Genomic DNA, 288358 nt, shown 5'->3' on the forward strand with positions numbered 1-288358 from the left:
AAAAGATACTTATTAATAATATTACCATGCAGTGAATTATTAACCTAGAAGATAACATTATCAGCAGCACTGCTGCATCGACATTAAGCAGAAAACCATTCGCTAAACTGCATATTTCCAGCTTCACGCGTCCTTTTCCACGTGTAAAATTCAAATAGAAACTGCTTCACAGTGACCTGATGATCAGCCCGCTGAAGGGCCACCAGGGGCCACTGACGAAGAATAAAGCTGTCGGGTTAAAGCTGATCATCAGACTCCATCTAGTGGTCTGAACTGCACACAGCACAACTTCCTCAAAACTGTGGAACAAGTCAAAGAATTTTACTTCCCCCATGAATCTGTTGAAATTGGCTCCTTTTGCAACTCGGTGTCAGTCGCAGATTCTTCTCTGCTGATCAGTGGTAGGAAGTAACATTTACTCAAGTACTGTACTACAATTTTGAGGTACTTGTACTTGAGTATTTCCATTATATGCTACTTTATTCAACTTACTACATGATTATGTACATTATCAAATTGTTGTACTTTATTTGCTGTAGTTACTTTAGATACAAAACATGTGATCAGCTGATAATGTGATTGGTTGTTATAGATGAAACCAAACAGTATTAAGAAGCAGATAAAATGAGCCTTGACTAACTACATTAAAGTATCACTTACATGTTAAAACATAAATGATAATGATTCAATAATATAATATTACGCAGACGGGGTCCATTCTGCGTAATGAGTACTTTTACTTTTATACTTCAGTGCTTATACATATTGACTATTAAGTAAAATATCGAATGCAGGTATTTTACTTGTAATGGCGTATTTTTTATAGTGTGTTTTTGCTGCTTAAGTGAATGATTCGATTACTTCTTCCACCACTGCCGTGGATCATCCTGCATGTTTTTTTTGTTTTCATTTGCTTTTGGATACAAATGCAAACGCTCTATCTCCTCTCCAGCTCAGGTTGTTTCTCAGTTTTGTTTTTTTTTTATCTGTAGAGAAGACATCATGCATTTTTACTTGATTGTATTTTCTATGTTGTTGTTTTTTAAAGTTGATAATAAAATAGACCTGTAATAATCTGCAACGTTCCAGTAATCATATGGCACAATTTTCCAGACACCCAATTAGGAGTGAAGATGTGAATGTCCTCCCTGATCTGTCTCTGGCCGTCCACTAACTCCTGGTTGATGACCTCTGACCCTTTCAGACAGCTGATGCTGCCTCGTTGATGTTTATTAGGTCAAAAGCACCAAAAAAAAGCTAGTGAGTGGACCTTGAGTTCACATTATTTTGTGTCATTTATATTATTCTAATTTCTCTATGATTCTGACTGTTTGTATCGCAAAGCTGCATATTAATAAATGGCCTATATCACCACATCAGTTAAAACTGTTGCAGCTGTTTGAATCATTTCACACGAGTGGTTTTACATTATCTGGCAGTGACTGGCTGCTACAAACAGCACCCAGGTTCAAGTGTCTGAACAGCAGAGTGGACAGATATTTACAATAAAAGTTTGATTCTGTCAAAAACAGAAGCAAACTTAAAAAAAAATAAAAATGTCCTCCTGCGGTGAGTGGATATGATTTACTAGGAAAAAGGTGACCTGGAAAAAACTGGTAAATGGCCCTTGAGTTAAGACAATTTTGTCAAACTATTTCCAAGGTCTGAGCTCTTACGCTTCCTGTTAAGACATTTTAAAAGTGTGATTTGTTGTAGACGTCAGCAGATGTCTCTCTCTGTCTTTCTCCCTGAACTGAATCCCTCTTCAAGTTAAACTTAAGGTTAAAAAGACAGACAGAAGTCAGTTTGCGGAGATATTTATTTACACATTTAACTAGTGGCCATTATATGAAAAGAAAGAACATTTTTACAGTTTATTTACATCACCTGTAAGGCCTTATGAAAAAAAACTGTACACTGAAATGTGACAAAAAACAATCAAACATAAAAAAAAAGCTAAATGAATTCACATGAAAGTATAAAACACAAGTGAAAGCAATGATGAAACTTAAATACAATGAATACAGGTAACATATGGGGGGGAAATATCATATTAATCATCTTCCCTCTGCAGCTGTCTGAATATTTCATCAATAATCCGGAGTGAGGTGAGAAGAGGGAACGCACACACGGAGACCATATTGCACTTGTATCCTCCAAACTGAAGAATCTAAAAGAGTGAACATGAGTACAAACACACAGATGATAACCTCTTTCATCTTCAACACATCTGTGTGTCGAGTTCAGATTACACGTCGTTTTACTTCAACACTAAACACACGTAGACAACAGCTGATTTACTCCATTTTGTCCAGGGAGGATTATTACTGACCACGGATTCTGATGCATGTTTACTTTATAATTTATAGTTGTGTAACACTATAATAATGTTTAATTTCTAGTTGTGGTGTTTAAGAAACATTTGTAATTAACTGACATGACGACAAACATTCAGATAGTGTATCATGTGCATTAATACTGGAACAAAAACTTAGAAATCCACTGGATCAATCTAAAAATATCTGGATTATCCTCAAAAACAAAAAACCTTGATAGCAACATGCTGAATTTATTTTAACACGCGAGGAAATTTCTGTGTAATTTTTAAATTTTGGTAAAACAGACGCTTGATTTTAAACTTGCTTTTGGATAAAAGTAATTTTAAATCAAACATTGTTTGTAGTGTTTTGAAAGTAACTCCCAATTTTAATAGCAAAGTGTTTTCCACATGCTGACTGAGGATTTTTGGGTGGCGAATGGATACCATTGTTGTCTAAGAACCATGTAACTCCAATTTTGGCCATTTTCAAGTTCAACTTAAAGGTCGAGAATAGTAATTGGCTCATGGATCCTGAGAAGGATTATTAATCCATAACTGAAAATTGTGATGACAGTTTGGAGATAAAAGGTTTTCAACCCTCCGCAACGATAAGACACTCTTCACTCTGTTGAGAAGTAACACGTTGAAACTTGTCGCTCACAGATGTGTTGAAAATAATAAGAAATCAACCACAGAGTCACACTGGTCACATCAGTCCGTCCGGTTTGTGCTATGCTACCAGAGTGAGAGATTAATAGAAGTCTGGAGTCTTCTTGCAGAGTAAACGGTTACTGCTAATACATAATAATAATAATAATTACCAGTCACCTTCGAAAGCTGTGAGCTGAAATAAATCAGGAAGTGCTGCTCGTAACTGAGGAACCAATGTGGGTTAAAAAAAAAAAAAAAAAAACTCGCAGATTTTCACCTTTAACTGCTCTTTCATAGCCTTGAAGGACCTGCGCTGAATGATGCATGTGTTGAATATGTGACTTCACGGTTAATGGGACAGCAACTGTATGAAATCATGCTGCTTCCAACAGCTCTCCTGCTGACTCAGTCTGGGGGAAACCGTTTGGAATCGAACCTAATTCCCAGTCTTTGTCTTTTGTTGTCAAGTGCTTAATTAACACTTTGGGAAGTCAACTGAGGAAGTGTTGTGTGTTTTTCAAAATAAAACTTACAAAAACAGCTGAGAAGACTGTGAGGCTGTCCGTTACTGGAAGGTATGAGATCATTTGTAGGAGTTTCTGCAGTTTCCACACTGCCTGAAGGAACGTGAAGCGAACACATAAATATATCTCCTCCACTGAATCCAAACCACTTCTTTGAGCGATTCAGTGAACACAGCGTTTGGCAGTTCATACAAACATCAACACATACAATGCAGCTGGGTGGTGAGTTTTCCCCCCAAAACACTGACGCCAGCCGGGTTGTCGACCTGGACACAGACTGGCTTCTGGTTGGTTGATGTACAACAACAAACCCTTATTTCTGGTGCGACACTGGTACGATGCAGAAAAACTCAGAAGCAGCAACCTGGAGGAAAAGCTCGGCTGAGAGACGCGGTTTAACTTTCCCTCTACACCCCTCGCCGTCTTCTCAAAGTATTAATACGTGTTACTCTGCTGGCAATTAATTTCCATTTTATCGCTGTACACAACAGCAGTGACAAAATCTGTGTTAAGTAATCGCTCAAGGTCTTGTTGCTCTTTCCTTCAGCGGTGTTTTTCTTTTTGGTTTGTTTGAAAATAAAATGATGAAGAGGAACTGGGTAGTTATCATTACTTAATAACTAGTTAAACTAAAAAAAAGGAACTTAAAAATATAATGTAGGAATAAACTCCCTAACTGCCTCATCTCTTGTCTCGTTTCCTTCTACCACCTCCTCTTCCTCTCCCTTCCTCCAGGGTTGCTCGTTGTCACCAGTGAGTTTCCTGCTTTAACAACTGAAGCAAGCTGCAGTCCACACGGTGGTTGACACTGTAAGAACACTACAAAGAGGCTGCTTGGTCCACATTTTTAAGGCCTGCTCATTTGCTGGTGAGTAAGTGGAAAGTATTCATCAGTAGTGTGTGTGTGTGGGTGTATAGTTATCGAGAGGTAGGGATGAAATGGAGCTGAATGTTACATTTATAGTGTGTGGTAAATCAAAGGAGTGTTAAACACAAAGTGTACAAAGTGACAGAGCGGAGACGGAGGTGATGTAAAGCACTTCAGCAGGCCGCGAGACCTGACAGGGCAACATACGGTCGCAACTAAATAATTTCATTATCCATTAATCTGCCGATAATTTTCTCAATTAATGGATTCATTTTCTGTTAATCGACTAATTGTTTCAGCTCTATAAACGACAGACAATCACAAAACAGCCTCTCAAATGTGAACACTTGCTGGGGTTTTTAGACTTCTATGACAGTAAACTGAATATCGTTGGTTTTTGGACTGTTGGTCGAACGAAACAACCAATTTCCAGACATCACTGTGTGCTCTTGTAATGGACATTCTTCACTGTTTTCTAACATATTTTAGAGCAAACAATTAATCAGCAGATTAATCGAAAATGGCAATAATCGTTAGTTTTAGCCCTAATTGTTTTATCTATAAAATAATCAGAAAATATTAAATGTCCAATTTCACAGAGCCCAGGATGACTGGAAATTTCTTGTTTTGTCTGACCAACAGTCCAAAACTCAATTTCCAATAATATAAAGAAAAATGTCACATTTAAGAAGCTGGATTCAGAGGATGTTTGAGTCCCGATTAATCAATGTTCAAATAACTGATGAATCGTTTCAGCTCGAGTTATGTGTCTGCAATTTGCAGTTAAGCCAATAAACAGTGGGGGGCAGTATATTGGATGTGAAGTAAGTTCAGCAGCAGACTGAACAAAACAACAGAAAGTTTGGAAGAGTTGTGTTTAGCCAAACCTGAAGTTCTAGAGGAAGATATTCTGGTCTCGACACATACGTGCTGTTAAAATAAAGTATATAAGCACTCTCCCGTGGTAAGTAAAAAATACTAATAAAAAAAAACGCCTGCACATGTTCTAGCATCTTTATACGAGGAAGTGAAAATGCTTAAGAGTTGTTCGTCAACATGAACCTCCAGTCTGCTGCTGAAATTTATTCTTGCCATTTCACAGGCGATGAAACAAGCGAGAAAAGTTCTGCTGCAAAGAATAACAAGCTTCATTCTCAAGCCAACACTAGTATACGCTAAAAGCCAAGCCAGTACTGTTGCTCCAGTATTTGCATGATGTTTCTATCTAATCTACTCTAATTGGCAATCTTGGTCGTCTAGTTTAATTCCCTCTCACCACTGACCGAGGAAACAATGAGGCACTTAATGCCCCGTTAATTTAGTTGACTTTGAACTCGCTCTGTGTAGTTTCACACCTCTAAAAGCCAGTGTTGATGTAGCTTCAGTGCTGCATTTATAAAGTGCTCTCAGGGTAAATCTGGTCCTTGAAACACTGAAGAAAACTGTGATGGCCCCACACTCCTACATTTACTGTTGGCTCACTGTGGTTCCGCAGGATTATGGATCATTTTGACCCAAACAACATTATCAAAAGCTGACATTTCTGTCTTTTCAGCTCCGTTGGACATGAATCCACATTTCGTGAATTCATGTTGATGACTTACAAGCAGAGCTAACTGTGATAAATAGGATACAGACCAGAATCTCTACCAGATGTTTTCTTTTTTACTCTAAAACATCAAACGATCTGTCTGGTTAAACACCAACAGTGACTGAATTTCTACATCCACAATCACTCATTTTCTGCATTTATACCCCCTAAACAGTTAAATTTTTATATCCAGAATGACGTTTTAAAGTATTTAACACATGTAGAAAAGACTTTTTGACTTGAGCCCCACGGAATAATTAATTTCCTGTAAAAACATCAAAATATTTAGTCATATCCTGCTTGTACTTAATTAGGATCTCTGAGATGTATATTATTTGATTCATAAGTAATGATCAGAAACACTACATTGTACAAAATGATTTCCCAATTTCCCCAAGCTTTTTTCTGTGTTTAGTTTCCAAACTTCCCATGTTCAGGTTTTTTTTTTGCCTACATATGAACATTTTAAAAAGCTAAGAGGTTAAAGTGGGAGGCTACAACCAGTATATTAGCATCAGCCATGCTACTGCAGATTCCCATCATTTTTAGCTCCAGAGGCCTGGTTCAAGCTAAAAATGCAGCAAATGAATAATAGTGTGAAGTTAAAACCCTAAGGACCTACATTAATAATTAAACCACAGAGGTCATTTTGAAGCCTTTAGAAAATCATTAGCACCGAAAATTAGAATTTGAGTCTTTGAGAATTACACAGGGCGTAATGCTCGGTGTTAGTGGTGTTTGTGTCCCACCATGGAGGCAGAATTACCACAGGCCATTTAGTGAGTTTTCCCTCCCAGCCGGCAGGGGAAATAACATATAATATTATGTGAAAGTCAGTTTTAATGTTCCAGCTTCAGTAGGCTGGTAAAATAATGACACTGCTGCTGAAACAACCAGTTGCTTCTCCAACGTATAATCTGTCTGGTGAAATACTGACAATGGCTGCTGAAGTTTAGAATTAACCAACCGCTTTGGGTTCCAACACTGATTTCAGGAAACGCTGGAGCCGCTTCTCTCTTCTCCTGACCTGATGCAACGGCTCGTTCGGCCTCTGACATCAGCTTCCATCTTCATGGCTGGCTAGTGTTCACTTCAAGCTTCGTAGCTACGCCACTGGAGTGAGAGTTTAGCGCCAGGCTACGTAGCTTCAAGCTTCACAGCTAGCCTCTGATGTTAGCTTCAGTGCTGACATGGCGAGCTAGCACGAGCTTCAACCTTCACAGCTCGCGTATGACATTAGTTTGAAGAAAGGTGGCATTAGCGTCAAGGTTAGCTAGTGTTAGCTTCTCAAAGCCGGGCTGGTGTTTTTGTCGATCTCTTTATTTCCATCCTTCATCAAAGCAGAAAACACCTGAGAGAGAAAACAGAGAAAATGAATTGTTAAAACATTATTATTTAAAACAGTGTTTTCAGAATATCAGACAAGCCAGAGACACATTCACTAACTTTGCCCTGAACGCTGAGTGTGATACTGACCTGAGCCCAGCGGCGGTTTCTGCTGACCATGTGTGTGTTGGCCATGGCGGTGAAGAGTGTGTGTGACTGCAGGTCCTCCGGCAGGCGGGTTAGGAACTGAGCGATGTGGATGAAGTCCATCTGGAGCAGGACATCCTCGAACAGACGCAGGATACCCAGCCCCGTCCGAAACAAACTCTCCTCTCCGTCCCGACAAAAGACGTCCCACACCCGGCACGCCACGTCCAGAGGGAGGGACTTACTGTAGAGGGTGAAGATCCTGGACAGAGACAGACAAAAACATACTTTGTAAAATATGGAAATGTATGAAAACAAAACTCTCATTCAAGGTAGGTACGTTTATTTTGAGTGTATAATCGTAAAGTGTCACTTTAAATTTAAAAAAACAAGATTTCCCAAGCTTTTGGTCGCTCAGGTCTTTACTATCGGCTCTCTGGGGTTTTGCTTTAATGCTTCATGTGAGGTGAAATCTTTTCAACTCGAGGTGTTTTTACACTGCCACGACTGAATCTGTTTGCCTCAAATCAAGTATTTTCCTTTCACTTTGTATGCATTCATGCCACGTTTGAATTACAGTTCCTCATGTGCCTTCATTTTTAATACTCTATCTGTGATGTTACCGTGTTCTCAGGTCTCTGCTATCAACACAGTTTACTGCTTCTAAGCCATGAGCAAATCCTTAAAGAGCAAAGATGTTCTGCCTCATATACTGTATGGACATTGTCGTTCACAAACAATCTTTTAATACTCGGAAACGTTGAATTTTGTTTGTCTGAAAACTGCCAGTTTCAAACTTCATAGTGCCAATATTTAACTGGAGGGTTGTCGATTGCCCTTTTAAACATCAACTGTGTATTGCAAAGACAATTTAAAAGAGAGTATTTAATAACTCACCAGTCGATCAGATAGAGGTCAGGGGTCAGGTTGTTGGTTTGGAAGTGGCTGAAGAGACGAGGCAGATTCTCCTCAAAGAAAACCTCAAAGGCTGCAAAATACTTCAACATCTGACAGGCAGAGAGCGTGAAGAGAAGATGAAGGAGGGGGTCAAAAGTAAACAAATGAAGTAACGTGAATAACAGTTATTGTGTGTGTGTGTGTGTGTGTGTGTACCAGTTCGTGGTCGACTCTGAAGAAGGCCATCTGACAGGGTTTATTGAGCAGGTTGGCGAAGGTGATGAAGGCTTCGGCCTCCTCCAGGTTGAGGATCAGAACAGCAGCGATGAAGGACATGCCCTGGACCTGAAACACCACAAACACAGACGCCAGATCAGCGTGAGAGAAGGACTGTGTGTGTGGATTAATGTGTGTTTTTGTAGTAAACCCACTTGGTACTTATTTTATTTCCTGACCTGTATTATAGTGTATTATATTTTTTGCTTAGTGCTTCTCTCCCTGTGTGTACTGACGTGACAGTGAGCTGCTGTAGCAAAAGAGTTTCCCCTCGGGGATCAATAAAGTCTTTCTGATTCTGAAGGACGACCTCTTTAATTTAAGATGATGTTCAGTTTTTAAATACTGACTCGATTCCCATTGGAAAACTGTGTATATTCAAGATGGCATACAACTGTCACCTGCTGCTTCTGAGTTAGTCCTCTTTCTTTTATACTTTTTAAAAAAATTTTTTGAGGATTCAACAAAACACACGGTATTTCTTTTCAAGTAAGCAATTTCAAAGTCCATCTTGCATTTTTTTATGAGAGAAGAACAGAAATTACAGTTGAAGTGGGTCCTAACTGAGATTCAAAGACACGTATTGTGACCATTTCAACAACATGCTGAATTAAATATGATTTGGGCTACATATCAAACCTTGATACTCCTTTGAAAGTCAGCATCAGATGTCTTATCAAATAATAAGTAAACAAGATTATGAATCAGACCAATTTTGCTGATTTTTTTTTTTGGACTATTTTTCTTCTCTTCTTGTACGGCTGCTTGTGTTTAGACAAGATTTAAAGGTGCTACTGATAACATCCAGCCACTGGATGACGCACTCCCCCTCCCCCCTCCCATTCCACTGCAGTGGTTGCCAGTTTGTTGCACAACCTGCTTATTTCATGGTCGAGTGAGTGAGACTCAGACTCACTCATATCAAGTGATGAATCTTTCGTGATAGAGTAATGAATTCATTTTGCAACATACATTAGCTATAGATTAGGTTACTTTGTGCGGTGGTGTTTCATGTAATGTTGTCTATGGTAATCTTAGCATATGGCTAGCTTTAGCTAACCCTTTCTCTTTTTTCTTTCTTACACAATAAGACATTAGGTAAATATTTACATTTTAATCCGATCAAAGAGTACAGTACATTGTAGGGACGCTATTAAAACCCACAGCGCTCGACATTACCGCGACGGTAAAAGTTGACGTTAGCCCTGCATAAACTTCGGTTATGTCGGACCCTGGCCCACTTCTAAATCCCCTCTGATACACATCTTCATTATAACGTTACCTTGTTTGAGGGAACTATAAGTAGTTATTAGTTAAGGTTTAAAGGACTTTGACTGTCGGTAGTTGTTGTTTATTTTGTTTAAATATGCAGAACTGTAATTTTATGGGTTGTTATTGTTCAGACGATTAAGCTAAGATAGCTAATACATGCTAACGTCAGTGTCTGTTTTTTCCAACACTAACTGGCAACTTCACCACGTGTGACACATTTTGGACCCGTCAGAATTTTTAAAATGATTAATTCACAATCATAATTTATTTTTTTAGGAAAAGTGATACTCCTATTCCGCACCTTTCTAAAAGCTCTGTGGATGTTTTGTTTTTTTAAATATTCGTCTACATAAAAATGTTAATATAACCTTTTAACATCTGAGAATTTTGGCTTATTTTGTTAAATGAAGAAAACTTTACTTAATGCTTTTTGTTTCCACGTTGAACAGAAACCAGTGTGGATATGTGACAGCTGAAATAAACTGAAACCATTTTATTATTGAAACAATACCCGTCCCTAAATATTAGACACCAAATGTCACAATGTGAGGAGACAACCATGAAGAAACCACTTCAAACCCCGCAGGATATAATCTAATACAGCGCTGAAACTAGTCCGTAAATTCAATTCTGTCTGTAAACAACTAAATATTAACTTAGCGCTTTGAGGGTGGAATAAAAAGCATACTCACGTAGCCAATGTCGGGTCTGTAACAGGTGTAAGCCCCCAGTACACTGTGGAGGAGGTCGTGGTAGGGACCGCCCTGCAGAAAGAGCGTTAAGATTAATAGACAGACAGGTGGAGGAGGAGAGGGATGAATGGAGGGCAGATTCATACGAAGTAAGAAAGAAAAACAGAGTGAAGGTGGAGGTAGATGAGACAAAACTGCACAGAAAAAGAGAAGAAAGGGATCGGGAAAGATTACGTATCGGTGATAATTATTTGTTTTCCCTGTTTGAGTTTTCAAACATCATAGATTAATAATGCAATGCTACGTGGTAGCTGAATGAAGCTCTGTCGCCACACCTTCACTTCAGCACGTCAGTGCACCACCAGGAAGGATTCAAAGCTCACTCTGCAATTTTACTCTAAAATTAAGTGTGTCTAACAAAAAACTGTGCAGATGTGTGTTTCATTGTGACTCATTAGCTATGCTGACAAAGTTTCAAGTCTCTGCGAGCTGATTCTGAAACCAATGGGATGCTGAAAGGTAGGAAAAACCCATTTAAAAATGACAGCGCCACTTTCAAGAATTGGGAAATGGTTGTCAGTAATGTAAGTTGTAAGCACAAAGGATTTACTGGGCTAATTTTGCCAATCCACTGGTATGTTATGGTGACGACCAACACAAAATGTCATAGAAATACAAGAGCACACACACACACACACACACACACACACACACACACACACTCCTTCCTGCAGACAGCTGAAACACAACACCTGTTACAGATCTGTTACCTTCTGGAAGATGAAGAGAGAGGGGAATGTTCTGGAAATGTCCAGTTTGATGAGGTCCAGACTGGACTCTCTGTCAGCCAGAGACGCCCCTTCTAACAGAAAAACACACAAGAGGAAAGTGTCGACATGTTATTTCAGTTTAGACGGTCGTTTATGTTTTTAACTTTTATTTCATGGTACATTTTCAGTTGACTGTTAGACAGCAGAGGCTCGTTTCAGACCATGAATATTCAAACATTTTAATGTACAGTGACTTGTTTGAGTATTTAGGGCTCAGGCTGGTGTTGTGTCGTACCACTCTCACTGTCATTGACTGAACTGGTTTCACTGTAACTCCTCCACTTCTCTTTGGCTCTGGACAGGAAGATCTCATACAGCTCTGCACAAAGAGAAAATAAACACATCAAGATTGTAAGTGTTAAGTGGAAAAATATATATATCAGGTTTTAACTTTGACATGTGACACAGAAAAGATCAGAAAAATGTGCCTGGCTGTCATACAGCTCCAAGACAGACAGAGAGGGATTCACAGCAATGGCAACAATATATAACATTTCAATTAATTTATTTTTATGGATAAGTCTGGTTCTTTTGTCAACAAATCGCATGAAAAGACCAACAGTGTGTTAGTCCGCCTCGCAATACTTTCTGACTTCCTGTCTGTGGCTCTCAGCTACGAGCCCATTGGCTCCTACTGAAGTCATGAATCTTTAAAAACAGCTCACAGATATACAGTTAAATGTTTTTTAAAAAGGCTCAGTAATTTCCTAAAGCAGCTGCTCGCTGTAGTTTTTATCAGACTAACAGGAGGAAACAGTGCGTTTGTTGGGGACTATTTTCAGCGGCGGATGAATCCACATGTGGTGCTGTAGTGAGTGTTTGGGGCAGCAGGACGGTGTGTGTGGGGCTGAGGCAGAATAAACTACAGTGTGTGTGTTCATGGTGATGAAGGAGCACGTCACCCAGTGCAGCAGAGCGGCTCACTGATGTGTTTTTAATAGTTTTTGGACAACGATGGAGGCTGTGGCTCAGAGGTGCAGCGGTGGCCTAAAGGTTAGAGAAGCGAGCTTGTGACCGGAAGGTTGTCGGATTTATCAGGCTTTGATACACACACAGTACTTGTTAGTTGATACATTCAGTGTCTGCACATAAGATCTGGTGACAGTAAGAAAATGCAGAACCACTACAAATGTATTTAATGTGTGTGTTTGTACCTGGCGTGATGTTGAGCTCGTTGCCGATGGCGAGGCTCCATACTCTTCCTCTGACACTGGGAGGAAGCCCCTGCCACCAGAGCTCCCTGACCCGCCTCGTTCCCTTCCTACACACACACACACACACACACACACACACACACACACACACAATGAGCTAAATAAAGAAGCTGCACAGACAGTGCGTATACGACACACACAGAGCTTTGGAGACGTACATGGTGTCCCAGTGGGGCAGGATCTCGTTGTTCCAGATGACCATGGCGTTGGAGATGCTGTCCTCCTGTCTGTGTCTCTCCTTCATCTGACGCTTCTTCCTCTGGGCTTCCTTCATCTCTGACGGAGAGACAGATAGAGATTCAGAGTTTTGCTTACACTAAGTCTTTGGTCTTCCTGTTGACTAACTTTGTCCCTGCTGGCCACTGTGTATCTGTCTGAGCCAATCAAATCAAAGCAGAACAATGACTCTGCATCAAACAACTTGTGAAAAATGTTTCCACCAATAAAAATTGTTCTTGCCAACAAACTCTTTGCTGTGTTTTTGGGCAAGTGAGGTAAAGAGGTCATTTTAGACATTGGTTACAATTAGCTTTTGAGATTGTGTGTGTGTGTGTGTGTGTGTGTGTGTGTGTCTACCTCTCCTCTTGGCTCCTGCCACCATCTCCTCGTACTCCATTTTGTGTCTCTGAGTTTCCTCCATAGATTTGGCAGGTAGGTTCCTGACGGACAGAGAGTCAGACAGACAGACAGTTTGCACTTCCTGTCAGGTGTTCAGCCACACACAGTGACTCTGGCTGCGTTCGGCATTGCATACTAACGTACTAGTCATACTAAGTATGATGTCAAATTGAGTATGTAGTGCATTCCAACTGCATAGTATGTGGATTTTGTGTACGTGAGAAATGACCAGATGTATACTAGATTAGCAAGAATTTCTGAGTATGCGCCCTGAGCTTACTGGACATACTCAACCGCTGTCTTCAGACTGCGCACTGGCGATCATGTGACGCAGTCTGCTTGAGTATACTTCAGCGTGAACAGTCTGCTGGTAATGGCATACTTAATCATTTAGTAGGCAGCATGTAGTACACACTGACTGAGTATGTAGTTCGTTAGTATGCGATTGAACACAGCCTGTGTGTCACAGTGATTTCTCTTCATCCTGCAGGCGGCAGAGGCTCTCTTTGGATTTAGGTAACAACATGGCCTCTGGCGTCACCCTCAGGAAAAACTTTTTACCCCACTAGAGGGAAGAATATAAGAACAGCAAAGATTTTAAATATTTTCAGCAGTACAGCTTCAGGGGGGCTGCTTGTGAACCTGTTTTGTTGTAGTCAGGGTGTAAAAGTATATGACACGTCTTATAGACATCATGGAACACTGAAAACCGTCAATGAAACCCAGCATAATGCTGACAATGACATTAATTATAATAATAATAGCGAGGTACATATTTGTTTATATTTGTTTGTATCCCAGTTAAAAATATTAATTAGTATCAAAGTATCAATAAAATGTAAAATCAATATGAAACCACTACCAGTCCCATTTTCTCGGACTGGACCAGTGAAAGATGATACTTGAGCTAAATGCGTGTCTGTCTGGTACTCACGCTGGCCGGTCCTCCAGGATGAGAGCTGTGGTGGAAAGAGGCTCAAACTCCAGGTTCTTCCTCCTCCCTGCAGCCAGGGGAAGCTGAGGACACGAGGACACATCGGAGTCCTGCTGCTGCTCCTCCTGTGGACACTAAACAAAGAAAGAGGCTGTTACAGAGAGATGAAATCCTGCCTCTCTCGTAGTCAGATTATGTTCCACTGGCTTCTGTAACTTTCTCTTAGAGGGTTTCTTTCACCTGTCGTTCTGAAAAGCTCAAACATTCCTGAAGTTTTCTGTCTATATTCGAAGATAATTTGGTATCTACTGCTGTACTGGACAGTAAAATGTGTAACACCTCATTTTAATAAAGATTTTTCTTTAAATATCATTCAACAGCTAACAGTCCCATGACTCAGCCTCTGGACTGGCTGTTTACAAAGCAATTATTTTATCTTCATTATAATTACAAGCAAAATGCCAAGTGTCTCATCCATCCCAGAAAAGCAATCTTAAATATCTAAATGAGCCGAAAACAATAAAATACTGGAGCCTGACAAATATTAGTGGCCAACATCTGGTTATCATAGATAAATCCATATCAGCATGCAAAAAGCAGCAGACTGCAGTAATAAATGTTTTTATTCAGAATTTACATGTATATTTGACTTTCATTTTTCACAATTCAAGTTTTATATATTTGATAAAAGCAGCTTACCAAAAGGTCCATCGTTTGTGTCACATGGTCTTCCTCAGCAGATGGAGCTTATCCAGTTGCCATGGCATTGTAGATGTTCAAATCGCCATATGTTCTAAGCACTGAACTTTCAATCTTGACATGGACAAGAACTCTTTCAAGTGCTCAGAAAAATGTTGTTTTTTTAAACATTTACAGTTCCATGACAACTGGGCAAACTGCATCTGCTGAGGAAGATCGTGTGATGCGAAGCTACTGATGTGATAAGAGAAGTTCTGTTTAAAAGGTCAAGAAAGAACTTTTATATAATGTTGTATATTTACTTTATAGTTTGTCATCTTTGTTAATAAAGTTTTACTATAAAATATGTTTACTCAGACATATCTTTGCCATAAAATGATGTAAATGCTAACAATAGAGATACACACACGCTCACAAACAGAGCGATTGTTCATCAGCTTCAGCACAGAGAGAAGACGTTGGTTTGTTGGAGGAAAGGCTCAGCAGAAAGAATCACTGAGTCTGAATAAATCTGTGCGTGTGTGTGTGTGCACTCACACTTGCTACCAATCATGTATGTGGTTGTTTCCTATCTAGGCTGCTTAATAAATGTCTGCTTAACACATGTTTGTGTGCATGTTGTGTGAACGTGTGTACTTGCATATTTGAGGTCTAACAGTCAAACCAATGAAGTGTGTGTGTGTGTGTGTGTGTGTGTGTGTGTGTGTGTGTGTGTGTGTGTGTGTGTGTGTGTGTGTGTGTGTGTGTGTGTGGAGCCTTCACAATAAACAGTTCATTCACAGGAGCAGGGCAGCTGCGGGTCAACAAGACAACAAGCCTTTTATAAACTGATTTCTGAGCATCACCAGCAGAGGGAGACAGAGTCCCCCTTCTGACTCTGAAGCTGGAAAATTCAACTGGTGCTGCTCTGTCATCAGTTTCACTAGGAAGTGAAAGTCTATGTATAAAAATCATGTGACTGATTCAGTGATGTCCCACTAAACAAAGCTGCTCTGTATCATTTGCAGAGCGCCAGTAAAAATACTGTAAACGTCCTGTAAAGATTTCAGCGCTCACGATGACGGCAGATGGTGGAAGGCAAAAGGAAAAATCACTTCTAATATTTCTGTCCCATTTATGTGGCCATTAAGTGATTAAGTAACATCATTAAAAATAACACCACAACAAAATTGAGCGGATGGTGATATCCTGAAAACAATCTACATAAGATTCAATGGTTTTTACAATTAAATCTGCAACATTCAAAACTATTACTTCTTCTGGTTTCAGACTTTCCAGCAGATTTTAAAACGTGGCTGCAGGGATTAGAGCATTAGTGAGGTCCAACACTGATGTTGGGTGATCAGGTCACCCCTACCCCAGAGCAAAAGTACAATCTATAGAGTTTATTACATTTAGGGCAGGATCAGTAGTAGATGTTAGCAGAGGACTCACATTAAGATGCAAAAAGTGTGCAAACTGCAGGAATGATACTCCTCAAATCATAGATGGTGATAATGAGGATTACAACACAGGATTGTCATTTTGGCAGTAATCCCTGGTTGTCCACAAACTGAATTCAAAGGAAACAGTTCGAATTAAGTCAGTCCTCCTCCTCCTCCTCCTCCTCCTCCTCAGTTTTGTGTCTGACGTGTCAACCAACTGAAGCCAGACCACATCTGGCTGGCTCCTTTCTTGATGAATCATCCGACTCTGGCTGCCATCATGTGAGCTGAGCGAGCGCAAAGGCCAACGGCTGTCGGGCAGCTCGCTGTTAGCAGTGTTAGCTCTCAGTCTGTCTCTTCTGCCTTCACACTGCACAGTAAGGTCAGAGGTCCACCCTGGAGCTGGAATAACGATAGCAGGGATTTGGCGTCTTGCTCAGTGGTACTTCAGCAAGATGGGATTGTGCCAAGGCCTCCAGCTGAGGGATGACTGAACTAACGATTGTTCGGTGTGTGACACAGCTGCTTCCTGACACTTTTCAGTGTTTGTCTGGTGTGAAAATTAAACATCTTCTAATTAAATTCAATCAGAGGGAATGAAGCCGCTGCTGCAGTGTGTGTGTGTGTGTGTGTGTCCAGGATACCACCTGCTCTAGTTGACAGGAGAGGAACAGCTGTTAGTGTTTGAGTGTGTGTGTGTGTGTGTGTGTCATTGCTGGCAGGGCCTTATACAACTCATCAAGAGGGGGATTGTGTGTGTGTGTAGGGGTGAGGCGGGGGGGTGAGGGGGTAATAACCTGCTTCCTCAGCTGCTGGCTGTGTGTGGAAGTTGCCTAGCGACCACATACACTCACACACACACACACACACACACACACACACACAGTATATCCATTTCACAGTCTGATTCCAGCCACCATGTTGTATGTAAACAGACGCAGGCTAACAGCATTAGCCTCTGGAGCCTCAGGCTAGCAAACAGACATCATCAGGCCAACCAATCAAATTCAGCCCTTATTTCTTCACTATGTTTACATGTACACAGGAAACCAGGTTGAAAGAAATCAAGCTAATACAGGGAATAGGAGAACACTTTTATGTGCACCGCAATAACATGATTACTGTAAAACCTGATGCTTGGTTCTACATCTGCTGCATAATATTCTGTTTAATCACATGCATGCTTGACCATGTTAGCATTGTCATGTTGCTATTATCTGTGTGGTGGTAATGATGAGTACTTTTGTCATCCTCTTCTATTATGTGGCCACAGGGTCTGACAGGAGAGGAGCCATTGGCTCTGAAAGTATTGTTCCCTGTAGTTTATTTCCATTTAAAAGTTTTCTTTTAATGATCTCCTCAGTGTTCCTCAACATATTATCTCTCCTGGATAACCTAATGATACTACAGGTCTGAAATATGACCATCAGATTGTATGTGTCCAACTTTGTTTCTGAGACGATCGTATTTTTCCGTCGGTTCGATATGGCTGCTGTATGGTTAAATACTACGATACCCATGATCCTCAGCCACCATTGCGAAGGAGAACAAGTCAATCAGATGTGTGAATCAGAGCTGTAGCAAACCCAGAATGCTTTGTCATTGCATTTGGGAGCAAAACAAGGTGTCATAGTTTCCGAATTCAACCAAAACTAACCCCGGAATATGAATATGATTTGACATAAACTGTTAGCCTAAATGATGGCTTCTTACTGAAACGCACCTTGGGAGTTGTAATTAACTTTTGTCCTGTTTTTTTTTTCTGTATCACCTGATTTATAAGAATTTATAAGATTTAAGAACCAGATATTTTCTTACACAGTTGTTCATGTTTTGTACTGCTGATTCAACCAGGAGCTTCAAGTCCATACAAGACTTGAAGAGCTCCATCTGTGAGTAACCACACATTGTCTATGCAGAAAATGAACCAGAACTAACTCCTCCAAATTCACTACTCCGGACTTTCGCCAACTATAACTGAAAGACTGGACATGATTGTGATGATGTCAGTGTGTGTGTTTAAAGAACCGACCTGCTCTGTGGACAACGTGGAGGCAGGGTCTTTAGTTGGATCGCCCTCTCTGGCTGCTGTCTTGCCAAACAGTCGCCACCCTGTTGCATTATGGGACAGCGCCTTGGATTCTTTGGATTTCCTAGAAAACAGGCTCCTGAAAGAGAGACAACAAGAATGGGTTTTATCAATATTACTGCTTATCTGCTCATACTGAAGCTAAACAATGCTAAATTCTTCGATTTAAAGAGAACTGGAAGCAATGACGTGGGTCTATAAATCTCCACAGCATCTCAGCTTATCCTGACTCATAACTATAACATATCTTTCCTTTTTATGTTCCTGGAAAACATTTATTCATTTTTTTATACTTCATTTAAACCTTCACTGGACCACATGTTTATGTAAAAAAAAAAAAACAGACCGTCCAGCCTTAAATCACGAAGCATGTGTGCAGCAGGGCCCCATCCAAACTGAGATGCTGCACATTCTCCCTGTTTATCCAAATTTAATTCTGGTGTCAATGATATGATCACTGCAGGAAACAGTCTCTACGCAGGAAGCCACAAATTGAAACATAAAAGCAGGAATCCAAACGTGTCTCTTTAACAGCAACAAGAGGAAAACTTTCATCCAGAAAACTTTCCACGCACTGCAGGCCGGACTGCAACTCAAAACCTGACGTCTGTCCAGCCTCACCTGGCTGCACTTTTCCACCATTGGTCAACATAGCAATGACAATAAGTTGCACAGCATTGTTCGTAGGCTTTTATCATTGATAGAGAGACTGACTGACTATATTAGTTATGTGTAGCATTATCTGTTTTTCTATACTGAAGTTAAAACTTTAAGTTAGTCAGTACATAATGTATACACCAAATCACCAAAAATGAACCAAATCACTGTAAAAATTCACCAGTGTTCCTATTTTTCTTCTAAATTAACGTAATGTTTACGTTGCTGCAGTGAAAGCCTGATGGTAACACATTATTTTATGGGTTTTACAGTCTGCTATTAATGTCCTAGAAAGGAACTGATGCTCTTTTCCTTAAGCACTATGTATTTGGTACTAGTTACAGGGTAAATGGACATTGTGTTCAATTGGCATACTTGAAGTTTAAGTCATCATTCAGGGACAAGGTTTCCAATAAATAAATCAACATTTCTATATTATTTCTATATCATCCTTTCGAGGACGTTCCACTGCAATCAACAACAACTTATAAAGTCTACCCAACACTATATCATTTGCACATTATTTTTCAAAAACTCAGTAAAGGAGTGGGTACTTACTATGTGCACAATCTCAGAACATTGTCTATATTTCCCTATAATTAATTCCAAATTATATAGTTCTTTCCAGGAAACTTCCCAGAAACTAGACCTTCAGAATAAGACTTTCACTCTTGTAATTAACTTCTGTACATTTTCTTTATTGCTCAGTCAGACTTTCTTACAATTTCCCTTATTATTATTATTAGAGTTATTCCTTATTATTCCACTGGTCTCTGAAATGAAAAGTCATTGACGTCAGACTCAGAAGAATTATTCAGTTCCTCAAACAAATGAAGGAAGAAATGCAGTTATAAACAGTGAAGACGTCATGCGATGAATTAATCCAAATCATCATTCTGACCACGGTCGTGCAGTTGCAGCAGTTTTTGAACTGATGCAGGAGAAAAAAGCTGCCAAATCAACACTTTTACATTTGTTTCAGTGGAAGAGTTTGCTGAACAGCTGGCAGGAAGATAAAGAGGGAAGAAGGGAGAGGAACTGGAGGAATTATGAAAAGGAAGTGGAGTTGCAAAAGAGAACACACACAAACACAAACACACACATAACGCTGTTGCTTTAGTACACAGTAAAAGTTTTCTTCACTCTTTCAAAGACCAACACTTGGACGTCCTGATATCACAATAAGTATTTAGGAAAGTCTTTTCTTATATGAATGTGCTATATCATTTAATTTGAACATTTATTTTTGCACAGAGCCTCCTCACTTTACAACCTAGTATTTGTTGTTTTAAATAAAATGCATCATAACAAATTGCAGCTATTTATTTTTTGTCCATGTTTTTTTCTGCCGTCGGTCTCCATGATTTTGTTCACATTAAGAGAAATTGTGTGTACCATTTTTACTGTACTATATGAACACTAATAATTGTGTAAAAGAAGGACGAGAGCCTTTTCAGAAAAATGTGTTCTCCCTTACAGCTCATAATGATATTCCAGTGTATGGACTAAGTTTTGGATATACTCCTTTTCAACCGCGTTAATGACCACCATGATCCCATTGTTAATACACCTTATCCATCTTTATTTTGTGATTCTGTTGTTCCCTTCACTCATTATTGGCCGTGATGGTAAACCTGCCATCAGTTTTCTCCGTCCATTTGTTTCCTAGATGTCCCTCCTTCTCCCTCAGCACTAATCTGAACTGCCCGACTATCTCTCTCGATGGAAGTTGTTGTTTATTTGTGTGGTTACCACGGTTTCACTGCATCATTAGATAATCACTGACAGCTGAATATTGCTACATTAAGACAATGCACTTTACATTAGAGCTTTAATAGCTTATTGTGTATTGCATGTCTGTGCTGAGGCTCCCTGAGTGTGTCGGGTTTTTTTGAAAAAATAAGTTCAATGATGGTAGGGATGGTGTGGAGTAAGGCTGCCATTAACGATTATTTTCATCGCTGATTCACTCTATCAATTGTTTGGTTGTTTAATCTATAAAATGTCAGAACATTTTGAAAAATGTCCATCACAGTTTCCAAGAGCCCGTGGTAACATCAAATTGCTTGTTTTGTCTGACCAACAGTTCAAAATACAAAGATATTGAGCTTATTGATACAAATTCATCATATTTCAGAAGCTGGAACCAAACACTGCTTTGTATTTCTGCTCGAAAAATTAATTTAAAACGATTTAATCGCTTATCAAAATTCAAGGTTCACTAGTAACTTCATCTGAACACTCTGAGATGCAAATGAAAGCTCTACAAAAGGTAAGGGGACCTTGGGTTAAGAATGGTTTTTGTCAAACTATTATTTCCAAGATCAAGAATGAACTTTAAGGCTCATCAAAATTGGTGTTGATACATTTTCTGTGGACTGACTAATCGATGAATTGAATTGTTTCAAAAGTAGTGTGGACTAGAACTGAAACGATTAGTCGATTAATCAATTAGTCAACCCACAGTGAATTAATCATCATCGTTTTGATAATCGATTAATCATTTTAAGTCATTTTTACGCCAAAATGGCATAAATGACTTGGCTTGAACATTTGCTGGTCTTCTTCTATGATAGCAAACTAGCTTTGGGTTTCGTACTCATTGTTAGTCAAAACAAGCAATTTGATGATGTCACCTTGAGTTTTGAGAAACTGTGATTGCAGCTTCACTATTTTCTGACATTTAATAGCCAAAAAGATTCATTGATTCATTGAGAAAATAATCAGCAGATTAATCAATAAAGAAAATAATAGTTGCACCCCTCGAGTGGATAAAATTACACTGGTACCAAGCACCAAAGGTCACAGGCGATACCACCCACCATGACAAACTTCATCAATTATGCCTGTCTTTAAACTAAATGTCGCACTAGAGCACCAGCATCTCAGACCAGAACAAAGGGGGGCTCTGGCCCACCAGACTCCCTTGAGAAAAACAGTAATTTTACCTCGCAGATCAGCGTAAAAACACACTTCATTCAAACTGGACAGAAACAAAATAAAAACTCACCAAAACAGTCTGTGTTAGTCTTTCCACTGTTCCAACAATCACCAACTCGAAAACCTTTGGTCGAAATAAATCCTTAATTTGCCGCGTTAGATGAGAAAAGAAACAGCCGTTATATCGCTCTCCAAAACCAACAGTTTTACAATGAGAGACTCACGTGCACTAACGCACGTGCAGCCGGACGTCTACCCAAAACAAAGAACAGAGAAGCTCAGATGACAACACAGGCTGAGGGAGTGTGACTTCATCACTCCACCATATCTTTACATAGCAAATCGTTGTTTGCTGCTATATTAATGTTCAGAATCTCATATACAGAACCTTTAAGTAACAATCTAATATAATATTATCTGCTATAACAAAATGAGTTACATTGGAGAGAAGTTGTACTGGTTTAAATTATAAAACTGAACATAAACTGAAAAGTTGTGACAGACATTGGTTGAAAAATGTCAACATATTTATCTTCTTTTTCACTTCTTGTGAAACAACACACCAGAAATAGAAAAGAAGAAGTTACTTTTTAAACTTTCATTTTGTCTGGTTTTACCAACCGGAGGGAGCTGCTCTTAATCAAATTAGTCATACTCTAATTTGCATGAGACTTTTTGGTGTAAATGTTGGTAGCCTGAAGACCACAGACAAAAAACCTGAAAAACACAGAGGATCAAACACTGAACCTACTACAGTACCAGCTCCTGGGCTTCAGCTTCTAAAAACCCTGATCGCTCGAGCCAAATGTGGATCATATATACAGCTGAAATGCTCAAATACAGTAAATAGATGTATCTACCTTTTGGAAAGAAGAAAAAGAGCTGCTGATACAACAGGTTAGGTTGTCACTATTCATACTCCAGCATGAGAAAAATAAAGCACAGCGTTTTCCTTTGTGTCGGTTACATCAAGCTGTTCCTCAGATCCGTAGCAGCCTTAATCTCCCGGTGGTGTCAGACACCTGAACAGCACACCTGTAGCTGCAGCTTTAAAAGCCATTACACTGTGGCTCTTGTTTTGTTTAGCAGAGCAAGAAAGAAGCCAGAAATGCAATGCAACAGATACAGTATGAGCATGTGTGGGTGTGTGTGTTTGCAGTTGTGGGTATGTGTTATAGGATCATACCTTTTTCCCCAAAGTGCAGTGGAAAGAATGTGTGTGTAAATAATTAACCACGGAGGTGATCAGAGCTGTTGTGTCATGCAAAAAAGTATTCCAATAACATAATAATTAGTTCTGAGAGCAACACCTGTTACCAGTATGCATTTTGGAAGAATCAAAAGTACAGATGAAGCTGAAACTGTTGAGGCTTTTAAAAACTCCTTAAGTGATTCTTAAACACAAGACCATTTCAGTGATATTCTTTTGCTAATTAACAGTTGCACTTAACTTGGGCTGATTAGAATTAGGATGAGAGATGGTTGATAGTATGGGGAGCGCTACAATTTCCATAATTAATTTACCGATGGATAAACTGAAGCGTGTAACCTTGAGGCAGTCATACACTGAGAAAAGTCGTCACAAAATGTTAAAACAATAAGAGAAGCTGGTAGTGAAAAGCTGAAAGTTTTGTTTTGTAAAACTGCTTTAAGCTGATAGTTGTAGCTTAAATAAAGTAGCATTCCTGATTGTATTTGTTATGAGTGGATTTGATCCTCTCTGCTACTGACCCTCCCTGACCTGCACTCAGCGCCGCGAACCAAACAGCCAGCGTGGAGGTTTTCCAGCAGGGCTGTTTTCTCCTCGCCGCTCCTCTCCGTCTGTCTGGATTTCCTCTGAGACGCCGTGACATTCAAGCCAGCTGCTGTTGCCTGCGTCCAAAACCAAAACCAGGCCTGACACAGACGGAGATTTAACAAACAGAAGTTTTCCTACACCTGCCAGTTATACAAAATGTTACTGCTTCAGTAATCAAATACAGAAAAAATTACCCCTCTGGCTCTGAACTGCTCTGGCGTCTCTTGGAAGTCTTCAACATTTCAGGACAGAAGTGTTCCACCTCCACTTAGCCTGTTTCACTTCCTTGTATGCCATTTACAGGAATGTTGTCAGGGTGCAGTTCCACTACTATTTAGTACTTGTAATGTTGGTGATCAAATATTTACACTGTTTTCCAACATTTGAACTCAGTCTAAGTCACACTGGAAGAACACATCAACTGAAGTAAAGGGCATGTAGTGCAGTTAGTTATTTAATAAGAAACTGAAGCCTCCCCTAGTTCAGAATACACAATTTTCTTTCTTTCAACTGTCAAACATGCAGTATCTGAATTGTTTTTTTATTTAATGTAGGCCTAATTTATGTTTTAAGCTGTACTGTTGTAGCCTGACACTGTTTGGAAGGGGGTGTGGAATATTTTGTTAATCAGTGGTGACTGACATCTCCGTCTCGCCTATGCCATTTTCAATCAACACAAAAGGAGTGGTAGCAGTTGCTAGAAGCAGTTAACGTTTGTTGTGTCGCTAGAAGAGATATGTTCATTTAAGAACAACCTGTACAGCTGCGTCCGCCTCATCCACACTCAATGACATTTTCTGGCTCTGGCAAAGGAAGATGACGTCCCCATTCTTAATCCCAAAAGTCAACAATAGAAATTGGAGATGCGGGCAGCAATTCAGAGGTCTGGAAACAATAAATCATTGTGGTAAACATAAATATATCATTACAATAAGTACTGGAATCAGACTCTGTATCAAAGGACTCCAGTTAGAATCAGGTGAATCCAAATTAGCCTGAGCTGGACATCCCAACCAGCAGCACTGGAAAACTGTGTTGTGGTTACAGCAGACAAACACAAAAGCTGTAGGTCAAGAGTGAACTGACCACAACATCTTAGCAAGGTACAGTTGTACATATAACCTCTTTTAAACTTCTATTAACTTTTTAAAAATGTCCGTCTTTGAGCCAAAGACTCGCATGTAAAGTGTAAATGTTCTTCTTGTCATCACGTTAGACAGTGTTGTGCTTTTGGGCTGGATGTAGCAGAGGTGAGAGGTGCTGCTGTGGCTGTAAAAGCAGCCTGAACTCTCCCTCCTGCTGATTTAAACAACCGGCGCTTCAGTTATCAGCCGACCTGTCTGCCTCCAGGCTGCCGCTTTGATCTCCTCAACCGACCTGCTCGGCTCTCCTCTGACTTCTGAAAAGGCTTCGCGTGCTTCATGGTGTCAGACTGAGCACCAGAGACATGATTCTGCCACACCTAAACCTTGTTTCTGGTCCGCTGTAAGCCAGAAGTCTGACGACACTATCTGTGGATTTCTATAACAGTGTATTATTAGTATTTGGGCTGGGATATCGTGTATTGATAAGGCAGTTTCTATGTGTTCCACTCGCTTAAATACAGCTGGGTTTTTTGTCTTTTTTGTAGTTTGTTTGTTCAGATTTTGGACTTTGTACATTATGAGTGGGTGACTAAAGCTGAGTAAAACAATCTTTCCTTTAGTACATTTGTTTTAGGATAATCCATTGTTTGTGGAAAAGGAAATATAAGAATAATGTGTTAAAAAAATAAATACTTCTTTACTGTATATGCACAGTGTAGCATCAAATACTGTAAATGAAGAAAAATCCCTAAGATCCAACCTAAGAGGTCAAACGTTTTCTCAGATGTAATTCTAAGGTTTTTGTCCAACCACCTGCGAGTGTGGTTGTTTAAACCCGATCTGGAACAGATCATGTGACTGTGACATGCCTGAAATATCCACTTTTCAGGAACTGAGAAAATGTTATCTTTTTCACGCAGTCACAACATCTCTGCTGCATCGTGGCAGTGGCGCGGAGGTTAAATGGTGTGATGGATCGGCCTGATGGTTGAATCGGCTTCAGAAATAGAAAGCAGAAGAGCCGAGGGAGCAGTGAATGTGGGCTAAGCCCTGAGGAAAGCAGCTGCACCGAGTCGATGCTCACTGAGCCCTGCTGTATCACTTGCTGCACATATACGGAACTGGGGCATGATTAACATGCAAGCTATTACGCAGCTATAGGCCCCAGACTGGAGCTCTGATTCTATGAAAAGACACAGATATATGTCAAATGGTCAACTCGCCCAGCTAAGATCCTCTTTAATCCCTGATATTAAATATGGAATCAACCCACAGTATCTCTGTCCCTCTCTGGTTGGAGAAAAATACTCATATGGACAAAAGGACACACGCTTGTGACAAAGGAAAGTGCTACAGTCAGTGCATGTAGTAATCTGATTATTCCCAATTTCCAGTGTGAGGGATTAGGAATAACAAAATTAACGCAGGTAGATTTCTATGAGAGGAATCAGATTAGTCGCTAAATGACAAACAACATATAATCAGTCGGATGTAATAATGCTTGCAAAAAGTAAAAAAATATTGATTGAAGCTTCTGCACAAATAAACAAATGTGCAAAAAAGGATGAAAGTAAGTAGTGGTTGTAATGTAACATGCAAATACATTTCAAGCAAGCCTTTCCAACCTCAGTGTTCGGGCAGCATTGAAGCTCTGTGTGCACTGCAGTTGATTTGTGTGCTTAAAGAAACGTCAATAAATATTTGTGCGTTTTTGTTTTGTTTGTTTATTAAAAAGGAAGGTGCTTCTAACTTTTTGTTTTTGCTGTTTGTTTCTGTTTAAGTCTCTTTGCTGCATATGATGTGGGTACCTGTAATGTGTTTTAGTATGCAGATCACGTCACCGTGGACCCTAAATTGTACCACACCCACTGTGTCAAAATATTCATGAACAACCTCAACCCCAAAATTGCTCCAGATGGTGCTGCTCTTGTTCATAATTGACTTATGACCCCTCTAAACAAACATCTGTGATTAGTACACTGGGATATGTGGAATAAGTTCACATATCATCATTTATTCCTTTTCCGAACACCAAGATCTTTTTCTCATCGGACAGAACTCAACAAACAAGGAGCTCATTCGAGAGCAAAGAGTTAAACCACAAATATCTCCAAATTAAATCAATTTGTCACGTTAGCAAAAGCTGTCCAGTTGCTGAAAGAATGCCAGATCCTCATTACAACTTGAGATCTGTTCATTTAATGACATCCGGGCCAGATGGAGGAGGTGACGAGCTGAGGTGGGAGGACACACGGCCGAAGGGATTTAAACTCAGCCAATCCCCCGACACCGTTGACCCACTGATGATGAGGGGATATTGTAGAGCAAAGAACAAGACTGGGCACAAAATTCTACCAGTTTGGTGTTTCCGCAAACCCGCTCCATCTCTCATTCACTTCTATTGAAGCCCAGTCCACAGACAAATTCAAAAATCTGTGTCTGGTCATAATTCACCTGTGTTGAACTTTGACCTGTGAAATACTGACACTCCAATGTCCAGCCAGATTTACAGAGGGTGGGACGAACCTCACCTTCAGAAAGTGTTGATTGTTTATATCCCAATTTATGGAGAAACACTACAAGTGGTATGAGGAATGCTGCACGGCAGCAGGGAGTGTGAGGACAGAAAGTCACGACAGTAAAATATGTGATATAAAAAGGTGTTGAGTTTTTCTACTAGTGGAATACTCCCGTTAGCCTGCTAGCCAAGTTAGCTTCAGAAGCTTAGGCCTGCAACCTCGTTCGTGTTATTTCCACTCCTGTCTGCTTCTCGTCACAGCATCCGAGTGCATTTCTCCATCAGTTCTGGCCTGACCGCAGCTTTCAGCAGGCCGGCCTACACACTCTGCAACGACTCAAACTTCATTTCAACTGCAAGCAACTTTACCTGCCAAAAAAACATGTCAAAATACATTGTGTCTGGAGTGTTGTGTGGCCAGTGTGTGTTAAGTCTTTGCATTTGGGGCAATGCTGAAAGATTTATTTGCTTTCTCTCATTATAACATTAATGGTTTGTGTATTTTTGGCTGCTAACCAGACTGTTTTGATAAAGCTAAGTGTGATTTAAGTAGATGAAATTAAATAAGTGAGCTATTTGGGTTCACCACTCAGGGATTGGTCTTTAAATTGGTCATTTTACTGTTTAAATAATTATGAAAATAATGGTGACTTGCAGCTCTAGTATGTGGTATTATATTTATTCAAGAAAAGGTGACCAAGTACTACATTCCCTAAAAATGTACAGTTAAAAGGGGGGATGGTTGCACAAAAGGAGTGGAAACCACTGACTCTACCTTTCACCTGTGTTTCTGAAAATAGTGAAAGTGTCTGGAGACTTATTTTCTTTTTTCAATATTTTGCTTTACAAACACTCAGTTGAGGAGTGAGGATTGTGGGGTTTTTTTATAAAGTCAATTCATAAGATGCATGAGCAGTCAGGACCTTGTAGGGTAAACAAAGTCAGGTGTGACTGTCACAGCTTTGGGTTTTTGTATATTTACCACATCACTGGACTGTGTGCACACGTTCACCACCTGTGTGTGTGTGTGTGTGTGTGTGTGTGTGAGACTTCATTTTACCTGGTGAAGAAATCAGCGATGCCGAACCTCTTTGGCATCAGCTTGGAGTCCGAGCTGTCCGTCTGTTCTGTCAGGTCCGGCATCTTGTCTGGAGCGCTCTGCCTGCGACCCGCTTCCAAAACGTTTCGAAAGTCCTCCTCATACCCCTCGTCTCCAAAATAAAAGCCCCCGTCCTCGTCGGGGGACAACGGGGTGGCATCACAGCTGAGGGACACCGCGTGGTTAGGGTTAGTCCTCAGACTCTGCGGTCTGACGGGTAAACTGAGGTCACTGAAATCCTCCTCATCCTCCCTGATGTTCGGTTCAGAGACCGGGCTGTCACCGTACACGTTGCAGAGGGTCGGCGGGCCGGGCGAGGGGAGTTTGGCACTTGATCCCAGGGTGGGGGCGCCCTTGGATGGGGCCGGGGAGGAGGGATCGAAGTGAGGAAGCTCTGCCGCAGCTGGCGCATCCTCCCCCGGGCACTGAGAGACAAATGTTCCGCTGCAGTCGCTTTGGCTCCTCGGGCAAAATCCCGACCCAGCCCCGTTTTCCTGCCTTGCTCCCAGGTCGAAATGGGTGTCGGTGTTGTTTTCGGGGGGACAGTCAGAGTCGGGCCAGTCACATGTTGCTCTGGGATCGTTCACGATGTGCAAACCACCGTTGGCTACTTTCACTTCCACGTCGCATAAACCGAGTCTCTGGCCCGGCAACGGGCTGGCAAACATCCCGGTCTGTTTACAGTAAGAAGCGATATCCGCTCCGGGACCGCCGTACCCCGGGCTGTCAACACCCCCGTTGGGCATGTTTACATCAGGACACGGGAGGGCCGCCGCGGTGCAAGTGCAGTTCCGCTGGTGCTTCCCCGTGCATGGCAGCCGATCGCTGGGGAGAGAAGTCCCGATACAGCCGGTGACTGCGCCACCGTCAGCCGCCTCTGCTCCCGGGGTAACGCCGCCAGAATCCCCTTCCCTCTCCCCTGCAGGGTGCTGCCGCATCTGTCGGTCCGTCTCTGCCGAAACCCGACCCACAAGCACAGCTGGACAGGAAGCGGCTGTGGTCCCCGCGAGGCCGAGGCCGAGCCCTCCTCCTTCCCCTCCACCTCCTCCTCCTTCCAGCCCGACCATTGTCGGCTCCTCCTGGCCGAATGACTCAGTAAATCCGTTCAGGCCGCCGTGGTCGCCGCAAACCTCCGAAATCCCACAGCTGTCAGTGAACTGGCCGGGGAGGTACTTCTCCGCCGCGGCCAAATCCAACATCTCCCTCTTGTGCGGGGGCGGCTGTACCGAGGCGTCTCTGTTTACATTCCTCCCGTTACCGGTCACATAAATATGCCCCTTCCCAGCTTCCTGACCCCCGCCGACACCGGCTAGCAGCGCTGTGCTGTGGTCTTTGAGCGAGATGTAAGATTTATGACCCGCTTTCCCCCCTCTTTCTTCGTTCTCGTTCAAGTCGACGGCAAACGACCCTCCGTTCTCCTTCGTCGTTTCCATGACCGCTCAGTCCGCCAGGCGAGCCTCGGCCGCGGGCGTAAAATCCTGCGACGAGTCCTCCTGCCCCGTTGGCCGAGCTCCGCGGCAGCAGCAGCAGCAACAGCAGCAGCAGCAGCAGCAGGTTTTGTTGTTCTTGGAGGAAGGGGCTACCATTTTAGCCAGGGATACTTCAACGTTACCTGACACTCGCCGGATGTAACATGTTCATTTCTGGGGGTCTGAAATAACAATATTTTTCTCCGTCTTGCGAAGTTAACGTCGCCGCTAGGCAGTAGATTAATCAAATCCCTCAGCGTTTGGCTGCAGCAGCGGCATTCCGTCCCCGGTCCAGCGCCATCTTGAAAATATCCCAACAATGACGTCACGCCCCCCTTCCCCCCCAACCCGCTCGCTGTGTTTTGATTCGCTGAGAGGTTTACAGTGACGCTCACTGGCCACTCGGTGTAATTGCATCATGGGATTGCTGACCCCGTAAATAAACAAAGCAGTGATACCGGAAAATTTCATTCACAACAATGTAAAAAATAAATAAATAATTAAAAATAATAATAATTACTCCATTACAAGTAAAAATCATGCATTAAATATGTTTACTTAAGTAAACACAGAAGTATTGTGAGCAAAATGTACTCAAATTGTCAAAAGTAAGTTAGGACTCGTGCAGAAAAAATGGCCCCTGTAATTGCTATAATAGCCTATATTATATTATTGGATTGTTAATACTGATGCATTATGTGTAAGTAGCATTTTACTGTTGTAGATGGTGGGGGCGGAGCAAATTTTTTATACTTTATACACTGTTGGTTATCAATAAATAAATACATAAATTAAACTTTATTTGTATAGCACCTTTCATACAGGTTAGTGCGAGTGCTTTAGATTAGATTCAACTTTATTGTCTTTACACATGCACAAGTACGAGGCAACGAAATGCAGTTTAGGTTCAATAAGCAAGTACAGGATATAAAGTGTGTGCAGGATAGAGCAGTATTATGAAAATATTTTACAAGTGGTGCTATGGACATTATATACATATGGCATTACTATAACCAGAATTATACTGATGGATATGTACAATAATGAATTGGACTGGGCAGAACAGCACTACAATGAATATTAAGTAGTACAATTTACAGACAATCTCATAATAAGACCTTACAAATATAAAGTTAGTTTACAATGCATCATATTTATAAGGCTTATGCTTTCAATGTAAAAAAAACAATCTGTAAAGTATATTTGCTTTTAAAGGTCCAGTGTGGAGGATTTAGTTGGCATCTAGCGGTGAACTTGCACTCTGCAACCATTTGAATACCGCTCGCAGACCTTGTGCATTCCCTGCATCTTCCTTTTATAAAGCATTTCAGTGGTCTGCTTTAGAAAACTGCTGCTCTGACAAAGTTGAATTATTACTACTAGTCAGTAGTAAAAGTAAAATATAACATTATCCAGTAAGAATGTACAGGCAGGGTTACATACAATACAAAATGATGGCATATTAAATACCATTTCATTTGTTTTTAATATCTGTAATAACATCTCCAGAATAACATTATTGGCTTTAACACTTCTCAGCTAAATTATATTAACTTCATCGGTGTAAATTAGGAACAAAAGTCAAAACAAGCTGGAACAACATGATGAATGGATAAATGCCAAGAACAACAGCACAGCCGAAGCTCCACAAGCACACGGATCCGGACTGACCTTCACCTGATGGATGCAGTCAGCACTGAGCTGATGCAACGCTGTTATAAAGCAATGCATCTCGCTTTCATATTTAACTGCCAAGCACACCGCAGCCCCTTCCCATGGCTGCACTGCTCACATGCTTTAATCTTCATCAGGGGATGAAGATGATTGTCCACTATAAACTGCATTATCATCACCCCTTCCGCTATAACATGGGCAGATCAGTTTCCTGACAGTCTCTCGTTTTCTACGCACGAAGTACACAACAGTCCCCAAGGCTGCCAAGACTGCCACGGACCTCATCACGGCCCCTAAAACTTCAGTCCAGTCTGGACGTTTTTTAATTTGGAAGAACGGATTGCTGTAGGGTTCACTTTCTTCCTGGCTGACCGGGTTCTTCATCCGGCAGGTGAAGGTTTTAACATGTGCTGTCTCCTCCTTGAGGAGCTGCATGGTCTTGGTCCCCGACTCCCTCCACTCTCCGTCTCCCTCCTTCCAGCTGTAGGTGACGGGTTCGGCCCCTGCAGTGTCTCCACCGCAGGTCAGCGTGCAACTGTCCGAATCACAGGTGCATGTCAGCGGCCCTAACGATAAGACGGGCCGGGGCACTTCCTTGATCACTTTAACATCATAATCCGGAGGGTGGACGGCGTTGTTGATCTCCAGTGTATATCTCCCCTGGTCAGCAATGCTTATGTTGTTGATTTCCAGATGTCCTGTGGTTTTCTCCAGGGTTGTGCGGTCCTTAAAGCTGCGATAGTAAGTCACCGTAGGATCACCCTGCACCCATTCAGCCAACAGATCGCCTTTGTGTTTTCACAAGATGCTGGTGAGACTTACGGAGACAGAAGGCCTCAAGTCTAGTTTACCGCCAACCACAAAGTATTTATCTTCGGCGTGAGCAGAGTTCAGCAGCGCCAACAGCAGGACTACCAGGGGCCCAAACCCCGTCCACGGATCAATACAGGACTGGAAGAAAAACACTAACTAAGCAAACCCTGCAATCACCAAAAATGAGAAGCATTGGTTCTTAGTCACCACAGGTTCACCTCTTCCTTAAATGCTCTTTCCTGTGGCTGTGAGAACCAGATCTCTGAACTGAAATATGGCAGGAAGTGGGGCCATCTGACAATATCTCCAGCCAGTCACAGAAGTTGTTTTTGAGTCATAAGAGCTTGTGTTGAAAACTGTTAATGCACTCCATAAACATACAGTGATCACAAACACACACACACACAAAATACTGCCATAACAAATTTCCCTCACTTTGTGCAGATGAAAGCATGGGCTGCTGACAAAGTGATTATAAGTATCAGTATTATAATAAATAATAATAAGAATAAACTTTTTTTATAGAGCACAAAACAAAGTACAAAGTGCTTCACACAGAGAAATAAAATACCACAGTGAATGACAAAATAAACACAAAAGCAATAAAATAAGCAGCCAGTTCAGGTAAAATCAGGATCTGCTTTCAGATAAAACTGTGTTTTGAGACGAGACTTAAATGAAGACACTGACTCACAAAACTTCCAGATCCTCGGGGCCCTGATGGCCAAAGCTCTGTCCCCCTTAGTTTCCATCCTGGACTCAGGAACAGACAGGAGACCCCTGCCCGAAGATCTCAGACTACGTGAAGGTTCATAAGGGATTACAAGGTCTAAAATATAGTCTGAAGCCATGAAGAGCCTTAAAAGTAATCAACAAGATCTTAAAATCAGTCCTGAAACCAACAGGGAGCCGATGTAAAGAGGCTGAACCAGGTGTGACGTGGTCGCACCTCTGGGTCCTGGTTTACAGCCGAGCAGCTGAGTTCTGTACAGTCTGCAGTCGTTTCACAGTTTTTAGATTAAGACAATAGTATTATATAAGTACTTATATAACAATTATATAAGTGACTGTATATATTTTTATTCTATTCTAATTTTAAATATTTGTATTTATGTTCTGACGGGGGACTGCAGCTTAGTTTCATTGTGCAGCCCTGTGTTGTAGAATGACAAATACATTTACTGAAAATTTATTTCATTACTTTCCACCAACAGAGGGAGTCTGGTTCATCACACCAGCAGCCAAATGAGTGACATTCACTTCATGTTAACTAGAGACAAGCTGTGCTTCTTAGATAATGGGCCAACAAAAGGGATCTGGAGAGTGAATAAAAGTCAATATCTGCTTTGGTCACAGTTCTAACACAAATGGTGGATGTAAAAATGCCAGTTAAAGTGGAATTGCTATGGAACTGTGCCGGTGGATAACTGCTGGTGACAAAATAAGCTAAAACATGGTAGCATGGATTAAAATAACGGTAAAAATACAGAACATGAAAAACATGACAGTCTAGGATTGTTAAGCAGATTGAAACTTTTTTTATTTGTTGGTTTGAGGGCAGAATTTTATCTGCGAGATGGTTAAAATGCCGTGATACAGTCATCACTAAAACCTTTTCATTTTCTTAAATTGTCACAAAAATGTGTGATCTGATGAGTTACAACCAATAAACTTTTGGCTGGTGCAGAATAACAACACAAAACAAATATCCGAGATTGCTCTCATGTTCATCTACCCATCCACTTATATGAGTTCCTCAGATATATTTTTGGGCTCAGTTCATAATCAGACTATTAAAAGATATAATGCATGGTATAACTGATAAGTAATAATCAGTACTGGCTAATCAATGACCTTTAAAATCACTGGAGCAACTACAGCTGCTGAGATGAGAACAGGCTAAAATGCATGACAAATAACACAAACTGCGTTATCTTGTGTTGAACTCTGAAAACTACATTTTTAGAGAAGCTGAACAACCTTTGGTGGGAAAACTGTTAATGTACTCCATAAACATACAGTGATCATACACACACACATTTAAAAAAACAAAACAACAGGACACGCAGGACATGGGGGGCTCCAGGAGAGGTCAGGGAAAGCGGTTTTAAACCACGATGTTGGTGTGGTTCTAGAAACAGCAATGCTAGTTGGTCTGTCAGTCAGTCAGTCTTCCACTTAGCGTCACCTGTGTGTACCTGAGTTTTGCCTCTTGTGAGTCTGTCCCCTTTCCAGGTCTCCACGGTGCAGAGGAGGTTGCGTGGCTCAGGTCTGTTTGGTGACACCTGAACTTGCTCGACATCCTCCCAGATCCATATTTACCAGCCGCGACAGCGTGGCTACAAAACTTTACAGGTGCGTAGCTGAGATCAAAATTACGGCAGAGTTCAAAGATGGGTGTGGTCCGAGCGAGGGCGCAGGAAGTAGGCGGGGTTGGAAGTAGGAAGGGGCCATTGCCCCCCACACTTTACGGCCCTGGCCCACATTGGTTTTAAGTTGTGAAATTAGCTTTGCCAAGATGGCAAGATCCAGGCAGACAAAAAAAAAATATGGCTTTAGCATCCAGTGATCCAGCGCAATCTAGATAACATTCAACCTTTATTATAACAACTAACATGATACATCTTACCTAGTCTGCACATGCTAACAAAGGATTTTGCGCAAACATTAGTTAGGAATGACCATTAGATCCTTAATAAAAACGCATTATTTAAGGAGAAGGCGCATTAAACCTTTGCTTGGATGTCCCTAACTAAATAGACTACAGCCTAATCTACACAGAATTATTACCGGCTGCAATGGCACGATGAGAAATTTTAACATAGGAAATTAAATGTTAGGAGACACAAAATTAAACTGTAATTAGTAAAGACAACAGTGTGCGCTGCGAGTGTCGTCGTGATGAACAAAATGAGACGTCTCATAACTGGATTTAGGAAGTTTTCAACAGTTTACTGCCTTTAACATAAATAGATCATTCAACATTTCAAGGACCCATAAATATTGTACATACAGTATATCTACAATATACACATTATAATAGTGTGATTGTATACACAATACAAAATGATGGAATATAAAACACCTCAGGAAACATTTGTTTTCTATTATTACATCATCATCAATATTATTTTTAGCACTTTGCATTTGAAATCTTAACTTTAGAGTTAAAGGCACAGAAGGCAGAATGTTGGTCGAGTGTTTCCATCTGCTGTCGCACGGAAAACCTTCAGACTTCACTTCAAATCATTTTGGGGTGGGGGATGTTACGGCCATGCTAGTTCAAGACCTGTCCCACAAAAAGGTAGTAATGGTTTGATAAAATAAACACGCACACACACACAGAGGGAGTGGTGGTTTGATTGATTACTATGTCTAAAGTCAAGCACACATTGGTCCCATTATAAATTAGTGTCAACTTAGCTTATTTTATGCATTGGCTTGTATCTTTTCATGAGCCTGATCATGCTCATGCAAATATCCTTGGTCACTACCACAAACGGTCTTTTTATTGATTACAGATTTGTTGGGAGGTACAAAGTTTTCATCCAACTGCATTGACTGTCTTAAGCGGGCACACAAAACAGACACAAAGACCTAGATGAGAGAGAAAATAAATAAACATAAATCATCCCACAGCTGGGGGTGAAACGCCAGAACTGCATTGGTCCCAAACAGGATTAGCTCCTGACTGACCCTCAGGCTGCAGCGCTGCATGATTATGACTCAAATGATGATGAAATGATTAAAGGTTTGATTTATTTATTAAACAGCCGATTGCCTTATTATGGGCATTATATTTGAGTTTCCTAGCTTGTTATTCATTCAAGTATTTCATGATGTTTATTGAATCGTAAATTCAATTCTTATTTTAATTAGTTTCTAGTACTATAGTTTTGGATGGTTCAGTTTAAGAGTGGTAAATGGTTGTGTCCAGCCTAACAGAGGCGTTTTAACTTCTATTAGTAACCTCTGATTTAAACGAGACGAGGTGTATTTGGTCTTTATAAATACATTTCGGTCAAACCCAACTTATATGTAGAGTATGATTTATGGTCACGGTAGCTCATGAAATATGCAGGACTGATCTGGAGAATCATTTATGTAGTTATTCATTATGAACACTAAACTCATGTGATTCAATGTGCTCATCTGTCTCAATGGATGTGCTCTTGAGTTGCTTCAAAAGCAGCTGGGATAACGAGATCTTTCATAATGTCTAGAAACCTGTTCGACTGGCTGTCTGTTTAATAAACACGTTCCCTTTGGACATCTCCAGTTAGTTTTCAGTTCAGGTGGAAAGCAGCTGATGATAATGATGGACAACTTACAGGTGAGCACTGGTTCTGCCCTTAGTTATCTGCAACAGAAATGTATTGGTTTGAAGTTACATGTGCCCTTTTCTAACCAATTTATGTGAGTGACTTTGTCCAGACCTTCATGAGCTAACCCCTAGCCCTAACTTCATCATCACTGGTTAATGCCTCATACTATATCCTGCATGAGGGTGTCCTAATGGATCAGCAGGTTAAGGTACATGGCATCTAGTTTCAGTGTCCTTTTACAGAGTCAGACACAAAACAAATCCCAGCTAGAAGCTTGTAATTCTGACCGCAACATGTTCTAGTTTTCTGTTCAGAAAAACGCTGCAAGATCATCACCTTATGTTGTACCCAATCATATACTCTTAGCAACTGCAAGCATGTATTGAATAGTCAACAGTCTACAATGCTGGTTTGCCTCGGGGCACTTAGAGCACTGTATGCTAACACTTTAGCATGCGTACAGGACAGAGCTATCTGCCGGAGACACGACAGAAAGATTTCATGGTTGAGCATCGAGCACGTTTCCTCCTGAAAATCAGTGTGGTCTTAAAAATCTAACTTAACTGTATTTTGAGGAACATTAATATGTTTAAACTAAGCATGTGTGGTGTGTGTATCCTGCTGCAATGTCATGTCTTATAACTCCATTTTGGCAACTCTTAGAGTTGAAACACTGTCCTTTTGTGCTACTGGGAAAGCCAACCACTCCATCACACTTTTGCTAGCAGCAAGTTTGATTTTCCAACTTCCCAGATTCTCTGGAATGTAATGTAAATCACATATCTGTCCTTGTCTCTCTTGACTGTCTACCTCCTAATAAGGCACAAACACCAAGACGATATTCAGGAAATTAATTAAAGGCAGGGGATCGACTGTCTGGCTTTTCTGTAAAATTAGATACAAGAGGAACCGTTGAGTCGGTCGATAATGCCCTCTTCCTGAAGGCAGAGCGTCGGTCGGCATCTACGTCCCTGCCCCATTTGAAATTTCACAGTTCACAGACATGAAAGTGAACATTGTGATCAGTCCTTCAAGATAATTAAAAGGAACAGTTCACCGTATTGAGGCAGCAGTTCCATAAGAAATGAGGTGTGGACAGTCTGTCTCCAGTGGTGAAGACGAGGCCGCTGGCTTCATTTGTGGTTCGACTTCCATTTGTCATCTTCATACAAAAGAGCCTGGGAATGCAGGGAAAAGGAAGACATTATTAATGAATAAAAACGACAAAGAGATGCAGAATGCTTTTCATTAAAACTGGCGAGGACCTGTTTTTGTCTGAGGTGCTTTGATCAAACAGCAACAGTAAAATTAAAGTCACTGAATAAAACCTTCAATCCATGACATGTTGTGAGACAGCTTTGATGTGAAGTATTGATAATCCTGAGTTTAGCCTCCTGGTCTGCCCTGCTTCCAGATGGTTGTTGTGAAGCATAGTATACTTCTACAGTATACTACTATTTTGACAAATTACACACAGAAGGTTGTTATTATTCTATTAAATCAGACCTGAATCCTATTGAGATGCTGTGGCATGACCTTAAAAAGGCAGTTCATGCTTGAAAACCCTCCAATGTGGCTGAATTACAACAATTCTGCAAAGATGAGTGGGCCAAAACTCCTCCACAGCGCTGTAAAAGACTCATTGCAAGTTATCGCAAACGCTTGATTGCAGTTGTTGCTGCTAAGGGTGGCCCAACCAGTTATTAGGTTTAGGGGGCAATCACTATTTCACACAGGGCCATGCAGGTTTGGATTTTATTTTCCCTTAATAATAACAACCTTCATTTAAAAACTGCATTTTGTGTTTACTTGTGTTATCTTGATCTGAATCATTTAAGTGTGACAAACATGGGAAAAAATAAGAAATCAGAAAGGGGGCAAACAGTAACACCACAATTCCCACAAGTTTCACTAGTGTTATGTCCGTGGTCGTATTTTGTAGTGCTGTGGGCAGGACCGTCTACCTGACGGTACAGCTTGTGTTATAGATGTGTTCCTCTCTATCAGCAGAGAGTCGTGTCACCTTGCTCTCCAGCACTCGGCTGTGGGTCGGGCAGCTGAGGTCCTCCAGAGTTTCTGCTGGAGGTCCGTTGAGGGTTTCAGGCAGCAGGAGGCCCAGGCAGCCTGCAGACAGACCGCTCAGACAGAACACAGTGAAAGGCATGGAGGTGTGGAGAGCCCGCTGCAACACACACACACAATGACGTAAGAAAAACTGTCTATCTGCAGTGTTTCCCGAAGAAAGAGTAAACACAAATGTTCTAAACAGTGATAATCTGAATTTTAATAACCTATTTTGTAGGATTGTTTTGCAAATCCACTAAAAATGTCATTAAAATTAATTTACAATAAAAGTAAATAAACAAGGGATTACTGTTTATGAGTTTCAATTTTATGGAAATACTCTACATGGAAATGACCTACAGTAGATCTTGATTAATCTAATTAAGCATGTGTAGTAAACAACTCACACTACCAAAGCCCTGTTCACACGTGAGTAACATATAAAGGTGAACTGGTTTAACTTTCCAGTGCACCTTTATTTAATAAAAAATATAATAGATACTATTAATTAAGAGAATCTGAGAGATTCCCAATTAAAATCTCTATAAGTTGATATACTGATTAGTTTAAATCTATGCTGCATAATTCACAGATCTGTTCGCTGTGTTATCAGATGGTCCAAACTGTGGTTTAGTTGCTACGTCTTGTTGAAGTCACCTAAGCCACCACTAGGTGTCACTATATCTTAAGGTTCAAGTTACACCTGCTGCTCACATGGGTTAACTGAGGTCAGAGTTTTCTACCGTTAAGATATTAATATCATTCACTGGGTGTGCTGTTACAATGTCAACTCTCATGTAAAAGTGAAACAAATTTAATATTATGTACTTTATTTACAAAGTGTCATCTGGCAAAGTAATTTTTAAAAAAGGCACACGAAGGGTTACTGGACAATTCAGAGCAACTATATATTACATAATTAGACCTTTGGTTTAATAACACGCTTAATATTCACATGTGGTGAAAAGGCCTCCACTGATGTAACAACTGCATGAATTATTAAACTTGAAGGTTCATTCTTGACTTTGGAAACATCACTTTGGTAAAAAAACAAAAACTTCCCTGTTGTTTCCAAAACCATCTCCATGACAACCGAGCAACTCCGCCCGTTGAGTAAGGCCACGAGGTGTGGCTGAAAGCTAGGGAAACACCAAGTAGGTGGACCCTGTCCCGAGAATGGTTGGCCACATTGATTAGTAATGTTGAACATGTTTCAACATGACTCATCATAGTATTATTTCCTCTTTCTAATTCACTGAATTGAGCCTGTTATTTTTGAGTGTCCTGAAATCATTCATGTGTAAACACTGGTCAAAGTCTGAGGGACTTCTGAGTTTTGTCGCTGACTTAAATCTCACTGTTTTGTACAGTATTAACCAACACTAACTATTTTTTAAGTTGTTGATTAATTTTATTGGTTTTCATCCTTGCCATAGGAATGCAGTTGACTAATTAGTTAAGAAATGACCTTAAAAGCTCACATTTACTATCCTTTCCTTCTGGCTCCTATTAAAGGTCTATGAAGGTCATGGATTACTGAATGCCCCTTTAAATTCACTCCTACAGAAACTGAGATGTAAGTACTTGGTGGTGTTGGCTCACGCTTTGTGTAGGTTTCTAGATTAACAACAGTGCACATTTTCTCTTGACACCCTTACCATGGAAGGAACAAATGGTGCAAGGATTCCTCCAACTCTGCACGACATGGAACAAACTCCCAAACCAGCGTTCCTGAAACACACACACACACAAAAAAAATCATAACAAAACAGAAAATGTTTGACGTGAACATTGAAAATCACATATAAGTTCAACATGCAGACTGTGGTTAGTTCACCTGACAGCTGTTGGGTAGAGTTCAGAGGTGTAGACGTAGGCGATGTTGAACGCTGCACTGACCATCAGTTTTCCCAGAAGCGCCAATGATGTAACGCTCACCAAGGTTCCTGCAAACACGAACGAAACGAACAGTCTCACATTTTACTTCCACAAAAAAATACTGTTAAGGAGAACTTATAAGTGACTTTGTGACCATCAGGCACACAACATGGACCCAATGTTCGAGTGGATTCAGGATGCTAACTCATTGCTTAATCTATATTTGTACATTTTGGACCATTTTTTGAACAATTAGTTTGAGAAACTGATTTTCTTACAGCTCTGACGGCACATCAGAGGAGCATCTATACCATCTTTACAAAGTTCTGCCGTTCTGATGCTGCAGCCCTTTGCATTTGTGTTTATTGTGGAAATTCATATCCCAATAATACATCACGTTGGGCAGAAAAAGCCAGCTAAACCCCCAATATAATCATTCCTAGGGCTCATAGGAATATCAGAAAACTACAGCCTGGAACCCCTGAACAGTAGGTTCGATGTAATGCTGATAATCTAGAAATTAATCCAATCCAATCTTCCAAGACTTGGATGGTTCAAGTGGATCATCACTGTCCTGTCAAAGCCTTGTTGCTTTAAAATGTCATTTTTGTGAATTGACATATTCTCACAGTAATTCTGTCACATCGTGTGCAGACTATAGGTTTGAAGACAGCTTGCTGACTCCGTGGTTGTGCAATGTGGTGAAACCAGCCTCACAGAAGAGCTCTGCCACCAGGCTTTCATTCTACTACCTTCCTTTACATCATTTCTGATTTGAAATCCCTTTGAACTCTTCAGGTCCTGTTGGGTTTGTGATGTTTCCTCCGTCATTAAAGCCCACACCCAGGCGTATATTTCTCTGTATAAACGGGCGTCACTGTCTCACCTGTGTTTTCGGGGATGAATATGGTGCAGAGGCAGGCAGAGCCGGCCAGACACAGGAAACTAGCCATGCTTTTCCTCCTCCCAGCCCTGTACGACAACACACACACACACACACACACCAACAACTGATCGGTGGAGGCTTTTTTTTTTCTTAAGCCAAACGAACAAAAAAGTTGACAAAAATAAGTCTATGTCTAACTGAACACAGCTAATTCAAATATCTATATGTACAAAACAGCAGATTGAGAAAAACTATTTATAATTAAGGGACATAAAGTGCTGGATTTGGGCAAAGAAACCGGTGTCAGCACAGTCACAAAATAATTTCATATACCAACAACTTCGCCAGACAGGAAGATCAAACATTGAGGTGTGAGCAGGTATTAGGTCTCACACAGGGTCACTGTACTAAATAGTGTGTATTATTGTGTGTGTCTCACCAGTGTTTGTTGATGAAATAAATGCAGAGCGGGTACGCGGGCAGCTCCACCAGGCCGTACATGGCTACGTTCACATAGCGGCTACCAGACATCTCACTGGCCCCCAGAGTCAGACCGTAGTACACCAGACTGCACGCATACCTGCAAACACACACACACACACACACACACACACACACACACACACACACACACACGTAAGTATATGATAATGTACACAGATCAATTATCAAAGTTGCGCCTGCAGGGTTTTTGGTGGTATCTTATTTGTTGGTAATAACTTAGATCTGCAGCCTACGCAGCTGCTCTTTGGCATTTCTCTTGATTTCTGTGTCCAGAAGCACAACCTGCGCCATGTTACTTGTTTACTGTAAACTCTCCTAAACACGGTCCTCTGGCAGCAGAAAACACTACAACTCTCTGAAGTGTGGGAACATCTAGAGTACAATCAGAATAAACTATCTATTCCTCTTAAAAACAAAAATACAAAGAAAAAAGTATATTTTTTTGGTGAAAATCAGTTCAGTCTAAAAGCTCACTGAGGCTGTAATGCTAACAGAACAGAAGTCTATTTTTGATCTTTAACAGCCGTGATAAAGTAATTGTAAAACCTGAGGGTGGTGTCAGAGAACAGGTTTTTAGTAGTGAACATGTAAGTGTTAGAGATGTGTGTGGCAGCATTGCAACGTTTTTTGTGTCCGAGGATGGTGCAAGAGTAAAGGTCGATGAAAAAAGGTTAGCCAACACCTATCTTTATGATATCGTGTCCTACGATCCCAAACCACATGAACTTAAAAAGATTCACCTATCATCTGTCCACTTCAACTTTTTTTTTTTTAGCATTTATTAAAATACATAGAAGCAAACATTCTGCTAATTCCTACAGTCACTTTCAACAGTTGGTACAAAACCAACCCTGTCGCAGCATTTGTATGAATATATTCTCCTCTTCAGCCCGCTCCATCCAGCAATATGTTAAGACATATAGACATGTGAGATATTACGATATGATCACTAAAATACTGTGGGGAACATGAATGTCTGTACCAAAATGCCATGGCAATCCATCCAGTAGCTGTCGAGACATTACACTGGACTACAGAAAACTAAAAATGTGATGAAAAATGATTTTCGTGCTTGTATCGACAGCAGGAACCTCAGCATTTAAAGTAGCGAAAGATCTTAAATAACAGATGCAAAGGTAGTTTTGGTAGGGGCAGCAATTTTATTTGCAGTTCTGGCAGTGCTGGTAGTGCTGGTAGTAATGCTAGAAGTAGCTGTATTGATAGTAATAAGACTGTAGTAGTAATGGCTCTGATTTGAGTCTGTGGTAGCAGCAGGATTTGAACCAGCAACCCTGCGTTCATAAGTCTGTTTTAGCAGCTGTGGCCTTCAGCAGCTGCACCAACATAGCTTGCATTCTTTATTCTTCGTCTGTGGTGTTATACTCACCAGACATACATGAGCACCATGGTTCTCAGACGGAGGACTGGATGGATCACCAGCTGCAGGACCCCTGCCCCCCTGCTGTCATGGTTACCGGCTTTAGCAGCACCGACTCGCCGCAACATCAGGTTGTTGGCAGCGTTGCCGTTCCTCAGCGCCATGTAGCGCAGAACCTATGAAGACGAGACGTTTCCTAACTCAGTTAACTCACTGTTAAGTGAATTGGTATCCATGAAACGGGCTGGTTAAATTCTGTGAATGTAAATGAAGATGGCAGCGTGGTGTAAATGCTGTCACCATGTCGTACTCAAATTTCCTATAATTTATCGTTTCCTGAGCTTATTGTGTTGAGGTGAAGGACAAGAAGTCAGGAAAGAAAAAGGGAAATTTACACATTAATTCTGGTGTAAGAGGAGGTGGAGATAAAAAAGCACAACCTCTAATATACGTTGTTTTCCCGAATCTCTACAACAGAGGTGGGGAGTGCAACGATAGCAGCACCCATAGAGTCATATTTATACACCAGGTTGAAATATACTGGCTCCCACAGCTCTCTCCTACTGACACAAGATACAACTACAGCTAAACCCACCCAGACATAACATTTGTATTAATATATTCACCTCTTCCGCTCGCTGCGTCTGACCCTGAGAATACAGCCATCGAGGAGACTCTGGAAGAGTGCTGGAGCAAAGGAGACGAGAGGAGAGATTACCATATTGGCCCAAATATGTTTGAATAAGAGGGGGTTGTATTGTATTCAAGGACCAGACATGTACATATTCACAACAGCAGATGTTTTCTTTGAATGTAGCGATTGCTGGTTACATTAAGAGTGTTGCATTATGGGTTGCTTGTAACCTTACTGTTGCTAGATTAGCTAGTTGCAGGGAAACAATAGTATTTTTCCAAAAAACACGTGTTAGAAACTTGGATGTTGTCTTATAGTTGGCCAAATACTTACAATATATACTTAGAACTTATAATAATAAAACTCATAACATTACCACGATAGTAACAACTAGATTACTCTCAAGATACTGAATGGAAAAATGCAGTGGACCAAAGTCCTGAAAGGACCATATCAGTGTGTTTACAAATTTTAGCTCCTTAACTACAAAACTTTATATTTTTGGTGACCATTTTTGAATACTTGTTTTACAGTTTTAGATTTTCTTAAATGTACTTTTCCTTTATTTCAAGGTAACAATTGGTTTCCATTCATTTCTGTGTGGTATGAAAATTAATTAGCAGCCTTTTGTTGCGTACGCCATCACAGTTAACATCCAGTCTACATTATTTTTTATCAGTGTCCATCATCATTTTTCAGTAATGCACTGTATTTGCTTCAACATCCAAATTTTTAAAACACTAAATTTGTGACATAGCACTGGGTGATTTGTAGAAAATAGGCTAAAAAGGTGCAAAAACCTCAGGTGTGGTCCTTTCAGTTTGTTACATTTATTGTTTTTTGATTTAGTTATATTCTATTTAGATTCTTTAAATTCCTGCATTGCCTTGAAACCGGTGCCGATCAAATATTATACAATATTTAATCCATTCAATTTGTTCTGTGAGTTTCAGGAGTCACCGCGGGGAAGAAATGCTTCTAAAAACCACCAGTGTATTTTATTAGCTTTGGTTTTAGCTCTCTCTCTCTGAGCTTCGTACTCACACAGACAGCAGGAAGAACAGGACGCCGGACGAGTTGGCCACTGTGGCCAGGTTCCTCCACGGCTGGACAAAGTAGCCCAGAGCTCCAAACAGGGCGATGCCGACCGCGAAGGCCATACTGGTCAATGTCCCTGAAGAAAAGAGAAATAAAAACTCGATTCAACAGTGAAGGAACAGCAGAGGTTAGAGTGAGTTTGATCCCTGAAACAGCCATATGACCTGTTCAAGCCCAAAACTACAAAATCAAAATCCCTGATATCTTTTCTCAATATGGCACTATATGATATTATATCTAAGCTCTATATTCAATTTAAAATGACATCGAAGAGGAAAAGCAGCAAATCCTCCCATTTCAGAAGCTACAACCAGAGAAGATCCAGCAGTAAACTGGCAGCAGGTAAAAACCAAGTCATCATTGGGTTGTTTTGGCGTTTTCGTACCGGTCATGGCCCAGTAGGACTTGCCCACGTACTCCTGAGTGAGGACGAAGCAGACGAGGCCGATGCCGCCGTTCATCAGCCCCACCAGGAGACGAGACGCAGCGAAGACCTCGTAGCTGGGTGCGAAGGCGGTCACATAACCAAAGATCACCTCAAAAAACAGACCTGGATGAAAGAAAAAGAGAGACGGGGGGAGAGACTGAATGAATGTAAGATCGGTCGCATTATGGCCCATACCTGATCTGCTTAATAAGGTCAGTATGGGGATACTTTGCTTTAAACTGTGGTTATTTCCTGTAAAGTAGACCCCACATATACACTCACTCCCTGAATTGGTGGTTTGTTGTTTCACAGCTGTGAAATTGAAATTTCCCATGCCATCACTGTAGGCAAATATCTAAAAAGAGCCCTTATTGCTAAGACTTTCTTTTTAAAGCCTTAAATTAAAATCTGTTCAATCTACAAATAGAAGTAAATAACTCTTCTTCTTAAATGTTCTAAATCAGGCTCATTGATTATGAGACAAACAACCCGTCTAATCACGGTGTGTGGTTTCCCTCACCTGTCAAGTAGACGGGTCTCCTGCCGATCCTGTCAGAGAGCGGCCCAAAGACGATGTTCCCGACCAGAAGCCCGGCGAAGAACAGCGACCCAGCTAAACTGACCTTATAGGCCTGCTGCTTGATGAGAAACCACTGGGGAACACAGAGACAGGAGGAAACCACTTACAGTCTTTCTAAGCTTTATTTGTGGACTAAAGCTTCACTGATGCCTTCGCTGGGTAAAAGTGAAAATGCAAATGAACTCTGGCTCCCTCACCTCGGTCACTATGGAGTCGACGTCCTCTGTAAAGACGACGTGTCGGAGGAGCTCCTGCTGGCTGGATGGGACACCGTCCTGCTGCTCGATCCGGTACTGTGGCGTAAATCCAATCAGAACGATCAGCATGGACTGACAGGCCATGTACACCTGAAACACACAGATCACTACCATCACTACTACTGCAACATCAGGATGTGACCATGCACTGCTTCTCAAACCTGGAAACAATATTTTTCAGCTGTTGTGTATTAGGGCTGAACGATCTAGAAAAAACATCTAATTGCAGTTATACTGACTGATATTGCAATTGCGATGTAATATGCGATATTAAAGGGAATGATCATATTTACATCATTATTCTCATTTTCATTGGAAAAAACATATTAAAATGATTATGGTGTGATTTTTGCACCAAACAAAGATGTTTTCTTAAGTCTGTAGAATATGATATGTAGGGCAGGACATCTCTGCAGCATGACAATAACTAATTTAAATAATATAAATAATAAATAATATTTCATTTAAAATGGTATTTTTACACACATTTCGCCTTTAACAAATATTGCGATTTCGATTAAAAAAAATTAAATTAGTTGTTTAAGCCCTATTGTGTATCCTCATATTGAAACATTTTCTAACCCCAAACTAAACAACAACAACTTCTTACAGTGAAAAGGCCTGTAATCAGCATACAGACCACCTTAAGACAACAATAACCACCATTGAAGCAGTTTCAGAGATAGCAGCTCCTTCATGCAGGCTGAGTTTGCTTAACAAGTAAAGATTAACTCTAATAACTTACTATAGTCTGTAAAACAAGCTAAACAAACTATGAACCAAAACAAATATGGAGGGTATATATATATATATATATATATATATATATATATATATATATATGACTTAAAAGAGATGTTGTGGTGTTTTACACTGGTCTAGACAAAACCTCATCGTGTAAATAATAGCATAATGTAAACTTTTGTTATTTTAGCTTGGTTAGGTTTAACGACTGCTAGCTAGATAGAAGGAAGGTTAGCTTAGCCATAAGGGGCGCTTTGACAAACTTCCTTTAAAGATGCGGACGTTTGCGAATAAATTAGATATTGGTGACAGTACATAGGAAGTGGGAAATTACTTAAAGTAATTTAGTAATACGTAGGCTGTTGTGATAAATTCGGCATATGTTTGACGTGCCTATGAGCCATTTCCTTTCAATAAATGTTAAGCTTTTCGACATGTATCGCAGTGCGTGTAAATGCAACGATAGATATCGGGGCTGTGCTGGAATAAGAGGTTCGATACAAGTAATTTATGTTTAAACGAACGCTTTGAATGCCCGAATCAAAGAGTAGCTCGTATAGATCGGCTGCCTTATATGCAAGTTTGCCGATAAACAAGGCGACACTATTCTCTCTGATTTTTGAAGAGAGTCTGGTGCAGAGTTCTCTACTCTGAAAAGTGCACTTGCTGCGCTCGTACCTAGCGAAATTGTAAACAAGTGGTGACAGCTAAAACGTTTTAGCACTAAATGTTATTTTGTTCGTCTACCGTTTTTAAAAAAAAAAAAAAAAAAAAAAAAAAAAAAAAAAAAAGCCCTCCGGCAGATACTGAAAGCCACGTAGCGGTACCGCTGTTCGGTAACTCAGCTACGGCTGCAACGTTATAGCAGGGACGCTTTCCGGGGTTCTTGGTTCTCATGTATAAGATAAATACACTAACCTGTGTCAGAACGAGGACAGCCACTGCCCGCTTCTGGTACGGCCCAAACTCACCGACAACTTGAAAAGCTTCTTCTAAATCCATCCCAGGCAGGGCGACCAGGCGGCTCTCTGGTTTAGCGTCACCACCCCAAAGAGCAAAGAGCTGCGAGCGTGACCCGCGCTCACTTCCGGCTTCGCTTCGCTTTGCTTCCTGCGTCCATTACAAAGAAGAGAAATCATCAGAATCAGAAAATACTTTATTGATCCCCGAGGGGAAACTCTTTTTGTCACAGCTACTCACTGTCACGTCAGTGCACACAGGATGAGAAGTACTAAGCAAATCAGAATATAATACACTATAATACAGGCAAGATAAATTAAGTACAAAGTGGGTGTAAGTATAAAATTAAAATAAGTGTGAAGTACAAAGTGGATTTACCGGTTCATGATAAGTATGTACGGTATAATAATACAATGTAATAATATAAGTAATAGTGCATGAACTGTCAAGTTAAGTGTAGCTTATTAAGGTGATTATGAGACGGTGGATATTGCACAGCAGTAATAGAGGTATGAATAAATATCAATAAATAATGACAAGTCTACAGTCTGTGTAGCGGTGAGACAGATTTATTTAAAAAAAGGCACTTTACAATCACTCGCCAATCAAAACGTTAAAATGCTAAACTACAATAAATACAAAACATGTGCTTTTATTTTTTTTTACCTTATCTATATCAGTCCAAAACAAGAAGGCGCTTGACTTAATTCAAAAGAGGACAAAAATAAGAAAAGCCAAATACATGATCACAGAAGTGCATTCAAAAAAACAATGACAGTCCTATAACATTAAGCAGATTGAGCCAGATTAGTTTCTGTTTCTCTTTTATATATGAATAGATCTTATTGCACTTTTCCTATAGAGCAGGTCAAGATCGTAGTCTTTATAATATTAATTACAGAGACCCAACAAATGCAATTTACAGATGGTCCAAATGCTGTTGGCACTGAACATGCACTCATCATGCCATCAGCACAGAAGCATGTGTGATATGACGTGTTTATACAACATGCATTCAATCAATCTGCCTCTTCTTCAACTACCAAGTGATGCAGGACAAAATCACCGACTCCAAAAGGTGAGCTACAATGATGTGTTTGGATTTCTTCAAGTTTAAATAAAAAACACAGCTCCTCGTGTTTATTACTGGGAATCTCAGTTCATCAACTCACACAGCATTGTTGTTGTTGTTTTGTTTTGTTTTAAGAGCTTGGAGATTTAATATTTCACCTTTTAGAAGCCTATTTTGTTTGGATCACATGGGATTGTCGTAATACTGAGCTGCAGCGAAGTGGACCCTAAAAGGCAGTTACAGTCCATCTTCCCTCTCTCAGTTTTATTTCCGTGCCCAAATCGCCCAGCCGTATTAGTAACAATCTATATACATGTTGCTGTTTCAAAGCAATACAATATAATCACATTTTCATCATGTTTGTCCCCATCAACTGTATTGTTTCGCGAATGAAGTCTGAAAATGATTCCGCTTTGCGAGTAACAGTCGACACACAGGTCAACGCCAACACCTGTTCCCTTAATGTATATGGAGCTGACCCCGAGACCCCGAGACCCCGAGACAGGAGCTCCACAGCCTCATGCTTCAGCTCCTCCATCCGACTCTTTTGGGGCGAGTCGTTCAGTCTGAGAGTCGGCTGGAGGTTCAGGAGAAGGCTGTCCATTTCCAGGTGTGGAACCAGAGTCTTTTAGAGGGAGTCGTTCAATCTCATTTTCATTGGCTGGAACTTCAACAGAAACCGCCGGCTGTCCATTTCCAGATGTGGAACCCGAGGCGTTTAGAGGGACTTGTTCATTCTTATTTCTAAAGAAATACTCCAAGATACGTTTCCGTTTCCAAATTACCAACCCAGCCGCAATTAAGAGGAGCAACAACATGAAGACGCTGACACCGACGGCCACCCCAACTGACCCTTCCTCTTGGAAGAACGGATTGCTGCAGGGTTCACTTTCTTTCTGGCTGACCGGGTTCTTGATCCGGCAGGTGAAGGTTTTAACATGTGCTGTCTCCTCCTTGAGGAGCTGCATGGTCTTATTCCCCGACTTGCTCCACTCTCCGTCTCCCTCCTTCCAGCTGTAGGTGACGGGTTCGGCCCCTGCAGTGTCTCCACCGCAGGTCAGCGTGCAACTGTCCGAATCACGGGTGCATGTCAGCGGCCCTAACAATAAGGCAGGCTGGGGCACTTTCTTGATCACTTTAACATCATAATCCGGAGGGTGGACGGCGTTGTTGATCTCCAGTGAATATCTCCCCTGGTCAGCCATGCTCATGTTGTTGATTTCCAGATGTCCTGTGGTTTTCTCCAGGGTTGTGCGGCCCTTAAAGCTGCGATAGTAAGTCACCGTAGGATCACCCTGCACCCATTCAGCCAAAAGATCGCCTTTGTGTTTCCACAGGATGCTGGTGAGACTTACGGAGACAGAAGGCCTCAAGACTAGTTTACCGCCAACCACAAAGTATTTATCTTCGGCGTGAGCAGAGTTCAGCAGCGCCAACAGCAGGACTACCAGGGGCCCAAACCCCGTCCGCGTCTCCATGTTCACGGATCAATACAGGACTGGAAGAAAATCGACCTTCTTATCAACAAAATCGACGATTTTTAGTCCGTCAGACGCCGAGAATGCGTCCACACCCTTCCTTCTTCAACGTCGCTGCTGAAGCAACGGGACAGCGCGTCCATCGACGAGGACCCCGGATTGTTCTTAGGTGTCCTTCTCAATGCGCGATTAAATTTCGATTAATTTTAATCTCTAACTCAGAGCATATTCAAGAATTACCGCCTGCTACATATCACACAGCTACGATTTATTAGCGTGTGCGTTATAGCGATTCTAACTTAGTCAACTAATTACACGTTTAGTTTGAATCTGTACAGGCATTAAAACTAGCCAACTATCAACGTTGGTTAGCTATCCAGAATAGCTTCCCTCAGCGAGCTAGTAGTTTAAACACATTTAGGGGAAAAAACATTAATACAAATAGTGTCCTTTCTGTTTTTTAAGTAAAGTAAAGAAAAGTATCCCGGTTAAGGTTATACTGTTTGGTATTCATGTTGAAAGGTAAATTATGGCTTTTAGCAGGCATTTTCTCGGTGTCCTGTCAGCACAGCAGATCACGAGTAGAACGCATTTGATTGGGAAGACATTATCTAGCGCTACACCAGTGGAAAACGAAAGTGAAAGCTGGCGCTTTCCCCTTGTGAACTAACTTAATACAGGGTGTGGATGGTAACACCCATATAACATCATGCTTTGGTACAGTTATTTAACAGTGTAAAAATCAACATATTTATACGTGTGTGTGTGTATATCTATCTATATAGATAGATATATATCTATATATAGATATATACATCTATAGACAGTTATTTAACAATGTAAAATATATATATATATAGATATATATGTATAGATATTTATAGATAGATATATATGTATAGATAGATAGATATGGGTGCTTGTGGATGTTGGAACACTGAGCTACTAGTTGCTTCGCTGTAAGCCTTGATTGTGGGTTTCGAAGTAACCATTCATCCCACATCCTTTGCATGTAACCCCTCTGACTAGGGTTACTGATACTGAGATATAGATAGACAGATATATATAGATCGATATAGAGCGATATATATAGATCTGCTCAAATCAAAATACTTTTGTTCATACAGCCCTAAATTTCAGGAATCAAAACTCCACATTTTTTTATTTTCACATGAATTGCTACCACACCTGTTTTGGTTGGAACACCTTGATTTTGTAAGGATAACCAACAACCTTCCAAAGTAGGGTTATTGACCATAATTTAAAATACTTTTTTCATTTTGTTGCGTCTACCTAAAGTTTTTCCCTAATCACAAACATCAAAACAAACCATTCCTAAATTATCAGAGGTAACGTTTTAAGCAAATCCTTCTGCACGTAAATAGATTTATTGTGTGAAACTAAAAAAGCCCTTTAAATTGCCTTTTTGAGGAACTACCCACATCTGAAAAAATGGCGCACAGAATTCAGTTAACGCTTGGCTCACACCACCTACCACAAAGCCGCATTCAGAGCTATGTGCTCACATGTCGGCCATAAATTACTGAAAGTCTAACAAAGTCTTTCTCATTAGTAGTCTGAGGATAATAGAAAACAGCTACATCTTTGACAGCTTGTAAAGTGTCCCAATGAGATCTGAAACTCCTGCGCACAGTCCAAGCGTACTTTAGCAGTTAGAAATGACCAGAAATATGCTACTTGACCACTTGTTAATACTGTAAGTGCGGGTATTGGGACAGATCCTGTTGCTTTTGTTAAAAGAAAAAGAATTTGTTCCTCATTTTGGATAAACATGATAAACCCCGTTCAGCTCTTCTCAGAATAAAAGTGCATATCACCGTGTGCTAGTCAAACTTTATCTACTGGAATTAATAATTACCAAACGTATAAAAACAAGTATAAATCTCTTTAATTTTACAAGCAACTTGAAAATGTCAAGACAATTATGGTACTAAAACAGGAGACAGTTCATGAGACAGCATCCTAACATTTAGAAGACAAAATGATTAAAAATATGAGAAAGAGTCAGACAGTAATAACAGTTTACAAGAATACATTAAAACTGTTTTAGTTCTGAGGGCGAAGTGGCAGTCTGGATTTCTGAGGCGTTGACGTGGCTTCGTTTTCTGATGCTTTTGACCTGGTGGGGATCTTTGTCTCCTTCTTACCGCCCCTCTTTTGCTGGAAAAGAGAAATTACAAGAACATAGAATCATTGTTGTCAGTGCACAGTAAAATGTGCCAGAAGTTGGATGAGCATTCCCATGGAAGCCCAGCATTCATGTTAAATGTTGTTATTAGGCCCTGCAGTGGGCATCAGGCTCGGCAGTCATTAATCTACTGAGCCCCCTGACCGGCGACACTATTTTTACCAATTAAAAAGGAACGTGGTATCAAAATTTTGGGTCATCAGGTGGGCACACTCTCAATACCTGGTGTTTCATTGTGTTCGACCCACAACCCCGGCTCGACAGAACCGGCCCCCTCTTTACCCGCACGCTAAACACAACCCTCCTCAGTAGCAGGTTAAATTCACTTTTGTCTACAATACCACCAGCTAACAGCATGCTAACCAACTACAATCAGCTTACACCACAACAAGCTAGCCAGCATGTCGCTATCACTGGCAGCATGCTGCTCAATCCACCAAGCAACAGCCGAATAATCACCCTCAGCTACCTCTCCTGAGCAAGCAACAACATTTTTGCTGCTCACCTTGAAGAAGGGAACCCGTTTGCTCTCATTGAAGACGAGGTTTTCGTCGATGAAGGACGGCTCTGTGGCCAAGCTTTCGTTACAAGTACTCAGCTCATCCTCCAGAGAGTCCTAGACACAAAAAAGAGGAACAAGGTGAAAATGGAGCAGAAACTAGAGAGTTGTTTTTTTTATTTGGCCTAAAGATAAAAATGTATTTATAAATTTATGCTGCACATAGCATTTTTTGAGTTTGGGTCAATAAATGTAGATGAAACGGATTACACCAACAACATTAAAGCGTATGAGAAGCATGAATGCATGTGCCAAATAATTACATTTAATCAGTGTAAACAATATATCTGAATACATATGTATAGTGTAGAATGTATAGTGGATTCAATAAAAACATATCAACCTATCAAGTATTAAATTAGGTTACGTGAACCTGATTACTGGAGGAAGCATGCTACGTCCAACAAGGTGGAGGCTGTCAACAAATTACAGACAGGTAACTGACTGATGCAGAGAAAGTGTCTGTCGCTGCCAGTGAACGTACGTGGTCAACCTGGCTGTGTTTGTCCTCCTCCTCCTCCAGCTCCTCCTCCTCCATGGCGGCCTGCAGCTCCACCTGCTGCCTCCTCAGGCTCTCCAGCAGCTCGCTGCGGCTCCGCGACTTCGCCAGCTGTCTGGGATACACAAACTCCCGACGCTCAGGGGTCGCACCTGAAGGCAACAGCAGAACTGGGTTGTGACCTGGACAGGTAAAGGACTCGAAAACACACGACTTGATATGTTTTCTCCAAAAGGGCACATTTCAGATGTGATTTCTGTAACACAAACACACAAAAACACTAAAGTGGAGTATCAAAATTATAACCCGACAATATAAAAAACAGTGAGAAACAGAAAAAGACACTGAGGTTAAATCAAGTACCGGTGGGAATGTCCTGCTGCAGCTCTTCCTGCAGGAAGCCGTGGACCCGCTGTTGGGTCGTCTCCATGTGGTTCTGGAGCTCAGCCTGCTGTTGGTCCAGGACAGTCCGGTCCAGGGAGGTCTGCTTCTGCACGGCCATCAGAGCCCGCTTTACCTCCTCCTGCCGACCGGACAGCTCCTCCTCGGCGGTTCGGAGCTGTTCGGTGCAGTGCGTGTCGACGCTCTGGGGGAAAAAGGATGAATGATTAGAGTACGGGCAAGTTACGACCAGTTTTACCTCCAAGGCGAAGCTGCAGCTTGTTATCATAAAGCGAAACCTCAAACTTCAGTATAATTAAGCCCGAAGACACGCAGGTACAGTCTTACTCACAGAAATTAAGTTCAGTAGGTTTTCAACAACAGGATGTTTTGTAGAACAGCTGACGAGGTAGAGGCCATTTTTACCTGATGCAGGGTCTGCGCTTCAGTGGAAATCTGCCCCAGCAGAGATAGGTGTTCCTGGGCTTGAGTTTCCGTATGCTCCCTGGCTCTGGAGCCCCACTGGAGGTCACGTTGGACCAGACCTGCAGTCATGAATCGACAGCGTCAACAACAATGTACGCAGAATGTACTGTAGAAATGGGTTTGAGGATTAAATGAGTTTGGTACCGGACACAGAGCCGTGGAGGTGGGAGCAGCAGCCCGTCATCTCCTCCAGCGTCTGCTGGCTCTCGTCGGCGTTCAGACGCAGAGAGGAGGCCAGAGAGGAGGAGGTGGAGGAGAGGAGGTCTGCCTGGGCCGAGGCCTGATGCTCTACTGTACTGCAACCGCTGCACACAGGGAGACACAAGATGGTGACAATGTCGAGGCTGATAATTCTTTAACATGATGATTTGTTGGATTCAAAACTTAATACAGAAGTTTGAAATTCCTTTTCTAGGTTTTTGGAACAGGGAATGACGACGTTTGACCCTAAATTTGACTTTGGCAAGGATTGTGTCTGCAGCTCTTGAGGTAAAAGCAAAGCCTTCCAACTCTTTTCCACCTGCAGGTGACCATTTGTTCGTCTGTGACTCACCTGCTGATGTTCTCCTGGAGGATCTGTAGAGGTTTCTGCAGAGCTTTGGAGGCAGAGCGCAGATCAGTGTAGTCCTTCTGGGCCTCCATGGTCAGCAGGTTGAGCTGGTCCTGCAGGCACTGGATGGTCTGCTTCATCCCCTGACAGAAGGAAGCACAGTACTGATGTTAGTTTCACTAACATTTACAAAAACGACTGACCGATACAACTGGCCTTTTATAAGTAGGGCTGTGACAGTATGAATCAGAGCTGAAAAATGGATCCAAGATCAGCAAAATCCAATCAGTTACGACTCCCAGAGGGTATTAATCTTGGTTTGCATATATTAATAAGAGATCGTGGGTTCGTGGGTTCATTCCCGGACCAGACCAACATCACGCCAGACAGATCTCTCCGGTTCTCCGGCTTCCTCCCACCGTCCAAATATCTCTAAATTTGAATGAATGTGAGAGTGAATGGTTGTCTGTCTGTGTCTGTGTTAGCCCTGCGACGAGTTGGCCACTGTCCAGGGTGTACTGCCTGAAAAGTCACTGGGATATCTGGATGGATGATCTGGTTGTAAAAAGCTACTAACTTTTTAATTTATGTGGTTATATAATTTCCATTTTGCCCTAAAGCTGTGGTTGAGAGCTTTTTGGCGTTTTGGTGTGCCACGGAGGCTGAAGATGTAAAGATGCGTTTATTGATGTAACCGGCTCAGTGTAGACAAGTCAAAATGACTGATCTATCTTTGTCAAGAAGATTTCATGTCCTTTCATCTATTTCTACCTCAGTTTTATATTGCTCTAACATCTATTCCTTCTATTCTTAGCCTGTCGACCCTTCGTAGCAGACATAGTTGTACCCCTTTTTCAGCTGCTCCGGAGAGCTTCTGGACGACAAGCGAGCTGTTCCTGTAGCCGAGTTAAACTTAGTTAGCACTGCATAGTTTGGACAGTAAAAGCCTGTGCGAGTCCATTGAGAAGTGAGCCAGGTGTTCTGTGCATTCATCTGAAATCCATAAGATACTGGATGTTGTTCTTATTAGTTATAATGTCGTTTACCATGTTATTTGCCAGCACTGTGTAAGAGTATTAAGGAAAACAGTATATTCTGTGTATATTAGTAATATTAGTTATCTCTAAATAATGCTATTCTGTGGAGTAAGGCAGCAGTGTTGTATGTAATACTTCACATATATTCGATATTCATTTGTGTCCTTTATTTCTATGGTTAGAAAACCATACTGCCTGTCTGACGTGTTAATGTTGCACAGTGCGTAAAGTTTGCAATAAAGTTCTCTGAAGACAAATCCATCCAAGAGCATTCTTACTGATGTCCCACGGTGATTACACTAACTGAGTGTCAAGCGCACCTCACGTGTCTGATTTAACGCTTCGTACATTCAAACCCAAGCGGGACAGAAGCCGCTGGAGGAGTCGGTCTGCACCGTGTCTCACAGCTCAGCTCTTACCGTCCGGTGTCTCTCCTGCGCCTGTCTGATTTCGTCCTCCAGCTTGTCATGTTCAGCCTGCTGTGTGCTCAGGCCCTGCATGGCGGCCTCCCGCAGCCCGGCCAGCTCCCGGACCAAGCCGCTGAAGAACACACCCATCTCTTTCATCGCCTCCACCTGAGAGGAGGAGACAATGAAAAATGATAAGCATGACATCAAGGTTTAGCACGTGTGCACACTTGGGACAAAAAGGTGTAAGTAACATGCTTTCAAAAATAAATAAATCTTGAATCACTGTGGTCTAATAGCCACACTTCAAAACCTTTTCCAAATACTGCATGAATATAATTTCAAGTGATTTCTGTCCTTGATTTTATAATTATAAAAGAAGACAGACACCGATACGGACTAACCTTGTCAGCCAGAGCTCGCTGCGTCTCCACTGTGGCTCTCAGAGTGTCGCTGAGCTCCTTGACAGCCGACAGACCCATCAGAGTCCGGGCCACCAGGACCTCCTCCATGTCCTGTCGATGCTCTTCCTACACACACAGACAAAAGCACAAAAAACCTCAAATTAAAGAAATCAGTTCAATGTTTTTGTGACCTGTTGGCGCTGTTTAACAGCATTACCCACACTGATTTCTTTGGGATTATAATGGCCAAATTAATAAATACTCCATCAGACATTAGCCTCCTCGTCAGCTGTGGAGGTTGTCCTGTCCTCACCAGCAGCTGCAGCAAGCTCTCCTTGTCCTGCAGACACAGCGCCTCCTGTTGCTGCACTCTGTCCTGACAGCGAGCCACACCCTCAGCCACCAGCTGCCCGACTCCACCCACGAAGGACTCCACGGTGGTTAGAGCTCCTTTCAGCGCCGCCTCGTTCACCACAAGCAAACCATCTGTACAGGAAAAAGATGGGCAGAAAAGCAATTAGAAAAAGTTAAACGCTTTTATTTATGCATAAATAAAATTAAGACCTAACTCTACATAATATTTGGAACAAAAATAAATAAATAAACCCTTAAATGTTCACGTAATGGTGCATTTGACTGTTCTGCCGACAGCCATCCCCAAGCTGTCCTACATCGGATCCTGAATCTTTATTTTGTGAGGATGGCAACAACAAATTGTCCATCATCATCTCCGTCTTTCTGGACCAGATTACCATTCAATTTTCCATCGATATTCACGGACCAAGGAATTGAATCCTAATGATTTTGGTGACCCCCGACCTTTCTTATAGAGTCAACATCAGGCCAGAATTAGCACTTTCATGTAGGAAATATCAAAATATATTACACTTTTCCAACTGCGCACCCTGAATCTCCAGGTTAACAGAAAGAGTCAAGTCCCTGCCAAAGAATCACATTATTTTTGTCCCATTTAAGGATGACAATATCAGTCCCTGTGTCCAACACTTAAAAATATTTTAAAAACATCCCCTTCAGACATGTTTTAAGACAAATACTCTGCTGTGAATATTAAAATTACACCTAATCAATGAATATGCAAATATTTTTCATATTAAAAAAGTTTTAACTGCAGGACACAAGATGTCTCCTACTTCACTGAAAGTCCATTCTCAGTGTGTGTGAGCTGGAGGTTTTCATGTCACACTTTGTTATTTTCATGCTGGACCATGATTGGCTCCAAACCAGTTGTGATGTCATAAATCCTGCATGTACGTCCAGGTGTGAAACTGATTTAAGATGAACGTGAAGTCAGCCCTGACTGTCACTACTGATCAGATTGCTATGAAATTTCTTGAGCACATTCCTGCTGCTCAGAGGATGATCTCTGTAGATTTTAACAGCCTTGTAACAGTTCCTCTAGCGCCCCCCTCAGGACAACTATACGCGTTTAGCTCGACTACAGGTGAGTCTCTTGAAAAGCTCAAACGAACACCGCGGCTCTCTGGTCCTACCGATGGCCTGCGAGTAGCTGCTCAGCATGCTGTGGTGTTTGGTTCCTTGCTGCTGAACGCTGCGCTGCATGCTGCTGAACGCTCCCTCCATCCGCTGAGAAAAGCTCTGCTGGATCTGCATGTTGTGCTGCTCCACCTGCAATTTCAAATCAAGTGTGTGTTCGTTAGTCCTGATAAAACTGCTGTGAGGTCAAAAGGCCACAGATGGAGTTGCTGATCTGTCCAGACACTTCAGATCATATTTGTGTATTTTTGTTCCCAAAAGATTTAACAAAATGATGTCACAAGGAAAACTTTAACATGTCATGTCACCATCACGGACTGATATCTGACAAAACAACAAGAGGAATACTAATGCGTCACTCGTCAAACTTTCAGTTAAACAAACTAAATGTTAGATATGATTCAATTTGAGCTGACACGATTAGTCGATTGATTAAACTACAGAAAAGAATCTGCAGCAACTTTGACAATCGATTAAACGTTTAAAGTGAGACTGTATCTTTGAACTGCAGCCATAAATGCCATGAATTATGGGATAATGCAAAATGGGTACTCAGCGATATCTATGTAAAGTTTGCTAACATTAGTGATCATAAAATCAGACCAACTAAGACTGTAGAAGCATTGATTTAAGCAAGGGAGTGTTTCATTGCTTCTACTTTTCACTTGTAAAAGAAAATTGCTAAACCTTCGTTATTTCCTGCTTCTAAAACTGTAAAGACTTCACTGAGTTTCTCAGTTTTGTATCATTTTAGGTTGAATATCTTTGGGTTTTGGACTGTTTGAACTTGTGATGGGCATTTTCAAATCACTTTTTTTTTTATACCAAAAGATTAAATCAATGAATCCTTTGTTTTACCCCTATTCACAAAACACACAGCTGCAGTGCATTAATTTCAACACGTTACATACACAGGTACAGAGGTCTCCAAACACATCACAGAGCCTCAATGCACCGTTGTGTAATCTGTTCAGTCCAACATGTTGGACTCAGCAGCAGCTGACATTCATCTAATGAAACATGGAAGGAGTCTGATGTGATGCTACCAGCCAACAACCTTTCAGTGCATCTTCACGTATCACCAAAACTTTTCACGAGCTAAAAAAAAAAAAGCCGTTTTCAGCTTTGCGGTTGTATTTATCTTAGGAAGCCCGAACGTTTGCTCAACCAGATACTTTTCTGTTGATCTGAAAAATACAAACTCAACAAATTTGGAGGAGAAGCATGGTGACCTTTTTCTTCCTGTCCAGCTTGTCATGGAGACCTGACACGTCACTGGTGCTGGCAACCACTGTACTCAGCAGCTGAAGGAGAAAACACAAACCACAAGGACAGAAGCGTGAAATTAAAAAGGAATATGTCGTATGCAGATCGGTGGTCTGATACTGATCACACTGACTTGTAAATGTTTTGTCTTATTTTTAAACAACGGCATGCAAACAAGATTTAAAAAAAAAAAAAAAAAAAAAAAAACTTTTTTTCTGAGAAAGGATGTTTGGTCAAAATCAGCAAAAAAAGAAAAGAGGAAGTTACAAACAGGATGGCACATTATACAAATAAGGGACGTTAATAGTATGGAAATTACAGAAGAGAAAAAAGGAACAAATGACGGAAAACGGATGTGGGAGGGGAAGCAAATGAAAACTAGCCAACATCTAAATATAGTTAATAAAACATCAGAACATAAAAACACTTACAAATACAGTGCTTAGAAACCCAACTTCCAGTCATGTCTATTAAAGCGTCATGTGTCAGCGTCAGTAAAGCTCGTCTGTACCTGTCCCGCTGTGCTGTAGAGAGTTTCCTGGACTGTGGCGAGCTCCGAGCAGACAAACACCTCCTGACTCAGCTTCTCTTTGGTCTGCTGCAGATCTTGACTCGTCTCCTCCAGCCTGAAATCACAACAGAAGACCCAATCTTTCAATTCTGAATTTTACTGTGGTTTAAACTCGGACTGTGATCTGGCACCACCTGCAGTCTCATCTCAAATGTTGGAGGGTGTGTTAACAAATCGCTCACCTCTGCTGCTTCTCGTCCAGGTCTACAGCACACTGCTCCAGTTTGGTTTTACTGTCCACAAACAGCTCAGTCACCTGCAGAGAGGAAGTGTGAGGACAGCTGGTGCAGGTAGAAACGACGACAGCAGCAGCTATGATAACTACATGATATACGATACAAATTATCATAAAAACAGTTCAAATGTACTTTCTCGGGTGTTTTCTTGGCTCAAGTATTTCTCTTTAAAATCATTTTCGTACTCTAAAACTAATCCAGCAGCTGAACGTAAATTTGATCATACGCTTGAGTGTAAAGCCGACACCAACGGCTACATTGTTAGTTTCACAACAAAACGCTGTACTTCTGCTCTATAACTGCGACGATGTCTCGATAACTGTTGACGTAGTTCAGAGAGTGACATTTCATCCGGCGCATCATTCAGGTAATATGGGAGAGGAAGACACTACCGACTAGTGACAGAAAGTAATGTGTGTGAATTGGCTAATATATTGTCATTTATTTGCTGTATCACACATAAATATGGTAATAAATAATAACAAAAGTCTTGGCGAAGTCAACACCCAAACAGTTCCAAGTTTCTGTTACAAGAAACCGAGCGGTGCCGCTAGCAGCTCCCACTTTAAGTGATCACAGCATAAGATCGCACTCGTCTGTTCTTCACAGTAACTGTACAACTCAGCACCGAGCCTGCACGCCAGCGTCGTCATGAAAGTAAAGGGATGTTGTCCGTCACACGGAAACATGCTCGCATCATTAGTCTCTCTCATCTTCCACCATAACAACAGTTAATAAGGAACGACTTACTTTACACCTATTCTTATTATTCTATTAAAAATGTTCTTTATCAATTAATCTGCCAATTATTTTCTCGATTAATCAATTAGCCTATGAAATGTTTAGAAAAAATAACCAATAAATTCTATTCACGGGCCACGGTGATGTCTTCAATTTGCTTATTTTGTCTGACTGTGTAAAGCACTTCGGGTTGCCTTTGGGTATGAAATGTGCTATATAAATAAATTTGCCTTGCCTCGACTGACCGTGTAAAACTTAATATTCACTTTACTGTCATATGTGACAAAGAAAAACAGTAAATCGTCACATTTGCGAAGCTGGAAATAGAGAACGTTTGACATTTTTGCTTGAAAAAATGACTGAAACGATTCTTAAAATAGCTGCAGTTTAATTTTCTGTCGATCGATTAATCAACTAATCGTTGCAGCTCTACTGTAAATTTCATGTTCGATCTTACTTCTACATTCTCTGGTCTGAGGGGGAACGCCAGGCTCACGTACCTTCTTGAGCTCCTCCTCCATGGCAGCGATCCTGTCGGTGTACTCTGCTGAATGCTCCTCATGAGAGGTGATCTGACCCATCATACTCCTGAAACACACACACACACACACACACACGACTGTCAGTTCATATCTGTCACACACACACAAACATACAGCAAGCATCTCTACAGGTGAATGTACATCCAAATAATCAGATTTTCATATATTCCACTTCCTTGTTGAATTCATAAAGTCCAAGAGACAAAAGCCAAACTATATTATTACCAACAGAAAAACAAAATGTATGGAAAATTATTTAAAATGCACGTCGACCAACTAACTGACAGTATTTTTTATAAAAATAAAAACTTTTTTGGAGCAATCAACCAACAAATTTGCACTCTGCTAAAATTATTTTTGTACAGTTCTGATTATTTCTGGAAAGACGGAACGGTTTGTCAGACTGAGGCACTCGTGATCGATCATATAGGCTGGAACTACGTCCTTAACAGAAGCTGGCTCACGAGTGTAACACCGCTTTTAAAAAGATTAGTCAATGAATCCTCAGAAAATAAATCGACAAGTATTTTGATAATTGATTACATTTTTGAAAGTAATTTATGAAGCAAAAATGAAACGTTCTCTGGTTGCAACTCCAAAGATTTTCTTATTTTAAAATTGAATACGTTTTAGTTTTTGATGGTTGGTTGTACAAAACAAGACGGGCGAAGGAGTCTCCTTCGATTCGTGGAAACTGTGGTGGGCATTTTTCACCACTTTGACATTCAAAAATTATTATTAATAAAATAAAAAACATTTTTAATAAAGAAAGAAAATGAATTGATAAATAAAATCGGTAGTTGCAGCTTTATTCTCAAGCTATGAATTTCAGATGTCCGACTAGTTGAAACGCCACATCCTCTATTATTATCATCATCATTATTATTATTATTAGGAACTTTTTCTTTCCAAATCAGGTGTAAGATACCTATTAGCCTCAGTCAATTTGTACAGGTTTTACAGTGTTTTGGAATGATGTACCACAGGTTATAGTTAAAAGTTTGATGTCCAGTAAAACAAGTGTTTTTCCTGCGACCTACTCGTAGTTCTCTGCAGACAGGTAAACTCCGTTCTTGTCTCGAGTGGCAGCCAGGTCACGCTTCAGACGCTCGATCTCCTCTGTGTATTCCTGCGTGGACAGAAACAACATTTCCCTTAAAAAGATATTGAAATGTGTTGTTTGGCCGCTCACTTTGAGCCTGATACCATACGTAATGACTTGCAGCGACAGGAAACCTATTCATCGAGAATGTGAGAGTAAAGCTCGTGTACCTTGATGAGCGTCCTCTTGGTGAGTTTCTGGTTGACCTCGGGCTTGTTCATGATGTTCTTGGCTCTGCTGGCGTACTCCAGCGTGCTCAGAGTCTCCTGCACAGGCAGAAAGAACATCACAACCACGAGCACGTACTGAACCGGAGGAGCAAAGAGCACCGGAGCTATAGGAGCGCTAGCGTTTCAAAACTTGATAAACTATTTTAAAATTTAGCAACATAAGCACGTATTCACAGAGACAATGGAACGTACTTCCAGGTTGCTGGAGGAAGGCGACACGGTGGCGATGATGGAGGTTTTTGTTCGCCCTCCCAGTGAGTCCTGCAGGATTCTGGTCAGCTTAGACTCTCTGTGGGAAGAGTTCTCATAATTTAATCGAACTAGTAATTAGAGCTGGACCCATAAATCATCCAGGGCAATAAATCGGCTGATATTAGCTCATTGCAGAAACAAAAACTGAACATTATAACCTTTATGAAGGGAGGCGTTACTGCAGAAAATCGAAGGGATCTGTATTAATATTGTTGTGTATGTTATGTGTTTTAAAATATTACTATCGGCCGATATATCATTATTGGATTTTTTTTTTAATAAAAAAAACACTCCCAAATATCAATATCAGCCTAAAATAAATAAATAAATAAAATATCCAGCATCGGTCCGGCTATTCTAGTAATGCAAAATCGCAACTTAAACTCAAAACACAAAGTGTCCAACACAGTGTTGAGCGGTAAACAATGTGTTGACGGTACAGTGCCAAAGTTTGATTTCAGTACAGATTTACGACTCTTGTCTTTAAAGTACTTTAAAGAGAAGAACTACAGGGAATAAAAAGGAAGCCAGAGAAACAAAAACCGAAGTGTAAAAACGACAAGTTGTGGTTTTACGGAGGTTAAGTGTGGGACTATTTCTCGGCCGGGAGACAGAAACCACCACAGATTTTTAAAAAAATGAGATATACAACATTAATCAGTGAGCTTTAGAGGTGCTGGAGGAACTCTGACATTTTGGGAAATTCTGTTGCTGGCAAACTATTCCTTTAAAAGCATCACAGGGTTGTAGATAGATAACCAGGTTTTATTCTCTTTTTTTCCTTAATACATAAAAGTCAAACATTAGACTGAGTTCACATTGCAGGCCTCAGCACAAACACCATGCAATGTAATTTTTCTATTTGATTTCACAAAGGAATCGCGACTCTACCTGTATGGGACGTGAGGCCTCTTCTCCACCAGAGCGGTGATCACTCTGCCCAGTGTCAGCAGAGACTGGTTGATGTTTCCCGCCTCGCGAGCTCGCTTGTCCACCGCACCTGAACGCCCGATGTTCTCACTGCCGGCGAGATCCACCTGAAGTGGGGTTGGGTCCAAAACCAACTGTTTTAAAACTTGTGTTCTGCAATCAATCGAATTTTGAGCCTTTTCTCAGGAACTGACACAGGTACTGTATGTTAATTGAGCCGTTTTTAAATATACCAATTAAAAACATCACTCACAACTTATAATTACCGTATTTCAGCATAATAATTAAGTTATTAATGATATATTGGCCTATAGAAAATATCACAAGTACATTAATTACTCCTGGTTTACAGTCTTCCAGTAGAAAACCTCTCATATTTAACATTAACAGGATTATTACCAGATTGAGTTTGCCGATCTTCACCAGCTCCTCTCCGTCCAGAGTGATCTCCTTCATGTGAATGGTGACGGAGAACACCGAGTGGGAGCGACTACAGAGATACAAGAAGGAAATAAAGAGTTGTGACTGAATCAGCCAAAGTGGTAAATATCGGTCGCAGCCGTTCGTTCCGTTCCCGTGACTCCAGCAGCCACTTTGAGCGGAAACAGAAATCTTCCTGAAGCGTGCGATGAGCAGCGTTTCCGCTCGGCGAGTACCTGGAGTAGGCGTTCATGAGCGTGGAGGCCGTCCTCCTCTTGGCTGATCCTCTCTCCAAGATCTGATAAACTTCATCTTTGTTGTGAACCGTCACCTCCTCCAGACCCTTCACCACCACGCCGCGCTGCCACACAGAAGATCAACAAAATGTATCAACAGCAGCAGCGTCCCCATTTATCGTTATTACAACTGAATAGGGAACATTTTAATTGATCCGTATTCAGCCTGAACAACTTCTGATCCTTACCAGCAGTCACAAACACCCCACTGTGCTCCATCAAAGGAATAGTTTAACATTCTGGGAAATACATTTTTAATCGCTTTCGTTGTGACGAAACGCATAATAAGCTCGTTCAGAATAAGCGTATAAGAAAAGCAAATGTTCCCAAAATGCTTTAAAAAGGCAGAAGTAATACAGCAAGCTCACACAGATCAATGAGGCAAACACTACACCAAGGCAGCAGGAGCTGCAGGATCCTTTCGAAAGTCAAATCCTGGAATCATAACGGCAGATATTTATTTCGTCGAGAGTCACCTTGTTCCGCGGGTCGTCGAAGAGCTGCAGCCGCTCGTTGACGTCCTCGCTGGGGCTGAGCAGGTCGAACAGCTCCTCGTTGTAGATCTCCAGCAGGGAGACTTTGACTGAGAACTCTGTGCCGTTCTCAGAAAGCTTCTCAAAGATCTGGTGCAGCGTTCTGGGGATGATGCCGGCCAGAGGGTCCTAAAAACCGCAAACACAGGAAGCGTTTGCAGTAATCAGTTCATTTCCTGCTCAGTTTCTGTCTGATGCTGAGCAGGAAATAGAGAAATACGAGTGATTTCCAAAAAAAACATCAACGTTCCCTTTAAACAGACCAAACTTACCTCCTCCCAGGTGAACTGCTCGTTTGGACTCCGCTCTCCCTCCATGGTGAACGTCTTTCCTGTTCCAGTCTGACCGTAGCTGAAGGAGACAGCAGAGAAAAGAGTTTTTATTTCATGTTAATAAAAAAAAAATAAATACTGCAATCAAACACATTATCATAGTACAGTTCAGAGCAGGAATGAAGACTGTTGCTGACGTTAATTTATCTGCAGCAGAGCACTTACGCAAAAACAGTGCAGTTGTATCCCATGATGACTTCATCCAGAATGGGGCAAACGACGCTCCGGTACACATCGATCTGCTTGGCAGCTGGACCAAACACCTGTGGGGAAAAACTATTAGGTTTAGAAAATAAAATAACTTCTTCTTTTCCATTAATCATCTGGAGTGACAGACGGGCCGTGCCGTCAACTGGTTTCTGTCGGTGACTAGTAGGGCTATCCCGATCGTGGTTTTTATGGCCACTATCGGCCGAGGTCTTATATATAGCCCAATATTGCCCAATCCCATACTAATATTTACCTAAATGTTAATAAAATATGTATCTGACACTGAAATTACAGCTGCAGCTCCTAAATCTGACACCTAATTTTTCACAAACTACTTGATCCAAATACTGAAAAACATTAAGTTAATCACCTTAATTAACAATATGAATGAAAGATTAACAGGGAGAAAGGCCTCCTGAAGATGGCGTGACGCGATCAGCTGGCGAGAAGATGTCTCACTCTGTTGGAGTTGCGGGAACTACAGAAAGGCTTGCGGTTGTTACAGAGCAGAGCTTCTTCCCCCCCACAAAGAACGATTGTTGGCAAAGGCAATCAGCTTTTTGTACACTTCTCTTAAATAGCATCATACCTTTACACACTCTAATATTCACTCGCATGTAGAGCGAGCCGGTAAAGAACAGCAGTGCTGCAACACATGCAGGCTGAGGTGGACAAAACACAGTGCAGAGCACAGGAAAGAAACACCGTAGAGTTCAGTAAAGAAAGGATCAGATTTTGATTCCGATCTTTAGAATCGGCCCGGGGCATCTCGAGTACCTACACAAGGATTCTCCACAGGAGGAAAGAACCACACTGAAGTATGTAAAGACCATGTCTCACCATGTCAAACGTGTAGGTCTTTCGCGACGCCTTGTCGTTCAGCCCTCCCGTCCTCACAAGCACCTCCTTCCTGTTGGGCTCGCAGTCGATGACCCCATAGGACGACTTGCGCTCCACTGTGTTAAAAGGCCTGAAAACACAACGCAGTGCAGACCGACGTGACTTCTCGGAATAAAATCAACTGCAGTTCAGTGAAGTCAAGATAAAGTTTGGCTTTATTTTCACCAACTGATCATGGTCACAACTATGAATGGGGTTTAGTGATGTTGTAGACAGATTCACTTACCAACAGCAGCCAAAAATCACTTTCTATAAAGGCTGAGACAAATAAGCAACACAGAAATATATCAAAACAGCCTCTCTTGCTAAATATCTAAAACATGCTGGAAAAAGCTTTGAGATACCGTAAGGGGAGGGACTATTGTTCGTTTAGTTCGCACTATCGTCTGCCTGTTCAACCTTTGACCAGTTTATAGCTGTTGATCTGAATGACAGCAGCACGTCGCCATCTCAGTGTGTTTGAAACCCACCGACGCCACACGAGAGCACGGCCCTAGTTTCTGTCAGACGTCAGTTTCTCAGCCTTTAATTTAAACCCACCAGCAGACGAACAGCTGGGATTAAAGCTTTAATCCTAAAAGCTTTGCTTAAAAGAAAGACAAAACCCATAAGGTTCGTTCGTAGCACCGTTCTGACTGCATTCACACACTCTGATGATCTGGATGAAAACATCTTGCGATAACAAAGATTTTAAGCCTGACTTTTATTTCCTAATCCAAACAAAGATGCTAACCAGAAGTAACATTTGTTGTTGCTCGATTTGTACAATGTGAGTTAAAATGTAAAAAGGTTTTACTATCAGTTATATTTCGCTATAGTCATTAGCAACACATTAACGTTTTACTTGTGTTACTTAGTGGGTTTTTATCTCCGCTCTTATGTTATGCATTCCTCTTTTTTTAATTTTACAATAAGTATGGCACTCTATCATTTTATATATTCTATTCACATCTTATTTATTCCTTTTTTTACATTAATTATGTTTTTATGTTCAGTCTGTTGTGTTTTTATGTGAAGTATAGGGTGCATGTATTTTCTTTGTTGTAAAGCACTTTGAGCTGCATTTTTCTTATATGAAGGGTGAAAAACAGATAAAGTTTATTATTATTATTATTATCTATATTATTACTACTTGCAGGGAAACTAATGCAATCTTTTTTTAATGGTGCAGCGGTCAATAAACGTTTGATCCAGATGGTTAGAAGAGTCTTTGAGGATTCCTGAAACACCTTCAAAAACAGCAGTAAGTGTTGTTAAAACAACTTCCTGGGTATTTGAAAGATCATCAGGGACTTATTTTATTAATTTAGAAAAACAGATGTGACTCGAACCAACAGACACAATATGTGGTTAGGAATAATTCTGCCTCGGTGTCATATTCAACTGCAGCACCATCATTTTACTTCCCAAAATCGGGGGTTAGATGCACTTTCTACTGCTGTTTCAGGCAAACTGTATACAAAACATGTTAGTTATGCAGCTTTAAGAAATAATCATACCATGCAACTCTGGGAGGAGCCCTTTATCTACCTTTAAGGCAGGTCACAGGACGAATTAAGCTCATGAGCATGTAAATAAAAACGTGGGCTTTAGAAATACATATTGTCACCCCATCTGTCAGGCTGTGAGCCAAGTTAAACTTACTTCAGACAAAAGGTTTAACCTTACCACCAAAGAGCAGCAAAGACAAACACAGGTGAAGTTTCTCTGCATACCTGCATCTGACAACGACCTGGATGTTTCTCCCCTTTTCGTCCCGTTTGATTCCGCTCAGGTTTTGTGAAGCCATGGTCGCCAGAGATGCTCTCCTCTGCAAAAAAAAACAGTTACATTTGTAAAAAATACCGTTACGCGCTTGAAATGAGCACAAAAAACAGCAATCCGGAGACGATATTAACTAACTAAAAAGGAGAAATCTGCCGGTTCACAGCTACTTTACTGACAAATAACCCCGCCGGTGGTTATTTAACATTTAAAGAAATGACAGAAATGCGTCTCGCTGGCGTGAAATAACGAAAAGTAGAAATTAGCATGTTTGTTAGTTAGCGCTAGCCAAAAGGAATTGCCGTTAATCCAAGCAATTTACCGAATGACGAAGTACACTTTTCTTCCTCTCCCTTTACGAATTATCCGCTTATTGTTTCCACCACTAATATATACTTATAAGTCATATATTTTCGCGTCTTCTGCCTCCTCCGACACAGCAGTCTCTCTCCGCAGGCAGCTTCTCTGGCGCTCTAAAACCTCCGATAGGAAACATTTCAAACAGTACTTTTAAATTTTGCCGAACCAATAACAGGAGAGTAACGGCCAAACAAACGACACCATTGGCCAGAAGGACACGTGACGGGTTCGGCGCGGAGCATCACGGGAAGGAAGCGTGATATAAATACCACAATACGTCCACTAGGTGGCGACATTGTTCTGAAAACTGTTGCACATCATAATGGACGCCGTGTGCAGGTAACAACGAGGTTGCTGCTCATTTTGAGACACCTACAAGCATTAAACACACCCATTAGTGTGTTTTCTTCAAATAAGTAGTACAATATACTTATTTTGGATGAGGATAAATTAAAAAATGCTTAATCAGTTATGGATTTTCGAGTGCAATTATCTTAACTATTCATATCAAAGCTAATGATTTTGTTTTTGCAAGATGAGACTGTGAATCTAAGGGGGAAAAACAACTTATTTAATGTAAACACATTAGCCTTTCCTTTATACTGAATCTCTTTTCTATTTATTCTATAGATGTTGAAAATTAGCCGGCTGGCTAACACTGACACATTTATAGAAATGTTGATTAATGTGCACTGCCCTTATAGATAAATACGTGAAATGAAACGAAAGTGAAAATATTCCTACAAAATAACAGTATTTTAAGACACTACTTGGACTGAAATATCAATATATAAATCTTGTGTCAATAGTACAGTAAATAGCCATTTATTTATAGAAAAGCTGTTTTTGGCTTTCAGAAAGACTATGAGAAAATCCACATACACTTGATGTGAAACAGAGGCGACTATGTGTGTAGTTTTTATTGTTTTGTTGTTCTTTGTTATTTCCTGTTTTTAATTTTGAAGACGCTCTCTGTGACATTCATGGTTTGTTCTGACGTGTTGAAGCAGACGTTTGGCCTGTTGTCAGTTACACCACACACATGCACACACAAAAAGACAAAAGAGAACTAATCAATACAAGTATTAAGACTAATTCACACTGGTAATCTGGTATACACGACACACAGTCATGGGATCATAAACAAACACACACACACACAGTCATGTTTATGGAAAATAACAGAAAGTTATGGAAAGTTACAGAAACGCATACACTCATAATATGATAATAAATACAAACATGTTTAACTTTTAATTTAATGTAAAAAAAATAGATAATATTTTGGTTGCGTCCCTGCTCTCCACATTCATGTGCACGTATAAACAAAACAATGGCATGAATTTTCATTTAAATAAGAACTGATTTTCCATTTTGATATTCGGAAACATACAGACACAGGGACGCACAAAGGACCCAAAGTTGTACAGATGAACACATAAAGAGAGAAATTTCAGTCGTTCCAACTCTCTCTCCAAATAAAAAAACACTTTTCAAATGCTGCATTTCAATCCAGAAAACAATACATTTAAAGAAATAAACCGAAATATTCAATTATTTCATACATTCATGCACTTTGTCTGTTTCAGGTTTAAGAAGTGACCAGTGGCGAGCAGCAATCCATCTGCTGAGGACCGTCCGCCCACTCAGCCCCCCTGAGGGGGACGAGGGGGGTTGCCCTTTTTGCTCTGGCAACCCTTTTAACACACACACACACACACACACACACACACACACACACACATTAATGCATGTATGGATTCAAAGACACACATGACAACAACAAAAAATCTGCTCTTTTTGTTGTTTTCTCACATCTTACAGTAACGGTGTGTTAATGCCTGATCTGGCAGCCATGTTAGAGGTCCTCGTTTTCCAGCCAGAACCAAAACCAGAACCGGAACCAGAAGTGTCTGTCCCAGTAGATTTAAACTGGAAGGTGATCATTTTATCACTGATTACCTGCCGTAGTATTCGCTCAGCTGACCAACAGTGTCTTGTTAAGACATCTGACAGCTAGTTAAAGCTACAGTAGCATCAGTATTCTAAGTTTGAGTTTGGTTTAATGAATTAGCTCGTTAACTAATTCACCGAGTTCACCGAGGCTCTTGTCAAGCTCAAGTCAAATGTTTGGGAGTAGATGAGTCCTAAAGAAAAGATGTGACAATTTACTGTCAGACGAACCTGATTCAAAAAAACTCACAAAAAAGTTCCTACGCTTGGCTGAGCTGAAAACAAAACGCGACAAAGTGAGACTCAGTGAATAAATGCTGACGTACACGAAGCACGCGACTCAAAGTGAAGAGCTGAAAACATCAGCTGTGTGTGGCGCGACGAGGAGGCTGTAACCTTCCTCACATGAACGCATGAAACGAACAGAAACGTCACGTTTCCATCATGTTTCCCATCGTCTGAGCTTCCACTGGAGCTCTTTTAATGTCCTCTTCTTCTGCGACGCTTTAACTGCAGCGGCTGGAGGATCAGCTCCACCAGCTGTTCACCTCCATCAGCCATCGTGTTCACGCAGCAGCAGCAGCAGCGGGTGGAAACGAGCATCCGTTCATGTTTTCTTTTGATGATTTTCTGGAAATCTGGTTAAAATGTGCGCCAGGAAGTCGTAAACAAAGCAGTAAACAATGCTGTGCAAGAATTTTGAGAGGTTTGGCTGAGGAGCTTGTGCAGACTGTTATGAAAGTCTAATGAGGTGCATGTTTCTGGCCATAAAACACACAATTATGCTTTTCAAAACACGTCGAATTTCCTTTGAAATAGACTTTTAGCCTTAGAAACTGAGGGTCTGTAACATTTTGGTGTTGAACCATCAGCTACTCTGGCAATGTGTGTTAAAAAACAGTCCTTATTTAAATCAAAGTGCCTCTTGCTGCTGTTTTAAACCGTTTGTACTCCAGAGTCAGTCTGTCACTGTCCGGGTGGGGAAGCGTTCATACCCAACACCAGAACTGAAGCACACATGAACCTTGAAGCACCTCGGTTTAACTGGGATAACAGAAGATGCTGTACATGTTAACATCTCTGCAGATCTACACTGAGAATTAACACTCCACAGATTTTACACATGAAGATCATTTGAGGTTTAACAGCTGGAAAGGTTTTTACAGCTTTTTCTCTGAGAGCGACGCTGTGAGAGCGAAGCAGGACAGTGAAGCTGCAGCCGGACGGATGAACGGCGAGCTGAAAGTCTCTGTGAAGCTCCGTGAAGCCGAGCGGAGCTGCAGGTTCGGCTGATGATTCTCCGTAGCTTCATCACTACCAGAGACACCAACACATTATCGTTTGATATAAATGTTGATTACAGCCGCTTTAACATTAGTGTACATGTTTTGCAGGAATGCTGTACGTTATTATATTACAACACACTTCTACATATGATCATTTCTCATAAGGGTTTAAACAACTTAATGTAAAAACCCCGCAGCTCTCTCGCCTTCAGTTGTGCTGAGCCTCTTCATCTCACCACTGTGCCATTGGTAAGTCAGTCATTGCAAACTCGTGCTGCGCAGCCAAACATTGTTCAAGCCCCAAGAGTTTTATTTTAAATTCGAGTGAAGACCCAAAAGTTTCCAAAGATACAAAATAGATCAGGCTTAAATTTAGAGAAATGTGTATTAAATGATGCACAAAACATGTCGAATACTGGAGCAAGACGATATACGATGCATTTGATACCATCTGTCAGTGTGGATTAAGATGATTTCACCTTAAAGCAGCTTAAGAGGAAAACTGGATGTTGGGGCATTAAACTTTCTCCACTTCAGCAAAACTTCTATCTGAATATTTAAAGTGTTTGTACATGTCATCATCATCATCATCATCATCATCTTCATGTCCAGAGCAGCAGCTGCCCTGCTCGAACACCTCTGGCCTCCACTTCCAGTCAAAGAAACATCTCTCTGTTCCAATCTGCTGTCCAGCAAAAAATCCACTTCATTACCATAACAATTTTAACTGCGAGGGTGGAAGCAAAGTGAGGTGGGAACAATCGTATTGTTTCCCCCCCTACACTCTCTCTCTCTCTCTCTCTCTCTATCTTTTTGTCATTGACAGCCCACTCAGACCCCGGGTGATGATGACCCTTTCCGGGGGCGAGCCAGAAATCCAGAGCGGGTAACTTTGCGGTCGGGCCGACAGACGTTGGGATTCATTCACCTCGAGAAGCATCTCCGATCCCTCTCCATCGCGTCCCTCTCTTTCTCTTTCTGCAGCCTTCTCTCTGGAGAGCGAGGAGGAGGCCCGGCGGACTCCGTCCTGGTGGGACGCTGACGGACGGAGGACAAGGAGGATTTCTCTTCTTCACCGCAGGTTTCAAGTCAGTTTGATACTTGCTCTTTTGTCACATGAGGCTGTAAATCCAAAGCAGTGGAGGGATACTTCCCAATTAGCTTTACTTGGAGATTTCTGCCGATAAATATCTTTATGAAATTAATTTATAGCACAAATCATATCAAGTGGCATCAAAAAGATGGAAAATACAGACATACAAGTGAAAGACCAAATATTACTTGTTTTTTTAGAGCTTGATTTCTGTTCATATTGGTCGTTCCGTGTCTCCTGATGCTCAACTTCAGGATCTGTTTATTGCTTTTTAGGTTTACATCAGTTAGTTTGAGAGGATTCGTGCGATTAAGTGTGGAGAAGAAAAGATTCAAAAGATCTAAACACGTTCAAATAAATGCTGCTATACCTGGAAATTGTGTGAATCCGAGTTTGTGAAACAGAAAATAAGAAAAGAACGTTTCGGGCCTTTAGTTTTCTATAAGATACATATTTAACTAGTATTTTAAAAGGGAAATAATGCAAAAATGTAGATGATCAGTGTTATTTGTAAAGGTTTTCTTCTCTGGTAGTTATGTCTTTATAAAATATGGCGCTTACACAGTTCTTTGTAGCTAAAGTGGGTTTTCTAGGTGAAATAGATGAGTTTGTATTGTTTCCACATGTTTTCTGTTATCATCAAGATTTCAGAGGTATGAAGATGCCAGGAGTCAGCAGAAGGCCTGAAGTTAGTTGTTAGCTGTGTGCATTTTGAAAGAGTAGATGGCACTTTTTATGGCAAATTGTAGATATTTGGTTTCCTGTAGAGCTGAAATGATCGGTCAGTTAATCGATTAGTCGATCCACAGATATTTTTTGAGAATAGATTCATCATTTTTCAAGCAAAACTGCTGAATGTTCTCTAGTTTCAGCTTCTTAAAGGCTCACCTTTCAGGTTTGCTCCTCTTTTGTCTTATATGGTAGAAAACTAAATATCTGATGGACTGTTTGTCGGACAAAACAAGCTCAGGCCATGGGAAATCGCTTTTTTGTACTTTCTGGCACTATATAGATAAAAGATTAATGGATTAATCAAGAAAATAACCAGCAGAGTAATATGTAATGAAAAGAACTGTTAGCTGCATCCCTAACTCAATTGTGTGATGATTGACTTAATTAGGAGAGTTGTGAGAATTAGTATAAATAATTCATATTTAATGCATTTGTATTGAAATCTTCTGGTTGAAGCTTATTTCTGAGATTGTTCGGATACCAGCAATGTTGAAAATCTGGCAGGTAAAAGCAAAAACATGGAAATAAATAGTAGAAAGGATTTAAAAACAAAATTACAGCAATACCAAACAGCAGTTCTGCGACATTTTCTGCTTTCACATTGTTTATATTTTGCTTTTTTGATGACTTAGCACACAATTCTATAATATAAAACGCTATAAGTGTTAGTTTTTCAGTTAGTACAAAAGAAAACTGTAGTGCAGCTACACTCTTCAAGAGATTATTTTCTATTTTTGTTTCATTTTGTGCTTTCTGCAACTGGACAATGTATATTGATAAAAGGATCTAACTCGGCACAACAGGACTCTTTCCGTCTGTGCTTCTTCGGCCTCATAGACGGTCAAAGTGATCGGGATCCTTCGGAAAGCCAATTATCCTCATTTGATATCAGCGGACAAGCTCTGAGAGTAACAGACGACACATTCTGGGTCCCAGAGATCCTGAAGCCTTTCACCGCAGCCTCACGGCCATTGATGTGCCTGTCTATTATCCGACGCTCAGCAGTCAATACATTCCCCATGAATATGCAATCACTTCTATTGACGGCTTGGTTAGAGGGTTCATTGCCTAAACCTCCAAATCCCTGACTCATCTGCAGGTTGATCAAGAATCTCATCCCAAAATGAGAAATCTGAGAGACACCTTCCAATTTCATATGAAGCATGGGAGCACATCAGAATTATTCACGGTGCTTTATTCGTTATCCAAGCGCTCCGTCAACTGTTTGGCTAAACCAGGCCGAGAGTTTCCCTTCACCAAATTACACAGGTTTAAGTCTTACGGTACTTTCCTAAAAGAGTATTAGGTACTTTAAGGCCTTGGTGGGGCATTTATCAAACATTTACTTGTTGGTAATAATCTAACTCTGCCGCAGGATAAACCAGGAGAAGCGTTTCCTTCCTGAATGAGTCATTCACCATTTAAAAAACACCGAAAATTCAGATGATTTATGGTGTTTATTTAAAGTCACAGCGTCCTTTGTTTAAAAAAAAATGATTCAACCTGACTGGGTCACACCTTTCAGAGGACGGGGATTTCTTTTTCAGAAACGGATTTGATGTATTTTCAGAGTACAAACTTACAAATCATCTACTCTTTGCTTTTGTCAAACAAGAAAGGCAAAATATGGCTGAAACTATATTGATCCACGTGGATAAACTGGGTTAAGTGATCAAATTCATATGGATAAAATCAGGTTTGAAACATCTGGAACTCACATTTTTGGCCCTTAAAATAATAAACGTACCAATGGAAAGTTTAAAAAAAGCAAATAAAGACAGGTCTATGTAGATTTGATATTACAAAAATGTAAATCTGTAAATGAAGTGCATGAAAAAAATGGATTAATGCGCGAAGCAGCTAGCAGCAGTTAGCATTAGACAAATGAGAAAAAGGTGCAGTGCTGTGTGAAAGAAGTCAGGAATTTGAGGAATAAATCTTCAGATGTCTTCATTAGGGAGGAAGAAAAGAGCGACCTATTGTTTTGTTACTGCTCCCGTATTTTCGATGTTACCAGAGTGAGGTGTCAGCATGAGGGCTTGAAGGTCAAATTTTGCTCGAGCAGCAGATGACCGCAGGAAGCCTTCGACGTGGAGAAAGAACGCCGCCGAAAGCAGCAGTTTTTGTTGTTTTTGTTGTTTTTCGTTGACGTTTGGTTGTAAAAATGGCAACGAGGGCGGCAGGCGGTTAGCAGGCCGGGCCGGCCGGCCTGACCCGAGCGTTCGCTTGAGGACGAAGACAAAGATCCATATTAACAAAAACCACAGATGACAGATGATTAATCGGCGTGGTGGGGTCTGCCGAGCCACCGGACCCCCGGCTGACACCCCGAGCCACCAAACACAAAACTAAAACCCCCCCAGAGCCTCGGCGGCCCGGAGGAGCGTGGGCGAAGGGTGGAAGCAGGGCACCGTCCCCACGGAGCAGTGTGTTTATTAGTGTGTGTGCGTGTGTGTGTGTGTGTGTGTGTGGAGGGGGAGGAAAAAGAAAGATTTCATGTGTGTGGGTGGATTTGTGTGTGTTTGTTCGACACATTCTGACAGAAAAAGTGTGTGTGTTGGTGTGCATATTTGTTACGAAGAAAAACCAAGTGAAAGTGTATTTTTGTGTGTGTACGTGTGTGTGTTTGAGTTACACTGAGAGCAAGTGAAAGTGTATTTTTGTGTGTACGTGTGTGTGTGTGTGTGTTTGAGTTACACTGAGAACAAGTGAAAGTGTATTTTTGTGTGTGTGCTTGCATGTGTGTGTGGGAGTGTTTGTGTTGTTTCCTAAATGTGTGCGTTTGATTTCTGAGTGTCTTCATTGCAATGTGTGTGTGTGTGCGTGCGCGTGCGTGCGTGCGTGGACCGACCAAACCCCCATCTGCCACAGGGTGGGCGGCTCGCCACACAACGACAATACACACCAACATTTTTGTAACTGTGGGCGTTCAAAAGGCTCGGGAGCTGCAGGCCTGCTCGCTCTGATCGTCTGCACAGCTCAGCGCTCCAGCAGAAGGCTTCAGCTCCATCGACTTCCTAATCAGCTAATCAAACAGATGCAGCGTCACTGTGTAAATATGTTCCGTTAATATCTAAAAGGATTCGGTCTTTTCCGTCCAGATTGTTTTTCCTGTTAAATACCAAAGGAACACTCGTGTCCAAAATCAAAAGGGTTCGTCCTCTGAGCATTTGTCTTGTATAGAAATAGAAATTCTGACCTAAACGTATCGCAGGAGGAAAAGTCAACACCTGGTCCCCAGATTCATCCTCTGGGGACCATGAACATCTGCACAGCATGAACAACTGCACAGGATTTCATGGAAATATGCCCAGTAACCATCGGCGTGTGTTTCCAGGTGTTGGGGAGTTCTACTGCAGGTGTTTTAAAAGTCGTATAAAGCCTTCAGCGTCTCCAGAGGGAGCTGCGTGGAGTCTGATAAACGTCCTCAAGTGATGTCACTTGAGTCGGCGTCGGTCGGTGCTGAAGACTACGAGTTTGAAAATGAAACAAATCTGTTGGTGTGGAGTTAGAAAGCAGTGAGCTCAGCAGACGTCTGTAGCTGCTGCTCGTCTCTGCTGCAGGCTCCACGATACATTAGCCGCTACTAGCTTAGCATAACCCAATCTCCCACCCAGCTGCCAGCAGGTCGAGTTTTTTTACCGCCCATCGTGAGTGAAATGGTGGAGCACTCTTTTAAAGGGGCCCTGTGGAGTTTTCTTTTAAACTAAAACACATCGTGTGTATCCTTGAGATCTAACAAACATGATAAATGCATTCCCTTCCTCGTAAAACATTTGTAAAGCCCATGATTTTTTGAATATTTTAAATACTGCACTGTTTACATCCATGTTTTCTAGCTAGCAGTCTTCTTCTTCCCTGTGTTTGTTGGCACACGACCGCCACTAACTGTCGACCAATGCAACAGTATGAAACCGGCAGCAGGAGTAAATATCATGTCGGCCATGTGCATTTGTGTCCTCATGCACGATACAAACAAAACAGGGAGCCATTTGTAAAAGCATCGCTCTGTAGCGCTGCTAGTGGTCAAAAGCTCCACAGGGGACCTTTAAGGGCAACACACACCAACTGTGTGAAAAGAAAAACAATCATTTTTTTTTGTAAAAGTTGTACAAGTTTGTTTCGGCAAATTAGGGAGAAAATCTTGCTGCAGTTCATTCAGTTTTAGTCCAGTTTGGTTTCTGGGTTTGGCTTTACTCTGGACCGAAGAGTTGGATGGGCTAAACACTCTTCTTGATCCATATTTATTTCTTATTGCAGTGGTTTCCAGTAGTGGTGACGTGATTAGTCAGCAATATTTCATTTGCGCTCCCTTCAGTCCTGCTCACGGGGCCCCGCCCTCACTGAGTTGTTGTAACAGAACTGCAAGTTTAGAAAATCTCTCCGAAAATCCTGCCACAGTTTATGAAGCTCAGCCCAGTTTCTTTTTGGGTTACGCTGGAGTCACTTATTGGCTCGGGTCACATAACCCCGTCTTGGTTGAGTTCAAATGCTTCACTTCTTTTTGTACATGTTACACGAAATACATGACATTTATACTTGTCCAAATTTTAATTTCCACCAAGATCAGGCTGCAGCATCTCAGCGTTTCACGCCACTCACTCCAGTTTCTAAGTAACTCAGTAAGAAAAGGAGCCTGTTTTGTTGTCTGATGGCAGACCGGTGGAAAGTCAAATTATCAGTCAATTCTTTCCTGATAAATTTAATCTTTATAACACTCGATGTGTGTGTGTTAGCTGTGTGATGACATCCACACCACACGTCCCGTGACCACGAAAATAAATAGGCAGGTGTGATGAAATTGCATTGGTGGGAAACAGTTAGGGTTTTGGGTTTATTTCCTGTCATTTCCTGATTCAAGAGAGGACCGAACTGAAGCGATGGCACTGTAGCCGTGACCTGATCAGCTGTAGTGCGGCCTGTCGGGCTCTTTATTCATCACAAAAGATCACAGAGCTCAAAAGAAGATGGATATGAAAAATGTATCTATCTATTTAAATCCCAAAAAAAACGTTAGATAACACCACGCAGACTTTGTTAAAATGTGGAAAACTTTTTCAATTCTTAATTTAACCTCAAATGTAGATTGTTGATGTTAGAGATCTCAGTTCAACAGTGATCTCTAGCTTTCGGGATGGGACCACTCTATTAAAATCAGGGGAATTTGTGTTTTTGGGCAGAAACAGAAACATATTTCCAAAAAAAATAGGACCATGCCTTTTAAAATTATTTTATTTTAAACTTTGCGTTTTTGTAGGATATAGTATGAAATGGACTTGTTGTCAGAATACAGTAGGTCGTCCCCCTTTGACTCCTGAAGTATTTGCAGCTGCAGATTCTCACTCTAATAGCAGTACTACACTATGCCTTCATTAAAACTAGACTAAATTATAAATGCATTTTTTAACAACAAGGGACATGATGATTATTCTCCCACTAATCACGCCATCCATCTCAAAGGGCCAACAATAGCAGGACTCAGTCAGAGCAGTAATCTGTTCACGACAAGACAAGAGACGCAGTCAGTGTGTGGGCTCAGCTGGCACAAAGACAACACAATGTAACGCAGTTTACCCGGATACCAGCCATATAAGCAGGCCGGGATCCTCTCACCTCACCGGAGAGTCCATGTATGGAGAAAGTGTGACCGGAATTCCGAATGATGGAGCTTTTTTTTTTGTTCCTCTTTTACACGAGACCGAGGGCACGTGCTGATGTGTGTGATAAATGTTCAAATGAAATCCCCAAATTCAGATTCAGCCGCGAGTTTTACGTGGATTTAGTTAAACCCGAACACGTAATTTTTAATTGTTTCCACGTTTCGTCACTGCGAGCTCCACCAATCCTATTTCTGGAGTTCCCTGTTTTAAAACAAACAAACAAAAAAAAAAAACAACAACACAAGTCCATATTTGGCAAATGACGTAACGGGACACCCAGAGATCCCCTTTATAACCTTACTGCACCATCCAGGAGCTATTTACAAGAGATGAGAGGCGGAACAGACGCAGTGAGGGGAAATGCTCCTAATGTTCGAGTCCGCTGGGCAGAAAACTGGAGAAAGTGACTTGAACATCTAATTAGTTGAAATCGCCTAATCTCCACCTCAGAGAAAGAATGACTGAAGTAGCTGATGAAGTTTCCGTGTCTCTCAGCAGTATTGTAGATAGCATTCCTAAAGATGTGTACACAGCGGAGGGGGGGTTGTCTTCACAGACGTCGATTGTTTTTAAAGAGGAGGCTGAAGAACATGAAGGGAAACCTGATGAGAATGAAAGCGGTAAGATTTTGTGTCATTTGTAGACATGGAGGTTTGGCTGAAAGTACGCAATTCTGACTCTGATTGCACCAAAAATGTTCTAATGTTTATAGATGATAAAGTCAACCAGTCATCTGCGCGTACCATGACAACCATGTCACAAGATGAACATGTTAATACGATCCTTTGTTTTCATTCTAACCGAGTGTACTTCTCCACATGTTTCAGGTGATCTTCTGTTCGAGGAGAAAAGCGCACCTGGTCTGCTTCTCCACGGCGACTTGGCGCAGTACGTGGCAGCATTACGCACGAACCCCGTGGCGTTTACCGGCAAGTTCTCGGTGGACTCCAGAGGCGCAGGAGGACCGTGGACACCGGAGGACGTCATCAACGTGGTCAGCGCTGACATCGCCACCCCGGGACCTGTCACGGTGTCTGCATCGCCTTCAACATCACCCGATATTTACGCAGGAGGAGGAGACGCAGCGGACGCGGGGGACGGTACCATGGCGCACGGTCAGCCGGACATCGGTCACATGTACGCGCCCCCTCACCCTCACCCTCACCCTTCCTACTCCTGCAGCGGGGATATGTACCAAGACCAGTCGGCAGGGGGGTACCTGGCGACGTCCACCTGTGCCGTGTCCTACCACCCGCCCCCGTCCTACAACTCTGTGCCCAAACCGACTGTAGACAGCGCCGCGCTGCTGTCCATCATGCCTGAGTACGGAGGCTTCTACCAGCAGAGCTGCCAGAGAGATATCCAGACGGCTTTCCCGGAGAGGAAATCCCTCCCGTATCCGCTAGACTCCCTCAGGGTGCCTCCGCCTCTCACGCCTCTCAACACCATCAGGAACTTTACGCTCGGTGCTCCCTCGCCGGTCGCGGAGGGTCCGATGGCCGCCGCTTTCCCCAGCCACCAGAACCTCCCTCTCAGACCGATCTTGAGACCCAGGAAGTACCCGAACCGTCCGAGCAAGACGCCCGTCCACCAGAGACCGTACCCGTGCCCGGCGGAGAGCTGCGACCGCAGGTTCTCCCGGTCGGACGAGCTGAGCCGGCACCTGCGCATCCACACCGGCCACAAACCCTTCCAGTGCCGCATCTGCATGCGGAACTTCAGCCGCAGCGACCACCTCACCACCCACATCCGCACGCACACCGGGGAGAAACCCTTCTCCTGCGACCAGTGCGGGAGAAAGTTCGCCCGGAGTGACGAGAGGAGGAGGCACATGAAGATTCACCTCCGGCAGAAGGAGAAAAAGTCCTCCGCGTCCTAATCCTCACCGCGCACGGCCCGATGCTGCTGAATGTAAACTTTCTTTATTTGAACATGAACTGGACCAGCTCCTGCCACAGCCCGCCTGCAGAGCCCAAACCTGATCTTAGTTAGTTTATATCGCTCTCACAACACATGAAAGAATCTGTTTGGAAGCCATATCTTTAAAAATCAGAACCAGAGTTCCCAATGATGTGTTTGGTCATACCTTCATTATTGATCACATTAACTACAACATCATTCCTCTGTCATCAGTCAGTGGTCCAGATTACTAACGCAGATGTATATGTATATATGTACACAAACAAAGCTGGACATTTTGGCATTAAATTATATGAAATGTAAAGGTAGTTTGGCACTGAATATACTGTAAAGCCAATAACAGTTGGTGTCAGTGTGCCAATGCTCTTTAAAACACAAGAGTGTGTGCCACAATGTGCCCAGCTGCTACAGCTTGCTTTAGTGCTCTGTGGCAAGGCATTGTGTCTGCTGTCTATGCTCCATCTTCTCAGGGATTCGATCACAATTCAGGCTGCAAAGACCAAAATCCTGCAAGTCAGCGGAGTCTGAGCGATGCAGGAGGGTTTACTGCTGCTGCACTGCCTCTAGCTGTGGGTGGTTTGGTTTCAATTGCAGTTAAATGCACAAAACCTGTTACTTTCAGAAACCTACAATAAGCCACAGTGCTATCAGACGGGACTTTTGGATCCTCACTTAACTTTTGTGCACCAGTTTTCCCCCCCAAACACACAGAGAGATACAATTTCATTTGAGCAACCTATTCCCAAAATCTAAATCAGTATAGTTTCACTTGAAAACTAAAATAATGGCACAAGATGGTTGGCTGGTTGGTTTTGTAGTGAGAAAAATATAATTTGATTCATCCCATCTCTGATCATCAGTCTAAAGTCTAATTTAAATACATCATCGATGTTCGACACCATTACCTAGCTGAAAATCTGTTAAAGTTAAAAGACGTCTTGCAGGGTTTACACGAGACAGAGACACACAGTCAGTATTTTGTATTGTTGTGATGAAACAGGCTAAATGTCACTAATGATGCTTTTCTGTGCAAATGGCTGTTTTTACACTGTAGGCACTAAAACACGTCACCCTGCAACATTTTGAAAGGTTGAAATAAACATAAAAACAGGCGCCAAACAGTAATTACATTCACCACAATGTAAAAAACGCATGTCGGAGTAATTAAAGAAGGGAGCGGTATCAATTTGATACCCGTGTGATGTCAGAGCACACCCAAGAGATACTGTGACATCACAAATCGGGGCGGGGCTAAGGTGGGGAACTGAACATTTTATTGGCTAGATGCAGCAAAATGAAGCTTTTTTTAACCTGGTTTTTGTATCGTATTAGAAATGTTGAAATGATTAATATGTTTCATTTATGCACCTGATGAAGAGCTGATGTTGGTTTACTCATTATCACCTGCAGCACCTGTGACTTGGCTGGGATGTTATGAGATTGCTTTCAGGTGTGTGCACCTACCTGATACTTGTAAAGATCCAACCAGCATTTCTACCTGATGAATGTGAGCTAAAGAGAGAACGAGTCACTGGACAAATAAAAGTTCTGTTTTTGTGTTTTATAATTTTTATGCAAACGAGTCGAGCACTAAAGCTTTTATTCTGCTGGACTGATGCTTCCTGTCGATGCAAATAAATGTTGACTTGTCGAGCTGTTGTGGCTGCCTGCCGTTGCAGCACTTTGTTTCGGCATATATTAAATTGTTTACAAGACAATCTCACCTCAGTATTTAGTGGTTCTTCTGGAGCTTTTGATCATATCACATGATGTTCCTCGGCAAATGGTGTTTAAAGACTTCTCCATGTTTGAAAGTCCATCTGCTGAGGAAGATCATTTCCATATTATCAAAACCTCCAGAACAGCTGCTAAATGGACCACGAGGTTGAGATTGTTTTTGTCAGTAATGAACTTTGACAAAAGTGTTTCTTCCGACTTGGTGGCAGCAGTTTGTGTTGGTTCCTTTCCTGTTTCAACATGACGACGCCCAGTGCCGCTGCCAGCCATTTTGGTGCCCTAAGCATAATTCCTTTATGATGCCCCCCACCCCGACCCCGAGAAAAAAAAACAACGTATTTTTAAAATAGGTAATGTTTAACAGTAAAATCTCAATTTAGCTTGCACCGAAGTTGTAAGTTATAATAACATAGTTTGCTAATGCTAACATTAACGTCAGCAAGTTCGAGGCGCATTACGATTAGCAGCAGCACGCACATGCAGCACATTTCCCGTATTTATGAATGATTAAACATGGAAAGTGATGCACGGGCATCATCTCGCAGTTTCTTCTTCTTTCGCTTTCTCAGCACCCGACTCCTGCTGTCTTTTGAGCCATGCTCAAATCTGTCAAACTGCGTCAGGCAGGCGCCCCATGCGAACAACCGAACGGACCATCCAGCACAGGGGGGGGGGGGACACTAGACTAGAGCAATTATTATTCTTGTTCCCCCTTTTTTGTTACATATACGTGGCTAAAATGTGCCTAATATTTCTATAGGCTAATGAAATAATACCGCCATTTTAAAAAAAAATTTCATTAGGCTATTTTTGGTGCCCCCTCAGCACTTGGTGCCCTACGCACAGTGCGTGATGCGCGTGCTGGGAGCGGCGGCGCTGACGACGCCTCCGAACACAAAGCAGCTCCGTAAAGAAATGGTTTCCCCAGTTCGGTGTGGACGAACTTGACTGGCCTGCACAGAGTCCTGACCTCAACCCCAACCAACACCTTTGGGGATGAACTGGGACTCCGACTGTGAGCCAGACCTGGTCACCCGACATCAGTGCTGGACCTCAGTAATGCTCCAGTGTCTGAATGGGAGCAAATCCCTGCAACAAAGCTTGAAACCAGAAGAGTGGCGGCTGTTATAGCAGCACATTAATGCCCATGATTTTGGGATCACGTGGTCGACTATCAAACATGGGTGCAATGTTTGGGTGTCCACATACTTTTGGCCATATAGTGTTCCTGTGGAATTTTAGACCTCTAGGAGCGCTGTGGAGCCTTTCCTGCCAATGGTGTCACTGATCTGCAGGTGGCAGTAATGTGCCAGCAACGGCGGGGAAGAAGCAAACTGCTTAAGGAAATATAAATACATAACAAAAATTGGCTTTTCAACTGTTGTGTTATGTGGAAGGGCATGCATTCATCACTTTTGTTAGACCTCGAGGAATTTTGGTGAGCAACACTGGCTATAAACATAACCTTTGTTTGTTTACAAGAAAGCTCCACTGAGCCACTTTAATGTTCTGAGTCACTCGTTAATTAACTCTCATTTTGATGTTAAGCTAAAGCCAATAAAATGCAACACTTCCTGCAGATGTTTCACAGTAAAAGCCTTCCAAGAGAGGGGAAGGGACAATGCCCTCTGTGCCCTCTTTTAATATGAAACAGATGTAGGCATGGACAGGAAGGAGATCATAAAATAGGGAGCCTTCTGTTGAAAATATGATATGATGCAAATATGAAGCAATTATACAAGATAAAGGCCAAATTCTAATAATATCCTGTCAGCTGAGATAAATAGAGGCCCTGAGAATTTACAGTAGATAGTATGAAATTGGTTGTGGTTTTCCTTCAGCACATATGTGTACAGGTGCAAATAAACTGAGGTATAAAGGACTCAGTCTGTTTCAAACAAACCACATTAGATTCACATCAAAATCCCGATTCTACTATTTAGAATCAATTCACATATTCCAAAAAAATCGATCTTTGTAAGTTCATAACATTATGTTGCTGGAACAGAAAGGTGGGGCTCAACCACGAGGGCACACCTGGAGTTATTTCATAGTTCATCTTCAGAGAAGGCAAATGATGGGTGCACCTTGCAAGACAAAGGTGAAGTGTTGTGTGAATAAACCGTCGCCCAGAGTCTAACATTGTCTAACAAACAGGACCGGCCGACCATCTCACACTGCAGCGCTTCACAAACTCCCATACCGAGCTGTGGACAACAGTGAGATCAGTGCTACTGATGCTGCAGCAGAGAGGGTGCTCACTGCTGGAGACGCTGATAACGAAAAAGCACAGGGGAGCAACTTCTGTTTTTCAAAACACACTTAACCGGCGATGTTGGTCAGTAAATTCCACTTTCGTTTCATTATTCTCAGACAGGCAGGAGACCGTAACACGCTTCCAAATGACTGCAGTCACATTTTTTTTAATAAAAAACACTTTCACACTTTTCTCTGTTTGTCAGTCGGTGAACTTCATCAAGACTAGTTATGTGTCATGCTGCAATTTAGTGGACTGGACATATGAGTGAATGCTTTGGCACACTGGAGTAAGAGCCTGAAACTGGCGACCCCCCCCTTTTCTATTTATTGAATTAAGACTACATTTTTAATCGAATCGACTCGACTCGCGAGCCACCCAAAGACTCCCACTCATCCAACAATGTCTAAAGTTAAAAAAAGTGTTCATAGCCACACCAAAAGGAAAAGGAGAGGTGAAAACTGGGATTACAGAGGACAGTTTCAGTCTCTCCTGGAGGACACTCGTGGCTCGCTCACACCTTGAGAGAAGTTCAAACCGAGCTTACTTTCTCAGGTTGTCTTGTTTCAGAAAGATGTGCATAGATACGCAGAGACGTTTAACATGTATCTTTGCAGAAGTATACTTTATGCATTATAAATTTGACTTCAATGCCTGAATTCCTCAAAAGAAGCTGCAGTATTCCTTTACACCTTTACAATTTTTCCATTTAATACACTTTAAAGTTTAACTTTAGGCTCCCAATAAAAACACAGATGCTGGCATTTCAGTCAAACAGAGCGTCCTTCATCAACCTGCTGCAGGAGCGCGCAGTGCTTAGAAATATAAAGTTTTATTGAAAGCGCAAAAAAGCTTAGGTTTATTGTGCCAACGCGTTTCAGAGAACGAGATACTTCTCCAAAACACGTTCAAATGCTTCGAAGGAATCACTTCCTGAACTTGTTTGTTCTTTCAATAACAGCTCATCACATTCTGAAGCAAACAAAGCAGACTTGTTTAGGCAAAATAAACTGCACATTTTATACGAACTGACAGAAAACCTTCATTACAGGCAAAACACATCGACACAGCTACTGTTCGTTCAACGCAGGCTGGATTTGGAGAATCAGATTCTGGACCGAGGCCGGATTTAAAGAGCCTTCTGTTGACGAAACGTCAGCTGATTAGAAGACTTGCCAGACTTCTCTCGAATGAAAATGTTGTAGCAACTCTGGACAAGTTTCTTTTCCAAATTATGGTAGTTTGAAATTTAAAAAAGTTATCCGAAATGATCATTTCACATTTCAAACGGTCCAATTCTCCAAAACTTTGCGAGCAGAGATTTTAGTGCTTTACTTTCATGCCACCATGAATGAATCAGAATAAGCGACTCTGTAGTGCACACACACATTTTTGAATTAGACCTCCAACATGAACATTACTTTACTGTAAGTGCTGATTTTAAATAGCAGATCATTCGTTTGTTTAGCGTCAGTCTTTGCTGCTGAGCTGGAAATCATCACAATTTTACCTTTATTACAACCCCGACCCTTAACTTCACCTTGCATGTCTGATTAATTCCATTTTTTGTAATCACACTGCCATTTTCGACATACCTCTTTTCTTATGAATGAAATACATGTATGCTGAGAAGCCTAATTTAGTGCACCTCTTTCAAACAAACAATCTCCAGAAAAATCAGTCAGCGACACAAATCACAAAACAGCCCTGAGGATCAGTCACAATGCGAGAAAAAAACCCCCTGCAGTTTTAGAAATGTACAGTCTCCAAAAGAGACCCGAAGTTCTTTATCCAGCTGAAACAAACGTCACAAAGCAGGAGGGCGACTCAAACACATGGACACGGCCCCTCCGTGGTCCCGGGACCACTTCCACAGAGACAGCTCAGCTCAGGTCAGCTCAGGTCAGGACACATTTGGTTTTAATGCTGCATTCAGGACGCAGTCCGAAGTCTGGAATTCCCAACGAGTGGATTAAAACTCCAACTATTGTGTTTCGGTGCTGCAGCTTGGGAAAAAAAAACGAATGCATTGCATCCCTCACGCGACAGACAGCTGTTAGTATAAGTGCACATTTTAAATAAATATCAGCAGCTGACATTTTAATATATTTAAAAAAGGTTGCTGAAAAATGCTTAGTGTGAAGTGTGAACGTCGAGGTTCAGATATCTTCCCCAAATTTCCATTTTGGAATCGAAACTTTTAGCACAGACTTCGACCAAGATGCAGCAAAACTTCCTGGCTTTTTCCTGAACGCAGCATTAGCCCCCTGCACATCATCAATTTGTCATTTCTTGGCATCTCCCACCCAAAATACCTCACAGGGTCTCATTTTAGCCCATTGCTCACGTGTTCCTGACTCCCAATTCTGGTGCTTTTCAGTTTGTAACCCTTTCAGCTGATGGATGACATGCTGCCCGTACTGGTTCACAAAGATATGTACGCCTTTAATTAAACCAAATCCGTCAGATGAACCCAGGAGTGCACGTGGGTCAACATTTTGGAAGGTGCCCAAGAGGTCCTGTCTTTCCCTGGCTGCAGCTGCCCATCATCAACACCAGTGTCCTGAGACTTTCAGACTGCTGCCCTCACCCACAACACAGGAGAAAGAGTCCAATGCCAGAATGGACGGGAAAATTTGATTTTGTTCCCTTTCTGGGGGGTAAATAATATCTGAAATATGTCCCCACAGCACAGAAACCCAGCGTTAGATGACTGAAAATGTCCTTAATACCGATCCAGAAGGTGATCGTAGTACAGACAGGGTGCTTTGGTTTTGCCTGGGGCTCCAATTTTTGTTCGAGTGAAATGGAAACGTGAGTTATTATATTTGCAGCTGTTCACCTCTGCAGGGCAGCTCTGTTAACAATGAGGTCACCTGATTTTGTGCTGTGTCATTCCCCTGAAGGAGCAGCAGAGTTACTTTCTTGGTCTGACCCCCCCCCTCCTTAATTTGCGTCTGTCCTGTAATGGATGGATTCGTGGTTTAGAGTGACGCTTCATTTGGCCCAGTTTGTCCAACCAAGTCCCCCCCCCCACACACACACAAAAAAGCCCCGGCCTCGTGCCTCTGCAGGGTGCATAAACCAGACCAGCCCGAGAAAAGAAGACATTTAGCGGCTGCAGGGATCAGAGGCAGACCTCCGGGCCCGGGTACGGCTCCCCTCCGCACCAGAAATCCGGAGGCTGTGAGATCTCCATGAGCCAGACCTCCTTCTCCTTCTGGTCTGTGTTTTTAAGCTCCGCTTCTGTCAGAACCTTGTAATAGTGACAGTCTCTGCCGTCGTCCGGGTCGTACGGCGGGGCCAGGATGTCCATGAACGCCGTCGGGCCGTCCACGGCGTCGATCTGGTGGAGGTTGTCCCGGTCAGGGGTGAGGACGCACGGGCCGCTCTCCTCCGTGTACTCCCCGGTGGAGCGAAGCACGGAGCGCCGCAGAGCGTCCACCTGGGCCGGGGGCAGCGCAGGGGCCACCTGCGGGCCGCCGGCCGCCCGCTCCAGCCGGTCGAAGCAGCTGATCCTGACCTTGCCGTACATGACTTTGAGCATGCCGTGCATCCCCGGGTGGTCGTGCAGAGGGATGGACGCGCCGCTTTTCAGCAGAAACACCCCCATGCTGAAGTGGTCCGTCTCGCAGATGTGCATGTAGGTGACCGGGGGCGCGCCGTGGTGGATCGGGAGCGGAGCGGGCACGCCGGGCGAGCTGTCGTCGGCTCTCCGCGGGACGAGCTTCAGGTCCGCCGCTCGCACTTCCGTCATCAGGCTCTTTAGTTTGATCTGGTTCTCCAGGAAAGATTTACCGGCCTCTTCGCCGACCCGGGGCGGGCTCCTGAAGGTGACGAGGGCTTGCCGAGCTATTCTCTGAACGATGGTCATGTTTCTGTCACCTGGCATCATACCGAAGCGAGGAACGGCGGTGCCCGGTGTCCGGTCTCCGGTCTGGACTGTCGCTGATTAGCGGTAGCACCTTTAGCCAGCAGCAAAGATCGTCTGTTAGCGAGATGACTCACTCCGCAGATATTCCGCTCCGCATTTTTGGTCCTTCTTATGGTTGAAGGAGGAATCCTTTATTTTTTTGGGGGGGGGGCAGGTAAATAAACTGTGTGTTGGGTTCAGGTCTACAGGAACCGTCCCAGCAGGCAGCAGGTCAGTATGAAGGCAGTATTAGGTTTTGTTTTATATCACAAGTTTTGATGCATTTTGAATAAATGGATGAATGAAACTTTTTTGTTTGTTGTTGTTGTAATCAAGACCCCATCAATTCAAATGACTATTTACATTTTTATCTGAAAGCAGATCCTGATTTCACCTGAACTGGCTGTTTATTTTATTGTATTCATTTTTTCATTATTCATTTTTGTGTATTTTATTTCTTTATATCTCGTCATTCACTGTGGTGTTTTATTTCTCTTGTTGTGAAGCACTTTGTACTTTGTTTTGATAAGCGCTCTATAAATAAAGTTTTATTATTTATTATTATTATTATTATTATTAATGACCTTTAAGGCTTAATATTTATAAAAAATGTAAGACATTTTAAAGAACACACAAAGCTTCAGCCACACGTTTCACAAAGTTTTATAAACAGACATTCTCGTCTGCAGCAGAAACGTTAAGTCTTTTTTAAAATTGTTTTAGATCTTGCTGAGGAGTTTATTTTCATGTTAGCTACCACGCTAGCCAGCTAACGCTCGCTTCCTAATGTTAGTCTGGCAGCTAATGCTAACATTAAGAGGCCAGCACTAAAGATAGGTTCAGTTTTTTTAAAGTTACGTTACTTTTTTTGGCTAATGCACGTTTGTTTCTTCTATATTTACATTACATTGTATGTTTTTTTACTGTGCATATAAACCTTTCTCAAAGCGATAGTTAACATTTCTTGGTGCAAGCAACATTTTTAACAAATGATGCTTTTTAAAAGCGACGGGGGACAAAAGTGGTCTTTTTTTCTTTAAAGTGGAAATGACACCTATGCAGAAAATAAATAAATAAAATTCACTATACGTACGACAAATCAATCGGGCTGTTTTTTCACATTGAGGAAAACCTGGCAACGGTTTTAAACTAACAATAAAATAAGTTCAACTTAAAAATTAAAGTAACAAATAAAAAAACAACCGACCCAAATCTGAGCCCAGGTGTAAATCATTGCTCATCCAAGACCACAGAGGCAGCAGGTCGTCGACTGTGGCCCCGTTCACACTGCAGGCAAAAGTGGCCCAAATCCGATTTTTTTGGGGTCAAGTGACCAGGTCAGACTTCTTCAGAGGTAGTGTGAACACTCAAATCAGACCCAGATCTGATTTTTTTTCAATGCGGCCGCAGTGCGAACAACCAAGGCGGATTTGATGCGACTTTTACGTCAATCTGCGTCGACATTTGTCAGAATTATGCGCCGGCGAGTTAGCCCCAGACACGACAGACGCAGACAGTAACATTAAAAACTTGACTAGATATGGAGAACAGCGATGGAGCGAGTCAATGGAGGGAGAGGGAGGTGTTAGACCTAATTAGTACATGGGGAGAAACTTCAATTCAAGCTAAACTAGAAGGATCCTACCGTAACCGCTCCGTTTTTAAACGAACTTTAGTGCAACAGCGCGCTGCGTCTGATGTCATCGTTATTGTTCTTTTGCGCATGCGGGTTGGTTTGAAACCTCAAACAGTTCACACTGGAATCAGATACAGGCCACATTTTAAAAGGTAACGTGAACAGACAAACACAAAAATCAGATCTGAGCAAAAAAATCAGAATTGAGCATTAAGACTTGCGGTGTGAACGGGGCCTGCGTGTCGTCCTCGGCACAACGGGTTGGGACACAAATCTTCCCTTTTATTGGCCAAATAAACTAAACCCAGCAGCACAATAATATATGTCAACAGGCTTAATATGAGTTTTTGTACTTGATCAAAAAAAAAAAAGAAAGAAAGAAAGAAAGAAACCACATTTTGTAGTACGTGTGACAGCAACAATCTCCAGTCGCGCTTTTTGATGACGTAGTGGCAGCCCGAAATGATGGCGGAGTGAGCTTCTGCTCTTTTCGCCCCATCTCTTTGGTCAGCACGACGCCGCGTTCATCCGCTCCTTCACGTGTTCATACATTCGTGTCTTTTCCTTATGAACACGTGAGGATTCGCGCGGAGAGAAACAGCGCAGCTCGTGCACGAAGACGTGACTTTGTGCGGGACATTTTTCAGACAGCATCTGACTCGGAGGCGGCCAGTCTCGCCGACTTCAGCACCCCATTTTTGAATAACTGTCAAACACGTCCGCACGTTGCAGTTGACACCTCGTGCATTGTGGGACATGTAGTCAATCGGCCGTCAGCACTGCGCTCGCTGACACGAAATAAAGTTTCAGTAAAATATTCAGACAGAGTTGTTGTTGTTGTCACACTCCTCCATATAACCGAGGACGGCCTCCCTGTGAATGAATGGATTACTTTTAAATCCAACCAACTGCCAAGACTATGCACTACAATACCCAGCATGCCACGGACTATTTAACTTTTACTGATCTTTGCCCCAGCCGTTGCTCATGCAGTCAACATGTGTAATGTCTCAGCTGCACTGACAATGAGGGGGAAACCCAGCAGCAGAGATGAAACCTTTGAGCCCCCCAGACAGGGACAGTATGTGCTGCTACAGTTCAATGCTTTATTTGAAATTCATCTGTCATATAAGTCTTAAAAAATATGATTACTTAATAATCGGAATCTGTAAAGTGACTGGTAACCAAATCTATCAAATAAAAAAAAGTGCAATATCTGCCTCTGAAACCCAGTAAAATCTGAATTATATACTTAATAGGAGCATACTCATTGTGTGTGTGCGTGTGTGTGTGTGCGTGTGTGTGTGTGACCCTGGGTGTCTGCTAACATCAAAACTGAGGTGAATATTAAAAAGAAACAAATGCTACTGTGTTATGGAAAGCCATTTTAGTCAATATTAAATAAATAAATACATAAATATGCCTATGAAATAAATAAATGAGTCAACGTGGCTCAATAAATAAATAAATAAATAGGTGTTTACTTCATGATGCCACTTTTCCATCTGTTAAATGAAGGGGGGCGTGGTCAGACCGGACACGGCCTCGGAGAAGACGGAGGACTTTCACCCGGGAGACCGGGGTTCGTGTCCCCTGTGAAACCAAAAATCCTTAAGTTACTTACGTAAATTACGTTACGTATGTAAAGTACGTAACCTACGTAAGTTAAGTCACGGATTTCCTTCACGTGACTTGTGTGTTTACGTCACGTGACTTACTTATTTTAACCGTAACCGTGAGATTTTTCCTAAACCTGACCAAACTACGACCGTTTCACAACGTCAACCAAGCGTTTACTGTTACCATGACGACGAAGGTCCGGTACGCCTGGTTGCTGGTTGCTGGACATTCGTAGGCTTATGCACGGAAAACGGTGCATTACTTTTCGTAAGATGTCTACGAACCGTTGTACGAGGTTACGTTGACCCCGCTCTCTCTACGGGCCCCCCACCTCACTGGCCCCAGTGCTCTGCTGATATTTACGCCCCTGGATGTGAGCTTAATCACAACATCGGAGTCGAATTAGTTGTATATTGGTGTTGTTAGACGTCGTGGATGTGTCAGTTTAATCTCTCTTACATCATTTGCAGATTTGCAAACAATGAAATGCGCAGGAGTTTCAACAGCTGGCTTGATCCGACATTCAAGCCTCAGAGTCAGAGAGCAGAGGGGCATCCAGCAAGCCCGAACATAGAGCAATGCTCCGTACCTCAAATCCCTCAAATAGAGGGACAGAATTATTGCTGATGTGGCTGCAGTAATGGCCTCACATCACATTTTTAAAATGTTTTAAAATTTTTATTAGTGAAAGAGAGTGTGACCAAAAAAGTGACAAACATACAGACGATAACAAAGCAGTAAATAGAGATTAGGTTAGATTAATTAGGTTAGATTGTAATTATAATAATGGTTATTATTATAGTATACAGTTCTGTATATGGTGACTATTATAATATTATTATTATAATGATATTGTCATTACATCATAATTTATTATACCTATAACATTAACACTATGTACCTCTTCTTTTCCCCGCCACACATGCCTGACTCTACACACTAACCCGTCCAGGATCATTAAACACAGATACACTGCCTCGCATCCAAACATGCACACACGCACACACACACACACACACACACACACACATGCACACACGCCTGCAGACTGTACAGGACTCAGCTGCTCGGCTGTAAACCAGGACCCAGAGGTGCGACCACATCACACCTGGTTCAGCCTCTTTACATCGGCTCCCTGTTGGTTTCAGGATCGATTTTAAGATCTTGTTGATTACTTTTAAGGCTCTTCATGGCTCCAGACTCTATCTTAGACCTTGTAATCCCTTATGAACCTTCACGTAGTCTGAGATCTTCGGGCAGGGGTCTCCTGTCTTACCTGAACTGTTTTATTTTTATGTGTTTTATCATTCACTGTGGTATTTTATTTCTCTCTGTGAAGCACTTTGTACTTTGTTTTGATAAGTGCTCTATAAATAAAGTTTATTATTATATTACCAGCACATACCCAATTTAATCTAGCCTCACATCACATCTAAAGAATTTAGAGTTTGTTTTATTAAATAATAGCTGGCAGATAAACAATATTGGAGAATGACAATAAGATAAAAAAAGACACCACCAGAGTCCTTATATTTATAAGAAATAAGAAAACAGTCATCACGCTGAAAACGTTTGTGTTTTATACACAGCTAACAGGTGTAACAGCAGAAAGAATAATTAAAAACAGCCTGAAATGATATAGAAGATGTTCTCTTATATATGTTAAATATAGAGATGTCAAATCAAACAAGTGAACATGTGTCTTTCCTGCTGATGCAGTCTGCTGTTGTGATGTCCTTCACGCCTTCATTTCTTCAGAAGCAGCTTAATATGCAAAGCGCAAAGCATCAAACTTTGCATGTAAAATTCCTGCAGGTCAATGTGGTCTTGCAGCTTTTAAAGGTACATTTTCTTAATTTGCTGATTGTGCAGCAGCTCGGGAGGTGTGCAGTACACTGCGGTTAAAAGTGACATTTGACTTAATTTGCTTCTCTCTCTCTCTTCCCTTCAATGCGACTTTTAAATGTAAGAAATATAAATATTTGACTGTGTAACAAAGAGATAGCAGAGAATAAAAACAAACATAGAAGATAGAACATTTGGAATAAAGAATATGAGGCAAAGAAAGAAAGAAGAAGCTGGTGGTACTGTTTAGATATTTCAGGAATGGAGTCTGTTTATCTAGAAAATGCTCATAAAGTTCTTACTTCATACCTTTTTACTTTATTTTGTTTCGTATTTCTGTTATTTATTTGCTGTTTGTGCTGACCCAACGTTAATGCTAGCATTAGCTGATGTTCGTAGTTTTCCAGCTCAGATATGAAAAGCGATTCGTGTGTTGTGACAATATGATTATTGGTAAAGGTCTCCAAAGACGGACAGATATGTGCAACCAAAGACGAGTCATAGACAGTTAATGATTCCCTCCTGTAAAGGTTGTGTAGGTGCACGGAGCATTTATCTGGAGCATGAATCAGTGTTTCTCAGTCACTGCTAAACATAACATACAGACATGTAGTTTATTTGAATTGTGCCATGAATCACACCTCTGTCGCTCCAATCCTCCCAATTCCAATCCACTTCCACATCAAATCTTCCACCTTCAGCTGCCAATTCCTGTTCTTCTGTGTGGAATATTTTTCATTATGGCTGTAGAGTATTTTTGTACCTCATGGCTGTAGGGGGTAACACTGATAACACAATGTTAACTACACACATAGAAACGTGTGTAGTTTCTATGTGTTTCTACATTTCCGTGTCTAACAGGTCTCCCTCTGAAGATTTCTACAATAACGGCACCTTCACGTAACAACTGCAGCAGTTTAAGCAACAACTTTCACGATCATGTCAGCATCACCCCAGGCCACCACGACTTTACACTGATAACCTAACGAGTCTGAAATCTATCTCCTTTATGTGACAGTCAGAAGGTTGATGGTCATCAGCATTTGCCTTCCTTTGGCCATCTATGCTCTTTATTCCCTGGTGGGTAAATTCTGAAGTATGCATTTATTTGTCTGTTAAGGATCTGAGTGTTTAAAAGACAGGTGACAAGTTACAGGAACATTTTGTCTATTGTTATTTTCTAATTAAAAGACTCCTGGCTCTATCTCACTAACTAGCTCAGTTTTGGGGCGCCCTTACTTGCATCACGTGATCACAACCGAACCATCTCCGTGACAGCTGAGCACTTTTGCTTTTTGTACTTACTCTGAGGCAATCTGGTGCATAATCTCAATCAGCAGCTCATTTGTGTTTTCTCCCTTTTGGACTTTACCAGAAGCATTTCTGAAATCTTTTCTTCTTCTTCTTTTCCTTTCGGCTGTTCCCTTTCAGGGGTCGCCACAGCGAATCATGTGCCTCCATCTAACCCTGTCCTCTGCGTCCTCTTCACTCACACCAGTTAACTTCATGTCCTCTCTCACTACATCCATAAATCTCCTCTCTGGTCTTCCTCTAGACCTCCTGCCTGGCAGCTCCAGCCTCAGCATCCTTCTACCAATATATTCACAGTCTCTCCTCTGAACACGTCCAAACCACCTCGATCTGGCCTCTCTGACTTTATCTCCGAAACATCTAACACGAGCTGTCCCTCTGATGTCCTCGTTCCTGATCCTGTCCATCCTCGTCTCTCCCAAAGAGAACCTCAGCATCTTCAGCTCTGCTGCCTCCAGCTCTGCCTCTTGTCTTTTCTTCAGTGCCGCTGTCTCTAAGCTGTACAACATCGCTGGTCTCACCACCGTCTCGAACACCTTTCCTTTCATTCCTGCTGATACTCTTTTATCACACAACACACCTGACACTTTTCTCCACCCGTTCCAACCTGCTTGCACTCGCCTCTTCACCTCTTCTCCACAGTCTCCATCGCTCTGAACCGTTGACCCTAAATACTTAAAGTCCTGCACCTTCTTCACCTCTGCTCCCTGTAACCTCACCGTCCCACCTGGGTCCCTCTCATTGACGCACATGTATTCTGTCTTACTGCGGCTAAGCTTCATTCCTCTGTTTTCCAGAGCAGACCTCCATCTCTCTAGATTTTCCTCCACCTGCTCCCTGCTCTCACTACAAATCACAATGTCATCCGCAAACATCATAGTCCATGGAGATTCCTGTCTAACCTCATCTGTCAGCCCGTCCATCACCAGAGCAAACAAGAAGGGGCTCAGAGCCGATCCTTGATGCAGACCCACCTCCACCTTGAACTCCTCTGTCGCACCTACAGCACACCTCACCACGGTCTTACAGCTCTCATACATGTCCTGCACCACTCCAACATACTTCTCTGCCACTCCAGACTTCCTCATACAATACGACAGCTCCTCTCTCGGCACCCTGTCGTACGCTTTCTCTAAATCTACGAAGACACAATGCAACTCCCTATGACCTTCTCTGTACCTCTCCATCAGCATCCTCAAAGCAACTTTTCTGAGACATAAAATTGAGGTTAAAATCTGTTTGGCTGAGGTAAAGCAGAGCAGCGCTGCAACAGCAGCAGGCTGATTTGGACCTAACACAGTAAAGGTCAGATCGGATTTTGATCAGCTAAATATTAGCCTATATTGATCCATTAATCCATTATTGGCCCTGATACTGATCTGCCCAGGGCATCTCTAGTTTTATATGTTGTATTTTTCGAATGAAATTATTCGCAACTTTAATACTGTTACTTGCAAAGATATTACTCTTTATTTTTGGTGTTTTAGTGGTAGGCATGCCAGTCTTTAGGATGTGATTCCAAGCAGGTATTTTGCAACAGCTGTCGTGTGCTTGGCAATATGGATAAAATCTTATATATCAGTATGTCATTTTTATTTTATCCAAATTGAATTTACAGAGCATTCAGTTGTGCGGCTACAACCCAAACATTTCAAGAATCACGCAAGTGCATCAGCTTCATCAAATAAGCTGAACTGCTTCAAGTGCTACATTTAGAAACATGAAGAGAGAGAGAGAGAGAGAGAGAGAGAGAGAGAGAGAGAGAGAGAGAGAGAGAGAGAGAGAGAGAGAGAGAGAGGCATCATAGACATCATGAAACATGGAAGCACAACTACACACTGCTTTATTGGAAGGGGTCACAAGACAAATGTTAGGAACCACTTGTTTAATCTTAAACAATATTATATTTTTAAAAACTGCTCTTTTTTGTGTGTAAAAATCTTAATCTGAAAAGTAACTTAAGCAGCAACATTTTAACGCCAGTTAACCATTTCCGTGTTCTGTTTGTGTGATGCATAATTTACATATAGGTGACACAGAGCAGGTATAGATTGTCATCAACCTGCTGCATGTTATCACTTCTCATATTCAAGGTAGGCTGTTTGGATGCAGAGGACAAACCCTCAGACGCTGGTGTAGGGAACTCATTCAGGTGGGATCTTGCAGCTTTCAAAGGTAAGTTTTTTCTTACATGCAGAGATTATTAAAGAGGATAAAATACTGCAAACAGTCATGAAAATGAATATGCAAACTGTCACAAGCAGACAGATGTTTTAGTTCAATTGGGGGGTTTTTCACTCTCTTCTCTCGAACTGTAAGAATTACAAGTATGTGATTGTGTAACAAAGACAGAAAATAGCTAAAAAGATAAAAGCATGCAAAAAAGTATAGTATTTTAAATTAAAATGAGGTAGCAAAAGAAGAAAATGTGATAGAGCATGCACAATCAAGTATGAACTCAATAAATAATAGAGTAGCACTCCTGTTTAGACATTTCAGTCCATTTATCTAGAACATGCTGACAAAGACTTTAATATTATTTTACAAATTATTCTTCCTCTTTTCACTAATATTGTTATTATTATTGTTGTTGTTCTGACTCAACATTAATCCACTGAGAGGTGTTTGTAGTGATGTTTGCATTTTTCCAGGAAATGATGACAGCTGATATATGAAAGAGAGTTTTGTGTGTTTATTGCTGATGAAACGTCTCCCAGCAGGGCAGAGTTATGTAACCCAAGACAGGTGACAGCCAGTTAAAGATTCAGTTTATGATGTTTCAGTAAAATGAGAACATGAATCATTGTTTTTCAGTCAGTTTTAAACGTAACATAATAACTTCTATGTTGAAGTTGTATGTAGTTAAGCCCGCATTAGTGTTTTGGGGGCCGTTTTAGTCTTTATTGACAGGAGACAGTAGAGACAGACAGGACATGAGGACAGACAGAGATGGGGATAACATGTAACTAAGGTCCCTGGAACATTTTCACGCTAAAATGTTGATTTATTCCAAAATAATGCCAGCAATAAAAAATGGACAATCTGTCCACAAAAGCTAAAGTATGCAGATGGTTCATCACGTGGTCATGTGAACCTCCTCATCCAAAATCAGAGGGCAGAGGGGCGTTCAGCAAGAAGTGGGGCATCGAGCACAGAAGACATCCTAAACTGAAACAACTGGTCCATGTTCTGTGGCTGCACATCAGCACGATATATATTTGCATACGTCAGCAGAACTTGTTTTACTATCTGAAACATCAAAAATCATTTGATTACATATTATTAGCAGGTAATGTAACAAATGTTGAGGAACGACAATAGAAGCTGAACAGAACATTTTCTGATCTGATCTGATCAGTTTTACTGCATTTGTGTGAACTTGCACCTCACAGCTTTAGTGATACCACTGAACAATGTTAGGTAGATTTTAAAAAACCTGCTCCCTTTTAATAACCTGATCTCTCCAACAACAGGTTTCACTCTGAAGAATGGAAGATTTCTACATTAACATCACCTCACAGTACAAAAGCTATAATCACAGCAACATCACCTCCCACTATGATCATGATGAGTATTACAGAAAAGTTGACTTCATCCTGTATGTGGTGACATGCATAATCATTAGCATCAGTCTTCCTTTGACCCTCGTGGCCATCTTCGCTCTTTGTTCTCTGGTATGTACATTATGACTGAGATTTATATATTTACTGTCTGTGTCATGTGTCTGTCGTCTGAAGGATCTTGATCTGGATTGGGGGCGAGGTGTGAGGGGGCTGGGACGAAGGGGTTGTAATGACCAATACATTTACAGGAATAATTTATCGATAATTAAAAATTACATGAAGCTGATTGGACCCAATAAACACACAGTTTACGTGTTTCCATTCCAGCCTTCTCCTAAACTCTTGAGGTTAATGGCACCATTTAGTTACAACTCTTCGAAAAATAAAATAGTCGTCAAATTTGTCGGAGGAATTGGTACATTATTCAGGATCATTATTTGGGGTATTTATTAAAAAACGATCAAGGAATGTGTGAAATTTGGTGGACATTCATACAGGATGAAGCCTACTGACCTTCTTCATCCCCGACTAACAACTATTTGATGGATTGCCATAAAAAATAATACAGACATTCATGGTGCCCAGAGGTTGAATCGTAGTAACTCTTGTGATCCCCTGACAATTGCTGGGCAGAGCCAGATGACAGGTTTGGGTTTGGGAGGAGGTGGAGTTCAGACCGTTTACAACTGCTGGTTTACTTTGACCAATGTTTTCCTGCAGGTGCGAAACGATCATGTTGTTCCGATCTACGTCATCAACCTTCTCGTTTCTGACATCATTCAGTTCTGCTGCATGATCGGTGAGGTGGCAGAACCTGAGGATTGGAAGACATCTGATATCTTCACTTTTATTTACTTCTATTGTCTGATTACCAGTGTTTACTTCATGATGTGTGTCGCCTTGGAAAGGTAACTATCTGTCCATCCAGTCTGTGTGTCTGCCCATTGTATTACTATATAACTCTGAAGCTTCTCAAAGACTATGTGTCTGTCTTGTGTTACAGGTATTTGGTCATCGCCTGCCCACTGTGGTACCGCTTCAGACGAAGCGTCAAGACCTCTGTGGTGGTCTGTGTGGTGGTCTGGGTCCTTCCTCTTGTCTTTCTCCTCTTTATCTCAGGAATCTCCATCATTGTCGTCCTCCTCCTTCCCTTCCCACTGTTCATATTCTTCCTGGGTGGGACCCTCAAAGCCCTGTCTGCTTCCATCTCGGTCCCCTCTGACGAAAAACGACGAATTGTGAGAATTTTGGTCCTGGTGCTGCTTACTTACACGCTGCTGTTCCTGCCCACCATCATTTGGTTCCTGTCAGAGGAAGCAAGTGATAACGATAACTTCAGAAACCTGTCTGTCATGTTAGTTAGGTTGAGTCCTCTTGCAGACTTAGTTCTGTATGTTTTCATGAGGAAAGGGACCATAGACCAGCTTTTGGCCTCTGTTTGCTGTTGCAGAATGGACAGTAATGATGTCAGCATATCAACAGCATGAATGATGACAACATTTACAGTCAGCTTCATGCAGGCAGAGAAAGAGGGAGAGAGAGGAAGGGGAGAAAACAGGAGGAGAAATGTGGGAAAATAGAAAGGATGGAGACAGACGGATTCTGCCATCTACTGATATGATTTCCAGTAAGACACCTAGCTGTAGATAAAAGGAAGCTTTGGTTTGACTCTGCTGTGGGAGAACTGGTTGCTGGGAAATGTTTTGGTAAACTTGTTCTGGTTCACTGTGACGGCTTCAACAAATGTAAACAAAATATGATTTTATTAGTGTGTTAGCTGTAAGTTGGTGTCTATCATTATTATCCTTTAATCACAGAAGCAAACTATGGAGTTACTTTTGTGTAAAAAAAACATAGACGTGCATCAAAATCCAAATGACAGCTCACTTGACTGCAGTCAAAAATCTACAATCTTCTGCATCTACATGCACCAGACGGCATTGATTTGTCTTCTCCACGACTGCAAAACTCCCTCTGGCGTTTACTAACAGCGGACGCTGCCGAGCGGTCACTTCGATCGACGCTGGCCAATAGAAGAGGTCCCGCCCACCAGATTTCAGCTCAATATTTTGGACTGACAAAACTTTGGGATGACATTTTTAATCACAAATTTGTGAGTGTGGATGTTTTGCTCTCAAACGTATTTTTGATTGCATAATAAAGACACAAAATTAACTCCATAGAAAACCAGATATTATTTTTGATATACTGAGCTGATTATAGCCGCCACGCCGTCTTATTCCTAAATCTTTATTTTGACTGTTGTTTGTATGTTTAACACAGGAGAGCATTTTCTTTGTTGGTTTCTCATACACATTTTAATTTAGTTGTTTACTTTTCCTAATTATAACTAATGTATGTCTATCACTGTATTTGTTTTGCTTTTTTGTTAATTTTTGTACAAATAATAAACTAAACCACATATTTGTTTATCTTTATTTAATATACGTTTTGTTTTTGGTGTTTTAGTGATAGGTACGCTAGTTTTCAGGATGTGATTCAGAGCAGGTATTTTGCAGCTGTTGTGTGCTTGGTAATATGGAGAAACTCTCTCACCACAGTTTATGTCATTTTATATGGAATTGTACGCTTTCTGGAAATTCAATAAAAAGTCTGTTTCCAGACAAAAATGTGAATGTTTGCCTTTGACTAACTCACTGAATTAAAACGTGACAAATGAAGCTCTGGCGAAAGTTCAGTCAGGAAGACGCTGCATGCTTTGACCCGTAGTTTAGTTCTCATACCAGCCTGCCGTTCACTCCTCTCACACATGCCCACTCATAATTTCATTATCATTACCCGGGGCTGTCAGTCGTGATATGTAGGCCTACGCTGCCACGAACTGTGATGTCAGCTGTTCCCTCAGCTGGCCACATCTATCCAGCAGCACAGCGACACACCTACATTGTCAGCCTACAAAAATCTCCCCGAAGAGTCTAAGCTCGCAAGACTTTCTGTCAAGACTTAATTACACATAACGTCTGTCATAATAAACAACTCTCTTTTCTTCATTCGCTTGTCTCTCCTGATTGAAATGAAGGTACAGCAAAATCAGATTTTTCCAAAATACCAAATGATGTTTTCACATAACTTTCATACTTTTTTTAGATAATAATTTGGGGCCCGAATTATAAAGTGTGACAGGGACACAACAGATAAGACAAATATTTTTCAATGTAAGTTAGTAAAGTCTACTGTATGTTTCCCCTTTTTAAACTTTAGCTGATCATTAACTGCGATCCAATAAGTAATAAGCATATTTCTAAAAATGTTACACAATTTAAATACCTTGGCTTTCTGCAGGGCGACACTTTGTAAACTAGAAAAGCGCATTATTAACGTGTGATTGCTAAAAGATTAAAGTTAAGACTTGATAAGCTGTACGGTGCACAAAATCATGATGATAAATTATATTAATATTAAAATGATATTATATTAATTAATTATAACATACATGATAAAAATAGACTACAAAATACTTCATTCAGTATTGAGTAATTTCCATTCAAACTCCATTCAGAGCCCGTTCGGTTGGTCCACTGATCCTTTCCAAACTAACATCTTATATTTTCTGGTGGATCTCTGACTATTTAAGCATTACTGTAACAGGATTTCATCATCTCTGCACACTTTACTGAAAAGGTTTTGGCTAATCTGATGGATAAAACCCCATTTACACCAACATACAGTCCTAATTGAAGGTCTGTTTATACGAAGAAAGAACTGAAAAGCCACAAGCTATATGTATTTGTATATGTATAACTGATTTGTTGATGTGTGGGTTAAGAGGCTAAGGAATGTCTTGTCTTATAAACCAGCTTCAGTAATTTCGCACTGTATAAAATATTGTCCAGCAGGCCTGAGGCGAGTAGATGAGACTTGTAGGCCTACTATTAATTAGCTAGTAATTCACATTTATTCATTTGGGAGACGCTTTTCTCTAAAGTGACATATGAGTGAGGTACATTGGGGAGTTTAACCCTACTTTCATTTGTCTGTCAATACTTTCAGAGGCAGTAAAACAGGAAGCTGCTGCAGAAGATCACTGACGCCATCTCTTAATTGACAGTTTAGCAAACTCTGCAACACTTTGAGGCTGTCATGCAACAGATTTCAAACTTCCAACTGTATGTTTTCCTTTTTAGTATACTTAATGCATTTATGTCTTTAACCACGTGTTAAGGTAAGGTTATTGATCCCTTGCTGGAAAAGTGATTGCGTTCCTGCATGTAGACTGTTTGGCTGCAGAGGACACAATAGAAGACTTTGGGGTAGAGAAAACATTCAGATTGTGTCACATCTGCCCCTGGGACATCATCTGCCATGCCCTCTACCTCTAATTCAGTGCCTCTACAGATACTCAGACCTGCCACTTCCACTCTGCCAGATCTAGACTCTGCTACCATCCTGCTCCTGTTTCCTGCCCCTTGTCTGGTCAAGCCCTACTGTTCTGCCCTGGATCCCTGCAGTCTCGGATCTCACTCTGGACCTGCTTCCTCGGCCCCTAACCGCCCCTGTCCTGTCCAGTTCCTGGCCCTCAGCTACCAGCTCAAGCTTCCCCTAACCTGCTGCTCATCTCCCCGTGCTTTGCAATACATATCTTTTACCTTATTCCTGTCTCCTCCTTTAAAGTATGTAAAAATACTCTGCTATTAATATTTTGTTTAACATGGTTATCCCACATGAAAAGTTAAAAAAAAAAAAAAACTCTGAAAGGGGGCTGGAAGCACATCTGCTCTTTCTCCCTTATTGAGAAATTCTGGATCTATGAATGCCCCGCCCACCACCGCTGCGTGTTCGCTTGACCGGTGTTAGGTTGACCAGTGCCGTTGATAGCATGGATGTGGGTGAGAGACATACATCCATGGTGAGAGAGCCGTGTGCGTCAAGATGGCTAGAGTTAGAGGAAACATCGGAGAGATTCAGCCAAAATAGGGTAGTTAGCTAAAAGTAATAGATAAACAGTTGAAATAGTTACCAATAGTAAAGGATTTAGTTGAAATACTTAGTAGGCTATTGGATTGGCAGTCAAAATAGTTAGCTAAAAGTAATAGATAAACAGTTGAAATAGTTATATAAAAGTATTGGATAAACAGCAAACAACAGCAGCAATGACACAGCAACTAATGTAACTAATGTTAGCTAGGTTGTGGGTTAGCAAACTCACACCAGCTCCAGACAGCGATGCTCACAACTCTCCTGCTGCTATAGCTAACATCACAACAACAACACATCTTGGCAAACTAGAGAGTCAGCTGAATGTTTGTGGGCAAGTCGTTTAACGTTACCTGACACACTAATTGTTTATTTCCCATTTACAGAGCCGGGGCTGTGTACAAACACCGGAGGGGTTTTTCAGCACACACACTGAACGGACAGCTAGCGGACCGTGAGGAGATATTTGCTGAATTTGACAAAAAGACGTGTATTGGATTAGAATCTCATACCCCACCTTTAATATGTGGAAAGCTCCTAAATACTACAGAACCAATGAGCCTCAGTGGCCGACTTTATGGAGAGACGGTGTAGTCCCTCATTCGTCCAGGAGTGTTCTATCGTAGAAAAGGTTTCAGTCGTAGTCATCTGGACACTGTTTTCAGAATCAAGACATTTCGGCTCCCATCCGGAAGTCATTCTCAATTGTGAAAATGGTCTGAGAACTCAGAAATTTAAGCTACTCTGTGTTGCTTAAACTCCGCCCTCAGGGAGGAGTCTACCTGAGTGTCTGCTGTTTACTCTGCCTAGTTTCACCTGAAACTGACCTTCTTTTGTTTCCATGATGGCCCAGTAATCAGTAATCAGGCCTATTGTTTTCTGGCTGCACCTCCCTCATCACTGTTAAGTACCTGATTAGCATATGATTGGCTTGACCACGGTGTTAATACACTGTGGTAAACGGTTGGCAAGTTGAATCTCAGACCACCATTTCTGTTTAAAGAGGGGTTTTCTTTTTTCACAAAATGGCTTCTTTGACTCCTCTTTCAAACCAACTCTTCTATCTTCTCTCTGAGAACAATTGAAAATGACTTCCGGATGGGAGCCAAAACGTCTTGATTCTGAAAACAGCGTCCAGATGACTACGACTGAAACCTTTATGGAGAGACACGTGCCAGAACCATGAAATTATCAGAGTTCAGAACATGTCATCATTTTAAACAGGAACATCAGAAATTGATCCAAAATCCAAAAGGGAATTGATTCTACGAAGTACAACTTCTAACTTCACCCTGCTATTAGTTTAATAGAATCTGAAGCTCTCTGATTAGATGTTTATTACAGCAATGCAATCAGGAGAATCAACCAGGAGAGTTTGAAATGATGTCCATCCAAGTTGAAATGATCCAAGAGACAGTCACCTGACACTGTCTCTGATGCATGACCAGGACTGTCACTGCAGGCACACTGGGCACCTAAAATAATAATCCCACCCAGAAGTGGATGTTATCGTTATTCACTTTGGAATGAAACTCCTCAGCTGTTTGGATCAAAAGGTCCAGTGGCTGTTTTTCCATCACAGTGACCCAGCTGCAAGGTCAGTAAAATAAAACAGTAATAAAAAATAAAAAACACTGTGTGATTTTTGTTTCCTCGTGGGTAAGAAACACACTTTAGGTACCCACAAGATCAACAATGACTCATGTTTGGGAGCGTGACTCACTTGTTGTGGCAACCGTGTTTGGCATTTCATTCAAAACACGTAGGTAGTTCATTTGGGAAACACCCGCCCACACACGCACTCATAAAACGAGACAGATGACAGCCTGCTTTATGGAAATTCAACCTGATAAAGAGATCTGTTTGGTGGAATCTGTCAGCTTATTAAAAGATTTATTTGTGTTTATTCCTGCGATCAAAGCAGAGAGAAACAGGAAGCAGCGGGAAGAGGAGGACCGATGTGACTGCGACCCTGTTCAGACCTGGTGTTTTGTTTTCTCCTCTCGATGGATTTTATCTGCTGTAGCCATTTTGTGCATCACCTCGGGTACAAATGTCAAATCCACGTTGTCCGCCATGTTGTTTAACAAAGGAAGATATTCTGTGTTTGGGAGGTTTGTTGATCTTTAAGCCTGGCAGACGCCAGGGATGTTTTTACATGACAAAGAGCAACGACTAGATACTTTTTTGTAAGGGGTCACCAACAGAAGAGGCTGAGAGTTAATCTTGTTAATGTGTTGACTTTTATAAGCTTATCAAATGTTTTTTGTTTTGTTTTTTTTACTGACAATTAACTCCAGCTGTTAAACAAGCGTGGTGGAGCAGAAAGTACAATATTTACCTCTGAAATGTGGTGGAGTGGAAGTATTAAGTAGCAGAAAGTAAATGTGCCTACTCAGTAAATCAGTGCAGTGGCCCTTTAAGTAATCTAAGAGTATGAATCTGTAATTTGAGGGCAGAAATAATGAAACCCCCCCTCGACACCTACCAGATGGGTGTGTTGACTGTCTGATCACAAGTGGACGGCTCAAAATACAGATAATCTATGACATGTTGTAGTGTGAACAAAGCCGGATTTGAATCCTGAATGTGGTACTTCCTCCTGCCCACTGAGCCACCAGGACGCCCTCATGTTGACTTGTTAATACCCACAATAAAAAGATCATTTCCACCGAGGCTGTGTGAGTGAACCTAGTGATCATGAGGACGCAAACAGCTCCGTCCACGGAGATGTCACCCGCTCCCACGCAGCTCCACTCTCGTAAAATCAGTTTGACACCCACCTACTCACAATGTGACAGGGAGGCCTCGTTCGTGCGCAGAAAACACTCCCTATTGTGTGTGCGGTCAGTGCGTGACGTCGCAGTCCTGAAGCGACGTGGTGTTTTTATTAGTAGGAAGTGAAGGCAGGCTGAAAATAGACGGCGTGATTCAGAGCTGGGACCGTTTTAGCCCTGATGTCGAGCCAAACTGTAGAAGCCCTGCGTAGGTCGTCCTCCAAATTAAATAAACAGGATGAATTATTATGCTGCAACAGGCTGTCGCTGCTGGGCCAAACACAAACACACACACACACACACACACAAACAGCCTTGTATATTTATAACACAACAGTAAACAGCAGAAGCTCTGTGTAGACTACAGACTCTTTTGGAGTTTGCTGTCATCTAAGTCTTAATGTCACAGAGGCTTTTATTACGATGTACTCCACTTAAAGGGCAGGTTCACAGTTTTTCTGTAATCACTCCCCCTGCTCATACTTAAGAACTTGGATGTTTATGTGCAGAATGGTGACAGTGCAGAGTTTGTTTTCACATTCATCTGAGGGGAAACGTTTGTCTGAGCTCACTTTAAATCTCAGTTTCACACCTGGACGCACCTGCAGGATTTTGTGACATCACAACTAGTTTGGAGCCAATCACGGTCCAGTATGTAACTTACAAACGTGCGATGACGCCAGGTCACAACCACTGAGAATGGACTTTTTTATTAAAGTATCCAGCAGTTAAACTTCTAAAATGAACAATATTTACATATTTATAGATTCTGGATTTTACGCTGAGGGAGAAGAAGTACATGCATTTTGTACTCATACATGTATGAGTATTTCTATGTCTTAAAACATGTCAGGAGGGGACATTTATTTTTTTATTAAACTCATTCATCCCTCAGGATGAATTGTAATAACTTTGGTGATCCTCTTTTCATCTAGCGCCATCATCAGGTCAACGTTTTAATTTGTCCAACACTTTGATTCATGACCAAACACCTGCAAAACTAAGGACATCAGCCTCAGCTGTACTTTGTGTTTTGTGCTAATTGGCCAATGTTAGCATGCTAACATGCAACCAAAAATGGCGAACACGGTAAACATAATACCTGCTTAGCATCAGCAAGTTAACATAATCATTGTGAACATGTCAGCGTGCTGTCATTAGCATTTAGCTCGAACGACAGACTCACAGAGCTGCTAGCATGGCTGTAGACTCATAGTCTTATTTACATAGTTTCAGTTCTGTTACCTTCTCATCCTGAACGAAAAACACAGCGACGGTATCTGCACTTACACTTTTTGTGTAAGCAGAGGAAGTGATGCGTCTCAGCACTGAGGGCTGTTCTGTCTTCGCATTGGCCCGCAAACCAGACGCGTGAACGATGCTTACGACCAAAAACCACACATACGCCGTTTCCCACACATAACCTGGGTGGAGGTCGATTAGTCTTATTTGCTTAGGAAGGTTCCTACCTGAGTGAAATGACCTCGAAGTATTTAAGCGGCAGCCATGATAAGAGCTGTTCGAATTCTCTAAATGCTAAGGAAAGGCGCTTCACTGCTTCCTTTCATATCTCCTTTAGCGTAGATGACCTCTCACGGCAGAGAGAGAGGGAGCGTGTGAATATGGACAGAAGTGTGGATCGTGAAGCCTGATGTTACTCTTCTGTGGTTTATCAGTGAAGTGTACGAACTCCACTGCAGACTGGAGTCTGTTAACAGGAAACAGACAGACAGATCCGTGTTATATAGCCTACGCCCGTCTCCTCTCCTAGAAACTGTGATGAACTGGCCGTGGCTCACATATCTCGCCCCGGCCAGGCGCTGTCTCTCTTCATCTCCTTGCAGTTCTCGTGCATTAGTTCCTGTTGTTGACTGTGTGGCTGCTTTGTCAGACAGCATGTTGGTGTTCAAGTTTGCGGTCTGCTGTAGTGTAAAACGTTCTCAAATTGTTGTTAATAACTATTAGATATAAGTTATCCTGGCCATTCAAATTAATACAAAAAACATGAATATCGCGCTCAGCACCCCCAACTGTGTCTGACTTCCAGCGTCCCTGCCTGTACTCCGTTTCTATTTCCATTCCAACCTTGTTAATGAAGTAATATTTTCCCCCGAGTTGTCCATGTTTATATCGCCTGCATGAAACCACACGGTAAGAACGCACAGGGCGAAACTAGACGCGCTTTTTGTAGTCCATCTTTGGAACATTGTAGTTTCACCACGGCAGACCCACGTCAATAGCATCGCCGTCGCACAGTTACGTCGTCTAGTGTAGTGCCGTTGGATTCTCTTACCACCGCAGTGTCTTGTCCTGAGTCCTTATGAATTCTCCTTCACATCTTTCCTTGACCTCATGACAGTTTCCACTCAAGTCAAGGAAAAGACAGAGGAGGGACTTTTCGACCGCAGCCCTGGTGTTTATAAAACAAGAATGTGCAGTGAGAATGCGTCACCCTCAGACTTCAGACCAGCGTACAGTTTTCTAGAGATATCTGCTGATGAGGTGGAGATTAAATATAAAGTGAGAGGCGTAACCTTTATTGTAAACCAGTGCTTGTTTAGGTTGTTTGCCAATTTCACGGATGTGATCAGATGTACATGTGATGAACTGGTGGTACGGGTGCGTAACGACAGCTGTTCTGGTGCTCTTGGAGTCCAGTTTCACAATGTTTGAGATCGATAAAACATAACCACACGTATGTGCAACTGCATATTTCTGTCTTTGTGCGTGAACACAGTTTTAGTCATGAATCCACTCAGAGTTTTATGCATCTGGTCTCTGGAGTCTTCAGGCGTGAGGTCTGCAGTCGGACTCCTCTCTCTGGCAGCTTCTCCCATAACGTGATGGTAGCTCATTTGTCTGTGAAAGGGATCATGGGAAATTAAGATTGACTGATCACATCAAAGCACATTTCTCCAGCTCTTCGTCAGCCAGTCTCACAAGAGTTCACGGAGAACACACATTCCCACATCTAACTAATCAACAAGTAGTCACAAACCCGACTAAAGCAATACAGTAAACATAATATTGTTTAGCTGATTTGTAATAAATGATTTTGCACAAAAAATGAAGTTTCATTTCCCTCCAAGTGTGGATTTCAGCTGCTTTTTGTCTGCAGATTACAGTAAATTCATTAATGTAGTCATTTAAAAAAAAAAAGATCATGTGTGTTATGTAACCATGATTTATTTGTACCAGTACAAACATTTTAGATCATCAATCACGTCAGCCCTCTAAATATCTCCTTTTCTGGCCTGTTTTCTACTTCATGCAGCAGTTTAGTTTCTCCGCTGTGTGTTTCTGTGGTTTGTGTTTCTGAGGTTTGCGTGCCATTGTCCCTCAGACACTTCAACTTGAGTGCATCCAAATGTGTTTTGTGACAGAGGCTTTGGTCCACAGAGTATAGACAGGAAACTGGATCTGGGGGCCAAAGAGTCCCACAGGGAACCTTCACATGCAGCTACTGACATCAAGCATAACCCTGGGTTTTACTTTGGAAGTAGACGATGAACTGGAGTTTACCCCAGAAACAAATTCACAGTTGTTGGGCCATTAATTGCACCAGCATTAGTGGCTTTACTGTACGTGCAGAAATGAGTAGAAACCCTGCAACAAGTACTGCGAATGGCACAATGATTTCTGCTTTATCTGTCAGACACGCAAATTAGAAGTACAAAAACAGTTTTACAAACTGCTTCCTCCAGTGTTTTTCTTGGTAAAATCAGCCTTCTGCATTCTCAGCTCGCTCTCTCTGTACAACAAGAAGTCGACTTTGTGTCTCATTTTAATGTTGGCTGTGTCTCTGCTTGCAGAAATCTGTTATCTGAGGCCCACATGGCCTCAGATGGTAGCCGGCCTGCAGGGGGACAATCTGTAGATGCTCACACTGATACGGCTGTGTGACGGTTTCAGAAAGTCTCTGCAGAGATTGTCCGACGTCAAAGCGATGATTTCAGGGCCGAGTGTGTGGACAGAGAGCGTTGTGTGCGCCTCCGCGGTGACGTCAAAGTGTCGTGTTTTCGTGTTTACTCTCTCCATGAAAGATCAACACCAGCCTGCAGTATTTATTGATACACTGTAATGCAGTCAGGAACCATAACATAACAAGCCATTTAACATTCTGCCATGCCCCCAAGTTCGCCTCCCAGCTATTTTTCCCACTACAGAGATGGTTTGCAAAAGAAACAAGAAATAAATAAAAACACTATGCAACATATGAAGCTTTTCATTTGAAAATTTGAACCATTTGGCGGACAAGTTGACATCTGGTGTGTGAAAACCTACTTGGTATTAAACCTGATTCTGATGCATCATATTTTATAAACTGATCGTGTAAAATCTTAATCTGCAAGGTAAACAGCAACTATAGCTGTCAAATAAATGTCGTGGAGTAGAAGTATGATACAGCATAAAATGGAAACAACCTCAAAATTGTACTTTAGTTCAGTACTTAAATAAATGTACTTACTTTCACTGCCAAAAGTCTGTCTACATGGCAAATAGCAGCAGCCACGTAACTGTAGGAGAGCAGTGGTGGTTCTGCAAGAGCTCAGAGAATAAATTAAGAGGAATTAAAGAGGAAATTATGAGAGAGTGTAAAGCTTGGAGGACGGCATTTTGGAGGCTCAAGTGATGGATCATGACAGGTGATCTAGATGCTGGGTCAAGTCAAGTCATTTTATTTATACAGCCCAATATCACAAATCACAAATTTGCCTCAGGGGAGCTTTACAATCTGTACAGCATACGACACCCTCAGGCCTTAGAGCCTTCAAGAACATAAGAAAAAATCTGTCAAAAAATAAACAGTGGTCCTTGGTCTTCAATGTGAACCGGTCATAGCACATCAAAGGTCATCGAGCAGAAGTCTAGTTAAAGGAAATGTCCACCGTCACTTGATTTCAGATTTTTAAGAACACAAGAAAAACTGGACACTGGAAGGAGTGGAGTATAAATGCTGCTCTTTTATTTAAGCCTAGCGCTAATTCCTGGGCGATAACAACGGTGCGATCAGAGCCTGTTTCAAGACGCAGGCTCACTGAGTTCTCTGCAAAGTAAAACCGAGAAAAGCTCTTTTTACATCAATCTGTTCCAGTTTCGATGAGGTTCCAGGTTTTACTCTGCAAAGTTATAACTTAGTTAGACAAAGAGCAGCTATACTGAAACACAAAATAATCAGAGAGAGTGACAGAAGACAGAGGTGCAGAAGTACTCAACCATGTCTGTTAGAGGTGACCATCAGACATCAGTGTTTTCAAAAAGCTGTTTCGCTTTCCGCACGTCAACGCGAAACCAGTTTTTTTTAAAGGTGGTAGAAAACATTGGACGGACTTTGGACGGACGCTCCAACACAGAGAAAAACAAGCATCTACACATAGCTGCGTTAGTTTAGTTCAGACTGAGGATCTTGAGTTGTACCACTTCAGCATATTTGTGTTTTCCCTCAGGCTCAAACAGCCACCAACGCCTGGGAATAAAAACTGTGTTGTCATGGTAATCACTTCCTTATGTTCTCTCACACACAAGCATGGTCAGATTAACCCCCCCACCCCTCTTAGGCAAAGCTGAGCTGTGACTGATCCTCCGTTCATCCACAGCAGCTCCAGAAACCAACCAGCCCTCTTACACTGAAATAATACCTGCCCCCGGGTTCACACATTTATTTTGGAATATGCACCAAACAAGCAATGAAAATAATAATAAAATGTGTTATTATATATTACTAATTAAAGTCTGACTGATATATCGGGCAGGGCGATAGTATTGCAGATATATTGTATCAGTTGGCCAATAAGTAACAATAAACTGCAATAAGAAGTCAAAAGTACTGCTGCGTGGAGGATTCATTAATCATAAAGGCTGTTTTAAGGAAAAACTCAAATTCAGTTAATGTTCGGGCATTACATTATTTAATATTTAAAGTAATAAAAAAAAAATAGGCTAATTTTTCTTACCTCAACCGTTATACGTTTTTCTTGCATTTGAGTTGTTTATAGTGGTACACATTTAATTTCCAATTAAGTTCACTGTTTAAAATTGATAAACAGTGAAGTTTGCTGTTAGTATTTAGTTTATTAGTTGATTTTTTTAACTGTAAAATGTCTCACTTGGTACATATCTTGGTCATAACTCTTCAATGACATGACATTTTATGGATCCTTATTGAGGTTTGTTATGTTTTTATGTTAAATATCAACCATTCACTTTTTTAAACTCAAATATCTATATCAGTATTGGTCTCAAACATACACTATTTGTTGGGCTCTAATATTAACACGAAGTGAAATAATTATGGTTTTTAAACCACATTTTTACAAGATCTGATAATAATGCTGATGTTTCTTAAAGCTGTTTACATTTCAGTCGATATATTGTTGTAATTGTGTATATTTCCAAATAAAATTAATATTAATTTATTTATTAATAAATCAAATTAAACCAATTGACACAAAGTGTATTTGGGGCTTTTGGAGCCAGTTGTCTGGTTTGTCCAGTCAGTAACTGAGTCTTGTGCACGAGAATGCTACAAATATTTCAGTTTGTTGTTATTTATTTCTAAGCAAACACATGTGATGCAGACTGTGGGCAGCAAACTTATATATGGTATATATATGTGTGTGTGTGTGTGTGTCATGTTCATAATTAGCTGATCGCACATATAACAGGTGTGGAGACATTGTCGTCATCATCATGTGGGTTTCTGTGTGTGTGGGTGTTTGAGTCTGCTGTTTTCATCATCATCATCATCATCATCATCCCAAATTAAATATTTGGATGCTCTCACGCTGTTACACACCACATGACAATCCTTGACTCACTACCAGTGCTGGAATGCAACTATGTACATTTACTCAAGTGCGGTACTAAAGTACAAATTCGAGGTACTGTGGGAAACATGAATGTCTTTACAAAACTGCATCCAGTCCATCCAGTAGTTGTTGCAATATTTCAGTCTGGACCAAAGAGGTGGACCGACAGACCAACATCGCCCTCCTTAGAGCCACATCGCTAGCAAGAAAAACTAATGATATGCTTTGGAAAGCGGTCAACATAATGTCAAGTATTCACAACAAATGGGCAAAAATACAGAAAACCACCAGTTATTTAAAGCCCACTCTGCCCAAACACAAAACACAGCTGAACACAGGAGGCATTCTGGGAAATCAATTGAAGAAGAAGAGAAAAAAAAAAAGCCTGTGAATCCTGTTGCAACCCACTCAGTGAACAGGGCAACGAGTTCCTGCCGTCCTGCAGCAGGAGAGGGACACCACGTGGCCATTTGTGAGTACTGCAGCAGAGCGACTCAAACACAGGTCTGCTTTACAGGAAACAGTCTGCCGGGGAACGCAGGGGAAAAACAGCATAGATGTGAGACGTGAACGGGGGAATACAAATCGAACTGCCTCGCTAAATACTAATTCATTTTAGTGAGATTCAACAATATACAGATTACTGTGTAACACAACAACAAAACACACACACAAATATCAAATTAAACATTAAACTAAACAAAAAAGTCTTTTTGAGTTTTTGTCTTAAGAGAAGATAGCGTAGTGTAGGTGCAAACTTCAAATCACCAGGCAAGCTGTTCCATATTTTAGTCGTGTAAGCACCTATTGTGGAAGAAGTATTCAGAAGTTTTTCTTAAGTAAAAGTTGTAATACCACAGTGTAGAAAGACTTACAAGTAAAAGTGCTGCATTCAAAAATGTTACCTATGTAAAAGTACACAAGTATGAGCATCAAAATATATTTAAATTACCAAAAGAAAAAGTACTCATCATGCAGAATGGCCCATTTCAGAATAATATTATTGGATTGCAATTATTAATGCATTAATGCATAAGCATCACTTTAATGTTATAGCTGGTAAAGGTGGAACAGATTTTAACTACTAATATATATATATAGTAGTTAAAATGTAGCGGAGTAGAAGTACATTGCATGTGCATCATGTAACATTGAAAACTTTGACCTGCTGGTGGCGCTAGATGAAAAGTAAACAAATCTCCAAAGCCATTAGGATTCATTCTACTCGACATCGCCGCGCCGCTAGCACGGCTTAATAAAACCAAAGCGAAGACGTGTGAAGATAGCTTACAGTTTTATCTTGAGACCAGTGGTAACGTCGCAATAAGATCCACAGCACTTGAATAAAAACAAATGATTGGTGATAATCTTGGTGTCATGTTTGCATCTTTAATCTTCAATGGTTATCACACAGACCAACAAGTTTCAACATTAAAAGTATTCCAGTTCTTCACAGTATTGCATTTTGCACAGTGTTATACAGACTACAGAGTTTTTGAGTGAAGGCACAATACTAGAGATTACTTCTGCAAACGAAATCCCTACAAACATGATGAACTCCAGGATATCAAACTTGGTGCGGAAACAGTTTCACACAACATAAAACTAACTTCGTCTCTACCGACTCACGGCAAGAAAGGTAGTATTGTCATAATCAAACTAACATTAACTCCAGTTAGAATACTTCGGTTATGTTTTCACCCACTTCTCAAGCTTTTCTCTCTCTCCGTTTCAGAGCTCTTGCACATTTTCCCAAAATATTTCAAAACACAGAAGTAACAAAATTTATTTTCCAGACTTTTCCAAACCTGTGCATGAACCCTGCTGATTGTCCGGTTTACAACACTCCCTTCATATGAAATCCAACAGCTCCAAGCTAAGTGCTCTGGGTTGGTTTAGTGCAACTTTCCTTCAAATACTGTACCATTAAAATAGACCTCGCTCTGCTACAAAAGTACACATAGTAGTACAAGATAACAGTATTTCATAAGTATTTTGCTTTTTTTTTTTGCTACATATGAAGCATGCTTTCACAGTAACACAACAGCTACATATGTAGTAGTAGTAGTAGGGCTGCCTCATGCATCTTTCACCATCTTTCCAATGACTGAGCACCTTAAACACACAACAGAAGCACTGCACACACTCCTCCACACACACATCTTTCACAAGTTCTGCTGCTGCGCACATTAAAAACCCCACAACTCGAGTTTCAGTGATTTGTTGGTTTTATCAGAGCAAAATTCAGACCTAAGATCGGGTCATTTTAATAGAAACGCTGCGATCAGTGGTGAAGTGACCGACTGACGATGGACCTCACAGAATGGCTAAAAGCACTTGAGTAACCAGGTAACAGCGTTCTCCAGTAAGATGATTTCTTAAATGTCATGTCAATGAGAAACCTGGTTTCCATAATCGTGGGGTTGGGGATTAGATTTCTCTGCCGTGTATGCAGGTATCTGGGTTTCGAACTGTACGCATGGTGCACGACAAAAGACTGCAGAGAGGAAAAGTAACAGCAGAGCAGCTGGATGAGAGGAGAGATCATTACACATTTCATCCAAAGTAGAAAAAAAAAACCCTGAAACTAACACAAAAGTTGCCTCTAGAAATCTAAATAAGTTTGTTGTTCATCACTCATGAACATTTGAGTGAAAGTAGGTGTCACAGTTTTCAGTTTGGACCGAAGCTCTTCGGTTAACATTTTGGTTGACCAAGTGACTCTAGGGCCCACGTAGCTCATTCAAACTGAAAAACAAACTGAATAAATGCTGTTGATGCATGTGCGTAAGTTGGTTCTTGGTTCTTTCAGTTACTGAAAAGCGAAGAGAAATGGGGTTTTTAATTGACAGCAGCAGTAACATTGCTCATCAGTGCCTAAATTAAGTGCTGAAGGACTCACACATGGATCTCTGGAATACTCAGTGGGCAGTTTGTCCAAATTTATCTGGATTAGATTTTTATGTGGTTAGAAGCAGTGGAGAGTAAACAACTGACAAAATTCAAGTTCACCCTCAGCGTTTCAGGTCCCGTGAAGCCATTAAACAAAAAACAACTGATGGCTGATACTAAAGATATATTCCATTTAACATGCAGTATCAGGTATTACTGAAACTGTAATATATCAGTTTGACTTGGTTTGTTAAACTGATGAAAGAAAATACAGCACACCATGTGGCTTAAAAAATTGGCAACTTCCAATAAATTTGGAAGTGAAATCATGATTGACACAACTGCTGGTCAGGTCTTTGAAAAGGGTGCCTGCAAGCTCTATTCGCTAGGATTTAGGACTTTTTATGACCTTTTTAATGCCAATTAGAAATTTAAAGAAGATCAACTAACTTTAAAAAGTTAGTTAGTTATTTAACACCTATAAAAGAAAAGAATCAGATGAGAGTCTGCAGGACATATTATATAATATTACATTTAATATAACACCATGATGTACAGTAAGTTTAGAAAACTAAAGTTTAGTAATCGAAAGAAACACATTTGTTGAATACAACATACAAGTTTTCTTTTGATAGATTCCAAGACAAATCCTTGAAGGCCTTGAATTTACATGACATAATTTCAGGAAGACCTTTCCAGGACCTGCAGACACCCTGTTGAACATTTTTTCTTTTAAAAAAAGACGCGATTTGTGACCCAGATAAATGTTCTGCCAAGTTAAAGTACTGTAGGACTACTACTTCCACTTGACGACACATACTAGCTTTGTATACAAAATATCTATCAACACTGTCAACAAAACCTAAACCACCGACAGCAAAGATACATTTTACACTGAATACCGTCTTTTACAAGTACATTCTTATCATTGGATGAGTGCAAAAATGACGTGTAAACAGATCGTACAGAATGATGCAAGACAAAGGAATGATTCTATTAAACAAGCCGTCATGAGCTGTTTAGTAAGTCACTTTGGATGAAAGCGTTGATACGACGTCATTCATTTGTGATCGGAGAATCTCCACCCGTTTCTGTGTGAATGAGTGCCAGTTTAAGCCTGAACGACGAGACAAAAGTCAGGTCTTAAAGCATGGCATCTCTTCAGTATGAGCTATACGTTAACTCAAGAGTACATTCGTTATATGCGTGGTGTCCTCCAGACCTGGGCCAAACTGTACCTGCACATGTACATGGCTTGTTTTATCCGGCCATGTAGTGGAAGGTAAAACATATCCCGATGCCTTCAGCTCAAAGACTGGAAGCAGGGGAACTGCCTGGCTCCACCAAGTGAAAAAACACATGTTTAATTGACATGCTGTACCTTGTTTGATTAAATAATAAGTCTGATGTTATTCTATATTTTTGTTATTGTCAGCAAATCCAAAAAAGACCAAAACAAACACTGCGTTAGTCCGTCTCTCAATACTTTCTGACTTCCTGTCTGTGGCTCTCAGCTCTAAGCCCATTGGTTCCTACTGAAGACGTAAACAGCCAATAAAATATCTAGTTTCATGTTTAAAAAGACTCAGTAATTTCCTAAAAAAAAAAAAAAAGCTGATCACTGTAGTTTTTATTAAACAAACGAGAGGAAATAGTGCATTTATTGGGGACTATTTCCAGCAGCAGATTAATCCACATGTGGTGCTGTAGTGAGTGTTTGGGGCAGCAGGATGGTGTGTGTGGGGCTGAGTCAGAATAAACTACAGTGTGTGTGTTCACGGTGATGAAGGAACATGTCACCCAGAGCAACAGAGCGGCTCACTGATGTGTTTTCAACAACAATGGAGCTCTGTGGCTCAGAAGCAGAAGATACATCAGGCTGTGACACATTCACTGTTGGTTTGGTCTTTTTCTTGACAGTAAGAAAAATATAGATTATCAACAGACTTGTCCTTTAATGTGTGGAAATCGTGCATGTCTTAACAATAAAACCGATCAACCAGCTGTCCCCTTAATTAATCGGTGGCTAGGTCAGATAGCTTTGCAGTAGTTTGAGGGTGTGTGTTTTCACCTTCGATGGAGCTAGGCTAGCAGTTTCTCCCTGCTTCCTATCTTCGTGCTAAACTAGGCTAGCACGTAAGATGAAGCTGATCTCCATCTTCTCATCTTACTCTGGCTAGGATGGAAACCAAGCGTACTTGCGAAAAATGTTGTACTGTTCCTTTAAGGGAAGGTGGACTATTCTACAAAACAAAGAGTTGGTAAACTTGAGTATATCTGGGTTCACACTCCACTACATCTCTGGTTTAATCCTGCTTTGGGAGCAGATTGGTGGGTGATTGGCTACATTGGACCACGACTGCCAGCAAAAATAAAAATCACATTAAAGTATTTCCAAGTCAATATATCTAACGTTTCTCTCTATGTACAATTACCAGACAGTGTCTGAATTGGTCCTAATGTAATGAACCCCACCCATCTGGCATCTGAAGCCTCTTCAAACAAAAGCCAAGAATTATATGCAACATTTATTTGACCCAGGTCTGGTGTCATCAAACTCCTGTCTGTGCTTTACAAACCAAATCAGAGCTGCGAGGGCGGTACGTAACATCTCAATTACAAAAATGTTCCTCTATAGATTGGATTATTAATTACCATTATATATACAGCTTACAGTTAGGTTTTAAATCCAAAGATGAACAGATTGAGCTTTGTTGTGCGCAAATCAAACAATATTTCAATCAAGAAAGACTATTTTACAGAGAAAAGGTGTAGATTATATTTTTGCACACTGACTCCATCTATGAGGATGAACCCTGTAATCAGGCACCAACATAGCCCCTCCAGCTTGATGCTGGTGGTGGTGCAGATGGTGCAGCTTCATGCTATCGAGCTTTCCGTTCTCACAGACGACATATGGAGCTTACAATGAAAACAAGGACCGATTTACCATTCCAAAGTCTTATTAATTTTCGAAACAATTGGTCCTTGATTTCAGACAGAGGTAGACAAAAGCAGGCTCTTCATTTGTAACTGACGACCGGTGATGTTGTCGGCTAAAATGACACTGACGCTGATCAGCTGTAGCTAGCAAGCTAATTAAGCTAACGTTAGTTCGTTGAGTTGGTTGAAAACACTGCCTCCGGCTGACTTTTTAATCTTTCGAACTGACTCATTTTAAAATGATATGCACTTGATGGCTACATACATGATATCATGCTAAAAGACTGAAGCTAAAGCTAACAGGTCCAAGACAAAAAGTCAGCATCCTCACCAGTTAAAGATCCATGTAGAAGACATGGAAATAAAGAAACGGCATTGTTCTTGTATTGCATTTTAGAGCTAGTTATTCGTAGTATTGTAGGTATGATAGTTCACAAAGTTCATACTTTTCTTTCATTCTCACATAACTCTGTTTGGCTGCTTAACTTACTTGTTTTTATTTTCAAAATGTATCTTTTCACTTTTAACATTACAAGAGAAAAGGCTTTTAAGATGAGGACAAACCAATTTGTTTGGGGAACGTAACACTATCTCGGATAACAAGGTTGGCTGGAGTTGCTGGAGTGTAAACTATCCCAAATCCAATAAAGAGCAGGACAAGGACACTAACGTTAGCCTAAACTCTGATAGCATCCAGGGCCGGCTCCCACACGGTGGAGAAATACTACACAGTTGATGTGCTAGTCATGAATGGGGCTTTCTTTTTTTTTATGTAACCTGTAACCCCACAAACTATGTACACTGCATCAAAATGTGGAGAAATTCAAACTTAGTCATGGTTGCTAAGCTATGACTGGACAATCACTGTTCGGTGGAGGGGTTTAACGATTTGACAATCTCCGTCACTTATCAAAATGATCACAGGCAGTGATCGCTACCATTTGGCCTTAAAAGCACAGACAGAGATGAGATAACTGGACTGATGGGGAGTTTTTGGGGAACCAGGCCGGCATGTAAAGGTTCAGCCAGAGGAGAGGACGTGTCATCAACATCAGTGGGAACTATTGATCCTCATTCCACCTGATTCAGGAAGAAGACTTTCTTCAAAATTCAACAACTTGTTTCCGTTACCAGACCTCAACTGTAATTAAATCTTAAATCAGAAGATGAATACAAAAGCACATTTTTACCTGAAGTTTCTCTAAACTACAGAGGAGAGAATTCAGAACGGAAATATCACGAAAGACTGAGATTACCTATTATACTGTACTAAATATTATGGTTTGTGCTGACAAATGAGACAAAGGACTAGAAGCTGTCATTCATTTATATGTTTGAATCTTGAAAGTTTACCCACACTTACATCCAGCTGAAAAAGCGCCCAGTGTAACACTTTACAATGGTCTATGTCAGTATAATAATCTATGGAAAAGTACAAAATATGCAATGACACAGTGTCGGCAATAAAAAATCTTATACTATTATGTACTTGAATACAATGTGATTTCAATGTAGGCATGCAGTAATATCTGTTATTGCTGTATGTTCTTAAACCCTGTTACGCAGTAATAGTTACTGTCATGTGTAATGTGTTCTCTTCAGTTTGAAGCAAAATGGAAAAGTTAGTTTTGCTCTATTATTCGTATTTATTCTCTCATTAGGGATCAGACTGCCCAAAGCCAAGCAGCTGACATTTATAAAAGAGTTGTTGATTTATACTTTAGTGTAATCTCTTTCTTTCTTTCTTTCTAAGGTTTTCTTAGTTTGATTTATAAATATAATTGAATAAAAATTGCTGCGGAAGCGTCATTCAGGAGGAGCAATTGTATTCAAATAAATGTTTTCTGGGAATGAACCCTCTTTTTAACTTAAAATGTGGTGGATTTTTTAAATTCTTATACCAATAACTGATAACATTTCCCAATTAAGTTTATTAGTTGCTCCCCTTGTGAACTTCCTGTACAGTGTATGCAGGAAAGTCACTAACAAACATTTCCATGTCGAAATGAGATTATATAAACTACTACTTGATTTCCTGTTTCTGCTTAATTCATTACCTAAAAAAGAAATTTAAAAATGTCACCACCAAAACAAAAAACTGTTTAATTAAACATAAAGGGGTGAGCATCAGTCCAGACTTAAAGGCGGGGTATGAGATTCTAATCCAATACACGTCTTTTTGTCAAATCAAGCGAATATCTCCTCGCGGTCCGCTAGCTGTCCGTTCAGTGTGTACGCTGTTTGTACACAGCCCCGGCTCTGTAAATTGGAAATAAACAATTTGTGTGTCAGGTGACGTTAAGCAACTTCCCCACGGACATTCAGCTGACTTTCTAGTTTGCCAAGATCTGCTGTTGCTGCTACAGCAGCAGGAGAGTTGTGAGCGTCGCTGTCTGGAGCTGCTGTGCCGGCTCTGGGAAACCGTCTCGTCCTCTCTGGCTGTTAGCTTCGCAGCAGCAACTGTAGCGACAGTTTGCTAACCCACAACCTAGCTAACGTTAGTTACATTACTTGCTGTGTTGTTGTTCGCTCTATATCATGGATTTCGCCAGAATCGCAAACCCCACCTTCAATTCCCGGAGTGTACTGCTTTAAATGAACAATTATATTGAAGAAGTAATCACTTCAGAGTTAAGATTAACTGCTCCAGAGAAGCTTGATGTGAATGTGACCTTGCATTACTTTTCCATAGGTTAACACACTGGAACAAAGTGATTGTTAAATAAAGTTTTATCCACTGACACCCCCTCTCCTTGGTTTCTCTACAGTTCTAAGCCTCGTACCCGGCGGACCGGCGGCGCTGGTGGTTCCAGATGTCGTCTCTGTGTTCGGGTCTACAGAACAGCCTGGAAGACTGGGCCAGCCGCTCCCGGTGCTCCCGCTCCCGGTCTCGTTCCCCGCCCGGTTTGGAGAACGGAGGACGGCCGCCGAATTGGGAGGAGGAGTGGGTTCTGCTGTCATGGAGACCAGACGAGGACAGCTGACCTCCCGCTGACCTGGAAATATCATATGAACATGAATAATGGTTTCCCACAAGATGTATGTGGCTAATTTCACTTCTCCTGTATCAGTGATTTAGTGGTTTAAATGTTCTTTTAATCACAGCGTCTATAATCAATGTTTTTACAATAACAATGTATCGAATGACAATGTGAAAACAATGTGACAATGACCAAGTTTCCATCCAAATTTAGTCCAAATTCTGCAAAAGAAAATGCTAATTAATGCATGTTTCCATCCACTACGTGAATATTGGCAGATGGGCACATCAAGATACAGCTGGTGGTGCTAATTCTCCAGGTGGATACAGAAGAAGATGGTGCAATGAGATGACGTAGTTAAAAGAGCTCCAGTCAAACCTCAATCAATGGAAAACCGTGTTGAAAATGTATTTATACTCATCGCTCCACACATATCTGATCTCTTCAGTGACGAGTGGCATTTAAGTCCCATGCTTCATGTCATGATTTATTTGCTTCGTCTGTTTCCATTGCAATTAGTCGCTTTTTGTTTCTATCAAAACCAACTTTTCCATGTCAGCCAAAACTTTGCTGAGATAATTTGACCTTTATTGAATTTCTGGTGTTTCCACTCTTCCACTTTTATAAAAATAGGTGGATGGAAACACATGCAATGTGTCGGTGTCTCTGGTAGTGAACCATCAGCTGAACCTGCAGCTCCGCTCGGCTTCACGGAGCTTCATAGAGACTTTCAGCTCTTTGTTTATCTGTCCGGCTGCAGCTTCACTGTTCTGGTTCCCTCTCAGCTCTCACAGCGAGGTTTCCAGAGAAGAAGCTGTAAAAAGCCGCTGAACTCGAGCCGCTCAGCAGCAAACAGCAGACAGACGCAGTCAGAGAGCAGCTGGTGAACATAGCGGAGCATCTAGCTGCTAAAGAGCCAGATGTTTCCCTCAGCAGCTGCTGGAGACCAAACACAGAGCTGACAGAGAGAAGACCGGACTGACGTCCATCAGGAGACACAAACACGCCTCGTGATGAAGCGTCATGTCGCTCTGTAGCTGCTGGAGGCGGAAATAAGCAGCGGTTTGCTAACAAGTTCAACGTATCAACTTAAGAAATGATGCAGTGTTGTGTTCACAACTTGTTTCTGCTGCCCCCAAGTGGACAAAAAAACAAACAGTTTTTGTATGTTTAAGAAGCCGTAAAAAATAAACAAAAATACAGATGCAGGCAAGTTTGTCTTGAATTAAGTAATCTCAGCCTATCACACTCACACATTAGATTTTCAGACAATTCGTACTATTTTTTTTTATCTGCTTGGAGTAGAAATTGGGAAGAGTCTCTTCAGAACAAATGGTTAAAGCTAAGCACCCCGATTTGAAGTTTGAACCAAATTTTCTCTCACCTCACTGTTGATGTTTCAAGAGTTTCAAGATGGGATGAAATTGGAAAATTGGGAGCTCTAGTGGGTGCTATAACAAAATCAGGGACTGTCTCTTTAAATTCAACAACGAAAACACAACTACTTGGACCGAAACTGTAGAAAAGACAAAGGCAGGTGTTCATGATGCACAGGTGAGCATCAATGTCAGCAAAAGAGAAAATGGAACATCCCAATGACTCACAGTATGTGAACACACACACCCACACACACACACACACACACACTTTCAGCAGCTCACAGACAGACAGGTAATCCCACTCCAGTCCCTGGAGTGGAAGGACAAAGTGTCACATGTTTAGCGATGAATTATTCACGAGAGCAACACAGAAATCTGACAGACGACACAAGAGTCCCCATGAATGATTTTGCAGCCGCTCTGTCACCTTTTGGCTTTGATTCAGACTAACAGCAGACCGGAGCAGCGGTTTACCTGCCCTGTTAGAGGATGATTCCTGCTGAACAATAAGCCTTTTTCCAGCTGAGTGTGATTAGTGATTATCTCACAACTATTAGCTATTAGTGGTGATAGATAAATCTAAAACAAAACAACAAAAAGAACTCAAATAGATTTCAAATCCAAAATAGAGATTTGTCCAGGAATATCCAATTTTTTGTAACTGACATTAATTCAAACCGACCTCAGCCGCTGTTCTTTGAAAGAAAAAAACTTTTAACAGCCACCTTTTAAGTCTACAGGAGGTCATAATAAGGAGCTATATCTTGGTTGGGTTATCACTTTGAGCTCCAGCAATCACCAAGAGACTCCAAGAAGGCTGGATACTCTGAACCATGTTCTAAAAGTCCACATACACAAGTTGTATTAAGGCGACCTTCTCGTTCTTCAGGTAAAACTCCAACAAAATGTCCCTCAGCCGGGGCTTGTGAGCTTCTCCAAACTCTAGGGACTACTTGTACTTTTAGACGCAGACTGGAGGATAAATATACACAGTTAATACAAATGAACACATTTGTACTCACCTGCTTTTAGTGATTCTGTGAGGTCCATTATCAGTTGGCTGCTGGTGCTGACAAGGAGACAGCAAAGGTCAAAGGTCATGTTTTCACAACAGCACTCACCAACCATGAATTAAATACAAGCAGAAAATAGTTCTTAAATTTAGGTTTAACTCAAGTGTTTCTGTGTTCACGACTGAGGCCGTGTGTCCACCAAAGTGTTTTTTCCTGAGGCCAGTGTATTTTTTGTGTTGTTTGCAATGGGAGCTCCGCGTATTTACACTCGTTGAACATTTTTCAACTTTGGGTAAAACGCTGCGCTAGTCACTGTCACTTTTTACCCGGCCGTTCAATCAAAGCGGAGGCGGGACAAATACCACAAAGAGCAACCGTCACATATCCAACACGCAGGTTACAAGTGCTGAACAACGACAACGATGGAGGAGAAATGAATACTGCTGGTCTCTGAGTATCCATGTCTGTACCAGATGACATCCCCAGACTACCACAATATCAATCATTTTTTATTCACAGGTAGTACGGATTTGTTACTACTGATGCTTCAAGCATTTTAATGTTGCAGCTGGTTGAGGTAGAGCAAATTCTTACTAGTTATTATACTGTTTGGAAGTGAATAATAATGCATGGTATGTTATAAAGTAATCATATACAGTATTTGCATGTAAAATCTTAAAGGCTCTTGCAGACCCATAGTCCACACATACACGGGTGGCCTAATAATACCTCTCCTCAGGGCCGTGTGGTCGCATACAAACTGCACTTGATTGACATGCTCCTCTCCCTTCTGTTGGGTTTGTTGTACCCATTAGAGCGGAACAACTCTCCCTGTCAGGTGATTCCCAGCATGGCTCCACCAAACTTCCACCCGACCAGAGGTGTAGTCAGCCAGGGTAACTGAAAACACCTGTGTGGGTGTGCAGAGCCTTCCCTTTGCAAAGCAACTAGGAATTATAGCTGTCAGATAAATGTAGTGGAGTAGAAGTAAAAAGTAGCATAACATGGAAATACTTAAAGTAAAGTACGGGTTCCTGAAAACTGTCCTAAAGTATAGTGCTTCAGTAAATGTACTTAGTTACATTCCACCACTGGGGCTCTGTATGTGTGTGTTGTTGTACCTTGTAGTGGTTGCACTGTTGCGGGCTGCCGTTAACCTGGTAATACTCCACCAGTCTCTCTGCCAGGGCGATGCGTCTCAGCAGATTCTCGATGAAGCGCTGGATTCGAACTTTCCCGCATGTCTCCTGTCGAGCCGCCGCTTCCAGAAACTTCTGGATGGTTATCACCTCCCTGGAAAACAAAAGTGATATTTAAGTACGACACTTAAGTACTTAAGCAGTTCATGTCAGAGAAGCAGAAGAGAAAAACAAGGTGGCTGCAAACATGGAAATCAGTAATCTCCTTAAAAAAATCAGTAATCTCCTTAAAAAATCAGTAATCTCCTTAAAAAAATCAGTAATCTCCTTAATACTAATAATATACTATATAAGCCACAAGGGATGCCCCCAGATTTTACACATCAAAGTCAGTTTACTCACCATGAAGAGCACTTCTCAGGTGTGAAAACAGCTGTTTAATTAGGAGCTTCCAATAACAGAAAGCCTGCATTACAAACTGGTGGTGTAGGGTTTGATAGAAGGGGGCATTTAGGAGGCAGGAAGGGTCTAACGGAAGATGTTGGACATTGTAGGGTCCCGCATTTTTGGAGTTTGACCCATACTAGAGACTAAAAGTCAGGTCATTTAAGCCTCTGCTGCTTCACTTTTGACCATTTTTGAAATCTGTCTCTTGTGGGTCCCCCAACTTTATGGAAGTGCAGTACTAAATCACAGGAGTACCGCTTAAGTCAGCATCGTCCTGGCTGTGAGAAGGGGTTACATCACGAGCACAGCTTTGAGCAACATTTCCAAGCAGTCTGTCTGATTTAAAGATTTTTGGCAGACTGAGTTGATCCATGCATACCGTCAGCGTTTCCTGGGTGCATGCCCAGGGACCCAGCATTCCTGCGGGCCTTTGCACGTGCAAAGACAAATTTAAGGTTAATTAGGAAAGGTCCCTTCACCAACTGCTGTGGACACTAACAGTAATCCAGCTGCATAAAACACCCAGCATACTGTATGTAGATTTTCTTTTTGTAATCGTGTAGTACAACATTAAGTGTGCTCCGCAGATTTAGCATTGCACTCCTATAACATTGTCGGACTCATGATGGACAGTTTTTTTTAAAAAGTATCAAAATCGATGCAGCAGAAATAGAGATATCATCTTTTTAATTCCACACATTGTCTTCCTTGTCAAAACCTGGCACCTACATTACCCACAATGCAACTCAACCATCTACAGTTTGGTCGGAGATTCAGGTGTGTTATGCTAGTAGCGGCTAATGTATCCTGGAGCCTCTGGCCTGCAGCAGAGGTGAGGAGCAGCTACAGAGGTCTGCTGAGCTCACGTCTTTCTAACTCCACACCAACAGGAACTCGTAGTCTTCAGCCCCGGCCGACGCTGACTCAAGTGACATCACTTGAGGACATTTATCAGACTTCACACAGCTCCCTCTGAGACACTGAAGGATTTATACCACAATTATTTATTTTTTTTACATACTGTATGCAGTAATACTCCCCTACACCTGGAAACACACTGTGATGTGTAAAGTCGTTGGAGTTCCCCTTTAAGGCCTTCAGAAGCCCACATCAGTCAAACCTGTAGCCTGTTTACCTCTCTCGTCGTTCCAGCTCGTTCTCTGAGGCGTTGAGCTGCTCCCTCAACGCGGCGATCACCATGACAGCCACGTCCACCTGCCGGCTCAGTGACCTCTCCCTCTCGGCAACTTCCTGCCTCTCCTGGGCCAGGTGCTGCGAGTGAGCGCGCTCACACAGGAGCTCCGTGTCGGTCTGGGCGAGCTCCGTGCTCACCTTGGCCAGCCGGCGCTGCATGGTGCTGTCGGCCGCCCGCAGGATGCTGGCCAGTCGCCGACGCACGGCGGCCGAGGCTGCTGCCGTCTCCAGACCAGAGTACGAGTTCTGCTCTGGTGGTAACAGTAAAGGAGACAAGAGTTACTGCGACTATAACCATGACTGTACTGTTTGATACTGTAATCATGACTATTGATCACCGAACCACCTCCTGAACTGTGTTTGACGTGTCCCCATATTCATTGGGGACACATACAAAGTATTTTCTGTGGACACTGTATAATAATCCACATGACACACGGACATCCAATGAACCAACGTCTTCTGATTGCATGCATGAACAGAGTTATCTGCAAGCTTTTGTGTGCAAATTTAAAGGAAAACTATGGAAATATGAAAAAGTACATCTTGGGTTTTTTTGCACGTAGCTCTGGCCATCACTCTGACAAACACGAGCGCTCAGACGATCAGACAGGTCGTGAACAAACCAGCAGCCCACTTTATCTAGACCACTTATTATTAGTTCTATTATTTTATTTTGAAAAATGTTTTTTTTCCAACTGAAAGAGAGAACACCTGAAATGTCAGTAACAATACCTCATTGCACAAGAAAACAGTGTGCACACAACTACAGTAAGTCAAAGTTAAGCTGGGGTAATAATTTTAACATCAGATCAGCAAACTCTATTGTCTTAAATCTCATCTCAAGACTTATTTATTCATTAAGGCATTTTATGGATGCTTTTCCTTTCCCTTCCTCGTCTGAACACTTTCCCTAATTTGCCAAACAACACAACACTGCTGATCGAACCTGTGTACATATAAAACCAAGACAGTGTCACTGTTGTGACATATATAGTAAAACTAAATAAAGACCAGCACGTTTAATAAAGACTGAACTGAGAAGTAGACGTACACTAAATAAATCTGCTCAGGATCAGATCATTTTTAGGCTTTGTATTACGTCCATTCTCGCTCTACCTGACACCAAACCCCATCTATAAATATAACGCTGCTCCAAAAAGTAAGAAAGTAAACCTGAACGCACCGACCAGGTCCAGGTCTAGGTCCAGATCTGGGTCTAGAGGGGGGCCAAGAGGAGCCAGAGGAGGGAACGGGAAGTGATGGTGATTGAGGTGGTGGTAGCCTTCGTCTGACTTTTTGGTGAGCATTTTGATATCCTCCTCATTTCTACCTCCATGTCTCTCTTCACCTTCGTCCTCCTCCTCCTCCTCCTCTTCTCCCACATCTTCATCTTCTGTCCCCCCTTCCTCTTCGTCATCTTCCTCCTCGGCCTGCGTCCCCACCCCGACGCTCTGGGTGCGTCTCCTCACAGAGCTGTAAGAGTGGAGGTAACTGCTGTCCCTGCTGTCACTGAGGGAGCGGGCGTGAGGTGGCCGCCCCGCGCTGTGCTGCCCCCTGCGGGTCGGGAGGCTCATGTCGTGCCACGGGATTGCCGCCGTCAACGGGTCTGGGAGTTTTCCGGTGATGCTGAAGCCGCCGGTGATCACGTCTGGCGAGCGGTATGAGTGGCGGTACTCCAGGTGGGCGCGGAGCGAGGCCAGGCTGCGGAAGCGCTCCTGCTCGCCGCAGCGGGGGCAGCGGAAGGGGAGGTCGCAGGAGGTGACGGTGCCGCAGGCCTGGCCGTTCCTCTCTAAGAGGAAAGAACCAGAACCTCTGGAACACAACTTCTGCTGCATCACTCTACACCTGGAATACAGAGAAACAGAAGAAAATGGGAGCAATTAATCAATTAATCAGTCACTAGGCAGGGGAACACTTCTGAGAACTGATTATTAGTTTAAGTCCTTTATCAAGCAAAAATACCAAACATTTGCTAGTTCCGGCTTGTGAGGATTTGCTGCTTTTCTTTGTTTTATATCATCAGAAACTGAATATCTCTGGGTTTTTGGACTGTTGGTCGGGCAAATAAGCGATTTAAAGACGTCTTCTTGAGCTCTGGGACATTTTTCTGAAATGTTACAGACTAAACGATGAATTAATTAATCGAGAAAGTCAAATAATGGACAGAGTCAGAGCTGGTTGATTAATCAATTTGTCGATTAACAGAAATATAATCGGCAACTACTTTGATAATCGATTAATCGTTCATTAAAAAGTCATTTATTGAGCACAAATGCCAAATATTGCTTAGTTTAATTATCTGCTGCTTTTGATTGTATTATGTGATAATATACTAAATATCTTTGGGGGGTTTTGGGTTGTCAGACAAAACAAGACATTTGATGACATCACCTTGGGCTTCAGGGAATTGTGATGGGCATTTTTCATTATGTTCTGACATTTTACAGACTAATTTATTAATTCTCAGGGAAAATAAGAGAATAAATAATAGATTGCCCTAAAACTAGTCGTTACAGATTATAATTAGTAAGTGGAACCAACCAATTAAAATTAACTGGACCAAAACTACAGTAACCAAAACAAACAAACTAGTACGTCACAACATGCATCTAGATAGAAAATGGCATGTTGAAGGAAGTGACCAAAATGTTACAGAAGCAGGTTTGTGAGTGCGAGCAGCGGTGGAAGAAGCACTCAGATCTGTACTTGTATGTACTTGAGTAAAAGGACAAAAGTATTAGCATCAAAATATACTTCAAGTACTCCTTATGCAGAATGGCCCATTTCAGAATAATATATATTACAATATTAGATTATAATTATTGATGCATTCGTGTGTTCATCACATTAATGTTGCAGCTGCTAAAGCTGCAGGGATCAGTCTTTTCTTATCCTATAGGTTAGGTTAGAAACTTTATTAAAATTGTCTTTGGCTTCACCACAGTCAACACGGGTTACAAATAAGATTTTAAAAAAGTAAAAAGAGTAAAAACATTGGGAGAGCAAATAATACATTTATTTGTTGATAATATTTTGTATTATTAATCTTAATCTGCAAGTAACTAAAGTTATCAGATAAATGTAGTGGAGCATAAGTAAATGTACTGAGTTACTTTCCACCACTGGTCGCCGGTTCAAGCCCACGCCCAGCGGATGAAATCTGGGGGGGAAAGCGATTGAGCAGCACTTCGGCCTAAGGACAGAGGATGGCGTATGCTGCACGGACTGTAAAGCCCCCTGAGGCAAATTAGTGATTTGTGATATTTGGCTGTATAAATAAAACTGACTTGACTTGCCCCTCCCTCATTACCAAACCAGTGAAACTTCCCTGAATAAATAAAGGTTATTCAAATGTCTAGCTGATCCATCAGACTTGATAGTGAGAGATCAGTAAACCTGAAATCAGTCAGGGGGAGCTGTAAATCCTTTGCAGTTAAAACAAAAGTGTGTATCACCATCAATGGTGTAACATTTGAAACGCAATTTAAAAAAAAAAAAAGCAATTTCAATACAGTTACAGTTATAACCATTAGATAACATGCCATATCAACGTTTATCACCAAACCCTATTTATGAGATCAAACTAGAGCTGATTTGGGGTTTAAAAAGAGTAAAAACATGCAGAATTAAAATGAGGAAAAAAGCAGAACAAAACAGCAAAGTTGTTATTCATGGATAATCTCTACAGCAGTTTTCCTCAGTGGCCCATTTCAGAATAATATATATTATATCACTAGATCATCACTTTAATGTTGCAGCTGGTAAAGGTGGAGCTAATCTTTATATTCTTTAAAATACTGCGGGGTAGCTTAATCTATAATAATAATAAAAATAATAATTCATAATTAATTGGTTGGTAGCCTAATAAGTACAAAGATTACAAATATAAAGTGGCATAAAATGGAAATATCTAAGTAAAGTAGTAAAGTTACGTTGCACTACTGATTTTCCTTTTATTTCCAGTTCAGTTAAATTCAATGAAAATGAAAATGGATGAAATGGCTCCAAGTGTTTCTCTCTCTGGTGAAACATTTAGCAGCAAAATTGCAAACAACAACACAAAGTATTTGCATGATTAAAGCGTCAGTTTACACTGCTTACATTTGCTCATTTTAACACTCCTATTTATATATATATTAAAATATAATTCCTATAATCAAAGACCATGTAGCAGCATGAAGCCACACTGATTTGGAAATGTGTCATTTCCCAGAGAGCCGAGAGGACAGACTGGATGACAGCAGGTGACCTGAGCAGCACCTGAAACAAATCAAAACAGGACTTTTGGTTTTTGGTTTTTTCATTTAACAGTTTCCCTTCAGAGTGCATTTAATCCTGCGTTTGAATAACCGCGTAACAGGTCCAATTCCTCACACAATCTGTAGCCTTTTTTTTAGCTAAGCTAACGTTAGCTGGCACAGAGAAACAGCCGCTGAATCATTATTAAGCAGAAAGCAGCTAACGTGCTGCCCTTACCGCGTGCAGATTAACGGCAGATTTGTTTTTTTTTTTTAGATAAACCTAACCGTTACTGTCTGACGGTGTCATGTCGCAGATGGAGGCAGACAGCAGCCCGCATGAGGTCATTCATTCAGGAGGAGGCGACGCGCAGGAGCACCGTCAGGTTCGCCGCGCATCAACAACAACACCACATCCGGTTAGCCCTTTCAAAATTAAACCTGTGAGGTAGGCGTGAGCTTTACTTCCGGTCTGGATTTTTTTTTTTAATCTTTTTCCTCTTGGAATCAAGAAGGAACGGTGTCTCCATCCCTTATGTATCTGGACTGTCTGGAGAAACTACAAAGGATCTTTAGACAGCACGATGTTCCTGTTTTCTTTAAACCAGGCAACACTTTAAGACAGACAAACTCGTTCATCCCAAGGACAAGATGCCCACACAGAAAACAGAGCAATGTAGTTTATTCTGTTCAATGCAGTAGTGCAAAGAACGGTACACAGGTGATGGTCCTCATTCGTTGCATCGTAAACTGTCTGAGGATCTTTAGACAAAATGTTCCTGTTTCTTTAAACCAGGCAACACTTTAAGACAGAAACTCGTTCATCCCAAGGACAAGATGCCCACACAGAAAACAGAGCAATGTAGTTTATTCTATTCAATGCAGTGAGAAAACTGCAAAGAACAGCTAAACAGCCACTTCACAAAAGACTTCATCAGCACAGACGACACCGTAACTCGAGATTACAGAGCGCCGTGCATTTGCATCTGAAAGCTACAAACCGCACATTTGAAGACAGCGAGGTGAAGATTCCCAGTAGAGAGAAGAGTTGGTTTGAAAGAGGAGTCAATTGAGAATGACTTCCGGATGGGAGCCAAAATGTCTTGATTCTGAAAACAGCGTCCAGACGACTACGACTGAAACCTTTTCTATGATAGAACACTCCTGGACGAATGAGGGACTACACCGTCTCTCCATAAAGTCAGCCACTGAGGCGCATTGGTTCTGTAGTATTTAGGACCTTTCCACATATTAAAGGTGGGATATGTGATTCTAATCCAATACACGTCTTTTTGTCAAATTCAGCAAATATCTCCTCACGGTCCGCTAGCTGTCCGTTCAGTGTGAGCACTGAAAACGCCTCCGGTGTTTGTACACAGCCCCGGCTCTGTAAATGGGAAATAAACAATTTGTGTGTCAGGTGACGTTAAACGACTTGCCCACGGACATTCAGCTGACTTTCTAGTTTGCCAAGATGTGTTGTTGTTGTGATGTTAGCTATAGCAGCAGGAGAGTTGTGAGCGTCGCTGTCTGGAGCTGCTGTGCTGGCTCTGGGAAACCGTCTCGTCCTCTCTGGCTGTTAGCTTCGCAGCAGCAACTGTAGCGACAGTTTGCTAACCCACAACCTAGCTAACGTTAGTTACATTAGTTGCTGTGTCGTTGCTGCTGTTGTTGTTTGCTGTTTATCCAATACTTTTATATAACTATTTCAACTGTTTATCTATTGCTTTTAGCTAACTACCCTATTTTGGCTGAATCTCTCCGATGTTTCCTCTAACTCTAGCCATCTTGACGCACACGGCTCTCTCACCATGGATGTATGTCTCTCACCCACATCCATGCTATCAACGGCACTGGTCAACCTAACACCGGTCAAGCGAACACGCAGCGGTGGTGGGCGGGGCATTCATAGATCCAGAATTTCTCAATAAGGGAGAAAGAGTAGATGTGCTTCCAGCCCCCTTTCAGAGTTTTTTTTTTTTTTTTAACTTTTCATGTGGGATAACCATGTTAAACAAAATATTAATAGCAGAGTATTTTTACATACTTTAAAGGAGGAGACAGGAATAAGGTAAAAAGATATGTATTGCAAAGCACGGGGGAGATGAGCAGCAGGTTAGGGGAAGCTTGAGCTGGTAGCTGAGGGCCAGGAACTGGACAGGACAGGGGCGGTTAGGGGCCGAGGAAGCAGGTCCAGAGTGAGATCCGAGACTGCAGGGATCCAGGGCAGAACAGTAGGGCTTGACCAGACAAGGGGCAGGAAACAGGAGCAGGATGGTAGCAGAGTCTAGATCTGGCAGAGTGGAAGTGGCAGGTCTGAGTATCTGTAGAGGCACTGAATTAGAGGTAGAGGGCATGGCAGATGATGTCCCAGGGGCAGATGTGACACAATCTGAATGTTTTCTCTACACCAAAGTCTTCTATTGTGTCCTCTGCAGCCAAACAGTCTACATGCAGGAACGCAATCACTTTTCCAGCAAGGGATCAATAACCTTACCTTAACACGTGGTTAAAGACATAAATGTATTAAGTATACTAACAAGGAAAACATACAGTTGGAAGTTTGAAATCTGTTGGATGACAGCCTCAAAGTGTTGCAGAGTTTGCCAAACTGTCAATTAACAGATGGCGTCAGTGATCTTCTGCAGCAGCTTCCTGTTTTACTGCCTCTGAAAGTATTGACAGACAAATGAAAGTAGGGTTAAACTCCCCAATGTACCTCACTCATACGTCACTTTAGACAAAAGCGTCTCCCAAATGAATAAATGTGAATTACTAGCTAATTAATAGTAGGCCTACAAGTCTCATCTACTCGCCTCAGGCCTGCTGGACAATATTTTATACAGTGTGAAATTACTGAAGCTGGTTTATAAGACAAGACATTCCTTAGCCTCTTAACCCACACATCAACAAATCAGTTATACATATACAAATACATATAGCTTGTGGCTTTTCAGTTCTTTCTTCGTATAAAGAGACCTTCAATTAGGACTGTATGTTGGTGTAAATGGGGTTTTATCCATCAGATTAGCCAAAACCTTTTCAGTAAAGTGTGCAGAGATGATGAAATCCTGTTACAGTAATGCCTAAATAGTCAGAGATCCACCAGAAAATATAAGATGTTAGTTTGGAAAGGATCAGTGGACCAACCGAACGGGCTCTGAATGGAGTTTGAATGGAAATTACTCAATACTGAATGAAGTATTTTGTAGTCTATTTTTATCATGTATGATTAAATAAATTATAATTAATTAATATAATATCATTTTAATATTAATATCATTTATCATCATGATTTTGTGCACCGTACAGCTTATCAAGTCTTAACTTTAATCTTTTAGCAATCACACGTTAATAATGCGCTTTTCTAGTTTACAAAGTGTCGCCCTGCAGAAAGCCAAGGTATTTAAATTGTGTAACATTTTTAGAAATATGCTTATTACTTATTGGATCGCAGTTAATGATCAGCTAAAGTTTAAAAAGGGGAAACATACAGTAGACTTTACTAACTTACATTGAAAAATATTTGTCTTATCTGTTGTGTCCCTGTCACACTTTATAATTCGTGCCCCAAATTATTATCTAAAAAAAGTATGAAAGTAATGTGAAAACATCATTTGGTATTTTGGAAAAATCTGACTTTGCTGTACCTTCATTTCAATCAGGAGAGACAAGCGAATGAAGAAAAGAGAGTTGTTTATTATGACAGATGTTATGTGTAATTAAGTCTTGACAGAAAGTCTTGCGAGCTTAGACTCTTCGGGGAGATTTTTGTAGACTGACAATGTAGGTGTGTCGCTGTGCTGCTGGATAGATGTGGCCAGCTGAGGGAACAGCTGACATCACAGTTCGTGGCAGCGTAGGCCTACATATCACGACTGACAGCCCCGGGTAATGATAATGAAATTATGAGTGGGCATGTGTGAGAGGAGTGAACGGCAGGCTGGTATGAGAACTAAACTACGGGTCAAAGCATGCAGCGTCTTCCTGACTGAACTTTCGCCAGAGCTTCATTTGTCACGTTTTAATTCAGTGAGTTAGTCAAAGGCAAACATTCCCATTTTTGTCCAGAAACAGACTTTTTATTGAATTTCCAGAAAGCGTACAATTCCATATAAAATGACATAAACTGTGGTGAAAGAGTTTCTCCATATTACCAAACACACAACAGCTGCAAAATACCTGCTCTGAATCACATCCTGAAAACTAGCGTACCAATCACTAAAACACCAAAAACAAAACGTATATTAAATAAAGATAAACAAATATGTGGTTTAGTTTATTATTTGTACAAAAAATTAACCAAAAAAGCAAAACAAATACAGTGATAGACATACATTAGTTATAATTAGGAAAAGTAAACAACTAAATTAAAATGTGTATGAGAAACCAACAAAGAAAATGCTCTCCCTGTGTTAAACATACAAACAACAGTCAAAATAAAGATTTAGGAATAAGACGGCGTGGCGGCTATAATCAGCTCAGTATATCAAAAAATAATATCTGGTTTTCTATGGAGTTAATTTTGTGTCTTTATTATGCAATCAAAAAATACGTTTGAGAGCAAAACATCCACACTCACAAATTTGTGATTAAAAATGTCATCCCAAAGTTTTGTCAGTCCAAAATATTGAGCTGAAATCTGGTGGGCGGGACCTCTTCTATTGGCCAGCGTCGATCGAAGTGACCGCTCGGCAGCGTCCGCTGTTAGTAAACGCCAGAGGGAGTTTTGCAGTCGTGGAGAAGACAAATCAATGCCGTCTGGTGCATGTAGATGCAGAAGATTGTAGATTTTTGACTGCAGTCAAGTGAGCTGTCATTTGGATTTTGATGCACATCTATGTTTTTTTTATTTTTATTTTTTTACAACATTTTGGATTCGCAAAACTTTTTTCGCAAAAAAGAAATTTGCTAAAAAAATGTTAAGATGACATTTTTAATCACAAATTTGTGAGTGTGGCTAGTTTTGTTCTGAAATCTAATTTTTTGATTGCATAATAAAGACACAAAAGTAACTCCATAGTTTGCTTCTGTGATTAAAGGATAATAATGATAGACACCGACTTACAGCTAACACACTAATAAAATCATATTTTATTTACATTTGTTGAAGCCGTCACAGTGAACCAGAACAAGTTTACCAAAACATTTCCCAGCAACCAGTTCTCCCACAGCAGAGTCAAACCAAAGCTTCCTTTTATCTACAGCTAGGTGTCTTACTGGAAATCATATCAGTAGATGGCAGAATCCGTCTGTCTCCATCCTTTCTATTTTCCCACATTTCTCCTCCTGTTTTCTCCCCTTCCTCTCTCTCCCTCTTTCTCTGCCTGCATGAAGCTGACTGTAAATGTTGTCATCATTCATACTGTCGATATGCTGACATCATTACTGTCCATTCTGCAACAGCACACAGAGGCCAAAAGCTGGTCTGTGGTCCCTTTCCTCAAGAAAACATACAGAACTAAGTCTGCAAGAGGACTCAACTTTTCAAACATGACATACAGGTTTCTGAAGTTATCGTTATTTCTTGCTCCCTTTGCCAGTAACCAAATGATGGCGGGCAGGAACAGCAGCGTGTAAATAAGCAGCACCAGGACCAAAGTTCTCACAATTCGTCGTTTTTCGTCAGAGGAGACCGAGATGGAAGCAGACAGGGCTTTGAGGGTCCCACCCAGGAAGAATATGAACAGTGGGAGGGGAAGGAGGAGGACAACAGCGAAGGAGATTTTTGAGACTTCATCAGTTTTATCCAAGAAAAAGAGAGTGAGGAGAAAGACAAGAGGAAGGACCCAGACCACCACACAGACCACCACAGAGGTCTTGATGCTTCGTCTGCAGCGGTACCACAGTGGGCAGGCGATGACCAAATACCTGTAATACAAGACAGACACATAGTCTTTGAGAAGCTTCAGAGTTATATAGTAATACAATGGGCAGACACACAGACTGGATGGACAGATAGTTACCTTTCCAAGGCGACACACATCATGAAGTAAACACTGGTATTCAGACAATAGATGTAAATATAATAGAAGATTAAAGATGTCCAATAGTTTCTGGATTTCCATTCTGCCACCTGAACGATCATGCAGCAGAACTGAATGAGGTCAGAAACGTGAAGGTTGATGACGTAGATCGGAACAACATGATCGTTTCGCACCTGCAGGAAAACATTGGTCAAAGTAAACCAGCAGTTGTAAACGTTCTGAACTCCACCTCCTCCCAAACCCAAACCTGTCATCTGGCTCTGCCCAGCAATTGTCAGGGGATCACAAGAGTTACTATGATTCAACCTCTGGGCACCATGAATGTCTGTATTATTTTTTATGGCAATCCATCAAATAGTTGTTAGTCGGGGATGAAGAAGGTCAGTAGCCTTCATCCTGTATGAATGTCCACCAAATTTCACACATTCCTTGATCGTTTTTTAATAAATACCCCAAATAATGATCCTGAATAATGTACCAATTCCTCCGACAAATTTGACGACTATTTTATTTTTCGAAGAGTTGTAACTAAATGGTGCCATTAACCTCAAGAGTTTAGGAGAAGGCTGGAATGGAAACACGTAAACTGTGTGTTTATAGGGTCCAATCAGCTTCATGTAATTTTTAATTATCGATAAATTATTCCTGTAAATGTATTGGTCATTACAACCCCTTCGTCCCAGCCCCCTCACACCTCGCCCCAATCCAGATCAAGATCCTTCAGACGACAGACACATGACACAGACAGTAAATATATAAATCTCAGTCATAATGTACATACCAGAGAACAAAGAGCGCAGATGGCCACGAGGGTCAAAGGAAGACCGATACTAATGATTATGCATGTCACCACACGCGTGATGAAGTAAACTTTTTCGTAATACTCATAATGATCATAGTGGGAGGTGATGTTGCTGTGATTATAGCTTTTGTACTGTGAGGTGATGTTAATGTAGAAATCCTCCATTCTTCAGAGTGAAACCTGTTGTTGGAGAGATCAGGTTATTAAAAGGGAGCAGGTTTTTTAATATCTACCTAACATTGTTCAGTGGTATCACTAAAGCTGTGAGGTGCAAGTTCACACAAATGCAGTAAAACTATTGTAAACCCCCAATCAGATCAGATCAGAAAATGTTCTGTTCAGCTTCTATTGTCGTTCCTCAACATTTGTTACATTACCTGCTAATAATATGTAATCAAATGATTTTTGATGTTTCAGATAGTAAAACAAGTTCTGCTGACGTATGCAAATATATATCGTGCTGATGTGCAGCCACAGAACACGGACCAGTTGTTTCAGTTTAGGATGTCTTCTGTGCTCGATGCCCCACTTCTTGCTGAACGCCCCTCTGCCCTCTGATTTTGGATGAGGAGGTTCACATGACCACGTGATGAACCATCTGCATACTTTAGCTTTTGTGGACAGATTGTCCATTTTTTATTGCTGACATTATTTTGGAATAAATCAACATTTTAGCGTGAAAATGTTCCAGGTACCTTAGTTACATGTTATCCCCATCTCTGTCTGTCCTCATGTCCTGTCTGTCTCTACTGTCTCCTGTCAAAGACTAAATCGGCCCCCAAAACACTAATGTGGGCTTAACTACATACAACTTCAACATAGAAGTTATTATGTTACGTTTAAAACTGACTGAAAAACAATGATTCATGTGGATTAATGTTGAGTCAGAACAACAACAATAATAATAACAATATTAATGAAAAGAGGAAGAATAATTTGTAAAATAAAATTAAAGTCTTTGTCAGCATGTTCTAGATAAATGGACTGAAATGTCTAAACAGGAGTGCTACTCTATTATTTATTGAGTTCATACTTGATTGTGCATGCTCTATCACATTTTCTTCTTTTGCTACCTCATTTTAATTTAAAATACTATACTTTTTTGCATGCTTTTATCTTTTTAGCTATTTTCTGTCTTTGTTACACAATCACATACTTGTAATTCTTACAGTTTGAGGGAAGAGAGTGAAAAACCCCCCAATTGAAAAACTAAAACATCTGTCTGCTTGTGACAGTTTGCATATTCATTTTCATGACTGTTTGCAGTATTTTATCCTCTTTAATAATCTCTGCATGTAAGAAAAAACTTACCTTTGAAAGCTGCAGGATCCCACCTGAATGAGTTCCCTACACCAGCGTCTGATGGTTTGTCCTCTGCATCCAAACAGCCTACCTTGAATATGAGAAGTGATAACATGCAGCAGGTTGATGACAATCTATACCTGCTCTGTGTCACCTATATGTAAATTATGCATCACACAAACAGAACACGGAAATGGTTAACTGGCGTTAAAATGTTGCTGCTTAAGTTAAGTCAGATTAAGATTTTTACACACAAAAAGAGCAGTTTTTAAAAATATAATATTGTTTAAGATTAAACAAGTGGTTCCTAACATTTGTCTTGTGACCCCTTCCAATAAAGCAGTGTGTAGTTGTGCTTCCATGTTTCATGATGTCTATGAGTTGCCTTCCTCCTCTGAAAAGCTGGACACTGAGTCTCACAAACAATCAAAGAAGCTCTCTCTCTCTCTCTCTCTCTCTCTCTCTCTCTCTCTCTCTCTCTCTCTCTCTTCATCTCTTTCTCTCTCTCTCTCTCTGTAGCTCTCTCTCTCTCTCGCACTTGAAGCAGTTCAGCTTATTTGATGAAGCTGATGCACTTGCATGATTCTTGCAATGTTTGGTGTAGCAGGCAGAACATGGGTGCACTGTGTGTTTGCTGCATGTGTGTGTGGTTTGGTCTGGTGCTGAGGGGGCGGAGCTCACGGGAGCAGGTGCGTGTGCACGTATGTCTGTAAAGGTGAGCACTTACCTGAGGCCAGGTTGTTGAGAGTCAGGGACGGGTTTTTGTTGACCGCCTGATTGTCCTGTTTTTTGTCCATCTACGTTACCTGTTTTATGCATCTGGTTTTCATGTCCATCCTCTGTCTGCCGTGCTTTGATGGCTCATGTGCAATAAACCTCCAAGACGCATGTTGGATCTCAGAACATTTGTAAAGTACAGACTTCAAGCGCGTCACAAATGTTCGAACCCAGGACCCACCTCTGACCCTCACCGCGGCTGCGAGGTTTGTTAAGGAAGCCGCTACAGTTTGGGTTGTAGCCGCACAACTGAATGCTCTGTAAGTTCAATATGGATAAAATAAAAATGACATACTGATATATAAGATTTTATCCATATTGCCAAGCACACAACAGCTGTTGCAAAATACCTGCTCTGAATCACATCCTCAAAACTAGCGTACCAATCACTAAAACACCAAAAATAAAGAGTAATATCTTTGCAAGTAACAGTATTAAAGTTGCGAATAATTTCATTAGAAAAATACAACATATAAAACTAGAGATGCCCTGGGCAGATCAGTATCAGGGCCAATAATGGATTAATGGATCGATATAGGCTAATATTTAGCTGATCAAAATCCCATCTGACCTTTACTGTGTTAGGTCCAAATCAGCCTGCTGCTGTTGCAGCGCTGCTCTGCTTTACCTCAGCCAAACAGATTGTAACCTCAATTTTATGTCTCAGAAAAGTTGCTCTGAGGATGCTGATGGAGAGGTACAGAGAAGGTCATAGGGAGTTGCATTGTGTCTTCGTAGATTTAGAGAAAGCGTATGACAGGGTGCCGAGAGAGGAGCTGTCGTATTGTATGAGGAAGTCTGGAGTGGCAGAGAAGTATGTTGGAGTGGTGCAGGACATGTATGAGAGCTGTAAGACCGTGGTGAGGTGTGCTGTAGGTGCGACAGAGGAGTTCAAGGTGGAGGTGGGTGTGCATCAAGGATCGGCTCTGAGCCCCTTCTTGTTTGCTCTGGTGATGGACAGGCTGACAGATGAGGTTAGACAGGAATCTCCATGGACTATGATGTTTGCGGATGACATTGTGATTTGTAGTGAGAGCAGGGAGCAGGTGGAGGAAAATCTAGAGAGATGGAGGTCTGCTCTGGAAAACAGAGGAATGAAGCTTAGCCGCAGTAAGACAGAAGACATGTGCGTCAATGAGAGGGACCCAGGTGGAACGGTGAGGTTACAGGGAGCAGAGGTGAAGAAGGTGCAGGACTTTAAGTACTTAGGGTCAACAGTTCAGAGCAATGGAGACTGTGGAAAAGAGGTGAAGAGGCGAGTGCAAGCAGGCTGGAACGGGTGGAGAAAAGTGTCAGGTGTGTTGTGTGATAAAAGAGTATCAGCAGGAATGAAAGGAAAGGTGTTCGAGACGGTGGTGAGACCAGCGATGTTGGACAGCTTAGAGACAGCGGCACTGAAGAAAAGACAAGAGGCAGAGCTGGAGGCAGCAGAGCTTAAGATGCTGAGGTTCTCTTTGGGAGTGACGAGGACGGACAGGATCAGGAACGAGGACATCAGAGGGACAGCTCATGTTAGATGTTTCGGAGATAAAGTCAGAGAGGCCAGACTGAGGTGGTTTGGACATGTTCAGAGGAGAGACTGTGAATATATTGGTAGAAGGATGCTGAGGTTGGAGCTGCCAGGCAGGAGGTCTAGAGGAAGACCAGAGAGGAGATTTATGGATGTAGTGAGAGAGGACATGAAGTTAACTGGTGTGAGTGAAGAGGACGCAGAGGACAGGGTTAGATGGAGGCACATGATTCGCTGTGGCGACCCCTGAAAGGGAACAGCCGAAAGGAAAAGAAGAAGAAGAAAAGATTTCAGAAATGCTTCTGGTAAAGTCCAAAAAGGGAGAAAACACAAATGAGCTGCTGATTGAGATTATGCACCAGATTGCCTCAGAGTAAGTACAAAAAGCAAAAGTGCTCAGCTGTCACGGAGATGGTTCGGTTGTGATCACGTGATGCAAGTAAGGGCGCCCCAAAACTGAGCTAGTTAGTGAGATAGAGCCAGGAGTCTTTTAATTAGAAAATAACAATAGACAAAATGTTCTTGTAACTTGTCACCTGTCTTTTAAACACTCAGATCCTTAACAGACAAATAAATGCATACTTCAGAATTTACCCACCAGGGAATAAAGAGCATAGATGGCCAAAGGAAGGCAAATGCTGATGACCATCAACCTTCTGACTGTCACATAAAGGAGATAGATTTCAGACTCGTTAGGTTATCAGTGTAAAGTCGTGGTGGCCTGGGGTGATGCTGACATGATCGTGAAAGCTGTATATACCAATATACTGTAGTATTGTAATGGACGGTTGGTCTAACTGTTTGTAGGCCTGGTATTCATGGATATGTCTGTACTTTATTTTTACATGGGCTTCCTGCACACCAGCAGCAAACGCATAAGATTTCTGTTTTGTCTTTTTGTCCAAGTGCTAAATGCACAGGGGTTTTTTTGTTTTGCAACATGCATTTAGCCTACAGTGAACAATAAACATTTATTTCTCCAGCTTCATGTCCTGAGTATTGTGTTTTCTATTTTTCTACGTAGTGTTTAGCGACTGTTCAGTAGTTATAATTTTTATTGACTCGGGGCACGATTTGACAACATAGTTCAGTTTTGAACACAGATTGAACGGTTTTGAGTTGAAAGTTTGGTTTTGCAAGAAGAGTCTGAGGTTTTGTGAATGTAGCTTGAAAATTGTGTTTTGTGTTCACAGTTTAGAGAAAAGGAGAGCAGCTTTCAAGAAATGTGTCTTAGCAATCGAGAAAAACTGTAACGCTGGGTCAGCACAAACAGCAAATAAATAACAGAAATACAAAACAAAATAAAGTAAAAAGGTATGAAGTAAGAACTTTATGAGCATCTTCTAGATAAACAGACTCCATTCCTGAAATATCTAAACAGTATCACCAGCTTCTTCTTCTTTCTTTGCCTCATATTCTTTATTCCAAATGTTCTATCTTCTATGTTTGTTTTTATTCTCTGCTATCTCTTTGTTACACAGTCAAATATTGATATTTCTTACATTTAAAAGTCGCATTGAAGGGAAGAGAGAGAGAGAAGCAAATTAAGTCAAATGTCACTTTTAACCGCAGTGTACTGCACACCTCCCGAGCTGCTACACAATCAGCAAATTAAGAAAATGTACCTTTAAAAGCTGCAAGACCACATTGACCTGCAGGAATTTTACATGCAAAGTTTGATGCTTTGCGCTTTGCATATTAAGCTGCTTCTGAAGAAATGAAGGCGTGAAGGACATCACAACAGCAGACTGCATCAGCAGGAAAGACACATGTTCACTTGTTTGATTTGACATCTCTATATTTAACATATATAAGAGAACATCTTCTATATCATTTCAGGCTGTTTTTAATTATTCTTTCTGCTGTTACACCTGTTACCTGTGTATAAAACACAAACGTTTTCAGCAAGATGACTGTTTTCTTATTTCTTATAAATATAAGGACTCTGGTGGTGTCTTTTTTTTAATCTTATTGTCATTCTCCAATATTGTTTATCTGCCAGCTATTATTTAATAAAACAAACTCTAAATTCTTTAGATGTGATGTGAGGCTAGATTAAATTGGGTATGTGCTGGTAATATAATAATAAACTTTATTTATAGAGCAAGAGAAGTACAAAGTGCTTCACAGAGAGAAATAAAATACCACAGTGAATGATAAAACACATAAAAAAACAATAAAATAAACAGTTCAGGTTCTGCTTTCAGATAAAAATGTGTTTTGAGACGAGACTTAAACGAAGACTCTGACTCAGAAAACTTCCAGAGCCTCGGGGCCCTGATGGCCAAAGCTCTGTCCCCTTTAGTTTCCATCCTGGACTCAGGAACAGACAGATATTGTGACTAAGCTCACATCCAGGGGCGTAAATATCAGCAGAGCACTGGGGCCGGTGAGGTAGGTGTGTGTGTGGGGGGGCGTAGAGAGAGCGGCCCTCCGAGGATGTGTTGGGTCAACGTAACCTCGTACAACGGTTCGTAGACATCTTACGAAAAGTAATGCACCGTTTTCCGTGCATAAGCCTACGAATCTCCAGCAATCAGGCGTACCGGACCTTCGTCGTCATGGTAACAGTAAACACTTGGTTGACGTTGTGAAACGGTCGTAGTTTGGTCAGGTTTAGGAAAAATCTCACGGTTACGGTTAAAATAAGTAAGTCACGTGACGTAAACACGCAAGTCACGTGAAGGAAATCCGTGACTTAACTTACGTAGGTTACGTACTTTACATACGTAACGTAATTTACGTAACGTAACTTAATTGTTGATTTTTGGTTTCACAGGGGACCCGAACCCCGGTCTCCCGGGTGAAAGTCCTCCGTCTTCTCCGAGGCCGTGTCCTCCTCCGTCTTCTCCGAGGCCGTGTCCGGTCTGACCACGCCCCCCTTCATTTAACAGATGGAAATGTAGCATCATGAAGTAAAAACCTATTTATTTATTGAACCACGTTGACTCATTTATTTATTTGATAGGCATATTTATGTATTTATTTATTTAATATTGACTAAAATGGCTTTCCATAACACAGTAGCATTTGATTCTTTTTAATATTCACCTCAGTTTTGATGTTAGCAGACGGGAGCGTAGAGAGTCGTAAGGTCGCCTCTGGGCGAGCCACTAGCTTTTGTAATTCAATGCAATCTGTCATTCAGCTTTACCTTCATTGATCTTTCTGAAACGAAACTGAAGGGTCACCCACACACGCACACACACACACACACACACACACACACACACACACACACACACACACAACGAGTATGCTCCTATTAAGTATATAATTCAGATTTTACTGGGCTTCTTTATACTTCTGCTCCACTACATCTCAGAGGCAGATATTTTGCTTTTTTTAGCCTCCTCCACTACATTTATTTGTTAGATTTGGTTACCAGTCACTTTACAGATTCCGATTATTAAGTAATCATATTTTTTAACGACTTATATGACAGATGAATTTCAAATAAAGCATTGAACTGTAGCACCACATACTGTCCCTGTCTGGGGCTCAAAGGTTTCATCTCTGCTGCTGGGTTTTCCCCTCATTGTCAGTGCAGCTGAGACATTACACATGTTGACTGCATGAGCAAAAGAAAACCCCCTCTTTAAACAGAAATGGTGGTCTGAGATTCAATTTGCCAACCGTTTACCACAGGGTATTAACACCGTGGTCAAGCCAATCACATGCTAATCAGGTGCTTAACAGTGATGAGGGAGGTGCAGCCAGAAAACAATAGGCCTGATTACTGATTACTGGGCCATCATGGAAACAATGAGGTCAGTTTCAGGTGAAACTAGGCAGGGTAAACAGCAGACACTCAGGTAGACTCCTTCCTGAGGGCGGGGCTTAAGCAACACAGAGTAGCTTAAATTTCTGAGTTCTCAGACCATTTTCACAATTGAGAATGACTTCCGGATGGGAGCCGAAACGTCTTGATTGTCCAGATGGCTTCGACTGAAACCTTTTCTGTGACTTTTTCCTCTTAGTTTCCTGTTCTTTAATGTACTGTAATTCCTGGTTTTAGTGTTTTGTTAAGTTCTATTTGGTAGCACACTGTATTTAATAAAGTACAAAAAAAAACTTTTAGAAAATGTTCTGTTGCAGTGTATTATTATTACTGTTATTGTACAAACAAATCTTGTCTGATAGTATCATTAAGTGTGCTGACATTTAAAAATATTTAATTTCATTTCTCCTTTTTTTACTGTATTGAAACATTTATCACATGTAGAACAGGGTTGCTAGAAGCAAAACATCAATTGCATCGTTATCAAAATATAAAAATATATATAAAGTGCTTAGTATTACATATTAAATCAATTAAGACATACATGTCAATCAAAAAATTTAAATAATACTTACACCTCTTTAAATCATTCCTTAATGGCATATACACATTTCTTATTACTAAGAGAATGAGGAACTAAAATTTCCACGTTTAATAGCCTAATTAATGATGAATAATTTGCCCAGAGAAATTTTAATGAGGGGAAATAGTTACCCTTTCGCCTTTCCTTACTCTTCTTCCTTTAGTGTATTGTGTCTAAGTATAAGTTACATACATGTAGCACCAGTTAGTTGACTGATAGGAAAGAGTGCTGAGCAACAAAGATGGAGTCAAACAAATGGAGATCAAATAAGTGATCTGGAAAATTGGTTTATTTTTCATCATGATCATGTACAGTGATGCACTGCATGTAATATACATACATGAACAGTGACTGCGCATATTTCTAATAGCCCATAATCTCATCAAAGTGTTGTTTCAAAAGCCACAGTTTCACAACCAGAAGTCTGCGAGTAGCTGCCGGTACAAAGATAATTCAACTGTTTTGTGTTGTAGTCAGGTGTTAAACATCAGAAAACAAACGGGGACTGTGAAAAAGAGATATTATATGTTGTTTTGGCAGAAAATCAAACCCAGAAGGCAAACAAGTGAATTTGATAAACTTTGGTTTGGCTAAATACGAACCTGCGTGTGCTTAGAGCAAACATCGACCAGCTTGGCTGAATGTTAAAACCAATGAGGCTGCAGTTCCAACTCGTTTGCAAAATCACAAATCGCTTTTCTCTTCTCAAAATTTCATTAACTAGGGTCACTTCTACTTGTGTTGGTGACATTTTCATAAGTAATTAGTTTAATTTGTATGTAATTATAGCATCTTTCAAATTATTCAGATGGTATTGCTGTCTGCCAGTGTCTTTACTGATTCTAAAGGGGCTCCAGAGTTTAAATCCTACATATAGGAAACGTTCAGGCTTTAGGAGGTGCATGTTTCAGCTTATCACACTTCACTGTGATGGTTGTGTCTTGCTTGCTCTCAAGGTGTGCCCATCTTTAAACCAAATCTCTTTCTCTAGAAACTGACAAAGATGGTGGCAAGCTGCACTCACAAACTCCAAACTCGAGAAACCTCTGTTCTCTTACTGCTGACTAAAATAAATTGTTAACTTTAAACGTTCAGTTGAAACTTCTGAGACAAGAATTCATCTATGTTTGTATACCTGCAGGTCATTCGTCCCCACAGCAGATGAATTTCTTCCTTTGCTTCCTGTGCTGATGAGCAGTGTGTTTGTCATGTTTTGAACCCGGCTTTTATTCACTGATATTTGTCTCCCTGGTGCACACAGCCAGACTTCAGGTGAACCCAAATATGGCTGCTCGTAAGGTGTTTAAAGGAATAGTTTGGCATTTAAGGAAATACGCTCATTCGCTTTCTTGCTGAGAGTTAGACGAGAAGATTGATGTGAAGCTACAGCCAGCAGCCAGTTAGCTTAGCTTAGCACAAAGACTGGAAACAGGGGGAAACAGCTAGCCTGGCTCTGTCCAAAGGTAAGAAAATCCACCTACCAGCACCCGTTAAGCTCACTTGCTAACATGTTATATCTCATCTGTGTAATCTGTACAAAAACGGAAGTCCGGAAAGACTATTCTTTACAGCGGGTCGTGTGCTCGACTGTTTATTTGAGCTGCAGTCTTATATTTAACAGACAAATATGAGTGTTATTGATCTCCGAAAATGTTAAACTATTCCTTTAATGATTTCTGTTGTAGAACTTGTGCAACAACAAAAGTTCACAGGTTGGAGTTAATAAAACAATAACCCATAATGCACTTCTTCCCTTCTTGACCCCCGTTGAGCCTGTCATTAGGAACCTTTGGCCCTGAACTGAGCCTCCCAGGCAGTGTCTCCTTTCAGATTACTGCCTCTAACAGCCTTCTCTACATGCTTCAGGTTTAAAGATGGTTAAGGGTTGATGTCATGGTTGGGGTTGAAGTCCAAACCAGGCGAAGATATATCTGTGCAATGCTGGCAGGGGAGGTCTGTCTGACTCAGCTCAGGGCAGGAAAATCCCCCAAGCTCTTCTTCTTCACCCTTTCCCTTCCTCTTTCCCTCCCTTTTCTTCCTCCCTTGCTTCCTTGCTTCCTACTGACAGTGCATTTGGTAGTTGAGTTTGGCTGCCAGCCTCGTTCCTGCCAGGTGTTTGTTGAAGACGTCGTCCATCTCTTGGCTCTGCTCTGGTGTAAAGTGGTTCTTCCAGTCCCCGACCTCGCCTGCTCAGGAACAAAAATACGATAACGTTAAACCCTTGCATTCTGATTTTCCCTTGAATTTCTTAAGTAGCTTTTAAATGATAAAATTATATTCTGTATCTGCATCACTGAAGTTCACACTTATAAACAGTAAAACATGAAACCCAAGATGCTGTTTTATTTATTCGTGTCCATTTTAAAGGAATAGTTCAACATTTCGGGACTCTCTTTTCGAGAGCTACGTGAGGAGATAGTTCCAGCACTTAACTCCCACTAAAAGCACAAACAGTAGTTTTTACATTTCTGTTTGTGTACGGATGAAACAAATGCTTCAGAGGTGCTGGTAGGTGTATTTTTGAACTTTGGACAGAGCCAGGCTAGCTGATTCCTCCTGCTTTCAGACTTTATGCTAAGCTAGGCTAACCACATGCACAACTCCAGCTCTGTACTCAACAAACAGACATGAGAGTGATATCCATCTGAACATCTCACTGTGGAAAAATAAGTGCTGAACTATGCCTTAAAGTCCCCCTAAACAGTTTATTTATGAGAACGCAAGGTCAGCTTTTCAATAACGTTATGTCATTTTTCATGACTTGTCTTGAAAACTGGTGTAAATATGAGTTGAACTTGCAGCAGTGTAATTGTTTGGCTTCCAAACACTTTGGATTGGATTTGCTTGGTTGTTTTGGACTTTCTGTTGATATATCATTACACAATTACATGTTGCAAAGCCAAGCTTTATTTAAGCCCAAAGTTCCTCAAGATGCCAGATATGTATATGAATTTCAGGGGAAAGTGTACAAAATAATGCACAAGACATAGATTTTCAAATAATAAAACTGTACAGCTTTGGCTTTAGTGTTTCAGTCAGTATGAGCAGGAACCTCAGTGAAGAGAGCAGATCCAGAATAAGCAGTATGTAGCATGTATGTGCAGGAAACATGCACATTGCACTATAGTTTGAAACGTTTAAAAATTAAAAGGGCGTTCAATGGAATTTATAAAATAGTTATTTCAGTAAAAACAACCAAAAGTTGTTTTGTTGTGGTGAAAAAAATGATCCAAAGTCTCTCTGGCACCTTTTCTGAAGATGACGTTTCCCATAGCGCCGTGGGAGTTGGCGGAGCTCTCCTTCATGGCTGTGAAGGTGCTGCCCTCTGCGATCTGCTGGACCTGAGCCTCCGTCAGGCCGAAGCCAAAGAAGGTGGTGATCTGACGGACGCCCTCGCTCAGGTCCTGCAGGACAGGAAACAGAATCAGAGCCTTTACAGACTCTGAGATTCTACCACAAACTCTCCGCCAGTGTGGAAGTGGACTGAATGTTGACTGTGAGTGATTATCTCTGAAGTTTCAAGTCTGCGTGTTGATTTTTCATAGAAATGAACTGAAACCAACGGCTGCCTGCAAGCAAGGGAATCAATTCCAACACTGGGATGATTTGGAAAATGTCAGCAGAAACTATGAGAAAGCACTATGAATGTATTACAGCATAAAGGCACCATGTGGGGTTTTTTGTATTACAATTGAAAACATCAAACGTCACATGCTTGTTGTGTAAGGGCCAACAGTTTCTCCTGTAAATGCTAGTTACAGATTCAAGTACTCCATTGGAACAAGTGATTTTTGAACATTTCACATGGAAAAAAGTAACATTATTAATCTTATTTTTTTTTTTACAGCCACCACTTTCTGTCACACCCAACTAACCAATCAGTGTGTGAGCTACCTGTTTTAGCTCTTCGTAGGTGACAACCATGACGTTGGGGTCGTCCATCCTCTTCTCCCAGGCCAAAGCGTGATCAAAGTATGACCCCCAGGGAACTACACACACACACACACACACACACACACACCAAACAGATCAGCCAGTAAGCACTGATTTGGTGATTTTCAGGCCAAAAGACGTCTAGTTGTTTGGATTAAAACAGGACTGAATTTGGTAGAAAAGTTCAAGTTTTCACCCAAACGGACGGAAAATACCTGCTGTTTCAATAGCTTAGCTTAGCTCAGTTTAAATATCTTTCATTGTGATGCTGGTCCTGAATACATGTCTTAATATCACTGAAATGCTGTTGAAGTCATAAGCTACCCAGCAGTGTCCAAAGTAACTAAAATTAGCTCCAGCATTACCAGCTGCAACATTACATTAATGCATCAATAATTATAATCTAATATTATGATATATATTATTCTGAAATGGGCCATTCTGCATGATTAATGTTTTTACTTTTGGTACTTTAAGCAAAGTTTGATGCTAATACTTGTGTACTTTTACTCAAGTAACATTTTGAATGCAGGACTTTTATTGTAGAGTATTTTTACACTGTGGTGTTGCCACTTAAGTAGAAGATCTGAGTATTTCTTCCACCACTGCTGGCGAGCTTCATGTCACCTTCAACATGTCATTTTCCACATCCAAGATGTCGTTTTCCATATCTAAATAGATGTAATTTGAGTACTTCCATTTATGCAAAATTATACTTCTACTACACTACATTTCAGATTGGAATATTGTACTTTTACCACATTTACATAGCTTTCATTATTAGGTACTTTTCAGATTAAGATTTTCCATGCAAAACATGTGATTAGCTAATAAAATATGGTGAATTGTTATAGATTAAACTATCTAACAGTGTGGAGAAGCAGTTAAAATAAGCTCTACTTCGAACAACTACAACATTTAAGTATCACTCACATGTTAATGCATCACTAATAATGATGATTCAATAATACAATAATACAACGCTCACAGCAGTCATTCTACATTATACGTTTTTGCATGTGTTTTGTTAAGTTGCAGTGCGTTGAGCTCTCAGGGCCACCATATATATATCTGCATATTACGATAACCAAATCCGAGACAATGTTGAATCTTATACCACAATAATGATACTATATTGATTTTCTTTCTACTTTAAGTACATTTTCCACCTATTACTTATATTTAAGAAAAACTTGTAATGCAGACATGTGACATTTTTCCTGAGTGACTGAGACACATTGATATTCTTCAGGTTTTGACTGTGACTGTGACATCCCTTCAAGGGTTAGGCAGGAGATATTCTATATTTGTCTTCTTGTCAACAAATCTCATAAACAGAATTGATGTAATTGAATGTATCCTACTAAACAAGTACTGTGTGTTTATCCAAAGCCTGATATATTTATTCCTCTCGTCCACAACAATGCACTATTTCTTCCTGTTTGAGTAACATTTGAGAAAAACTACAGTGACCAGCTGATCTTTTTTTTTTTTTTTTTTAAATGAAACAATAGTTCTTCCCGGACCAGACCAACATCACACAATCTCTCTGGGTGGAGTCTGCATGTCCTCCCCGTGTTACCGTGGGTTCTCTCCGGGTTCTCCGGCTTCCTCCCAAAAGACATTTGAGGTTAAAAACTCTAAATTGCCCGTATTGAATGAATGTGAGAGTGAATGGTTGTCTGTCCTTGTCTGTGTCTGTGTTAGCCCTGACTTGGCCACTGTCCAGGGTGTTTTCACTGGGATAGGCTCCAGTCACCCGCGACCCCTAACGGGACTAAAGAAAATGGATGGATGGATGGATGGATGGATGGATGAAACAATATATTTTTGATTAAAGATTTACATCTGCAGTAGGAACCAATGGGCTTGGAGCTGAGAGCCACAGACAGGAAGTCAGAAAATATTGAAAAACGGACTAACGCATAGTATTACACCACTCTTATTGTTTAAACATGTTTTATGAAACACATTGTTGCACCGTAAAAAAAAAGTAATTTAGCTTCAGTCTGTGTCAAGCACAAATTACTCATTTTAGAAAACCTCCCAAAGACTAGAAGCGTGCACCCATAAACAGCTCATACCTGCACAAAGGTTGTTGTTATAAAGGATGACGTTTAGAAATTTTAATCGGCATCAAAATGCACCCCAGTGACAGACACTGATAGGATCTTTTTCATCCAAATAAGTCAGATAATAGAGACAAAATGTGAAAAAGCCCTTAAAAAAATCATAAATATGAGTTTGTTCCTCAGGCTGAACTTTCCACCAAAACTCATTGAAAGTTTTTGAGTTATCCTCCGAACAAACAGCACATTTGATTTAGCCAGTACCTCCTCATCAAATCTGGTCCAATTAATAATGAATAGACAGCGCTTATTTAGTGATCCAGTAACCACTAATGCCACTAGATGCCTTTGGCTCGTGATAACATTGTGAGAACCTGAAGGTGCCGCGTGTGTTGTTTTCTCACCGTCTCCACTCATGAAGTGGGAGTAGAAGGATTCCCAGGACTGTCCGGATGGGAGGACCGGGTTGTTGTTGGAGAAATGATAGAAGGACACCAGAGTGTCTTTAGGGTTCCTGAAGATCACCAGCATCTGTACAGCACACAGCACAATATATAAAAAAGATATTAGACATTGAACTGGTTTTCTACAAAATAACTGGAAGAGGGACCAAATGTATATATATCCAAATATATTCTGAAGTGATTTTTATTATTATTATTCTTTATTTTTATTCCCATCTCCTCTTTCTTAAACTCAAACCAGCTTTGTTCCCCATTTGAGGCATCAAGGGACAAAGCTTTGACGGGACGCTGTGACCTCCTTTACTGCTGTCGATCTTCACAGTTAATGATTTGAGGGAAATCCATTTGTTCTCCGGAGTTGAAAGCCTTGCTGCAGCCCTTTTGAAACTTACTTTAGTTTTCTTTGCATAGAAGGAAGCGGGGATGTTGTCGGGGTGCAGGTGAGTCCCCAGAAACCTCGGAGAGGGCGTCTCATCCATGACCTGAGGGGGAGAGTAGGACAGGGAAGACAAATTACCATTATATGCTGCTGTTCAGCATTCGCCATTACATAATGCCACCAGAATGAGATTTTTCTTATCAAACGTTTGCAAAAAGTTCACTGCCAGCGTTTTTCACCAAGTCACCGAATCCAGCAAAAACACTTTGTCTTGCCCAGTGATTTTGTAATTGTGTAGGGGAAAAATCCAACGTTACAGAGAGACGAGGACTGTTTGCTCGAGCTGACTGTGCCCGGGCAAGACATAATCTCACACATAACTCCCCATAAAACCACAACATGTCGTTTTTACACTTTGATTTACGTACGGAGTAAACAAGCAAGATGTAACCATCACGGTCCGGCTTTGCCTCTCCCTCATCCCAAGTGTTTCCAGCTGTTCTCCCCCTTCACTTGTGGTTCCTGTTTGCCCTCTGTTGGTTTCTGTCTGTATCAGTCTGAGTGTGTGTGTGTGTGTGTGTGTGTGTGTGTGTGTGTGTGTGTGTGTGTGATCTGGTCTAGGCATGGCCTTCATTCCCTCTCACACCTGCAACCAACTACCAATCAAGCCTTGCCTCCAAGCCTCCAAGCCTCCTGCACACCTGCGATCCAGCTCCAGCTCCAGCAGTACATCACCCCGGCTCCCCGCTCTAGTCTTCCCCAGATCGTCAGTTAACCTAAGTGGTACAGAAACACGGCCAAGACCTCGTCCTGGTGTTGCCTCGTGTCTTTCAGTACCCTGGTAACCTGTGTTTCTCCCTGTGCCTCAGGATCATACTCCCCTGTGTACCGTCTGCCTGGACTTACACTCTTATGTGTGTCCGTTTGCCGATAACCCGCCTGCCCGCCTAGACTCCGTGTCAACTCAAGACTGCCTGCCAAACAGACAACACCACTGTGAGATCTCAGTCTACACTCACTTTCTTAAAACATTACAATAACGCGTTAATTAGTGAGTGTTAAAAGGTTCTGGTACCTTTGGACAAACCATGCTCACTGTTTTCCCCAGTCTTCATGCTAAGCTAAGCGGCTGCCGGCTGCAGCTTCATATTTACCGTACAAACATGAGCGGTATCGATCTTCTTATCTAACTCTCATGAAAGTGAAAATGCATATTTTTCCAAAAGGTCCCAACTATTCCTGCTCTAGCTCCTGTTCCCTGCCTTGTGATTTCTGAGGATTTTAACATTTCAGAGTTCAACGCATAACTAATTAGACCACAGCAAACTATTCACACACACATGAACACACCAAACCATGTGTTCCTGAGAGCTGGAACAGACCCAGCGGTGTGTTTCAGATCTGAGCTCACAGTGAGCTTTCCAAGAATCATTTTGAATACAAAGAACATCTGCATTTCAGTTTCATCCCATTATTCAGTGTTTCTTTTTCTTCAAACGGGATGTGAGAATGTGTTTTCTGATCACACATCTGTCTCTGGTTAACGCCATCATCCTGTCTTTAAGGCAGGAACACGCTGGCAGACTCAGACAAGCGCATTATCTGATTCTGATTGCAGCGACAAACCACAATGATGCTGAACTTTGTTTGACTTTTGAGCAATCTACAGATCTACGTCCAAAACATCAGTTTGCTTAATGAAGTTTGGTCTCTGTTTAATGTCCTCCACAGTCAGACGAGGAGGGAGGAGAAATTAGAGTTTATAACAATGGATTGCAACATGCAACACACGCTTAAAGTATGAAGCGGTGGCAAATATCAACGATAAGGCAGGAACACACAAGAACAAAGCTGCTGTTTTACTCGCAGGTTCTGAAATGGCACCAAAAAGGATTCTGGTGGGGCGCAAAGCTACAGAAACAAACCAGTTTTAACCAGTCTTGGATATGACTTGTACCACATCGGAAAACTTTTAGCGCTATTTTGAGACTGTCCTCCCAAGAAACAAAACATCTGAACTAACCAAGTGCTTATTTTCTATTTCTATGACTTATTATTTATTCACTGATCTACTGTATAACATTTTTTTGAGTAGCATAAAGGGAACTACAAAACAAAATCTCATTATACAACTGTGTTGAGCAATAAATCTATCGTGTATTTTAACCCAAACAGTGATCCGTCGCTAACCCTACCCAAGTTGTTTTTGTGCCTAAACCTAACCAAACCTCAACCACAACGCTGTACGATCAGACTGATTTTGTCCTGTCGACACAACAGTCTGGAGGGCATGGTTCAAAACAGATTCAAAACAGATTTGAACTGGTTTTAAACTGGAATCTGAAGTACACTAGTGTAAGTTTCTTCTAACAGCCGTTTTGTTTCTGTGTTGCTGCCTCAACTGGGATTTTTGACTTATGTGGTCAAAACTGGTTTTAAACTAGTTTAAACCAAATTTAAACTGAAACCTGATGTAAACTGGTTTACACGTTTTAAAACCAGAGCTTGAGCTGCTTCAATATGGATATTTGACATAGGTGGTCGAAACTGGTTTTAAACCAGTTTAAACTGGTTTTATACTGAAACTTGTGGTAAAACTAGCGATAGACCGTTGTGAACTGTTTGTTTGTTTTTAAACAGCAGTTTTTTATCTGTTAGTGCCTCAGTTTGGACATTTGAGAAAACTGGTTAAAGCTGGTTTTAAACTAGTTTAACATGTTTTTTTATAATCTTTTAAAATAGCAGGTTTGTTCCAGCTTCAATTTGCATATCTGACACAGCTGGTTTTAAACCTGAGGGAAACTGGTTTTAAGTGGTTTAAGATGGTTCTGGGAACCATGAACACTCACAGCTAATGTCATGAAAATTTGGACAGTAGTTGTAGAGATATGTGACAATATCCGAAAAAGGCAGTAAAACATATTTTAATGTTGGTGCGTACGATAATTATTCTATGATTATTTTTTTTTTATGAATTTCTTTCAAATAGAATCAATTTAGAGATTATAATGTCTGCTTCTTCTCAAATACAAACACATGTTTACCCCAAACTGTTTTCTTCTAATTATGGATCCATTTGAAGTGCAAGACTTCACCCCAGATGAGACAAGTGGCCTTTAAAAAGACAAAACTACACAAAACTAACATATTCACAACAACGACAAACAGAACCAAGAAGAAAACTCTAAACAAAACTGACAGAAGAAACCCTTAAGCTCAGAATAAACAGGATATAAAGTATTCATGAATAAACCTTTTCAAATGGCTTTCACCTGGTAGCAGACTAACCAGTCACAGATGGTCAGTCTGCTGACAAAATGTGAAACCGTTTAAGGGTCGACTCTCAGAGGAAAGCGATATCTGAAATAACATCTAGTCTTCATCGAACATACAGTTTGTATAGACGCACAGAAACAACCCATGGACCAGTCCCGTCTGCCGGAGTGCTTTCTCCTGTCCCGAGGACAAACATGTCACAAATCGATCTCCCTGCCTCCCGGGACGACATCAGTTTCTCTGGGTGTAATAAAATATCTGCACAGCTCCTCAGTCGATGACTTCACTCTCCGATCCGGCTGGGGTTTAGATTCACAGGCCTCGAGTGGACCACAATGTATGTGTCACTGTACATGTTGTTAACAAAAAGCCTGTAGCCACCTGTCGAAGCTGCAAATGGGGATGGCCTTCTCCTTTAAGGTCCTTGCCTTCTTGCAGATTTGATAAAAAAAAATGTAACTGTTCATTAAAACTTGTGTCATTGTTTGTTTTGTGCTCTTTTGGATTTTCTTGTAGAGCTTTGTGTATTTGAATAAAGGCCCCTTTAGGAACGAGCAAACGCTGTGGTGTCGGTCCATGTTATATACTTAATAAAAATAAGCATTAAATAAAAATGTAAAAATGAGTTTTCAGTATGTCAACATGAAAAAAAGTATATCCAATTATTCAGGGGTTTTTTAAAATTATTTAATTATTACCTAAAGCCTCTATGTGTACAATTTGATTTGACAATTATAGCATCTTTCAAGTAATTTGAAAGATTATGATTTGAAGAAAGAGTCCAGTGTGTTCTGTGGATTATCCAGAATAATCAGGTTATTGCTTCAGAAACAGAGACATTGCTGTTGAATTATTGAGATGCACCTCTAACAAATTTCCATTCAACACTACTGTTTGGTGAAGGAGGCAGAGGACCTCGCTCAAACCAAAATAATAAGTTAGAAGAGGCTAAAAAGTCGGTGATAATTCTCTAGTTCATAACGATGAACGACTCCTTTCAGTTTACAGTGCACACACACACACACACACACACACACACACACACACACACACACATCCGGAGTCCACCTTTAAGACTTCTGGTCCAAAGAACTCGATCAGCGGGGGCATCCTGGACTCTGTTTTCATCCCTGTGGCCTCTGCAATGATCTTCCTCACCACCCCCACCATCCAGTTAAAACCTGCACACACACACACACATCATGTTTCAAACATGTTATAGAGTCGAGCATTTGTTCAACCACGCTCCATTTTAAATTCTGGTCAAGACAGAAACATCCCTAACGATGCAAAACACAGTTTACGGACCTGAATTGCAGGGAAATGTGAATAAAGTGATGTAAAACACGTTTTCCTGGTGCAGCCGTAAGCACAACGGTGTTTTTGGTTTTAATATTTCACTCACAGTAACAGTAGCCAGTGTGACAAGCAGATACAACATATACTTAACATGTGATCATGTCATATATTGTAAAAACATTTGAACCTTGCAGCTACTTCAGGAAAGGGGGAATTTTAAACTCACTGCAAGTACACTTACAGTTAAAACCAGAAAACACAGTGAATGATAATACCTGTATACATTGTACATTATGGATTCTGCAGCTGCTGCAGGTAATTCTTTTCATGTTTCACTTCTGTCCTTCTCGTCTTTCTTTTTGGCAGCGAGCCGGCGTGTTACTCTCCAGCTTCAAGTGAGAATGATCCTGTTTCCCTGACAGATCCTATTGTTAAATAATGCCTCTGGGTCACATTTAGCAGGTGGGGAAACATCAGTCTGGGTAATTTAAAGGTGTTTATTGGCTTATGGCCTGTCAAGTTAAAGGGGAAAATGTATCCTTGACTCTAGGTGTTTTTTGCGCTGGCTAAATATGAATTTTCCCTGAGATTTGCAGCATTTTCAGTAAAGATCATCTAGTATTGCTGTTGTTTCCCACTTTTATATGTAATTCTCATTCTTAATGTTTCTTTAAACGCTGACCACTTACAGTAGGAGGACCACTCGACTCTCTTTTACTGTGCAGGGTTTTTTCATGCACATTTCAACATTTTTTGTCTGTTTTGAGCAGTTTTCCTGTTTTTTGTTGTGCCAAAAACAAATGATTTCTCCAGTACTACCTGTGCCGTGACAGCACACATTATGGAAAATGCTTCAACACTCTGTCAGACAATTAAAGTAAAAGACAATTTGTGCCTTTAGAGCAAAATGTCTCGACCTTGACTCCGGGACCCCATGTGATTTGAGATTTCTAAAATACTGATATATTTAAACTTGGGTTTTTTTCAGAGAAATGAACTTCCCACTTCCATTTCAGTTTTTTCTTTTTACATGCGGATGAATGGGATTTGGTTTATGGTGCTCAAAGAGTTGAAAACTGACAGGTTTAAAATAGAGCTATATAATTAATCTGTGTAATATAATTGGAGCGCCCTTGAAAATGACCCCTGGCTACTTCCTGGAGTGACAGAGAATTATTTTGTGCTCTAAAAATGGAATCAGGGGACAGAAAGGGATGAGAAACCCAGTTTTAGAGCCATGTGGTGCAACACACAGACACACCAGTGACAGGAAAATATATAACAGGCCAATAAACGGCAGAAGATCGTAAATGTGAGAGTGTTGAGGTGAAGGTCGGGCTACTCCTCCTCTATCTCCTCCATAAATCACGAGATGTCAGGAAGCCATTATCTGTGGCGGACTGCTGTGATTTAACTGCCTGTAACATCAAAAGGGGACGTTCAGCCATTTAAAAAGAGGCTCTTGTTGGTCAAAATGATGGAGGGCCTGTATAGTCACACACCTTTGGATAAATAGTTCTGTCATCCCCATGTGGGCCCGAGTCCAAGCGGGCCCCTGTGCATGGAGATGTGGGTGTATGTAATGCAACATTCTTCCAAAGCCGATTAACTTGTCTGTCTTCGTGAGCTGGCGTGCACAAGTCGAAAGAAAACACTTCCCCAAAAAGAAAACATGTCACATTCCTCGAACGCACCGCGGCAACAGCAGGAATGTCACGCTTTTCTTTAACATGTTGTATCTTATTTGTTTAATCCGTACACAAACAAGCGATGTAAAAACCACATGTGAGGTTTTCTCCGCCCAGTACTTCCATACCGCTTCTCCATCTACAGCCAGGTACGGCCAGTGGGCTCTATACAGGCACGATGGTGATTACAATACTTCAGGAAACTGCACACAGTCACTGCACCAATTGTTCAACAAGAAAAACATTAGTTCCGACATGTAGCTCCCACTAAAACCACAAACTGATTAAACAAATGAGATACAACATGTTAATGAGTGAGCTTCACAGGTGCTGGTAGATGTATTTTTAAACTTTGGACAGAGCCAGGCTAGCTGTTTCCCCCTGCTTCCAGTCTTTATGCTAAGCTAAGCTAACCACATCCTGACTCACAGACATGAGATATCCATCTGAACATCTTATTTCCCAAAATGTTGAACTATTCTTTTAAAATCGCATTGTATTTTACAATTTAAACATGTCTGTTTGACTTTTAGTTCATTCAAATGGTCACTTTTCCGGTGAAGTAGTTGTGTCAATCGTTCACTTGGCAAATCAGAAAAGGAAAAACCTTCTCCAGTTGTTCAGCTCTTTACATTTGCAGCGTGTAACGGTGGCGGGGTGTACGTGTGTCGTCCAGCCGAGTTGCAAACCTCAGTAAAATATTTTCTTCGACAGTGGAGCGACAGACTTGTTCGATAGTTACATACTGATCGAGGTGGTTGAACAATTTAACATTTGATTTTGACGCTAAACTTTATCACGCGAATCTGAACGATTTATGAGGGACAGACTGCAAAAAATAATAACTGCTTTAGTTTTGTTTTTGTTTTAACATGGCATGTTTGCAGAACGAGTAGATTTATCACTATTTTTTATGTTGTATTCAGCTGAAAAAAATGCTAATGATTAAAACATTTTTTTTAACTGATTGATGATTTACTGCAGTTTAATTCTGCGTTTGCTGCATTTTTATTTCAAGATTTTACATTTTAAGCATTTGTTCATGAAATCTGTTGTGGAAAAAAACTCCACTTTCACCAGAGTTACAATCATTAACATTACAAACAACCAGGAAGGGTGGCCAAAGGTCAGAGGTCACAACACACGGACCAAATGTTCCCATGACCTTGTGAAAACTTTATTAATCATTTATACAAATGTAATTTCATCTGAAGGTTGTTACTCTCTGGCTGAACCACATCTGTTCATTAAATGTTGTAATTGGATCACGGTTACTCACCGCATTTGGGATAAGCCACCAGCATGATGTCATCCTCTCTGGCCTTGAGGTTCTCCAGAGCCTTTAAATGATCCTCAGGGCACATGAGGCGCGGGTACAACACCCCGTTGTATCTGTACAACTTCTCCTCATCACTGATTTCCTTTGCCATTTGCATCCTGGACTTCACATTGGCAACAAAGGCGTTAGTGCTCATCTTGTTTCAGTACAGTGTAGCTGCACAGATCAGAAACTCTGGCTTCTTTTCACAGTAAGTCAAATACAGTCATTCAAGAGAAACTACTGCTTTAAAAAAAACACACACACTAAGTAAACAGGGTGTAGCCGGGAAAAAAGAGGCCTGGCTGCTTTCTGTGCAGCTGATCGTCCATCCACTGCTGCCCTGCAAGTGAGCAAGCAGCACTGAGAAAGAGAGAGAGAGAGAGAGAGAGGGTGTGTGTAGTAGTAGTAGTAGTAGTAAAAGGAGGAGGCGGCATCAGGCACCTCCTCCTCCACACATATACACACACACGCGGGAAAATGTGTGTGTGTGTGGAGGTGTGACTGATGGGAGATGCCTGCACAGTGTTCACCAGATGGGAGGTACATGCTGACAGACTGGCTGCAGACCCCCAGTCTCTCTCTTTCACACACACACACACACACACACACACACACACACACACACTTTCTTCTTCTATAAGTCTAGTTTCTTCATGCAGCTCAGAATAACTTTAAGAGTCTCGTTGGACTTTACGGGCATTTACGGCAGCAGCAGTTACCAAATGGCGGCAAAATCTCTACAATGAGGAAAAACTCCTCCACAAAAACTTCAGATACGAGGAAAGAAAGGGGAGAAACCTTGAGAGAGGACATTTTAAAAGGGTCATCCCACTTCCTCAAATGATCAGGAGGTGTAATAGAAACCTTACAAAAATTAACTGAAAGTTGCTCTTTCTTCCTCAGCTTCTTCAAAGTGTGTTCCTGTTGTGTACGTGTCTGCTCTTGAAGAGCAATTAAAGAATAAAAAAAATCTTTGAATAGATTTTTTCCCTACCCCTCACATCTTTAAATGGATACTCCAGTGATTTACTGTTGCACTTTCATACATTTGGAGTAATTGCAAGAAAAAAGGTTGTGAAAAGAATTGTCAAAAATAAAGCAACAGAGGCTGCGATATCCTGATTTTTAGTCTCTAGTATGGATCAAGCACCAAAAACACTGAATCCTACATTTCCCATGATGCAAATCGATAGCATATTTTGCCCGGTAAACACTCTCAATCTTTCATACTCCATACCTTTAGTTTGTAATGCAGGCTTTGTGTTAAATTTCTACTGTCTCCAAACCAAGCTGAGATAACCTCGATGACTGTTTTCACATGCTCGTATAACTCCTCAAGCAATTCTGTCTCTCCGAGAAATTACGTTTAAATACAACTAATTTCAAACAGCAAGTGCACGTTGAAGGAAGCGTAATGCAGACCGGATTACGATTTCTATTAACGTAATGACGAATTATTGTTATTTAACGTATCTGGTGGTAAAATGTTCACTGATAACGTGTTTCGTTTGTGTTTCCACTAAAATACCCGATCTTGCAGCAACATCAGCTTGTAGTACTACAGCAACATTAAGCTTTTTAATGATTACTGGATGTTCAGGCACTCGCAGCACTTGACTAAGGTTAGGGAAAGATCTGGTTTGATGCAGAAAAAGTCTGCAGTGACTTGAGACACAACGTGTTGATTAACATTAACCCAAAAACACAATCTTTCCCTAACCTAAGTGCTTTTGTTGCCTGAGCCTAACCACAGCTTCAGGATGCAAACGTCGCTCTTTGGTGTCAAAAACCCTGCACCTTGTAAGCCCACCATCCACCCCGACCACCTTCCTGTGCCTCCGGTGCTGTAAATAATCCAGGCAGCAATTACGTTTGTCGCCACAACGTAACTGGCAAAAAATGCAGTACTATATAAACATCATTTTTCTAGGAGACAGGGTTGCTTATGTGTATAATTGGTGGAGTGCCCCTTAAAGGGATGTTTAGGATTTTGCATGTCTGATAGAAGGCTTAAGTTTAGAAGTCCAGACTCTGACAGGTAAAACTGAAAGGTAGCATGTTATCGGGTCATAGGATGTGGTTTCCTAAACATACTTGTCTGTCTCGGCAGTATTAATTTCACATCCTCTCTCTTGAACTGTGGCCACAAGTGGGTATCTTTTGGTTTCATTTCATCAGATTCTCTTGAGTCAGTTGACGCCATCACTCAGCAAATGTCACTCATGTCTTCTAGCATGGTTTCAGTGTATTTATTTCTTGTATAAAACCATCTAAATGTTTATTTTGGCTGTTGTTTTCTACCTGTAATTGAAAAGTATGTGGACACCTGAACATTGCAGCGGTGTGTGATAGAAAATCCAAAACCTGGCTGCAGGGATTTGCTCCCATTCAGCCACATGAGCATTAGTTGAGGTCCAGCACTGATGTTGGGTGATAAGGTCGGGCTTCCAGTTCATCCCAAAGGTGACGGATGGGGCTGAGGTCAGGACTCTGTGCAGGCCAGAAAAGTTCTTTCATGCCAAACTGGAAAAAACATTTCTTTACGGAGCTGACTATGTGCATGCAGGCATTGTGAATGGGCATGTGAAACAGGAAAGAGATAAACGCAAACTGCTGACACAAAGTTGGAAGCACACTGTTGCCTAAAATATCATTGTGTGTCGTAGCATTAAGATTTCCCTTCACTGGAACTAAAAGGCCCAAACCAAACCAGGAAAAACAGCCAGACCAAGAGGACACTGAAACATGTGGACAGGGGTGTCCACAAACATTTGGCAATATGGTGTATGAAAATAAGCTGTTACTGTAATAATGAATAATTAATTAATTAATTGTTAATGAATAATATCCCCATACTATAATGAGCCATGAAACAGATTATGGCTCCATAAATTATTTTTTAAATTCAAGCACACATATACTAGAATAAAGTAAAAGGATGTAACAACGTGATGTTTTTCTTTGATTTTGTCTAAATTTAAAACACACACACACACACACACACACACACACACACACACACACACACACACACATCTTTCTTGTTCAGGTGCTGAGTCCAAAAAACTGTAAATGTGATTTGTGCTTTTCAAAGACTCGCAACAAACGTTGAACCATTCAGGAATCAGGTACAGATTCCTCCCATGCAATAAAATAGTGCTGCGAGTCCTTTAGAGGCAGAAATCACAGTTTGTCTGAATCCAAAAAGAAAAAATATATATATCAAAAAGTGTATGTGCATAAATGCCAGATGGAACTTGCTGTAACATTTGTGTGATATTTCCTTCATTCTTTGGCACGTGTTTCATTTTAGTGGCGCATTATTAAGTCGGCACTAGTGCAGACGTGCTGTCAGAGGGTTTTATTGTCTACTTCCACTTCACACTAACTGGTTTCAGTGCTTTATATGGCGAACCTTCCATGGAGGGAATAAGTGGATTGGACAAGGGTTGAAGTCCTGAAGAAATATATAAAAGATTTTTTATCTTTTTATTATTATCAACTATTTCCCTGGAGAGACGACAATGAATTTATCCTGCTAACGCGAATCGTCTGAGGCTCTTTGCGGCGTTTTCGATAGTGTTTGGTGGACAGTGACGTTCTGCGGCACAGATTCAATTGTCTAATAGTAGAATAAAGTCTTTCAGGCGTTCGTTTTGGTCCCTTTAGGGGCTCCGTCGGTAGTAATAAAAATATATAAAAATATATAAACAATACCAGCTTTATCATTTAACTCTGTGTTTTGTTGACGTTGGCTTTACTTCTTCATTGTTTATCGGCCCAGCTGTATGTAATAACAATAATAATAGTTTTCCTTCAAATATGTTTTGTTCTTTGCTTCTGACCTTATTAAAACCAATATGTTGAAAAGTATTGCAGTGGTAACCCTTCCCTGTGACACAAGCTGGGCTTGCACATTTGATGAAGGTAACAAAATACAGAAATGACCATAAAGGATTGTTATTATACCAAATAAAGGAATATTTCATGTTTTATATGTTATGTGGGCTATATATATGAACAAAAATATCTTGCTTTTGTTTGCCAAAAAGTCATTCACAGACAAAGAAACTTACAGTATTTTAAAGAGGTCTAAGACATATTTGAGACACACAGTCAGTACCCATTAACAAACGTAAAGAGTAGGTTTTACAGCTGAGGCCCCCGGAATAATGCATTATTTTCTGTAGTGGACTTTTGGAACACGTCATAAGTTCAAAATCATGTTTTATAAGCAATTCTCATAAAATGAGTTGAAGTATAAAGTTGCTGAAAATGGGTTTTTTGGTCCAGGGTCTCCTACTGACACACCACAACGAGCTGCATTCATTCATTTCTCAGCCTGAACTGTGCAGATTTACAGAACAAATATTACTATAGAACATATATATATATATATATATATATATATATATATATATATATATATATATATATATATATATATATATATATATATATATATATATATATTTCTTCCACAAATGTACACTGTGCTTTTCAGTAATCATCAGCACTATTATTGACAATGGGCTGTTCTGCAGGTTAATAAAAGCGGCAGGAAAAAGATCCGGAGGCCGTTCAGGGCTGCAATCCAGACGGAGAAAATGTATTCACTGTTACACTACAGTCTGCACCACTTCCTCCACAAAACAAAAAAAAAAATGTCTGTCTGACTTTGTTTTATTCTTTCTTTTAAATGTCTTTTTATGTCTCTTGTTCTTTCCCTCGTGTATAAGATTCCAGTTTTATGATCTCTGTTTCTTTTTTCTCTGTTTGTGGCACTCTTTGTCCTCAGACATCACTCTTTCCTCTCTTTCTCACCCTCCCCTCCCCTCTCTCTCTTTCCTTCATCCTGTCTCTCTCTCTCTCTTTCTCTCTCTCTCTATACATTTCAGTGTTGGTTGCCCAGGGCCCCACTCGGCTTGGGGGGCCTCATGGTGTCACTTGACAAACAGCACACAAAAATCTCCATTCACCACCGTACAAACGAGCAACCACATATTCCACACACACACACACACACACACACAAAATTACATCAAAGAGTTTGTCAACACACACATGCAGTTCTACGGGGCCCCAGTCATAATACACACATTTCCACGCTTGAATCTGTCACGCTTCCTCTTCTTTCTCTCATTCTTTACATGAATACACTGCGCCTGCTGACTGTGTGAACAGTCACAAAGCTCACTGCGCACATTTAAACATTTTATTGCTTCAGCGGTAAAACGTTTAAATTTTAGATTTTTTTTATTGTTGCAACGGCCCGTGAACATGAACATGAACTCGTCCTACACTCACTGGGATTTGCTTGATCCTGGAATACAGCTGCAACTAATGAGTATTTTCATCAACAATTTATCTGCCGTTAGTGAAAGAAATAGTGCAAAATGTCCAACGTGACGTCTTCAAATGTGTTGTTTTTTCTGAGCAACAGTCCAAAACTCAAAGATATTCAATTTACTGTAATAGATGAGTAATAAAACTAGAAAAAATAATGCCTTAATCTGCAGCAATTTTGATGATTGATTAATTGTTAATCAATCATCAAAATTGCTGCAGATTAATTTTCTGTCGATCGACATTTTAATTAACTGACTAGTTGTTTCAGCTGTATCTGAGAGAAGCTGAAAGCGTTGATATATTTAACTAAAAACACCTTTGCAATCTGGCTTTTGCTTAGAATGTGTTACAGCCATTTTTTAATTAGCATCTTTTATTGTTTTTTGTATTACATTTTATCTATTTTCTTTCCATTTGTTTGTTTTTTTATAACTTTACATTTTAAATGTATATTTTTAGTTTTTTGAGTGAATGCATTATTTCCCCACTGTTTAATGATTTTCATCTGAAACACTGATAGCAGCTGATAGCAGCTCTCAGTGTTTCGACATGATGTTAGTTTCTGCTACGAGATTAAAGTCTGCGGGCGCGCAGTTTTCCTTTTTGTGGGAACAGTTATCTTGTGTTCCTCTTATCACCCAAATCCATAGAAGTACATTTTAAATTATGAATGAAATATAAGCCTACTGTATCCTTACAATTAATTCCTATATAAGCTAAGCTATTAGCTTACGTAGCTATGTTAATTTGGATTGTAATTTATGTATTTTGTGAAAATAATTTGGAATCTGCGGAACATTTGGTTTTTGAATGTGAGTTAATTAGCAAATGCTCACCTTTTATAGCATTTTTTAAATGAACTTGTAGCCTAGTTTATGTGTCTTACGTGTATGGAAACAAAATATGCTGTACACATTTAGAACCTTTTAAAAACTTTGTTAACCTTGGTTTAATTTTTATTTTGTCTTTATCTTCTATTTTCTCTATTTCATGTTGGATTTCATGTTTATCTGTTTTGCTGCTCAAATTGTGGTATTTGATTTGGTGTCAATACAGACAACAAACACTGTGTTTTGAGACGAGACTTAAACGAAGACACTGTCTCAGACATAAGTCAGTGTCTTTGTTTAAGTCTCGTCTCAAAACACATTTTTATCTGAAAGCAGATCCTGATTTTACCTGAACTGGCTGTTTATTTTACTGTTTATTTTATTGCTTTTCTGTATTTCATGTGTTTATTTCTTTATATTTCGTCATTCACTGTGTTATTTTATTTTTCTTGTTGTGAAGCACTTTGTACTTTGTTTTGGTTAAGTGCTCTATAAATAAAGTTTTATTTATTATATGTCAAAATTCAGACTTTTGTAATTTTGATGTAAAATGTCACACTTTTGACTAACTATATCATAATCTTACAAATAGTAGTTTTTTATTTTAGTCATTCCTTAATTAATTCCTTAATTAATCTTTTTTTCCTGGCGGAAGAGGTCTTCCATAGGCGGGACTGTGGCTCTGAATAAGAAAAAAAAACACGATCTCTATAGCAAGTGAACGGTTTGCTACTCTGGTTTCATTCAGTCAGAGACGGTTTAGAACTCAGTGGTGATATACAGATCTGTGCACTGACGCATGCGCTCCGCCGCCAAATGGAACAGGTTCATGGGTACAGGAAGTCCAAAATGGCGATGGACGGAATGATGTCCACGTCTTCGGGTCTGTCTTACCATAATGTCGGGGAGTTTTACCCCAGAAAGTTCGGCTCAAAGCCGGACGTGGTGCCGTCCGGGGTGACCGAGAGGAAAGTGGGGCCGCTGGATAAACCTGACATGGTGTCGGTAGATGTCATTAACATCAATGATTCAGGTTTGTTATGCTAACAGGCTAACAGCTAACAACGCGTAGTCGCAGAGGCGGCTATGCTAGTTAAGCTAACAGCTGTTTCTGAGTTTGGCTGAGAAGTCAGCTGAGTTTTTCAAGTTTCTTCCGCTGTTAGCTGGCTTTAACGACAGCGCAAACGTCTGCGTTGCCTGTAACGGCCAGTGTGGTGCTCCGTGTGTCCGTATGGGCCCGTTTTGTTTGTTGACGTTAACGGTTGTGTATTGCAAACCCAGCTAGCAGTGAACTTACTGTCAGAGAGTTTAGCGTCTGAATGATTTTTTATTAATTAATAATTCCTCGAGCACAGAGCAATCTGTAACTTAGTTATGGGGATAATTTGGTTCCAGAGGTTATTTCCTGGAGTTAAGTTTGTATTTTATAAGTTTTGTATTTGCTAATTTTATGAAGACATGTCATGTAAAGAAGTTACAGTATTTGGTTTTCATTGTCAGTCTGTCCGCCATTAGATGTAAATGTTTATTTTATTTAATATCACAATATTGATATATGTGTATATATATATATATATTATAGCATATTCGGGAGAGGAACAATTTATGGATAAAATAACCAGGCTGGAATGTCTGTTTTTGTGTAAGTCAGTGAATTAAATAGTTGAGAAATCAAGAAACTTTATCACATTGTTGCAAAAACATTTATATAAAAGTGTAATATTTCCATATATCCAAATCAGAAATACTTTATTGATCCCTGAGGGGAGAGTCTTTTGTTCCAGCAGCTCACTGTCACGTCAGTGCACACAGGAAGAGAAGCACTAAGCAAAAAATATAAAACAGGTCAGAAAATAAATTAAGTACCAGGTGGGTATAAGTATATATAAAATAAGTGTGAAGTACCAGGTGGGTTTACCGGTTGATGATAATAATAATACGGTATAAGGTAATAGTGCATGAACTGTCAAGTTAAGTGCAGCTTATTAAGATTATAATGAGACGGAGGATATTGCACAGCAGTAATTGAAGTATGAATAAATATATTAAACTGAAAACAGAGTATATTGCACAGGAGTATTAACACAGAATATTGCACAAATATGTCAAGCATTGCAGAGATGTTAATGATCAATGTCCAGTTTAGTGACTTCGGGTCATACAGACTGACACTTAGAGGGAGGAGTTAAAGAGTCTGATGGCCACAGGCAGGAATGACTTCCTGTGGCGCTCATGTTCTTTGGTTTGCAACCTTGACAATCATCACCAAGTACTTGCAGAAATATTAAAAGGATGAGGACAGAGGTGCTGACCGCTGATGAGATCCTGTTGCATGTCATCTCATTATCATGACATTTTAAACAGTCGTCTCACTCATTAAATACGTGTCCTTTGCTCTGTGATTTAGCACTTCTGCTCGTTTTCCCTGAAGCTTATTAAGCCTGATGTTATGTGTAATAAAAATGTAATATTTCTTTTGATATTGGCGGAGGTGCTTTTTATTTAAGTTGGGGCACCTCCTCTATAAAACTTTACTTGATTGTTTTACGGTATATCATGGGACAAGGGGTTACAGTAGAACTTGAATAGTCAGTTTTCTCTGGTAACTTAAGCTGTTAACTTGGGTGTGAGTACAATGTTGTTATTACTGATGGAAATTATGGACAAAACTACAAAAATAAGACAAAAGTTGTAATAAACCTGAATTATTATAGAATTATGTAAAGCAAAGAAAACACTGATCATCGTTATCTGCACCAAAACACAGAAACCTTAAAGTGACAGTTCACCCCAGAATCAATAATACAGATTTCTCCTCTCACCTGTAGAGCTGTTTATCCATCTAGGTTGTTTTGGTGCGAATTGCAGAGTTTTGGAGATATCGGCTGTAGAGATGTCTGCATTTTTTTTTTTAATATAATGGGACTGTATGGCGTTTATTTTAAATGTATTTTTTTGGCGCTTTGAGCAGCACGAGGCGATTTCCATTTAGTCCCATTATATTTGAGAGAAGGCAGACATCTCTACAGCCGATATCTCCAAAACTCGGCAACTCACACCAAAACAATCTAGATCGGTAAATACACTACAGGTAAGAGGAAATATATGCATTTCTGATTTAGGGGTCATTGTCAGTCAGTCAGGAAGTTTCCTGGAGTTCAATATCATATCATACTTGTTGTCAGGTTGTGTTTTGTTGTTATTGCGTGCTGACGGTGGTATCTGTATTCTTCCACAGATGTCCACATGCACAGGAAGAAGCATGAGCACGACACGTACGTCTTGGTGAGTGTTTCTGCGGGATGTATCTGTTTTGATGGCAGCTTTATCAATTAGATGGGTTTCAGGGATGATGACTATCTTTTATCTCAAGATTGTTTATCTCCTCACCTCTCTGGTACACGTAGTGCACGCACACAAATTCATACCTAACAAATTCTGAGACCGTACAGCTCGCAGCAGTTATAGTTTGTCCATGATTGCTGTTGATGCGCAAAACAAATATTAAGGAAGATGTACCTTGTTTGTTCCTGTTGAGATCTGAGTCGTTGACATGAGCACGCCACAGGATTGTGGAAAGACTAGTCGTTAATTCAAGCATTCGATTTACTCCCAACATTAGTACTAATACCTTGCACGCAATGTAGGTGTGGTTCTCCTTCAACGTCTGTAACGTTTGGTAACCACTTTCAAAAGAAAACTCTCACTTTATTACTTTATCTTATACTATATTCTCTCTTTACTTTATGTGCCGTGGTAAAGCAGGAAATCCTTTTAACAAACACATTGATCCTCATTAAGATGCTAGTTTTCCTTTTTGGTTTGTGTATATCTCATATATGAACATGGAGGGGGAGACATCACATATCGACCATTCTGTGGAAGATCTCCACTGAGACTGTAAAAGAGATTTGAATCCAGCTGATGAGACTACTCTGTGTTTACAGTGACTTTCGTTTCTTAGTCTGTATTCATGTCTGTAAAGACTGTCTGGGCTGGTATGTATTAAACTTCTAAGAACAGGTTTTTAGAATGGTCTTACAAAAATTAGGACTTTTTGGACTAGTAGGAGATTTGTATAAAGAAGCTAAAAGTAAATCTTTTCTTAAAGTCTTAGTGTGACACCGGATAATAAATAGTTTGTTGACAAAAGTTAATATCTTGTCTGAGAAATATAAAAGAAATCTTTAGGGACTTGGGTGGTTCCATAGAAAATTAGGGAAATGACAAAAGTAAAATTTCTGCAGTTTTGGGGATTTAAAGAGATGGATTACTCTGGAATGCCTATAATTTAAACAGTGAGGGACATTATTAACAGCCATCAAATGCTGCAAAGTTTTGAGTTAATTTGTACAGCTTAACAAAAATCAGTTTCTTATTTAAAGAGACTGTGTGGTTTTCGAATCCCTCAAGAAAATAATCATCTTCTGCAGATAGATTGTTGTGTATGTTTTTTCCCCTGCCGTCTTCCTGAACCTAAAATTCCTCTTTCAGTCAGGATTTTGCAGAAAGTTGTTCTGTAGGATCCAGTTCAGCTGAAGTCAGTGTTATACACTGACACACCACTTGGTGGCAGTGTAGGTCACACTTTGCCTCCTACGCTGCTTCACTATCACAGACTTGATGAACCTGATTGTTCTTAAATTAATCAAAATGTCATTCCTGAAAGCTATACAGAATTATTTTAGCCGGCATTTTATTTCGCTGCACGATCTTTCTTCATCAGTGGAAGTGTCATTATCTGTTCTCACGTTAAAAGTTAGTTCGTTTTGATAATTATTATTCATGTTTTTTAATTTGTAGGGCACCATTCATCCATTCAGGAAGACGCACAGATCCGTCTTTGGAAAACTTGTGCAAGAATTCAGACTTGTTGCCTCAGACAGACGGGTAAGTGTGTGTGTGTGTGTGTGTGTGTGTGTGTGTGTGTGCTGAAATGCATAGTAAAAACTACATTTCACACGTTAATTCCCCCCTTCTGGAATCAGATGTAATATTTGTGTCATCTCTGGTATTGTTTGGCTTCATTTTTTTTTTGATCATCAACCCTCTAAATCCGCCTGGTCATCATCATCATCCAAACCTCGTCTTGGTTTTCACTCAGTAGTTAGCGTCTGGAGAATCCTCATTTTATAATCCCATTGTGCTGTAAGCTGGTTAGAGTCTGTGTCTCATACACAGAGTCTAACCCAAACACGTCCAGTAATCCTGTTTTCCTAGCAGGTCACCATGTTCCAGTGGATGAATCCCTCGGAGTAAAATACCATCGGCCACGAGCTGAAAGCTGGTCCACTTTGTCTGGCAGGTTGACCTGTCATTACAGGCAGCTTCCACCTGTAGTCTCTGTATTTGTATATTTAGTGTTTTATTTTCTGCACTGATCCTAGGTGCTTTAATGTGTCATTTGTGCCATTTTTCACATGTTGCGTGAAAGTCTTCTCATTTTTTATTGCTGCTTATTATCTTGAGATGGAACTTGAGAAGCCCTCCACCCTTCTAGGAAGAATAACATACAGTGACTCTTTAGTGCAATTCTCCACCCAAATTCATACTTTATTGAGTATCAGACATCAGCTGTGATGGATTCATGTCAGTTACTGTAAATTACAATAATAATAATAATTGCTGTGTTAAAATGTAACAAAACCTGCAGCATATGCCACCTCTCTAAGTTCCAGCATAAATCAGCTAAGCAGCTATCGGATTATTTGTTTTGTGCAAGAATGATTAATTATTATAATTATTGAAACTAAATCTTATTTTGAAATTAGAGAGGTTATTTATGATTTGACAGCATTTTGGGTCAAAGGGGGGCCAACCACTCAACATGGACTCATTTAATGGAGAAAGCTCAAGTCAGTAAGTCAGTGAATTTGTTTTTCCTGTGCAAATGCAGCGCACAAAACTCAGATTTTTGGGGTGAATTCCTAAATCTTATAAGGTCTCTTATAAATCTTGGCCGGGGCACTTGCATAGAGAATTTTAATCTAGTTGAATAAGTTCTGGTCCAGTGAAAATAAGGCTTTCACAGCATTGTCTTTTTTTAATGTTAGTTGTAAATCCTGTACAAGTTCTGAGCACTTCTAAGCAGTCAAACAAAGACTAGGCCTGTCACGATAACTACTTTTGTTGGACGATATATTGTCCCAGCAATAATTGCGATAAACAATATTATTGTCATTTTAATGGAATTTGCATGGCACTCCATCGCATTCATTTGCATAAAGCATAGGGGTTGTGTTGGTTGCAGCAAGGGAGGGATAGAGAAATCTTTTGCCAAATAATTACAAACTCACTACAGGGACATTGTATATTTGAAGTAATAAAAGTTTTTTATAAAATCTACAAAGGGAGGGAGAAGATCAAACAAACTATTTACGTAATTATTGTGACCGGCCATCAATAAAAGCAGCATATCATACTGATTTAGTCTGCACTTGCCTTGTTTGGCTGTCTTCTGCCCTCTGTTTGGGCACCAAACTCCCCCAAATCATCCTTAAAATCACCTGAAGCGGGCCCTTTTTGCCTTTCTGAGCATGCTGACCTCTCTCTGCATTTGGTAGGTGGTGGGTCAGCATCTCTCACACTTTCACAGCTGTACTTTATGATGATTTAAATGCCAGGAAAGGTACCTCTGTTACTGCAGGCTGTGATCTGCCTGATAAACATAAATTAAATATTCCACCAGTCACTCGGTGACTACACTAAACTCACTGCTATAAAAACGGGGAACAACAAAAGAGTCTGTCCTAATTTCCCACTCAAAAAACATGTTTAGTTCAAATGCTTACATGGAAAAAAAAGTAGTAGTGCACTGTGCATCACAACAAAACAGGGACAGATGTAGAGTCTAAGCTAAAAATGCTGCTGAACAACACTGGGATGTAAAAATTACAGAGAAAACACTGGAGATATGATAATGAACGTGAAAGGATCTCAGACATGATTGTTTTGTGTGTGTGTGTGTCAGCTTTATTGTACTTTAATCCACTTTGACCACACACTGGCAGGGGGTCCTGCTTCCCCATAGAGCCTTGGATTGGATTACACGGTGTCGTACACGGCTTAGGGGCCAAACATAGTTCAAACCGGCGAAAGTTGAGACGTGCTTCCTCAGCGCCCTTGTCTCATGTCTCCCGTTACCTTTTGTGTTGTGAAATAAAACAAAGTCTTGTCAACATCCGACTTCAGGTACAGTTTGACCGATGCAGGGGTTTTTTCAGGCTGATACGGCAGCATATTTTTTTAAACCAGAGTCGCTGATAGATGATATTTTGGGCTGAAATCTGTTTTCTTTAAATCTAAACATTTTTATGCCAAAAATATTAGATGTGGTAAGTGTTTTCTCTTCGATTGAAAGGCCTCTGAAACAGCATTTAAACCATTATGAGACACCAAGGGTTTCAGTATGCCTTAAATCTGTATGCGACATTCACTGCCACTAAATGTCTCACTAGAGCACCAGCATACAGACCAAAACAAACGGACACTATGGCCCACCAGACTCCATTGAGGAAAAACAGTAATTTTACTTCGCAGATCGTCATAAAACAAACTTCATTCAAACTGGACAGAAACAAAGTAAAACTCGCCAAACCGTCTGTGTTAGTCTTCCCACTGTTCCAACAATCACCAACTCAGGTTTGGTCGAAACAAATCCTTAATTCACAGATGAGGTGAGAAAAGAAACAGCCGTTATAGCAGTTTCACAGGAAGGAACTCACGTTACTAACTACTCACTAACATGCACGCGCGGCCGGACCGGCTGCATAAACAAAGCACAGAGAAGATGACAACACAGGCAGAAAGGGTGGGACGTCATTCTCTACTCAGGACGCCATTACTCCACTACATATTTATATAGCAAATAGTTGTTTTCTGCTATATTACTGTTCAGAATCTCGTATACAGAACCTTTTAAACAAAGTGCTTGTTGAATTGTTGAGCTTTGGAAACACCCTCCCCGCACACCTTTCCGACGTCAGGATTCGGAAGGCTGCGTCCGACTTTCCGAAACTGATAATCTGACAAGCACGCGCACTGATTGGTCAGGAGTGTGTGTGTGTGTGTGAAGGGTTTTCTCTCTTCTTCACACAACTGCTTCTGTCACTTTTCATGTGAACAACCGAGTGCAACACCGTGAATACCATGAGGAGAAACTGTGTGTGAGCTGTTTCCATATTTGTATGATGGCACACATTGTATAACCTAGTTCGTTTTAAGCATACTGAACCCTCAAAACATCCACTGAAAGCAGACTAATGAAATTATTTTATGATTACCATGTTTAAATGCAAAGTGACCCCCTTGCCTACTAATTAATAGAGGAAACTTTGGTATAGATTAGATTAGACCATAACATAATCACTAAAATGAATAAAATAAAGTGCCAAATCAGCCGTCCTCATCCTCTGGGTTGGCCAGGAAGGACAATTAGGCACTACATATTTTATAAAAGAATTTACACATCAGCAGGGTCGTAATGCGCTCCTGTGCTTCTGACCTCTTCTGTAAAACTGTGAAGCCAGATTTGCCCAAATTGTTACTCCTTTAAGAATAAATTCAGTACAAACAAATTAACTGCGAGTGTCAGCAGACTCTCTCCATTCTTCCTTATCTTTTATCAATGATAAAGCTGCGCAGAGATCATCTGCGTACCCGAAATACAGTATACTGCAAGTCACACGTCATGAAGCTTAAAGCGGAAACGAGCTGCTGAGGCTGCCATGTTTTTCAGATGAATTGACAGGAAAAACAATTTTTCAGAGTAGCACTGAGAATTATAACGGACTTTATTCACCACGTCCGTTGTACAGTACATTTTTATAGTGCTGGGCATTGGTGCTTGAGCTCATCAGCCACTGTTGCTGTAACAAAATGTCCCGATAAAACTGGAACAGGGACATCTGGCCGTCAGCAGAGGAAAGACATGACTGGAAGACAGGAGAGTGAGAGGACCAGGCGTCATCTCATTTCTGCTGTAGCAACCGAGTTGGAAAACTCCACTGTCCGTGTTAACGGGCCGCCGCTGCCGATTCATTATGTAAGTAGGTTTATTTTGAGAGGAGAACACGGCCGCCCTGGAGACACAGAGCCCTGAGTAGACAAAGAGCAAAGAGGATGTTTTTTGTGTTTTCACTGCCACCAGAATCGAGCCCTGTGCAGGTGGCAATGGCGGCGTGCTGCAGGTTTGAGTTTGGTCAAAAAATACCCCTGCACACACTCTCTCAGCCTGTTATAATGAAACTGACTTCTTCTTGCTCTCCCTCTCTTCTTCAGAGGCTAACATGAGTCACGCCTCTGCTCAACATTATGACACACATTTGTCCGGCGCGGCCCGATGATGCGGCAGCATGGCACGGCGCTCAACAATGATGTAATCATGCCTGGCTTCAGCAAGGGGCTCCTTATTTAATACAGTACCTGGTGACTGAGCTGCTGTATGGGCGCTGCAGCTCTGTCACTCCAATGTCACATGTAACCTCATTACGTTGGCATGCCGTTACGCCGCCAGGCGACGCTGCTGACGGACAGACGGGGGCAGCAGAGCGTCAGGATTTAACAACCGTGCACTCTCCTCTAGGCTCTGCGTGCATGTGTACGTGGAGGGGGGTTGGGAGTGTTTTGGGCCAAGTGCTGTCTCTCTGTTTGCACACACAGACACATGCACGCATGCATGCACACACGCACGCATGCACGCACGCACGCACACACACACACACACACACACACACACACACTGTGGGTCTCCCATGCCTGTCGCTGGCTAGTGCTGTCACCATACGCCCCAGTGCTGTCATAACACAGCACACCACAGTAATTGTAGATTTCACAGCACTTGGCGCTCCCCACCACGGCATATGACTCCAACACGAAGTGACAGGCCAGGACACGCACACACGCTCACACACTCACATATACATACACAGCAATCCCTTGTTCCATTTCTTGTTTCACTTCCCTCTGACACACACAAACGCTCTCTCTCTTTGCTCAGAGGGCGAGTTTAGATTCAAGGTTTTATTTTTTTTTTTTCTTCATTGAAAATTCTGCTGAATTTACATCCAGGCAGATGGAGTAAGAGCAGTGTTGAATGGGCTCAGATGCAGATTGTGTGGCGCAAAATGAACTGGCCTTTGTTATACAACAAGACTGTCCTCACCATTAAAACAACAGCATTGGTCAGTTGTCCAAACGCTTAAAACATTATATGTTTACGTTTTCTTGAGAAGTGACTTGTGGTGATTGTGTGAGTAACTGTCTCTCAGAAGCAAAAGAAGGAAGTAATGTGACCTTGATGTACCGCCACACAAAACCTCGTAGGAAGGCGTTTGTGCTCGACTTCAACACCAGAGACCGCAGTTCACGTCCTGTCTCTTACCTACAGTCAGTGTCGGTCTCAATCGTCTCCTTACCTTAACCAAGTAGTTTTAGTTGCCTAAAGCTAATCGAACCTTTACTTGCGTAACAACATCACGTTGACATTATGTCCAAACAAAATTCCTTTTCTCTAAATGGGCACTTTGCATCCAACAGACTTCCACTTATAAATATACACCCGCCTTCCTTAGACAGCCGTGGTAGCTTTAATCAGAAAATAGCACAAAACTCACACAATTAAACAAAAAACGACAAAAGATAAAAAGGCTATGACCACATTGGTACCCTGCAACATGCATAAATACATAAATCAAATAGTTTGGTACTTATTACACAGCAATATAAATACCACAGCAGCTGCAGCCCACAAACACACACACACATTAAAGCCAAAATGGAGCCTGCACATTCTTAGCTCACTGTACTGTATAGTGCACTTATGAGCTTGTAGATTGAGCACTCAACTGTTGTAATTATGACAGGGATTTTCAAAGCGGAAAGGTCATGCACACCTAAATAAGTCATAGTTAGATTATCCAGCATGAGCATTTTAGCCAGAACCAGCATACATCTGTTGGTCGGATGTGTTCACTAAATCAGTGATTAATTAAGCTAGATGCTATCTTTTTTTTTTTACCTATGTAAGAGTTATATGGGTCATTTTGGAAGGCATTCACAAACTATTCATGTCATTTAAGTAAGAGGACTTGTTTATTTGTATTTGTATAATCCAGGTATGTACTGAAATGTAAAACATCTCCAGTCTTTCTTAAAAAGTGTTTCATCTCAGTCGGACTAGATAATTAAATATGTAACTATTCTCATGTTTGCCCTAGAGAGCAATGGAAGGATTTTAAGATGGCTCCTTCTTTGCCCTCTTTAGCCTTTTTAATTAAGTTGGTTTTTCAGGTCCTGAAAAACATTTTAAAATAAATTGATAGACCATATAAACCACTGTAATGTTTTATCATAAACAATTCATGATGTGGGTTTTTTTTCTGCATGTACACTCAGAACACAATTAGTAATAAACTGAAGTCCCTTAATAGTTAATTTTGAGGATTTTAGAGTTGTTGTTGTTATAGAAACATTCCTTCCATTTTGGTACATTTATTTCTCTATTCTGGTATTTAGAATGGTAAGATCTAAAATAAATAATTGGTCTAAAACCTGCAGATATTACTGATGAGCAGAGCTGCTCTTCCTCAGCACTAAGCCTGTTTTCTGCTCGCACATCCTCTGAAAGTGACCTTCCCCTGAGCTGGTATTTCTGTGATGACCTGATTCAGACTGTAGTGAACATGTTAGGCCACACGGGCAGGCCTCGCTCAGTCAGAGAATTCACCCGAATCCCTGCATTAGCGGGTCGACCGGAGGGCAGGAAACTCACTCTCCATCCAGCAGCCAAAACCCAGCAGCTTCCAGTCGGTTTGTAGATTTGGATTTAGATTAGACAGCGGCTGGTCACCTGCCAGAGTCTGCTACAGGACGCTGACTGACAGCCGGGGAAACCCTGTTCAGGAGAAGTCCTCCTCAGCCTGTGAAAACAGTTGTATAATATCTTCTGTGGCTCTGGAGGAGCTTTGTGTCTCCACGGTTGTCTATGTTTGGGCTTGTGGACAAATTTAACTGAATTGAACTGCATTGCGAAAATCTGATGTGGGTTCTTTAAAGGCTATAAAGGTCTAAAATTACTGAATTTAAAGTGTTAATAAAGTAGAAATGCTTGTCTTTTTTTCTTTGTAGCTGCATGTAGGTGTGAAGTTCTTCTTGGGAAGTTTTCAGTTCAGCTTTTGGTGATTACCTTGTTTTAGTTTTTTTAAATCCAATAACGATAAATCAACCAGTAGGTTTTTTTGATGAGGATTCAGCTGTACTTAGCGGGCGTTTATTTTAGTGTAAAGTGAAACTCCTCTGTGATCTCAGGTGGATATATGTCATGGTTACACTGTTTCTAAATTACCTCAAACATTGACATTTTTTTACTGACATATTTTATTATTTAAAGGCCGATATATACACCAACACTGATATATCTCTGATAATCTAAAATTGGCTGATAATATCGACTGGTAATGAACTTTTTTCCCCTCAAAATTCTTAAAACCAACCATTAGAAATGTATTCAGCTGTCAGGTAATGAGTAACGTTTTCTGTTTTCAAAAGAAAACGTTATGTTGAAAAAATTATATTCCCATCACCCAATGTGCATAATGAGTGACCACTGTTGGGCCTTGACCCAAAGGTTGAGCCACTCTGCTCCTTTTGTTACTGTTCTTTAACAGTTATTTTGTTTGTTTGTTGTCGTTTTCAGTCGTGGAGGATCCTACTGTTCGGGGCTCTCAACCTGCTGTGTACCGGCTGTCTGCTGATGTGGTGCAGCTCCACCAACAGCATGGGTGACTGAGCACACACAAACACACTCATACACACACACACACATAAAACACACACAGTGACAGAGGGAGATGCAGATAGACACATGCAAACTGACACACACACACACACACACAGAGATATACGCGGAGTGACAGAAACACACACACACAAGCAGAAAAAAAAAACACACTTTGAGACTCGGACAGAGACATTAACAGGCGGAGATACCTGTCTACACACAGTAAACACAGATTGGCAGTTACACACATGCACACCCAAAGTGCAAACGTGTGTGCATGTGTGCTGCAGCTTTACGCACACATTGTGAACAAGTCTTTTGGAAGTGTGTTAGCAGTGTCGCCTCACCAGAGGGGTTCAGACTGATCCTGCTACTACTGCTGCTGGTGTATGCGTGTGTGTGTATCTATCTATATATATATATATATATATATATATATATATATATATATATATGTGTGTGTGTATGTGTTTGGAGGCGGGGGGGTCACCTCAGTCAAAATATGGCACTTTAAAGGGCATGTTGAAGAAACAGAGTCCTTCACAGTGTCTGTTTTTACCCTCTGGTGCTACAACACAGAGAACGCATCTTGATCATCGCATCATATTGACAAGAAGCACGTTTTTCGTTTAGTTGTTTCTCTCCCCAAGTACAGCCACAGCAGAGCCGAGCCGTGTCCACCATCAGGAGAATAGCATTTGAAAGAAGGTCTTATAAGGCATATTTACAGTTTCTAACAACTCTGGTCTTATTTTCGTAGTTTTGTCCGTTATTTCTATCAGTAATAATAATCTCGCCATGTTCATAGTGGAGATCTGTGAAAAAGAAGTCTGAAGGGTCAGAAACACGAGCAGTCAGACGATCAGACACGTGAGAAACAAACTGACAGGTTAGACAAACTTCTTTGGAAGAGAAAATGAAGGTTAACTGTAAAAATATTACCCAAACTGTCTGTTGTAAACACCCATCACAGTTAACAGACCCACTTCCTGCTTCAACTTTGACCTACTGTACTTAACAGTAGTTGTGTGCACACAGGTTTCCTGTGCACTGAGGGGTTATTACTGACATTTCAGGTGTGCTCACTTTCAGTGCGACCTCCAAATAAAGAGGTTTAGATAATCTGGATAAACTGTTTGTGTTTTGTTTTTTTACAACCCGTCAGACTTCTTTTTAGTGATTTCACAGTATTCACAGATCTCAGATATTAACTTGGTGAGTGCAATGTTATTATTACTGATGATGACTATGATAACGCTGTACTATGAAGATGGCCAAAAATATGAAAATAAGTTGTAATAAACCGATTATCTGTGGCACACTGAAACGCTAATCTATTAGAAAGATCTTATTGATCACTTCAGAAGGTCTTTCCCCTGTTTCCCGTTTACAGAACAAATGTGAAGTCAAGTAATATGGCAGATTTAAAATGTTCACTCGGTCTCGTTCACTGCCCCCCAATTCACTGTCACCTGCAGTTGATTACTTTGATTATTATGATGATGAGTAGTCGGCTAATTTTATTATCCTGGTGGAGAGTTTTAATGTCCTGTGATGTGTCCACATACTGTCGCAGCAAATTCTGTTCTGCTCTGGGAACATTAAGCACAGAGAGTTTGGGGCTTTAAAGATTTAGAAAATATGCATGAAATATTGGTTGTCAGTAGCTTCCATAAATATCAGTGTTGGTCTTAACTGTGAGAGTGTGTTTGTGTTATACAGTGGGCTGGGTTAGCAGAGCTGCAGCACTTAAAACCATTTCTCTGCCTCAGCTGAGCTGTCCGCTGGCTTCGCTCAGGACGATGTGACGAGCTTATATTTAGGACACTAAAAGACACACATACACTCAGACACGCGCATCCAAACACGGACAAATTCCAACTTACATACAGGGAGCAGTGCTTGCAGGTATGCAAGGCCAAGGGAGTAGTGTGCAGATTGCTCTGCGGGGAACGGACAAATGAATGAAATCAATACATTTTGTAGGCCTGATCAGATACGTGGTGTATTTTAGAGTCAGTAGTTAAATCAGTTGAGTCAGGTGTGACTTGTGGTGTGTTAAGGACTAAACAGAAGTCAGTTTAGCATGTCTGGGTGTATCATCAGTTAATTTGACCGTAAACAGGCACATATTTCAGTGAGAGTCTCGCATACAGATGTGCAGTGAGACAGCTGTGCAGTGAGTGTTTATGGTCAGCGAGGCTTGTGCCTGCCACCAACATTAAATCCTTTCAGGGATTCCATCACTCAGGAAAATGCTGCCATGAAAAGAACAACATGCAACCTTATCCCTGCCCTCCCTGCTCACCCGCTCTGCCTGCACATACTCACACACACACACACACACACATACAGCGGTGGCGTCGGGTGTCGTGCAGACAGGAAGCGGAGGACAGAAGTATCGAACAAACGGGGAAGGCGACACCGCCGTCGATACTCGGCCCTGATGAGAACAACTGGAGCAGACAGCGGCCCCGTCTCAATACTGTCAGTCAGATTCCTCCTCATGTACAACGTCTCCTCCGCTCGCAGGGTCAGCAAACCCAGCATTCACACAGATTGGAAGTAGCCAAGTTCATCTGCTTGAGTATTTCCATTTTGGAGACTTTGTGCTTTTCCTTCACTATATTTATCTTACTGAGTTACTTTACAGATTCAGGTTTTATGAAGCTGAGATAATGAAGAATGATGTTTTGCTGAGTGTTACTAGGACCACCTACATTAAAATTCTGTTTACACTTTAACAAATTAAATATTAAACACACTGAAAGGGACCTTTTTTTTTATTAAGTGTGTTTACTTTTGATATGCAGGTGCACTTTCCTGGTAATATTTGTTTACGTTACATAAAGATACACTCCCCAATATAATTCTGGTGTCTGATAGTGCCCTCATATCCCCAGCAGCAATGTGATTATATACGGTTCAGGTATTTAATTTGTTGGGCTAACCAAACAGGGACAATCCATTAACTATTTCTCACGTGAGTTTCCAGAAAATGTACTATATCACAAAGTATATTACTATAGTGATATCAAATTACAAATGCCTCGATAAAGGATTTTATCCATGTTGCCCACCTCTGATATCCAATAAAAGATGGATATTGAAAGAACTGATATAAAGAAAGTGGAATAAGCAAAATAATTGGGGCTCACTCGTCACTTATTTTAAAAAATAAAGGCCAAACGCGTCTTAACAAGCTCCTAACCGAACCCGACATCAAGGATCCTAATGATTTTGGTGACTTCCTGACCTTTGCATTAGGACAAAATGTCAACTTTGAGCACAGGATATTATTTAATCTCTCACCCATCACTGGATTGTCATGAAATATCCTGATCACACTGTTGTGCTCCAGACGATAAAGGTTTCAGTTAAATGACCCCATGACCTTTCCTCTTGCGCTATCCTCATAAAAACACAACACATTTTTAGCTCCACCGCTGGTGAGGCTCTGTGAGTAGCTAAATCATCAGTGTGTTGTTTGTTCTGTTCCACGTTTTTGTTTGTGGCATGTAACGAGTGTTTAAATCTCTAGGGTGCTAGCAAAGCTTCACTTTATGAACCTGACAGGAGGAAGAAATCTAAATAAACTGAATGGAATTAGAAGCAAGCAGAGGAAGTCGACATAAATGCTAAACAATGTTGAATTAAAACTGAAGCACAAAAGACAAAAGGGTAGTGGCCATATTTAGTTTGTGCTCAGTGTTACTGTTGTTATCATGAGATTGGCTGAAGTCCGGTCTGCTCTGCTGGCATATAAACAGACTGAACTGAGGTTCACTCTCATTATTCTCATTCACTCTCAGCCGTCAGCCCCACACATTGACTGTCTGAACACAGTCTGTGTGTTTCCATCACTATGTGTGGTTATATGTCTTAGTGTGTGTGTGTGTGTGTGTGTGTGTGTGTGTGTGTGTGTGTGTGTGTGTGTCAGGGGGAATGAGATCTCTTCATCTCCTTAGCGGTTTATGAACGACCCCGATGACACTTCAGTGTTTGTCTTCCACCTCGTTAGACTGAGGCCACACACACACACACACACTTAAATATGTTGTGCGTGCATGTTTACATTCATATACCTCACAGAAGTTTTCTTCACAAGTTCACACCTACAGACACGAGTGTCGTTTTGCACATGTACCCAAATGGACAGCATTTTTTTAATCAACCTTTAAACATTGTCCTTTGTACATTTTCTTAAGGTGCAGTTGTTGATTTTGTAGTAATTTTATGTCTGCACTTTTACAGTCGACACTCTCCGGGCTTAAGAGGGGAGACGCTGTGTGTAATTTACATTTTATTTTTATTTTCCAGCAAGCTAACTAATAGCAGGGAGGTCAAAGGTCAGAGACTTATGCTGCATCCTGTTTATTTCCTTCAACTCTGCCTTCCACTTCTGATCTTCTGATCTGACACTGCAGCCATGGCGGTACCGTCAAATCATGTCTTCATTATACGGCGTGCTCGTAGGTCATATTATCATTTCTGTACCGTGGCCTATTATACTATATATAACTAATATGCCTGCTAAATTATGTCATGATCCTGTTTAGGCCAAAAATCTGAATAATTGCAATATATTTTTACCTTAAAATAATTTTGCGATCAGTTAATTCCCAAGTCTTTGCTTCATATCCAGTATTTGATGCAGCTTCGGGTTTTTTCCAGTGCATGTCGGTCAGTTGGAACTGTTTGTGCATTTGGAAAATGTGTACATCCATCGCCTCCAGTGCATTTCTGCCTTTAGTTTAAATGAAGCATAACCCACATAGACATCTGCACACACACACACACACACACACACACACACGTCCCTGTTGACCCCCTCTTGCAAGTCTAATAACATGTTCTAGAGCAACTGCCACACTGACAAAGCCTCAGATGTACATACTGTACATGCCTGCACTCTGCTGCAGGAACACATGCATGGAAACACACACACACACTGCTCTGGCCATTAACTCACTACTAACAGCTTAACGGGCGTGTAAATATGCACACACACACACACACACACACACACACACACACACACACACACACACACACACAGCGGTATAGACTCCATGCATGCCTTGCTGGCGCACTGAGGCGGTTAACCCGTAGTCGACCTGTGAAGCTGCCGAAAGAGATAATCATACTGCAGCTTATCCAGACACACTGTTCCTGATGTCCTTTCCTGTGTGTGTTATTATATAATATCATCTTAGAAGTTGTTATGGCTCACATGGTAGCCAACAATTGCTTATTTAGTGATCCAGCAGACACAGAGCTACACTGTCATCCCATTGGAGTCATGTTTGTGGCCACCTGATGGATCGAAGTCTAATTGTCACTCTCCTTTTAGCCCTGGCTCGGTCTCTTTTTAGCTGCTAGGTGTTCCACTTTCTTCACCTGACACAGGTGCTGGGCAGGTGGGTGCTGGGCAGGTAGCGTACAGTGGGTTAATCAGAAAACAGCTGCCAGCTGCTGCTGGGAACGGGGTTGCTAAGAGCGCTGAGACTAAACCAAACGGTAAATGTGCTGTACAACCAAAACTAAGAGCTAAAACAGGCTGAAACTCGGAAGAGCTGCAGCCTCGGTGATAACTCACAGTGCGTTCATCACTGAAAGCTAAGCATTTCATATTACAGTCATTTGATCCCTTGTTAGTATAAATATATTGATTAGTGCAGCTTTAAAAAGTATGCAAATGTTGTACATCGTGTTCTTCAACAAATGAGGAAGAATAACTGATTTAATAATTAGCTTGATCCATATTTTTTACCAAATGTTAGTAGAGCAAGTAGTCCCAGGCACCAGGCAATCGTGCTGTGTTCATGACTGTAACTGTCCACTTCTTTCTAAGTGAGTAGACAGACTGAAAGCAGCTGAGAAAAGACGTCTGCAGACTATCCGCTTCAAACTGATGCTACTGTCACTGTCTTTTTTCCTTCAATTCACACAAGGCTCTACTGCATTCGATTCTACTTTTAAATCTACTATATTTTAATTGACTTAGTGATGACGATCCTCTATTTCACTCTGCTCTGGTTGACTACAACCGGCGGCTGTGTGTGTTTTTGCTGAGTGTTTGTGCACGTAAAGGTTGGGTTGTGTGTCTAAATGCTGTTTAAGCAGAGTCGTTGTTGCACTGTTGCTGAAACATAAGCTGATGATGATTCTACAGAACTGTGTGTGTGTGTGTGTGTGTGTGTGTGCAGTCAGGCTGGTCCTCCTGTATCAAATTGTGCAGTGGACAACTGGATCAGCTTTCAGCCTTTAACAAAGTAAAGACATCAGCTTTTTGTCTTACTGGACCAAACACACACACACACACACACCTCCCCTTTAAGAGTAAATCCATGACCACCCCTTTAAAGCATTACTGTGTTCTCAGATGGTGAGAGACAAAGCTGTCAACAGATGTATTCAGACAAACACACACACTATTGCAAAGCCATATATAGTGTTTCCTTGTGTGTGTGTGTTATCAATCAAGATCTTTATGTTTTTGCACATTAAGGTTAAAATCTGACGTCTTTAGACTTCGAAAGTGCGTTTACATGTTCATGTTTCATTTTCAACGTCTGAATGGGCTCAAAACCAGTTTGACCAATTTGGCGAGACCACTTCTTTTTTCTTTGTTTGTTTATATCATTTCATAAATAAAGCATATCGTACAGACGGGGGGACAAGTGAAAGGAAACACCTGAATAAAAGAGTGGACAAACACATCAAACGCAGAAATACACACAAATCTCTTCCCCTCTCTCTTTCTGACACACACACACACACGCACACACACCTCAGCTCTGTCTTTCACCTTAGCTCACCTCTCTCTTTCTCTCTCTCTCTCCCTCCTCTGTCCCTCACCTGTCCCTCACCTCTGTCTGTCTCCCAACACTCGTTCACCTGACCCCACCCTCCTCTCCTCCCAGCTGACGGATGGATGGACTGTCTTCCATCTCCACAGCCTCGATGTGTGTATACGTTTTTTTTGTTTGACAATCTCTGTAGTCCATTTATACTGTGGTTTGACTGATCTGGACACAGTATAAATACAAGGGAGACATATATATATATATATAGTGGGACTATAAAAAAACAAACATTGCTGCTCTGGCAGATGTAACTGTGCACCCTTATTATCATAATTATCATTATTATTATTATTTGTGCAAATAAAAACTCCAAACCATAAAAAGTAAATCAGTAAATCGACAGCTGATCCAGCTGTGTCATCAGAGACGGATTCAAAGGAAAGGACGTCTCGTTTCCCCATTCACCTTTCTCCTCGCATCTTTTCCTGCACCTCTCCCCGTCGTCAGTGCGAGAGACTAAGATGTGAGGCGAACATGGACGCAGTTTAGGGGAATGTGTGTGTGTGTGTGTGTGTGTGTGTGTGTGTGTGTGTGTCTCCAGCTGTTTTTCGGCCTAGAGCAGCACTGAGAAACCAGGTCAAGTGTCTGTTCCACAGATGAATAAACACACCTCCTCCTCCTCCTCCTCCTCGCCTTCCTGCGTCTCTCTTCCTCTCTGTTCTCCTCCTCATCCTCGTCCAGATTAAGACTGAACCAGTGATAAGAGAGAGAAGTGTGTGTGTGTGTGTTGGTGTAGAAGCAGGGAGATGTGTGTGGTTTTTGTGAGATTTTAAGTTTTGGCTCACAAAGTACGGGAGACGATTTTATTTATTTTAATTATTTATTTATTTATTTATTTATTTAAGATACGCACTTCAATAATAGCCGATATTTCTGACACTGATACACTGAATTTGTAGAATATGAAATTCCTGTAACCAGTTTAAGGTCTATGTGTATCAGTTGCCAATTTAATAGGTAGACTAGCTAAAACTACTGCAGTCTAATACAACAGTCCTGCAGTAAACCCTCCTTCATGAAGGTCATAATGTTCAGTTTGTGTTGAAACTGTTTTAGAGACGTGTTGATTCAACTGTGTGGTCATTTTGGAGGCTGTAGTTTGTGGTGCTGTTGAACCGTATTGCATCATAAAGAGAGTTGTGTTTCTGTTATTTAGCCTACCCTCGTTGATATAAATAGGGTGGACAAAATAAAAGAAACACCTGTCAGTATGTCGTTTCTTTAAGAAGTTTCTTTTATTGTTGCACATTGTGACGTGAGAACAGACGACGGACACTAAGGAATAAAAGATAATTGTTTTCTTAGACTTGTTTGTCTTTAAAAAAATACACAAAAGATAAAATAATTAATCGTACAAAGATAAACAGTAAGTTGTCATAAAATGTCAATATAGTATCTGAATATAAGAACATTGTGAGTCTTTTGATTTTTAAAAATACATAATGTGAATAAGAGTTGTGTGTTGTGTTTTGCGTCAGCGCAGTGTTTGTGTGCATATCCATTAGTTTGTTTGTTTGTTTCTCATCCAGAGATGGTTGACTGTGCACATGTGATCTAAGCTGTGTGTGTGCATGTGTGTGTGTGTGTGTGTGTTGTCCCCAGGCCCTCGGTGTTCCTGTGTGTCAGAACACAGCTGGTGAAGCAGTCCATCCCACAGGGCCTTCAGTACAGCCAACACACACTCACAGTGTGTGTGTGTGTGTGTGTGTGTGTGTGTGAGATCAGCTCCTCTTACTCCCCAAACAGCCACCACATCTGCTTTGCTCTCAGTATGACTCAATCACCTAAACACACTGATGATGTCTGTGAATCTGCATTATTATTGATTTATGATTATTTTTTTTTTTTAATGGATTTTTATTGTTTTTTAATAAAATGTTAAAATACTGGTGGGGTAAAAAAAAAAACCATTTTATTTTGTCCAACTAAAATTCAAAAACCCAGATATATAAAATTTTAAAATGAAAGCAGCAGCAAATCCTCACGTTTAAGAAACGAGAACAAGCGAATGTTTGATGTTTTGCTTGAAAAACGAGGAATTGATCATCAAAATTGTTGTCAGTTTTCATTAGTGTTATATAATGCCCCTAATAAAACTGTATAGTATTATTTTTAGCCACGACTTGACGCTGAATATATTATCTGAGACATAAGTGATCAAAGTTTGATTTATTATTGACAATATCGTTGGTTGTGATGGACTGAATTGGAATTTTTTGATAGCAGGCTGAAGAGCAGTGAAACATCATTGTTGAATCATCGTCATTGTGACGCATATATTAAAAATTAAAGATTATTCCCTTTATCTGTTAGCTCTTCCTGATGTCTGGCTGATGTCTGCAAACTGCTAGCTCACTAGCGTTACCTACCCGGCTACACAGTAGGATAAACTCAACTCTGTCTCTCTCGTAGATGTGATCGCTAGATTCATAACAAGATAGCCTGAGCCAGCTGCCATCTGGAATCACGACAGTCCCGTGAACTATTCACGGCATACAGTTTACGTGAACTGTCGTGACTCAAGACAGCTAATGTAGCTGGTTGTCATATGCATCACTTTTTGATTGAAAAGTTCTGCGCAAAAAGTTTGAATTAATCAAATGAATGCGGGTTGTTGCCCAGCCTCTGACTGCACCGAGCGTCACTGCTGGGTGTGGTGGGGTGTGGTCAGAAGTGGGCTTTGTTGCACTTGTAGCCTTTGCGAGTTTCAGCTGCTGTTAAGCTGCTCTTTATGGTTGTGACATCTGAAGCTCTTTAAACACTGGCAGAGATGGAAGTCATTTTAAAATACTTGTATTAAATCTAAATCTAGTCTCTCCTCTCTGTACTCTGATGCTTGATAAATGCAGGGCCCGGGTCAGCAGGGGAACCCTTAACATACCAGCACTTAGTTTTTCTAATGGCAGTTTTGTCTTGACAGATGATGTTACATTCGTTATCATCAGCAGGGGGGTTTGCAGGGTACGGGGTCAGGGCACGAGGGGAATGAAGGCGGGGTAGGTAGCGGTGTGTTCGGTTTAACATATCACTGCCAGCTGCCTCCCAAATCCCACGCGGAGATGCGAGAATCCATTTGACTTCGGTCTGGTTTCATATTGACAGAAGCTGCTTGTCACATCTGAGGATGACAAGCTGTCCTTGAGGGCCATGGTCATCAGGGAGCGCGCGTGTGTGTGTGTGTGTGTGTGTGTGTGTGTGTGTGTGTGTGTGTGTGTGTGTGTGTGTTAACCATTTGTAGACATGCTTGTTGTTGTGTGTGTTTACTTCCTCACACGTGTGTGTGTGTGTGCGTCCAGTGTTTTTGTAAGAATGTTTTGAGGAAACCACTTTTAATCTGAAATGAGTAACTACGCTATTTGAAATAGCAAATTGCCAGTTGTTCCTTATGTATAAGGAAAGATGGTCTGTTGATGTTTAGTACAAACCTAAATTATGAACATATTGTCTCGTGAAAAAACAACCGCAGTGTAAAGCTTTATGTGAAGCAGAATTAACCAAAAGATCTCAGTTACGTTCAGGTACATTACTGTTATTGAAACGGGCCTGTTTAACGGTCTCTCTGATGAGCTCAGGGGTTGGTGGTTATGGGATATAGGATAGATTGAAGGCCAGTATATTGTACTTGTGTGGTCCCCTTAATTTAGTCATTTATACCCAAATGACTTCATTCAGTTCATTTTCCACCACGGTATTTACATGACCAGGATAAAAACTGATTGTCTAATCGACAAAGTGTTGAAATTGTAGTGCGGCTGTTCGTGTTTCTTCGTGTAGTTATTGGTTAGGTTGGTATCACGTGTGTGTGTTTGTATGTTAATATTAATAAACAGTGTTGTGATCACTCGTTGTGTGTACATGCCCTTTGTGACTATGTGTCTACGTGTCTGTCAGGTGTGTAACCTTGTGTGTGTGTGTGTGTGTGTGTGTGTGTAGCCCTCAGGTCCAGTCTCATGTTTCTCCCTCAGTGGTCAGCAGTGTCAGCGCTGGGCAGTGTTCCCAGCCTCCTCCTCCTCTTCCTCCTCCTCTATCATTCCATCCTTCATCCTTCTCTCGCTGCTTCATCTGTTCCTCCTCCTCCTCCTCCTCCTCCTCCCTGGGGAGCCTCCTCACCGCAGCAGTTGAGGAGTTCGATAGAAGCTTTTAGTTTACATCTGCAGCACACCAGAGCTGACCTGACACCACGACCCGCTGTGTGCGTGTGCATGTTCTGGGTCTCACTTTACCGTTTACCGGAACCAATGACACTAAGCTGCTATTTGCTGTGGTTAGCACATCCAGCTCCTCATTCTGTGTGTGTGTGTCTGTTTCAGCGTGTCCTGGTGAGCGGAATACGAACAAAATCCGACTTTTTGTCTTTGCCTGAGTCCAGCACATAATCTACAAAATGATTTGAATCGGGGAATGTGTGATCATTGACCATCTTGGATCAACTTCTAAACAAAAGATATAAAGAAATATCCACGCCTATTGTTCTCTATGCAAGTCACACCCTTGCGGCATCAAGACACACATTAGTGACGTGATCACTGCCGCGTCAGAATACATCCAGTCCTGTTTTTCAGTGTAGATGCTTCAGAAAAGTCATTTTATCCTATTTGCTCCCTGATTGGTACATCCCGCCTGTCGTTCATTGACTACTCCTGCCTGAATGCCGCATCCTGTGAGTGCCACAGATGTCATAGGAAGCGCTGCTTTGTGATGCGGGCGCTGTGTTTCACTCTTAAGATGTTTTGGTGCCAAATTTCAGTACAGTTTTTGAGACTCCCCGCTACAGACGCAATTCAGTCAGTACTGAAAAGGTTTGACATTTTGATTCCCAGCTGTACTTAATGTAAAATTTCCTCGAAGCAAGAAGTAAATGGAAAGATGCGAAGACAAAAAGAAGCAAAGCAGAAATGTCCATTCTTCAAACAATCTTTGTAATTGTTGACAACATGTTGGAGGTGGTGCAAAAGGTTTTCCACGTCAGCCTAAATTACACTAGTTGCACTTGTTAACTCCCAAACACACAACAGAGCGTGACATGTTTTTCAAGCACACTATGAGCACAGTGCGTGCACGACAAATTTAATTAATTAATAGCATTTAATTAATTTTCTATATCCCCTTTGTCTTGATTCTGGTTGATTTTGTTCTTTTTACACTTCTTACACTGCTGAACAAGTGTCGCAGAGTCATTGTCACGTGAGAATGAGATAATACTGGAGTTTGAATTGAAATCATGATCTTGATTATTCATGTAGCTCTACACAAGTTAAGAGCCTTTTTAGAATATACTTTCAGTTTCCTCTGTTACTTCACTCAGGTGATTAACAGTGATAAATGAAGTGCCCACATTATAAATGTGCTAATACATATTTGTATCTCTTGTGTGTACATTTACTGTTAATGTGATTATACTTAGTGTACTCTGTGTGTGTGTGTGTGTGTGTGTGTGTGTGTTTGGGCTGCTCCTCTGCAGACAGCATTAAATATTTATCCTCTTGCTCGGATTTCTCCTCTCCTCATCTGTCTATTCACCCCTCGCTTCCTTCCTTCATTTCTTCCTTCCCTTTTAAATCCTTATGGTTTCCTTCCGTCCTTCGTTCCTCCTTTTTTGTCCCTCTCCATCTTTTCTCCCTTTGTTTGATGTTTTAAATGAAATGAAAAGTGGAAGGAAGGAAGGAAGTTAGTGAAAGATAAAGGAAATGACACAAAAGAATATAAAATGAAGCTAAAGGAATTTAAAATTGCATAAGAAAAGAAGAAAGTGAAGAGTGAGTGGTTTGGCAAACTTCCTCTTGTCTTTTCTCCTCTCCTCTATCGATCATTTCTGAAAACAAACACAGGGATTTTAATCCTTCATTCTGTTCTGGGTATTGAGTTCAGGCCCTGTGGAGTGTGTGTGTGTGTCTGTGTGTGTGTGTGTGTCTGTGTGTGTGTGTCTTTGTCTGTACAAGAATAATGTCCCGTCTTCTCTGTTTGTTTCTCTGGTATCACATCCACACGTCCTCTGGGTGTCAGTGTTTGTAAGCAGGAGATTTATAAAGGAATTGAACCGGGTTCTGTTGTGTGTGTGTGTGTGTGTGTGTGTGTGTGTGTGTGTGTGTGTGTGTGTGTGTGTGTGTGTGTGGTGTATATGTAAACCTATCCAAGCACAGCGAGGGGAAATTTCAGCCCAGGTATTGATTTGGTCCGGCCTGTTTCAGGGTCACTGTGATGTCAGCGTTTGTATTATTATTGCTTTTATTGTCTGCTGCCTTTAATTCAACACAACAAGATGACATCAAACCTCATTGATCCCTATGGGTAGATGAACTGCTGCATATCCAAATAACAGGATACAGCAAAAGGAATATTGACTTTAATTGAATTTAAACAGTATATAGAATTGTATGCATTACACACAATGCAGTTTAAATAAACATGCATAAATCACTCTTGTTCAGTGCTGTACATAAGACTACTTTTCCTCCACTGCATCTCAGAGCGAAGTAATGCATGTTGTACTCTACTACATGTATCTCAAGGCTGCTTTGCTGGTTGATTCAAATTCTGTATTCAGCAAGAAATGTCATTTAAACAAGACAAAGAGTCTACAGCCACGCTAGCAGCTCTGTGAGACTGTACTTAATTTGCAGTGTTAGCATTTCCTAATTAGTATTAAACACAAAGCACAGCTGAGGCTGATGGGGAATGTCATTAGTTTTGCAGGTATTTGGGCATAAACCAAAGTATTGGGCAAATTTAAAATTTGACCTGATGATGGCGCTAGATGAGAAGTCAGAGGATCATCAAAGTTTATTAAATTCAACCTGAGGGGGACGTGAATAGCAACAAATGAACAGCAGCGTTAACCGCGATAAACAGCAGGGCTATGCCTGTGTACTGGCACACTTCCCACAGAAACACTGTCATAGTAGAGCTGCTCGCCGAGCTACAGCACAGGTACCCACACAGTGACTGTCAAAGCTCCACCACCCTCCCTGTCTTTCCAGCAGAGACGCAGAGAGTCTGACAGCAGCTGCTCGTGGCTGGTTAGCTCTGACTACCAGCTCCACGTTGCTGTCCGTGCTACACTGAGCGGTGGTCAGTTGGTGTCCCCACGTGTCCCTCTCTGCACTTGAATTTTTCAAATATGGTTAGAGAGAGGGTCTTAGCAGAATTTGAGGGGGTAGTTATCCTTTTAAATGCAGAAAAAATGTATAAAATTCACTGTTAAATACTTAAAATTTAGCTGTTTTCTTTGGTTTATTCTGTAGATTTCAGTTTCAGGCTGTCTTAAATATTTTCCTCCTTACTATCTGTTACTCTTTCACCGATGTTAGGGATTGTCTCTCACACATTCGCTTTCTCTCTACCTGTCTGTCTGTCTGTATACATGTCTATCACCCTATCTGTCTTCTACACTCTCTCTGCCCGTCTGTCTGCCCTGATCTCTCAGTCCATCCATCTGTCTTCCTTTTAGCCTCTTTCTCGCTCTCCCTGCCTGTCGCTCTGTCACTCAATCTCAGTCCTGCTGCCTGTCTCTCTCTCTCTCTCTGTTCGTCTGTCTCTGTGGGTCTTTGCCATGGGCCTCTCTGTCAGGATTACATGGCGTCAGGTTGACCAACATGGACGCTGGTGGTGGGGAAACAAAATGTTCCTCACAGCACAAAGCCGCTCTAATCCGCTCTCCTCATCCCCCACAGCAGAGGCTGATTACAGAAAGCTGGTTGACAGGCAGAAAGACAGACAGGCAGACAGACAGGTCAGCAGTGAGTATGTAAGCCAGGCCAGTTGTACAACGCTGACTCTCTGTAGCTGGCTGGTTAACTGACTGATTAGTTTATTGGCTTGTTGGTTGACTGACTGATTAACCTACTGACTGGCTAACTGACCCCTCACCTTACCTGTTGGCTGATTGGCTGCTAGCCAGGTTGCTGTCCAGGTGATTGACTCAGTGAAAGCCGGGCTGATTATCTGCCGGGCTGATTCAGTGACTTGCTAACTTAATGACCGATTCAGTGGCTAGCGGACAAGCTTGTTGGCCAGCTTTCTAGTGTAGTCTAGTAGACTGTCTAACTTGATGGATAAGGCCATGTTTAAGTCTGTTGTGTTGTATCCAGATCAGTGTGTGGAACCGGGATGTGTAAAGTCACACTGAATCTAAAGATATGTTTGTCATGTCTGTGTGCTCAGATTTGACTGCGTTAGGACTCTAAGAAGAGTATGATTTTCTTGACACACAGTGTCTAAAGTACCAATATTACTCCATGAGTTCCACTGCTGCAGCTCCAACAGCTGATCGAGTGGTTGATCAGGGGGCCAAATCCGTGGGTCAGACTGTAATAACTAACTTCCTGTTGCACCTGCGTGCACCTGTTCCTTTAACACCCCCCCCCCGGGAGGCACACCTAACAACATGGCTACACTAACATATAGTACACTACGCTATACAACTACATTACTACACTACATAGTATATTTTGATAAAAGAATAACAGATCTTATCTATTAAATCAGCAAATGAAAAGAACATTCATAATTCACAAAAAGAACAATTCATAAGTTATACCTAGCTAATGCAGGCAACCCAACAGCCCCAATATGAATCCTCCCTTCATGAAGGTTCAGATGTTCAGTTTTTGTAGAAATCGTTTTAGAGAGGCGTTGAACCAACTTTAGTTCGTGCTGCTGTTTTGTATCGCCTTACATTTAGAGGCGCATTAGTCCGTCGTGTCAGTATGTGAAGTATTCCAATGTGTTTGTTGTGTTAAACCAAAAAAAATCCTTTTCCCATGTGGGGAACTGTAATGTGGAAATTCGGTTGATATTTTTCCAGGTATTTCCTGCATATTCAAGTTTCACATTTCTTTATTGTTATCATTTTGTCATCATTTTAAACATTTTTAAGCAAAACTATAACTCCTCTGTGCACCTGTTTGCTTCACCCAGAACGGTCAAATAATTTAGTCTAGAACCTGCAGATAAAATAATGCCTTTTGAATGATGTCGATTGAAATCATGTTATAACATCGAAATTATGAATTCACTGATCAGATGTCTAACTTGGTTCTTAGGTTTACAGTCCAGCCTTTCCAATGGTACGCTCTGTATTTGAATTGTGATGGTCTTTGTTTCTCTGTTTTGTCATTTCAGCCTTAACTGCCTACACATACCTCACCATCTTCGACCTCTTTAGGTGAGTGTGTTCTGCTCCTGGGAAACATCATCTGCAACATGAGTGGGTTTTATCTTATCAGCTTTGTTCCCAAAATATTGTACAATTTTGACGGAGAGAAAAATACCTGAATGATGATCAATGGCAAGAATTTTAATAACTGAATAATCGAAAAAATGCCATTGCTGGTTCCAGCCTCTCGCATGTGAAGGTTTCCTGCTTTATTTAGTAAACAGAATTTCTTTGGGCTTTGAACTGCGAGAAATTGCTTGTTTTATTCGGACCAAAGGCATTTAAAGGCATCATATCAGGCTCTGGGAAATGGGATAATATTTTATACACCAAACAATTAATCGAGGAATCAGCAAAGCGTTCGGTAGATTAATCAATACTGAAAATAATTGTTAAATGTCCATAGCTCATTTTGGAGTGTGAGAAATACAGAAGCACAGTCAGATGTGAGATAACGCTAAGCCTGCTGAGCTGGGCTGGGGGTTTGCTGTTTTGATGGAGAATTTCCACTCATGAAAAATTAATTCTGAGATTATAATGAACTTCAGCTGACCTCTGTGTTGTTTCTGTTTTCGTTGTCTACCATTCGTCTCTCACTGACTCTCATATTATTTGGCCGTCTCCTGTCTGTCCTCCTTCCTTTCTTTCGTCCCCCTCTCCCACCCCTGGCCTGCAGTTTGATCACCTGTCTCATCAGTTCCTGGGTGACCATGAAGAAACCCAGCCAGGTCTACTCATTTGGGTGAGTTCACCATAATAATCTGTTATATACTGTACAGTACATTGTAGAGTGTGACCAGTCTCTGCAAAAGATACTTGACTGAAAAATATACTTTAAATAAATGATGCAGGACGTTATGTCAGCCAAACAATATGACAGTATAGCCCCTTTCAGACACGCACCCCTTTATGTTAATCTGATGGCAAATAACATTTTGGTCAGATAAATCAGAAGTTCTTGCCATGAGATTAACGTAAAGGCTACAGCAGCACGAGTTCAACATGCTGAGAGAGAAATGTGCGTCTTGTTCCGCCTTCTAAGTTCACTGTAACAAATGTTTTATTTTAATCTTCATCTCGTGTGCACAAAATCAGTTTAATAAACTAGGGAAATTTTAGTTCTTTTCAGATCACATCCATTAAAAACAAATTTTCCCCTCACAATGTGATCGGGGTCAAAAGTGGTTAAAAACCCTCGTACAACCACAGTAATAATCTGACCAGCGTTCTCTCCTTATATTTTTACTTTTCATACAGGCCGACTGCATGGATGAATAAATGAATATGCATAAAAGTGCTTCCAACTACCAAGTCCCAACTTAACATCCTGTCATTCAATGCTTGTGCATGTTGGATATTATAAAACAGGCAGCAGAATTCACTCTCTAATAACGCTAAATGATGAAATTGATGTGGAAATGTATCTTTGGATTCAAAAGAGAAGCGGGGGAAAGCGTTCCTCGAGCTTATGATAATTGCTCTGCTCCCTCTCACACACCAGGTGCCAAACATCGGCGAGCACTGTGGCTCTTTCCGTAAATGTGCTTTCAAGTCTGAATAAAGCTGCAAGGAACATTAACATAAAAGTCACCTTTGTCTGAATGACAAAAAGGCCATCAGATAGATGAAGCCAGCAGTGTTACATATTGCATGTCTGAAAAGAGTTTATGAAAATGACATCGTGGAGAAATGTACTTCAGCGATCTGAATGAATACATCGGCATTGCACGGAGTTGTCACTAACATCAACGCCGCACTGCTAAAGTGCCGCTGTTAGTTAGAAACTGCATTTGAAACTTTGAGACGCGCACACACAAGACAGCTGAAAACTTGTGGTGAGGTAAATAAAGCGTTGTGTACTGGAGAAGAGTTGTGTGACGTGTTTTTAATTTGGCTAAAAACTGCATTTGAACTATTTACTTCCTGTCCAAACCTCTCTGGCACAATTGCTACTCGCAAGCATTAAAAAAGAAAACATATTGTGTGTGATAGTCGCTGGGAGAGGTAGAATGTAACAGGATGTGTTTTAGCTTAGCTTAGCACAAAGACTGGAAGCTAGGGGAAACTACTTTAAATGAATGGCATATTCACAAATATTTGATATAACTGAGGAGTCTGACAAACAAAAAGAATAAGCATTTTAAATGTTTCTGCTCTGATTATAATTGAAAATATCTGCCTTTTCTTCTGTGTTGACAAGAAATGCTGCTGTAAACAAACCTCTAAAAGCATCAGAAAACATCAGTAACCGAGATTCTGTTGTTCTCTATTGTTAGTTCCTGTATCAACAGATACATTTTAAGGTGCAATCTTGTGTTTTTTTAAATTTTGGCGGCGGGGTGACCCTTTGGTATACCTTTAAGTCATGGATTGTACCTTGAATACATTTTCTACTGAGATATACAGTATATCGGTATCATAAGCTCCATCTGTGATTGTTTATGTGTCATTCACTGCTGTCCAATAACCACACGCACACACTGTAAACACAGATGTATCATCGACAGAAAAGCTTCTGTTACCGTTGTCGGGATCATCTGAACGGCTTGCAAACACACGAGCGTCGCCCGACTCAAACACACACAGCTCCTTTGACGTGTTTGTGTGTCAGTGAACTGGCCAAACCGTGTATTTGCAGCTGACAGGTGACCTCTGACCTTGAGGTGTGGAACAGTGGTGATCGAGTGGAAAGCTTTTGAGCTTCACTTGGCTCTCATAGTGTGTGTGTGTGTGTGTGTGTGTGTGTGTGTGTGTGTGTGTGTGTGTGTCTTAATGGACTGCCAATAACAAAACAATGGCTCAGCAGCAGATTGCCCAATTTAAGCAGCAGCAGCTTCTGACTCCTTTAAACCCTGTAGGAGCAGAGCCAGGCCATCCAGGAATTAGTCTGGTCCACTTCACCTCAACCTTTTTTTGTTGTGTAGTTAATTTTGAGCTGGTTAGGTTTAGCTGGTTTAGTGAGAAAATATTGTATTTTTCTACAGAAAATACAGAATATTGTATTTTTCTACAGATTTTCTACAGATTACTACTAATTACTACAGACGCAAGGCTGTAACAAATTAACGTTTGATGGAGTTGTAATGCCTGCACACTGACTTCAAAATGCAGATTTATTTAAGCATTAAGAGACATATTCTTATCCTAAACCTCTCTCACTTTTTCTGTACAGCTTGTTTGTGCTAGTGTTTCAAGTTGGATTCACCAAATTCTCTTAACTACCACCTTTTGTGAGATGTGATCATTAGCGTAATTAAAATGACCATATAAGGTTACCTGTTCTGCTCTGTTTGTGGGAAAAGTTTCATTCACAAAACTGTTACCAAAGAGTAAAGAGAACAATTTCACACCTTTGAGCTTCAAGTCCTGCTTTCGTAAATCAGCAGGCAAAAACAAAACAAATTTAGCAGCGTCAGTAGTTGTATTAGAGGACCAAAACAATTAGAAACATTTAGAAAATATTAATAGAACAGCTGTCAACAATGGGTCATCAGAGCAGCGTTGTCAAACAAAATCCAAGGAAGCAGCATCTAATTTTGTTTTCCCCAAAGCATCATCGTCATCAAGTGCAGAAAAATAAACTATTCCAGGGTTTCTTTTTCTTCCAGGAAATTGTTTAGCAGAGGTGGTAACTTCCAGTTTTTCCCCAACACTGCGACTTGCCCCGCAGCAAATGTACAAGGTGATTGATCGATCACTCTCATGTCTTGAGTTGAATTAGACAGATTCTGATGACATGGTGATCAGTTCAGTTACTCGATGATGTCTAACCAAAAGCATCACTTGTGCTATTTGCCGTGCGAAGAAGCTCCTCAGCTCTTTTGCAATTCAGGTTAATGATTTATTTAATTAAAGTGTGGTAATTTTTTACTGCTGTTAGTGGAGACAATATGTGAGTGAACCACTGCCGCTTTATAATATTCAGCAAGACACAGAGGATCATATGAGTCAGTATCCAGCAGACGGCTAGTTTTCTATGTGGCGCCCATATAGATTAACCACAGGCTGCTGGCAGGGCAGAGCGTGACCTTTGACCCAGCAGCATGGAGGCGATCAGGCCAAACAGTGTTCGAGTTGTGTGTGTGTGTGTGTGTGTGTGTGTGTGTGTGTCCATCTTGCACTCCCAGTAAACATAGACAACCTATTAACCTGTAGGTGTCTCTGGTGTCTCTTTTAGTCTTTCTCTCACTCTCTCACACACAAACACACACACAGAGCCTCACACTTGCAGTACATCCTATATGCCCTGACGCCACACACTGCAAAGAAATGCTGTGTTTTTCCTAAATATTAAAGCATAACATATGTTTGCTGTGTTTCAGCCTTTTAACAACTGATGTAGTCCGCACACTCACAGCGGGAGGGATGCCACAGGTGTTAAGTGGTATTAGTAATGCATTGTTGTCTTTATTATTCTTATTGAATTATTTTGCATTTTAATGTGTCATCCTCAGAGGATCACACGGTATAAGAAGGCAGTGACCTACAGAATGTGACTTAAGGTGCTGGAGTAGAGCTGAAACTTGTAGTTGATTGTTAGAGAATTGGGACTCTTGGTCAAAATTAGCAATTTGAAGACTTTCACAAGACACAGACCTTTTTTATAGACACAACAATGACTTGATTAATCTAGAAAATAATTTGCATACTGTAAATCAATAAAGAAAAATATTGCTAGTTGCAGGCCTTGACTGGACCATGGAACAGTTTCTACTGTATGATTTCAGTATCTTGTGGTAGAGCGGGTCAGTAGAGCAGGTCGTCCACCAATCGGAAGGTCGGCGGTTCGAGCCCACATGTCGAAGTGTCCTTGGGCAAGACACTAAACCCTGAATTGCTCCTGAGGGCTTGTTCGTTCGGTGTGTGTGTGTGTGTGAAAAAGTTAGATTCTTTGAACTGATGAGCAGTTGGCACCTGCCATCAGTGTATGAATGTGTGTGAATGTGATATGTAGTGTGTGAAGCGCTTTGAGTAGTCGGAAAGACTAGAAAGGCTTTATACTTTATACAGTCCGTTTACCATTTACTTCACATGCAAAGATGTATCAAGGAAAATCATTGGTGCACTAAGCTCTACCTAAAACTGTGCCTAAATTACAGCCTCACTGTCCTGATGTCTGTTGCTTTATCTACATAGTTTTTCTTAGTATGTATGTGCCCCCGCTTCACCTTCTTCACCCTCTGCATGCATGTAGTCACGTCTCTTTTGCATTAATCCATAATGCGCTTCACTTAGTTCTGACCGAAGCTCTTAGTTTAGTGGTTTCATGCTGCTGTAGATGGGCAGACCATCAGATCACTGACAGTCAATCTCAGGTTTAACCCCCATAAGCCCTGCAGACCACTCAGTAAGACAAAGCTGCTCATCCTGGACAGACTGCCACAGGATCAACCCTGTGACCTTTTGATGGGGTCAGAAGGCCAGCAACCGTTACAACCTTGTATCGGCCCGATGTTGGCATTCTGTTAGTGTTGTCTCATATATTGTTCGATGGTTTGTCCAGGTATGGATGACAGTGTCTCCTTTTCTCTCCCTCTCACTTTCTCTTCAGGTTTGAAAGACTGGAGGTTTTGGCAGTTTTTGCCTCCACTGTTCTTATCCAACTGGGAGCCTTGTTCATCCTGAAGGAGAGGTGTGTATGTCCCCCTAACACATATACAAACACACTCGCTCATACTCACACAAAGCACTTTAATTAGTGATGTCGACCTGAAAAAGGTGACAATGAAGGACAAAATCTGAGTAATTAATTCATCAGAATGAATCATGAATTAATTCATCAATTTGTTTTAAGTCAGCATTAATAACAATAATAATAAAACTTTATTTTTAGAGCACTTATCAAAACAAAGTACATAGTGCTTCACAACAAGAGAAATAAAACACAGCAGTGAATGACGAAATATAAAGAAATAAAATACATAAAATACACAAAAGCAATAAAATAAACAGTAAAATAAGCAGCCAGTTCAGGTAAAATCAGGATCTGCTTTCAGATAAAAATGTGTTTTGAGACGAGACTTAAACGAAGACTCTGACTCAGACAGCCTGATGTCTTCGGGCAGGTTGTTCCAGAGCCTCGGGGCCCTGATGGCAAAAGCTCTGTCCCCCTTAGTTTCCATCCTGGACTCAGGAACAGACAGGAGACCCCTGCCCGAAGATCTCAGACTACGTGAAGGTTCATAAGGGATTACAAGGTCTAAAATATAGTCTGGAGCCATGAAGAGCCTTAAAAGTAATCGACAAGATCTTAAAATCAATCCTGAAACCAACAGGGAGCCGATGTAAAGAGGCTGAACCAGGTGTGATGTGGCCGCACCTCTGGGTCCTGGTTTACAGCCGAGCAGCTGAGTCCTGTACAGTCTGCAGTCTGTCAGAGTTTTTAGATTAAGACGAGTGAACAGGCTGTTACAGTAATCGAGGCGTGAGGAGATAAAAGCATGTGCAACAGTTTCTGCATCACTAAGATTTAAAATAGATCAGATTTTTTAAATATTTCTGAGGTGATAAAAACATGATTGGACGAGCTGAGTGATATGTTGCTCAAAACATAAACTGCTATCAAACAGGACACCAAGACTTCCTGCAACAGGCCAGACTAAGATGTCTTTGTCTGTCTTTGGTTTTTGTCTGCATCTCTTTCTTTGTCTCACTCACTCTGTCTCTCTTGATTAAAATTTCAATTATTTTCTTAGCATGACTCAGCAGAATTAATATTTCCAAAGCAATACACAGAATATTTCCAATTGTTTCTCTCTTTTGTCTTTGTTTTTTTCCCCTCATTATTCATTTCACCACATTGCTTTGCTCCACTCAGGGTGCATGTTTTTCTCCAGCCTCAGATGTACTTTGCCATCAAACAATGTAAAAAATGCAATAATTGGACCCCAGGATACTTTAGCCACAGCTGCACTCATTTTATGTCAAAACAAAAGTTAAAATTTATTATAACCCAGATTATTCAACAACAATATCCATACAAATATATATAACTTGAAAAGTGTGACAATTTTCTTTTTTTATATATATTTTTTCCTTGTCTTTCATGCTTTTGTATATTCTTTAATTTTCTATTGTCACATAAATTAATAATAATAAACAAAATGTAAAAAAGTAATAATACAGTGCTATGATATACAGATGGGTGACAAACGAAAGGAAAAACCAACATGAAGTCTCTTAGTACGGAGTCAGGCCACCATGAGCTGTGGAACTCTGTTAGAGCGATGAACGCCTCCTCCACAAGATGTTCCCTCATTTATATATACAACCTTTATTTAATCAGGCCAGGAAGAACAAACAGCATACAGCATCAGACAGCGTTATCTTACACGTTGGTCCAAAATCTTCCACAGGTTTGAAACTGGGTTGAGACCTGGTGACTGTAAAGGCCGCAGCATTTTATTCACATCGTTTTCATCCTCACCGATACCGCTCAGTGAGCCCTGGGGCGCCGAAGCATCTGCGTTTGATGTGTTTATGTGTTTGTCCACTCTTTTATTCAGGTGTTTCCTTTCACTTGTCCCCCCGTCTGTACGATATGCTATATTTATGAAATGATATAAACGAACAAAGAAAAAAGAAGTGGTCTCGCCAAATTGGTCAGACGTTGAAAATGAACATGTAAACGCACTTTCGAAGTCTAAAGACGTCAGATTTGAACCTTAATGTGCAAAGACATAAAGATCTTGATTGATAACGCACACAAGAAACACTATTTACTAAGTAGCTTGCAATAGTGTGTCACTGTGTGTGTGACTGTGTGTGTGACTGTGTGTGTGTGTGTGTGTGTGTGTGTGTGTTGTCTGAATACATCTGTTGACAGCTTTGTCTCTCACCATCTGAGAACACAGTAATGCTTTAAAGGGGTGGTCGTGGATTTACTCTTAAAGGGGAGGTGTGTGTGTGTGTGTGTGTGTGTGTGTGTGTGTGTGTGTGTGTGTGTATGGTGTGAACTGCTGAATTTTTTAGGGTTGTGGGAATGTCACTGCCTGGCTGTGTCATGTGTGTGACACACACACACACACCTACCTTCAGGGGCCGTGTGTGTGGGGTTGTCTTGCGGTCAGCTCTCAGGGAAGGGAGGGGTACATTTCAAGAATAACAACACACACACAAGCCGTTGCCACGCTGCTAACACTTTAATGTGCAGACGTGTGTGTGTGTGAGTATTTGACACTTTAGTGACTATTAGTTAAAGTGAGTCTTAATGGGGCAAAAGAAAATACCGGTTTCTGATTGGATGGCAGGGGACCGTTAAAATCGTCAAACACACTTCGGATTAACAGTTTAACAATTGTTTTAAATCAAAATTCAAGGTGTATCGAACTGTAGGTAACCATAGCAACAGTACTGATGCTTCAGACTCTGTTAGCAGATAACTGACTGGTGAAAGTAACTAATGGGTTAAAACGGACTACAAACACACTTAAAAACATGGAGGGGGATTTAAACACAGCTGGCCTTTGTGTCTTTGGTCAGCCGACACAGAAGAAGAGACTGGACAGACTGAGAAGTGTCCGCTTAGAGACAATAAAATAAAATTGTTGTGTTCTTCGCCTTCGCCTCATTCATCATTTTTGAATATTAAGACTTTTTTTTTATTGTTTTATTGTTGGTTGCATGAAGTGTAATTTAGTTCTGCTTTAACTTCATAGGCTGTACAATATATGATATACGATACATCCTGGCTCTAATGTGTGGACCTTTGCTTAATTAATTATTTTTTTAAATGTGTTAATTAATATTAGAAATTATTGCTATGTACTGCTTGAAGCACTGACACATATGATACAAATATCAATTAATTAATATAATAAATAATTCTAGGCTGCTGGTTTTCCTTCATGCTTTTCGTGCTTTGGCTGGTATGACCGTTAAGATGGCATTAAAAGTCTTACATTTTACTTCCTGGACGCTGCAGGAACCCTGAAGACAGACTATAACAGAACATTTCTCTCCCTGTTGTTGTTGTCTTTGATTTGCCATTTCCCTGCATGAGTGAGACTGCACACAAAAACACACACACGCACACACACACACACGAGTAACGTCGCCAGCCCTACAGTACAGTGCATGTCATGAATGGCTCAGTAGGGCAGCAGCACAGAGGGCGGAGACAGACGGGAGTGTGTGTGTGTGTCATTTTGCTTTTTTCATGCTTGTGTATGTGTGGTGTTGGAGTGCGTGCATGTGTTTTTTGTGTGTTAATGTATTTCCTGTTTTCTCCCTCTGTTCGCTCCTTGTCTCCTTTCATTCATTTCAATTTGACGCGATCGCTCTCTCTCAAGCACACTCCCTCGTGCACACACACACACACACACACACATTCAGAGTAGTCCCACCTGGCCAGTGTTGTTGACTGTGTTTGTTTCTGTTTTGTCAGTGTTGAGCGCTTCATGGAGCAGCCTGAGGTCCATACGTAAGTATTTTTCCTCCACACACACACACACACACACACATAAATTCCCTTATCACATTTTAAAATAAACAGACACAACATGATATACTCCTGTGTCTCTCTCTATAAAAACACACACTCACACACACACACACACACAGTGCCAGCTGTTGTCGGAACAGAACATCCCAAACATTTGGGTCAGACGGACGGACAGACAGACGGGGAGACAAACAGAATTACATAGTCGGATATTCAGAGAGTCAAAGAATCAGACTGACGATGTTCATTGTTAATTTCACACTCTGACAGGGTGTATATGTGTCCACACCAGCAGAGTTAATTAAACACATGCAGACTCGCTTCAGGGTAACATCAGCTCTGCCAGCGAAGAAACAACAAATATTTTTGAACAGCTTATAAGATGGGGGGAAGAGGAAGACCAACATTTGTCCAAAAGTTGTTAATGTAAGCCAAACAGTTAGCCGACATTTTTTGTTTAACTGAAAAGTTTTCCGCCCTGCTCAAACTGAAATAATTTTCCGTGCGTCTGTACAAGAAGATTGACGTGCCGACTGCCCATGTAGACTCCGAGTGTAACGAATTTACACGTCTTATTTGTTTAACCCGTGAACAAACTCAAATGTAAAAATGCTGCTCAGAAGTACTGAGCGGAAGAATACCATGTTGTCAAAAAAATAGTCCCTGTACCTCACTCCCCCTACTTGTTAAAATGTGTTTAAGTGTTAAAGGTACCTTGTAGAATTAAACCAGTAGTCTATGAGCCTCAGCTAGAAACATCTAATCAGTTTGACTGTAGGATATAAACATTTAGGTCCTTAGAGGATATTTCTGGTTTATTACAAGTCACAGTTTAGTCCATAATCAGTAGTCACCATAAAGTCTGATAAATGAATACGGATTTGGATTGAATGGATTGATTTGTCAGGTGGTCAGTTCGTCAGGCTGTTTATCACTTAGTCTTGGACTTAGTCTCTCTCTCTTTCTCTGTCTTTCATAGCTCGTTTACCTCGCTCGCCCAGCACCTGCTTCGGTCACTCTTTTCCTCTGTAGTTTACTCCCTCCCTCTCTCCTCCATCTCTCCTCTCCATCATCTCTCCATAATAAAACAGATTAGTGGCAGCTTTTATAACCTAAAACACAGCGAGACTTAAACCTGTCTCCTGTGACGAGATTACCTCCCTCGTCCCCCCCCCCCCGAGTGGATGTGATTGGACGGCTGCTAACCAGAGGTACAGGTGTCTGCTGGGTAGAGAGACAGACACACGCATTCTCTCTCTCTTTAATCTGTTCTTAGGGGGAGGTGGGGTCGGGGGGTGTATCATCCAGTTATTGTGGCTCACCGTCAGGCAGCCCTTCGCCTCCCGCTGATTGTTTGGACCAGTTTTTAGGCTCTTAAATGGATTGTCCCGTGTGATTAGTGTATTGAACAGTACACTTTGTGTGTGTGTGTTTGCTTTTTGTGCTTGCGAGCGGGCTTTGGAGATCTGTATTAAATGTCTATTAGTGTCCCACAGCTTGTCCCACAATGCACTGCACTGACAGCGTCTCCATGTACACTATCTGTTCACATTAGCCACATTCTTATCAACTAATTGTCAGACAACCCTGTTAACACTTTATGGTAAATATGTCTCCGTTGGTTAAAGATGTTTTTTCAGCTTATTATTACAGTCCGACTCTCTGTGTCTCTCTGCAGCGGCCGTCTGTTGGTCGGGACGTTCGTCGCTCTGTTCTTCAACCTGTTGACTCTGCTGTCTGTCAGGAACAAGCCGTTCGCCTATGTCTCAGAAGGTACGGTCAACCCCCTCCCCCCTAGTTAAACCACTTCCTCCCATTGTGTTGTGCAGCTGCTACACGTTACATGCAGCTTCACGTCAGCCAGAACACCATCATACCTGATTTTTCAGCTGTGCTTTAAACAGCGTTTTTAAAGAGGCAGGGTGGCTTTAGTGATTTTAGTGTCTTTTGGGTTTCTCCTCTGGATGGTTGAGGTTTGGTAATCCTCGCCCTCACTGGGGAACAGGGACAATTTGGCTTTTGTTATATTTTGGGGGATTATTGAAGTAAAATGAAATGCTGGCTCACTGTTTTGTCTGTAGATAAATCACAAATGGCAGCAGTGGGATCAGAGGTTAGTCCCTTCCTAATTGCGTAAATCAGTAAGTTATAAAACCAAACACAGTTGTGTGGTCTTAAAATATGACAATATATGTTTTTCCAAAGATTATATTTGGGTGTTTTTACAGCACAGAGGGATGGCGTGTGAGTTGACATGCAACACTGCATATGAACTGGATTCAAACCAAACGTTGTATGGCAGCACTTCTACCAAACTAGAGCACTGATTTTCATGTCCTTGTTAGGGTTGAATGATTCATTGCATTATTGATTAAACTGCTGACTGTTTTTGATTGTTTAGTCTATAAAAAAGAAAATGCCCATCACAGTTTCCCAGAGCTCGATGTGACATGTTCAGATATCGTGTTTTCTCCAACCAACGGTCAAAAACCCAAAGATATTCAGTTTACAATGACATAAAACAGAGAGATGCAGCAAATCCTCACATTGGAGAAAACAGAAACAGAGAATGTTTGATATTTGGTTCATGAATTAAATGATTAATCAAGTTTGAAAACTGTTGTTGATTAATCGTCTGTTAGTTGAATAATAGGTTGTTGACTGAGGAAAGGCAGCATCTTCTCCAGTTTAATGTTTCCGATTTAAAAGAAAAGAATCACCAGATAGCAGTCGGCTTCAGCGTGGGCAGGCTTCTTCTAGGGATCTTTGTGTCCAATATCTCTGCCCTTTTTCACAAAGCTTCCAAAAGCAAGAGTAAGAAGACATTCCCGGTGTTGCTGGTGAGCCTGATGCTGAGGGATTAAAATACATCTCGATGGAATAGTAAACGTAATGCTCCGTTATCTCATTGGGAGAGACATTAACCAAACCTCCAACCATAATAACCAGTTTTAACCAGTTCCTGTTGACTCATATGGGGTCATCAAACACACGTGCATGTCCTTGCACCAGTTTCAGCTTATTTTTAATGTCAGGCAGACAAGTTCATGCAAGGAAACCAAGATGAAATTTCTTCTAATTAACTGCCTGTCCATATGGGAAGACCTTAACCACAGTTTGGTGGTTAACAGACCACATGAATCAACGCTCTTGACCCCGTATGTATAGGTGGGTGCTGAATTCTCAAAAGCAAAGATCAGGAGTAAGCCAGCACCCCACTCAAACTGTTGATTCATGTATTGCACAGACGTTTGGGGCAGACGCTGTTCTGCTGTGCCTGCAAACTGGCAACAGACCACACGCCTGTAGTCATATAAACATGGAGACTAAAGTTCTGATGTCACAGATTGATTGTAAGGTGAAACACCTGACCAGAGTTTCCTAACCTCTTTGTGAGAACAAAATGTCCTCACTTTCCAAAATTGTCCTGAGACCTCACAAATATGGTACAAGAGCACAAACACACACATACACGATATATATACAGTGAGGAAATTAAGTATTTGAACACCCGGCTATTTTGCAAGTTCTCCCACTTAGAAATCATGGAGGGGTCTGAAATTGTCAGAAACCTGACTGATCTAGAGAAGATCTGTGTGGAGGAGTGGGCCAAAATCCCTCCTGCAGTGTGTGCAAACCTGGTGGAAAAACTACAGGAAACGTTTGACCTCTGTAATTGCAAACAAAGGCTACTGTACCAAATATTAACATTGATTTTCTCAGGTGTTCAAATACTTATTTGCAGCTGTATCATACAAATAAATAGTTAAAAAATCATACATTGTGATTTCTGGATTATTTTTTTTTTAGATTATGTCTCTCACAGTGGACATGCACCTACGATGACCATTTCAGACCCCTCCATGATTTCTAAGTGGGAGAACTTGCAAAATAGCAGGGTGTTCAAATACTTATTTTCCTCACTGTATATATACACGCATATATATGTGTATATATATATATATATATTTGCATGACCACATCAGAGATAAAGACCAGTCCAAGACCCACACTATGTCCCAGCTTCACATGTAAACACAAAAACACACAACATACAGTGTATAAGACACCCAAGTTATAGGTCAAACACACACAGATGCAGACGGGGAGAGTAGGCCAGCGTCGACCTCGGGACATATTAACCTCACTGAGACTCTGTCTACTGCTAATAGAGACAGACTGGAACACACACACATACAGGCTGCAGCCTCCATCATATACACACACACACACTCACACTCATTTGTACCTGTATGCACACTTAAATAGAAACAAGCAAATGGACATGCAGGCAGAAACAGATGTGCACCCATTTACAAGTCTGAAAACACAAACGCACTTAGACAAAACAGATTCCCTTAGGCCAGGCTGCAGAAGAGGAGGGAGAGAGAAGCGAGAGAATGAAGAAGAGGAATAGTATAATCGGGTATAATACATCTCCATGCGATGATCCATCCTCCCGCTTTCGTGCTCCCTTGCCTCCAACTTTTCCTTGTCTCTTCCTCTCCTCATCCCATCGCTCTCCTTCCTCTCTTTTTTCCTCCCATCCCTTTCTCTTTACAAACAAATTGTCAAAATGAAAAGATGGAAGTAACTGTGGAAGACGAAGAGATGAAGAAGGAAGGAAATGAGAAGAGTGACAGATGTGAAAGTTCCTCTCATCTTCTCCTCTTACTCATCTCTCCTCTCGTTTCCTCCTCTCCTCCCCTTGCCTAACCTCTCATCTCCCTTGTTTTCTTCTTGCCATTCCTCTCCTCTCCCCCATTTCCTCCTCCCCTCTTGTCTCCTCCTCACCTCTTCTCCCTTGTTTCCTCCTCTCCTTCCTACTCCTGCCCTCTCCTCTGTTGTTTCCTCCTCTCCTTCCTACTCCTGCCCTCTCCTCTGTTGTTTCCTCCTCTCCTCTTTTCTCCTCCCTACTCTTTCCCTCACCTCTCCCTTCCCCTATGTCCTCCCCTCCTCTCCTCCATACTCCTGCCCCCTGTTTCCTCCTCTCTTCCCTTCTCCTCTCCCGTTTAATCCTCTCCTCGGTTGTTTCCTCCTCTCCTCCCTCTCCTCTCCCTTGTTTCCTCCTCTCCTCCCCTCTCCTCTCCCCTGTTTCCTCCTCTCCTTCCTACTCCTGCCCTCTCCTCTGTTGTTTCCTCCTCTCCTCTTATCTCCTCTCCTCAGTTTCCTCCTCCCTATTCCTCCCCTTTCCTATCCTTGCCTCTCCTTCCCCTGTTTCCTCCTCTCTTGTCCTCTGTTGTTTCCTCCTCTCCTCTCCTCTCCCCTGTTTCCTCCTCTCTTGTCCTCTGCTGTTTCCTCCTCTCTTGTCCTCTGCTGTTTCCTCCTCTCCTCTCCTCTCGTCCCTACTCTTTCCCTCACCTCTCCCTTCTCCTGTGTCCTCCCCTCCCCTCCTCTCCTCCATACTCCTGCCCCCTGTTTCCTCCACTCTTCCCTTCTCCTCTCCCGTTTAATCCTCTCCTCTGTTGTTTCCTCCTCTCCTCCCTCTCCTCTCCCTTGTTTCCTCCTCTCCTCCCCTCTCCCTTCCCCTGTGTCCTCCTCTCCTCTTTGTCCTCTCCTCTCCTCTCAGGCTGACTCACTATCTGTATGAACAGTCTACTGATGAATGAGGTCAGTGTGTGTGTGTGTGTGTGTGTGTGTGTGTGTGTGTGCGTGTCAGCTGTCTGCTCTTGAGTTCGGAGCAGTCTCAACATCACTTAACATCTGACATTTTGGGATGGGAGGGGGATGAAACTACACACATATAAACACACACAGGCACTTAACTTTGCCAAAACACACAATATCTCTCACTCATTACACACACGCACACACTCTGATGGAGCGAGACTAAAAGTGCATTACGCAACCATGTTCCAGACAGTGGTAATGTAGTGTGCCAAAGGGCCAGGCAGGCAGAGAGACATGCCAACACACACACACACACACACACACACACACACAAATACGCACTTACACTCGTACACATGGTACGCCCTCCTCGTACACACAGATCATAAATAAGTCACTCCATTAAAATGTTTGTTTAGACTGACTCACCCTGCTAGCAAAACAAACAAACCCCCCCCCTCCACACACACACACACACACACACACACTCAGATCTGAGCAGGATGGGATGTGAAGGGCCTTTGACCCGACGTCGAGCCTTCGGGCATCGCAGTGTCGTCAAACATTAAAGGTGGGACGATGCAGCGGAGCGAGAGCGCTAATCTTTTTTTAAAGAAGCGTGGGTGATCCGCTCGACACACACACACACACACACCCCAAAAAGTATTTTTATCCCTCATCATGACGGAGAGGGTGCTCGCTCGCTGCACGTCTCTATCTAAATAGTTTAATCAGAGAGTTTGAGTCCAAAAATAAGAGATCTGAGCAAAAGTGGTACCTGCTCTCACACATTTAGAATAGCTGCAGTTTTTGAGATTGTTTGATGTGAAGCTGCAGCGCTTAAATCTGTAGGAGTTGATGGAGTCAGCTGTGAAATGAAACATCTGCGTGTCTTAATATTTCATGCAGCATTGAACCGGAACGATGTTTCTGTTCCTCTCCCCATCTGAAACTGCAAAGTTCTCTGTTCCTCAGTTCACGTCAGACTATAGATGATTTATACTCCAGAGACGTATGATGCTTCTGAGACAACATAAAACAATTTTTCTTCACAAGCACAAAAGTTTCAGTGTAGTCTTTTGGATTGGAAAGTTAATCTAACTAGAGCTGAAACAATTGGTTGATTAATCGATTAGTTAATCAAAGGATAATCAGCAATTTTAATAATAGTTTAATCATTGAAGTCAATTATCAAGCAGAAATGCCAACAGTTTCTGGTTCCGCGCTCTCAGATGTGAGGTATCTTTGGGTTTTGCATTGTTGGTCTTACAAAACAAGTAATGGGAAGATGTCACCTCGGGCTCTGGGCTCTTTTCTGACATTTTATAGACTAAATGATTAAACGATTGATGAAAAAAATAATGGGTAGTTGCGGCCCTAACTTTAATCGTTTGTATAAAGTATTTATGAGAAAAGCAACTGGCAAAATTTAGTTATTAACTATGTGCTGCAATTTGGGGCTGAAGGCATTTAAAACAGGCAGACAGGTCTTAAGAAAGAGACTGTGACACGTGTGAATAAAAGATGCACGACTGGATAACTACACATGTAGAAATGGGACCATGAGGGCTGACACTTCACTGCGACTTCAGAAAACACTAATTCCTTGCACCAAAAGAAACCCAGTCACACGCATACAAGGCCAAGACATTGACTTTCTCCAGCAGAAACCTCGCCGAGAGACTAATCCCCTACCCTGCTTACAGAAACCAGGTTTCTCATTTACATAGCAGAAAGCCAACAGGAACCTATATAAACACACTGATGGAGACTGGGCAGGATTTTTATTTAAATTGTTCGATATGTTGTACATTAAAGGAATCTCTCTGTCTTTGGCTCTAGCGGCCAGCAGCAGTTGGCTTCAGGAACATGTGGCAGATCTGAGTCGAAGGTAAGAACATCTTCATCACTTAGTCCTTTTTTCTCTCTCTGCTTATCTCTTTCTGTCATCCCTCCTCTCTCTCTCTCTCTCTCTCTCTCTCTGTTTCAGTCTCTCTCCTTCATCAGCAGATCTCAGTCTCAGGTAGGAACAGGATGGATCCACTTACACTGACTCAACACACACACACACACACACACACACACACACACACACCTGACTCTGGTAAACGTGCCTGTATCTGTATATACAGGCACATATGGCCTCCCTCTGAGGTCAAAGGTCACCCTCGGTCAGTGTGGTGGCCGTGAGGTCACAGGATCGGGGGGGCGGGGCCTGAGTGCTGCTGCAGGCAGCTGTAAGATCAGTTTTATTGTTGTTTCCCAAAGAGTACAGTGACATGAGAACACACACACACACACAAACCCAGGTCAACAAGGGGTAGCTGGGCAGATGTCTAAGGGTCAAAGGTCACAGCAGCTTTGTTATCAGAGTGATCTTTTGGTAAAACTACACTTTATCCATAGCTGGCTATCACCTCTCAAGTGTGTGTGTGTGTGTGTGTGTGTGTGTGTGTGTGTGTGTGTGTGTGTGTGTGTGTGTGAACTTGTACTTGCTACATAGTGAGGACTGAAACATGTTTGTTTTTTTACCTACAGAGTGAGGACATTTTTGGAAAGTGAGGACATTTTGGCGGTCCTCACAACTTCAAAGGGCTGTTTGAAGGTTAAGACTTGGTTTTAAGAGTTAAGGTAAAATTAGGTTAGGGTTCGGTTAAGGTTAGGCATTTAGTTGTGATGGTTAGGGTAAGGGGCTAGGGAATGCATTATGTCAATGACGGTCCTCACAAAGATAGAAGTACAAGGATGTGTGCATGTGTTGTTTAAAGTCTGGGTTTCTAAACTCTTTGTTCAGAACAAAACAAGATGCATCTTTTTAGCTGTTGGGTTGTTACAGGATTATTTTTAATAATCCACAGTACATTAGTGCAGTACGTCAGTCTACAGTGGCCTTGTTATTGTCTGCGCTGATTTAAATCAAACTCATACTGCACATCACATTGTCTCAGGCAGGTTATTTTCATTTATTTTAATTTCCAACCTCTTCCACTCTGCAGACGCACAGAGCTGAAACGATTAGTTGATAAATCATTCAGCAGAAAATGAGCCAACATCAGTAATCACTGAATCGTTCAAGCATGTTTTTTTTCCAGTTTCTCCAATGTGAATATATGCTGGTTTAGTTTGTCTTATTATAGTAAACTAAATATTTTTGGATTTTGGACTGTTGGTTGGACAAAACAAGACATTTCAATAAGTCAACTTGGACTGGACATTTTATTTTCTGACCAAACTATAAACGATTAATCAAGAAAATAATCTGCAGATTACTCGATAATGAGAATAATTGCTGGTTGCTGCCTTACTCCAGCAGCGCTGTCATTTTAAACTCATGATGAAGTGACGAGCTTTGTTCAAACCTACAGAATATTAATTAAATTTTTATCTAAGACCACAAAGTTACTAAATAAACCAAATATGACAGGCAGAATTTGGGGAAGTTTGTATAAAGTCGTGCACAAAAAAAGCAAAAGACACAACAAATTTCTATTTGAGGTGAAAATAAACATGTTTTTGATTTTGATATTTGGCTGAATATACTGTACAATACATACTGTGTGATTTATAGTACCTTCAGTGAAGTGCTAGAACATGCAGACGCTGACACACTATTCAGTGCTCCTAATTTCACATGTTGTGTTGGTTTTCTTGAATAAACACTCTGGCACGGATCGCTTCCTTGCAGACGTGAGACTGTAATGTGTGACACCTGACGTTTGTGGTTGGAAGCTGATACTTTGCACCAGAATTGAATATATCTTCAATTCTGTTGATGTGAATGGTTTCTGCAGAATTTTATCCCAGTCAGGGAGAAAAAGCCTCTGAAACTGGTTTTAGACTTTAATGGTTCACTTAAACCTCTTTAACCCAGGATAACAAACACGGTTTATAAGCTACAGTATATAAATGTTAGGGCCCTGCCATTACACCAGCTGATTTGATCTTATCACAGATATAATGGTATCAGCGTTTATGTCGGCCGGGATGTAACAAGAAAATGCAGTACAGAAACACCAAACACATTTTTGAGATCATTTAGAAACAGTTTGTCCACCAGAGAGCACGAAAGTATGTGTAATGTAAAAGGTCCCGCTCAGTCAGTGTTGCCAACTTGGTGACTTGAGATTTAGCGACTTTTCAGACCCTCTTAGCGACTTTATTTCTAAAAAGCAACCAGAGACACATTTAGCGACTTATTCAAACCATCAGGGAAAAGGCGAGAAATATATTCAAATACATTATATAGTTCATTCCCACGCACACTGCAGATGTTCTGCCAACAGCGTCTCTCTTCCTCTCCTCTGACGAGGCAGTCAGCGTGCGACAGCTTCACTCTTTCTCTCCGGATCTCTGGATCAGGATGTAAGGATGTAAATAGTTCGTTTGTGCTTCTCTCTCACTCTTTTCTCTCTGGATTAAGATGTTACTACATGTTGTAAATATGTAAATAGTTCGTTTGATCTTGTAAGTATTTAAATTGCTTGTTTGTTCTTCTCCCTCCCTTTGTAGATTTTTTTAAATTTTAATTTTTTTTTTTACTTAAGATACACAATGTCCCATAGTGAGTTTGTGTTTCTATCTACATTTGTCGTGTCTTAAATTGGCTGCACAGAAGAAGATAAATAGACTGTGGCCATACAGGGAAGTGCATGGTCAGCAACATCCCTCGTGTGGGCTGAGGCATTTAAACAATGCTCAGCTCGTATTAACGGGCCAAGAAAATCTTCCCCACGCCGTGACATCACTACCTCCATCCTAACCACTGACACAGGGCAGGATGGCTGTCTGTTTAATACAAGTCTAGCAAATTTACCATACCATAGAGGAAATCGTTAAAACACGTCATCAGAAATAGATGAAATGAATCAGTTTCCACACCCGTTACATCTTTATGTTGCCATAGTAACATATAGACTTGCTCCAAAGCAGACTGATGCTCAGTGTCGACTGTTGTGATGAATATTACATCCCGCTGTGTATTCCCACATCTGAAGTGGGTGAAGTCTGAACGCACGCACACACACACACACACACACACACACACAGACACAGACACAGTCAGCAGCTCAGTTGGTGCAGGTTACTCGGGGCGACAGCCTGGAGAGTTGTGCAGCAGAACTGAGCTGTGATTGGCTGAGAGGGCAGAAATGAACAGGACGTCCCAGCCTAGTTTCCAGTCTTTAACTGTGTGTGTGTGTGTGTGTGTGTGTGAGTGTGTGAGAGCGAGAGAGATGCTCTGTATGCCTTCATACAAGCAATTTGTGTGTGTGTGTGTGCAGAAGCCTGTCTGCATGTGTGTATGTGTGCGTTTTCCAGTGTGTGTTTGCATGTAATGTGTTTGCTTGACTGTGTGTATCTGGTTGTATGTGTGCGTTATTGTGTGTGTTACTGTCTGTGTTGTAATAGCCTGTCCCTACTTAACCCCAGCAGGGTCTTGGGGCCAACTGGGTTATATAAAGCCTGCTGCTCTGTCGGCCTCACCAGCCAGAGGCCTGAGCTGTGTGTGTGTGTGTGTGTGTGTGTGTGTGTGTGTGTGTGTGTGTGTGTGTGTGTGTGTGAAAGTTGCCAGTGGGGGAAAAGGGAGACAGATATTTAAAAAGAATTGTGTGTGTGACCGAGAAAGAAAGAAGTTTTGCCGATTCTGATTGTTACCAAATCATAATCCTGACTCTTGTCATATTACTTTTTAATACAAAAAGAAATCGATATATGTCTGTGTGTAAGTGTTTCATATTTTTTTAGGTTAATTTTCAGCAGATTTTGGCCTCCAGAATAAATCGTTTGTCTTAAACAGCAAGGTATTTTGGGATCCCCTTTGTATTAAAGGTAAAATAAGCCCCCGGGTCTGGCTTAGAGGTAGAGCAGGTCGTCCACTAATCGGAAGATCGGCGGTTCGATCCCCGGCTTCTCCCCAGCCCGAGTGTCGAAGTGTGGGCAAGATACAGAACCCCTAATTGCTCCCATCGGGGTGTGAGTGATTAGTTTCTTTCTGATGAGCAGTTGGCACCTTTCATGGTGTGAGTGGGGTGAATGTGACATGTAGTGTAAAGACTAGAAAGGCGCTATACAAGTACAGTCCATTAACCCCACCTCTATCTGTCTGTTTTTAACTTTTGTATCTGGACATCTTATCTTGAGACAGACAATAATTACAGTCACAAACCACATCCAGATGTGGTCTGATCTCAACCTGGTGTAAATAACATCTGTACAGTTACACCTGGTCACATTCTTAAGGGGAAAAAAAATCCACCTGACAAATTGAAAGGTCACCTGGCTCCGCCTCTTCCTGCCATCTCAAGTTCCCTGTCAAAAAGCTACACACAAGCTCCTCCTCTGTAATACACAGCAGACCTACGTGCTTCTAGATAACTCGACTTTATTAATTGTATTACTTCACCACCTACGTATTTGTTCCAACTAATCATATGAGCTCCATTGTGCCATGTCCAGTATTTGTATTTGCGTGAGTGACGGGATGTCCTGTGATTAATCAGGCGTGTCCCAGTGAGCTGTGATAAACTTCCACACGCTTGCAGTCTTAACAGGCACTTGGGAACCGTGGCAATTACCAGAAATCCACTTCGTCACACCTGACTACTCACAAATACTGCAAGTGTACTACGACGGACCCTTAAACACAGCCTGAGCACCCAACTGCAGTCCGCCATATTGTTAACCTTAAACACTGCAGATGTAGACGGAAGTCGGCAGGTCCAAACTTGATCACTGAAAAGTTGTTTTCAGGAATCAATGTTTTTCTTAAGTTAATCATATAACCATAATTACAGTGTCAGTACAATACTTTTGTTTCTGTGCATTTACCAAAACAAAACATTTTGGTTACTTCTACATAACAAAACAAGCAAAACTTCTCAGATTCAGTTTTAACACCGACAGCTGTACAAACATTTTTCCTAAATAAAGCGTTCAGTGACAGTTTTCTGTCCTCTGTTCATCATTCAGCCCAGTGTGGAGCCAACAGAGCAGAGTATCAAGTGTTTGTTTGCCTCTCTGCTTTAATCCCTCACTCTCTGTCTGCAACGTGTCTGGATTAACACACACACACACACACACACACACACACACACACACACACACACACACACACACAAGGTCACATGTCAAATTATATCAATGCATCAAAAGGGATTATGGGATCGCTGGGATTGTCAATCTCATCCCCAGCTCTCCACTTTCCTCTCTTCTTTCTTTCTTTTTCTTTTTCCTCCTTCCTTTCCTTCTTTGTATTTCTTCATCATTACTTTTCCTCACTTCCCCTCTTCCTCTCTTTATTTATCTGCGCAGTCAGAGTTTGCAGTTTCATTCCCTCTATTGTGCTAATAGTGTCTGAATTTGGGGCACAGTAAGGTGCTGTGGAGATTATTATCTCCCAAAATAGTTTATATTTTTTAGGGTTTATTTTGAAATTAAAGTAAAAATGGTTGAATGTCTTTGGCTTCATCCGTCCTTAACTAAATCCTTAGTTGTTTTTGTAAAGTAAATAATTTCCATAGCAAACATTTTACATGTCTACTCCAACAAATTATTAGACTTTTCAAACCACATGCAATGTAATTAGGAAGATAATGCTACTGTATATAGCTTCAGATGTCACAGTTATTAACAAATATTAACCGATGTATGTTAGGTTGCAGAAACATGAAACTTTATTTTCTGCACGAATCAAAATTCCTGCAGGGAAAGAAAAAAGCACCATATATCTGACGAGGGGAACCCATTGGCTCAAATGTCGTGACTCATTGCTCAGTTTCAGGACTCCAAACCCAGACTCTGTATTACTGACTGCCTCTGTGGGTTTGATATGAACACACAGCGTCCAGCAGTGAATCACAACCTGCGCTCATACATCCCAGTAACATCACTGCGGCTGCTGTCGTGCAGTCCCAGCAGACCGTCTGAGGAGCCGCGGTAGGATCTGTCTCTGCTGTCCAGCTTAACGAGACTCTGGTTCAGATGCACTCGTTCAAACTGAGCCGGACGATATTATAGGAATAACGTGTGAAAAGTTACATTTTCTTGTTAGGGCTAAACAAAGTAATAGGTAGTGAAAATCCGTTTTTCCCCTGCTTTCACTCTTTTTTTTCCTCCTCTCCGCTTCTCTGTTTTCAGTTTTATGAAAGGTCTGCCTGTGGCGAACATGTGACTCTCTGAATGACATGTTTGACATTAATTACGTGTTGACATCCATGTCACTGTTTTGTTTTTAAACATTATCTAATGACAAGCACCTTGCGGCACCCAGCCGACGTGCTCCTCTTCATGTTTATGACAGCGCTCGACGCCATCGGCCGCGGCGGCTTCAGAGCGCTGGCCTTTGAAGTATTGGAAATTCAATCTGACACGCAGCACAGGGCCGATCCGCCCGGAGATGCGTTCATTGACCCGTTAATCGGTTCCAGGAACACCGGGCCGGGTGTGTTACTCAGAGAGCGTGCGGGGTCGGCTCTGTTTAGGGTTTTGGGGAATCGGCTGAATGTTTGAGGTCAACTGCAGCTGTCTGCTGGTTTGGTTTCCCCTCAAGGCCAAACAGGACCAAAGTCCTTACTCATGTCCGCTATGTCACGTATTTATGCAAAAAGGGCAATTCAAGAAAGAAGCAACACCTTGATTTTACATTATATAATATTTTAATTGAAACTCCAATTTTTGATTCTAAATATATTCTTTTCTTATTATCCAAGATAAATAATTGTGACATGTTTTGCGTGGCTGTCAACCTCATATCCCAAAACGTCGTTTGAGAGAAAACTAGATGGCTGATGGCTGTTTCCCTGGTTGAAGTCAATCAGAGCTTTTTCAGAAAAATGGCCACACAAGCATTGATGGGATGGACACAGCTGTACAGATTTCTGCACACTCTTACAACTCCTACAAGACAAAGCAAGACAAAAACAATACTGCAAATATCTTGTATATGTATCTTAAGCAGGATAATTGTACAGTTTACATCTAAAATCTCGTTGATCTTAAGACAAATTGCTGCACTAGTATTAAGAAGTGAGGCCCAGATATTCTTACATCCAAGTGCAACACTCACTGGACCGCTGCCTCACTTAGTGTGATATAGCTGCTTCTTTTCTGGCAGGTTGGTGAGGGTCTGTGCTGCTAAATGGAATAGTTTTGTTGTTGTTCCGATGTGTCGATGCCACACAGGATCCACCACGGTCTTATTTCCAGATGGCGCCAGTGCGTGGGCTTACATAGAAAACAATAGATGCAGATGTTATAACGCTTGCGTACGCCGCTGGTGTGTGTTGCCCTCTTATGCTCCAAACAATCCTACGCTTTCCTTAATGCAACTCTAAAGCATTTTTCATTACAGACGTGGATGTTTACCCTTGTCTTTCAAATTCCACACCCCAAGTTTGTAACGCAGACTTTAAGTTATAAATTTGGCGTTTTCAAGCCCATGCTAAGATTACTCAGTCTATTTCATATGAGTAACAGAAGATTTAACACAACTGTTTTTAGAGGTTGAATAGTACTCCTCATAACTAGTTAATTGACGTTGATTTGTAAATTCAGCTGGTGTTTCATAGCTAGATTTAAGAAATCTTATCAAGTCAATTTTGCTGACCCCTTTGGCCCCATCTGATTTCTTTAATACAAGTACATTTATCTAGATTAGAGGATATTTTACTAGTTCATAGAAGGGGAATTAATAACTTAAGTCAGCTTCTCTGCCAGCAGGACTTCACTTAAACTTGTTAAATAATTATGTTGAGCCTTTTTAAAAATCTAAACAACTCGCTCTGTTTTGTCTCAGTTGATGGAAGAGGAGTTATTGATGTGTGTCCTCAGTAACCTCGTTCAATTAAACTAACAGCGGTCAAGTCCCACTGATTAAATCTGCTTCTCGGCCCGATGGTGCAGAGCACGCAGCTGTTGTTAAAACCGCCCTCGTCACGTGTCAGATCACTTTTAACCACATCACACAATAAAGATAAAGAAGAAAATTCCCCACCGTGATTAAGAGTACAAAATGCACTATTGCTGCTCAAGAAGAGAAAATGTTACAATTTGAGATGACACAGAAGCCAAAATATGCTTGCAGGTTTATGCAGAACAGTTGTGATCCATTATTATCTGTAACTTGATTGATTGATTTGATGTGATTGTGATCATGTTCTCTGATGAGTCGGCTCTTGGATCATCTGTGTGATCCACTGAACAGAATTAAACCAGTTTAAAACAACTGCAACGTACATGTATTAAAAAATTAAAAGCAAACAGGCTAAGAAACCGAACTAAGTGATGTGATCTGTCTATCGATCTCCTCCGCTGCGTTTCAGTGCTACGGACTGAGAGCCGGATTTCACCGCACAGACGCCCTCCTGCTCAGCTGTGGGGCTTACAGTCATCATACGCCAAAATACTTAGACACCAAAAAGCATTAAACCACTTGCCAGCATACAGCGCATCGACCGGTAGGCTACATGCGGGGCGTGCAGATTTTAATAGTGTCCAATGAGGTCCCGGATCCTGTTCGGCAGGTTCACATTAATCTCAGCAAATTTGATTATTGCTGTGATGTACTTTTATAATGAAATAAATACATTTCATATATATTTGAAAGTCATGGTTTGTTGTGTTCTTTATCAGTAGTTTATAAATGTAGACGTTTGTAAGTTTGGGTCCCGGGGAGAATCTCGAGCTGACAGAGGTTTGAGGAGCCCTGCTCTGTAGACAGGAGGGAGCAGCTGGTGGGGTTTTGTTTCTGGGGTTGTTTGACTCAAGTAGGGTAGAATAAAAACTATTGTCCACACATTTTACATTTTTTAAGAGTTAGAAATAAACAAAATGGCAAATATATTTGATTTTAAATAAGTTGAAATTAAAAACATTCTTGTCCTTAAAGGTCAATTTTGCAAATGGAAAGGGTTATAATATATTCTACACAATAAACTATATATATATACTGTTACACTCTTTTTTTTTTTTTTAAACTCAGTGATTGAGCAGAAGAAGTTATCATTTTCCTGTATGTGTTTTTACATTGATCTTTAAATACATTCGTCCTCTTGGAACAAATTAAAATCCATCTGCAGCCAACTGAAGTTAAGAAGAGCATGCTCAGTATCTCTGAAGGAGTCTGATCTTTTTACAAATTTTGTTGGTGGTCATTTATTAATTGATGCTCAACTAAAAACATTGTCTTGATATAAAATGTTGCACTGCTTAGGTTGGGCTGAAAAACAATTTAAGGGACTTATGTTTCTTAATTTTTGTTTAGCAGAATGTCTTCACGATGAGACTATTTAGTTTTTTATTGTATTTGCCTTTCTCGGAGCTGGAGATTTGGAGTTGATTTCAGTGGGAAACTCTGGAGGTGATCGTGTGCACTAATCCTGTTTCTGTTTGTTTGTGTCTGTGTGCGTACAGTTTGTGTGGCATCATTCCAGGTCTCAGCAGTGTGCTGCTGCCTCGTATGAACCCGTTTGTCCTGATCAACGTGGCGGGAGCTCTTTCCCTCTGCATCACCTACATGCTCATAGAAATCAAGTAAGAACTGATCTTCCTCTGCGGCTGGTAAACCCCCAAATTCACCAGCGTCCGTCGCTGTTTAACCAAAACCAGGGGGGGCTTTCTTGGGTCGGGTGATGTCACTTTTCCATCGCTGCTGGAAATTCCCTCTCGCTGCTTTAAACTGTCCTGATCTATGTCTGCACTGAACTTAAAACGTGTCCTGATGCGAAACACTCCAGATAAAAAAAGAACATGCAGAGACGGGACAGGAAATTAGATTTTTTTAAATTCCCTGCATCATTTAGAGTGCTGGTGATAAAAATATAAAAATGAGGGACTTCCACAACAAGTCCATTCTGTTCAACATTTACATGCTTCCTCTAGCTCAGGAGCTCATCTTAGCACGATTATGTGTTTATGTAGGTTTTATTATAGGTTATTATAGGTCTTCCTCTACAGGTGAAGTTGTAGATTCAGGATTAAGGATTTCTTGTCCATTTTGGTTTAAAAGCTGAGGTTCGAAATTCATTCTTGACCTTTTGAAACAGCAACTGAGAAGAACAGTCTCACCACGAGGTCCGTTTACTAGCTGTTTTTATCGCATTGCACAATCTTTAATCAGTTTTTTAACCAACACGAACAACAAATTCTTAGTGACAGTTCCATGACAACTGCTGAGGAAGATCACGTGATATGATCAGAAGCTTCCTGAACAGCTGATAAATAGACCTCGCGGCGCAGTTGTTTTCTCAAAGATAAAAATGAACTGTTGCTGTTATTTGTTAGTGCCGAAAGAAGAATGATCAGAAGTCCGTATTTACCTTGAATCCCTAATCTTAAACACCACTAACGAAGCTAGAACACTTTTAACATCCGCATTAAGACAATTACAAAATCGTTCTGCCATCACCTTAAAAATATAGAAAGAATTAAAGGTCTTACAGTATGTCTCTGTAAGAAAGTTTCTTCTGTTTTATCCAATTTTAGCTGATTTTTATCTTTTATATCTTTTTGTAATTAGTTTATTTAGTTAAATATATTTTATTGTTTATTTTTTTATATATTTTATCATTCCCTGAGGTATTTTATTTCTCTCTATGAAGCACTTTGTACTTTGTTTTGACAAGTGCTCTATAAATAAAGTTTTATTATTATTATTACATTGATTTCCTTTGCTGTGTGTGTGTTTGCTCAGTAACTATAATGCGGTGGACACGGCGTCGGCGGTCGCCATCGCTCTCATGACGTTTGGCACCATGTATCCCATGAGCGTCTACAGCGGCAAAGTGCTCCTGCAGGCAAGTCGGACACGCCTCTCTCTGTTCGTACTGTATCTATAGTCCCACATCAGGACACTTTAGGTAGCGTGATTAAACGTTTTTCTCTCACCTTTCATTCACAGACGACGCCGTCCCACGTCATTGGCCAACTGGACAAACTGCTCAGAGAGGTGAGTCAGCGCTTCTGTGCTGCTTCGTAACAACAGCATTGATATTAATTCTAAAAACAAACTTAACATTTGGGATTGATTTAACGTTTAATTCAGCCATACTGAATGTGTGATTTGACCTGTGTATTTGTGTGTACTTTTTGTATTGATTGCTGTTTGTAAGACAAATTACCCCTCGGAGACATTAAAGCTTTACTTTACTGTTATAAATCTGATAAGTAAAAAAAAAAAAAAAAGTAATATTAAGCCTAATTTATGTTTGAATTGGAAAATACAAGTACTTTGGTTCACTGCAGATATACATAACTTTCAGTGTCTGTTAAAACAATGAATAGAAATCTGTTTTAATTCCTGTCAGTGAAGAATTTGGCTTAATGTAAATTCTTCAGTGCCGACTGGTCTTAAATAAATGTATTATTTTTTGTGAAATTATATAATTTTCAGTCGGCTCCACTCCTGATAATCAGGTAAATTATAGTCAGAAAGGAATATAAGGAATGAAAATCTCATCCTGCACAGCTACGGTACTTTTTACAGAGTTGGAAGACAAAAAGTTATTAAAATTAAAAATTATTCTGACTTTATTTTCATGAATATAGCCTAAAAATGTCTGTCAACAGACAACAGCATGTGAAGTTTATGACACATTGAGTCATTCATCTTTGTGTCCAATCAGGTGTCGACTCTGGACGGAGTGCTAGAGGTTCGCAACGAGCACTTCTGGACCGTGGGCTTCGGATCTCTGGTACGTTTCTCAGCCGAAGAACTAAAGACGCAGCAGAAAAATTGTTAAATGTTTGTAACTGTTAGTAAACAAGTACAAACAAACAGTGTACAGTATAGCTCTTTCACATTAGCTGAATTATTAATGAATTATTGTTAATTATTTGTTTATTTAGACGTAGCTGCCAGTGACGGGGACTCAGCTCAAGTATAGTGCACACAGCGGCTTCATTATTTCTCCAGACACCCAGAAACCAGCCAGTCCTCCTTTAAAATAATAAGACCTGACCCCAGCTTTTTTTATGTGTCAGTTAGTTTCTGGCAATTTGATTAACGTTAATCAACAAAATGCACCCTGTGAGGAAGATATAAAGGTAAAAAGGTGACGATGCCGTAGATTTTGCAGCAGATTCCTAAACAAATATGCAGTTAATCAATTTACATACAACCAACTGACACACAGTGCTCCTGAGACTTTTTGGCCCCTGGAGGTTTGGGGTCCTGGGGGCATGTGCCCACTTTGCCTGGTTGGTAATCCAGATAGTTAATTTACACCTGAAAGGTCTCATACCCTAATTTACAGCTCCCTCCATCTTAACACCTTTGTTTCATCCTTCTTTCTATCATTATCCCCTCTCTCCCCGATTCCATCCGTCCTCCTGTTAGTTTGTGTGTTTTGCTCGTCGATGTGTTCACCCAGACGAAAAGAAGGAACAAGTCATTCATCCGGAGATATTCTCTCTCTCTCTCTCTCTCTCTCTCCCCACTGTTGTTGTTGCTGTTGTCTGTGTTGAGTTGTCGTCGTCTGTGTTGCATGTTGTTGTAGCGATGGCAAACAAGCCCAGCTGGCTTTCAGGGCGAGTGAGGTCCTTGGAAACACACACACACACATATATATATATATATATATATATATATATATATATATATATATATATATATATACACTCTGTACAGACAGCACACGCACACCCCAACATCTGTCTTTTTGCAGAAACACACTCTGCTGTCAGAATGGGATACAAATTATTAATTGTAGCTAATTTAACTGAAGTGTTGTTGGCCCTGACAGTTAATTCTTTATAGAAATAGCAGTGTGACAAAACTTACTGTGTGGCTGAAAGCTCCGGAAACACCAAGTCAGTGAAACTCGTGTTGAGAATTTTTTACTAAGCTGTACTGCTGGTTTGTCAGTTAAGGTTTAGTTTATGTTTTTGGCATATTTTCCCTTATTTGATAGTGGTGGCAGAGATACAGACAGGACAGAGAGAGGGGTATAAATCTGTCACATGACAACACCGATAAACCCTGAGAACACAGGTTTTCATTAGGGATGCAAATTTAAGCAGCTTTCATAATGAATTATCAGCCACAATAATGTGAATTAAAGTAAATAAGTAAATCATTTTAATCATATTTAAAACTAGAAGGTTCTGTGCACAGAGGTCAAATGCAAGTATTTCATGATAAAGCCTCTCACTACGCCTTCATCGGGGCAAATGTTTGACAAAAGGGAACCCCATAGCTTAAAACGAAGTAGAGCACACCGGTGCTTTGTCATGCAAGTTCATTTTGGAAATGTACAAACAATTGTAGTTCCCGATGTCCAAAAACATACTTAGCTCTACAGATACAGTACGACATGTAACAAACACTGAGGATCAGTCAATACAGAGAGCAGTCAGGAAATGAAAATACATGTCAGAATCAAAGGGATGTGCAACCCTCAAATATCAGATAACAGTGATCACATCTTTCATCACTGTTCTGTAGCATTGATCTGAAAAGTAGAAAAACAGCATCACTCAAACTGCAGGTTTTTTATTCAACACGTGGCCAAAAAACAGAAAATCAAAGGAGAAAACATGATTTTTTTTTTTTTTTTTTCCCTTGGATTGAATTCTGCACCTCTTCCACATAAATTAGACGACACCAAACATGCAGGACACTTGACAAACACATTCTTGTTTTTAACTAAAATAGCCTTCAAATGTTTATCAAAATGGAAAAGTAAAGACTGACGATGGCTTTTATGTAAGAATATGAGCCCATCTACGTGGTCGTATCCACATTTAAGTACATGAATATTTCACAGGATGTTAAAATCATGATTTTTTTTTGGTATTTTTGCAAAGTAGTTGATGTCATGGCCTCAATATTTCTGTGTGTGTGACATTTATTGGACAGGTTTATATCTGTTCATGAAATAGTGAATAGGTAGAATGACGTGGCAAGTGTGTCATGTTATGCAAATGAATCCCTCTGTCTCTTTTTCAAATCACTGATGTTGGTGTTAGTCACTCTTCCATGCTGTGTGTGTGTGTGTGTGTGTGTGTGTGTGTGTGTGTAGGTAGCAGTTGTACCTCCTGCTGCCTGTAGGTGGAGCAGCGCCCTCTGTTTACATCAGCCTGGATGCTGCGTTTATTGTTGTTTTTATTTATGTTATCGATGCTGCTGCTCCTGTTGTTGTTGTCACTGATGTTGCTGCAGTTACACAACTGTTGGTTGTTTGCCCACTGCTAACAGAGCAGCTGTCCAAACTGATTTGACCCTCTGACTGCACTTCTGCCCCACGGGGAGTGTGTGTGTGTGTGTGTGTGTGTGTGTGTGTGTGTGTGTGTGTGTGTGTGCGTGCGTGCGTGCGTGCGTGCGTGCGTGCGTGCGTGCTGTCCTTTTGAGGTCTGAATATTCCCATGAGGATGGTAAAATTAGCAAACAAGGACAAAAAGAAGAGCTCAGTTTAGTGTTTTAAGGTCAGATTTAGAAGTTTGAGGCTGAATGTTGAGGTGAGACGTGCTGTGATGAAGGTCATTGAGTCATTTTGATGTTTATTTATCCGGCTGGTGGAGGGTTTTCTTTTTTAAAAAAGCACTGATGAAAGCAGCTTCATGGCTGACGGATGCAGGCAAGCATCACTGAACAACAATAACATCCAGTCTGGGTTGCTTAGGAAACAGAATTATTATTATTATTTCTTCTTCTTCTTCTTCTTCTTCTTCTTCAAGCCCATTAGCAACTGGTAAGTGTTATATAATGAAAGTGTAGTTAGGATGGTGCTCAAACTGGTTTCATCAGTTGAACTCAGACGTTCCTGATGTTGCACTTAATGATACATTTAGTCTGTAGGAAGTTAGCATGTAGCTCTTTAGACGCGGTGCAACAATTTAATCCGACAACAGTTTGATTTTGATGCTTTCAAAGGCGTTTCTTCCACAGGAGCCGTTCTCACACGAGTCTTGACGGACCAGAGTCGCTTCTGTTGTAATCAATCCAGCTTTCTACACAAGCTTTGAAACAACTCGTGTATTTTTTACGTTTCAAGTCTCTCTTCTTCTGTTTTACGAGCGTAACCACAGTGATTGTGTGTTCTGAGAGCTGCCAAAACCCGGGTGACGTACACTCAATACTGTGCCTGAATGCATCGTGTGTCACTACGCAGGCTGTGTAGACGCTGTGTTGTAGCTATAAATGTCATTTGTAAAACCGCCGTTATGTAGTCAGGCCCTTCTGTATTTACAGGAAGAGTTGCTGACTCCTCACAAGTGCAGAATTAAAGCTCACAGGGGGAAAAAAATATAGTTTCATCTTGTGTGCACAAACATACAACTTGTCGAATATAATAATTTGGGAGAACAAGATAGTAACTTGTGCCCTGAGATTAAAAAAAAAAAACATCTTTTATGGACATTATTTAGTTCTTCTTACATTTTCAAATACAGAACAGACTCTAGATCCTGAAATCTCAGAGGCCGTATTAAACTTTCTGAAAAGCCTCTTAAATCACTTTCATTTGCATTTTCCTAAACTAACAGTTTATGTCTTGTCTGACTTTTTTTGTTGTCTTTTTTTATAAAGCACTTCGTAATTATTATTTTTGAAAGCATCTAAAAGTAAAACTCCTGACCTTTCTATCCCCCTGCCCCTCCTCATATGCTCCTCCTCCTGCTCCCCTTCGCTCCCCTCTCTGCCCCTCTGAACCTTGGTGTTTCAGGCTGGCTCTGCCCACGTTCGTATCCGCCGTGATGCCAACGAGCAGCTGGTTCTGGCTCACGTCACCAACCGGCTGCTGCCACTCGTCTCCACTCTGACCGTCCAGATCTTTAAAGATGACTGGACCAGACCACTCCTCACCGGGACCGTCTCCTCCTCCTCCTCTGGTCCTCCTCTGGGTCCTGCTGAAGGCTACGCCGCCCTCTCCTCCTCCTCTCTGCCTCCTCTGCTGTTGTCCTCAGGAGGAGAGCTGGACCCGCTGACCTCCACGCCCTCCAAACCCAGCAGTCCTCCTCCAGAGTTCTCCTTCGACACACCGGGGAGGAATGTGCAGCCGGTGGTCCTCCCCGCACCGGGGCACCACACCCACAGGCCCTACGGAGGCCTGGGACTCGCCTACGGAGCGTCTCCCTACACAGGGATGCTGAGTCAGGGCCTGGCGCGGCCCGGCGGCGGGCTGGGACCCGGTGTGCAGGGTCTGGGGGCGGGGTATGGACTGGGTCTGAGCGGGAGCGGCGTGCCTTCCTCTCAGAGCTACAGGACTGCCTTCGGAGGGTCGACGGCGCCGCTCCGGTTTGGAACCAGCAACCCTCTGGCTCCACAGTCGCAGTACAGACCATACTGACCCTGACTGTGCCGAGCTAGAACTCTTCTTCTGTACCTTTCAAATACTTGGATTCATGATGAAGGTCAAGTTTCTCCACACCTCAGTTCAGATATTTGAAACTCGGATGAGATTTATTTCCTGTCCAGGCTGGACGGCAGACGCTACAACATTTAGTCCCAGAGTGACAACAAGATGATAACTTCAGAGAACCAAGCTGATTCTTCCTCTGAAGTTTTGGTGTCGAATCTTGTAGCGTGAGCCTCTCCTGACTTCAGGAGAGAGACGGTGAGTGTGTTGTGGTATTTATTTTGTTGACAAGGTGGACCAAGAGTTTGACTGGTTGGATTTGGTATGTTTGAATCATTTTGGGTTTTTTTTATCAGGACCTTTATGAAACGACCTCACTGTGGGACTGACCGTAAGAGAGCAGCGTGTCCATACTTATTCTAGCTTTTTGGGGGTTTTTGTAACAGGAAAGACTGCGAGGAAACGTTTTTGGGCAACATCGTCAAACAACATTCCTGGTGAGAGGAAATTAAGTCTTGAATTAAATTAAATCCCAGCTTTACATTTTCTATTTCAGGCATTTAAAGGACACTAGAATCCAAAGAGATTCACAGTAGAACCTCGATCACAAACAATCAGTAGTCAGGAGGTCAAAGGTCAGAGGTGACAACACACTGATGATATTCTAGTGTCCTACGAATACTGATATAAGACAAAGAAAGATTTAATAAAAAGCTGATGAGAAAAGAATTGCTCGAACGTAAGAGATTGGACCAAATGGAGGGAGGAGATTTAGAAAACGAAATTTATTGTGATTTAAAAATTCCAGTTTAATCTTTTTGTATCAGTTGAAAAGCATTGCGACATCTGCCTTAAAGTGTCCTGAGTGTTTTTACGGCCACACGACCTGGATTCAAACATGAAATACGGAGTTTAAAACCAAAACAACATGATTGTTTTCATTTGTAAGTAAATGTATCAGTTGTGGTCCAGAAGCCACTTTAAGTTTCACGCCAGCCTCGTTTTCTAAAACTTTTTTTTTTTTTTTTTTCACTTGACTGAAATGTAAGTTTGTCAATATAAACGTTCAGTTTCTCCATTTTGGCTGCAGAACTGCTGCTGAGGAAAAACAAACACAATAAAACACTGAGCAACCTTGAACAACACGTGAGGTTTGAATGAGTATCTCTCTTAGAAAACTCACATTAAGTTATAGCACGTTTAGGGCTTGAACTTACTATTATTTATATAATTCACAGATTATTTTTTGATTAAACGATTAATCATTTGGTCTATGTATATACAGACTATATGTAAGAAAATGGTCCACCACAATTTCCTAAACCTGAAGTTGACGTCTTCATTTTCTTGGTTGACCGACCAACAGTCCAAAACACAAGATTTTCAATTTGCTATCATAAAAGAAGAAGAAATGGCAAATCTTCACATCTGGAACCAGTACTTTTTTTTTTTTTTTTTACATTTTTGCTTGAAAAATTATTTAAGCGATTCATTGATTATCACAATTGTTGCAGATACATTTTCTGTCAAGCGACTGACTAATCGTTGCACCTCCACGTTAGTGTCTTGCTGACAGTCTACACACTGAATCTGTTCTTGAAAACAAATATTAACACGTTGGGCAACACATCATTTTCTCATCTACAGCCTGGCCCGTCCTCTTTTTGTTTTGTGTGATTCCTCCATACATATTCATCTCCTCGAGTTGGAGCACAGTGAATCTGTTTTATCAGGACACGATGAAACGTGTGAGGGGAACGTCCTGAGAGAAAACATTAAAAAGGTTATGATTTTCCTGAAGAGGACCATTCCATGTACTCTACTGGGAGTGAGCGTTTGACTGGGATGTTGATGGGTTGATGAGTGATAAGGTTTTCTTTTTATTTCTGGTTTTAATCTGAACTCGGGCTGAGTGTCACAAAACAGTAATTCCTTTTTATTCATTCCTCACAGCTCACCGGTTTCTGGTGCCTTTCTCAGATGTAGGGGATCAAAAAGCCCTTAAACACGTAAAAATGTTGAATTGTTACATCAGAGCTGAGAAATCAAACGTATGTAGAATTAACACTATAACACAGAAGAGACAGAAATGTTCCTTCAGAGCCGCTGTTGTAGAATAAAGAACAGTATTGTTACCAAACTTTCGATCAGACACTCAGCCCTAATGAGACGTATTCCATGTATGTTTATTTCAAAAGAACAACTGGGACTCTGTTATTAAAAACAGGTAATGAAAGTTGATGTCAAGCTTTTCTCATCATTTCTGCTGTTGTATCTCAGCCGTCAGCTGCTGGATGAAACGCAGATCATCCTCTTGCCTGTAGCATGAACTGAAGTTAAAAAAAAGAAATGTTCTGGTTTTGTTTTCTGAGGTTTGAGGTTAGAAAACCAAAATACATATAATTCCTGATCTTGGTGCTTTTTAGTTGTCAAGGTGGGGAAAACACGTCTGCCTCTGCTGCAACGGTTAATTGTTAACTGCTGATGTTACTGTGTTGGTTTTTCTGATTTGAATGTTTTCAATCTTGTGAAAGGAGAATTTATTTAGCGTTAATTTTGTGTGCTGACATATTCAAGTTAGAAACTGTTTCACTACCCTCTCTGGTTGAAAGTTTTGAAGTCTGTTTTACCTCTATTGGATATGGCCAAAAATGCTTTTTACCGTAACCACACCCAGCAGTGATGTCACAGGTTCCTGGAGTACACCTGTACATCACGGCAGCAAGGTGAGAAGTTAAACTACTGGACATCAGCAAAAACAAATTACTCTTTTAGGGGCCAATCAAGTCAGAAGTTAGAAATTCCACATTGTAACTTATAATTAGAGGCAGGTAAACGTAGTGTAGTAGTGTAGATCTCATGCTGTGATAAATTAAGCCGAGTTGGAATTAGAAAGAAGGAGATAAGGGGTGTTCTTATTCAAGATGCTCCCTCCACTTGCTGTACAAACCAGTGTTTATGTCTTTTAATGTCTCCTAAGGAAAACCTGCAGTTCTTCTCCGTAATCCATTTGCTTCTCCAGGCATCACTGATCTACATTAGCGTGTGATGAGTCTTTCTGCTCCCTAAAAGCTCCATGGGAAGCCTCTCCTCATTGTATCCTGACGTGCACAGGTGACCTTCTGACCTCACAGCATCTGTTGTAAAGATGAAACTCCCTGCTCCGTTTACAGAGCAAGTAAGTACATCAGCTCAGGTACTGCATTAAAGGGTTGAATACAGGGAATTAAGATCCTGGTATTTCCTGGGAATTCTCACCAGAATCTGCTCCATTTTCCTGTGAAAAGTACCTGCAGTAACTTCTGTGTTCCCATACTGAAGAATATTCTACGTACTGAAACAAACATCATTAACGCTTCCACACAGCTACTGTATCAAAGGCGGGCTGTTATTACACTGATGAGTTTAGCAGCTCAGCCATGTGGCAACGTATGTTCTAGATTAAAAGAACAAAGCGGAGTGCGAAATCTGTAAATGGTGCAGGTGGTTCAACGAGTGCTTGAAAGGAGCTACAGTATATGTAAGAACTGGCCACCTGTCGAATTCATACAGAAAGTTGTGGTGTCCACCCCCGTCGTAAGAAACAAGGAAATGCACAGTCCCTCACATAGGTCTTTCTTTCAGAACATATTAACACTGAGTAACGTTATACATTTAGCTACCTTTATAAGCTACCGCTAATTAGCAAACGTTAACAGCTGTTTACTTACCAGTCTAGAAGAAACATTGCGAGTTCAGCATCAAACTTCATCCCTTTACTTGCCAAGAGGTGTCTCCAGCGGTGGAAAGCAACGCCGATGTTAACTCTTGTTTTGCTTCTATTTCTGTCACTTCTTCCTTTGCCGCCGAACGTGGCTTCATGCCCTCAGGGCAGCGCTGCTTCTGAGGGCAGACCGGACGCTACAGTGACTCACTGTCGCCTCTCGAGGTGCAAAGTGGTATTACGAGACAGGATGGGCTGGAGCTATCTGGTTAGCATGCTAACTTCAGTAGCAAGTCTACAACACAGTACATAGACGTCTTTGACATGTTATTTCTTCACATTCTGTTGATAATTTTAGTTAAATTTTGAATGTTTTAAACTAAAATCCTCACATATAGCTCCTTTAATCAGATCTGAATCAGAGCATTAGGGCCAATTGCAGAGCGGCACTCAAGGTGGAGCATCAAGTCCAAACAATCGCCCGAATATTACAACTAAACATCCAAGAACAATGCTCAGTACCCCAAACTACAGAAATAACGTGCCACAATGCATACAATAATAACACTCCCATATGAACACCTGGATGAACATCTGGTAAGAAAGTATGCTGTAAAAGAGAGGATCAAATAACGCTGTTCGGTTGGAATTGTGTTTTTTGGGGCTTGTGGAATTGCTGCAGCTGATTATTCTCTGTCGATACATTGTTATTGTAAAAATATTGATTATAGCCGTTTTTAAAGAATTTTTACTCAGTATTATTTTACTGTGGTATTGCTACATTTACTTAAGTAAAAGATTTGAGTATGACTTCTGTTAACAGAGAAAACCCCTAAAGCAGCCCAACCAAAGCTTTAAATAAGAAGGACACTGTCAGATGTCGGCCCAGGAAGCACCTTCGGACGACTCTTTTGGCAAACAGCACAAACCCAACAATGTTCCTTCTCTTGTGTTCTATTTCAGCCACACGCTGCCCTGCTTGCATAATAATGTATGACACACTTTAGCAACTTTGCGGCGTTTGGTCATTATTTTGTCCCCTGCAATCATGTTATTCTTTTGGCCCACAGTTCGCCGCCCTCGCATCCTCATCAGCCCAGAAAATATTCAAATGAATGAGCGGCGCTGCGGGCCGCTGTGTGAGGCTGAGGTGAGGAGACAGCATGGAGTCCGGCAGAGTCCCAACGTGTTAGGAGGCCAACAGACTCCTGACCCTGTTACTGAAGGACCCGCCTGGTCTCCGAAAACCGCTAATAGGCCCGCGTTCCCCTTTTTTCTGGACCAGTACTCATTGATCACTGGGTTTGTTAAAAATCTAACCAGGGGAACATTTTCCCACTGAGGGAAGCTCAGTTTTCCCAGGAGTTCAGTCTGTTAACAAGATGGATGTTCATGGGCTTCGTTCCAAAATGTGATGAAGATGCAGCGACTGTGGCGGTGCCAAACATTACTATAAGCTCTCTGAAAAACCACTTGAACTCTTGCAAAAGAAATTAAAGCTGCCCTGTGGAACAGTTCTGTTTACATTCAGTGTTTCTCACCATGTCCACATCCTCGATCTGGGTCTGTTTTTCCTGGTTTGATCATTTTAGTTCCTATGAAGGGAAATCTTAATGCTCCAGCATACAGTGATATTTTAGACACTGGTGTTTCTTCCAACTTTGTGGCAGCAGTTTGCGTTGGTCCCTTTCCTGTTTCAACATGACGACGCCTCCGAGCACAAAGCAGCTCCGTAAAGAAATGGTTTCCCCAGTTCGGTGTGGACGAACTTGACTGGCCTGCACAGAGTCCTGACCTCAACCCCAACCAACACCTTTGGGATGAACTGGGACTCCGACTACGAGCCAGACCTGGTCACCCGACATCAGTGCTGGATCTCACTAAAGCCTCATTTCCAAAGCATGGTACGGCTCGGCCCGGCTCGACTCGCTTTTCGTACCGGGTACTTTTCTTGATTTCGTTTTCCACTGCAGATAATACCCCCTCAATGCAGGCGGGATTCTTAGCTGATCGTCATAGCGACGCCTCGTGAAACTGACATAATCTTTCACGCGACACAAACACGGGGACGACGGAGGATATCGAAGGGATGATGTTAATGGTTCTCGCTGTGGCTGTTTGTCACAGCAAGGAGACAAACTTTGTTTCAGAAAAGGCCGAAGGCAGCAGGTTTGTGCAGGATGTCCCGTGGCGATTCTAGTGACGACTCTCTCTGACCAATCAGCGGCCTCCAGTGTTTTAACTCCGCCTTTTAGTATCGGCACAGCTCGCTTGGAACCAAAAAATTTGGTACCAGGTACTATCCACAACTTTTGCCAATGGAAAACCAAAAAAGAACTGTTCCAAGCGAGTAGAGTTGAGGCGTGCCTTATCATGCAGTGGAAATGAGGAATAAGACAGTGTTTGACTGACTTTACCCCCCCCCCCATATGATAAAACTCAGTCCCCTCAATCATTTGAATGAGGCCAGTGCGGCAACACAGCAGGGCTGCCAGTGCCGAGGGCTCAGCTAAACAACGAGGGGCCGTCCACAACGCAGCATCATCTGCCAAAATGCTGCTGTGGCCAATCAAACAGGTGTAAGTAATTCTACTGTTTATCTCGTGAGCGTTGCATCAAAAGGTAAACCTCAAACTGGACTTTGCCTTGTTTTGGTCTGAACACCTGCTAATTCTGCTGTGTCTGAATGGGAGCAAATCTCATCTGCCAGGTTCCAACATCTGGTGGAAAGCCTGAAACCAGAAGTGTGGCGGCTGTTACAGCAGCAGATTAATGCCCATGCTTTCAGAAAGACTTAATACTTTTGGCCATGTAGTGTATTTCTAACCCTTATCTATGAACGTTTCTGATTTGGGTAACAACAGAGCCTTTCCACTCGCGCCACTCTGAGGACAGACTTTCCATTTTTGCCGCACCAGTGGTAACATCGTCTCTCTGTTGTTCACACAGCTTTCTGATGTGAAATGAGCTTTACAGCCTCATGGAGCTGCTAACAGATTGTTATTCTCATTAAATGTTGATAACTACTATTTGAATGAATCCTTGAATAGTTTGAGCTAACAAGTAGTAAATGTGTAAATGCCCTGAAACCTGTTTAAGTGCCTCGTCTGAAGAATTTAATTTCCTCTCCAAAAGGGGATAATCCCTCCTCTGTTTTTGTTCTGCGGCTTTTGGGAGAGATTTTGAACAAACAATCAAAGAAGTACTTTGCCCTCGGAGCTTAACGGGGCTTCTGCTCCCTGAGCGTTGGATGTGCTCAACGGCCCTAAGCCTCTAAAAAGGTCCCCTGGCATTTTAAAGTTCAGAGCTGCAGTGTTTGTATTAGTGTTGACTTCACATGCTTGTTACAAAACAAATGGGGTAGAGCCTTTGTAATCTGTGCTGAAAATCCCCGGAAAATGAACGAGATCTGTGCTGCGTCTCGGCTTTCTGGGTCAGTCTGACGCAGCCGGTTCACGCTGCTGAGGTCGCAGGCGCCCGTGTGTTCATGCTGCAGCTCAGGTCGAACCACCAGACGAGGGAAGGGCAGAGGAATTGTGTTTATTTAGTTGTAATTAATGAAAGCAAATCTTTCTCTTAAGTCTTTTGGTCACGTCTCAAGTTTTTATAAGCAAACTGCAGTGAAGAAGTGTCTCAGGTCTGAATGATGTCTAATAAAATAACATGGCATTTGTTCCACAGCCTCTGTTACAGCGTCACTGTCCTCAGAAGCTGCTGTTCTGCCAGCAACAGAGAGGACAGCGGGAGGACTCTTCACCAGAGTGGTGTCATACATTTATTTCATGAAAATAGCTTTACAGTGTGCTCAGTGAGGAGCATACAGAAACCCCCTGTGAGCAGCGCAGGGCTCTCAGCCTCATGAGTGGGTTTTCAAGCAGCTCCAGTGGCCTTCTCCCTCCTCCTCCTCCTCCTCCTCCGTCTTCCTCCCTCGCTCTCTCTGTTTTGACTCAACCTGTCAGCCGCCTCAAAACAACACATGAGGCCCGGTGGCGAGCAGCGAGCTGCTGCATCTGAAGAAACGTGGGTTCTTTGGTCCGGGTTCTGACTGGTTTATGCATCGGACAGAACTGTTCCCAGCCTGGAGCCAATGTTTTAATATCAGAACCACCCATCTCTTTCTTAATTCAAATCAAATACGCATATTGACATGACGCTTGGACTGAAGAACACGCTGACAAAGCACACGCATAAACAGGAATAATATACATGCAGTGAAATGAATCCTACATTTAAAAAAGCAGTAGTGTACAGTACACATAATGAAACAAAGAAAGATGGAAGATTCTGTGTATTACAGACTAATATGGCGGCTTTTGTGTTGTGCCATTTCTGCAGTGGAAGAATCAAAAACACGTTTTCACTAAAGTCAGCAGTCGCACAGATGAAAGCAGTCTGTGTTGTCTTTGTTTGGGTAAATCTTTGGGAAAATATAAATTTCTTTTCATATTTTAGGAACCTGTAAAAGAAAATCAGTCTCCACTCATCTTTTCTCTTTTTTTTTATCTCATCTCGATCTTGTTTACTCATCATATCTGCCCCAGTTGTCTCACCTGTTAAATGTCCTTTTGACAGTCAATTATTTGCTTCTGCTGAATATTTGAACATACTGTGGAACTTGGGATCTAAGCAAAAGATGATTGTGTCGGGTTGTACAAGGAGAGGTCAAGCGGGGCGGGTTTGCACTGCAGTCTTTTTGTCGGGTCTTTACAGAATATGTGCAGATTAAAGGGATTATGTGTAAATGTTAACAAAAAAACGTAATATCCGTATAGAAATTACAGATTGGATGCATTAATATGACTGCAGCTTGGTTCTGGCAGCAGCCTCAGTGATGTCATAGTATTAATGATGTCAGAGGTCGTCGGAGGTCACAGCGTCTGGAGCAGCAAACTGAGGGGGGCGGAGCCTCTGACATCACTGACGCCGGCATCCTCCAATGGACTCGCAGAGGTATGATATGTATTATATTACATCACCATCCATAGGAAGCAGCTGTGTTAAACAGAATGAAATCAGTGTGTAAATCTCCTGTGTGTGTGTGTGTGTGTGTGTGTGTGTGTGTGTGTGTGTGTGTAACGTTGGCAGTGAACACTGTTCAGACAGGCAGGATCACTGCAGTTGTTTACAGCGACCTGCAGATTGGATCAGACCTCACACTTCAAATAGAGACTAATCCAACACACACACACACACACACACACACTCTCTGAGTCCTGCAGGAATATTAAAGTCGGTGACCTTATCAGCGGAGTTCAAATAGTAACACTAAGAATCAGAGTTGTAATCATGGAGATGGTGTGTGTGTGTGTGTCTAACATCCTCACACGAACACACATGCTTTACATCTAGATTCTCTCTCTACAAGTAACACAACAAATTACACACACACACACACACACACACATACTAGAAACACAGTGGTTCAGACGACGTGTTGTCCAAAAATCCAAAGTGTTTATAGTTATACGACCACACTGGAAGGTGGAGAGAAAAACCGTCTATAATTCGTCAGGTTTCCATCCAAATGTAAATTTTAACCGAATTTTCAGAAAATCAGCCAAAGAAAATGCAAATGGCTGCTTGTTTCCGTCCACTGCTGTTATGTGAATATTAGGAGCTGGTTCATCCAGATAAACCGATCCTCCAGCCGCTGCCGTTAAAGCGCCGCAGAAGAAGAGGACCCAGCGCGATGACGTCACTAAAAGAGCTCCAGTGGAAGCTCAGACGATGGGAAACGTGACGTTTCCGTTGGTTTCATGTGTTCATGTGAGGAAGGTTACAGCCTCCTCATCGCTCCACACTCAGCTGATGTTTTAGTCTGCAGCCATCTTTGTCTCGTCCGCGGACGTTTAAGGCACACGCTTCATGTACGTCACGATTCATTTGCTAAGTCTGTTCCCATTGCACTTTGTCGCGTTTTGCCTCCAACTTTTCCACCTCAGAACAAGCCTAAAAACTTTTTTACAATATTTAGATGTTTTTTTCGAATTTTTGCCGTTTCCACTCAGGTTTATTTAGGTTTATATAGAAAGGGGGGGGGATGCCATATTGTTTAAATATGGGGATATCAGCCCACATTTTCAGACAGTCGCTCCTGGATTGTATTTCACTCAGTCGTCACATGAAAAGTGACAGAAATCGTCGCGTAAAGAATGAAAAAAGAGCTGAGAGAGAAGTTCAAACCCTGGTTCCTTCCTCACCTCCACACAGCTGACCAATCACTGAGTGGAGTGGGTGTCAGCTGTGTTGTAACCTCTCAACACACGACTGCTGAAGCCTACAATGCCTCTGCTGAACGTTGGAGGTCATTCTTACACAGAATGGGGATTTTGTCAGGAGAAACAATTAGAGCCACCAACAACTCTTTCAGTGTTCACATGGGCATGTGGATACTGCTTTAAGACAGAAACAATCTGAACCTGTCCTGTAATGACCCTCTGACCTTTCCTCTAGCAAAAACACTTTAGCTCCACGTGGCTCTAAGAATAGCCAGATCTGCTCTTTGAGATGATGAAATACAGTCACAGACTGATGAAGCTGATTAGGAGGAAGTTACTGACACTGAACTGTTTTGTCTGTTTCCTTTAATTGCCATTTCGGGTCACCAGAGTATACTAGCTCCAAGTGCAGCTTTGCCATTTAGTCCTCATAATGTACACAGTATCAACTAATTGTCTTTATATTACAACTGTAACTTGTTAGAGCTTTTACAAATCAGGCTGAAGGACTTAAAACTTTTGCAAACCTTAATTAAACCCCAAGTTTTCAGCAGAAACATGCAGCAGTAGAAGAAGAAAGTGTAATTCCTTAAAACAATACCTCATATATTCAGCTATAATCCACTGGCTGTTTCTCTCTCCTGTCGGTGAACAATCCAGACAAACAGCAGTAACTATATTTGTGTGTCAAAGGTCAAAGGTCACAGACGGGGTCTAAAGTCAGACTCAGTGTCTCTGCTGCAGCAGCAGGGCGGCGCCATCGAGCTAAAGTTGAACTCGGCTGAGTTTGATGTTGATGCTGTTTGATGTGTGGCTGCCTCCTCGCTCACCCACAGTCAAACACAGAGTGCTTCATTCCCATTAACAATGCATAGAGTGTGTGTGTGTGTGTGTGTGTGTGTGTGTGTAAGACAGTTTTGAACACTGACTCCAGTATTTGATCCGACAGTTAGTTATTTCTGCTTTTTGCTTTTTGTTTGTTAATTTGTCAATAGTTATTGTTTGAATGTTTTAAATTACTTTTACTTTTTTAATGCACAGTATATCATTTTATTAGAAAGTGTTTCATAAATAAAATACAAATATGACAACGTCAGAAAGAGTTTAAATACACAAGGATTAATAGCAGCCGCCAGTCCATAGCTGGCCATCGATACGGACTGGCCACTGGTATTAATCCTTGTGTATTTAATCCTTGTGTATTTAATCCTTGTGCTACTACCGCCATTACGGTTTTTTACAGTTGACTACACACATTTCTCAATACTGAGTTCACTTTTTCAAAACTTTACACACAGTTTTCTTTATCAACAAGCAGCTCAGCACAACATTTAATCTCACGTCCAAAACATTACAAAACATCTCAGGATCAACTCTTGTACCAGAGCGCTGGCACAGAATTTGCTACAGAAATGAATCAGAAATGCTGCAATATGCTTCAGTAGACTTCATTTTCCTAAACTCAAATAATTACAGTAATACAATACATATATATTCACTATACAGGAAAGCTATAGATATACAACAGTGCAGGTCTTCTGCACTAAACAGGAAAAGAAGTCAGTATTGAGAAATGTGCATAACCAGTTGTAAAAAACGAATAGTACTGCAGCTGCTGGTAGTAGCACTACTGCTACTACCAGTCATAAAGGTACATTATTTTCATTCAGTTATAAACTGTTGTACGTAATCCAGGGTTCCTCCCGCACTCAGACATTTGTATGACACATGTTTGTTTTTTGTCTACAGAAAGCTCCAAACTGATAATATGGAAATTATGATACATTTTAAAAGTAGGGTTTTTTATATGTCAAACAAATCAGTATATCAGCCTGACAGATGTCTACATATCGAGCAACCCCTCGTGGGCTCTGACCCCAAACTGCATCACAATATGGCACAGATACCAAAATACTTTAACAATCAACAAATGTTGAATATTCTCTAAACACAAGCAGCTGTACAAGAACTCTGTCTACTTAAAATACAGGCTAAAATTGGCTGCACTAATCAATATTCTTTTCATTTCAACAATCATTTGAATGATCATGTGTAGTGTGAAAGGCGTCCCGTGCAGCGATGAACCCACAGAGTATGTTCCCCTCAGCTCTACAGAGCAGTGTAGTCTGTTTTGGATCTTTTCCGATTCAAAACTCATCGACCAGTTTCCAGCAGCAGCAGGAAGCAAAAAGCTCTGATAAAGCCGCTGAACTCGAGCCGCTCAGCAGCAGACAGCGGACAGACGCAGTCAGAGAGCAGCTGCTGAACATAGCGGAGCGTTTAGCAGCTAAAGAGACCAAGCCAGAGCTAATGGGACGATCATGTTGCTCTGCGTTTGTGTTTTCAGCGTGTTCGGCTGCCCGCAAGTGGCCAAAAAAACAGAACTGCCTATCATAAATGAAGTAAAGAAAATGACGAACCTGACCAGACATTTGATGCCAACCTTTGGTAGTTGATAGTTTTCCATACTCTGTGCTACGGACACGTTTCAGTCCGCCATCCAAAAAGTATTGAAACTCACTACCCAGCCCTGGATCTGAGGTGCATTCAAGATTTAAATTCTGCTTCTTTTTCACCCCTTTAATTCTTGTTGTTCATTTCGAGACCGGCAGATTTGTTTTCTGATTTGAGAGAAAAAAAGAGCTTTGCGTGTTAAAGGTCGAATCAGTTATTAAAGCGTTTTTTAAATGAAAATGTGAACCGTCACTGAGTCGAATTTAAATTTTGAAAGTGATTACGTCACTCTGTTTCAGCCTGGGCTGTGATTAACTGGTGAATTGTACTGCAGCAATGCAGCACAGGAGAAACAAATGCAAATGTTCTTTTAGCCTCAAGCAGAAACTGGAAACAGTTGAGTGTGTGTGTGTGTGTGTGTGTGTGTGTGTGTGTGTGTGTGTGTGTGTTGGCATACATCTCTCCCATCCACAATAGGTGATGTATAGACTGTAGATGGAAGGATAGACAGATGGGTTGGATGGTTGGTTTAGCAGCAATACTCAAAGGGCAGCAGGGTTAGCTGTGTTTCCATACAACAACTAACTGCCAGAGGGCTGAGAGGGGGATGGTGTGTGTGTGTGTGTGTGTGCGTGTGCGTGGATGGAGAGAAGGGGCAAACAAGGCCTAGAGGTCAGAAAAGGAAACATGTGACCTGAATGTCGCTGGTTTGAAGGTCGATAAAATGATAAAACGTGCAAAGTGGAATATTTGTCTCGTAGAATTTCTTTTCTCTTGGAAAGGAAGCGTTTCCCAAAATGCTGAAGTATTCGTTTAAGCAGGGAACAGAGTTTAAGATTATTAAAATCTACAAACATTAGACATCACACTGACCTCCATCAACAGACGTGTCTCTGAGTCTGTTGCAGTTATCCAATACTGTACATGATCAGTGCAACAACTGAATGAGCCGCGTGGGTGAGAGCGCAGAGTGAGAGCCCTGAAGACACGATATTACATCACATGACTTTTATTTATTTGGCGCTTTTGTCCAAAGTGACATACAAATGAGGCCTGAGCCACAGTAGATGGAGAAGAAGCCTTTTATAATAAATTCCACAGTGATCAATTTTACTTTCCACCTGACACAAGGTTGGATTCTGCCGACTGAGCTGCGTTGGCGTTGGGACCGGCCGTCCTTCATTTGCAGATCATGGCGAACTTGAAGGCTCACAAACCTGACTTGAACTTAATGCGAGCAGCGACAGGGAGCCAGTGGAGAGGAATGGTTGAAGACCAGACGTGTTTTGGACGATTTGCAGGCGAGCAAAATGTAACTCGTTATTTAGCCAGTTACCAAACAGCGTCAGGTGCAGAACCAGCACTTTCTGGACTGCAGGAGGGCCGAGCCTGATTCGCAGTCGGGGGGGAAACCCAGACGAAAGCAATCAAGATTTGTGATCCGGCAGTTAGAGATTCATAAATAACAAAAGTGTATTGAACTGCAGACACTTTGCATCATTCTCAGCCACATCCCTTATCTTTCTATATCAGGGCACCTGTGATGTGTTTAATTTCATAATCACACCTTTTTCAAATTGTGTATTTACAAACTTCACACTACATTTGAAAAAAATCGTCACTTTTTTGTGGATAAATGTCCCTGTGAGGATCCTGCTCGGGTAGATTCATACTGCCTGGTTAACGTCCCGTGTCTGAGTTTTCTTGTCGTCCTGAACAACAAACTCTTACTGAAGTTATTATTATTATTATTATTATTATTATTGTTATTGTTGTTGTTGTTGTTGTTGTTTAGTAGACACAACTCAAAGGTTAAAAACTCCATCTGCTTGTAGATCTGTGATTGGTCCAAGAGAGGGAGCCGAGAGAGAGAGAGAGTGAAAATAAGACGTCCCCACACACACACACACACACACACACACACACACACACACACACACACACACACACACACTCCTACACACTCCCCCCACACATTCAAAACTGCTCATAGACACTCAGCCAGCTGCACAAACACAAACACTTATCGCCACCCTTGACTAACCCCATTGGCTGCTGTGTGTGTGTGTGTGTGTGTGTGTGTGTGTGTGTGTGTGTGATGCTCATGCGGAGTGACAGGCGGGTCTCCAGGTCACTCTCTGGGACGTCTCAGGGCCTCGGTCAGTCCTGGCTGCCCGCCAAACTGTCTCCCTCGCTGGGCTGGGGGCGGCAACGACGGTGCCCCCTCTGTCCCAACACCTACACACACACGCACACACACACACACACATAGTGTACTGTATGAGTTACTCTGTCTCATATCCATATTTTCAAAAGTGCAAGTACAAATACACTGAAATGTTAGATTTTTATGTCTTATACACACATTAACTCATCTTTCTATACAGAGTTCACACTTTGACTTCCTGTAGTTTTTCTCCTGAATGTGAACTACAAGTTGCAGTTGCCACTCTGTCAGTTTAATTGAATTCTTGCAGTGTATTTTCTTACTGATTTGTAATTGTGTAGATTAGCTCACTTCTTACAGTGCAAACAGTTTGAACCCGTTCTGTGCTGGTGAACGTGAATCAGGCCGTCGTAGCGGTTTTGAACGCAAACTGCTGATGACGCCGCAGTCACACACAGATCACACGGGCTGGGGTTTTTAAGGCTGATGCGGATATTTTTTAGACTCAGTCGCTTTCAAGTGTTGCTATTTTATGTGATAAATAAAAATTTTAAAAATACGATTTTAAATAAAGGGATTTTGTATTTCTCCACCAAAATCCTGTTCCTGGCAGAGCAAAGCAAGTTTTAAAACAGCACTTAGGACAAAATATAGGGAGGTGAAATTGTAATATAACAGTTAAATGAATAAATAAAATGTGGCAGAAGGAAAAATAATGATACAATAATACATTTACAACCCTTTTTTTGGTGGCTAGTCGAACGTTTCTTAGGGGGTCCTGGATATCCTAAAAATCATGAATTTGAACAATATAATTTTGTAAAGCAACATAATATGATCATTTCGTCACAAAATGATTCCACAGTAATCATTTCAACTGGAAGCTTGCCGCCTGATCACGTTCCTGTTCCCCAGAGAATGAACCCTTTACATTTGAATGATGTTGTAATCTTTTCTCTGTAGCGCCACCTTCAGGACGAACTTTACGTGTTTAGCTGCGTTACAGGTGAGACTCTAAGAACAGATAAATCATCCGGATGTTGTTTGTTGACATTGTGACTGGAAGAGACACTGCAGTCTGTAGGGGGCACTAGCAGTTATTTAATAGTGAGGAAAAACCCCATTTATGTCCTTTTAGAAATAATTTTATTTCTAAAAGGACATAAATGGGGTTTTTCCGACAGACGGTCATTAAGACATTCCTCCCCATGCTGTAGCACTCCCTGGGCCTCTTGCTTTCACTTCTTTAGAGCCAGCACACACACATCCTCATGGTCTTCTGAGTGTGTGTGTGTGTGTGTGTGTGTGTGTGTGACAGGGCAGGGTGTCTGTGTTTGGACTTCCTCGCTGTGTGTCTTCAGTCTGTCGTGGCGGAGCAGCAGCAGCACGCTGGAGGGTGTTTGGCCCGAATCGTCTGACGGAGCGAGCTGCACCGTTTGACCCAGCCAGGAACTTCACCGTGATTGGCTGTCCGACAGGAAACGGAAAGTAAATAAAGACAAGAAGATGCAGAATTAACTTTAAGGTAAGACACAAACTCTGACCAAGTTCACACTCCACAGCAACTCTAAGCAGATCAAAGTGGTGGGTACGCACACTAAAAATGCTGGGTTTTTGAGTGCGCTGTTGATGTACACTATTGTCCCACAATGCATTGCTCCAGAAAGCGGAGGCGGTACATACAGTGGGACAAAAATAAGAGAATGTGCAAATGGTGGTGAAACAGCTCCAGGAAGATCTTTGAAGATATTAAATGCTGAGGTTTGCTGTTCTGAGTGAAGTTAAGTCGGCAGCTGCAAAGTGCATCACATGCTTTTAGTATAAAATGGTAAAGTATGGTCATTTCTTGAATGCCAAGTATTACAGATTCTAATCTTAATAGCGTGCTGTTTTTGCAAACAGTACTCTATAAAAATAATATATAATACATACTGGGATTGAGACACAGCAACCAACTCAGGAGATTTCCATTATTAGTCCCACTTTTATTGCTAGTGTTATCATCTGCACTGAACAACGCCACGGCCACAAAAGAATCCTTATTTCTGATTCATTCGCACACTTCGAGTCAACCTTTTTACCACTGTTATATTAACCTGCAGGTAACCATAGCAACGGTACTGATGCTTCAGGCCCTGTAGCAGTTAGCTGACTGGTGAAACTGGTGAAACATGGGTTAAACTGACTACAGAGACACTTTAAAATACAGAGGGGGATTTTAACAGGTGTCCATGTAATGGAGTCACATCCAGGCCGGAACATGTCCCCCCCCGGCTGCTGACGTGGACAGCTGCTCCTCGGAGTCTTTTGTGTGGCTGTTTCATTGATACTTGTGCGAGCATGAACACGTGTTTCCATTTCAAATCCACCTCCAGACAGGAAGTTGGATCAACCACTCAGCTTGTTTAAGATGCGAGAGGTGTGCACATCTGCAGAAACGCTTTGCAGAACTATAATTCCAGCCTTATTACTTAAAAAACACTTTTCAGGTACAGACGTTACAGTTGCAGAATGTTTTGTCAGGGATAAAAACTCATTCGACACCAAAATTTACCAAAAAACTATTTTTAAAATGTAAAATAAGAATACATTTATACAACTAGGAATATTTAAAAACACTATTATAACATCTATTAGTAATAATATTTTGAACATTTTAATGTAGTAATAATAAATCAGTGCCACACAAACTATTTCAAAATAAAATGTATAGACAAACATAAACAAGAGGTCAAACAACAAACTCAGTGGAAATAAAAATCGGACTGCAGTCAATTATTTTAGAGTTGTAGGAAGTGATCCGGTTGGTTTTCATCGCTCGGTGTAAAAGCTGTAAAGGCTGCTGCTTTTCTAGTTGTGTCGCTGTCATTTTCTTAACATGGAAAAGATTAAAGGAAAACATTTTACAGCAAACAAATAAGGTCCAAACCAAAGATATAGAAAGAATAAAATACACCACAATAAATGAGATAAAAATACTCAAATAAAGAAATACATTAACAGATTAAACATACAGAAACCAATTAAGGGTACATTAATAGTATTTGTTTAAGGTTTAGAAAGTACAAAGCTTCAGAGAAGTGATTTAAAAGATCTTAGTGATTCTGCATCCTCGGGTTCTCGGGGAAGGTGGTCCAGAGCCTGAACCAGGACTTCAGAACAGGATCTGAAGTTCTGGCTCACAACAAAGTGCATGACGTAAACGCGAAGATATAAAGGTGCGTCTGAGCCGCTCACGCTCAGCAGGAGAAAGGTGAGACGTGCTGCTGTGGAAAGTCCCGCTGTGTTTCTGGCTGCTGTGTGTATGTTTGGATCGTGGTGAGCGCACGACAGCGCGGCTACAGGAGGCCCCGACCTCTCCAACGATGCACTGTGATGGTTTCTCTATAAAGCACATTGCATTAAAGCAAACTCCATAGGTTAGAAGGGTTAGGGTTAATAGTCTGTGACTGAATTACATTACTGAGGGCCCTGCAAGGTACAGTACTACTGTGTGTGTGTGTGTGTGTGTGTGTGTGTGTGTGTGTGTGTGTGTAGTCATCACTTCTCTCCTTCCACTTGGCATTGCTGATGGGATTAACCTTAATGGGAGTTTTGAGATTAACAGTCTGAACATGACAACCCTCCAGGTTTGATTAGTGAGGTGTTTAAGTACAGTGGGTCTGTTCTACTCTGATTCTACTGTTTGTGTGTGTGTGTGTGTGTGTGTGTGTGTGTGTGTACAGACACATATGAAAATGTTTCCCACAAGTGAAAATACACTGTGGGGTGACCTTATCGGGAGAACAGTAATTAGTAACTGGAGGAACGGACTCGATGTCAAAGCAGAGTTTGAACTGTAACCTGAACCCAGTCCAGTCCTATATTTAACTTTCTTGGTGTCACCAGACCGTTTCCTACAGGCGTCGGTCCCTCAGCAGTACAAAACATGTCATTTTGCACCACCTTGTAAGACGAGAGCCTGTTAAAGGGACAAAACAAAAACAAGGAGCGCCTCGGTAGCCGCATGGTCGCAACAGCTGCCGGTTCGATTCCAGCCAGTGACCCCTCTCTCCCCGTCTCCTGTCTGCCTCTTCACCTGTCACTTTCAAATTATTTATTTAAAAAAAGGTAAAAATCAAAGGAACAGAATTCCAGATGTCCTGACTTTTAGTTTCTAAACCACTGGATCCTACATTTCCCATAATTCAACCCTCGCTGCCACCTTGTAACAAAGCCCGAACCAGGTGAGATTATTTTTCAGACTTTGGAAAGCTCCTCCGGAGTCACAGAAGATGTTTTACAGGCTGAGCAGGACTTCCCGTGACAGGTAAACTGTACTTCATACGTAATTTCCTTTCAAAGTCAGTTCACCAGTAACACATCTCGTCTAACAACCAACCCTGTTGGAAAAAAGTCACTTTTTTACAGTGATAACATGTAAAAGGGTCACAGGTAGAAGCTGTCCAGACCTGCAGTGAGCAGCCAGTCGACTCCTGTGGTGAGTTAGTCTATACTGTAGCTGCATCTTATTGTTTGAATCAAATGGGCTTTATGGTCAATTGTAGGGCAACTAACAATTACTTCCATCATCAATTAATCAGTCAATTACCATATCTCCTCCAATAATCGACTGATTATTTAGTCTATAAAATGTATTTTTTTTAAAAGCCTGTTACGTGTCCAAGCTGACATTTTAAAATATTTATAACAGTCAAAAACCCAAAGATATTCAGTTGTGTATATATATTTATAATATGGGAAACATGTTCATATGTGTCTGCACACACACTCACACACACTCACACACACACACACACACACACACTCACACACACAGTAGTATTATACACAGCAAGGACTTTCCATTACTTTGTCGATTGTTTCACCTCTGGCCAATCGCATTACATTTTGTTTAAATAGCTTCACGGGTACTGATCCCAGCATGTGTGTATATGGTGGGCTTGTGTGTGTGTGTGTGTGTGTGTGTGTGTGTGTGTGTGTGTGGCTGTATGTTCAGTCAAATCCACTTGTGGCTTGTGTGGTGATGAGCTGGTTGCTTTGACTGATAAACTGCAGTGACGTTTGTTGGCTTCAGAAATAGATTCATGTTTCACGCACCCATCGGGCAAAACATTATTATTATTTGGCACCAGTGTATGGGTATACAGGTATATGAATGTCTGTTTACATACTGACCTGTGAGTGAACAGATCAATATGCCTGTGTGTGTGTAAATGATTCAGTCTGGGCTCCATCAGAGGGCAGTAGAGTCCCTGCTGGACTGTCTGCTGGTCAGGTTGTGTTTCTGTCATGTGTGTTAGTTTGTAACTGCACAAAGAGTGCAAACAGTGCACACCATAGCACCATACAGGCTCGTGTTGTTGTTGATTCGGCTCGATGGTAGCTTGTGGTGTTAAGTGTCTTTCAGTGTTGATGAGAATAGTTTACCATCGATAACACAGCTAATAAATATATTTTTTTAAAGTCTCCAAAAGTTTAAAGGAGAGCGGAAACAGGTCGAAGAAAACTGTTAAGCGTAAAAGCCGAGCTGAGGTCGCTCAGAGGCGATAAAGTTTTGAGATTTTGGTTTTGTTGTAACAAGATTACAAAAGCTCATCGAGCTGCTGCCATCGCATCAACATATTTTTGTATTTTATTATTTTAGCCTCAATCAGGAGGTGAAAGATTAACAGGAGGAACAGCAGAGCTATTGTATTTTTACACTCCACACACACACACACACTCTCCTCGCCAAGGTGTAAATCTCATTTTCGGAGAGCAACCTCTGCTGCTTTCAGTGACCTGTAGAACCGGATGATGTTTACGTCCCAGATTACATCTTTAAAGTCAGGATTAATTTGAAGAGCCTGCATGTGGAACTGATGGCCTACACATCCATCATACATGATCCCAGAAGCCCTTGTTTTTTGGCTCATAGGTGTCTACAGGGGGGTTTGACCTCTGAATGTTTTGTTTTTTAATTTGTTTCATTTTCATATTCAGGTCACGGTGGCAGATCAGTGGTGCATAGTGCACTTAAAGTACAGTACTGTGTTGAGGTACTTGTACTTTACTTGAGTATTTCCTATTTATGCTACTTTCTGCTTCTACTGCATCACAGCTGCAGTTACCAGGTACTTTGATTTTACTTATAAAACTAATGATCTGTAATGTAATACGATACATTGTTATGGATTTTAATATTTTATGGCTCTCCGCACCAACACAGGTTGTTTTTAGACCTGGTCAGGTACGTGATGAATGTCACCAAACTCCATGCACTAATAAAAATAATTAAGCTGTAACTCGTTCAAACTCGTTCAGGCAAAATAAGTCAAAATGCCTTTTTTTGGGGGGGGGGGGGGGTTGTCAGCGTGCAGGGTCGACAGTTTATAAAATAGTTTAAATTAGCTCCAAATCAGCTGCTTTAAATGTTTACATTTTTACTCATCGATAATAATAATCCACTGATGTTTTATATTTAATACGAAGACTCCGGTCCTTTTGTAGCACAGCATAACAAGTTAATTATTATTATAATTTATCAAGATAAAAATTTAAGTAGATAAGAAATGAATTGACATAAAAAACATCATCTCTGGACTTTGAGGCATTCTGCATCATGAATACTTTGTGTGCATTTTGCTGATAGGACTTCTGTACTTTTACTTAAGTAATATTGACACCACAGAACATTTATTTGAGTATTTTCACATCGTTGTATTGCTACTTTTACTTAAGTATCTAAATACTTCTTCCACCACTGATTAAAAGTAGTAATCCCACCATCCACAACTCACCAACTGTGTGTAAATGATTCATGCGTGAAGTAACTCCAGCTGTCAGGTGAATACAGTATTTCCCTCTGAACTGTAGTGGAGTGGAAGTGTAAAGTAGCAGATAATGGAAATATGTAGCTCCCGATGGTACTTAAGTTTGGTGCTTAAAAACGTACCTCTTTGCATTCCTCCACTGAGCGGATATATAAACCTGAAGAGAGAAATTATCAGTATTTCACAAGAACAGAAGCAAAGAATAGAGGAAAAATCCAGCTCAGAGCTCTGCGCAGCTTCTCTGGAAAAACATTAAAAACATGAAATTAAGTTTTCACAGAAACATGAGCAGCTTCTGTTTCCCTCACAAACCTCTCTCCCTGAGTTAAAGCTGAGGTTTATTCACTGGTGTACATCCAGGGGGCGACGTGAGGCATTGTGTGTGTTTACATTCACTTTGTGTGTGTCAGATTTACAGAACAGCACACGCACACAAACGTTTTACAACCTCAAAATTCAAACTGATAAAAGCTGTAAACAAAAACCTCTGCACTGAAACAGGGACTGTTACTGAGGCCTTTAAGGTAAAACCCGAACCACCTACACACCTATTAAGTATTTCATAGTAACATGCAGTATTTAAAAATAAAGTATGAAGGACACACAGCAGGAGAGAATTCACTGGAAGATTAAGCAAATACTTAAAAAAGCGCTGGTGTTTCATAAAAGTAAAAACTAAATATCTGGTGTCCAAATGTACTGTAAAGCAAAATAGTTTATTTAAACCAAACCACATTAAACACACACAGCTGTGTCCAAGAAAGATGATGTCACAGTGTCCGCCCACTCTGTTCGATTGACAGGTGGTCTCCAGGAAGTGCAGTACAGAACCACAACTTCCCTGCAAATCCACTTTAATCTTTACACCTCTGCAACGACCACATTCAGCCGAGTGATCTGATTGGTCCAACGCAGGTTTGAAAACATGTGAGAAGTCTTATTAAACTGCTCGTTTCAACTCTGACCCCGAAGTCTGTGCTCAGCTTCTTATTTCACCGCTGATTCGTCCGTTTTCTTTGTGTTTTTTTGTGTAAATATGAAACGTTAGAGACATTTTTTACACATATGACAGCTGCTGGCTCAGAGGTTGGTCAAGAATCATCACCGAAGAGTGTTATCATTTTATTTATGTCATAATGTCACTCTCTCAGTGATTTGTGACAAAAAGGAGAGGTGAAGTGAATTATCTGTCCTCTCGTTTGCTGTTGTGTGTAATTACTCTGAAGAACAGTTTTACGTATAGAAAACGTTGTTGGCTCAAAGTCTGGCTGACAGTAAAAGATGACGTACCAAAAATAAGTTTTACTGCCCAAAATAAATATAATTATGATATTTACTGTATAAGCTGTTAACTTAGACCAGATCATGTTTGTTATTTATCATCATTTACAACCTGAGGTGTTTGAATGTTGCCTTCTTAAACCAGCTGGTATCCCAACAGTTTTTCACCACTTTTTATTGTTTCTGGCATATTTTTTTTTGTTTCCTGTGATGCTCTGCAGTGCTACATCGCTGTGTCTGTAAGCCAAGCAAACATCTCTTAAATATCACTACAGTAATATCTGATTACTGCAGGAATCGAGGAAAATCTAAATCTTTAAGTCCATACGACAAAAAAGAATCGAAATAGCATGAAGTCATTTTAATTTAAAAAAGAGAGCGTTTTTGAAAAATGTAAAAATGAATTTAAAAGAAATGCTTATGTATTTTGTGTATTAATGGCAACACAGTTACATGTGTCTGCTTCCATTCGAGGTAAAATATATATTAGACATGATGTGTATATAAAATATATATATTTATATATTTTAAGAAATTAGCCTGACAACATTTATCCAAAATCATTTTGACCAGTTAATGGACATAAATCCATACTGACAAAGTTAAAGCTGCACTTGCATCAATAAAATATCATTTAAAAAAAGGTGAAAAGAGGCTCAGTCCTACCAGTTTATCAGAAGTAAATATTTCCGGTAATTATGAAGCTTTATCGTATTATGTAAAATATTGTGGATCCTCTAAATGGCTTTACATTCAACAAGCGAAAGTAAAAAACTTAAAATTAAAGAATAATTCAGTTTACCAGTGATTAAACATTTGTCCACTCGTAAAAATGTGTTGATGTTACTGTTTTATTGTTTGCTTTGAATATATTATGCTTGTAATTTTAATATTTGTTTCTTATTTTGTTCAACATATTTTACTGTTGTTGTTTTGAACAAAAGCGCAAAATACACCACTGTTACGGAAATGCAATAAAATTAATTAATTACATTTAACTTTATAAAATGAAGCCATTTCCTTTCAAATTTAGACTTCAAATTTCAGATGTAAAATGTTGAAGTAGAGAACAAAATTAAAATATCACAGAATTTTTACAGAATTTAAAAATTATTATTATATATATATATAGTCAGTTCACAATACATTATAATAATAATTAATCAGTTTACTGCACTCTGCAAGCCTAGTTTTAATTTTTATTTCTACGGTAATTCAGACATTTAAACCTGATTTTAAAACCACAGTATTTTAATAATGAATTTAAACAGTAAATTGTACTGAGAGTTTATTTTTCTTAAAACAAGACTAAATTTGTCAAGTAGGTTGAGATATTTCTCCTTTTTCTGAAGTGCAGGTTTCAGGACGTTTCAAGAACAAAGTGAAGAATAATCAGTGCACTACAATTAAGAAAATGACATTTCATTGAAGCTTAACAGTTACTCACAGTTACTGGTGACATCATCTCACCCCACTGGAGGATTTTTGCTCTTGTTTTACGATTTCTGAGAAACAGACAAAGTCGCGGCAGGGATTTTTTACACTTTTTTGAGATTTTGTTGTTTTGATGCACATCGAAAACCAGACCAACAGTGATGTTATTCTTCTGAGAGCAGCACAGAGTAAATCCTTCAGTGTGAGACACCAACACAAAGACGGAGATGATCCTCTCAACAAAGATGTTGATCCTGAACGCACCTCACAAAAGCCAGTTTCCCAGGGGCTCAGCACCAGGAAGAACTGAGGGAGGAGGAACTTCTTTTACCAACAAAAACAAACACAAACAGGCTTCAGGCAGTGACAGCATCGCCTACCTCCTGCAGCGCGGCAGGGCAATAATGCACCGCCAACCACAGCGGCCATTTTGTGTCCTCTAACTGTTTTGTTTACAGTTTATCTGCTTGTAAAACTTTCGCAAACTGGAAGCAGCTTCCCGTCTCCACCGCGACCTTCCCTGACGTCTGCAGGCAGAAGAGCCGACACACGACAAAAACACACCTCGGGAGTGTGTGTGTGTGTGTGTGTGGTTTCATTTCTTTCCTCCCCTCTCACCCAGGCTCCTTTTCTTTTTGTTCTTTTCATTTTTTTAACCAACAGCTTTCACACACCCGATGACCTCTCTATTGATGCTATAGTAGCAGCCATCTTGTTTCATTAGACTGTAGTGTAACTCTGTGTGTGTGTGTGTGCGTGTGTGTGTGTGTGTGTGTGTGTGTGGTTGTTGGGGGGTGTTGTGTGCAGAAGCGTCGTCTATTGTTTGAGTCAGTTCTGATTTGATTAACAGTCCGGTGGTGGTCAGCACTTCACTGGTCATTAACGGCTGGTACGACTGGAAACTCTGGCACCGAGCCATAAGTGTGTGTTTGTGTGTGTGTGTGTGTGTGTGTGTGTGTGTGTGTGTGTGTGTGTGTGTGTGTGAGAGAGTTAGAAATGCTCTACAGGTGGCAGTGTTGGTCTGTAGGTGCAAAATGTTACAAAAGTTTAGATGGATTGTCTAAATCTCATTTAGTTCTCCAGAGGATGAATCCTGCTGACTTTGATAATCACATGACTTCTCTGCTACACTGTAAAATAAACATTTCGCTAGTTGTTTAAACATAAAAAAATATGCTGCCTTAAACTTTTGAGATAACTGCGCGTAAGAGTTTAAGTTTGTCCGACTTCTGTCTCATAATTGTCTGCAAACCATTCCTGTTTTGTGAGTTTATACTCAGACAGAGGAGGTAAAATAAAAGTGAATGGTGTGGCAAAGCTAATAAGCTACGACAGCTTCCTCGATGTTGAACTCACAGGCCGCCTGACTATCAAGACGGCTTGCTATTGGTTAATGGTACAAATTTGCAAATCAAAGTTCAGCAAAATGAAAGTTGAACGTGAATCGAAACATTTGTGTGTGTTTACCCCTGAGCTAATCCACTAATCACAGCGATCCCTTTGGAATGAATTGATTTAGCTGTTTTAAATGTTGCTGTGGCCGAGCCTTGAGGTGGTCAGTTAACAGCAGTCGGTGCAGTGACTTGCAGGTTTGGTAACATTGTACCTGTACAGAAACCAAAACCCGAGCACGCCGACAGTATCCTGCAACCTGCGCTATAGCCGGAGACGCTGCACAGAGGTACTGGGGGGATGGATACACTGTCGTTTCACCACGTAACGCCACTCTAAAACCACAAATTGCTGTTTTCTCATTTCTGTTTGTGTACGGATTAAAAAAAGAGAGAAACAACATGTAAATAAATTAACTTTAGAGGTGTTTAGGTGTACTTTTGAACTTTTTTCCCCCCATGCTTCCAGTCTTTATGCTAAGCTAGGCTAACCATGACCTGACTGCAGCTCTGTGCTTAACATATCGACTGATTGATATCCATCTCACTTCTAGAAAGAACGCAAATAACTGTATTTCCCAAAATGTTTAAATATTTCTAATGAATACAGTTGTGTTATACTGGTAGTAGTAGTGGTGGTAACAATAGTAGTGGTGGTGGTGGTAACAGTAGTAGTGGTAACAGTAGTAGTAGTGGTGGTGGTAACAGTAGTGGTGGTGATAACAGCAGTAGCAGTGGTGGTGGTAACAGTAGTAGTAGTGGTAACAGTAGTAGTAGTAGTGGTAACAGTAGTAGTAGTGGTGGTGGTAACAGTAGTAGTAGTGGTAACAGCAGTAGTAGTGGTGGTGGTAACAGTAGTAGTAGTAGTGGTGGTGGTAACAGCAGTAGTGGTGGTAACAGTAGTAGTGGTGGTGGTAACAGTAGTAGTGGTGGTAACAGTAGTAGTAGTGGTGGTGGTAACAGTAGTAGTAGTGGTAACAGTAATAGTAGTAGTAGTGGTAACAGTAATAGTAGTGGTGGTGGTAACAGTAATAGTAGTGGTGGTGGTAACAGTAGTAGTAGTGGTAACAGTAGTAGTAGTGGTGGTGGTAACAGTAGTAGTAGTGGTAACAGTAGTAGTAGTGGTGGTGGTAACAGTAGTAGTAGTAATGGTGGTGGTAACAGCAGTAGTGGTGGTAACAGCAGTAGTAGTGGTAACAGTAGTAGTAGTGGTAACAGTAGTAGTAGTAGTAGTGGTGGTAACAGTAGTAGTAGTGGTAACAGTAGTAGTAGTAGTAGTGGTGGTGGTAACAGCAGTAGTGGTGGTAACAGTAGTGGTGGTGGTAACAGTAGTAGTAGTGGTAACGGTAGTAGTAGTGGTGGTGGTAACAGTAGTAGTGGTGGTGGTAACAGCAGTAGTAGTGGTAACAGCAGTAGTAGTGGTAACAGTAGTAGTAGTGGTGGTGGTAACAGTAGTAGTAGTGGTAACAGTAGTAGTAGTGGTGGTGGTGGTAGTAGTAGTAGTGGTGGTGGTAACAGTAGTAGTAGTGGTGGTAACAGTAGTAGTAGTGGTGGTGGTAACAGTAGTAGTAGTGGTAGTGGTAACAGCAGTAGTGGTGGTAACAGTAGTAGTGGTGGTGGTAACAGTAGTAGTAGTGGTAGTGGTAACAGCAGTAGTGGTGGTAACAGTAGTAGTAGTGGTGGTAACAGTAGTAGTAGTGGTGGTGGTAACAGTAGTAGTAGTGGTGGTGGTAACAGCAGTAGTGGTGGTAACAGTAGTAGTAGTGGTGGTAACAGTAGTAGTAGTGGTGGTAACAGTAGTAGTAGTGGTGGTGGTAACAGTAGTAGTAGTGGTGGTAACAGTAGTAGTAGTGGTGGTGGTAACAGTAGTAGTGGTGGTGGTAACAGTAGTAGTAGTGGTGGTAACAGTAGTAGTGGTGGTAACAGTAGTAGTGGTGGTAACAGTAGTAGTAGTGGTGGTAACAGTAGTAGTAGTGGTGGTAACAGTAGTAGTAGTGGTGGTGGTGGTAACAGCAGTGGTGGTGGTAACAGTAGTAGTAGTAGTGGTGGTGGTAACAGTAGTAGTAGTAGTGGTGGTGGTAACAGCAGTAGTGGTGGTAACAGCAGTAGTGGTGGTAACAGCAGTAGTGGTGGTAACAGTAGTGGTGGTGGTAACAATAGTAGTGGTGGTGGTAACAGCAGTGGTGGTGGTAACAGTAGTGGTGGTGGTAACAGTAGTAGTGGTGGTGGTAACAGCAGTAGTGGTGGTAACAGTAGTGGTGGTGGTAACAGTAGTAGTGGTGGTGGTAACAGTAGTAGTGGTGGTGGTAACAGCAGTAGTGGTGGTAACAGTAGTAGTAGTGGTGGTAACAACAGTAGTGGTGGTAACAGTAGTAGTAGTGGTGGTAACAGCAGTAGTGGTGGTAACAGTAGTAGTAGTGGTGGTAACAGTAGTAGTGGTGGTGGTGGTAACAGTAGTAGTGGTGGTGGTGGTGGTAACAGTAGTAGTAGCAGTGTAAACAGTAGTATTAGCAGTAGTACTTGTAGTTATTTTTAGCTGCGTGTTGTTCAGTGTTGGTTTGTCTGTTTTTGCCCCAGAGGACTCATCTGTTATTTCTTGGCCTACAATTCTTCTGTTTAGATAAGACATGCTGTGTGTCATCACGCCCGCTTGTGTGTGTGTGTGTGTGTGTGTGTGTGTGTGTGTGTGTGTGTGTGTGTGTGTGTGTGTGTGTGTGTTGATGTGAGCATGTGCAAATGTGTGTACATAAATGAGCAATCGTGTGTGTGTGTGTGTGTGTCTCCTTCCCTTGGGGCTGAGGTAAAGAACATCTGCGTGTGTGTGTGTGTGTGTGTGTGTGTGTGTGTGTGTGTGTGTGTGTGTGTGTGTGTGTAATGTGTGTCTTACTGTCTGACAGATACACTCGTCCTCATTTCCAGGTGTCCATTGCAACCGTCAGGTTGGAACCTCGTGTCTCCGGCTGTTTCGTGTTCGTACTCGAGCTGACTGTAACTCAGTTTTCAGACTGATTGATGAACCTGAACGCACCATGTTGCTCTGTCAAACTCTGACAGTGAGCTGAGCAGTAAAAGCAATAATGGCCTTTGTAGTACTGTCAGCAGTTCTAGTAGTAGTCGTAGCAGTGCAAGAAGAAGCACCAGCTCATTTTACTAGTGTCGCAGCAGTGATGGTACATGCAGAAGTAGTAGCTGAAACAGTTGCAGCTGTAATAGAAGCTGCAATAGTACTTGTTGCAGTGCCGGTACTAGTAGTGGTTGCATTTGTAGTAGCAGTAATAGTTGTTGTAGTATCAGTGGTAGTATTCATTGTAATAAATGCAGTTGTTGTCTTCATGATGAAGAGAAGTAGTAACAGTATAATAGTGATGTAAAATATTTGAGGCAGAAATTAAAGGATGGTTTTATATTATGTCTGTGGCTCTCAGCTCCAACCCCATTGGTTCCTACTGAAGAAAACAGCTCATAAATATATAGTTTCATGTTTAAAAAAGGTTCAGTAATTTCCTAAAACAGCTGCTCGCTGTATCAAACAACAGGAGGAAATAGTGCATTTGTTGGGGACTGTTTTCAGCGGTGGATTAATCCACATGTGGTGCTGGAGGGGACGGTGTGTGTGGGGCTGAGTCAGAATAAACTACAGTGTGTGTGTTCATGGTGATGAAGGAACATGTCACCCAGTGCAACAGTGCGGCTCACTGATGGAAAGTATATTTTTTGACCATATTGCTATTTATATTTATCACTAACTCACTGTGCATACTGATAATTTAACTAATGTTTAATTTTTTGCACATGTTCCCTTAGGGGGCTCCGCACGAATTACAAACTCAGTAGAGTTTTTCTTAATCATATAAATATGTCATCAACTTGCGCAAACTTAGACAAAACAAATAAATAAAGTCATAAATACAACTAATCATGTTTTATCTCTTCATATTCTTTACGCCATCTCTCTGCTGGAAACTTTCCCCCTGTTTTAACCTCTGACTTCATTTCCCCCGCGATCAATAAAGTTTTCATTTTTAGTAGCAAATGGGAGACAGATCAGTACAAAAATCAGCTGTGATGATATGATTAGAGCGAAACTGCTGAAGCAGGTGTCTCAGTTTGGGGTAAATCATTAGTCTGCGTTCGTAGTGACTGAATCCTGTGTTTTCCAGTTTTCACAGAGAGATGATGAAGTGACTCAGATTCACTCTGACAGCTGCAGGTTTTATCAATCTGCTCATTTACCGTCATGTTTCCGGTGTATTTACTGTAAGTGGTGGTTAAAGTGGTTTGTCCGAGTCTGTGATCGTGTGACCTGGTCTGTGAAACTGATCTCCTGCTGCTCGTTATGATTATTAACCATCAGGACTGAAGTATGAGGAGCTCTGATTGGAAGACAGACGGGAAACTACTTCACTGTTTCCATACTGTCTGTGCGTGAGTGTACAAGTACTGCGTGTCGCATTAATACTTTATACACAGAGTACACTTTACACAATACACTTTATGTACAGAGCAGCAAGTGTGTGAACATGAATATCTACTGAATGTGTGTGACAGTACGATTTAGCATACTTACTTTTTAGCATTTTCTATGTCTGTGTTTGTACTTCATGCATATTAATATATTTTCTGTGTGCACATGTACAGTAATAATGCATGTTAGTGTGTGTGTGTGTGTGTGTGTGTGTGTGTGTGTGTGTGATTGAGCTCTTCCTGTTCTCTGATTGTCATGGTTTCCAGATGCCTGATTATCAGCGAACGCTCCCTCTTCCTCTGATGACTCGTCAGTTACCGGGCAGACTGTAAAACGCAGCCTGCGTTCAATAAATAGACACATCAATCTGCAACATATAGTATTTGTTCACCAGGCGAATCATCAGTTAAACTTCACGTTCAACATTAAATCACATCCTGTCTGTCAGAACTTCACTGACCTCGCGTTTGTTTCTGTCTGGCTGCTGTGTATTGATCAACAGGAAGTGATGTGTTTTAGTTTTATCATTTGTTCGAAATAAACGGAAGCAAAACTGGGTAGTGATGGCTACTGCAGGCTGAGACATCAGTACAAGCCTCGTCCAAGACTTTTGCTTTTGCCGGTCCAATTGTAAGTTATTATTTCAAATACAACGCAGGCAGCGCTTTTTAAATGGTGAATCGGCTCCTTCACCTGTTATGGTCCAGCTCCAGTTCTGATCCAGCACAGATACCCTACACGTCTGTTTTATCCAAAGTAACAATCCAACCTGACTGTAAGAGACTCACGTGAGACTCAGCCTTTTAAATCACACAGATCTCCTGCTGTCTATATGTTGTGAACTAACTAACTTTCTGGTTTCACTATTTCAGTGAAAAACTACTATTGCCCAGTAAATTTCTACTGTTACTCATCCCGGTGAAGACAGTTTGTCCTCCTGCTGTCTGTTCAGCTCCTCAGGCTAAAGCAACGTCCACTGTACGTATACAGCCCGCGTAGCGAATGCAGCACGTTAGCAGCAGCTTCGGTCCTCTGTCTGGGCATCTACAGCAGATGTGTTCAGGCACGGTATTGAGTGTAGGTTACCCGTATTTTTGGCAGCACTCTGAGCCCAACACACTATCGCTGTATACATGCGCAAAAAAAACCTGTGGTCTCATTTGTGCACGTGTAGCGCAGATGAAACGCGAGGCGTTACGCGTCCTGTGTAAAGTGCTGTATTGATTAAAGACACTCGGAAAACATGGCTGAAACGGCTCCTGTGTAGACAAGATATTGGACATTATAGACTTTTCTTTATTCCGCGATGACCACAGTTTACACATGTGAGAAAACAGAAGAAACTGAAATAAAATCTTCAGTAACTTTTTATTACAAGATAACCAGAGAGGGGTGGATGAACTGAACAGTACAGAGAAAATACAGAGAATATCTGGGAGCTATTGTGACCAGCCCAGCCGGGTAGCGAGTTAGCGGTTAGCTAGCCAGCTACAGCAGTTCACCAACTAGCCCTGCAAGTGTGGCTATTATGTCACCAAGCTGCTAGAACCAAATATTTAGCAAAGATGCATGGATCAATTTCGCTGTACCACTTTCTGATGTGACCTTTATGAAAAAGAGTTTTTGCATCTGCCCATTTCCTGATGTACTATCAGTGTCAGTAGCTCAACAGTGAAAGAGTGGAAACCTACAGAAACCCACATTATATCCACAGAAATTCCAACTACAGTAGTTTGTTTCTCTGTTGAAGTTATTTATCTTTTTAAAATCTGGGATCATTTGAACTCTTGTATCTCCAAAATTACATTTTAGCTGCAAAACACTCCTTATTTTACCACTGCAACCAAACATATCAGCATTCATCTGGTGAGTTTTAAAAACGTTTCATTTTTCCCCGGCTGTAAAGCTTCCCTGAGACAGTCTAGCATTAAAACCTGATCTGGAGTTACAAGGTTTTCATTGACAGTGATGACATGTATAAACATATGTAAAGACGTTGGCCTTATAGATCATGATCAGCCTTTAATCTGCAGCTCTTTCCTGTATTACAGCTGATTAGTTGCTGCTTTTGCTTCCTGCAGCACTTTGTAACCGGAGACGATGGTTCTGGAAACACAACTGTAATTACACCCAAGAAACGCACCGACATTCAACGGTCGGTTCAGGCCGCAGACGCATTAGGTTGCATTTCACAGGACGCATTATAAACCAAGAGTTCGCGGTGTGTTGTTTGAAAATGTCTGAATTTGTTTATTGAAAACAGCTTGTAAAATCCTGATCAGTAAACCGCAGTAAATCCCTGCGGGACAGATGGTGATATTAATGCTCTCGACTGTACGCTGCCCGGTGGAGCAGAAACTGTAAAATAATGCCTCCATCCTGCCAAGGGAAAATATACTCCGAACAGCAGACCCACATTACCAATAAAACACGACAAGTCTTGTGACACAGAGCTCCAGAGACAATTATTTCTCTTGTTTTGTTCTCACGATCATGAAGTGAATATTTACTGATCTTAACAAAACATTTATTTCAGGATCACGAGAAAATTAGTTTGACAGCCTCACCACCATAATAAAGATTTCTATAACATAATAGTTCTGATCTAAGGAAGAGAACAAAGCTGATGACGATTATGAAACATGACTGAAAGCTCCAGAGCAGCTACTAAATGGACTTTGAGGTGATATTGTTTTGGCAGTTGCTCTTTCCAAGGTCAAGGATGAAATTTAAACATCTACAATTCCATCACAACAGGGAATATGATCGAAAGCTCCAGAAGAGGCTACTAAATGGACCTTAATATGAAATTTTTTTGTTAACAACAAACTATTTAAGTTGAGATCTAAACTATAGTGCTGAGATGATAAGCTGATTCATCGTTTAGTCGATAGACAGGAGATTAATCGACTGCTGTGTTGATAGTTGATTCGTTGTTTAAGTCTTTTTTTTTTTAAATGCCACAAATTTGCAGCTTCCAGCTTCTCAAATGTGATGATTTGCTGCTTTTCTCAGTTTCATTGTAAACTGAATACGTTTGAGTTTTGTTTGTTGGAAAAATCAAGCAATTTGAAAATGTCCCTGAGGTCCGTTTCAGACTAAATGATTAAACAATTCATCAAAAGCAATCAACAGAATAATTAATAATGAAAATGATCCTTAGTTGCAGCTCTGATCAAAATGCTTACGTTTGAGACAACGAAATGTGCTGAAATCAAACTTTTATGTTCGGAAGGTCAGGAAATAATAATTGGCATTGAGATCATAAAATAAGAGCAATGTTTTCTTATGATGAAAAAGAAAAGGAGCTATGTGACGAACACGTTTCCTCTTTGGTCCACACTGTAAAGATGTTTGCTGCTGGGGAGAAATTAAAGTTATGTTCTATAAAATCAGAATGTGGATATGAATGCAGCGTTCTTCACTGCACTGCCTAACATACGTCAGGAGTAGAATTTATCTGCAGGTTGTCAGGGAGTCCAGGCGAGTACAAGGCCCAGTTCATGTCTGTGCCCATGAGCCAGGCATCAGAGTGTGCAGGACTTCAGACTGTGGAGACAGATGCTGATGTCTGTCTTCACTTTTCCTAAATAATGTCACAGATCACCAGCTGTTGGTTACATCCTCCTCCATCTTACCAAAATAAAAGCCTCTGTTTATCATAAACCTCCAAGATATATCTCTTGACTGTTATCGTTACCACCAGTGTCTGCAAATCCAAAATGACCTTCCAGATATTCTGGTATTTGTGTGCATTATCTGACAGCTCTATATATGCAAGTCTACAAAAGTCTTTAGTTTCCTCAAAAGTAAAGGCCTTAGAAGGATTTAAAATGTCTTACATTTCATTCACTGAAGTCTTCAGCAAACACCGTCACCACAGCAGCTACAGTAGCCGGGAAGCTCCTCTGCTCGGATTGGACAAGTGAAGATTTTAGCAAAAATATAAAATAAATTTAGAATTTTTTAATTGGTTAATCCATCCATCAGTTTTCTGTTTCATATCCAGGTCCAGGTCGCGTGAATTGAATTACTTATATTACTAAGAATTACTGTTACATACTGCTGTAAGGACTGAAAAATCTGATATAATAATAAATAAGTCTAGCTCATATTGTCGCGACTGGTTTTCCTACTAGATTGTAAAACAAAGATTAAATTTCCTTCTTAAACAGTCTTTCATTTAACTTGACCCAGCAGAACTCCTCTAACAGTTCTTTTCTTTGTTACAGATACAGTTTTGGGGTGTTATAGCATATTTGGGGGCGACTGAACACTTTTGGGGATTAAAAGAAATGCCCACTTTTGGGATTTGCAAGGACTATAACAAATAGTGTATCTTTAAAATGTTACTATCCTGTGTGCCTCTTAACCTTTCGCTTGCACTTTCATAAGAATGTGACTGTACCAGCTTAATGTTTTGAGAGAGTTTGTCTTCAAATGTAGTTAACTGCTGCTGTGCACATTCGTATATTTTAGGGAGTCCAGAAAGGCCGGCCCTGCTGCCACAGCGCGCTGTCGTTCGACTCTGGTGGGATCTGAACCCCAGCTGAACGCCTCAGTCCCGAGGGAATCTGTCCAGACCAACAGGGAACAGACTTGGCTGTAAGCACATGTACTGTGTGTACAGAGTGTACTGTGTGTACACGGCTGCATGTGATGTTTGCCTGTGATCCAGATCCAGATGTGTGTCTCTGTGGGATTTGCACCCAGGAGGTCAGGCATTAACGTACACTGAGACCCAGAGCAAGGCGCGTTGGAAAAACCCTGTATCTCCAGGAAAGCAGGGAAGCCATTCAGCTCTGACAGCCTGTGTTTGGGTTCTTCAACAGATTTTGTAGACACACAAGTGGTCACAGAGATTTCTGAACCTGCAGAGGAAACAGAATCCTCTATTTCCATCATTAGAATCAGCTAAAGTTGCACTTAAGAGGTTTCCCCGGACAGCAGCAGTAAACTGGTCGAGTGGCGATGGCTCTTGTGTGGATTACTGCTGAGCGAAGCAGTTGTGAGACTGATCGTATGTCAGCTGCGACGGCGGTAGTAGGTCCAGAGGGTTAACGGCTTAAAGCCCCTCTGATGTGTTTTCAATCAGATGGAGACTAAAGAGCAGATAAAGCAGAGAACGCCGTGTTCTCCGCTGGTGTCAGACACGAGGAGGAAAGATGAGATGAACCGGAGCGAAAGCTGGACGGTACAGCAGCAGAGAACAGAAGGTAGAGAGCGATAAAAAGTAATAACAGAGAATGACGGGTTCGGGTTTCTGTCTGCTCACAGAAGATCCTCACAGAAACTCTTTATTTAAGCAACAAGCCACCATCTTTCACCCTCATCTCTGCACGTCTCCGGCCTGCAGCTGCTGCACAGGAAAAGTAATAACTATAAACCATTCAAATTACACTTTGAATTTTACTCAGTTTTTATGACATATTTTCATACAAATGCAGTAACTGATGATCCTACAAAAGAACTAAAAATCACAATATAGCAGTGTAGCATTTACAGTTTCTCCTCAGTGTCTAAATCCCCATTATTTATATATCTCATTATCTTTTATTTGTTCATTAGAGGTAGAAAGTGGCAGACATGACACAACCAGAAATGCAGAAGTGACGTGCTGGAAGTCTTACTTGATGAATATGTAACATTTTAATAATAATAAAAATAAACAGTCTTTTGTCATTTTAATTTTGCTAGCGACTCAGAATGAATCTTATCTGGTAAAACTCCTGTCTCTGTCTTCTAGTGGTCTTTCTCTGTCGATGGAAACCCTCTTAATATGAAGCTGGGAAATTAAGCTTGTAAGCGTTTAATACTCTTTGTGTGAAAGACGTAGCTGTTAACGTTGGCCTGTTACATAAATTCATACAATCAAAATACCTGAAAATATTTGTTTAAATCTATTTTCTTGTGTTGACACCAGCTTGAAGAACCTGGATACTGCTAACCTGCGTCCCTCTCTCATCTTAGCACGTCATTTTCAAGTTCACACATTACAAACGTATTTTATATAAACCAATTTACAGCCTCGCAAACTGATGTGCAGCAGTTCTCTGCGCTGCATGCCAGCGAATTTTAATAAATAATCCACAAAGAATAAATGCATCACAGTATTATCCTGCAGGCATTCGATTTTGGACGCACTGCTTTCAGTGCAGAATAAACGAGTTAAAGCTGCAGAATGAAAGAAAAGAAACAAAAACAATACCGGCGTGGTATTACTAAACCTCTGTGTGGACAGCAGCAGAGCAAAGCATCCAATGTCTTTCAGATCTCCCAGTTTGTACAAATTACTGAACTCTGCTGTCCATTTGGCAGTGGTGGAGGAAGCATTCAGATCCTGAAGTAAAAGCACTAATACCACACTGTGAAAATACTTTGGACAAGTAAAGTCCTGCCTTGGCAAATGTACTCATGTAACTATAACCAAGAAAATGTACTTAAAGTACTAAAAGTAAAAACTCAATCCAGAAAAATGTTTATTATATCATCAGATTATTATTACTCATGCATTAATGCAAAAGCAGGATTTTACTGCTGTAGTTGGTTGATTGGCTCATTTTGAACTATTTTGTGTGTGGATGTGGTTAGCCTAGCTTAGCATAAAGACTGGAAGCAGGGGGAAACAGCTAGCCTGGCTCTGTCCAAAGCACCAGCACCTCTTAAGCTCAGTATTTAACATGAAACTCATTAGTTTAATAATAATAAAAACGGGTTTGTGGTGTTAGCGGGAGTCTCGTGCTGAAACTATGTCTCGCCAGTGACTTGTCGTCACAGTGAGGTTGACAGCTTTGGTGCTTCTAGCCCCAGTTTGTGCCTCTCATGTGTTAGTATTACACTTGACTCACTGAGTTAAGCATCCCAGGAGCTGATCTGAAGGTATTTCCAGAATTCTCAAAGACTCTCCTAACCATCTGCATGGAAAAGGGTTTTGTCTTCTGCACCACAAAAGAGATTTTTAACTTGTTTCTCAAGTTGTATTTCCTATCTGTAGCCGGAAATACATATACATATTTCCTTGTTCTTTTTGTACAACTCAGGAAAAGTATTAACACGTAATTTTATTTGAAAAGATAATTTAAAAAAAAAGCATTATCACTTATATTTGTCTATGTTGATGTTATTTTAAATGTTTGGTTCAATTTCACGTTAGGTCTAGTGCGTGTGTTGAGATCAGTATGCACTGTAATCATTTTAATATTAAAAGTAATACTTTATGGTACATTTAATGTTTCCATAAAGCCGTCTCATACCCTCGAGCTCTGCCGGGCTGCAGACCTCTAATACCAATGAGGAGAAATCTGATCTGATGAAATATCTGCTGATTTTCTGTTCCGCTCCTGCCAGGTTCAAGTTTGTATTTACAATATGTGACTACGGGATATGACAAGCAAAAGTTAAAAAAAGAAGACATTATCCAGTTCATCAGAGTCTGAGTCTAAAACTTGAGTCAAAAGAAAACATCTGTAACATCAGGGTGACTCCGCTGTCTGCATGTGGACGACACATCGGGCCTTTAATGGCTTCACTCAGTCTGATTCTGTTTGGAAAGCGTTAAATGCTCCTCAGCGGTTTTTCCTAGAAGCGGAGCATCATGTGCGTGTTGTCAGCCGACGTTTGGAAACACTGCGGCAGAAATTCATCTCTTCTTAACAGACCATCAACACACGGCCAGAGGTGAAGTCACTTTTATGGAAATGAGGAAGACGAGTGGAAGCAGGACGGAGGCCAAACAAGCTACAGACCCACTGACATACGGTACAGTGAGTGTGTGTGTGTGTGTGTGTGTGTGAGTGTAGTCGTATTAGTTTATTGTTGATTGTGTATCAAAGTATATAATCCTCATCATTATCAGAGGCCTGAACCAAACTTGTTTTAGCTCCATCCAGTTAACTGTAAACATTTTCATAAAATCAGCTTGTGAAGCTGTGGTAATCACCACAGTGAAAGTGCTCCGTGTCAGTTGTGACTGGGTTCGAAGCCTGTGGGCATTCATGGCGCCAGATGAAACTAAGACTAAACTAAAGCTTAAAAAAGTGCTACTCTTATTAAGTGATATTTCCATTTTGTTTCAGCATTGTTGGACGAAATTTAGGTTGCATCACGATCCAATAGTTTGATGTGCTTTTCTTGCAGAATAAATTTCTACTGTTGATTTTCACATAACAACTGCCCCTTGGCACAGGATCAGCCTGTGGGTGGCAAACTTTGTCAAAAAAGCGTAAAAATAAGTTCTATTGACGTGTAGCTCATTTCTGGCACAGCACTTTTATTTTAAAGTACTTACTTCTACAGTGAGGGAGCTACGACACGCAGGACAAGCTTCACAGTTCAGCTCACACACCCACAAGTGTCGAGCTGGAGAGCACAACGTGCATTTTCACTGTACCCGCATTAAAGTGAAAGCTTGCCATAACCAAAACCTGAACCCAAACTTTTAACCTACAGTATTTGTTTAAGTTAGTATTGTGTTTGCAACTTGACCTTCTGACAGCAAGCACATGCAACAGTTGATGTCTCATTTCGGAACGAATCTTAAATGTGGGTAATTTTCTGCAGGGGCGAACCAACGGCTCAGTGATCCCACAGACAGCAGGAGGAAGGCCAGAATAGAGGTCTGACCAGGCGTGACCGCCGCCCCGCCCAGGACAAACCCCCGACAGAGAGATCACGATCAGTGGCTCTCGGCTCAAAGGTCAGATTTACTCATGAAACCTTTGAACCAACAAGTTTGTCTCCAAAAATAACCTGAACACAGAATCCAGAGTGAGAGAGCGCAAACAACTTTATATTATAATACTAGATACTATTCTGTGATCAGTTTTAGTGAAATATACATTGCTCGTACATACTGTATATCCTCTGTATTCTTTTTCTGTAGTTCATAGTGATTCTCTGTAGGATCGTTGAAGCCCAGTGTTGATTATTAAAGGTTAAAGTGTGGATGCTCACTTTAGGTTTTGACTTTTCTCTCTCTTTTTATTATATGTGTGCTGTATTCCCAGAAATATCAGTAAATGGATCTGTGCTTCGTCACAGCTATCCCTGTATCTCCTCCTCAGCCTTTCATGTCTTACCTGAACTACAGGGGTCCCTAATCCAGGAAGAGTTAACCTCCTCCTCCTCTGGTCAGACAACAGACACCAATTAAGCAAAGAAAGGGAAGGGGAGATGGACGGAGAAAGGAAAAGGAAAGAAAGCTGACAGAGGGGAAAAAACAGGAGGCAAAGGTCAAACTTAGTGCAATGTAATGCTAAGAAACAAAACAAGAAAGTCCAGCTGAGAGAAAGTCAGACAAAGAGAGGAGTAAAAAAACAAGCAGCAGAGGTCAAGCTTTGTAACGCACTAAACTAAAAGAATGTGGAAAAAGTTGGAAACGGCTGAGGAGGGAAAGTGTTGGCGAGAGGCCAGATAGATCATTAGCAAAGTTAGTCCGGTCAGTGTAGCATAACGCCGATACGCCTTTAAAACTCTGCCTTCCATCTCCCATTTCACTCGCTTCACAGTCCTACTTTTAACCTTTGGTACAGCAGTGTTTTCCAGTTCAGGGAAGAAGAACAACTTCAACTGGGAGGAGAAAGAATCCATGTGGGTAGGACGCGGGCATCGACTAAAGAAATGAAAGATAAACCAAAGCAAAGGCTTTGAGTGTTCAACGCCTCAGTTCACGGATACAATATTATATTATTGAGCTGTTGATACAGTAGCTAGCTGGGTGTTATAAATAAGGGATTAATCATTGTCTCTTCTTTTCAAATGTACGCCGCTTCTTTTATTTCACAAGCTTGTAATGTCACCAAAGTATCCTCTGAGCCACAGAGCTCCATTGTTGCTGAAAACACATCAGTGAGCCGCACTGCTGCACTGGGTGACATGTTCCTTCATCACCGTGAACACACACACTGTAGTTTATTCTGACTCAGTCCCACACACACCGTCCTGCTGCCCCAAACACTCACTACAGCACCACATGTGGATTCATCCGCCGCTGGAAGTAGTCCCCAACAGATGCTCTGTTTCCTCCTGTTTGTTTGATTAAAAACTACAGCGAGCAGCTGCTTTAGGAAATTACTGAGCCTTTTTAAACATGAAACTATATATCTGTGAGCTGTTTTTAAAGATTTACTTCTTCAGTAGGAACCAATGGGCTCGGATTTGGATTTTATATGGGGTTTGTTGACAAGAAGAAAAATCTAGAATAACTTAGACTTAGGATTTAACAGCTCTAGATAAACTTTAAACTGTGAACAAAGAAATCTTGGTTTTTGTCAAATCATCAAGAATCAAATCAAGCTAATTCAGTTATCCATGTACAAAAACCAGGACGCAGACGCAGGATTGATTAAAAAAAAAACAACTTCCACACCAGCGAATAAACACTTCTTACCAGATATAGATGAAAAAAGACAATAATCATGTAAAAAAAAATTGAAAAAAACATGTGCCCACTGAGATAAATAGGTTTTATTCCAAAATTGGTTGGCGTGACTTCAGATGATCTTGTCTGTGAACAGATAATTTTTACATTAACTGTGGAAGATGTCACCCATTGGAGTCTGACAATGTTGACGTGAAGGGGAATGGCGGAGGGTTGGGGGGGTCCAGACTCCCTCCCAGCTTCCTTAGAACAACGGTGGTCTTTGATGAGCGCTGCTGAATAGCGGCCGGGCTGCAAGCTGGCACCCGGGGCCGAGGAACGACAGACCAGCCGGGATTACTGTCAAAGCCGACGACCTGTTTGCTTAACCTCCTCACCCGGCCCCCGAGGAGAGGTGAGGGTAGCCGGCCTGCCCTCCTCCTCCTCCTCCTCCTCCTCCTCTTCTTCTTGTTCTTCTCCTTCACCTCCTCTCCTGCTGCTTCCTCCCGCTCTCTTCCAGTCCCATAAAGCCCTCCTCCTCCTGCTTCCTACGTCGCGTCGTTACCTCGATTACATCACACATCACCAAGCACGCCAGGGATTTGGCCTGGTCGGGTTTTCCCTCATGCCAGATGTATGGTCAACTATATGAGAGCCCGGGAGAGTGTGTGTGTGTGTGTCTGTGTGTGTGTGTGTGTAATCCTAATCTCCAGTTTCTCCTCTACCAGGGTTTAAACAGCAACTGACGATTTGTTGTTCAAAAGTATCACTAAAGATTAACATGTAGCTTAATGTGTTTAATGTGTTCTTTATGTTGTCACATAGGCAGTACCAGCAGTATGTAAACTGTGGTACTATGTTGCTTACTAGCAGTGTAAGGACTAAGAAGTTACTGTGAAGAGCACTCAGGTTACTTTTTCATGGAAAAAGTTAAAAAGCTGAAGCAGTTAAAAACATGAAACTGGTGTTCTTTCTGAAGAACTAGAATCTTAGCTTACTCTGGCACATTTATACTCTAATTCTTGTTGTCCCTAATAAATAAAAAATAAATATGACTCCTCACTAGCCCTGCATTAGCCATGCTGTGCTAGTGCAAGAGTTAGCCGTGGACTCTGTGGCCAAATGCAGCTCTTAATGTTGGTACACAGGATTAGGCTGAGCAACAAAGCCTCCTGTTATCTGGCAGCATTATCCCTCAGGAGCGCCTAACATTAGTGACCTGTAAGCCTGTGTGTTGGAACGCAGCCGCTCTGCAGGTTAATGAGCAGTAAACAGACGATACGATGTTCCCCCAGTGCTACGCTGACGTAGCAGAGCTTTCTAATGATAGGTTGGGTTATACTGGCAAGCAAAATAGCTATTTTTACTGTCAGCGCTTCCATGGAAGGATTCCTGTGTGATTCCAGACAGGCCACAAAAAACACTTTCTGATTGGCTGATCAGTGTCTTTTTAAATTTGTGAGTTGGAAGACCTTAAACTTATTTCGTGCAAACAGTTAAATCACTGCTCTAAATCAGTGCTTACCTATCCTGCAAGTTACCATAGCAACAACACTGCTGCGCTGATAGTTACATTTAAATATTAGTAACTGAATGCTAATTAATTAGCAATATTGGTTAAACTGTTGGTCAACTAATGGACTTCTTTCACGGTGGACATTTGGCAGATACTTATTAACGATGGCTGCATTTTACAGGAGTGGATCGCTTTCACCAAAGAAAACAACTGGAGACCTTATCCTGTAACTATGACTTCTGTATCTCAGAATTTCAAGATCTTTATCCGGATCTCGTAATCTTGAGATACTAAGCCATAATTACGAGAAAACGTCTCCAGTTTTTTCTTTGCTTTGGAGAATACAGCGGGTCTCCGTGTCCTGAATCACGTGACGTTAAACACGTGGTTAACGTTTGCGAAACGGTTGCAGCTTGGTTAGGTTTAGGCAACAAAACTACTTGGTTATAGGCTTAGAAAAAGATCATGGTTTGGCTTACGTAAGTCACGTAACTAACGTAAGTTAAGTAAGTCATGTACGTAACATTATGTAACTTAAAACAAGTCAGTGTTGACTTTTGGTTTCACACGGGACAAGAACCCCGGTCTCCTGGGTGAAAGTCCGTTGTTTGTTTGTCTCATCCATCCAACCACCACCTCCAGAGGTGGACTTTCTCGCTCTTTAGACTACGTCACCTGACTTCCTACTTTGCTCCCGTCATAATTACCACGACCACTGGAGGTCGCATCCTACAATAAACGTAAACATGGGTCGTAATAAGCTGCTCGTACAGACGACCTATATGGACGTTGTTCTGGTGAGGACCGTCTGGAAAAGTGCCATATAGTTTATTGTTACTATTGCTACTATTATTGTCTATTACTTGTGCTTTCTAATGCACTTGCCTTGCGACTGATGCCCCAGTGAAGTCTTGTTAAGTTTGTCTTACGCACTATTCTTTAAATCATTCTCCCCCATTAAGGCTTTAACTGGTGTTGTGGTCAGTTGGTCTATATCTGCTGTGAAGGTTATTACGGAGCATTTATCCCTCAGCAGCGCCTAACGCTAGTGACCTGTAAGCCTGTGTGTTGGCACAGAGCCGAGCTTCGGTTAGCTTCGGTTAGCAAACATACGACGCTGTGTGGGGATTCGAAAGATAAAGATGGTAAACTGAGGGATCTGCTGTTTCCATGACACTGGACGGCTCAGGCGAGTCCGGGTGCAGCCTGTCATATCAGTTTAATCATGAGGGGGAAAAGAAAATTAAAGGTTCTGAGTTGAGCATTTTTATCAAACCCATGATTCAATTTCTTGTTAGAAATGATTGTAAACAAATGAAGACGACCTGTAGCCTCTGCTCACGCTAGTTGTATTATTAGTGCTTGTGTCTCTCCAAATCAGGACCACAATTCCCATCAGCCCTGTTGCTTTCCGTCCCTCCTCCCTGAAGAGGATAAACATGCTGGAAGTGATTTTTCTTTTTTTCCCCACTGGGTTTTCGCTCCCTCCACCATCGGCCCTCTCCTCCAAAGACTCAAGCTGTGTCCCAGTCGTATACCGGACACTAACGCTGACTGTGTTTAGAATATTTAGTAGTAGTAGTTAGTAGATTTACCAGTTGTGGAAGTACAGATTTGACGTATTTGTATTTTACTTAAATATTTTCTTCTCATATTGTACTTTTTACTCCACTACAATTATCTGACAGCTTTACTTACTAGTTACTTTATAAATTAATTAGATTTTTGCACACAAAACATACAACGCTGTACAGAGTACAGCTGAAACCATTAGTCGATTAATTGATTGAATGACTCGGCAGCTATTTTGATGTTTGAAGTCATATTTCCTGTAAAAACATTTCCTGGCTGCAGCTTCTCAGATGTGCAGATCTCTTTTTCAACTATATGACTATTTTGTTTGTTAATAACACTTTGTCGTGTGAAGGCGTCACTGAACTTCTCTCTCAGCTCTCTTTTTTTCAACTATACAACTATTTTTGTCACTTTTTGTGTGAACAACCAAGTACAACAATATGAATGTCTTCAGGGAAAGATTGTCCAAAGGCGTGCACCGTTATCTCCATATTTAAACTACATCACATCTCCCCCCTCCCTATATCGGCCAGCGTTACACTCCACCTTTGAGTGTGGCTGTTCAGAAGAGCTATAAACACGTTTTCCTTCTGTCATGGTCGGACAACACATCTTACGAACTTGTTCTTTTCGAGCATGCCCCCGCCTTTAACCACCCAACATCAGTGTTGGACCTCACTGATGCTCTTGTGTCTGAAGCCCTGCAGCAGGTTCCAACATCTGGTGGGAAGACTGAACCCAGAAGAGCGGAGCGGCACGTTAACGCCCACGGTGTCGGAATAACATCCATCAAGAGCGGAATGTTTGGGTGTCTACATACTTTTGGCCGTGGAGTGTATATAGATGTACATTACGGAAAATACTTCTGCATAAAGAGAAGCGCCTCTCGTTTCATTGCACTGCTTTGTTTTTCTGTAAGCTCATATTTAGCATCACTGCTACAACACAGAGAGGGTTTGCTGTTTACAGGAAGGGCCAGAGCCGCCTCTGTTTCCTGAGGAGGCCGAGGTCCTTCAACATCTGCCGGACGATGCTGAGGATGTTTCATGAGTCTGTGGTGGCCGGTGCTGTCCTGTATGCTGTTGCATGCTGGGGCAGCAGGCTGAGGGTAGCGGACGCCAACAGACTCAACAAACTGATCCGTAAGGCCGGTGACATTGTGGGGGTGGAGCTGGACTCTCTGGCGGTGGTGTCAGAGAGGAGGACGCTGGCCAAACTACACGCCATCTTGGACGGCGTCTCCCACCCGCTCCATGACGCGCTGGTCAAACAAAGGAGCGCCTTCAGCGGAAGACTCATCCCCCCACAATGCACCACAGAGCGCCACAGGAAGTCATTCCTGCCTGTGGCCATCAGACTCTTTAACTCCTCCCTCTAAGTGTCAGTCTGTATGACCCGAAGTCACTAAACTGGACATTGATCATTAACATCTCTGCAATACTTAATAATAATTGTGCAATATTCTGTGTTTATACTGCTGTGCAATATCCTCCGTCTCATTATAATCTTAATAAGCTGCACTTAACTTGACAGTTCATGCACTATTACTTTATACCGTGTTATTATTATCATCAACCTGTAAACCCACTTGGTACTTCACACTTATTTTATACTTACACTTATACCCACTTGGTACTTAATTTATTTTCTGACCTGTATTTTAGTGTATTATATTTTTTGCTTAGTGCTTCTCTTCCTGTGTGCACTGACGTGACAGTGAGCTGCTGGAACGAAAGAGTTTCCCCTCGGGGATCAATAAAGTATTTCTGATTCTGATTTAAGGCCTGGATTGAGGGCTGGATGGAGGCCTGGATGGAGGGCTGGATGGAGGGCTGGATGGAGGCCTGGATGGAGGCCTGGATGGAGGGCTGGATGGCAGTATTTACTATATCAGTCCTCTGGGTTGGACCGGGTGAATGCCACCCTGACGACATCACAGATTAGTGTCACGGCTGAGGGCAGAAAACCAGCTCATGTTTGCACATATTGATTTCACTGACTGTGCGGCCAGCAGCCAACGTGAGTCCCATTGGATAACAGGCTGTGTTATTTAGTTTTCTCCTCTTCAAACTCTCACTCTCGTCTCGAACTGTAAAGCGCAGCTCGAGGCGTCTTCTCAGATTACACTGAGCTGAGGAGAAGAAATCGGCTGTGAGTAAACGGCCGCTGGTCACCGCTTTTTCTGCCTAATTATCGTCTCATTTTCACCAACAATTCACAGTTTGGGCATGTAGCCGATGTTGTTTTTATCCACAGTGACTTACAGTGACACTAAAATAAGCCTCGGCGACATGATCAGCAACATTAACAGCAGCCAAGAGCCACACAACGCCTCCTACAAAATAAAAGTCACAAGTGAAAAACACTTGTGCGTTTGAAGTCCATGTTGGTTTTCACACAAACAGGGTTCATGTTGGTTTTTTCCTTCAGGTCACTGGTTAAAAACTCACCCTGCAATTTTTTCACCTGCCGTTGCTGATGACAATATTTGTTTCACGTTTGAATAATAAATGTACATATATTAGGGCTTTATTGCAGTGTTTTACCCTGTATATAGACATATGGAAAAGTATTGTAAGTACACAATATTATTTGTTTAAAATATCCTTTATTAAATCTATTGACCGGTTTTAATGACACCACCTGTAGAGTGTGTTTATAAAAATAAATATATATAAAGAACATATCAAATTGTGCCCAAATTCTTTACTTTTACTTGAGTATTTCCATTTTATGCTACTTTATAAACTACTTCTACTTCACTTCAATTCAGAGGGAAATATTTTTTATTAAATGCTTTTTACTCCAGTTATTGTTACTAGTTAGCCTATTTAACAAATTCATATTTCATATATAAAAAATATGATTGGCACGTAAAAAATGATGCATTGTCATAGATTAAACTGCCCAACAATATGTAAAATATTTAAATAATTAGTAATAGCCACATGGAATAATAATTCAATAATATAATTATGTAACACTCACAGGATGAATTTTTACTTTTTATACTTAAAGTACATTTTGCTAATAATAATTATGTACTTTTACTTAAGTAACATTTTCAATACAGGACTTTTAAACGAGTATTTATATTTTAGTGTGGTTTTAGTACTCTAGTACTTTTTTAGCACTATATACCGATTATTCTCACTATTTTTATTTCAATAATTTCAATTTTAATCAATAACAACATGAACATTTCAGCACTTTCATCACTGAAATATTCAACACTGAAAATATATTTGTAGTATTTCTAGTATTTGTAGTGTTTAGACAGCAAGTTGTGTTTGAAGTCACAACATCAAGATGATATTATTCATTGTTCAATAATGATTTATTTCAAATAATTTTCAACTTAAGCCAGTAATCTTTTTCCAGAGTTTCAGACCAATAAACAACTAAACCATGAATGACCTCTGCACCTGTGGGACATTATGGAAAACACACACAATATTAAAAGTAAGGAAAAATCTGCTATAGGAGACAATTTCTTACTGAAAAGCAACATAAACTGATTACAAATCACTCTGGTGACTTGTCCCTGCTTTGAGCTTTTTTATTATTATTTTGAATTAATCAGACAGGAGATGTGGAATAATTCCCACGTGGTCTAAGTTAAATCCTGCGACGTGTTTTTATTTTGACGTTAGGAATATTAAAGCGGTTCACTTTGAATCTCCTCTTTATCTTCGGGATAAATTCGTAATTTGCATTTGTTAGGGAGATAATGATTTTTAAACGGACCAGCATCCTTTTATTCGTATTTTCTGCTGCATTTTCTTTCATTAAAACATCGCGTTTCCGTCCAGAGTCCATTCATATTAATTCATTGATCAGCTGTTTCATTTTATTCTTCCCTCTTAGAATATTTTCGGACGCTTTCATCAGAGTTTACAAACCCACATAAACGTGTTTTATTTCTACCGAATAACTGATAATAAACAACAAACGGACTTTTGGCAGGACGGCTGGAGGCGAGTCTAGTTTTCTGTCTGTATTAGAGAAATATTTTTCTTTTTAATTCTAAAATAGACTTTTGTTCTGCCGATAAAAATGTTTTTTAAAGTTGCTTCTGGACGCTGTAAAATCGAAACAGGAGGAAAACGTCTCAGATTTTTATTTTAATGTATTTTCCTAAACTTTAGAGAGACAGACGCAACATGACATTTTGTTTTTAACTCCAGAAGACGGAAAAATACGTCAAATATAATAATAAAGTGAAATTAAAGGTTATATTGATTTACATTTTATGTGTGTGTATATATATATATATATATATATTTTATTTATTTATTATTTTTTTTTTTTAACATCCACAGAGCTTTTAGAAAAGTGCGGAATTAAAGTATCACTTTTCATAAAACAAATTATTATGATTGTGAATTAATCATTTAAAAATTTTGACGGGTCCAAAACGAATGTTTTGTTTACCTCTGTGTGAGATGTCTGACCTTTTAGTTCCTGCTTCTAACAAGGCCTGTGAGCCAATAATGTAACGACTTCGGTATCACGTGGTATAGTTGCCAGAAAAAAAAGCGGACACTGACGTTAGCACGTGTTAGCTATCTTAGCTTAATCGTCCGAACAATAACAACCCATAAAATTACAGTTCTGCATATTTAAACAAAATAAGCAACAACTACCGGCAGCCATGGTCCTTACAACCTTAACTAATGTGTTGTCACCGGTTAGATTGCCAAAATTAGAAGCCGAGGAGCTACGTTAGCATTGGTGGCGGTTGCGTCCAGTTACCTAAAGTTATAGTTCCCTCAAACAACGTAACGTTATAACGAAGATGCGTCTCAGAGGGGGTTTAGAAGCTGGCCAGGGTCCGACATGACCGATGGCCCGGGGCCAGTATAAGTTTATGCAGGGCAACTCGATTGTGGCGGACTGGTCCGCGTATGAAAAGACGGTCGCTGTTCTTTAAGAACGGAGCGGAGGTGGGATCCCAATATATTACCAGTGTGGCATGTCGAAGATAAATTAAAGTTCAGAACTTCTGTAAATCTGCTCATTAAAGTGTTTAGACCCAAAACGGGGGTCTCATCTCATGTAGCAGTCTAACGTTAGCCCTATTATGACACGCTTTGCTGAGGTGCTTGTGGCTAGCTAGCCATGTGGCCAGCTGCTTTTGAGCTCAACAGCTCACGTTAATATAAAAATCTGAAAATACTGACATAATCATACAGCCGTCCTTTCTCTCGTAGCCGTTGTTGCTGTGTGGCGCTCAGCTGTTTTTTATAATCCGCTATCAGATTTGTTTTCAGCAAGAAAACACTTCGACTAATGTCAGGCTAACACTACGCTAACACTAACGCTAGCTAATGTCAACTTTTACTGTAGGTAAAAGTTTACCGTGGGTTTTAATAGCGTCCCTACAATGTACTTTGATTGGATTAAAATGTAAATATTTATAAATAATAAATATTTGGATGTTATCAACGTTATCAATAGCACCTTTAATAAAAAATAGAAGGAATAAAAACAATAAACAAAAGAGATTTAAAAAATAAACGTTTCTCAGAAAATTCACAAACTAATTGAAAACTTAAAACCCAACATGATAGAAAACATAAAAATAAAGAAACATACCCTTCACCCAAAGCTCTACATCACTGTCTCTGCATGAAGCGACGAAAACAACTTAATAGCGATTATTAAGGAGCTGCAGAACTAAAACATTAAGGTTCGTTCCTGCAGGAAATGAAACATGACAGCATCTTCCCCTCCGCAGTGATCACAAACACCGGCAGCAATGCTGAAAAACAACGGACTCAAAGAAAGTTATCCGTCGACTTTTCCCGCAGATCTGAGCTCTTAGTTTGCTTTTCTAAGCTGACTAATGAATAGAAAGTTAGATATGAACTCATATATATTTATGACAGAAAAAAACATCAAAGAAAGCTATTTAATTCACAATACAATGTAGTTTACTGTATATAAATTATAATATAGGCTAAATTCCCAGACTAATGTATAAAATAGTTGAACTATGATCGAGATCCTTCATGACTAGATTAAACACTATTTAATAACCAGTGAGTTAGTTGATACTGTATTTAATTATATAAATAGTTTGGTGCAATGTCTTATTATATCCCAGTAAAAAACTTAAAAAGCATTTACTCATGGAAACAAATGAAAACAGTAAAAACAATATGTAGGCCTAAACACATATTTTTTTATTAGTAGTAGCAGTAACTGTTGTTGTTTTAACCTCACTTGTTCTACTAAAGTAATAATAATAATTATAATAATAATAATAATAATAATAGTATTTCCATGTTTCTACTCTCACTCAACAAATAGTGTAAAATAAAAAACAATGATTTTATTCTTTTTCTTTTTCAGTCAACAGTCAAACAAAAGTGGTTTTCTGTAATATAAAGTACTGTTTAAGTAATGTGTTGGCTAACGAATGCAAATCCGCTGGTCTGGCCCTTTTTAAGTGAAGCCATTAACTGTTTAGCGTCCCAAATCGCCAATACTGAGATCCCTCAAATCAAGATAAAAGATGAATAAAAGGGAACAAATAAATGAGAAATAGTTTAAATACAAAAACATTATTTCTCCCATGAAACCAAGAAGTAGTAACAGCAGAGACATCCTGTCACATCAGAAGTTCAGCTGCTTCTCAAGCTGCTGTACAAACATTTACAGTACATTTGTTTTCTACGAAGTCTAAGCTCTGGTCTTGACCTTTGACCTTTCAGACAGCGACTCCTGTAGAGGCAGAGTGGATGTTCTGTCAGTTTAAAACACCTCGCTGCTGCATTATTAACCACGAGCTGAGCTGAGCGGATCAGCTGATCAGAGCTGCTGCGGCGGCGGCGGCCGGCTGCTCGAGTCGCTTCCCCTTTGAGGTGATTAGTGGTCACGCAATGGGCTGAAACGCACAGAAGGAGAAGAAGAAGAAGAAGAAGAAGAGTGCAGGGTGGGATGATCTGGTGGTTTCTGTCCTCTCCACTGAATCGGTTGAATCATCAGTACAAAAGATGAACAACTGTGTTAGAAAATATCTGGTTCTTTGGTGAAAAGTCAAAGGTGCAAGAAGCCGCTAACGGCGGGCTGAAGCTAAACATTACCATGTTGAGAAAACTGATCTTACAATCACACAATCATAACACTGAGGGGAAATACAGAATGTCCCTTTCACCTCCTCTTCCTCCACCTCCTCATCTTCCATTGTGAGTCTCAGTTTCACCTCCCCTTTTCCTATATTCTTCATTCTGTTTCTCATTCAGCTTCTCCTCTTCCTCTGCCATCTCTTGTGAACCTCCTACTCTTCTTCTTCCCCCTCCTCCAACTCCTCGCTGTCTTCATCTCTTCCATTACCATCGCCCACCTCCTGCTGCTACTGCCTCTGTTCCTCCTCCACCCTCACATCCTTCCACTCCTCTTCCTCCTCTACTATCTTCTCCTCTTCCTTCTCTTTCTCCTTGCTGTCTGCTATATCCCCTGCTACTACACCACCTCCACCTCATTCACGTCCTCTTTGAGCCTCATTATAAAATCATTCATATCTGTATGAAAAGGGAAAGTCTGTGTTTTGTAAAAATCTGTCCAGAAAACAGCAGACTGTGAACTCGCTCAGGACACGTTGTTATGTTAAATTAAATGAACCCATCCCGGGCCGCGACTGAATAATACTGAATAATCTGCCGCTTATTGTCTGAAGTAATCAATGAATCGTTGTTGTTTATGCTGTTGTTCATTAATGTCAATGATGTCAGAAAATAGCGAAAAAGAAATATCATAATTTCAGAAGCCCAGGACGACCTCTTTAGATCTCTCATTCTGACCGACCGACAGTCCAAAACTCAGAGATTAATTTAAGATAAAAGCAGCAAATCCTCACACTGGATGCTGGAACCAGAGAGCGTTTGGCATTTTTTGTTAGTAAATATTTGTCGATTAACTTTCCATCGATCGACTAATCGTTTCAGCTCTAAAAGCATCAACAAAACTGCAAACCTATCAGCTGAGTCTTAACCCAGGAAAACCATCCCTGCACATGACGAAACCTGTAAAGATTTATTTTTTTATTTGATTCTGAAATATACAAATTGTAAGTGATGTCCTGAAACTTTTTATAGGACCTCGTATAACCTGCTGCCTCCTCTTCCGTGACCTTCACTTCCTGCTGTCGCTCTGCCACCTTCTTCCAGGAAGCAGCTCTGCCTCTTTGTTTGGCTTAAAAATGACCCGTCTGTCTTTCAGCCTGCTTGTCTGTTTCTCCAACGTGCAACAACATTTGTCAGAGCGGCCGGTTACCCCGTCTCCACCCAGAAGTGCGAAAAGATATGAAATCCCCATCAGATAAAGCTAGTTTTGGCTCCAGAGGACTTTGAGTCTTCAGTAGGAACCAGAGGGCAGACAGGAAGTGGAGAGATGCACTGACACGTTGTTGATTTGGGTCTTTACAACGGATTTGTTCCCCGAACTTGCACTTTAAGAGCATCGACTACAAATAAATACAAGAATCAGCCTTTAAAAACTGACCATGTACAATATCGTATAACGTAATGTCTTCCTCAGGTTTTTGGGAAAAAACAAGAGCTAAAGTCCGAGCAGAAACACCAGACGAGGACGTGACCCCGTGTCCCCGTGTCCCCGGTGGTGCGGTAGGTGTGGCCCTGGTTCTCGCAACCTCGCTCCGGCTAAATTCTGACCAAAACACACCAACTAAACTTGGACACAGCTGATTATTTTTCGGCTAAATGACATCCTGATTGAACCAGTAAATCAGCGTGTGGATGCCGGCTGTTCGGTGAGTCTTTGCTCGGATGTCTCTCGGTTTGTTTGTCTAACTCCTTGGCAGTCTGTCTGTCTGCCTGCCTGTTTAATTTTCGTTGTCTTTTTCTACCGGTCTGTTCGGTTCACACATCTGTCTGTCTCTCTGTCTGTTTGACTGACTGACCGTCTGTCTGACTTGATAGTTTCTTCTCGTTTCTGTCTCTTTCCTCTTCCCTGTCTGTCTATCTGAGCTGTGCCAGCCTGTCCACCCTGTCCGTCTGTCTGTGGACGTACAGTTTAAATCCGGTCTCACCTTCCCTCCTGAACTCTTCCTGCCTCTTTATATGTTCTGTAAAATTCAGAGAAAGTCTGCTTAACTTTTCTGGTGAAACCTGTCAGTCCTCGTGCAGCTCATCATCATCATCATCATCATCATTTGAAATATTTTAAAGACTTTTCTGTCAATAGAAAATGATGTTTACTTAATGTTTATTCTACTTAAATTGTCTTAATTTGTCTGTTTTAACTTCACCATGAATGAAACTCCTGCACCTATTGTTAGGCTGTGTCTCTGACCTTTGACCTCCCGCTTGTAAAGCTGGAGGTTGAAGCTTTTTGTGCTTTCACGCTGGCTGCGGGTTGCCTTAGGGGAGAGAGACGGTGATGGAAGCGCAGATTAAACCAGAACAAAAAGAACAAACGGAAGTGGTTTTAAATAAAGAAAAGAGTTTGTTCTTCAGCCATTCTGTTAAATCAGCGAAAGCGACAGCCGAACGGAGGAGGAAAAACCGCTTCCTTCCTCTCTTAAATAAAGTCAATTACTGAACGAGGTACCAGCTATAATCACAGCTCATTGGGTGACATCCATCACTTTCCACCTCCACTCCCAGTTCAACCCCCCGCCACCTCCCACCACAGCAGCTTAGCTCTGCGGCCCAACAGTCGGAGGGAGAAAGTGGGTTACAAATGGCTGAAGTCTCAGGAGCGGGTGGGAAGGCGACTGGCTGCGCCTTTACTGTACATCTGGAAAACGCGCAGCGGTTTCCATGAAAAGCCCCTCAGAGCAGAAGGTTGTAGGAGAGGAAGGAAGGATGAAAGAAAGAACATACAACACACGCAGCGGAAATGAAAGCATGCATACATAATAGAGCGTGAAGCCACGAGGTGAGGATGAAGAGCGGGTTGGGATGTCCCCCTTCCTCCCCTCTGTATTTTCTTGTTATGTGTAGAAAAGGGGGAGGGGAGGTAGGAGGAGTGGAGGCCGGCCCTCTGACCGAGGTGAAAGCGAGGGGAGGTTAGGAGGAGGGAGCGGGGGCGGAGTCATCGGAGAAACTGGCACCTCGGTGGGCCACTCAGACGGCGGCGCTCTACGAAAGAAAACACATAAAACCCTGGTGGAAGATTGAGATAATTCTAATTAGAAGTGACTCTGCGTGCCAGTGATCCATGCAGACTATTAGTGTTGTCACGAAACGCTGCGGATGCTACTGGGCATGCTCAGTGAGTCAGACAGCCCCCACATCGCTGGGCTGTTTGGCGAAGGGAAGGGAAGGTCACGTCGCCTGGGTGTGCAGCAGCGAGCGCTCCCTCAGCACGCTCTGGGTTGCCTGGATTCTGCACGCGATCTTCACCGGGGGGCGGGGTGGGAGCGAGCGCCGGGCGCCGCAGCCAGTTGGGTCAGCTCATTTCCTGCGTTGTTTGTTTGAAAATACTGCAGCACAGTTTTGCTGCATTTTGGCTGCGGCTCAAGCCGATGGCCTTAAAACAGGCCACGGAGGGTTCAAGGCCATCAGACGCTGCCGAAATACACCGACCCGCTGCTCAGGTGACGTAAGTGAGCTGAATTAAAAAAAATAAAAGCTTGAAAATAAAAGCAGGAGTGTCACAACGTCGCTGCTCAATCATCAATGCTCCTTCTGACGAAACAGAAACAATCTGATGCGTCAAAACTGCTCCAGTGTGATGCAAACACACATTCGATCTTTTTGCTTTAGGAAACACAACCCTTTAATTTTACACCTCATAGGCCCTTTAAACTTTTCATATTAACAAACAAGGAATTATTAACTTTAAGTGGTGAAACAACCGAATGTGACCTTTTAACAGACCAAAGTGAAGTCTGAAATGTTAAAGATGAAAGGTTTTTAATCATTTTATTTCAGGTTTATTTACAGCCCGACCCATAAGCCTCCAAATTACGGGAGATTTGAGGCATTAAATTCAGAGATTTAAGGAATCCTGTGTTTATATTAAGGGATGTTTGCATACATCAAGAGATCATTATGGCAATTTTAAGCATTTTAAAGACATTTTCGTCCACTAGTAACAGGGTTTGAAAAAAAGGTCCAACAGTAACCAGAATATATCTAAAATTATATTATTTCCTCTTCTTTGTGTTACATGCTTTTATGCTCATAACGGATTTTTTTAAGCAAACAATAGTGTAAAACAGTTCATGGTGTGAGACCATATCTGTGTTTCTACTTAGCTTAAAGACGTAAATATTATATTTGTTGAGAGGTCAGAGTGGGTTCGGAGGGTTTTTTATCGATTTCTGCATGTTGTGATCGCAGTCATTCATTAAAACACGAGAATAAACAGCAGTAAGTGATTTAAAGCTGGTTCTTCGCAGGGTTAAAGCATGGGTGTGTTTTTCTTTACACAGCACAACTGTGTGTGTGTGTGTGTGTGTGTGTGTGTGTGATGGAGGGGGGTTGGTGTTGGTCTACATTCCTCCTCCTTTATTTTATTGTTTGTACCAAAATGTTATAAGTCCATTCAACATTTACATTTCATACAGATTCTTTGTTACGCTATTTCTTTACATTCAAAGATTTACAAGCTTTTTATATATATTCATATACATGTTTGTATAATGCTTACAATGTATTTTGTTAATGTTTTTAGCTCAATTAATACATTGATTTTAAATATATTTACACAGATTTCTTTTACACAATTACGTTAAATTGCAATGTGCTGTATAAGCATTTGTGAATGTGAAGTATCAAAACACAACTTTTTTTTTTTTCTGCGTACAAATGGTTCTCTGTCACATCATAAAATACACTTTTGCTGCACATGTTCATTAATTTCCCAGAAAGTGTTTTAAACTGAAGACAGAACCATTAAATATATATATTCATTATCTGTGTCTTAATAATCATATTATTGTCACAAATTATAACGGACAATTAAATTGTTTAGTAAAATAAATCAAATTAAGACTGTAAAATTAATTAAATTTTAATTTTTACATCTTTTTGAGTTGGTGGCCTTTTAAAATTATTTTCTAGTTTCACAAGACAAACTTTAGTTTGACTGTACGTTGCAGAATAACATTCATGTAATTATACAATTAAGGAGTTAAAGTTATTCAGAAAGTGCGTGATTATATGTACAAATTTGTATTTTAGAGAATAAATATTACTGAACAGTGTTGTTATTATTTATTTCACTTATTTCCGCAGCTACGAGTTACTTCAGAAATATAAAGAAGAACCTTTTTCTTTCCAGTTAAAGTCTCTTTATCAAGCCTGGAGAACTCAGTGCCTCCATGTCTGCAGCATGTGAAGCATCAGGCTCCACCCACTGAAACAACAGAAAAAGCACATACCCGACACGAAGCAGGGGAATGTTTCACATGAATTCTGGTTACAGGAGGAAAAGGTTGAAATTAGCATTTAATTGATTTTAGGAATTTGAAGGCTGACAGATTAAATTTGTTTGTTTTTTTTTACATTCAGCATTTTTTAAAGTCCTTGGGGCGCCCCGGCAGCTCACCTGCTGGAGCGCGAGCCCTTTGGGTTTGAGTCCAGCCTGCGGCCCTTTTCTGCATAAACCCCCACACACACACACACACACACACACACACACACATTTCCTGTCTCTGTTCCTATGAAATAAAGGCAAAAAGTCCAAAAAAGTAATATTTGTTTTTAAAGTGAAAACTTGAATTTTTTTGGCATTAAAGTGGTCAGAATTTCCTCCAAAAACCTCTAAACTAACCTATAATCTCTGAACTATCAAATGAAATGTAGACAAACTCACACTACGGAAACATTCTTCATAAACTTCATTATAAATTCACACCAAAAAAAAAAGGCAAACAAACTATTCAAATGATTAAAAGAAAATCAGGTGTCGTGATTTCATCAAATGCATTACACTAGAGGTGAACGATAATCTGATATCTAATAAACTGCCAACATCAGTCACATTCATTCGAACCTACTGTGCTGCATTCGCTGACTGTTAGCAGGGTAGGAAAATACCAACATCCTGTCCAATCCCAGTAAATTTAGGTTACAAGTGGAGAGTTAGTGTCTCTGCCAGTTAATCAACCATCATTATGTTTCAAACTTCTTACAAAAAGTTGTTTTCGTGCACTGACCTATTGTAATTACTTTCTGCCTCTTGATGTGTTTTTCTCTCTTTCCAGCTGTTCTCAAAACAGTTTCACCTGTTTGACAAGTTTTACAAACTGGACCCAACCTACACGTTCGTCAGAAAACTTCACTCCTGTACAGGTAAGATTCACTCGATTCAGGAAAACAAGCTGCTCTGCAGTGAATCACCTGAACAAACACTTTTCAATAAAGAAAATAACAGAATTTAAGACTTACGGCTGGATTAAATGGCTTCTGAAATATGCATATTTGGTGTCAGAACCTTTTCCCACCAGTAAACTTTTAGACTTTTAAAACCATTTTAGGAAGTTTTTCTGAAACAAGTGTGGCCGTTTACTTCACTCACATCAAGATAACGACTACAAACATTAGACTTTTTGCTTCTAAAACAAGCTGAATGATCTCATCTTCATGGTTCTTTTTCAGTCAAGAAAAACTGGTTTTAAGACTTGATACTACGCACAGTGTTTTGGTTGGTTGGTTTGGAGTTTTTCATTTTCTCAACACAGTTTCAGCGTTTTTAAATAAAGTAAAATGAGGCCGAAAACTCTGCTCACATCATTTTAACATCCAAAACAAAAAGTTCAGAAACATAGAAAGAGTTAAAACGATCTTCTCACCTTGATGTTTGAAGTGTATTTTATAATACAGCAGATGTGTTTCCTTACCGGTAATCTTGCTCCTGTCACTTCCTCTGCTCCTCTGGGGCTTCACATCTTTAAGAAGCAGCACATTGATCCGGGTGTTTACGCTCTGCAGACGTCAATCATAAACAACAACACGGAGATTACATGATGTGACACAAGCTGTTAACGTCTGTCTGTCTGTGTGTTAATGATGATGAGCTCGACCTGAAGTCGCTTTGCACTCCTGCTGCTTCACAGCTGATGTTGTTTACAGTTTCTACTTCCGTCTGTCTTCCTCTCTCGCTCTGTAAAGCAGCAAAACTGGCTACAAACAAAGAGCAATAAAGTTTTTCTGCTGTTTTCTGTTTCCAGCAGTCAGGTCGCTGCCAGTTTGGGGATTTGTCGTGTTTTTGCTGAAATTGAGGGATTATGTTTTTCTCCTCTCCAGGTGGGAACCTCATGTGAACCCTCAGGCTTATAAAACCTGTTGTATAATTTCAAAAACACATCAGCTTCACTGAGACTCTGACTTGTTCTGAATTCCTCAAAAAAAAACTCTGCTGATTTGGGGTTTTCAGCCAACAGCAAAGAGGGTTTTTTAACCTGGATGTTTTTCGTTACAAAAATATCTCAAACTACACGTCGTGATGTTGTTACTCCTCAGGCAGCCTGCAGCTTATGACACTGTTGATCTTAAAAAGCTAACATTTAATGATGATTATATTAGGTGATGGTTAGATGAGACTTTATTGATCACAGAGGGAAAATTAGAATTAGCAACAACACAAACTTTATTATATATATAATATATATATATATATAAAGAATGCACAGATAGAAACATGCTGAAGATAGGAAATTTAAAGCTGTATAAATAATGGCTTTTCATCACCAGGTTATGGATTCTGATTTGAATGAGCAGTGAACTAAAACTTGAGTGACTGGACTGATTCTGCAGTCGGCCGGTCTGGTTTCAGAGGAGAGTTTTAACGTCCCA

The 288358-nt window shown here is 41.1% G+C and overlaps 12 protein-coding genes and 1 pseudogene across 28 annotated transcripts in view; 4 read left to right on the plus strand and 9 right to left on the minus strand.

The window, feature by feature from the left end:
- Positions 1–2086: 2086 nt before the first annotated feature.
- On the minus strand, positions 2087–30268 carry LOC122884405 (TBC1 domain family member 12-like). 3 transcript variants are annotated; one of them, XR_006379879.1, is made up of 14 exons: positions 28431–30268; positions 18316–18451; positions 14161–14294; positions 13185–13267; positions 12767–12884; positions 12549–12655; positions 11630–11713; positions 11335–11426; positions 10565–10636; positions 8541–8669; positions 8325–8434; positions 7431–7689; positions 6922–7305; positions 2087–2170 (listed from the first exon to the last, which is right to left on the minus strand). XR_006379879.1 is itself a non-coding variant. In XM_044214317.1 (13 exons), the coding sequence occupies exons 1-13, from the start codon at positions 29900–29902 to the stop codon at positions 7234–7236; spliced, it is 2868 nt and encodes a 955-aa protein (XP_044070252.1). In that variant the 5' UTR covers positions 29903–30268; the 3' UTR covers positions 2087–7233. The 3 variants fall into 3 exon arrangements, 2 of the variants coding, with proteins under 2 accessions (XP_044070252.1, XP_044070253.1); XM_044214317.1 differs by having other exon boundaries at positions 2087–7305; XM_044214318.1 differs by lacking the exons at positions 18316–18451; positions 28431–30268 and adding an exon at positions 14860–15010 and having other exon boundaries at positions 2087–7305.
- Positions 30269–30902: 634 nt separating this feature from the next.
- On the minus strand, positions 30903–50759 carry LOC122884313 (annotated as a pseudogene).
- On the minus strand, positions 35353–48327 carry slc22a15 (solute carrier family 22 member 15). Of its 2 annotated transcripts, none has more exons than XM_044214092.1 (13): positions 48119–48327; positions 46397–46546; positions 46140–46272; positions 45578–45742; positions 45139–45268; positions 44087–44147; positions 43470–43636; positions 42018–42158; positions 41579–41664; positions 40652–40760; positions 40473–40545; positions 38774–38932; positions 35353–37928 (listed from the first exon to the last, which is right to left on the minus strand). In XM_044214092.1, the coding sequence occupies exons 1-13, from the start codon at positions 48200–48202 to the stop codon at positions 37884–37886; spliced, it is 1503 nt and encodes a 500-aa protein (XP_044070027.1). In that variant the 5' UTR covers positions 48203–48327; the 3' UTR covers positions 35353–37883. The 2 variants fall into 2 exon arrangements, with proteins under 2 accessions (XP_044070027.1, XP_044070028.1); XM_044214093.1 differs by having other exon boundaries at positions 48172–48320.
- LOC122884311 (SLAM family member 9-like) lies at positions 48714–50710 on the minus strand. The gene has a single exon (XM_044214094.1). The coding sequence runs from the start codon at positions 50708–50710 to the stop codon at positions 49751–49753; it is 960 nt and encodes a 319-aa protein (XP_044070029.1). The 3' UTR covers positions 48714–49750.
- Positions 50760–52597: 1838 nt separating the features above from the next.
- Positions 52598–69588, minus strand: kif11 (kinesin family member 11). Its single transcript, XM_044214624.1, has 27 exons — positions 69405–69588; positions 69034–69128; positions 67259–67388; positions 66374–66471; positions 66149–66227; positions 65820–66005; positions 65284–65408; positions 65027–65117; positions 64589–64734; positions 63638–63734; positions 63386–63481; positions 63154–63242; positions 62072–62159; positions 60777–60850; positions 60535–60649; positions 59990–60061; positions 58754–58889; positions 57556–57728; positions 57243–57368; positions 56851–57006; positions 55398–55537; positions 54989–55149; positions 54785–54903; positions 54341–54563; positions 53963–54129; positions 53425–53535; positions 52598–52891 (listed from the first exon to the last, which is right to left on the minus strand). Exons 2-27 carry the CDS (start codon positions 69105–69107, stop codon positions 52778–52780), a joined length of 3186 nt encoding a protein of 1061 aa, XP_044070559.1. The 5' UTR covers positions 69108–69128; positions 69405–69588; the 3' UTR covers positions 52598–52777.
- On the plus strand, positions 67415–83737 carry LOC122884561 (early growth response protein 2b-like). Of its 7 annotated transcripts, XM_044214625.1 has the most exons (6): positions 68542–68561; positions 71032–72678; positions 72879–72930; positions 73508–73567; positions 73666–73762; positions 80994–83737. In XM_044214625.1, exons 2-6 carry the CDS (start codon positions 72623–72625, stop codon positions 82043–82045), a joined length of 1317 nt encoding a protein of 438 aa, XP_044070560.1. In that variant the 5' UTR covers positions 68542–68561; positions 71032–72622; the 3' UTR covers positions 82046–83737. The 7 variants fall into 7 exon arrangements, 2 of the variants coding, with proteins under 2 accessions (XP_044070560.1, XP_044070561.1); XR_006379919.1 differs by having other exon boundaries at positions 67415–68561; positions 71032–72930; positions 73508–73769; positions 80994–81119; XR_006379920.1 differs by having other exon boundaries at positions 67415–68561; positions 72879–73769; positions 80994–81119.
- Positions 83738–86686: 2949 nt separating this feature from the next.
- On the minus strand, positions 86687–90428 carry adob (2-aminoethanethiol (cysteamine) dioxygenase b). Its single transcript, XM_044214744.1, has one exon. It carries the CDS (start codon positions 89973–89975, stop codon positions 89208–89210), a length of 768 nt encoding a protein of 255 aa, XP_044070679.1. The 5' UTR covers positions 89976–90428; the 3' UTR covers positions 86687–89207.
- A 7832-nt stretch (positions 90429–98260) lies between these two features.
- On the plus strand, positions 98261–101601 carry LOC122884581 (G-protein coupled receptor 4-like). The gene is made up of 4 exons (XM_044214666.1): positions 98261–98580; positions 99879–100079; positions 100689–100876; positions 100972–101601. The coding sequence occupies exons 2-4, from the start codon at positions 99894–99896 to the stop codon at positions 101453–101455; spliced, it is 858 nt and encodes a 285-aa protein (XP_044070601.1). The 5' UTR covers positions 98261–98580; positions 99879–99893; the 3' UTR covers positions 101456–101601.
- On the minus strand, positions 101191–133137 carry znf365 (zinc finger protein 365). Of its 5 annotated transcripts, none has more exons than XM_044214662.1 (7): positions 132957–133111; positions 129664–130325; positions 128419–128728; positions 126819–126990; positions 125707–125753; positions 123108–123320; positions 101191–101272 (listed from the first exon to the last, which is right to left on the minus strand). In XM_044214662.1, the coding sequence occupies exons 2-7, from the start codon at positions 130313–130315 to the stop codon at positions 101236–101238; spliced, it is 1431 nt and encodes a 476-aa protein (XP_044070597.1). In that variant the 5' UTR covers positions 130316–130325; positions 132957–133111; the 3' UTR covers positions 101191–101235. The 5 variants fall into 5 exon arrangements, with proteins under 5 accessions (XP_044070597.1, XP_044070595.1, XP_044070594.1 ...); XM_044214660.1 differs by lacking the exon at positions 101191–101272 and adding an exon at positions 110214–110539 and having other exon boundaries at positions 133007–133137; XM_044214659.1 differs by lacking the exon at positions 101191–101272 and adding an exon at positions 110216–110539.
- A 4808-nt stretch (positions 133138–137945) lies between these two features.
- On the minus strand, positions 137946–140658 carry LOC122884580 (G-protein coupled receptor 4-like). The gene is made up of 3 exons (XM_044214664.1): positions 139487–140658; positions 138685–138878; positions 137946–138589 (listed from the first exon to the last, which is right to left on the minus strand). Exons 1-3 carry the CDS (start codon positions 139670–139672, stop codon positions 138079–138081), a joined length of 891 nt encoding a protein of 296 aa, XP_044070599.1. The 5' UTR covers positions 139673–140658; the 3' UTR covers positions 137946–138078.
- A 7069-nt stretch (positions 140659–147727) lies between these two features.
- Positions 147728–162272, minus strand: sult6b1 (sulfotransferase family, cytosolic, 6b, member 1). The gene is made up of 7 exons (XM_044215037.1): positions 161848–162272; positions 158650–158762; positions 154319–154408; positions 153867–153993; positions 151355–151449; positions 150708–150864; positions 147728–149646 (listed from the first exon to the last, which is right to left on the minus strand). Exons 1-7 carry the CDS (start codon positions 162041–162043, stop codon positions 149519–149521), a joined length of 906 nt encoding a protein of 301 aa, XP_044070972.1. The 5' UTR covers positions 162044–162272; the 3' UTR covers positions 147728–149518.
- Positions 162273–168858: 6586 nt separating this feature from the next.
- slc30a6 (solute carrier family 30 member 6) lies at positions 168859–232449 on the plus strand. Its single transcript, XM_044213964.1, has 15 exons — positions 168859–169101; positions 171307–171353; positions 172872–172958; positions 180763–180847; positions 196836–196878; positions 197546–197611; positions 202421–202501; positions 206255–206290; positions 207990–208084; positions 213764–213812; positions 223328–223447; positions 224607–224709; positions 224814–224861; positions 225538–225606; positions 229576–232449. The coding sequence occupies exons 1-15, from the start codon at positions 168885–168887 to the stop codon at positions 230197–230199; spliced, it is 1770 nt and encodes a 589-aa protein (XP_044069899.1). The 5' UTR covers positions 168859–168884; the 3' UTR covers positions 230200–232449.
- Positions 232450–283458: 51009 nt separating this feature from the next.
- Positions 283459–288358, plus strand: part of LOC122884273 (acylphosphatase-2-like) — a 67314-nt gene continuing 62414 nt past the window's right edge. For 2 of the 4 annotated variants that reach the window (XM_044213966.1, XM_044213967.1), the window contains exons 1-2: positions 283459–284156; positions 286768–286855. In XM_044213966.1, coding sequence (XP_044069901.1) covers positions 283773–284156; positions 286768–286855 — 472 coding nt within the window. In that variant the 5' untranslated portion in view covers positions 283459–283772. Of the gene's footprint in view, positions 284157–286767; positions 286856–288358 lie in introns of those variants that run through there. The other 2 variants (XM_044213968.1, XM_044213970.1) reach the window with 2 other exon arrangements.

The sequence above is a fragment of the Siniperca chuatsi genome, linkage group LG11 (assembly GCF_020085105.1).
Source record: "Siniperca chuatsi isolate FFG_IHB_CAS linkage group LG11, ASM2008510v1, whole genome shotgun sequence".
Lineage (NCBI taxonomy): Eukaryota > Metazoa > Chordata > Actinopteri > Centrarchiformes > Sinipercidae > Siniperca > Siniperca chuatsi.

What these genes read in the sequence shown, in the direction of transcription:
- LOC122884405 (XM_044214317.1), bottom strand. Translation starts at nt 29,902, where the DNA reads ATGGAAACGACGAAGGAGAACGGAGGGTCGTTTGCCGTCGACTTGAAC. An exon ending in CTGCCCCACTGGGACACCAT is followed by an intron (nt 12,656 to 12,766) that starts GTACGTCTCCAA and finishes GTGTGTGTGTAG; the next exon opens with GAAGGGAACGAGGCGGGTCA. An exon ending in CGAGCTCAACATCACGCCAG is followed by an intron (nt 11,714 to 12,548) that starts GTACAAACACAC and finishes CTCTTTGTGCAG; the next exon opens with AGCTGTATGAGATCTTCCTG.
- slc22a15 (XM_044214092.1), bottom strand. Translation starts at nt 48,202, where the DNA reads ATGGATTTAGAAGAAGCTTTTCAAGTTGTCGGTGAGTTTGGGCCGTAC. An exon ending in TCGACTCCATAGTGACCGAG is followed by an intron (nt 46,273 to 46,396) that starts GTGAGGGAGCCA and finishes TGTGTTCCCCAG; the next exon opens with TGGTTTCTCATCAAGCAGCA. An exon ending in ATGGTGCTCATGTATGTCTG is followed by an intron (nt 42,159 to 43,469) that starts GTGAGTATAACA and finishes GTGTGTTTGCAG; the next exon opens with GTATGCGTGCAGTCTGGTGT.
- LOC122884311 (XM_044214094.1), bottom strand. Translation starts at nt 50,710, where the DNA reads ATGGAGACGCGGACGGGGTTTGGGCCCCTGGTAGTCCTGCTGTTGGCG.
- kif11 (XM_044214624.1), bottom strand. Translation starts at nt 69,107, where the DNA reads ATGGCTTCACAAAACCTGAGCGGAATCAAACGGGACGAAAAGGGGAGA. An exon ending in TCGACGACCCGCGGAACAAG is followed by an intron (nt 65,409 to 65,819) that starts GTGACTCTCGAC and finishes TCTGTGTGGCAG; the next exon opens with CGCGGCGTGGTGGTGAAGGG. An exon ending in CTGTCTGCAGAGAACTACGA is followed by an intron (nt 62,160 to 63,153) that starts GTAGGTCGCAGG and finishes TGTGTGTTTCAG; the next exon opens with GAGTATGATGGGTCAGATCA.
- LOC122884561 (XM_044214625.1), top strand. Translation starts at nt 72,623, where the DNA reads ATGAACGGCGAGCTGAAAGTCTCTGTGAAGCTCCGTGAAGCCGAGCGG. An exon ending in ATCTCACCACTGTGCCATTG is followed by an intron (nt 72,931 to 73,507) that starts GTAAGTCAGTCA and finishes TGTCATTGACAG; the next exon opens with CCCACTCAGACCCCGGGTGA. An exon ending in ATTTCTCTTCTTCACCGCAG is followed by an intron (nt 73,763 to 80,993) that starts GTTTCAAGTCAG and finishes CACATGTTTCAG; the next exon opens with GTGATCTTCTGTTCGAGGAG.
- adob (XM_044214744.1), bottom strand. Translation starts at nt 89,975, where the DNA reads ATGATGCCAGGTGACAGAAACATGACCATCGTTCAGAGAATAGCTCGG.
- LOC122884581 (XM_044214666.1), top strand. Translation starts at nt 99,894, where the DNA reads ATGGAAGATTTCTACATTAACATCACCTCACAGTACAAAAGCTATAAT. An exon ending in TCTTCGCTCTTTGTTCTCTG is followed by an intron (nt 100,080 to 100,688) that starts GTATGTACATTA and finishes GTTTTCCTGCAG; the next exon opens with GTGCGAAACGATCATGTTGT. An exon ending in ATGTGTGTCGCCTTGGAAAG is followed by an intron (nt 100,877 to 100,971) that starts GTAACTATCTGT and finishes CTTGTGTTACAG; the next exon opens with GTATTTGGTCATCGCCTGCC.
- znf365 (XM_044214660.1), bottom strand. Translation starts at nt 130,315, where the DNA reads ATGCAGCAGAAGTTGTGTTCCAGAGGTTCTGGTTCTTTCCTCTTAGAG. An exon ending in AACAGTGCAACCACTACAAG is followed by an intron (nt 125,754 to 126,818) that starts GTACAACAACAC and finishes TCTCCTTGTCAG; the next exon opens with CACCAGCAGCCAACTGATAA. An exon ending in CAGCGCCGCCGGTCCGCCGG is followed by an intron (nt 110,540 to 123,107) that starts GTACGAGGCTTA and finishes TCCCTTTCACAG; the next exon opens with ACAAATGAGCTACCATCACG.
- LOC122884580 (XM_044214664.1), bottom strand. Translation starts at nt 139,672, where the DNA reads ATGGAGGATTTCTACATTAACATCACCTCACAGTACAAAAGCTATAAT. An exon ending in TCTGCGCTCTTTGTTCTCTG is followed by an intron (nt 138,879 to 139,486) that starts GTATGTACATTA and finishes GTTTTCCTGCAG; the next exon opens with GTGCGAAACGATCATGTTGT. An exon ending in ATGTGTGTCGCCTTGGAAAG is followed by an intron (nt 138,590 to 138,684) that starts GTAACTATCTGT and finishes CTTGTATTACAG; the next exon opens with GTATTTGGTCATCGCCTGCC.
- sult6b1 (XM_044215037.1), bottom strand. Translation starts at nt 162,043, where the DNA reads ATGAGCACTAACGCCTTTGTTGCCAATGTGAAGTCCAGGATGCAAATG. An exon ending in TTGGACCAGAAGTCTTAAAG is followed by an intron (nt 154,409 to 158,649) that starts GTGGACTCCGGA and finishes TCTCCCCCTCAG; the next exon opens with GTCATGGATGAGACGCCCTC. An exon ending in CCACTTCATGAGTGGAGACG is followed by an intron (nt 151,450 to 153,866) that starts GTGAGAAAACAA and finishes GTGTGTGTGTAG; the next exon opens with TTCCCTGGGGGTCATACTTT.
- slc30a6 (XM_044213964.1), top strand. Translation starts at nt 168,885, where the DNA reads ATGGAACAGGTTCATGGGTACAGGAAGTCCAAAATGGCGATGGACGGA. An exon ending in GAGCAGCCTGAGGTCCATAC is followed by an intron (nt 206,291 to 207,989) that starts GTAAGTATTTTT and finishes GTCTCTCTGCAG; the next exon opens with CGGCCGTCTGTTGGTCGGGA. An exon ending in GCGGCAAAGTGCTCCTGCAG is followed by an intron (nt 224,710 to 224,813) that starts GCAAGTCGGACA and finishes TTTCATTCACAG; the next exon opens with ACGACGCCGTCCCACGTCAT.